Source organism: Python bivittatus, unplaced genomic scaffold (assembly GCF_059951505.1).
Source record: "Python bivittatus isolate LINGU-HERP-01145 unplaced genomic scaffold, Pbiv_v1 ctg000850_np1212, whole genome shotgun sequence".
Classification (NCBI taxonomy): domain Eukaryota; kingdom Metazoa; phylum Chordata; class Lepidosauria; order Squamata; family Pythonidae; genus Python; species Python bivittatus.
Window position 1 is genome coordinate 3,154,793 of NW_028277112.1, and position 252,497 is coordinate 3,407,289.

The following is a 252,497-nucleotide window of genomic DNA, read 5'->3' on the forward strand; positions in this document are numbered from 1 at the left end:
AACAAGCAAAAAGAAATAGTTTAAACTTTTAAAAATTTCAAAATATTGCTAAGAATGCTCATTTTGTTTATGCATCTTGCTTAATACTTTAGAACAAGGTATTGCAAAAGTTTGCAGGAGTATGCTTTTTTAGAAATGTCCATTTATAGTGTCCATTAAATACAGCTGTGTTAAAAGTGTAGCAAGGTGCTAATTTAAATTTTACTCTATGATTAAATCAATGAACAGTTGATCAATTTCATTTTTATTTTTAGCTTAAAAATGAAATGTACCATGAATATTTACTACTACTTACCTATGCAACTTCGTTGGCAGTCTTTTGCATTTCAGTAAAATATTAACATAGCTGTGATATTGGCAACTCAAAACAAATGGTAATTAGACAGAACAACAGGAATATAAGAACCAAGTAAAATGTGTCATTGGGAAACCCATTCTAATATCAGTGGTATTTTTAATTAGGTACAAGCAAAGGATGCAGAAGACATTGGATAAAGAATAAATTCCCCATGCTCAATAACCACTCACCCATCTGCTGTTTGCCTAGAGGGGGGGAAAAAAAACCATACAGAAATCTACACTACTTTTGCTGGAAGAAAATATAGCAGGAGGGTAGTTTAAATCAGGAAAATAGAATGATAGGATAAGGAGAAATTTATCAGAAGATTCTATCTGGTGATCCCTGTGGCTAACTTTACCTTAAAAACAAAAACAAAAACTGGAAAGATCCAATCCTTGATCTCAAAATGTCCTGTTTTGGTTTACTTTCAAGAACAAACACGGTGATAATTCCTAAAGCATGACTGAATGCAAACAACATGTTTTGATTGCTCCTTCTGCAAAAGTTTTGCAATATTCCATGTGTTTTTTTAACACTCAAACCCAGCACTTTAGGGATACGGACCTTATCTTAGCTGTCTAATTTAGTATCTTTTCAGCTGTATTGAGAGCATGACACACACATCTGTAACCTAAAACAGACTAATGGGAGGTGAGGTTGGGGGGAAGCATTTGTGCACACTTGACTCAGTATGGAAAATGATAACATATATATAAGATAAATATCTTTACTAAAAAAGGAAGGAAAGGAGGGGGAGACAAGAAATTAGAATGGGGGAAAAATCTTTTGCTTCTAAAGTGGTATGAGGCAATTTATAAATGTTACAGAATAAAATCATAGGTATTAAAATTTGCAGTTGATATGAGAAATATACAAATAGATGAGCAATACCCTATAAACACAAAGCTACACATCTCTCTACCATAGTTTTACAGTGGGAAATGAAGAGTTTAAGGGCACATCCATAAAAGGGTTTGCTTTCATGATTCTGAATTCATGTGAAAGTTTGCATCAATATAGCGCAGTTCAGTCCCAGATTTCATTATCACTCTCCTCTTTGGGTTATATAGTCCCCAAATGACAGCAGGGATATAGCAGGGCAACAAAAAATAGAGGCATCAGACGAAAAACCCAAATTTAGGAAGTGCATGTTCCCTCTCAGTAAAGTACTGTCCACCATAGGGCATGATCTGTGAAGTTACTAAACTGCTCAAATAACAGCCTGGTCAGGCAATGCTTTAATGCCTATAGACGATATCCAAGACAAGGTCAGGCTGCCTCTTAAACAGGGATTATACTGAGCTATTTTAAATGAGCTTAGTATCCAATCACTGTTTTTATCTGCTAGCATACTGACCTACAGAAATGAAAGTGGGTATGAAAGTGGATCTGCTTGGGGCAGTGACCAAATGATAATTGTAGCAACCTCTGTCTTCCAACCCATGACTTTGATACTATGTCCAGGCATAAGCTACAGCCTGTGTACCAATTTGGACACAATAATAAAGTGTGAGAGAGATTTAGTAACCAATTTTAATAGTAACTTATTTTAATAACTAAATTGAATAGTTAGCTATGACTAGCTAAACTTGGCTTATCAGAGACTGCTAAATTCATGATAATTGTAGCAACCTCTGTCTTCCAACCCATGACTTTGATACTATGTCCAGGCATAAGCTACAGCCTGTGTACCAATTTGGACACAATAATAAAGTGTGAGTGAGATTTAGTAACCAATTTTAATAGTAACTTATTTTAATAACTAAATTGAATAGTTAGCTATGACTAGCTAAACTTGGCTTATCAGAGACTGCTAAATTCACAAATGACAATTTAATGTTAATTTATTTCAATAAAATAAGATATACTATACATTAAAGGTGGCTTGAGGATGTTCTCTTTTTGGAAGATGATGGCCTCAGTTTCCAGGCAAAACCCAGTGTTTTCTGATGTTTTCGTTCTAAAAAACCCAAGTCTAGTTTTAGTGCTTTTAATTTTTTAGTGCTTCTAGTCTTAGTGTATATCCTATGTCAAAATGGGAGAACATTATGATACAAACATTAAGCAATTTTGGCCAAGGTCCTGAAATTGGTCTAGATCAAATGAGCTATCCGATAGAATATCAAATGAACTATAGCTAATAAGAAATCTCATTGCAGCCACATCATACTAAGCACAATGCAGCAAATTATATACTAAATTATAAATTAGTGCACTATGGCCCAAGTAGACCTTGGCATATTATTTCTTCAAAAATGTATATGGTGAAGTATATTGGAGATGCTTTATTGCCAGTTGCAACAATATAGTTGCCCAATGATGATTGCCCTTGCTGAGTCTCAGTATGAAGCAAACTCAGGCCAAACTCAGATTTATTTCATCTCTTTGGTTGAAGAAGGTAGATCCAGTTTGCTGCTATGTCTATTTCCTCTACACTTAAGCATTGGAAAGTGCATTATCTTCTCACCTTGGGTACAAGACCAGGGCAAAGAAATTCCTGAAGTAGGCCTTTGGCTATTTTTTTTGTATTCAAAGTGTGAAAACTGAAAAATAAATTTCTGGCACAAGGCGTTTATAAGCCATTATAGATTTTTAAGGGCCCAATAAAAATGGGCTTTTATTTGCTTCTGTTTCTGAAGCACTATCTAGGAACCCCACATGAATTGTCTTAAACAACACATATTTTGTGCAAAAGATTAGGAAATTTTTTTTACAAAAGTTACCTGTGGAATGTCCATATAGCTCCAATCGGTGAATTATGTAAGATTTTCTTTAGCAATTAACATGTGTTTCTTTCATTCAAAACATAAAATTAGTTACATTTTTAGGATAAAAGCAACTAGTGCGTTATTTTTCCAGCTATTAATGTGATAACTGAAAAATGTGTATTTTTCTGCCAAAGTTTGGTCTACCAAAGAATAGTTTTGACTCTAAATACAGTGAAAATCTGACTGCCCGGGACTATATCAAAGGGTTAGTTCGCTTGCTTCAATTATCATCAGATTGACAGAGAAGCCTCCATTCAATCCAAGTATTTCTTCCCATACGTGTTTCTATGAAGATTGTTGTTGCTTGATTGGTGTCATTATTGATAGAAAATAAGGTGCTTTCAACTACTGCAAAAAGTTTCACTTGTATGCCTTTGTAACATTAGACACATTCTGCTACATCTTTTGAGATCATTATGACTACCTTCAATACCTGGATTATAAAGCATAACAATTTAAATAAATTATGCTCATAAATCCATATGGTTTAAGTTACAATTCACTCTTTAAAGGCAGTGTAAATAAAAGAAAATGTTGACAATTAGTGAAAGTTTCCTCTTCTTCACAGGGCACTATTACAAAAATGAACTAATACTGTGAAAGCGGTAGCTGCTTAAAACAAAGCTCAAGAGCAAAGACTCCTTAGTGTGAAATACATAAGCTTCCTATATCCTTGCAAGATGCAATTTAGTGCCATTAAACTTGTTTCTGTGATTATAATTTTTAAGATATAAGCTGCGCTATTTTGAAAAATCCTGCAAGGAAAAGGTTGAAACTAGAAGCAAAGGTATATATGCTAAATTACTGAATGTGTAAATAACCATAAAAAACCCCAAGCAATTAATACAAACGTAATTTTTTAAATCATTATATATGAGATAAAGCCACTTTGTGAGTACTACTGTTCCCCTTCACCTTAAATATGTTTTCAAGTGGAAATATTAAAACGGCTCAGGCCTCTATTGTATATTTCCCAAATCATATTACTTATCACTTGGCATTTACCGCTCCTTACCAATTCCAGCTTCATTTGGAATATACTCAGATAATTTACTGATATACAATCTGAGTTATGGATAAAAAATTAACTTAAATTTGTCATTCATTTGCAGTACGAAAAACAGTTGCATGGTAGTGTGCAGCATTAAAATACTGGAATTCATTTTTCAAACAACCTTCACTCAGATCTTTTCTTAAATGCCTACATACTTTATAAGTTTATTGTGAGAAATGTGCAGACTTGAGCACTATGACTTCTTAGCCTCCCACAACTTTTATATACAATGGGCTTTAAGCAATAAACTTAAGAATTACTTCTGGTCCAAAAACCTGACTATGACAACAGCACATAGGTGTTGATCAATAAAATACTGCTACTGTACTCTTAACTGACAAATGAAACAATCTTCTCATCCTAACAGATTATGAACATTTGTACTCTAAAGGGAAAACTCTAGACATGAGATCAACTATTGTACAGCAGCCAGTGGATATGTTGCCACAAACAAGCCATTTTTATAGACTCAATGCCATTTTCATATTCTGGCAATAATTAAACTATTATATTTTTTAAAAACATTCATGCAGTTTTCAAGGCAAAAGTCTCAACTATAAAAGCCTGAGAGCTTCATATATTTCTCCCATAAATTCAAAATCTGTGGACATAAAATAGTGCAAAGACTTTTGTATCTTTGCATAGAAGGTCTGGTAAAAGGCCCAATGAAATGTGTTGCTTGAAACTTCTGCTGCAAATGATTACACAAAGCTTTGCGTGATCCACATGTCACCTTAATTTCAGAAGTTCATGTCTTGTGCCATGGCTAAAAATTCAAACATGGTATATTTATAGTGGACATGACTAACCATCAGCACAGTACAGACTTTATGGGTTTTACTAAAAATTAACAGTTACATTTTGCAGTTATGAATTATTGCCACAGAACCCTGCATTATCTGGGATTATAACTATGAATAACATATTATGTTCAATTTTTCAATGAAATGAATATCTGATACTAATATAACCAATACTATTTTTCTCCCAAACTGAACAGTGCTCTTATGTTAATGGAACTCATACTATTTTAAGCTTTCCTTTAGAGGACAGCATTTCAGATTATATAAGGCAATAAGCATCTGAAAAAGTACACCTGCCAAGTATCGAATAGCAGGCATCACTTTAAAATATTCAAAATTGTCGTTAATGGATAAGGGGATTGCAAGTAAGACCCAGCTGAGTTGGGTTAAGTTGCATAACATATTTAAAAGTATTATGGTATTTCCAACTATTTGTAAAAAGAAAGGGCAAGACAGTTAACCGCTTGTTCCAAAAGGTAAGTAGAACTACTATATGCATTCCTTCCAATATGCAAAGCTCATAGAATATCCTTGGAACAGGACAATAAATGAGTACAGTAAATAATTTTAACATGATTTTTTCCATAAGATAAAGGATCTTATCTTTTTTTCAAGCATAGTACACTTTAAAAGAAGGAGCTGGCCAAACTCAAGATTTTCCTGCATTGAGATTTTGATCAAACAGTTTCAACAGGACAAGAATAGCCTTGGTGCAGAAATACTGTTTAGTATTCTGACACTATAAAATGAGCTGCCTGCAGCTATTAGTCATGCTGTTTAGGGATACATTCCTTTAAGTATTCACTATACTGAAGGTTTGGTCTCCTTTAGACCATTATCCTGGGGTTAAAAGGAAATTATTTACAATAAAATAGGATATTACATAATTCAAATATATTTCTAACAATGAATGGGAATAATGAAAATGGAGAGGGGAGGGAATCATTATAATTTTCACAACTTAGAAGTAAAATCAATTTTGTATTCTCCTTAAATAAAAGTTCCTTAGAGTAATCAAAGAACAGTCAAACAAATAGATAAAAATAATTTTAAGTATACTCATTATAAAATATTGCTTCTATAAATAAAATGTATAACTTTATTATAACTCACCCTGCAATTAAAATGTTACTGTTTGTAAGAGCACAAAAAAAATCTAATTTAAAAATATAAGGTGTACACAGTATCCATGGCCTTCTAAGGGTTTTGCTATATGTCATTTTATAATGTATTAGACTGTAAACAAATTCTTAAATACATGAATTTCATTCTTATGGTATTTTCCATTAAATGCATAACCATTTGTTTTTAAACTAATTTGTATTTTGAACTATTAGTAGTTAAGAAATGCATTTTTCTTTCAAATCTACCTCCTGTGTGAAATGAAGTTTTATGTGAATTCCTGTTCCTGTAATAAGAAATTGATGTCAATGTAGCAATATTTTTTCTTCAACACTGATGCCTTCAATGAACCAACAGTCAGACTTCATACTTGTCCTAGTAAATTATGTTGGGAAGAAGCTTGGCTGCAAACAGTTGCTGACATGTTTCACACATATGTAAAAAGTGAGTGAAGAATCAGAAAATATTTTGAAAGGTTCTCTTTCCTCAGAGTTATGCAAAATGTGCACTTAACGCAGCTTTTGGTCCAACCAGAATCTTATACTATGAAGTTAAAAAATGTATTCATGCACATATCAAATATTATCTCAGAGTAAACTTCTCCTAGAGTGAAGATGATCAAACCGTTGAGTATGAATGTTCAGAAGTGAAAGAAATATAATATTCAGTGGAATCCTCAGACCTGTTAAAACAAAAACATAGAAAGTTGTAAGATTATTTGCAAGCTAGTCTTTGGGCTACATAAAAATTGGCTGTTGTTGAAAGCATCTATCCTTTCTTCCCATCTTGATCAATCAGCTTTGTTTTACAGAACATACTACCACAATTTTAAAAAAAATTGTGCTAATGGAAGATTAATTTCTTCTGCTCTTTAACAGAAATAAACTGGCTTGCATCAGAGAATTAAAGACACACAACTAAAGAATGCTGCCATTCTGACTGGATACTAGGCTTCTAATTAAAAAAAATGTAGTTAGAATGTTCTACAGAAAGAGAAATTGGAGCATAATATATGCACACAAGATTTCAGGACTGCCAATTTCAAATAAAATCAACATTTTATTTCAGTCTCTGAATCAAGACAGCTAATTTCCTTGAGCTTAGAGAAATACTAAACAGGTTCCTATGGATAGGTATCTTCAGGACAAAGAAATGCAGGATGGTTGGGAAGCTCTGAACAATAAGATACTGAAAAGACAACTGCGAACCATTCTAGTGAGCAAAACATGGTCATCTTAGGAAACCACTGTGGATGCATAGGAAGCTTTCAACTGAAGCAGTGTTGAACTGAAGCAGTGTTACTTCATAGGACATGGGAAGCATGGTGCCTGCCTTATGAAACTGCTTCCTCTTGGAGATTTGGATGTCCCTGATCTTGCTGGCCTTCCAGAAAACCACGAAGACTGGGTTTTCCCCAAGGCACTGGGGACATGATGTTATGGGAGCCCAGCATGTGTGTTTGCTATGTGGGTAGCGTGATTTTTACAGGGGCCTCAATTTGTTTTTTTAAATTGATTTTAATTGTGTGTAGCGTTTTACCTCTGTTTGCCAGCCAGAGTCCCATTAGCTAGATTGGTGGCCATATAAATTTGTTCAATAATTAAAATAAGACACTAGAAATATAATTGCATACCATTCTACTGAGCAAAGAATTGGACAGTTTTGTGGGCTTTCACCCAAGCTAAGTTAAAAAGGATATGTATAGGAAATAGAAAATGGATATAATTGTCAACAAGTTGGAGAAGCAATCAGCTAATATCTGCAAAAACAAAAGTAGAAAGATAAAGTGCAAAAGGCACCTTAGCTTGCAGGAAAGCTAAAAACATAAAAATGGTTCCTTTAACTCAAAAGGAAGGAAGAAAAAGGATGAAAAAGAAAGGGGTAAGCCCACTGGTGGATGAAGATGGCAAGATAACTACAGGTGATAGGGTGAAGGCTTTAGTTTGCTCCCCAAAATAATACTGTGTTCAAAAGGATTAAAGCAGAACAACTGACAGACAGAATTGGGAACTCAAGATAACTGAAGAGATAGTCAGGGAGTACCTAGTTACCATGAACAAGTTTATATCTCCAGTACCAGACCAATTATATCTGACACAACTTGCAGAGGTCATCTTAGACACCCTTTCTGTAATCTTTGAGAAATCATGGAGGAGTGGTATTAGTATCAGAGGACTGGGGAAGAGCAAATGTTGTTTCTATTTTCATAAATGGGAAAAAGGAGGATCTAGATAACTACAGACCAATCAGACTGCTCCAAAGTATTTCATCCAGCTCTGGTCACTGCATTTTAAGGAGGACACTGATAAATTGGAGCATGTCCAGAGCAATAAGATAATGGGCCTAGAAGGAAAAGCTTATGAGGAACAGTTGGAGTATATTTAGCCTAGAGGAGACAAGACTGAAGAGAGACACAATAGTGCCTTCAATATTTGAAGGGTTAAGATAAGACAGAATTGTTCAGAGTAGTTCCAGAAGACAGAACAAAAACAGTGAATTTAAATCACAAGGAAACAGATTTGTTTGCATATCAAGAAAAATCGTAAGAGCTGTTCAACAATGGAATAGTGTGCCTTAAGAGGTGGTGGGCTCTCCTGCCCTGGAGATGTCGAACAGAGGCTGGATGGCCATATGCCAGGAGTGCTATTGTGGTGCAGGGAATGGACAAGTGATCTCCAAGACTGCTTCCAACCATTACATTCTAATAAATCATTCCATACCTCTTTCAACATGTCAGGAAGCCCTGTCCTGAGAAGGTGGCAACAAGTACTGATGATACAATCAAAGAAACATTGTGGAATCCTTGGTGCTCTCTGAGAATTCCCATGGCTGGCTGGGGAATTCTGGGAGTTGAAGTCTACACATCTTCAAGTCACCAAGGCTGAGGAACCCTGATCTACAACATATAGTATAAGGACTGTAACAGCCACTACATAGGACAGACAGGCAGAAGACTAGCAGAGCGCATCCATGAACATCAACTAGCAGTCAGAAGACACGATGAAAACTCCTTCATCTCATGATACATGGACAGACTCAACCAGATTTTCAACTGGGAAACTGTGAACATCCTAGACCAAGCTAAATCCAAAAATGCTAGGGAATTCCTGGAAGCTTGACATTCAAATCAGCCATCAATAGACACATAGAAATAAACCATACTTACACACCATTCAAAAGAGATAATAAAAAAAAACTAAGAAGGAAACAAAAAGACCAGAACACATCCTCCCCAGTAGCCACACCCAGATAAGCAGGGATTAACACCAGACAAACAATCAAGCAGAAAACAATCCCATATTAAGGAACTACCAAGGAGAAAACCACACCCCCACCAAAACTGGCAGGGCAACTACTGTATATAAACAGGGAGTAAACCCCACACTCACTCACACTTATGATGCTACCTAGCTGGGTAATGAAATGTCTACAAGGAAACAACCAAGGTCAGAGATTATCAAGGACTCCACAGTTCAACCCTGAGCTACATATATTCTCTTCTATTCAAAGAAACATTATCATGCTAAGGGCATCTCCAAAGAGCAGATGTGTCCAGAGGGGGAGTTGTGACCACCATTTTGACTTTTTTTTATTTCCCCTGCAGATGCCCCTGACAATGATGACTGTCTACCAGTCTGAAGTACCTCCAGACCTCCATGATCCCACAGAAATTGTGAGACCTAACTCAAATTATTCCTGGCTCAGCTGTGATATATTTAAAACTGCAACAAAGCTAGTATTTTCTTTTGCAGCATTTTGGAATGTTAAGCTTGTGGGAGGTCTGTTTTCCTCACTGGCAAGAACTCTTGCCTTCCAAATTTTGAACTCAAGAAATTCATTATTCTTCCCTCACCCCGCTACCCCCCCGACTCCCCGAGCTTCTGTTTAGAATATATCTCTTGGGAACTTCTGTTTCAAGCAATCCTTGGGTAAAAAACCAAGCAGCAATCTGGTAATTTGCAACTGGCAAGGCAAAAGAGAAGAGGGAAACAGACAAAACATTTATCAATTTCACCTGTACTCACTCTGAATTATCCAGGAAAGAAAAGTTGAAAGGATCTACAGTTCAAAACATTTAAGACTGTGTTTTCTACTTTGGCATCATGACAAATAACCATTGTTAGAGTTATTGTGAAAAGTTTCCTGGCTACAAAAATGTTGACAGGCCTTTTGGCTTCAAAACCTGCAGTGGCTTTTAATAGGAAGAGAAGGAATGGAGCCTCTGCAGGCAGCTAACTTCTTGCAACAACCATTATGGGTTATAGGGAGTTTTGGGTTTTTAGCAGTGGGACAAATGCACAATATATGCACAAACATGGTTGTGGGGAGGGAGGGAGGGAGGAATTTTTGTTCCTCCAGGAGCTACAGCAACTCAAGGGGTGTTGGGACTTAATTGCCAGCTTTTTCATTCCCTATGGGTCAAGCTGGAGCATTTGAGATCAGCAGAAATAAAGCTAATCAGGGTTATACTTCAAACTACCTTTGAGGGATTGGAGAGTGAAAATAATGGCAGTGTCAAAGTGCAGTAAGTTCAGTAAATGTTCATACCAGCCTAGAAGATATATTCTTATGAAATAAAAAAAGCAAAAACTATATCATAAGAGACCATACAATCAATAACTTAGTAATTCTTTCTCTTGTAAAGGGGAAACTGTTATTGGAATCCACCTATTGCCCTGCCAACCTCATATTGGCTGTTACTGAAGTCAGGGTTTCCCAATATCTAAAGAAACCAAAAGAGCTTGAAGGTCTTGGCCAGGAGGCAGTGCAAGAAGCAGCTTTGGTCATCCTAGCCCTACATACCTTGACACTAAGGGGCAGAATTTTGGCATAACAGTATAGTGCTGCAGTTAAGGCATTTAAAATAGATTAGGGAGAGCCACATTCAAGTCCCCATTTGGCTATGGAGCTCGCTGGATGACCCTGAGCATGTTCACTGTCAACCCAATCTGTCTTTTGTCAGGCTAAAATGAAGTGAGATGCCCTGAACTCTCAAGAGAAATGGTACAGTACAAATGTAATAATGAAAAATAAAATAACAGACCATCAGGCTTGACAACAACACATGACAATGGCTACTAAAAAAGAAAGCACTTGCTACCTAGTCATTATTGCAAGTGCACAAGCCCTTGTTTTAAATCTTTCTTACAGAATATTGGGAAAAGACTAAAAATAGCCAGTTTGGGATAGTCCACCCAGAGGATTACTATAAGAACTCACTGATCATTTTTGCAGCAGGTACGCATCTGGAGACACGGGAAGAAGCCACTATTGAGGAGTAATATATCTGCTCTGCACATAGAAGCCTTCAGGTTCAATTTGTGGCATCTCCAGTTAAATGGGAACTGGGAAAAAAATCTTTGAATCCAACATCATTAGCATTTCTGGCCCAGATACTGGACAGCTGAATATGCTCAGCTACTGTAGACAGAGCTATGTATCAGGCCAACACTTGCATCTATAACTGCTCATTTATTATGTAAATTATTCTGCAGTAAAACATATACTGAAAAAAGATAAAGTAATTGAATGTTCACTAGGCTACAATATAAAATGAAAGCTCTCTTAACTGGAAAACTTGCTTTAAAGACTTCAGACATGACCTTCATTTTTATTAAATTTACCAGTAATCAGCTATTAGTATGCCAATTCATTTATTAATTTGGTAGGGCCATCTTTGACAAATTGATAATAATCATGATGAGAGCAAGTCTTACATTCCACTAACACAGCAAATGTTTGAATTCAGTCTGCAATCCAAAAATCAGATTAAACTTAATGCCCTATTTCAGTGTGAATGAACCTTCCACTCCATGAAGCTGATAAAGTTGTAACTCACAAAAATGTATACCTTTTAATAAAACCTGTACATCTCAAAAGTCACCACGAAATTTTTTGGATGCCAAAGACTAACACAGCTCTCCTCCTCCATCTAACATGTTTATAAGTTCCAACAGAAGAGAATATATGTAGCTCAGAGCTTGGTTGTTTGCTTACAGACATTTCATTACCCAACTAGGTAACATCAGCGCGAGTGAGTGTGGGGTTTGCTCTCTGTTCATATACAGTAGGTTGCCCTGCCAGTTTTGGTGGGGGTGTGGTTTTCTCCTTGGTAGTTCCTTAATATGGGATTGTTTTCTGCTTGATTGTTTGTCTGGTGTTAATCCCTGCTTATCTGGGTGTGGCTACTGGGGAGGATGTGTTCTAGTCTTTTTGTTTCTTCTTAGCTTTTTTATTATCTCTTTTGAAAGTTGTGTAAATATGGTTTATTTCTATGAGTCTATTGATGGCTGATTTGTCTGAATGCCAAGTTTCCAGGAATTCCCTAGCTTTTTCAGATGTCAGCCTGGTCTAGGATGCTCACAGTTTCTTAGTTGAAACTGTGGTTGAATCTGTCCATGTATTGTGTCTTCTGACTGCTAGTTGGTGTTCATGGATGCACTCTGCTAGTCTTCTGCCTGTCTGTCCTATGTAGTGGCTGTTACAGTCCTTACACTGTATGTTGTTGTAGATGACTCCTGTTTCTTCTTCTTGGGCTACTGGGTCTTTTGGTTTACTTAAGATGTTTTGGTGGGCTTTAGTTGGTTCGTGTGTTATGGTAGTGCTATGTGGTTGTAACAGTCTGGTTGGTTGGTTGGTTTGGAGATGTTTTTGATGCATGGCAGTGTTATCATTTTCATAGCTTGTGTTGGTTGTGCTGTAGTGAGCTGAGTCGTCAGGCACTTTTTGATAAAGTTGTGTGGGTATCCATTTTGTTGGAAAATGTATAGGTGGTCTGTTTCCTTTTTCTGGTGTTCTGGGTTGCTTTAGTGTGTTTGTACTCATCTGAATAATGTTCTTACACAGCTCCTCTTACGGGAGGTTGGGTTGTTACTTTGGTAATGGAGTACTTGGTTAGTGCGGGTTGTTTTTTGATAACTTGTGTTTCTAATTTGCCATTATTCCTCTGCTGATGAGGATATCCAGGAAGGGTAGTGTGTTGTTTTCTTCTTCCCTTGTGAATTTTATTCCTTTGAAGATGTTGATTGTTTCATGTGTCTTCTCTAGTTTTTCCTTTTTTATTATGATGATGGTGTTGTTTACATACTGGATCCATACTTTTGGTTGTATGTGTGGGAGTGCTATAGTATCCAGACGTTGCATTACAGTCTCTGCTGTGAGCCCTGAGAGTGTTGATACCATGGGTGTTCCTCTGATTGGTTGGTATATTTGTCCATCAAACTAAAAGTAGGTAGTGAGGCAGAGGTTGATGAGGTCCATGAATCTGGGTATTTCGATCTTAGCATACTTGGCTAGGTCAGGTATGTTGTGCAGTATTGCTGCCATGGGATTCTTTCACTAGGTCTGGATCTATGGACATAAAGAGTGCTGTGACATCAAATGAAACCATAACTGAATCTTCTATTTTTAGATTTTTGATTTTCTGGAGGCACTGTAATGGTGAGTTGATAGACTATTTGCTGCCCTCTGTGAGATGTCCAAGTTTTTTTGTGAATTCTTTGGCTATGTTGTATGTTGGGGTCCTTGGTAATGATACAACTGGATGAAGAGATATGTCAGACTTGTGTATTTTGGGGTGTCCACAGAAGCGTAGGAGGATGGGTCCACTGCTTTTCATCCACCACTGTTCTTCTTTTGTGATTTGACCTTTCATGGTTAAGTCATTGAAGATTCTCTTGATCAGGTTGTCCAGTTTCTGAATTGGGTTGATGTTTACTGGGATGTAGGTTTCTTTGTCCTCCAGTAATTCTTTGGCTTTTTGTATGTATTGTGTTCTGTCCATGATAACCATGGTTCGGCCTTTGGTATTGGGAGGATGCTGATGGTTTGGTCCTTCTTTAGGTTTTTGAGGGCTGCTCTGTCCTCTGCTTTGAGTTGGTTCTGCTTCTGTGTCTGGTGTGGTATGATTGTCTGCCTTATGTTTTTTTGGGTCTCTATGGCAAGTCCTATGGTTTTAAATGCTGCTTCTAAGGCTGCAAAGAATTCTGATTCACATCATCTACAGTTGAGACCTTTCTGGAGGATTCTGTGTTCTGTCGTGGATAGTGAGTGGCTGAACATGTTGACTACCCATTCAGGTTCAGGTACCTCTTTGCTTCTGGGGTTTAGCTTGAGCAGTTTGGTTTGGAGCTTTGTTTTCCTTTTTTCAGCTTGTCTTAGAGATGTAGTCTTGATGGTGGTTGTCAGCATTTTGTGTGTATCTGACGCTAGGGAACTCCTAGAACCCTGGCATTCAGACAAATCAGCCATCAACAGACACATAGAAATAAACCATATTTACACACCATTCAAAAGAGATAATAAAAAAAACTAAGAAGGAAACAAAAAGACCAGAACACATCCTCCCCAGTAGCCAACACCCAGATAAGCAGGGATTAACACCAGGCTAACAAAACTGGCAGGGCAAGCTACTGTACATAAACAGGGAGCAAACCCCACACCCACTAGCACTGATGATGTTACCTAGTTGGCTAATGAAATGTCTGCAAGCAAACAACCAAGCTCAGAGAGTATGAAGGACTCTTTATGTTTATAAGTTTCTGAATTCTCCAGAACTCTTCATCAGGACTGATAATCAAAAAGGGGATGGGGAGACACAAGGAAGATAAGCCAAATATTATGATCACGAGCTCTACAATTTAGATTGAAGATAGCTGGAAGTAATTCAGATCTCTCTCTCCTTTTCCAATTTAAATAGCGAAATATAATGCCTGAGCTAACCGGTTTCCCTACCAAGAATACACATAAATCTCTGAATTAAGTTGAAACCTCAGAACAAGGACTCAAGAGACTACTATAATCTCAGTCAGGTTTACAAACCTTTAGAGTTAATAAAATACACTTTTATGAATATGGAAATTGCAGAGATATTTTTGCATGTTCAGAAATAAGAAAAGAGCAAACTATGTGACACTTTCTAAATAACTTGACAGATGTTCATTTTTTCTCTGCTTACTTTCAAAATCTCTTGTAGGCACCTATGATGCTAGTATTTTTGCTTGAATTTGAAAAAGAGCTAATGACATTGATTGTATTATTGGGTATAAAGCCATTTTAGTCTAAAAACTTAAGATAAGATCATGGTGTTTACAATGGCTGTTAATCTTAAAGCACTTGCACATTTTCTCTCCTATGGAGGATAGCTTATGTTAATTCCTGTGAAGGCTGTATCATCTGAGAGGCTAGCACTACATATAGAAAACAGTTGTATAGTTATGGTAAAATTACCCTTAATTTTCCCAATCTGTGCATGGTAGATTCTCTTCCTCATCTTCAGACTCTGGTGATGCCTCCTTAATCCGGCGTAGTGCTTCATGGATGCTGCGAGTTAAAGGATCATCATCAGGTAAAATTGTGAATGATTCTCTCATAATGTCCTTTTGAACCTTCTTCAGTTTCACGCCTTTTCTGATCTGTGCCAAGATGTTATTGCTGTCATCTTCATCAGGGAATGGGGGTAGATTTCTCTGTTCAACTTTTCTCAGGTGGAAGCTGCCACGTTTCAGGGAAGCCAAAACCTCATCCATTGGGGAACTCACTATAGAAAATAGTAAAACTCACTAAATCTAAGTTTACATCCTACAAGTTCTAATTTTATCTTGTTAAATAAAAGTGTGCAGTATTCAGATCCAAAATGAGAAGGCTGCTTCTAGTGTGGACACATTTGCTGTACTTTTTGGCATCTCCTTAAGGAAACCATATATCTTCTTGGGCTTGTACAATAACTACAACACAGTCCTAGGAAAATCTATGTTTGACTTAAGGAGGTGGCAACAACCCAGATCACATAAATGACCTACATAAATAGGATAAACAATCCTATTTGTGGCACATTAAAATTAAATACTGTTTCCAGCAAGTAGGCTTTTAATATAAATTTTCCTTCATAGAAAGCAAAAACAAAACAGAACAAATAGAACTGAAACAGGAGAGAGATCTGCATATCTCTGTCTTCTTTGGATGCACATTTTGTTAAGTATTTGTTTCCTATTATAAACAAAGCAAAGGGAACAGTTTAGATCACAGGGGGGTAGGGATGATTTTTCAAATCATAAACCTCTACTACCCATCTCTTGTGCAGGCTACAGTATGTCTACTGTTAAAAATTGGGATTTCTTAAATCCAGAAATAGGTGGCTTCAGTCAACTGGCCCCTGATGGGGAAGCAACAATGGAGAGAAATGTATTTAAATAACAGATATAAAACCGATGTTGTTGGATGGTTAGGTATTTCATATGTTGGTGGAAACAGTATTAATGCAGCTGGAGTAATGTTGTTAGTTAAGAAAGAGATTCACATGGTAGTAACATAGTATTCCCAACTAGAGAATTAAGAATCTATTATTGCTCTCTCTCCCCCCACCCCCCCAAAAAATTCAGATTATATTACAAGTGCTTTTGAAGGATCCCTTGGTTTCAAATATATTTTGACATGTGGCTTAGGGAGATATTGTTCATGATGTACAATCTCAAAGTTCTCTTTAGTGTGACAAACTAATGCAATCATTTGGATCCTGGTCATTATTTTTAATTATTAGCCAAAGCAATAGCAAACCAATATTGATTTTTCTTTTCACATAATCCCATTCAGAAGAAATTAGAAAGTACCTCTTCTTCTTTGCAATCCTTCCATATCACCAGTTTTCTTTAGTTTTTTCTTGGCACTGACTAACTGGCTGCTATCAAAAAAATGAGCTGTTGGTGCAATGGTGATCAGTGGGGTTGGCTTCTCTGCATTGCTTTGTTTAACAGGACTAATGCTTTTTTCAGAACACTGAGTAGATTCTTCCTTGGTGGGCAGAGGTGGTGGTGGTGGCGGTGGTAGAGGAGGAGGAAATGGTGCCTCACTGACTGTATTTGAATGAAATTCATTGCTAATGAGAGCTGGAAGAGAATCAGTTTGAGAAAATTCAGAGGTAATACCACTAGGAGATAAAAAAATATCTTCAAGTTGTCCTAAGCTTCTAGACTCCTGTTTTTGTAAAGGCTGGATTACTTTTTCTTGCTCCATGTTATCTGTCTGTGTAGTTACTGGTGAAGATGGGGGATGATCTAGACCAGTTGTTGAAGTGGCTGTACTTTTTCTCCTTGCATGAGCCAGCCGAAGTCTAGTTGATTTGAGAATTACCTGTCCAGGATAGCGCTGAGAAAGAGAGAAAGAGAGAGACAGAGAGAGAGAGAATTATAGAATCTTAACACTTCTGGCGCCCAATATACAAACATCCTTTTTAAAAAGTACAGTAACAAGACATTTACATATTTCATATCTAAAAGTGCCAGAAACTTTAAATAAAAGGAAAGAAGAAAGCAGAAAGACAATACTAGAATCATTTTTCCATAGAGGTGGAATGTAGAAAGCTTAGAATGCTGTAACAATAGTTTATTTCCATTGAAAGAAGTAAACTTCATTCAAGTAAACTTCATTCAAGTTCAAGGTAAAATTTCTATTTCTATACAATTAATCCAAATCAACAATCTTAGTGATAATAACACTGATTATTGGTAACCACAACGCTCAGCAAAAACCATATAAAAATCATCAGATGGAAGTTAAGAAACATAACAAATATGGGAAAGTGAGTTTTAAAATCATCTTCCTATTTAAAGAAATAATGGAAACTTTTTTCCTTTTTAAACAAAATCTTCATGCCTTTACAGAAGACCATAAAGATACCTGAAAGGCTATATAATGTACTTAACTAAACTGAAAAATCCATTATAGAAGATTCAAGTATAGCTTGCCTTCTAGCTGAGAGTTGAAATAAAAATCATTTTAAGAATATTCTCAGCTTCTTTATTATTTCCCTGTGATGTATTGTTTAATAACTGATTCACATATCATGTGTATAGATGATAGGGAGTTGTAGCTAATTCAGAGAGTATCTGTTCAAATAGTGCAATTAAACATAATTAGCTAATATATGAAAATTCAAGTGAAGTTCATATTCCAGTTACCTGTTTAAATGTTCGAAGTCTGTCCAATGTTTTCTGTCGTTCCTGACTAACCCATGAGCTTTTTCTTTCTACCTCATCTTGCAACTGCTCTCTTTTCTGAGAATAAAAACAAAATGGCAAAACAGAAGAGGAACAGAAATTTGGGAGGCAAGAATAATGTCTCTACATTAATATTTTCTTCCTTCAGAGGACAATGTAATAGGATTAATCCTAAGGCCTTATGTTCTGAAGTTGCCTTCAGGAGTAATTGATAAAATCAGAAAACTTGGAGGAAATGATTGCTGAAACAAAATTTGCTAAACTGTAATGTTAAAAAGCAAACATGACACATATCATAAATAGCTCTTTCTGCCAAACAATGGTGATACATGGTGATACATATATATAACAATTTTCTAAAAGTAATACATGTTTTATCTTAACATTTCAGAATGCAAAAGTGTCAAGATATACTGGAATGTGAAAAGTATGCTGTTCTATATCAAGTTTATTTTCATTCTCACTGCATTTTAGAGATCATACTAGCTTAAACAGATAAACATATATTGCATATGTATATATTTTTGCCCAAAGAACTGGTGATTATCAGCCTATCTGGTGCTGCAATAACTTTAAATATTAATGTATCTGTAGCTGCTCAGAAAATACTTTTTTATTAATAATAGTTGCTACCATCTCACTGTTATAAAATTTCTAGAAAAGTAGCCATGTTAGTCTTTTGCACGAAAAGATCCTCAGAAAATGTGGCTGTATCTTAAAGATTAACCAAGTTAAAAATGAATGTGCATCTGATAGAGTGATCCATGAAAGCTGATAGGATGAAATAAAATTGATTACTTTTTAAAGTGTCACAGGACTGTTTGGGTTTTTTTTGGGGGGGGGTCATTCTTGCTTCTCAATATATAGTTAGGCACTAAAGATATTCAGATTATCTAGAATCCAATAACTGAAGATTGGTTTATCAAAGTTTTTAACTAGTTGTGATAATTTAGGAAGCTTTTAATTTATTTTTAAAATGTATCAGCTTATGTCAAAGATTGATTTTAGCATTCCCTAATGCTAGCTAGGCCCAAGCCTTATTCTACAAACAAATTATGAATACAAGGTCAACCAAGGAAGCAAAATCTGAATTCCACCTCTTCCCAGCTATGAAGTAGAGAGCAGTTTCCTGACTTACTCTCATGACCATTTATAAATGAAGATACTAGCTGATGTTAGTAATGGGACCATAGACCTGGGATTAATAGTCAAACCAGTTTAACTAAAGTAGAGTTGTTAAGTTAATGAAACAGAACCTACAAAAAAATAAAATAACATCTATACTGGTCAGCACACATTAAAAATGGTGCCAAGTTAAAAATATGGGAATAAAAGGAGGGGTACAATAGGAGGTCATGTCTAAGCTCCTGTAAAATTCTGTGAAAGGACACTGGCAATTGCAGCAACACAAATCTCATGTGGAAGCAGCAAACACACAAATATGTGACGATTTAATTTTTTTTTTCTTAAATCAGCAAAGAAAGTTAGAGCTGGCATATATAAAACAAAATTTTAATACTATTAAAATGTATTTTAAAGACAGAAACCAAACTCACAAATTTTGCAGCATGTTCTGACTCTCCTTCACTCTGAGAATGCTGTGAGAATTTTTCACTATGTTTTGCAATGCAGATTTCCTACAAAGAAAGAATATTTTTCCATTTAAATATGACTTTAGGTATGATTCCTGTCTTCAGTAGGAGAACTGGTAAGGGATTATACAAAGCAATTTAAATTCTGATTCACAAGTGGAAAACTGCCACAGAAAATTCATTTATATTCTATCAATATTATGGTATAATATATGGCAATCTGTGATTGTCCATAGATCCAAAGATCTCTCATTCTTGCAAGACAACGAATCCCAATGCATAACATTCTGGTTGGTACACTGATTTCCTTTCTAATGGAATTAACAGAAAGAAAATGAAGGAAAAACTTCCTGATCATAGTGAGTTGTCAAAGCTAGGATATAACAGTTAGTCTGCCACAGAATCCCCAGCCTCCACAGGATATCCCTATGGAGCAAGCATTATTCAAGAGAATGGGGGAAGAGATTACAAAGTGAATAAAACAAAGAGTTTTTTCCTACTGACATAAGACATGTATATATAACTTGGAGCTTCTGAGTAGTTTTCAAGTATCATGTCTCTCTCTCCTTCTGCTTTTTCTATTAGCATAACAATAGATAAATCATGCTTAATCCAACTGGGATATAGTAATGAAAATTCTATAGTATCCAACTGAAATTAAAATATACAGCTGTATTATGCAACTGAAGTTAAAGTTTAATTCCATTCAGCTCCATATTGGCTGTATAATCCCATTTTGGATGCATTATTTCTAAAGAACTTCAATCTAATTATTTTCTTCTGGAACTGTAGGTTATTAGTCTCTGACTAACCTAACACTGATTAAAGAGCTACCTCATACTCTTCAGTCCTACAATGGTGCTTATAGCAAGAAAACAAGGAAATACTATCACCAACAATATTTTGTGCAAGTTAACATTAGGAAAATATTAAATTTATGGCTGTCAAAGATAAACAGCAGGAAGCTATTTTTAATTCTGACCATCAAGGCTATATAGACTTGAGCTGAGCAACCATTTGAAAGTGAATAGAGATGGCACAGAAATGGCCTAATGCAATCTGCCTTAGCATTTAAGGTTGGCTGTGGCATTCCAAACAAATACACTACAAATTTCTGTCTTTAAACCCACCCCTTTTGATTTTAGCCTTGCTAAATGACAGCTGCTGCAAAAGCTATTTGTTGAAAAAATGGAAAAATGAACAAAAGCATTACCTTTTTATTTTTGAGGTAGGCTTTTTTGGCAGAAATGCGACCACGCCTTGCTTCTAGTTGACGGACTTTCTGTTGTAATTTCTGCAACTCTTCCCTTTGCAAATGTATGGATGTTGCCATATCTTCTTTTTCAAGCATGGCTTCCATACTTTCGTAAGTATCATAATATACTACTTCATCTCTTTTCTCTGTCACAAAATTCCAATTAGTTTAATAATTTTAAACATATACCCAGTCAAGCAAAACTACGCTACAGAATTTATGCAACATTCCCAAAAGTTTTTAAAAAAAATATTGGAAAGGTAATCATAGAATTAGAACAGATGAAGACTATCTTTGCCTACGCCCAGGAAAGAAACATCCACAAAATCACTTATATACCAGATCACAGAGCAGAGGTTTTCTCAGGCCTTTTAATTGGCTTTTAATTTATATTGTTTTTGATTCTGAATTATTGCTTTGCTATTTCCTAGTTTTTATGGTATTTTCATTTTGCATTTTAATTGATTGTATTGTATATATTTTTATTCCAACTGTATCATTTAGCGTATCTTACTGTAAACCACTCTGACTGCTTCAGCTATTGGGAAGTTTTCTAAATTTCAATCAATCAATCAATCAGTCAATCAGTCAATGAATGTAACAGCAGAGTTGAGTGGAAACAAAGCTATATTCAAATATGGTGACTCTGGTAATCAAGTAGGTTACCAGTATGGAAAAACTCATCAAATGAACAATCACAAGTTAAAACTTTCTTTGACTGCAACCATAAATTAATCTTCTTATCAATCAAATCTTGATTATGGTCATAGACCACCATCAACATCTTGACACCAGCTGAGTCTACCTTGAACATTTCAATAAAATGGAAAAGAAGCCAGAAGTAAAACAACTAAAGTTACAATCCTACATACACTTATATCTGAATAAGTTCCATTAACAAAGGTTAGAATTGTTATGTACAACAGTTTCAATAACTGAACTAAGAAAGAACTAAAAAAAGGGGGGGGAGAAAAAATGGGTCAGGCACAGGAGAGATTGCCTAAAGAAATAGCTTTTTCTTCTTTCTCTCCCTCCCTCGCAGAGAGATTGCTTAAATAAGCAAGGGGGAAAAAAGAAAAAGAAAAAGCAATCTCTGCAGGCAATCTCTACAGTGCCTGACCTGTTTTCTTCTGCTCCCCCCCCTTGCAGAATGGAGAGATTGGAGAGAAGGGATTACAAGAGAGTAAGCAGGCACCCAATAGGGAATATACCAGCTGTTTTCCTAGTGTGCTCGTGGCTGCCAGCTCCACTGCGTTCCTTTCAATGTATATTCCTCATTGTGTGCCTGCTTACTCTCTTGTAATCCCTTCCTCTCCAATCTCTCCATTCTGCAAGGCGGGGGGGGGGGGCAGAAAAAAACAGGTGAGGCACTGTAGAGATTGCCTGCAGGGATTGCTTTTTCTTTTTTTTCTTTTTCCCCCCTTGCTTGTTTAAGCAATCTCTCTGCTCTTTGAGGGAGGGATGGAGAGAAAGAAGAAAAAGCTATTTCTTTAGGCAAGGCTCTGCAAGGGGGAGGGGGAGGAAAAACAGGTCAGTCATAGGACAATGCATACTGACTGTAATGTCAATCACATGACTGAGGGATGCTGTGAAGGTCATAAATATGGGCATTGATCGTAAAACTATTTTTTCACACCACTGTAATTTCAAACAGTCACTGAATGAGGCAGTCAGTAAACAAGGTCTACCTGTATAAGTCAATGGTACTGTTAAATATATAAATATAAAAACAAATATATGTCACCTGAAATAAGTCTTTTAATGCTTTCAAGTTGTGCTGTCAGCAACAGTTCTTCACACTTCAGAATTTCAAACTGCACTTCATACAACTGAAGTTGCAGGTCATAATAATCAGCTTCAAGTTGGTCCAAATGAGCTATGGCTTCTGTGCCCCCTTGTAAGCTCTGCATCTGAATTTTTTAAAAAGATCAATAACTACATCAAAAAGTTAGTAAATCTTAATCTTACCACAAAGTATCTGCAAAATATGTTATCACTGAGCAGGACTCATTTTGAAGGCATTAGAAATCAAGGGAAAGTAAATGTTACTACAGTATTCACAACCTACTCGGCTCAGTTTTACAGTTGGGCAAAAAAGTATTTAGTCAGCCACCAATTGTGCAAGTTCTCCCACTTATAAAGATGAGAGAGGCCTCTAATTTTCATCATAGGTATACCTCAACTATAAGAGACAAAATGGGGGAAAAAATCCAGAAAATCACATTGTTTGATTTTTAAAGAATTTATTTGCAAATCATGGTGGAAAATAAGTATTTGGTCAATATCAAAAGTTCATCTCAATACTTTGTTATATATCCTTTGTTGGCAATGACAGAGGTCAAACGTTTTCTGTAAGTCTTCACAAGGTTTTCACACACTGTTGCTGGTACTTTGGTCCATTCCTCCATGCAGATCTCCTCTAGAGCAGTGATGTTTTGGGGCTGTTGCTGGGCAACACGGACTTTCAACTCCCTCCAAAGGTTTTCCATGGGGTTGAGATCTGGAGACTGGCTAAGCCACTCCAGGACCTTGAAATGCTTCTTACGAAGCCACTCCTTCGTTGCCCGGGCAGTGTGTTTGGGATCATTGTCATGCTGAAAGACCCAGCCACGTTTCATCTTCAATGCCCTTGCTGATGGAAGGAGGTGTTCACTCAAAATCTCACGATACATGGCCCCATTCATTCTTTCCTTTACACAGATCAGTCGTCCTGGTCCCTTTGCAGAAAAACAGCCCCAAAGCATGATGTTTCCACCCCCATGCTTCACAGTAAGTACAGTGTTCTTTGGATGCAACTCAGCATTCTCTCTCCTCCAAACACGACGAGTTGAGTTTAGACCAAAACGTTCTACTTTGGTTTCATCTGACCATATGACATTCTCCCAATCCTCTTCTGGATCATCCAAATGCTCTCTAGCAAACTTCAGACGGGCCCAGACATGTACTGGCTTAAGCAGGGGGACACATCTGGCACTGCAGGATTTGAGTCCCTGGCAGCATAGTGTGTTACTGATGGTAGCCTTTGTTACTTTGGTCCCAGCTCTCTGCAGGTCATTCACAAGGTCCCCCCATGTGGTTCTGGGATTTTTGCTCACCATTCTTGTGATCATTTTGACCCCACGGGGTGAGATCTTGCATGGAGCCCCAGATCAAGGAGATTATCAGTGGTCTTGTATGTCTTCCATTTTCTAATTATTGCTCCCACAGTTGATTTCTTCACTTCACATAAGCTGCTTGCCTATTGCAGATTCAGTCTTCCCAGCCTGGTGCAGCTCTACAATTTTGTTTCTGGTGTCCTTCAACAGCTCTTTGGTCTTGGCCATAGTGGAGTCTGGAGTGTGACTGTTTGAGGTTGTGGACAGGTGTCTTTTATACTGATAACAAGGTCAAACAGGTGCCATTACTACAGGTAACGAGTGGAGGACAGAGGAGCCTCTTAAAGAAGTAGTTACAGGTCTGTGAGAGCCAGACATCTTGCTTGTTTGTAGGTGACCAAATACTTATTTTCCACCATGATTTGCAAATAAATTCTTTAAAAATCAGACAATGTGATTTTCTGGATTTTTTTTCTCATTTTGTCTCTCATAGTTGAGGTATACCTATGATGAAAATTACAGGCCTCTCTCATCTTTTTAAGTGGGAGAACTTGCACAATTGGTGGCTGACTAAATACTTTTTTGCCCCACTGTATATGCATTATGAAGGGTCAATTTTTATTTTTGTAGGAACGAAAATCTTTAGATAAAATCTTACACCAAATCTTCAAAATTTAACATAATAAAATATCTTACCATGCTTGCAAATTGTTGAACAGCCCAATAAAAGTGTATAGCAAGAAAGAGACCCACTCCTCTGCACATATTCATTTGCCCAATACATGGATGGGATGAATACAGCAGCGTGAATTTTAATAGACTGAAGTAAAGTACTGCTTTGATACAATTTGTTTTCTAAAATAGTCAGAGTAATTACATTTGCTCTTACATATGTTATCAAGCTGCTAATTCAGCAAACATGACACCATAAAAAAAGCTGATTTTAAAACTAAAAGAATAATAAATTGAACCAACACTGCAGTTAGTTAGAAAAAACAACAGTGAGCCAGTTTCCAAAGATAACCTTTTCAGAATCTACTGGGAAACTGTTTTGGGCCCCTCAACACACACCCCGGTCCAAACATTAAATTGAAACCTTAAACTTAAGTCCAAACATACCATTAAAGGTATCCAAGCTATCTGACATATTTGTAATTCCCTAAAGAGTGCTCAGTGATGTAGGGTTTCTGGTTGTCATCACAATGACAATGTCTGGCAGCTGAACTGCAAAGTAGGATCTGGTCTGCCTCCCAGAAAGTTTTCCTTTTAACACCACAGTATAAATACCTACATTTCACATATTTGTGCGTAAGTACTTAAAAGAATAAACAAGCCTTGTTTAAAGAAAGCAATCACATTGGTCTGTTGCAAATATTGCCAGCGAAAAATAACTGAAAGACACTGCTGTCAATTAAATCAGAAATTCGGTCTAGTAACCTTCTCTTGCATCAGCTAGTTCTCTCCGCATTAAAAATTCAGAAAGCCTGAAAATCCATCACTCACTGATGAGAAACTGCAATCTTTTTATTTTACTCGGCTAAAATTACACTTAACATGATGGCTACTTCTCATGAAATATTAGCAATTAGTAGAAGCTCATTGATTGGTACAGGAGAAGGCCTTTTCCTGTGTAGCACCCAAGCTATGTAATGTCTCCCTAGGGATAGACATATAGGGTGTCCCTCACTCTCCTAGTGTTTGAAAAAGGACAAAAACACATTATCAGTGTTAAAATTATATTCTAAAACTTGTATTTTTATTTTAAATATTGTAAGCTGCCTTGAGTGCTTATGTAAGTAGAAAGTCTAATCATCATTATCACCACCACCACCACCACCTGTCCCTATGCCCAATCTGAACATCCATGGCCGATAGGCATGTTCCCATATGGCAGTGGTTGTATCTGTTCAAACTACGCCATCGTTATCACCAAGTGTAGCTGATCACTTGGAAGAAAAAAAGAATTACTAATGTAAATCTCCAGTTTCATATTCATTCAATCACATGATTCAGTCAATGTTTTAAAGAGTATTTTTTCTTAAAATAATCTCCAAGAAAGAAAAATATGTACCAGACAAAACAGAAAAAAGAGTGAACTACTGTAGAAATTATGTCAGAATTATCTTCCGTGATTCTGAATTTATTAAAATTATTTTATCCAGCCTCTCCAATACTATAGCTATATAATAGCCCTTAATTATTTTCTATTCTTTTCAGAGCAAATTGTGATCACTAGCCAATGATTTTGCCTTGAAGTCTCTAAGTCAATGATCTTCTAATTTAGCACTACAAAATAATTTTCAAGTTTGCTTTGAAGTTGAATACTCATCAGTTATTACCTCTTCTTTTAATGCATGTTTCTTCTGTTCTAAACAGATTTCTTTTGCTCTCATCAATTGCAAAGTATCTTTAGACACCGCATACTGAAGTTTTTCCATTCGTTCCACTGCTGCTGCCCAAGCTGCCTTACCAAACTTTTTCTGGTCTGCTCGCATACGATCATACACAGCTGTAAATAAAATGTAACAGCAGGCTTACCATATTTGGAAATAGTTTCATTATAAATCCTGTTGTGAGTAAGTAAATCAGCCTCCCTCTTTATACAAATAAAGTGTCACAAGGATTTTTAATCTTCAAAGCAGTAGTTATTTTAATAAACATTTTGTTTCTTTTGTAAAGTAGCATTTTTATTCTTATTTAACATACTATATAGACTGAAGTCATTATTTCATGACCAAATTATTTGTGTGATTTAAAAAAAAAAGCAACAGGAGGACACACATCAAACTAACTGGTCTAAAATTAGGGGGAAAATTGTAGAAAGAAAAATTGTTCCTTTAACTATATTTTTGGTATGATAAAAAGTTATAAACAGAAAAGAAAGTATCCATTGTTTTTAGTCAAGAACCAATAGCTTCTTAACTCATATCACTATTGAATTTGTAATGGAAGAAATCTGAAGGGGATGAGAAAACTGTAAAAGACACTGATTTCAAGAGTTAAACATTTATGAACTCAATATAAACTTATTTCCCAAACTTCAATTCCTTGTGTTCAAAATGGAATGTATCCCTTTAGCAGCAAATGTAAAATAATTTGTCCATTACCTTTTTGTGCTTTTGCTGTTATTTCGAAGTACTTTACTGTAAGGTCTTGTATAGATAATACAGCCATATGAGCCTTCCGTTGCCAGTCAGCATCTTCTTTTTGAAGACTTTCAATTCTTCTAGGACCTAGGTAATCATTCTCTATGGAAATCTGAAAATAGATCAATTCACTATACCCATCATGAAATAAACAGCAAGAAACAAATAGTAGTCATATAGCCTTGCAAAGTTTATACAAGGAATTTTCCTAAAAAAGAGAGATTAATCATGGACTTTCCTGAACAGTAAACAACTAACATTGGGGGGGGAAACGCACAATGAAAAAATTGGACAAACTCTAGTTTAAAATTCATTTTCTGGAATTTCTGTTTCTGTGGAATATGAGTGAAACCAATAATAAATTGTCTAATAAACTGTGTCTAGCTGTTAATCTGAATAAGAATGTGATCAATAAATCTTCAAAAATTTGCACCTGGTTCAAGTACAGAAAACACACCTCTCAAGCCCAAATGAGAGGTCAATGGATGAGATGAATGTACTATTTCACTAGTAGCATGGAGCCACACCAGCAAAAAAGCACATCTGCCCTGTTAGTCATAGAACTGTTAATATTGCAAGTAGAATTGCTTCCAATAAGCCTGACTCCCAATCATTATCTCTTTCTGAAAATGAAGTAGCTCTCCCACATGACCCACAAATATTTCCTTATCAGCCCCAGCATAACAAGCATCTATTTAGAAAACCATGTTTAAAAAAGCAGTGCTTGAATGAGATGCTCTTCCACTATTACCTAAATTTATTTATTTAAAAGACTAACATGGGTGGCCATCTTAGAAAACACAACTCTGGGCAGCTCACAACAGCAACACCCCCAGACTCCAATGTCACTCAATCCCAGCACATGGAGAAAGAGCCAACTCTTTACAGCCTTCCAGAAGGCTAATAGGGTGTGGGTCGTCTGGATTCTGGGGGAAGGGTGTCCCACAGGGCAGGGGCTGCTACAGAAAGAGCATGCTTTCTAGGTCCCAATAGATGGCAACATTTAAGGGAAGGGACCTGGACCATGCCCAGTCTATCTGAACTGGTGGAACAGGCAGATACCTTTAGTGAGAGGCTGTCCTGCAAAATGTTATTTTGGGGTTCACTGTGATGTGTGAACACATCTGCATTTTATCACTTCAAAAGAAATTTATTCCAGATTTTTCCTCTTATCCTACAGTAATTCTCCTTCATAATTTAGCCTTTCCTATTTGTTTATCAAAACTTAAATGGGAATTTTTTCATACTCTTTCTCCTGTTATGGAAAAGGAGAGCGATAGAAACAAGACATTGCACCCAGATCTAGGGGATAAAAAACTACAGGTGCAAAGGCAAAGGAAAGGAAGTAAGCATGTAAAGAGAGATCTGAAAAAAACCCTCTCTACCTTCTTCTCTCTAGTCCAGGGGTTCTCAAAGTACGGCCCACGGGCTGCATACGGCCCACCAGGGTCATTTATCCAGCCGCCCGCCTGATTGGCCGCCACTGCTGTCTGTCAGAAGCGGAAGTGTCAGGGCTGTGTCAGGAGCTGCAGGTGATGCACGAGGAGGGAGATTGCAGAGCCGGACTATTCTACATGAGAGGTATGCTGGGTGGCTCTCCTCCTCTCCTCAAACTACAGTCCGGCCCCCCAACATTCTGAGGGACTGTGAACTGGCCCCCTGTTTAAAAAGTTTGAGGACCCCTGCTCTAGTCACTAAATTTCCAAAGCACATCTTCCTATTCTTTAAAAGTCTTGCAAATGGAGCAAGCTGCCAGGAACTTGTTGACTGTTAGGCATTTAGAAAGAATATGCACTCTGGATAGGGGGCAGAAGCAGGGTTGCAAAGTTCCAGCCAGAGGACAACGCTGGAGCAAATAGGGGAAGCAATTCTCTTAGTGGAAACAAATGAAAACACTGTATTGAACAGCATTTAAAAAAAAACCCTGAAAAGGGTGTGGTGACATCCTTTCCTCTCCCCACACCCCAATCTACACTGGAAAGGAAAGGAAATTGAAGAAAACTTTACAGATGCCACTGAATTAGAAAACAGTCTTTGTCCAATTATCTAGTTCAAGTTTTCCAGGCAGCCTAATGTTGCTTCTGTAATGCAACCTCCATGCCTGAGCACTCTTATTTGCCAAGAACAAATAGTTCCTGCCCCTTACCTTTTGGCAAGTGAGTTTATTGAAGATTATCCTCCATAGCTAAACATTGCTTTTATTTACCTGGGATTTATATTTAGTCATATGTTCATTCATTTTTTTACCTTAGTACCTCTTTTCTGTCAGTGGAAAAGATCTTGTAACAGATTAACAGAATAAGACACCCCAGTAGCTGTACTTCAAATTAAAGTTTAGAAGAGTGAATTATTCATTTTCAAGCTTGCTGGTCTTAAGCAATCAAAATTCCCATAATATACTACCATTTATTGGAAGGATATATTTGGAAGAAAAAGTGACAATGATGGCAAAATGATAAATAGTTAAGTGAAGAGAGTTTACTTAACTATTTATCATTATGCCATCAGTGCAACTTTCCTTCAAAAACTACAGAGCAGGTGCTTAATCTTTTTCCGTAAACAGATTTCAGCACAAAATCAAACATATAAATGCATATATAAATATGAAAAGCATATTCCTGTAGATAACATGTTATTCATATTTAAATCAGAAGTATATTTCAATATATCTCTTTCTTCCTATCCCTCAAATAATTCAGATGACTAACCTGAAGAGATTGAGAGAGCAGCAAATTAAAAAAGGAATTTGGTAACATACATGATGTTTGTTATGCATGATTATAGTCAGTGTTTCCCATTATTAAATTTTTATTACCATGGTTGAGTGCATGTATTTTAAATTTACTATTCCCAAACATAGATAGCAAATTATAACACAGAAAAATAGAATACTACAACTAAATCAACTTAAACCTTAATTTAATTGTTGCGCCTTAATAAGAATTCATTATATTTAGAGGTTTGCCACAAAAATGTTCAGTTATTGACACAGAAATAACTGGCTGGTTCAGAAGACAGCACAGTTATAGAAATGAGTTGTAAAGTTGGCAGTATAGTCCACAACAATTGACATTTTGGCATTAATTTTTTTTTCATCATTCTGTTGCAACTTAAAACTCAGCATCTAAAGAGGATTCTGGTAACTCTGACATAAGCCTAGAATTTATAGTTTGTTCAAAAGAAAAGCACCAGTTTTTGTATTCTAATAATTCTGGAAAAATATTTCACAACATGTAAGCAGTTACCTGCTAAAGACTCAAAGCCCAGAGAGTATCTGATCTGCAGAAAATTCCAGTGACTGAGTAAAGTATTCTGTACTCACTAAAAACAACAGTTCATACATTAGAAAGTTAGGCCAAATCCATTTATGTTCCATGTTCATGATTGAACATCTTTTCTCATAGCTAAGACTTTTATTTGCCCTCTCCACAAATTCTTTAACCAAGCAGAGAAACCAGAAGGGACAATAAAGATAAAAAAGCAGGAACAAAGATGCAATTTCTTTTCTTATCCCAAATAATGCTGAATGCTAAAAATCATTATTATGGTTTTCCTAATTTTGATCCAACCCAAGACACAACTTTTACAGCTTTCAAACAGTGTGACAAGGGTTCAAAAATGTCCAAAATTTCACATAGGATAAAAAGGTTCATTTATTATATCTAATAATATTTTTACAATGTATATTGCTAATTTTGTACCTTTATTTGCTGTCTTCTGAGCATTGCAAGTTCCCTCATATCTCGGAATGGTTGCAGTAAATATTGATAGAGTTCTGTGGTAGCTTCAGCAAGACTACCATATGCATCATCCTCCATTTGATATAATTCCAGCAATTCCACCATGCTTTCTGTATTCTTATGTTTTTCCAGAAGCTGTGAAAAAGTGAAAGAAAATATTAAAGTGTTATTAAATTTTCACCTTATGAAACCAGACATAGGAACTAACATATCTGGCTACCAACATTCATCCTAGTATCTCAGTGAATGATACTGGTATCTTAATCCCACTCCATATTTTTTGTTAAGTTATAAAATTAAAAAGGACTAAGAAATTTGGTCTCCACATTTTTAAAATTTATTTTTATATATATATATATATATGAACCACATGGTATTAAAGTATTAGTTATCTATTACATATATACATATATGCTACTCCAAAGGACTCTGGTCTTTTAAGGGTAATGTATCATTTACTAAAACCTTTTTTATTGATATAATAAAATTTTGATTCTTCCAGTATATTGTCCAGCTATAGAACCTTCTGCAAACAACCTGATACATAATTATGCGGTATCTTCTACACTGTCTACAGTTTAAGGACAATTTGCATGGAATTTGAGAATTTAATTGCTTATATTGAGAAGTCTCACTATCCAGTAACAATAACAAATGCAAAGGAGCATCCATTCTAAGAAGGTTCACCAATAGATCTATCTTTATCCCATGGGGGAAGGGACGAAATGAGCATCATGATGTGCTGGTGCAAAAGTCACAACTTACGTACTTGTGTCAGATTTTGGGTGGAGTTTGCATCATGATGTCATCATGGGTATTCTTATTCTGACACAATCTCGGCTTGCTGCAGATACTGCTGACACATAGATAGCTGTGCACAGGCATCTGTGCATAGAAACACACACATGCACAGAACACTCACAGATACCATGCAAGAAGAAAGCATGGATGAGGTTTAGCAAGCATACAAGAATCTTCCTTTCCCAGTAATGAATGAGCCCATTTCAGTATACATACTAAGCAGCAGAGGGGAGGAAATCCTCTATACCAGTCCTATGTGATTATACTCATTTTATATTTTTTTAATTGGGGAAAAATTAAGAAACTTAAAACTATTTAAAATTAAAACTCGGATAACAGTCTATACAGGTAGTCCACAGTTAACGATGGTAACTGGGACTGGCAACCCTGTTGCTAAGTGACACGGCTGTAAAGTGTGATGTCACACAACTGTGCTGACTTACAATGGCAATTCCAGTTGCGGTCATTAAGAAAATTCTACACAGTTGTTAAGCGTCATGTCACATGATCGCCATTGGTGACTTCCTGCCAGCTTCCCCACTGAATTTGCTTATTGGAAGCCGGCAGTGAAGGTGAAAATGGTGATCACATGACTCCAGGACACTGTGACCATCATAATTGCGAGCCAGTTGCCAAGTGTTCGAATCATGATCACATGACTGCAGGGATACTGCGACAGCTGCAACTTTGAGGACCAATCGTAAGTCTCCTCGTTCAGCGCCGTCATAACTTCAAACAATTGCTGAACGAATGGTTGTTAATTGAGGACTACCTGTAGTTAGTTACCATGTGCCTTATGAAACAAGCACTTTAGGTCTGGTTGTTAAAAAAAAAGTATGTCCAAAAACTCTGTTCAGGCAATGAACAACAGCTCTTTCATACTGCATTTCTCATCTTTTAATACACTGATTTAAACAACACTGAATAAAGCAAATAAGGGTTTTGAACCACTGAACAGAAAAAAGCTAGTTAGTTTAACTATGCCAAAAATATAATAGAATCAGTATAAAAAGAGAATAAAACTAAACTTAGTATTTTTCAGTTTTAAATCATAACTTATATACTGTTTTTCCTATGGCATATTAAAGTATATAAAAGTATATTTCAGATGTATAACTTAATTTTCTGTTATTAAAAGTAAAGAATCAAAATACAAAAGAAAAATTATTTTACACAAATTGAGAGAAGGATGTCTACAGGCAATGCACCAGAGTTCAAGATCTACTTACAGAGGAAATCACTATTCTGGACAAGCAGTTTAAGGGAGCCAGATTATGGATCAAGGGCAGCTATAGACACACATATAAAAAAGTGGCCTTCAAGGCTGACAGAACATGAAATTCAAGCTCTGCAATTTTTGGAAGCCTAACTTGCTTGTGGGGTTGCCCAAATATATAAACCTGCCTTTCTTTTCATAAACGCAGTTGCTTAACATTTGTTTGAAGAATTTACATGGCTGCCCAACTCAAATATTGCAACTTCAGGTGGCCTACAATAGATCCCCACCCCCGCCCCACAAACCAAGATAAAGAATTTCAGCCTTGGTGAAGACCAACAGGATCAGGACTAGCTGTGTCTTGGGGGGGGGGGGGGTAGAAACTGTTCCAGAGGACAGGTGTCACATTGGAAAAGGCATGTCCTGGAAGGAGATGGATGTAGAAGTCTACATAATGGTGGGCTGCTTCTAGAATTAAGAGGGCATCATATTGGGGAAGACTTTTACATTAATGTAGAATACAAAAAAAAAAAAACCCACTGTAAATATGCTAGTCAGATTATTTAATAAATTGACTAATAAAATAAAGTGGAAATTATATTTAGAATATTTTGTACTGAGCTGGTACAACTGAAAAAAAATATTTGGATGTTATCAACCAAAATATGGTTTAGCCATAAGCACAATGCTTCATCCTTTTCATGTAAAATAAATATTGTGATTTGTAGTAGGTTCTTTTATTCTAGCTTGGAGATAATGGTAAAGCATGGTTTGCCATGAAATGAGAACTCAGGGAAGGACTGATAGCATATGGAAATACACAAGCTACTAAGTGTGTTCACAATGACCAAATTATGATTTGGCTGCTATGTGAAAATCAGCCATGCACAAAATTAACAAATGGCCTTTAGTACACTGCAGTTACCAACTTCAATTAATAACTGCAGTTCAAGGTGATATTATTCTTGACATTTTTGGTCAGATTTTATTGAATCTAGTAATATTCCTTTCTAATGAGATGCAACTGTGATGTTATCCGTGTTTTTATTTCAAATAATAACTTTTAAAATGGCCTGATCTGTTTTTTAAGTGTGTGATCTAAGGTTAATTCTTAACTCAAACTTTGTATCAGAAACATGAGAATGCCAGCTGTAAAGCATTCTTTTATAAGTGCAAATATTCTCCTACTTACAATCTGAAATCTAAACACTGCAATAAAGCACAAACGTCAGATAAAAGTTGAATTAATACCACAGGACTGCAACAACAATTCTGAGGATCCTAATATAATAAACTGAACATGAGTCAGAGATACAAGCAAGATTGAGTTTAGATGTTAAGAAATACCTAAAGCAGCCAAGTGGGAAAACACTTAAACCCTTTGTTGAGTAATATATTTTAGTCCACTCTAAGGAGCTTAGGGTGGTATGCATGTTCCTATGTTTTACAGATAGTCCTCATTTAGCTACCACAATTGGGACTGCCAACTCGGTCATTAAGCAAAGTGGTCACTAAGTGAAACCACGACCATGCTTATGATCTTACTTCAACTTTCTTTTGCTTTACAGACCTGCAAAGGTTGTGAATGTGAGGATTGGTTGCAAAATTACTTTTTCATCACCGTCATAACTGTGAATGGTCATTAAACAAGGCAGTCGCTAAACAAGGACTACCTGTATAACTCCATATGAAGGAGGTTAACAAAGCAAGAGCATCTGTTATGCCTAACTCTTCTGATAATGTTCTGACCATTATTGAAGGTAAATCTGTCTCTTTAATTCCCCCTTTCCCTTCTCTATCCTCTTCTGACAAAAGCATTTATACATAATACCACCCTGTTTCTTCTCTACCTTTCTCTAACGATAGTATGTATGCATTATACTACTCTTTCAGAGGTATTAGATGCTCCATGCACTTGATGAAGTAGACTGTGATGCAATAATGCATTTGATGATCTTTAAAGTGCCCTAAAGCTCTTTATTGTACAGGTAGTCCTCGTTTAGCAACCACAATTGATTCTGGTGACTCAGTTATTAAGCGAAGTGGTCGCTAAGTGAAAATCACATGACTGTGACTGTGCTTACAGTTGTCAGGTTCAGCCCAAAGAACTCCACGAGACAGTACAGGTCTAGTTCGGTAGTTTTTATTAGCTTTCAACCACAAGACAGAATCTCACCAGACTGAATCTAAACTTCCCAAGCCAGCAAGCAAACACCGCAAATTCCTTAGGGTGGTGCCAGTCTCGTCCTCTTAACCTTCCCATGCTCCTGCTGGGGGCTAAGGAAATGCTTATCTCCTGAGCGCGGCCTTCACCAAATCATTCCATCACACAATTTTACTTCAGCTTTCCTTGCTTTACAACATCAGAAGGATACAACCCCAAACAGCTGGATGAGCCAAAACAGCAGGGAAGGTTCCTGGAAACCAGGTGTTTTAAGATTTAAAAGATCCAACGTTTAAAACATCCACCAAAATGGATTTTAGATTCTCCATGATTTAACTGGACATAAGTAGCTGAATAAAATACTAATATTCCAATAAAGTATATTAATAAAACTAAAGAATACTGCTGACTGAGAGAAGATTGAGAAATTTGGATTTACACATTATCACTTTTTTTTTTTTTTTGTTGCAAAGTAGCTTGTGATCAGAAATAAGAAACAGCATGAAATTCTGATACTCCAAAACTTCTAATTCCAAAGAAATATGAGAATCGAGATAGAGGTTAATCCCCAAGTTTGTGTGATGAGAACAATGGTACAAATAGGCCAGCATTTTGCAGTTTCAGCCATGTGAGATTTAAAAAGTTTAATGCAGCGGTGCATGCAGCGTTGGGTCCTCTTAAGTTCGCCCATGTAACACCCCTGCTGTGCAAGCTGCACTGGCTCCCAGTTTCCTTCTGGGTGCAATTCAAGATGTTGGTTATCACCTTTAAAGTCCTATATAGCATGGGACATTATCTGTGAGACTGTCTCCCCCTGAGGGTATCTGCCTGCCTCACCAGTGGGATAGGATAGGCATGCTCCAGATCCCTTCCTTACACTGTTACCTTGTGGGTCCTTGGAAGCATGCCTTCTCCTTTGCAGCTCCTGGAACATCTTCTCCTTGGAGATCTAATAGGCCCCCACCCTTTTAAACTTCCGGAGAACACTCAAGACCTGGCTCTTCCCCCAGGCACTGGGATAGGGCGAGGTCATAATGGGAGGGGAACGTGATGGACTGCTTCAGGGATGTGTGGTTGCAGTGCCAGGTTTTTCTATTTTTCCTATTTTTGGTTTTATTGTTTTTGTTTTAGCTTTATGTTGTTTTTATTGGTGGGCTGTAAGCTGCCCAGAGTTTGGTTTTTAAGATGGGTGGCTATACAAATGTTTTAGACAGAGAGACAGACAGACAGTTTGAGTGCTGAGTCACAAGACCAAAATTACAGAAAATGTTTCTAAGATCATTTCCCCCCCCCCCCCGCTTGTAGGGCTTTAGAGACCAAAAGTTCATTCCTGCTGTAATTTTTCTTTGTGTGGGTAAAAAGAACTCTGTGTGCTCTGACAAACTTCTAACATATCAGTGAATAATTTTAAAAAATAGGATGATAGAAAATTCCAAATAACTATGTAAAGGCTGATGCTAAATTAGTAAATTGGCTCTCTGGCTCAATTTCTTAAGATAGAGGAGAAAGAATGTCTAGTGAAGTATCATTTTTTAATGAGATGGGCAGTGATAAATTTGATAAATAAATAAATAGATAAATAGATAAATAAATAAATAAATAAATAAATGATAATGTATGTTTTTTTATCCATGTTAATGTTTGCATGAACCATTTAATATGCTGTATTTTATGTACTTTTACATCATTACAATATGTTCTGAATAAGATAAAAGTAATACGTTCCTCTGTCTTTTCTTCTCATTTATTATTCTTCAAAACACAGGATAGGATAGACTATTCCTGATATGGAAGGCTTATTTGGTGATTATTCAGCAAATCACGCGATATCAATCTCAAATACATTTGGGTAAGATTTAAATTGCCTGAAAAAGATAAAACTGACATCAACCTTAGATGTGAACACCAACTATATGGTTAGTAAGCTGAAGGTACTTCCTTTTTAAATACAAAATCTCTTGCCTGGAGTAGACAGACCAGAATGCCAGAATGTCACGCCCCAGATAAAGTTAGCCAATCAGAGTATTACACAGAGGATAATTACAGTCCTTCCTGGTAATAACCCAGTTTAATAAAGTTTTAATTAAAGACTCAAGGAAGAAAGGAGAGAGAATATAAAAACTTCCCCCTTAGTAGAGCCCGCAACTTTTCACACGCATCAATTAGACATACCTAATTTTGCAAACTTGCAGGCTTTCTTCACTCCCACAGTAAAGGTCTGAACTTTTAAGATGCCACCACATGAGGCAAGCAAGTCAGAAAACATGACAACCACTAAATAATGTATTAAAATTAATTTATGCTAAAAAATAAAATTCCACAGCAATACAAATGAAGCCATATAAAACGGAAAGCTGCCATATAAAAAACAAAGATTTAAATTAGCCCTGCCAATCTGAGGGAGAGGGAAGGAACATGGAAGCCAAGTTCACGGAAAGTAGTGATTCTACACTGAAGATAAAAAACAGAATTATAAAATATTAGAGAAAAATATTAAGACTTATCAAACAAAAGCACTGTCACTTCTTGTGTACATACACCCTACAGTAGGGAGTATTCTGACACCCCAGTATTGCAATGAGCACAGCAAAATTGTGAAAAAGGATGCAAAAACATTAATGAAACAATGATATGTTAAATCATAGTATTAAGATGTAAATGGTGGATCACATTACAAGATTATATCCTGATAGTTTGTCAAAATGTATTGTAAATATATTTTAAACTATTGTATCTAACAATTGACATAAGTAAGATTTTTATAATGAATCAAATTATTAAATTGTCAAACTACTGTTTGTAAATTCCCCCTTAAATTATGTACCATCTATATCATCATTATCTAATATGAGAGGCAGTTGCTCTACAAGATTTAAGGCATAATTTCCCCCCCTCTATTGCCTAAAATCCTTTACTGAGATGTCAAGAACTGAAGCAGAGATCTTCTGTATGCAAAGCTATTGCCATTTATCTGAGTGATGGCCCTACCCTCTTAACAAGGACAACATTAATTAATTAATTAATTAATTAATTATATTTATATAGCTGCCCATCTCACACAAGGTGACTCTGGGCGGCATACAATTAAAAAATCAATACATAAAAACAACTACATATAAAAAGCTGTAAAAACAGACAAACAGGAGGGGATAAAACTAATAAGGGAGCCATTGTAAAATCTCCCCAGTCCCCTGGGAGCACCAGGTCTTGAGGGACTTATGGAATGTTAAGAGGGATGGAGCTAATCTTACTTCCGGTGGAGAAGATTCCACAGGACAGGTGCCACAGCACAGGAGGCCCGCCTCCTGGGACCCACCAAACGTAATTCTCTAGCAGACGGAATCCACAGCATACCTTCTCTGCCAGATCTGATGGGATGGGCAGAGGTAATCGGGGAGAAGCGGTCCCTCAGATAACCCGGCCCCATGCCATGAAGGGCTTTAAAGGTCAAAACCAGCACCTTGAATTGGACCTGGAAGCAAACTGGCAACCAGTGCAGCTCACGAAGCAGAGGTGTAACACGTACCACCCTAGGGGCAGACATAACTGCCTGTGCCTCTGCATTTTGCACCAGTTGAAGCTTCCGGATACTCTTCAAGAGCAGCCCCATGTAGAACGCATTACAGAAATCCAAACGGGAGGTGACCAGGGCATGAGTGACAGTGATTAGGTCCCTCTGATCTAGGAATGGGTGCAACTGGTGCACAACACGAAGCTGTGCAAAGGCCCTCCTAGCCACAGCTGCCACCTGCTCTTTGAGCAGAAGCCGTGAGTCCAGGAGGACCCCCAGATTGCACATAGGGTCTGTCTGGGGCAGTGCAACCCCATTCAGTACCAAAGATGGCATAACTCTAGCACTAGAAGGCCCCAGAACCCACAGCAACTCAGTCTTGCCAGGGTTCAGTTGAAGCCTGTTGTTCCCCATCCAGACCCTCATAACCTCCAGGCACCGGGATAAGACATTCACAGCACTGCTTAATTCGCCAGGGTCAGAGGTGTATAATTGGGTATCATCAGCATCCTGATGATACCTCACTCCATGGCAATGGATGAGCTCACCCATGGCCTCATGTAGATGTTAAATAGGAAGGGGGAGAGCACCGAACCCTGTGGCACCCCACATAACAGGGGCTGAGGGCAGGATCTCTCCTCCCCAACCACCACTGACTGGAATCGGCCCTGGAGGAAGGAGGTGAACAGCACAACACAGTGTTGCCCACCCCCAATCCTCTGAGCTGATCCAGAAGGATACCACGGTTGATGGTATTGAAAGCTGCTGAGAGGTCAAGTAGGGCAAGGATGGATGCACGACCTCCATCCCTCCCTTGCCAGAGATCATCCAAAAGTGCGGCCTATGCTGTTTCCCTCTTATACCCAGGCCTGAATCCTGACTGAAAGGGATCCAGATAATCCGCTTTATGACTTTTCCGTAAACTGAAGATGCCAGGCCTCACAACATTTCTATTTTCTTCTATTCTAATTCACTTTGAAAGACCATGACATAACAAAATAAATCTGAAATAGCCTTTACTTATTTTAATTTACTGAAAACTACCATTATTTTTGTGTGTTTTTTAATACATATATATATAGTCAGGACCAGAAATATTGGAACAAGGATAACTGTTTTGGCATTTGGCCTCTGTACACCACCAGATTGAGGTTGAAAGGAAATACACCCAGATGGGAGCGAAGTCGACTTTCAGCTGTAATTCAAGGGGTTTGACGAAAGTGGGGCACTAACCATTCAGGAAGTACAGCCACTGGCATACACCCCCCCCCCATCGTTGGTGGCTCATAAGTAATGGAACGAATGGCTGACAAGCAGCTGCATGGCCAGGTATGGCCTGTTTCCTGGGTATCCCAGGACCAATCGAGCAGATAAAAGGCCTGGAGGTGGTTCTGAGTGTTACATTTGCATTTGGTAGCTGTTCACTGGAACTCTCAACATGAGGGCCAAAGAGGTGTCCATGTGAGTGAAGGAGGCCATCATTAGGCTGAGAAAACAAAATAAACCCATCAGAGAGATAGCAAAAACATTGGGAGTGGCCAATACAACTGTTTGGAACATCCTGAAAAAGAAGGAATTAACTGGCAAGCTCAGCAACAGAAAAAGGCCCAGAAGACCACAGAAGACAACTCAAGTGGATGACCGCAGAATTCTGCTCATGGTGAAGGGGAACCCTTTCACAACATCTAGCCAGGTCAAGAATGCTCTTGAGGAGGTAGGCATGTCATTGTCAACATCTACAGTCAAAAGATGGCTTTAGGAATGTAAATACAGAAGCTTCACAACAGGGTGCAAACCACTGGTAACGCTCAAGAACAGAAAGGCCTGATTAGACTTTGCCAGCAAACACCTAAAAAAGCCCGCCCCGTTCTGGAATAAGATTCTTTGGACTGATGAAACCAAGATTAATTTGCACCAGAATGATGGGAAGAGAAAAGTATGGAGAAGGAAAGGAACAGCTCATGATCCAAAGCATACCACATCATCTGTCAAACATGGTGGAGGCAGTGTTATGGCATGGGCATGTATGGTTGCCAATGGAACCGACTTATTGATGACCTGACTGCTGATAAAAGCAGCAGGATGAATTCTGAAGTGTACAGGGCTATGCTTTCTGCTCAGATTCAGCCAAATGCTGCCAAACTGATAGAACGCCACTTCATATTACAGATGGATAATGACCCAAAACATACAGCAAAAGCTACCAAAGAGTTTCTCAAGGCAAAGAAGAGGGATGTTCTTCAATGGCCAAGTCAGTCACCTGATCTCAACCTAATAGAGCATGCTTTTCACTTACTGAAGACAAGACTGAAGGCAGAAAGACCCACAAACAAGCAGCAGCTGCAGTAAAGGCCTGGCAAAGCATCTCGAGGGAGGAAACTCAGCATTTGGTCATATCCATGCATTGACTGCAAAGGATTTTCATCCAGGTATTAAAAGCAATCCTTAAGTTTGTAATGAAGTTGTTTGTTCCATTACTTATGACCCACCAATGATGGGTGTGTGTGTATGCCACTGGCTATACTTCCTGAATGGTTACTGCCCCACTTTTGTCAAACCCCCTGAATTAGAGCTGAAAGTCCTGACTTCGCTCCCGTCTGGGTGTGTTTCCTTTCAACTTCAATGTGGTGGTGTACAGAGGCCAAATGCCAAAACAGTTATCCTCGTTCCAATATTTCTGGTCCTAACTGCACATACTGTACATACATCCATAAAATTCCCTCTCACCCCTATGGGTGGTATGTGTCTTCCTCAATCTTGGGTGCTCTACCAGAAGCCTGGGAGTTTGAGGGTTCTGTGCAGTATCCTAGCTGTTCCTAGCACTGAATTCTTCTGAACAGAGAGCTCTGATGTTGTTCCTGGGATCTGTTGGAGCCACTCTCCAGCTTAGGAGTCACAGCCCTGAGCGCTCCTACCACCACTGGGACCACTTTGGCCTTGACTTTTCACATCCTCTCTACTTCTTCCATCAGGCCCTGGTACTTCTCCAGCTTCTCATACTCCTTCTTCCTGATGTTGCTGTCACTTGGCACTCCTACATCTATCACCACCACTATCTTCTGGTCCTTGTCTACTACCACGATGTCTGGTTGATTGGCCAGTTCCTACCTGTCCATCTAGATCTGGAAGTCCCACAGGATCTTAGCACTGTTATTCTCCACGATCTTTGGTGGAATCTCCTATTTGGACTTGGGAGGGTCTAGCCTATACACTGTGCAGATGTTCCTGTACACAATGCCAGCTACTTGGTTGTGCCGTTCAGTGTAGGCTGTTCTTGCCTGCATCTTACACCCTGCCACTATGTGTTGGGCTGTCTCTGAGGCTCTCTACACAATCTGCACCTTGGGTCCTGTCTAGTGTGGTGGACCCTTGCTCCTATGGATCTGGTGCTTAGTGCCTGTTCTTGTGCTGCTATGATCAGTGCCTCAGTGCTGTCTTTTAGCCCAGCCCTATATATATGAAATGTGTTACTACATACAATCAACATCAAGTGCATGTGTGTACATACATTAATGCCAGGAGAGGCAAAAAGAGGAAAGGTGGCAGGGAGATGTTTTCAGGATATACTGGAAGAGGCTGCAGATCCATAGGATTCATATACATATTCTATATTCCGACACACCCGCATAATAGGTTCAGAACTATGGAAATTCTAGAACTTATATTGTTCATTTTACCATACAGTAATTAATGGCAATAGGAACAAATCATTCATTTTAAAAAATGAGAGAAGTAAAGCTTAAAACAATGCCATCTTTCTCTCCACCTTCCTCAGCCCATGCTAGTAGAGTTTGGGATGCCTCAAAAGCTCTTATTTCAGAGCACCCCACAAGCAATAAAATCTGCCAGATGCCTACAACATTATCCAGCTACGAGTCAACCAATGAAGGCTATTCATTTCTAAGCAAGCTAGAAATTCTGTTAGCCATTGAATATATCCTATGGATATAGGACAGCTGAACTAATTAAAATATTTCTCCAATATATATCTGTGGATGCTAAACAAGAAGCCTCCAGTAGAATTAATGGAATTAAAAATAAAAGAGATGAAATGATTTAGTATGGAACTGAAGTAAATGAATGCTGAAAGGAGTATTTTAGAGATTTGTATGAAAATGACAGTGATACATCGAAGAATGGAAATGAAACAAATGCTATAAACATTAGTATCTGATTAAAAAAAACTGATAAAAGGGAAGTTATAAATGCAGTGAGAACGTTGGAAAATAGTAAAGCTGCCAGTATGTTGGTATAACTGGAGAAATATTAAAATATGGATGTTGTTTGATTATTGAGTGTCTATGTGACTTGTTTAATGTCTGTGTGAAGACTGCCTGACAAATGGAAGAATGCCATCATGCAGCAAGATAGCAAGAATGAGCAGAAAATAGTACAGAGGAAACAATTTCATAAGTGTACCTGGAAAGGTATTTGGTAGAATTTTGGAAGGGGACAGTGAGCACAATTTGGGAAGTACAGTGCAGTTTTATGCAGGGTGGAGTATGTGCAGACCTGATCTTTTCTTTTCAGTAGGTCACTGATAAATGTGAGAAAGTTTATTGTACATTGATTTAAAGAAAGCATAAACTTGAAATACAGAATAGTTCATGAGAATATGGAACTGAAGGTTGGTAGCTGAATGGGATAAGAACAGTAAATGGCAGAAGTAAATCAAGCATGCAAATAAACTGAAGGCTTAGTGAATGATTCAGTACTATGCAGGGAGCAAGACAAGGATGTGTGGTATCACCTTGGTTGTTTAATATATGCATGGACAAATGTATTAAGAAATGCTTTTGGTGATAACAGAGGCATGTTGGCTGGGGATATGAATGTGGATGTACTTTATATGCAAATGATGTGTTGCTGGCTCACAACCTAATGATTTGCAACAAATATTAATAATGACACAATTATGGATGTGAAAATTAGTATATCAAAGGCCAAGGCAGTGTGTGACAGAAAAAAATGGAGTAGACAATTCCAAATTATACATGTGGAGAAAAACTAGAAGTAGATAAATGTATATACCTTGATAGAATATTTACTGAAGATAAAAAAATGAATGGAGAAATTCTAAGATGTGCAAATGCTAATAGAAAAGTAGTGATAGCATGTGGTCTGTTTCAAGGAATGAATATTTGCCAAAAATAGTGAAAATAGCTATGTAAAGCAGCATGGAAGTGAGAATTGGTTGTCAGGAGAAGCCTGAAACGCACTGGCAATGCGTTACTTATGAAGTATGCAAAATAAGACAAGAAGAGATAGAGTCAATAATGAAGTATGCTTCTGCCTATTTTGTTATGTGGAAGTGAGAACTGGGTATACTAGGAGAAGCATAAAAGTTGAATGCAATGGGAATGAGTTAATAAGAAGTATAAGCAGTAAAGCAAGAAGAGGTAGGGTCAAGACCAAATGGATGTTGAGTAAAGGTGAAAAGTTGAGTGAGTAGCACAAAAGAAGTTAATGTGATTTGATCATATAGAGAGAATGCATGAAGACTGAATCATAAAACAAACATAACAGAGGAAGAGTGGTTAGGATGACAGGAAGGAAAAGGCCAAGAAAGTCACTGATGAGAACCTCAGAGAGAGATGAACAGTTTAAGAAAAAAAATGCAACATATTAATTGGTGTATGGATGAGAGGGTAGTTTTCAAGGATAGAAAGGTATGGAGAATAACTGTGAATGGTATTGGTGTAAAATAGATTTAGTTATATTTCTTTTTCTTATACCTCTAAGTTTTTTTCACCAATTTTATTCATTTTCTACAATCAACATAACATTTTTTACCCTGAAAGGGACTAGTATGATGAGTATACATACAGTCCATCATACTATTATGCAGAAATTATTAAATATAAACTTTTCTTTAAAATTTTCCCTATTGTTTATTAAATTTATATCCTGCCTTTTTCCTAGGAGCACAAGGCAGCCTCATCTCTCTTCATTTTAACTCCACAACAACTACCCCTTTAAGGGAAGCAAGGATGAGGGAGACTGACTGGCTCAAAGTTAGCTACTGAGTTTCCACATTTGAGGGTGGACTTGAATCTGAGTCTCTGCGTCCTAGTACAGCAATTTAATCACTATGCCACACTGACACTCAGTAGCTTTCCCACCGGGTCTTCCATTTGTGATTTATACATAGTTAAATCAGATTGTCTATATTTATGTCTGTGGGACTGGTATTTCTAAGTGTTAAAACTGTTATAAACGATAAAGCAATATTTTTCTTCCTATGTAAAATAAACAATTTGAAGTTTTTATAATTTTCAGTAATAACCCATACAATTTTCCAACAACACAAAGTCAAATACTTAAGCACCATTTCTTTGTTTGCCTATCAGGCTGTGTAGTAAAAAGAAAAAAAGAAACCCTGTAATTTAGAAGGAAATAAAAACTGAAACTTCAAACATTTCAGTTTATGTTACAAAGTAAAAGAATCATATTATTTAGCAATGTAGAAAATGTAATCTGAATGAAAACAGAATATGGAATAGAGATTAGAAAACTCTACATGATAGCATGTACCCACTATGGAAGAGATAAATTCTGTATGATGAGTGACATTTCACCTAACTTTTTATATTATCTTTTAAAGTAAATTAGGTTATCAATATCCTTCTATTTTCAATTTTAAACATTAAGTGAATATAATTTCACAACAGAGGCACTTTTAGAATTCCAACATTTTCTTTTCAAAATTATTGTAGAAATGCAGAAAGTTTTAAATTTTAGCATAAAGTTCCAATCAGGTCTGAACTTGAGCTATGTGTTGCATAGTCCAACCAGAATATTTGACTAAACAAAAGATTGGCAATGTAACTCTAAATAAAAGGAATCTAATTACACACCTGGCTTCTCATTTCATCCAAAGAGTTGAGTCATTCAACTGAATCTGATAATCAGGAAGAATTTTAATAAAAGTGTATATTAAAGTATGCTAGGAAATTTATAACCATCTCAAGTTGCTAATATCCTCTCTAAAACTGAAATCACATTTTTCTATGGGTTTTTAATTAGAGAACTGTAAGAATCCAGTATCTTCGCTCAATGTCTCTAACTCCTTTAAAGCCACTTTCTAGGACAGACAGCAAAAGTAAGGCAAAAGAAAGTATGAATGAAATATAGTGCATGAGCTTAATTGTCTCACGTTTCAGGAGATAACTGAATCCTAACCTGAAGTGTAGAAAACCACTATATTCAGATTACACATTAATATTAAATGCCTGTCATCTGTTGCTTCATTATAATGGAATAATTTAACCAAGTGAGCTATGAGCTTCTTGTTTCAAGAAAGCCACTGACAAGCAGGTAATAGACAGTAGAAACCTGAGAAAGAAAGTAAGTTATCCTTTCTTAAATATGATGCACCTTTTAATTAAATATGAGTCAGTTACACAGAATGCACTAACAGAGATACTGACATCAGACAATGCATTCATTTACCATATACAGTAAACCCAGACAATCAGCAGAACAATGCTGGGACAGGCAATATCTCTAGAATCACATCCAAATAAAACTGAAGCCACTTTAACAAAATGTATCTTATGTCTCAGTTTCATATGAGAAACATTTTAACACCTAGGATACTTAAAATACCTGGTAAGTTATTAAAGATATGTATTATCACCTCATTTTAATATATATGTATGTATGTATGTATGTATGTATGTATGTATGTATGTATCTCCTGATTAGAATACAACTACAAAGACTCTGACATTTATATACAAATATAACAAAAATCAAATAGTGACTAAATCATTTGGATAAAACATTACAGTAGTCCTTTTCTGAAACATTCCATTTTACACTGTTCAATAATTCTTATCTTTCTAGAATAAAATGTTATCCTCCTATAAGGAAATAACTAAAGCAATCAAGTCTTTTTTCGCATATTGGTGCTTCTAACAAATATAGTCCTGCCCAGCTTTCATTCTGTATACCTACCATGAATTATAAACAAATTAAAAAAAGAATACTAGTCTAAATTTCCATCTAATAAAACCTCAGCGGTGACTAATTTTATTACAGCTGAGATCCCACTATTGGGAGAAGTGCCTAAATCTTACAAATATGCCAACTTCAAAATCAAATTTGGCAGAAAATAAACACCACTTATTTGCTTGTTGGCTAGATTTATAGTTCCCCATCCACAGGGGAGTCAAAAAAGTCAAGATGGCAACCATGATGATGTAGTGCATTGCTGTTTCATCTTTTTTGTTTTATTTTACTGATCTTGTTGTGAGCCACTCAGGGATATTTTATATAAGATGGTCAGTTGTATAAGTCTTTAAATAATAAATAAATAAATAAATAAATAAATATGAGTTATTAAGCCCCGCCCCTTTTGTGCATGCATCAAAATACTGCCATATTGCCTTTTTTAAAACTCCTCTTGTGGATGCTTTTCCTCCAGTCAATACATAGTATCCAATTTCCCCCCACAACAACAATTCTGTGAGGTAAATTGAGAGAATAACTGACCAAAAGTCACCCAATCAGCTTTCATGGCTGAGGGGGAATCTGAAACTTAGCCATCCCAGTGCCAGTCCAACACATTAACCAAGTCACTACTTAATGTTTTTACTTGCGAGTCACCTAGATTTGTTGGGAGTTGGGAGACCTAGAAATTTAATAGTAAATAAATAAATGAAACAGAAATATGTACATCCCCCTTAAAAAGGTTCATTTTAGTTACATTTAGGTATACAGGCATCTCAATTCAGAATTTGCATCTTTGAGGATTTACTAAGAAACATTTCAAGCAAATGTTCAGAACACTTACCAACTAGCTATAGTTTTCCAGGATTTTGTTTTCCCTAAGCAGAAGCATTTGCTTGGAACTACAGTATGTTAAGAGCAAAACAAAAAGAAAAGAAAACAACTGAAAGCCAAATCTCAGGAAATTTGTTTTGGGACTAAGTTTCACGAATGACTTGGGCAAGACAGAATGTATTAGCCTGAAGAGGAGTCTTCCCCCGCCCCTATGTATGCGGGGGACACCGCTCACCTCCTGAATGCGCTTACGGGCCCTTTGCAATACCTCCTCGTAGCCCTTCTGCCGCAGCTCGCTCAGACTCTCGTAATATTCCTCCGGGTCGTCGGTTTCGGTGAAGAGCACCTGAGAGAGGATCTTCCAGCCGCACGTATCGAGGCAGTGGCCCAAGTATACCTGCAGCTGATAGCACAGCACATCCATCTCCTCCTCGGACAGCTCTGGAGTCCCGAAGAGCACCGTCCACATCCCCGACGGCTCCTCGGGAAGGACGGGCAGGCAGGGCTCCAGCTCGGAGTTCACCGAGCTCAGCTGCTGATGGACGGCCCGCAGATCCTGGAAAGAGAAGAGGCCGGCCCAGCTGCATTCCTCTCCAGACAGCGCCTCCGTCTCGGCGGAGGCCGCGGTGGGCGACTCGGCGGCTTGAGGCCCGGCGGGAGGAGAAGGGGGGAGAAAGGCGGCGGCGGCGCCTCCCGAAGGCTCGTCCTTGCCCAGCTCCAGCTCCTCCAGATCTTCGGCCGCGCAGGCCGCCGGGCTGAGCGGCGCCTTCGGAGCGGGCTGCGGCCTCCGGGCCAGGCTGCTCCTCGTCCTCGCCGGGCTCCTCTGCGACGTCTCGGCCCCTCGGCCGCCCGGGCTGCGCGGAAGCGACTCGGCCCGGGCAGGCGACGCCGGCGAGCTCCTGGCTTGGCCGGGCTCCGCAGCACCCCGGGCCGGGATTTTTCGCACGGTGGGGCTCCCGGCCGCTTTACAGGAGGCGCTTCGCTGCTCGGCCGCTCCGGGGCCCACCACGCCGGTGCGGCGGAGTTCCCGGGAGCCGCTGCGCTGCCTCTGCGCCGTCCGGTTGTGGCAGGTGATGGCGAACTTGCTCTCGATCTCATTCCAGGCCACAATGAAGACGAACTTCTGCTTCTCCCGCTCGTGGAAGGCGTGAGGCCTCACGGCCACCCAGTCCGCCTCCAGGGTCTCCTCCAAGGCGAAGGTGCTCATGCTGGACCGACGCCGCCGACGCCCCTCGCCTGTCTTTCCTCTCACGGACGCCGCACCGGCGAAGCGGGAGGGGGGTCTCTTCTCCGGTCAAGGCTGCCGGGGTGCCCAGTCACTGCCCAGCTTCAGCCATGTTAACGGCCGGCATCAGAAGAACGGGCGGGAGGGCGGGCAGGCGGAAACCCAAGCAGGAAGGATACCCGGCTAGCGGGGGCCGGGGGAGCCGCGGTGGAGAGGAGGAGGCGCCAGGGACCCGTCCGTCGCTTCAAGGGCCGCTGCCGCTGCCGCCGCCGCCGCCGCCGCTGCAGCGCGCGCGCCTCCCGCCGCGCTCTGCTTTGTTGTCAGGAGCCTGGCGGCCGCAGAGTCTCCTGCACAGGTACTTGCAGGCGGTCACGTGGAGGCGCCGGATCTGTTTACAAGCCGCCGCTGTCCCGCCCCCTGCGCTGTTCGCCCTCCCCGCCACTTCCCGGGGGGGAGGAACGTCTCCTCCTTTCCGAGTCCGCGGGAGAGAAGGGGCAGCGGAGCGTCCCGCTCTTTCGCCGGCCCCTTCCCTCCGCAGCGCCGCCTCCTCCTCTTCGGAGAGGTTCGGATCCAAGCGCTCTCCGGCGAGGAGGAGAAGGCCGGGATCCTGACAAAGAGGCGACTTGAACCCTCGCCCAGCACGGAATACGGCAGCGCTTTAGCGTCCCTGCTGAAGGGCCTCGTAAGACCCCCTTACGGACAGTGACCGCTGAAGTTCATGGCGGGCTTCTGGGGCCAGATGGCAGCCGTCATCCTCAGCTCCTCTGAAAACCATACCTTGTCTTTGAAGTGAGTCCTCGTGTCCTTGCCTCGGGTATTGTGGAAAGAAGATGTGTACCAGTGAAAACGTATGTGAGCCCTAAGTGGAAACCTCTGTCAGTCGTAACTGCGTGAGAGGGTCAGAAAACACAGACCTGATTCGTGGGAGTCAGTCTTCATTTTGAGCCAGCCTCCCCAAAGGCTTATTTTTAGAAGCTATTTCCAAGGTATGTAGGTATTCCATTAGGGTTTATATTTTTCTAAATTTCATTACTCAATATAGACAAGAAAAATCCACCCTACAAATTCAGAAAGAAATCCTTACAGTACACTGTACATATAAATATATCACAACATGAATATTTGATTGGCAGTTCCCTTTAATATGTTCCAAAAAGGAAAGAAAGAACAACTGATCTTTTAAGTGTCAAAATATTTCTTGCCTAATCATTATCTGGTATCTTATTATCAGCTGGCTATTTATGAACCTGAAAAATGTAGGGTAAAGGGGTGACAGAGAAGTATAAGTAACAATATTTGAGGCTACCATTCCTGACATTGTTTTGATAAACAAGTAATGATCAGGGATGATGATAGTTGTAATTAATTAAAAATCACATTTATACGCTGCCCATTTCACTATCAGTGACTCTAGATGGCTCACAAGTAAAAAAACCCATAAAAACATTTAAAAACTACTGAACACATTAAAAGATTAGGATGGAAAAGGCTGGGTTAGAGCATACAGTGGGGCAAAAAAGTATTTAGTCAGCCACCAATTGTGCAAGTTCTCCCACTTAAAAAGATGAGAGAGGCCTGTAATTTTCATCATAGGTATACCTCAACTATGAGAGACAAAATGGGGGAAAAAATCCAGAAAATCACACTGTCTGATTTTTAAAGAATTTATTTGCAAATCATGGTGGAAAATAAGTATTTGGTAAATATCAAAAGTTCATCTCAATACTTTGTTGTATATCCTTTGTTGGCAATGACAGAGGTCAAACGTTTTCTGTAAGTCTTCACAAGGTTTTCACACACTGTTGCTGGTATTTTGGCCCATTCCTCCATGCAGATCTCCTCTAGAGCAGTGATGTTTTGGGGCTGTTGCTGGGCAACACGGACTTTCAACTCCCTCCAAAGGTTTTCCATGGGGTTGAGATCTGGAGACTGGCTAGGCCACTCCAGGACCTTGAAATGCTTCTTACAAAGCCACTCCTTCGTTGCCTGGGCGGTGTGTTTGGGATCATTGTCATGCTTGCGGTTTTGCTGTCCGCATCAGGGTGGGCCACTCATGGGGTCTCGACAGGCGAGAGTGAAGACAAACACGCAGGTTTTCCTCGAGGTGAGTGAGCCCAGAGCGTGTTCTGAACTACTCTTTTATTGGGTATTACAAGTCAGGAAGCAGGTGGTGGGGGCAGGTTGTGGGGGCATATAGCCTTTTATAGTCATGCAACAGCTTTAAGCAACACTATTGGTTTATTCTATGTTTCCTGTATAGCCTGTCATGGTTATACGTTTCCCTACTTGCTTACGTGGCATCAGGTATTTCTCAAGCAGTGATCGCCTTATCGTGCTTTTAGGTGCTTTTATTATCTGGTACCTTCCCTCATCCTAGGTTTCTGGTTCGTGTGTCGGCCACTGGCCTGGCCACACTGCAGAAGCCTGAATCAAGTTTCTGATAAGCAAGCATTTTATTCCAACATCTCCTCCGTTTTTGTTTTAAAAGTAAAACTGGTGGATTCCAACTCTTCGTCAGAGTCTAATATGCGGAGGGATGCTTTTTCCATATTTTCTCCAGACCGTATTGGTTGGTAATGGTGGCGTTCCAGTACCATATTTTCCAAGGCACCTATTTTAGTTTCCACAAATTTTGTTAGGCGAGATAGAATGCAGGGGCCAAATGTACATGCAAGGAGTAGCAATATCAGTGGTCCTGCTATGGTACCTATCAGGGTGGTCAACCATGGGGAAAAGTTGAACCAGGATTGAGACCATCCTTGCTGACCCTCCCTCTCCTTTTTACGTTTATCCAGGCCCTCCCTGAGTTTGGTCATGGAGTCCTGCACTATGCCAGAGTGATCTGCATAGAAGCAACATTCTTCTCTTAAAGCCACACATAACCCCCCCTCTTTTAGAAAAAGTAAATCAAGGCCTCTTCTGTTCTGCAAGACCATTTCTGAGAGGGAGGTTAGGGATTTTTGTAAGTGAGAGATCGAAGTTTCTATTCTCTCTAAGTCTTCATTGATGGCTGCCCTAAGGTGGTGGTATTGGACATACTGATTTGCAAAGGATGCTATCCCAGTTCCTGCTCCTGTTAGGCCAAGTCCTACCAAGAGAGCTACTGTGAGGGTGGAAATGGGTTCACGTTTGTGTCTTGTGAGTTCTGACCCTGAGTAAATGTAAACTTCTTCTTCTGTGTAGTAGTATATGCGTGGCATGACCTGGACAAGGATGCAAAAACCTTTGGTGCTTATTACATGACCGTGGGCACAGGCCGTGAGGCCTGTAGAGCAAGCCCACCATCCATCTGTGGGTGGTATGTAAAAGAGTGTTGTATCAACCTCACTATGTGTTGTGTTGCAGTATTGTTCGTACTGTGTGGGTACCTGTCCAAGGCAGGTTCCCTTGCCTGAGATTGACTGCAATGTTTGTGAGCCATGTTTCCATCTGCATGCCTTGTCATTCGAGGAAGTGTTGTATGGAGAAACAAGCCCTACAGCCTCATAATATGGGGGTCGAACATCGTAGCAAAACCAGCAGGCTGTAGTAAGGTTGGGATTGGTGTCATTGACCATGTGATAGGTGGCTGTGACGATGTCCCAAAGAGGGTTCCCAGGGCGGCTCTGTGAAGGGGAAAAAGAATAACCGATGGAAGTAGGCGAACTTTTCCCGGGAGTGGGGGTGGGTTGTGGGGGTGGCTCCCTGCGGTTGGCTGGTATTGTCTTGGGGCCCACCGGTACTGGGGGTTCTATGGGGGTTTGTGTTAGGCGTATAGTAAAAATATTCCCCGGTTTTATCATGAACTCGGCCTCCCCAAGTGACCCCTGACTGCCACCCCGTGTGTCGTTTTCCCTCAGCAGTGAAAGAGATTTTAACCGGATTACAATTAACATATGTTCCAAATTGGTTTTGCTCACATCGTACGTTCCCACCAGTCCGTCTGAGCGTAATAAAATCACCTCTGAAAGGAGGGTTCCATGTTATTTCTCCCATGGAGACGCAGCTCCAGTCCGCACAAAAGTAATCGTTTTCCCCACCACACTTCTTCCGGTATGTTGTTGCCCTGACATGGCCGGGGCAGACATAAAGGGGTCATCTCTTGATCCATCTGTGGCTAACCATACCCGGTCTGTTGGGAGAAGTGGTGGTGTTCATCATCACACCAAAGTCAAAGTACAGGTCAGGAAACCAGGACCCCGGCACCACCATAGATGAAGTGGAGTTCAGGATGTCTGCGTGTGCGTCCAATACCGCCCACGTTAGGTTCTGGGGTTGATGGGGATTGTGCTGCGCATAGTTAGGTGCGCAGAGGGCAACGCTCAGTAGCTGAAGGGCAACCGGGAACCACAGTATTCTTCCCAATTGAGGCAGATGTGACATTTTGACTGAGGCCCTTCCCTTGGTCTACCTTCTGTTGTCCCTGCTGTCCTCTTCCTCGGCCGTACGTTGAGGGTCAGCTTCCGGAGTGACACCAGTAAGGCCTCTTATGTGGGGAGGAGGAGGGGCGTCTTGGGCGTCCGGTGAAAGCGGGAGATGACAAGGACGGACGCAGCGACTAGGGACCCACAGAACCTTATCGGGAAGCTGAATGGCCGCGTAACCTCGACCCCAGGTGATGAGTTGCGCAGGCCCTCTCCAGGCGGGGTCTGGCAGGCAACGATAGTAGACAAATGGTCGTTGGTGGTCAGCGGCAGGTTGTGAGGCAAAGTGACGACAAGCAGCAGAAGTGGCAGGTAGTCCGGTCAAGTTGAGAAAGTTAAGAGTATAGAGGCAAAGGTTGAGAATGTCTTGCACCGCTGGGAGGCTAGGGGCCCTTTCCCCTTTGTTTCTATATATCTGTCAAGAGCATGTTTTAAGGTCTGATTTGCTCTTTCAATTATGGCTTGACCTTTGCTGTTGTATGGTATGCCGAATTTGTGTGTGATTCCCCATTTCTGGCAAAAGGCGGCAAAAGCACTGCCTGTATAGCCAGGCCCATTGTCTGTTTTAAGTTCTTTTGGGCGTCCCAGCGTTGCAAAGGTTCGAATACAATGATTAATAATGTGTTTAGAGGCTTCGCCCCTTTGAGGGGTGGCCATGATGAACCCCGAGTAAGTGTCAATGGAAACGTGTAAGTACTTCCATGGGGAAAAAGAAGCATATTGGGTAACATCCATTTGCCAAATTTGGTTGCACTCTGTCCCCCTGGGGTTAACTCCCATGGGCACAGAGTGCGCTTGTTTGCTACAGGTGGGGCATTGCTGTAAAATTGCAGTGGCCTCTGTAGCAGAAATTTTGAACTGCTTAATGAGCGCCTTTTTATTCTGGTGGAAATAGGAATGACTTTCCCACGGAGTGGGAGAGGAAAAGGCAAAAATGAGTGGGGAGGAGGATGCAGCCGCAGCCGCAGCGTCGGCCACGCTATTTCCTTCCTGGAGGATACCAGGGAACGGTTGGTGGCTACGAATGTGTGCAACAGGGAAAGAATGAGTCCTTTGAGAAATGAGGTGTTATAAGGACAGAAACAAAGATAGAAGAGTTGGTTCGATAGAGGGGGATAAGTAGGCTTGATAAATGGAGGAAATAATTTGGGTCCGGCAGGGCGTGACACAGGACGTGCGTCTTGTGGCGTGAGGGAGGAAGAAGAAGGCGGAAGCAAGGTTGTGGTAATGGCGGAGGCCAGCGCAGCCATTTTGTGGCTGGTGGTTCCGACAATACGACATGCTTGGAGAAAATCAGCCAGGGTGATGCCAGGTTTGTTAGCTATGGGCTGGAGCACCTTTTGACAGTCCGAATTAGCGTTTTCATAAGCCAATTTCATACACAGTTCACCTCTAGCATCTACGTTGTCAATTTGGCGTTCTAATGCAACTTGAAGGCGACTAATAAAGGAAGAATAGTCTTCTGTAGGCGATTGAATTATTTTAGAAAAGGTTTGCAAAGGTTTGCCCTGATTGTCATCAACCTTTCGTAAGGCTGCTAAGGCACAATTTTTAATAATAGGAAAAGCAGCTCTATCGGAGTTTTGCTGTTGTGCAATAGTGCTGATGGTGCCAGTCCCCAGGACATCGTCAGCAGTAACATTTTGAGGGAGGCCAGCATTTATGGCAACGGCAGCCTGTTTGCCGTACTCCGAATTCCAAATTACATATTAAGCAGGGGTTAAAATCATGCCAAAAAGTGACTGCCAATCTGCAAGCAGCATTTCCACAGCAGCAGTAGAAAGCGAAGTAAGCAAGCCCATAACATAACGCGACTGCAGGCCATAATCTCTAACAGCACTTTTAATCTCTTTGATTTGTTTGTAATCTATGTGCGTATGCACCGGCTGGCCAGGAGCGCCCGCAGCAGCTCCGGCGGGCACCACCCAGGTCACCGGAAACATTGCACACGCTTCAAGATCCTCAGCAGAGAGTTGACCTGACTGCTGAGCAGTCTGCATAGCTCTGATTATGTGACCCCCCTTTTGAGGTTTTATAGTCAGGGGGGGACTTGGAGCCATGGGAGCCGTGGGACCATTGGCTGGATCAAGGCACCCAGAACCTGCTGACATGGGAAGTAAAGTGGCCGGAGAATTTTTAACAGAATCATACGGGGGTGGTATGGGTTCTGCCGGCATTTGGTTGTCGAATTTATGGTGAATCATTAAGCATTCCATGACCACACGCCATGAGGTCAGAATTTGGACCGGGGCCCTAGGGGCCGCGTGGAAGTATTCCCCCAATTTTGTCCATGTGGATATTTTCAGTGACCCTTTTTCAGGGTATGATGGACATTGTTGCCAAATGTAAGACAAAAGGCCAATTAATTCTTTGTTTTTCAAACGGGGAGGGTTTTGCCTCCGTTTGAAGAAATTTTAGAGGAAGATTCGGTTAATTCCCTCAATTCCTTCAGATGCGCTGTCTGTTGTTGAGAGAATTTTCCGCCCATACTTACGAATATCCAGCCGTGTTTCAGACGGGACGAGTGCACAGCTCCCCTCGAGCGAATAAGTAAGGACGGTCCGAGATGCACCTCGTGAAATCACGCGATCACGTCGGGGTCACCACAATGCGGTTTTGCTGTCCGCATCAGGGTGGGCCACTCATGGGGTCTCGACAGGCGAGAGTGAAGACAAACACGCAGGTTTTCCTCGAGGTGAGTGAGCCCAGAGCGTGTTCTGAACTACTCTTTTATTGGGTATTACAAGTCAGGAAGCAGGTGGTGGGGGCAGGTTGTGGGGGCATATAGCCTTTTATAGTCATGCAACAGCTTTAAGCAACACTATTGGTTTATTCTATGTTTCCTGTATAGCCTGTCATGGTTATACGTTTCCCTACTTGCTTATGTGGCATCAGGTATTTCTCAAGCAGTGATCGCCTTATCGTGCTTTTAGGTGCTTTTATTATCTGGTACCTTCCCTCATCCTAGGTTTCTGGTTCGTGTGTCGGCCACTGGCCTGGCCACACTGCAGAAGCCTGAATCAAGTTTCTGATAAGCAAGCATTTTATTCCAACAATGCTGAAAGACCCAGCCACGTTTCATCTTCAATGCCCTTGCTGATGGAAGGAGGTGTTCACTCAAAATCTCACGATACATGGCCCCATTCATTCTTTCCTTTACACGGATCAGTCGTCCTGGTCCCTTTGCAGAAAAACAGCCCCAAAGCATGATGTTTCCACCCCCATGCTTCACAGTAGGTATGGTGTTCTTTGGATGCAACTCAGCATTCTCTCTCCTCCAAACACGACAAGTTGAGTTTAGAACAAATCATTCTACTTTGGTTTCATCTGACCATATGACATTCTCCCAATCCTCTTCTGGATCATCCAAATGCTCTCTAGCAAACTTCAGACGGGCCCGGACATGTACTGGCTTAAGCAGGGGGACACGTCTGGCACTGCAGGATTTGAGTCCCTGGCGGCATAGTGTGTTACTGATGGTAGCCTTTGTTACTTTGGTCCCAGCTCTCTGCAGGTCATTCACTAGGTCCCCCCATGTGGTTCTGGGATTTTTGCTCACCGTTCTTGTGATCATTTTGACCCCACGGGGTGAGATCTTGCATGGAGCCCCAGATCGAGGGAGATTATCAGTGGTCTTGTATGTCTTCCATTTTCCAATTATTGCTCCCACAGTTGATTTCTTCACTTCACATAAGCTGCTTGCCTATTGCAGATTCAGTCTTCCCAGCCTGGTGCAGGTCTACAATTTTGTTTCTGGTGCCTTTCGACAGCTCTTTGGTCTTGGCCATAGTGGAATTTGGAGTGTGACTGTTTGAGGTTGTGGACAGGTGTCTTTTATACTGAAAACAAGGTCAAACAGGTGCCATTACTACAGGTAACGAGTGGAGGACAGAGGAGCCTCTTAAAGAAGTAGTTACAGGTCTGTGAGAGCCAGACATCTTGCTTGTTTGTAGGTGACCAAATACTTATTTTCCACCATGATTTGCAAATAAATTCTTTAAAAATCAGACAATGTGATTTTCTGGATTTTTTTCCTCATTTTGTCTCTCATTGTTGAGGTATACCTATGATGAAAATTACAGGCCTCTCTCATCTTTTTAAGTGGGAGAACCTGCACAATTGGTGGCTGACTAAATACTTTTTTGCCCCACTGTATATGCCTGTCATTCAAAATAGCAAACTGGTAAGTTATAGTTTCTGTCACGATGCAGTTGTTTTTGGTCCAGCACTTTAAAATCCAAGGACCTTATTAGGAAATAACACATAAGCATTGATTGTAATGCATAATGATGTAGTGTAGCAATATGTTTTAATACAAACATGCTTTGGATCAGGCATAGACACACTCCCTGTATCTGCTGGAGCCAGCAGCCTTTAAAGAGCTGCCAACAGGAATAGCAAAGGTGCCGAGGCTGGATCCAAAGCCCTTTGCCCAGTTAAGATCCAGATATTTCACACCAGCTATCTTGGCTCATCACCAATCCAGAATGTATCCTTCTTCGAAATGTTGTGAATTTCAAGTATCAGTGGGAAAAAGCAAAACTAGCTGTTGATTATGTACTATCAAGTCATTATTGACTCTTAGTGACCATATAGATAGATTTGTCCATGGTGATCTATCCCTAACCTGGTCAATCAGGTCTTCCAATGGTGCACCCATTGCCACTGTAACTGAATCTGTCACCTTGCTGCTGACCGTCCTCTTCCACCTTTCCCAGCATAAGAGCCTTCTCTAGACAGCTAGGTCCTTACATAATGTGTCCAAAGTAGGGATAATTTGAACCTGGTCATTTGTATCACTAGCATTAAAATAAAAATATTACTTTAATGAAAGCCAGTTTGATGTAGAGGTTAAAGCACTAGACTAGAAACTGGCAGACCATGAGTTCTAGTCCCGCCTTAGGCACAAAGGCAGCTGGGTGACTTTGGGCCAGTTGCTCTCTCTCAGCCCTGGGAAGCAGGCAGTGGCAAACCATTTCCAAAATCTTGCCAAGAAAACTGCAGGGGCTTGTCCAGGCAGCTGCCAGGAGTCAACACTGACCTGAGGGCACCAAAACAAACAACAGCAACAAAAACCCCTAATAATCAGCAGAGTTCTTTCAAAGACTTTCCCTGAAAATTATGCAACTGAAATGAACCTAAATATAGTTCTTGAGACATAAAGGGCATTAGTCTCTCTACAATTAAAACAGCTATTGGTAAAATATACCTAAAATAGTGGGCTCTCCTGTACTGTACATGTGTTTAAATGTTGTGATGTTATCTTGGTAGTTTTAAAAATATTAATTGTTTAAAAAGTATCCAAAGACAAATGTTTTCTGGCAGATTCTCATTAGCTATTTAATATTTAGATTTATTTATTCAAGTTCCGAGGACAGAATTAGTGGAATTAATAAGTGGCAAGTATTATTCTGGCAAAATGAGTTTGAATAATGGAAAATTCCCATCAGTTGAGATTCAGATGATAGCAAGTTACATTCTGAGTAGGGAATATTTTTTGTTACGGTTGACTAAATAGGGCCTATGTACTGTATCTGTGATTCGTAAAGCACAAGCCAAATATGAATAGGACCATCACTATATCCTCTCTTTGTCATCCTCTTCATTTATGCATGTGTGTTCTCTTTTCTGTTAGATGAGTATTTCATAATTTACATATTTCTTTTTTTAAAGCTTCAACTTTCACTAAAGGTAATTTCAAAGGAAAGTAGCATAAAACGAATCAATAAAACTATTAAATGTACAGTGGGTACGTTCAGCAATACTTGTGGTAAAGGAGGAAGACACTTGAAGTTGTGAGGCTCCTTAGTGTAAAATTGGATAGTCCCGTTTATATAATGTGTAATATATAAATTTAATAGAGTAGACATACAATATCTATCCCCAAAAAGCAAAGAAAAACAAACACTTTAGCTTTGTAACTACAACTAGAAGTTAAACCCCAAAATAGTAAATAAGGAACTGTGGGAGAAACCACAAGCCACATAATAGATCAATCTTATATAATACATAACTGCTGCTGCGATTCTTTTAAAACAGAAATACATTTCATTCTTGTCAGAAATTACTGACCAAAGATGGTAGGTGGATACATTTTATTCTTTTAACATTTAAATGTTGTTGTTTTGCCTTGCTGATCTTTGATTTTGATAGAATTCCAAATAGTTTGAATTACTATTTGCCTGACATTGTACCTTGGGATCAGTCTTTTCATTGCAAAACGATTTAGAAGTATCTATTTCAGAGAAGCAAACAAGACAGGCTAATGGTAGACCATCATTCATAGTTTATTAAATCTCACATGTGGTATCTCCATAGAACTATTCCAATGGGGTCATTGCTTGATGATCATTTGGATCAAGATGACAGTTTATCATGGTATATGGAGAAATGGCAAAGTAGATTTTAATGTGTGTTTTTTATTGTATGCTTTCAGAGCAATAAACATTATTTAATTATTGCTTTAATTTAATACCTAGAGAATCTTAAAACCATCTATAAAAAACTATGACATATAGTCAGACATATCAAACTTTTAATACTGCTTCATTTCTGCGTTTTTATGCCCTAAGATAATAATGGAGTCCTTATTTTTAGTAAGTTGACCTGTTTCCCCCTTTTTAAAAAAGAAATCTGGTTCAATAACTTATTTTGCAAAAGCTTTGCTTCCACAGGTGTGTCAGAATTTTTGCATTCTTTTTCATATGAACTGCCATATAAATGATGTGTGAGTTGTCATACATTCTTGTTTGGTGACTTAGAGTTGCTTGAATGCAGGGTGCTCTGTACATCTATTTGTCACCTAAAACTTACATTGTTTGTTGAAAACATTCTTAGCAGGAATGTAACCCAGATGCATTTTATAGCATTTCTTAACTGTGGTATAGTTTCTTCTTCTCAAACTGATTTTACAAAATTTTCATTTTATACTGTATATTTGGTAGCCTTTTTAAATTAATTGTGTGATTTCTTTTATAGACCATCAAAATATTAATTATATTGTCTATCACTCATAATAATTGTTTCTTTGAATTGTATAGAATTCTTTTTTTATTAGGATTTATAGGTTTTCAGTGGAATCTTCTGTCTATTTGAAAATTAGTTTAATAGTGCTTAATGGCTTACTGCCAGGTAAATAGGTATAGTTACTAGAAGTAAGCTCTAAACTTACTAGAAATTATTTTTGAGTAGAAGCAGGATTGTTCTGTTTATTTTGGAGACAGGGATATTCAAACAGCAGCCTCCAAATCTCATGTAGGATTCCAGAGCCTGGAAAGCTTCATGCAACCTGGTGCCCATGATCCTTCCTCTAATTTGTTTCCCCACATTTTTGATTAACTGCTGTGGCAGGTCCTGCCAATTTTACTAGAAAATCTTTTCCCTGTGTATCCAAGAGATCATGGTGTCAGTGCCAAAATGACAGATGTTGCTGGGCCTTATTAAAAAAAGTCCTTTAGAAAATCCTCCAGCAGCTGCAGGAATGTCTTTAAGTCAGGAGGGGGAAGGCAAAAAAAATTTAATGTTCCTTCTTCAACAGTCTCGGCTCTGTCCAGATCACCTGGGAGACAAGGAGATAGCTTTAGATTCTTGTGTGTTCAAGTATGTGTGTATGGGATTCCCCCCTACAGGAGTCCATGCCTTCCTGTGAGTCTGTCATGAATCCACACAAGCACCCAAACAAACTTTCTGTTCTTTTTGATATTGATTAGTAGAGCCTGAGAGCATGACAGATAGCTTAGAAATATTTTTTTCAATAGGAGAAGGGAAGGACAGCTGATAGACTGGCAAAGAAGACTTTTAAAAAATCAATTGAGAAGGAGAATTTTAAATCTTGGAGGAGATATGATGGCTGGCAACCTAACATGAAGGTAAACAATTAAAGATTAATTGTTGGTTTTAATACTGAGCAGTACTGGGTAGTGATCTTGAGATGTACTCAGCTCTGTTACACTGCTGAATGATTGTTGGTTCAAGTAGAGCCTAATCTCTCCTGAAGTGGAGCTGAGTGAGATCTGGAGAAGAGTTGCTGAAGACCTGAAGAGGAGGAGAAATGATGGGACATACTAAGTTCTCCTAGGCAGAGAGAATGCCTGTGTTAGCCCGGAAGAGGGGCTACTGGCCAGTATGTTTAACTTACTTTAAATAGAAAATACTATGAAATAGAAATGTATGCATATATGCTAAGCCAGTATTCTAGAATGCACAAATACCTAGGTAGAGAACATGTTCAGTAGAGGAAAAAGAAGTATACTTCAAAATTCTTTTTAAAATTGAAGCATTGGAGGTTATCTGTCCAGTGGAGAACGGAATGTAGTTTTGTTGTTGTTCAGTCATTAAGTCGTGTCTGACTCTTTGTGACCCCATGAACCATATTGTGCCAGGTCTTCCTGTCCTTCACTGCCTCCCTGAGTTGGCTCAGTTTCATGCTCATTGCTTCAGTGATGCTATCTAACCATCTCATCCTCTGCCATCCTCTTCTCCTTTTGCCTTCATCTTTCCCAGCATCAGGGTCTTTTCCAAAGAATCCTCTCTTTGCATTAGGTGGCCAAAGTATCTGAGCTTGAGCTTCATTATCAATCCTTCCAATGAGCAATCAGGGTTGATTTCCTTTAAGATTGACTGGTTTGACCTCCTAGCAGTCCAGGGGACTCTTAAGAGTCTTCTCCAGCACCACAGTTCAAAGGCATCAATTCTTCGGCGCTCAGCCTTCTTTATGGTCCAGCTCTCACAGCCATACATTGCTACTGGAGGAATGTAGTTATCTAGCTATAAATAACTCTTGTCCAAAATTAACTACTATTTGATTTCCTAATAAAAAGTGAAAAAAGGCACAAGAACTGTTTTGTGCTGTGTCTTGTTTCAAATCCAGTGAAAATACAGAATCCCCATTTTTCAATTTTTATCCTACCTTTTATGTATATGTGTGTAAATATACACACATGCAAACATAGAGGGGGGGGTTGCTTATGTACGTACATGCATGCATTTCAGTGCACATCTGTGTGTATATTTTGCCACTCACTACACATGTAGCCCACAGGACTGAAAAGTTGCCCACTCTGTTTTAAGATGAGTGCCCTTTTTGTGTGGTTGTAACAGAGCAATATGGCTACATCCCTGGAACTGATTAATCTCATCAGTTTACTTCTCTTAAAGCTACTGTATATTGCTTGTTTTTAATCAAGAACATTTGACTGCTAAGTCAGGCAAAGATTTTCATTTGCTTTGACTTTTTTCAGAGTCATATTATTCCCCGCTATATGAGCTGCCTGTCAGCCACTACCCACCACTACCCACAGGTGGGTAGTGACCAGAGGAGACCAGAGGAGAGGGGGCTGCACCGGCCAAAAAGGGTTCACAGGAGGTGAGTAGATTCCTTGTTGAATTATTAGCTAAGTCACCACTAAAGCACCATACATGCTGGAAATTGGAAAGCTTATGTTGGGAGAAGTCAGAAAACACCATTTTAACTTCAGAAAATCGTGAAGTTGGCTGATATTGGCTATGAGCTAGGATTAAGAGGAAGGCAGTGTCATGCAGAGATGTCCCTCAAGAACTGTTAGGCTGAAACTGAAGATAGGGGGACATGTAGATATGCCCAAAGAAATACTGGGGGAAGGGAGTAACAAAAAGGCAGGCTTGCTGTAACTGGGATAGGCAACCACTAGATGGCAGCAAAGAGTTACAGAAAAAGAAGTCACCTGGATTTTTATAACTCAGATGCAGCAACTCTGTAAGGTCATTTTCTGGTAACAACTGCATCAGTCAACTCCTCCCCCAAATGCTCAGGGAACCTCTTAAGTAAGAAATTGTGGCACAAAGGGCTAAGAGGTACAGATGACAGTAAACTCTTTTGAAGTGTAGCCATCATCTTCAACTGGTTGAGTGTCCAAACAGCTCTTTCAATAGCAGTAGCAACAAATAGGAATGATGGTGAGTAACACTAAAAATAGCTGCAATGTACACAAGATTCGAAACACAATTGCTGTTGACCCAGTTGAGACAGAATTATTTTTCTAGCTCCCAACATTGATTCTGCCATTTCATACCAATAATTATCAATTTGTGGACACCGGATTCTGGGTGCATTGAGTTATCTGGAAGTAACAATAGAAGCGAATATGTGTAGCTCAGGGTTGAACTGTGGAGTCCTTGGGGTTCTCTGAGCTTGGTTCTTTTCTTGCAAACGTTTCATTACCTGGCTAGGTAACATATTCGGTGCTATCTGGAAGTGCCTCTGGCTGGCTAATGTAATTGAAAAATCCTTATGACAAAAATTCCTGAAAATATAATCACATTGGGATGATAAGAGGTTGTATTAGCATGCCCTTCCTTCTAATAATATTTACTAACTTCTTTACAAGGTGTGAAGAAATGTATCTTCTGTTATACAAAATGACAGCTTATTTACAGGCAAACTGGCTTTGAATTCTTGTAGACAAACTGTATTCAAGAACATTTTGGCTCCTGGTAATTTAGCACAAAGGGCTTTTGTTCTATTTTTGGTTAAGGTTGCCAGAATGTGAACGTTTGAGTGTATTGTATTAGATTTCATGAAATTGTGCAACAGTAACATTAAAAATATCTTTAAATGTGATGCACTTAAATTAAAAAGATATAATTTTGTTCTGAGTTGACCAATTTACTTGTCCAAGGATTATCTCTCTGTCCCAGATACTAAATTCTGAATTTGATATATCTTCCTCACTATCCAGTGGTGATTAATAATACAGGCAATACAGAACAAATCTAAGATTACTTTAGCTTGAAAACTTTGACAATGTTTGGATAATGGTCAGATGTACAGGCTTGATTCAAAAGAAATACACAATCCCTATCAGTTATGTTTAGCAGAGATGAATATTTAGGTTTAGTAAATGAAGACAGTAGGACAGAAAATGGTTTTCTGCGTAAACTTTGTGCTGTCAGAAGGGGGCCATTCACTGGCTCCCCCGAAATGTTAGCTCTCTCCAGAACCTCTGATACCTGTTAGTAAGTACTAGAAGCAATTTGCATCCAGGATTACAGGGTAACAGTCTTGTAAAACTGAGTTCCTTATGTACTAGATTACTTGTTTGTTATAGTAATATAGTATTATGCATAATTGTACATGGTACTGAATGATGCCTATATCATTTCCTTATTCATATATGTATTTCAACTCCTCCTTACTTCTTTTCTGTTATGTTCTTATTTTTTTCTTCATATATGCGGATTTCTTCTTTTTAATTCAATAATTTTAGGGTTCATGGTTGATTAGACATTTTATAAATAAGAATGATTCATATTTGTATTTAGTTACAAAACTGTGTGCAAATCTTAGAGTTCAAGAAAAATTGTACACTAGTTTTTAAGTTGAATTAGCCTAATAAAGATACTGCCCTAATTTGGAGGGTTTTTTTTTATAGCTACCTGACATAGCTTTTTATATATAATAATTTTTATAATATAAAAGTCTTTAATTAATGTACACATATATCATGTGATAAATTGTGCCTCTAAAACCCTATACACATTATATTTAAAATACCCAAATATTGCAAGTTGGATACTCTATATTATAATTAGATTTATATAAAATAGGAAAGTGTATATATTCATGCTTTATATTACTTTATTAGTTCACCGTGCTAATTAAACAACAAATATATCATTACCAAACAATAAGACAGATTTCTCAGTTGAATCTGAATTTAGTAGTCCAGCAGAACTGTTAGAAATACATCAGTAACACACACCCTTATTTATTTCTGGAGCTGTTGGTTCATTTCCTTACTGACTTGACAATTCTTTATTCTTATTTGCCAGACACATCAAATTTATTCACAAACAGGTATCTTTGTTACACAGCATAATATTGTGCAAAATTTACAAGATGTAATGGATAAAACCTGTTCTGACAAGATGATTATCCTATATGGATTTTATGTTTGGGTTGAGAGATTATGTATATATCATTCTCACTAAAATTGCTGTGACTTATTTTATATCTTGTTTAATCACCAATGCAGTAACCTGTGGTTCCTCCTGCAAGCAGACATTGGCTTTCATAGCAATGTTTATACTGAACTTACTGTCAAAAAAGGATGCCTCAGTATGAAGTGAAGTGGGTGGCAGTCTGTGCTGTTAAAATGTCAGTACTGCTATATAGTAACTTCTGATGCAAGGAGTCTAGATTTTTCATTCCCAAGCTCCTGTTGCCCAACCTCATCACATCATACCATTAATGAGAAAAATAAGTTTCAAGATGGTGGTTGTATGGATTGCAAATTGAGAATGAAAGCGTGAGAGCAAACAAAGAGATATAAGTTAGAAAGTTGTGTGCAAGGAAATGTAAAGCTACATTGAGAAGATAGGGAAGTGAGTTACATTTAGGATTTAAAGAAAGAGAAGTGGAGTTATGCAGTGAATGATAGAGTTTGAGAAAGAGCAAAAACAATGGTGGTGAGAAATAGTGGAATAGAAGGCAACTCACCATCCAATTTATAGACTGCTAAGAATGGTCATTCAAGGAAGCTGACTTTGTAGCTTTGACTGGAAGCTGATTCATTGAAGGACTAGAGTGGTTGGAAGGAACATTGTTTTCTGGAATGGTTAATCCTTTGCCACACAGAGAATGGTGGATCAAGGTACAATTTTTCATCCCCCGATATGATGGGGCACTCTTAGAACTGGAGAAAATGAAGATCAGCAGCAGTGACTAAAGCTAGGGATCTGAAGTGATTGGCAGAAATTGGGGAGGTTTAGACCAGTTCTCTTGTTCCTTGGGCTGACCATAAAGAGCCAAGGAAGGGGTCTGCTGACTGCTGGCAGAAATGTGATGAGAATTGTGGCAAGAAGAGGATGGGGTTAAAAATTGCATGAGAAACCTCTGTAGAATATAGCCAACTGAATTCCAGTATGTGAGGACCTCTGACAATCATAGTTAGACCAGTGAAGTTAGAACAGCTGTATTACAGTTCCAGGGGGTGTTTGTTTATATCTGAGTGCAAGTCAGTTGTGGAGAGCCCCTAGCTAGAGTAACATCATCAATGGAGATGAAGACTATTACCCTGAGCCAGTGGGAAACTACTCAGGCATATGGGTAGAAGTTGATAAAGTGAAGAATTGGAGGGTGTTTGATGTAAGGGTGTGATCAGATTCCTGACCTTGAGTGGAAAGTGAGTGATAGGACTGTAATTGTAAGAGTGGTATGGAGTGTAGTTTCCATAAGAATCTAGAAACCCATGTTGTGGGGTAGATTCCATGTTGCTGGGCAAGATGAGTCAATCCTGGTGGGGACAGGTTGGAGCTCTGGCAGGATCACAGGGCAGGCTGTTTTAGGGGAAGGGTGACTAGCAGCTTGGTGCAAGTCCCCATTTCCAGCCCTGATTCTGATTCCTGTTGGTGACCCTTGGCCTCAAGCTGCTGATGGTAAATGATAGGCCCATCTGTAATGAGTTTTTTTTAATCCGTAGTTTAATAGTGGATGAAGAGGTGGACCTGGAACATAGTAATGAAATTTGGTTGGTGAGAGCAACAATACTGCCTATTGGGATTTTGGGGTCTACAACCATCTTGATGCACAGTTGAAGGGTAGAAGTGTGAGCTATAGAGAAAATTTGCCTGTGACCAGGATCTGTGCTCATAAGATACTGGGGTATGAGTGCTTGTGTATTAGGTTCCCCCAATTGTCCCAGCAGCTCAACCTTCTTGTTTACCAGCCACCCTGCTACCCACGGGAATCTTACCTGAGCCTTTGGACCTGATCTCAAGGCCAATGTTCCAAAGGGGCTTCAGTAATTTATACTTGCATTTCAATTTTTTTTTTAAATTAACAGATACTTGATGACATTAGTACATTCAAATGCTATTATTACAGCCAATGGTGAGAGACATAACACTAAAATTGCAATATACGGTGAGGAGTAAAACATTTCCTTTCTCACAAAATTATCACTTATTAAACATGGGTAATGAACTGGTGTGTGTGTGTGTAGCCTTTTTATTGTTAGAGTTATACTGCAGTTCACTTGAAAGAATTCTCAGGTTGCTATGAATTACAGCACTGTCCTCTGTAGTACTAGATTCAATTGAATTATTCAGTAACAGCCTTAACAAAATAGTCAGCCATGCTGTGTGCTAACAAGTTCTTTAATTATCTCACTGGAATTATTTTAGTTTCATTAATTATAAATGTTCTTAACTATTCTTGCCCAGAGAAGCTAATAAGGATAAATTTTGTTTTATAAATTTTATTTGTCCATCTCAAAATAGTAAACTGCTTAAACTATAAACACTTAATTTTAAGAATATCTTCTAAATCTAGAATATGTATTCATATGTCCAGAATACAATATAGGAATCCTCTGCCCAACCAAGAGAGAACAGCTGCAAAGATTAATATGGCTCCACCTAGATGTAAAGTGAAAAGATAAGCTTAAAAAAAAATCTTGTAGGAATAGGTCTTCCTATTTGGCTCCCTGGATGGACAACAAATGTTTGTTAGAGGATGGTTGACTGAAAACATCTGAGGCTGAAAACGTACCTGCTTTTATAAGTATAAGTGCCTAGTAAGCTTGGGATTTTTCTTGAGCACACATTTACAGTGGCACAGTGTTTCTTAACTAGGATATGTGGACTTCAGTTCTGGCTGGGGAATTCTGGGAGATGAAGTTTACACATCTTAAAATTGCTGAGGTTGAGAAACACCGCAGTAGCATCTTGTAAACCAACGCAGCTTATTTTAAGTATTCCATTTTCCAGAACATTTTAAAGGTACATATTTGTAATGAAATTACATGATTTAAATTCTTATCCAAAGCAAAACAAAAAACAAAACAAAGTATTAATAGTTTTTAATTTTGTTAAACATTGCTCCAAATAAAAGACCCCCCAAATTATATTAGCAACCCAGATGAAGCTAAATTATATCTAAGCTAAAAGGCACTCATACTTTGCCTGCAATCTTACACCCAGGCATTGGGAAGGAAATGTAACAATGCAATGTGACTTAAAGTACAAAACTGGAGCCAGCAATTGTTATCAAAGAAATAAGCCTGTTTATGTGATGGAATTTATGCAGCTGAAGGTTCCACAAGCATGACTCATCTGTGGAACACTGGCAGAAGGGGCCAAAGCTGAGTGTTTCAGGGGTATGTCAGAGTAGCCAAGAATCTGCAGAGTGCTTCTATGGAAATCTCTAAACTAACACTGGAACCAAAGGAAAGAAAAAGAAAATAGTTTGTCCTCTTACAGTTTCTAATTGCAGTGAGCCAGCAGGGCTTAGAAAACACTTTACTAGCTTGGCTACAGAATGTCTGTCTGTCTGCCCTCAGCTGGACTGTCCTATTAAAATTATTTCAGTAGGATCAAAGATGAGGAATCTTTTACTGTGTGCATATAAACAAACTGGAAGGAAGTAGATAATGTTTGAGGTTATATTTTAATGAATATGAATTACACTTCCTGTATCTTCTGCTCATTTAATATTGATTGTAATTTTTATCAATATTAAATTGCTGCTAATTTAAGATACAATTTTGGATTTGAATGACTGTTTCTTGAAAAGCTCTTTCAGTTGTTGTTCAGTTGTTGCTTCTTTCTGCTGTATCAGATCTCCCTTGGTCACTTCCCAATCATCTGGCTTTGACAGTGAGGGACAATATGGCCGACCTGAAGCAGGTAACAGATTCTCCCAGTATTCTTTTCTAGCCCTAAATACAAAACAAACAAACAAAGCATATTTCTAATGTATTTTATCCCGACTGAAAACAATCATGATAAAAACTAAGAAAAATGGGAAACAGCTTAGAAAACCATTATGGATGCACAGTGAGCTCTTGACTGAGCTAAGAGCTTGTATGAGCATATATGAGCATAATAACCGAGGAAGCATTCCAACCAGTAGTTAATACCTGCAGGAAAAAAGTCAGAAAAGTTAAGGTGCAAAAATAACTTAGGCTCACAAGGGAAACAAAAAACAACATTCCCCCGCCCCCCCAATTCAACAGTAAGAGGAAGAAAAAAAGGAAGGGATAAGCCCACTGCTTGGTAAAGAAAGGAGGATCATAAGAGGTGACTAGGAAAAGGCAGAGTTCCTCACCTCCTACTTTGTTTCAAGGGGAACTGTGTTCAAATAGGCCTAAGCAAATTAATTAACACAAAGCAGTTAGACAGCACCTGGCTACTATGAATGAGTTTAAGCCTCCAGGACCAGTAGAGTTACATCCAAGAGACTTGAAGGAGCGTTTGAATATCATCCTGGAACCCTTTTTTTTGATCTGTGAGAAATCATGGAGGATGGGTTTAGTGGCAGAGGATTAAAGAATGAAAAAGGGGAAAAAGAGGACCTAAATAACTGGTCACAATAATTCATGAGCATTTAGAAAATAAGGCACTGCTTGGCAGAATAAATCACACTAAACCATCCCAATCTCCTTTTCTGATTGTGACCAGTTTAGTTGACCATGGGACTGCAGTAGACATAGTGCACTTCTGATTTCGCAAAACATTTGATGAAGTCTCCCATAAGATCCTAGCAGAGAAGATGGCAAAATATGGGCTGTATTTAGTTCTGCAAATTACATTTTATGAAGGACATTAACAAAGAGGAACATATCCAGAGGAAAGCAACCAAAAGGAAAAGGACCTGGAAAGAAAGGAAATGTTGGAGGCATATTTAGCCTGGAGAAGAAAAAACTGCGTGAAGACGTTTTAGCTGTCTTTTAAAGGCCGTCATGAAGAAGATGGGCCAGACTTGTTCAGTGTGATTACAGAAGGCAAAAACAATGGTTTAAATTATAAGGAAGCAGATTTTAATTGGACATCTAAAGAATTCCTTAATGGTAAGAGTTATTATTAGTAAAATTTATATGCTGCCCAACTCCTGACGACTTTGGGCAATTTAACAATGGAACAGACTGGATTGTGAGATACTAGACTCTCTTTTGCTAGAAGTATTTAAATAGAGACTGGATAGCTTTCTGTGAGGGATGCTTTAATAATGGGTTCTAGTATATGGCAAGTGGTTGGAACAAGCAATATCTGCGGCCTTTTCAAAACCTTATGTTCTGTCAATCTAATGATTCTGCATGATCTGGCTCTACTGGGGCTTCAATATCTGAGTCGAAAAAATCAGGCAATGGATGGCAGCAGAGAGATGACTGACTCTTTGCTAATGTCTACTGACTGCCTGGATTTTTGCAACCCAGATGTGGTAGCCCTAAGCTCTATCAGGCCAAAAACATATTTTGAATATTTGATTTTGGGACGCATGTATTAGAAATTCTGTCTAACTGAAAACACTGAACACTATAAACTTGAGGCAAACATATTCTTGACTCTAAAAAGTTAAATCAATACTAAACTGAAGTGAAATTTCAAGAGCTCTGATCATATATTACAGATCTGTGCGATGATTTCCATTAACCTGAAGTTTTTCTGCATCCCTTAAACAACAAAGAATTACTAGTAAATTGGTTTTCAAATGTCATAACATTACAGACGGTCCTCAAGTTATGACTGCAATTGGGACGGGGATTGCTGTCGCTAAGTGATGCGGGTTGTAACGTGTGATGTCATGTGGTCACATTGCTTAGCAATGACAATCCAGGCAGTCCTGCTTGTTGTCATAACCCAAGGCACGTGGGTCATTAAGTGGGAAGCGGAGGAAGTCCCAGGTAAGGAACATGGGGGTGGGGGAGGTCCTGGGAGGCCCGGTGTAGGCTGCATGCAAGTTGGAGGGGACGCTCGGTGCGGGGTGATCTCAGAAAGGTTGGGGAATGAGGGCACAGGTGCATGTGATCACAGGGAGGCTGAGCAGACAGGGCACAGGATATGTGTGATCGCAGGGAGGTCAGGAAAAGGGCACAGGGTGAGGATCACAGGGAGGCTGAGGGTGCAAGATATGTGTGATCGCTGGGAGGCCAAGGAAAAGGGCACGGGGTGTGTCCGTACATGTGTGCATTAGGGAAACCAGCAGGGATGGGTGCAAATGGTGATCACATGACTGCAGGGCGCTGCAACTGGTTTTAAGTGACAACTGGTTGCCAGGCACCCAAATTCTGTTCACGTGACCGTGGGGGCGCTGCAATGGCCAGAACTTTGAGGACCAGTCGTAAGTTCCTTTATTTAGCACCATTGTAACTTCAAATGATTGCTGAACGAATGGTTGTAACTCAAGGACTTCCTATACATGGAAATAACTGTTCTTCTGTAGGGAAACTACTCAGCATATACATTAAGAAGTCAATATTCTGATCACAATCAATATCACTATCTTTACTATGAACAACAGAAGCATGCTAAAGACCTTTACTTCAAACAATATATTTGTTTTATTTTATAAGTAGTCAATTTTGTACTCTCTCTCTTTTATTCTTTGTTCTATATATTTTCCTCTTTAAAACTGTTAACATATAGGATTTTGATTCTGTATGATGAAATTAAGCTACTTTTAAATCAACTGCCAAGACTACACATTTCTAAAATAAATTATTTTAAATGAATTATTTTACTATCAAACTTACTTACCTTGCTCTAACCCATGGTTTAGTATGCATACTCAAATCACTCCCCCAGCTACCATGTTTTTCAGATGCACGGGGTAAAAAACCCCTTTCTGGGGCCAGCTCCTCAGCAATTGCTCTGATGTGATATGGTTCAAATCCGCAGCATCCTCCAATATATCTGATCCCTAAATTGTAAGCTTCTCTTGCATATTTGTGAACATCCCATCTGGTTACAATTCTTGGCTCCAAAGCTGTAATGATACATTTTTAAATATTCAGTTAATATTATCCACAGATCTGACAAAAAATTAGCATTATTTTTAAGATGTTTCCTTTAACATCCACAAACCAGGTTAGATAATTATGCATTTATTCATTCTATTTTAGCTTCTAAATAATTTCCAGGCACTGGCATGAGGGGATTTCATCCTGCCACAAGGTTGACCTAATCTTAAAACTGAAATCTCTCTTGGAGGAGCAGCCCTCCATTTACAAACTGACATTCCTTTCCAGTCAGTTTCCAGTTTCTCTAACCAGTTTGTTGCTGGTAGGGCTCCCCCCCCCCCAATTAACAGCATTTTCTTTTATTCTTTTCCCAATCCCTGTATTTATTTACTGAATACAGGCTGAACTTCCCCAAGAAAATATGTAAAATATAACTGGAAGAGTTGTAGGAAGTAAAGACAACTAATTCAACTGCTTTCTGTCCTTCAGCAAGTTCACACAATGTAAACTCCCTCTTTTTCCCCTACTCCCATCCTGAGCAAGCAGCAGTATGCGGCCAGAGGTAAATCTTTCCAAACTGTGCTTCCAGTTGACAGATCCAGCGCCATTCACTTTGGCACACTGGCTCTCAAGTTTGAATTACATGCAACTCAAATGTAATTTGGTTTCAGCATCTTTTTAAAAAACAATAACAAAATGCAGTGAAAAAAGTTGTAGTCTCAAAGCAGAAGAGATATGGGGACAAGTTTCAAAGAGTTTAGCCTCAGCATCATTTAAATTATATTACTTGCATTTTTATTTTAAGAAAAAATCATGTCTCAGGAAAGTTAATCAAGTAAAGCCTTGGAGGACCAAAAACAGATGTAGCATGTATTTGTTGTCCTCTTTCAGAGTGTTCACAAGAGCAGCTGTTACTCTCATCTTATGGAGAGGTATGAGAACTCCAAAGATAGAAAATGCTTTACACTGAACCTTACTCCTTCTGTAGACAACCATCTCCTTGCATCTGTTGGAATAGGCCAAGGTCTTAAAAATTAAAGCACTATACCAGAAATCAACGCTGTCAAACAGGACTAACCTGGATCTATCTCTATATCAGGAATAAATCCTTGGAATCTCAATCTTTCAAAAAGATATGAGAAAGAGCAATTTTTGCTTGTTAGATTTGCCTCCTTCACCTACCTGTCTTCCTTCTTTAGTTTTTTGTTTGTTTGTTTGTTTGTTTTTGGGCTGTTGGGGGTTAGTTTGGTCAGATAGTTAAGTATGAGATTCAGGGAAACATCCTTGAATTTGGGGTCTACTGGAGCCTTCTAAACCTCAGTTCTTCCAATTTTTCCTATTTCCCTCACTGTAGCTCTGGGGAGTCCTAGGACTTTCATTTGTCCCTACTTCCTCCACTGATACCACTAAAAAGGCCTGGAGCCAAAGAAGACTTCCTGATTCTGAAACCTTTCCCCATAATGCACCTTCTTTTCTCTGTTATTTAGAGGAAATAAATACTGTGCTCCAGTCAGTCTGCATTTCACAGGGTCTTTTGTTTCTATAATATTTTCTACAAGCATCACTCTTAAGCTTATTTTTTAAAACCGGGTCTGCCCTATTTGCATTTAACCCAATTAATAGCCTTCCCAAGTATGGTGTCTTTTAGATGTTTTGGATTTATAAGGTGAGAGAAAAATAGTGCAAAAACATTAAGATCACATACTGTATATGCTGGGATTAAATGGCATATCACTTAAATTTATTTTAGAGAATTCCAATAATGCTAAGGAGAATATCTAAAAATGCATATCAGCTGAGTATACATCCTGGAATGAACAGCCTCTTAACCTTCTCCTAGTTATTCCAGTTAAAATTGCCTATTCTCTCTTTATAGGAAAAACCACAGAATCTATGGATTGCAACTTTCTGCATTATATTTTGTAAAAGAAAAAAACTGGAACCCATCTTACACTTTGTATTTCAGTATATAACACTTCTAATTTAAAAGGAAGATAATCATATTTTAATTTAACTATGCCAGCTCTAGTTAAAATATCTGTGAAGAAATCATCACAGTCTAATTTGAATTATACACCCTTGCACCTTACTGTTACCCTTGAAAAATTCCCATTGTGGCTTAAGTTAACCAATATAAATTACCTTTACCTGCATTTTAAGCAAGACAGTATCAATTTCGTTTCAGACCAACTATACGCAAGTCTTCTCTAAAATAAATTTAAGTGATATGCCATTTAATCCCAGCATATACAGTATGTGATCTTAATGTTTTTGCACTATTTTTCTCTCACCTTATAACTACAAAGGAAAGAGCAGTGCAATCTTACCAAAAGGAAATTCTGGTAGATCAATGAAACCCTGCTTCCCACAGTCAGGAGTATGAAAAGCAAGTGGCTGTGACATCAGATGTGCTTTTAGTTTAGCAGCTGCCAAACCTTCCTTCATAAGTTTTATAGTTTTGAGACAAGTAGCTGGATCAAAGTGGCAGTTTACTCCAACAATGGAAGCCCCTAAGGAGCAAGAAAGAACATTTTCTGTTAACACTTTTCAGCATCAAGATTTTTAAAGATAATGCCCAGCATACACACCATTTTTAATATTATGTAAAACTAACTGTGTTTTAAAGATGCATGAATGGAATCACCTTAAGAAGTTGTAAAATGTAGCTATGTCTTTGCCATGTTGGAAATGGTAGATGCAAGTATGGAACTCATTATCAAGGTAATTCATGGGCTTCACAGTAGATTAGTTTGACCTTACTGCTGTGAATTATTTTCTGGATATTTCTTTACCAAACTTTAACATACAAGTAAATAGAAATAGTGGTCAAAATAAATGTTAGAGGCATCATGTCTGATTATCCATGAAGTATTATTTCAACATGATATTAAGCTGAACAATGATATCCTCTCAAGCTAAACAGATGCAGGAAATATTTACATCACTAAAAAAGCCAAAACAAATAGGGGAAGACTCAGTAGCTTCTATAACTCTTGTTAAATCTTCAATAGACAAAATTAAGATAAAGAGAGGTCTTGTTCCACTTGCCTATAAAAGTTGCTGCTTTAAGTGGCAAGCTGTGGTAATTAGCTACAGTGGCTAATATACGTGACAGAATTATTTCTAAAATTATTTGTCCTTACAAGTTTAAAGAATAAGAGAGTTATAAATGTTAGAATAAGGCTATTAATGAGAGACTTTACCCAACCGTTTTATATAAACTGTCAATGCTGGTTCACTTTTTGGGGATGCTAAGTTTAAGACCTATTAACTGGACATGATGGAATTCTGGTCACTAGCCTTCAGTGATACATATATAATACTCACATGGCTCTGAGAAAGAGCTCCTGTATCATCTGACATTTCTAAAAATCCTTTTACTAAAAATACTTATTGGATAGTCATCACACTGCAAAGCAAATTCTCTCCTCCAGCATAATTTTATTTTCAGAAATGTCTCCCAAATCAACATGGATAACATGCAGAAAATAAAAAGTGGTGTTTCATTTAGAATGTGCCTACCTGCCCCCCTCCCAACACTAATGTGGAATGGAATACAGTGATCTTAGAGAACAGCACACAATGTTTTAAAGAGCTAGATGGTGTATTGGGGGAGCAATCTCAGTTGAGAAGTGTTTTATGAATGGCCATGCCAACCACAACAATAATTTCTTGAATGGCCAAACTCACTACGGTCATTATTTTATGTGAAAAATCATGAACTGCTGTTAAAATTTTAAATATGCCCATTGACCCAAAAAAGTTGGGGACCCCCTACACTAAACCATAATTTTTTCCAATTATTTTGGGCCTAATGTTTTCTATGAAAATATACTAAGAAAGGTTTATTTTTTGGCATGAATTCATTATCACCATTACTATCAACTCAGATGGTGGCACCACTTGGTATGACTATCTGGGTTCATAAACTAAGCAGGGTCAGGCTCGATTGGTACTTGGATGGAAACATCAGAGCCGTAGGCTACCGTGGGAAGTGGAAAAAGCATCCCAGATCACTTCTATATTGTTGCCAAGAAAATTACATGGACATGTCCATGAAACTGCCAGGAGCCAAGCTTGAATCAAAGTTGATAATGATTATAATGACGTCTTACCAGCATTAACAAGTCGAACAGCGCATTCTCCTGGTGGTATACCATCCATGTCTCCTTCTGGGCCAATGCACAAAGTAACTGCAACTGGCAACCCAGACTCTTTTAAAGTTTCAGCTGCCCACACAGCTTCTTCAACATGTTCAAAATACTAGCAACAGCAATAACAATGAAAAGAAAATTAAAAAGAGGTAAAGTGAAAATAAGTTCAGGGGCATTTGTTTGGTTTTCCTGAAAAAAATGCAATATATCAAGGCAAAAATAAGAAGCAGGCTGTTTCTAAAGGATGGCTCCAAACATTTACTATCAAACCACATAGTAACTTATTTTAAATCTTAGAATTAGTCTTAGTGATTTTTTTAAAATTTAATGTGAAGAACAGCTGTTGAATATACTGGTTTCTAACCATAAAATTAACACATGGATTCAATGCTTAATTTAGTTTGGGGCCTGTCTTACTGCCAAAGGAAGGATACAAATATGCATATATTTAACCATGTGTGTGTGTCTGTGGATGTGTATATATTGTATATTGAGAAAGGTCTTAGAATTTGGAGGATACAAATACAATCCAATTAGGGGCTGTACATATTTGTAATTGCACAAATTAAAGCCTTCTTTACACTGGAACTTTTCCAAGCCTCTTCCTCTCTGCAATCCCATTTACCACTTTTGTCTTTCTTCCATCATTAAAAATAAAAATAAAATACAGATAGTAACAGATCCTGATGCTCCAAAGCATTGATATTTCCATTATAAAGCATCAAAGCCGTTGTCCTCAGATAGGCAATACTTATCATTTGTCAGTGAATTCATTTACCTCTGCAATTAAGAAATCCACCTCTTTTTTGATAAAAACTTCCAACTGCTTTCGAAAGATCGCTTTCACTTCAGCTTCACTCTTGCTGCTTAAGTATGAAGGTGTTTGACTAACACCTCCAGCCACCAAAGCATCTCCTTCTTGAGCAACCTCTTTTGCAATGTCACAAGCAGCTTCATTTATTTTCTGGCCCTAATGGAATGAAAAGGTTGAAGTGCTAACTTTTTATTTATTATTATTTTTATATTATTATTATTATTATTAAATGTATATGCTGCCCAACTCCCAGTGACTTTGGGCAGTTTACAAATGATTTAAAACATGAAAACAAGGTAATAAAAACAAGAAACAAAAAAGGTAAAGATGGCAGAATAACAAACTGCATGGAAACAAAAGAAAACCACCTAAGTTAAAAGGAGGCTTCAGTCATCCTCACCAAAGGCCTGGGTAAAGAGCCAGGTCTTCAGAACACCAGCAGGATATTAAATAATATACAAAATCTTGTAAGAAAAAAATAAAAGTTGCATATATTATATAGTTAAGGTGTTGTACATTTTATCAATCAACAATTCCACAAAGCAAGCGATGGCTGTCAATTGTTAACTGGCATGAGAATGCTTTTGATTTATCCATGAGAATGGAGCAACACTTCGATCATTTCCAGTTTCTGTAGCCTACAGAAGTACAGTACAGCAATTTACCCCTTTACACTTGACCTCTGCCCAACCTGATTAATAATGTCTAACCAAGGGAAACTGATCAAATACAGAGATTGTGAAAGCCTTATTAAGAGAGAAGATCTGACCAATTTAATGTAGGTAGTATTAATATCCCATTTTGGGGTAAGGACTTTGAGCCCAGGATGGGAGATCAGCATGAGTTTAAGACACGAGTCCAGACATACCTGGATCTCATTCTATCCCCAGTTTCCATAAGTGTTCCTTTCATCAGTTACTCCAAGTTCAGAGATCAATAAGCATCTACTTGAATAGTAGACCATATAAAAATAATAAAGAACATGGTTGAAATGCCATGTTCTTTCTTGAGATCTTGAGAATTTTGGACCATTTTAATTTTATAATGTCTTGTTACCTGCAACTTTCCAGGGAGTAAATGTAGTATCATATAATTAATTAATTAAAATTTTAAACCAATAGCTGAAGCCCAATAGTTGAAGCTATTTGGGTAGTTTATAATAAAACACTAAAAAAATGCAATCTGAATAAAAATATTTACAATAACATGTAAAATAAAAACAGCATACAAGTAGTCCTTGCTTAATGACAACAGGGACCATAAAATTCGTTATGTGGGGCAGTCATTAAGCAAGACATCACGTGACTGCACCCAATTTTATGACATTTTTTGTGGCAGCCATTAAGTGAATCACCCTGGTTGTTAAGCGAATCACATGGTCGTTAAGTGAATCACGTGGTTCCCCATTGATTTTTGCTTGCCAGAAGCCAGCTGGGAAGGTCACAAATGGTGATCGCATAAACCCAGGATGCTGCAACTGTTATAAGTGTGAGCTGGTTGCTAAGTGTCTGGATTGTGATCATCTGACTGTGGGGGCGCTACGATGGTCATAAGTGCGAGGACCAGTAGTAAGTTACTTTTTCCAGTGCTGTCATAACTTCAAACAGTCACTAAATGAATAGTTGTTAAGCGAGGACTACCTGTATAAACTTGGTAGCTGCAAAGTACTGATTCAGAATCTATAACAATATGAAGTAAACTATAATTAACAGCCAATTCAAAACCTTTGGAAAACAGAAAGGTGCCAAAATGATGTTAGTGTGGTTGCCAGTTAAATCTCTATGTGGAGGGAGTTCCATAAATGGAACGCCGCCAGAGAAAAAACTCTCCCTGTTGTAAGAGACCCACCTTTCCACTTTTGGTGAGGGGACCTGGCAGAGAGCTTATTTGATGATTTTAAGGTCCAAGCAGGTACATAAAAGAGAAGTTACTCTTTCAGGTAACCTGGTCTTAAGCCGTTTAGGGCATTAAAGTTCAAAACCAGCACTCTGAATTAGATCCATAAATAGGCCAGCAACTAGTGTAAATGGTGAAGAGGTTGCATAATATGTTTATATCACCAAGTCTCAGTGAGCAGTCTAGCTGCTCTATTTTGAACTATCTGAAGTTTCCAGACTACTTTCAAAGGCAGCCCCACATACAAGGCATTGCAATAGTCCAATGGGAAATTAGCAGAACATGAATAATTGTTGCAAAGCTGTCTCTGTCCAGGTAAGGTCTCAGTTGATAAAAGGCACTCCATGCCACCAAGGCCACCTGGGCCTCTAATACCAGTGATAGATCTAGAAGCACCCCCAAACTGCACCTGTTCCTTTAGAGCAAGTGTGGGGCCCTCCAGGACAAGCAAGGCACCACTCAGCTGGACAGCTGCACCACTGACAAATAGTATCTCCATCCTATCTGGATTGAGTTTCAGTTTATTGGCCCTTATCCAGTCCATTCCTATGCCCTGGTTCAGAACACCAACCACTTCACCTGTATTAGATGACAAGGAGAGGTAGAGCTGGGTGTCATCTGTACATTGATGGCATTTCAGCCCACGTCCTCTGATGACCTATCCCAGCAGTTTCATGTAGTTCTTAAAAAGCACAGGGGATAAAATGGAGCCCTGAGGGACTCCATAATCCAACCCCCATAATGCAAAAAATCAATCCCCCAGCACCATCTACTGGAAATAACCATACAAGTAGGAACGGAACCCTGTGGTACAGTGGCTCCACATCCCAACTGACAGCTTGTCCAGGAGGATACCATGATCAATGGACTCGAAAGCCACTGAGAGGTCTAGGATGACCAACATGGTCCCACTCCCATCTTTCTCCTGGTACAGGTCAACCCACAGTGCAACCAAGGCAGTTTCTTTCCATAGCCAGGGCAGAAACTAGATTGAAAAGGATCTAGAAAATCAGTTGCAACCTAGAGTGTTTGGAGTTGATTAGCCATCACCCACTCAAGCACCTTGCCAAGGAAGAGAATAATGTCTACTGGCCTACAGCTGTTTTCATCCTCTGGGTCTGGATTTGGTTTCTTCAGAACTAGCCTGATCACTCCCTCTTTTAAAAAAGGCTAGAACCACTCCCTCTCTCAATGAGGCATTTACAAATTTCCTGGACCCAGCCCTCCCTACTAGATTTAGTAAGCCAAGAAGGCCAAGGGTTGAGTACACAAGTGATAGACTGAATATACCCAAGTATTTTGTCCACCTCCTCAGGCCTCAACAACTGAAGTACCCAAGTAGGCACAACTGGGAGAAGCTAGTTCCTCCCAATTCACTCACCCTTTTCTTATATGCACCACACTAGCTTCTTCATTCACAATTAAATCACTGATGACGAGAGCTGTTCTATTTTAGATTGACATGGCCTGTCCTCTTAATTCTTCCTTAAACTGATTTCCCCATAAGCCACAATAATTGTTAGGTATAACTTCAGTATGCTTAATACAATTAACATAAAATGAAGGATAACCATTTTATCTGAAAATTATTTGAGTCTGTAATATGTAAAAGCTAAAGTTTTGCATGTCAGCGTCCAGCTATTACCATACAAGCAGCTTTACTTAAGTGAAATATTAATGGACTATCCTTGATCACAAATTTATAGCAAATCCAACTATGGTGTTTTTTGCATTTAGTGATTAGTAGTATTACTTAAAATCTGCAAACTCTTATCTCAAAACATTTTGAGATATAGCCAACTATGTATATACATGCTCTTATCTTGACAGCCTGTCAAAAAAAGAGATGAAATTGATTTTTGAATGTATGATCATTTATTTGGTGTATTATCCCATCTATGAATCACTTTTAACGTTGATTTCTTCACATCTGAAGAGAAGATAGACTTAAATGGAGACAACTGAGAAATAAAACCAAATGTGATACCTTTCGATAAAGCAAAAATTCTGTTCCTGTAATTTAACTGTCCTTCTATTATGTATCTGTCATGAAGTAATTTATGTCTCCTTACATTTCAGGTTAGATCTGTCTCCACCCCACCCATATGGCAGCTCCAGTGAGAGGGTAGAGGGGAAGAAGGAGACAAACCTCCACTCTGTAATGGCAGGAAACGGGAGAACTTTGACAGTGTGTTAGGGAGCAATGGAGTCTTAGTTGGGTTTCAAGTTAGGTGAGAGGAGGTCTCTTTAAATTAGTAATTCTTGGCAGTGGGGGAGAGAAAAGGACCAGAGAACAATGAGGTAAAAAAAGCAAGGGAGGCTGAGCCCCTGTGTGGTGGGCCGCACTGCTCCTGAAACTGTTGTGATGGAAGCCGGCCGCAGGCTGCACAAAGGTTACCAATGAGAATAGGGACCTCACGCATTTGTTATTTTAAGGTACTTTAACTCCAAATGTTAAAAGTATTCCTGAAACTGGGAAAATGTAAACATCTGGAATACTGCAAGCTTAACAATAAAGCTATACTTTTGTTTAACCCTCCCCCCCAAAAAGGTATGAAGATTAAATACACAGATTTTTAAAACTCTGCTTACTTGTCAAAACTACTAATAAAAAGTGGTTGAAACTACTTACAGAAAATTTATCAGCTGCATAGTTTCCTCTGTTCTCTAATTTATCATCACTGGCATAAAAGGTTAATGTTTGTAAAACATTTGATCCAGCCCTGAGGAATTCTCGATGAAGCTGACGAACTACAAAATATTTAAGCAAAATAAAGAGTTAAACACTCTTAGCACTGTGGCAGCAACATCTTTTAACAAACTTATTTTTTTTCAAATAATGTTGTTAAGAATTATAAATGAAAAGAATAAAAGCCAATACAGGCTACAAAAAATACAAAAAGAAAAATACAAAGGAAAAAAAGTGTGGAAAAGAAAAAAAAATAGAAAAGAAAAAAGCCACCTCCCCCTTCCTCCCAGCAAGAAAAGACAATCTTAATAGCTTATCACTATCTCTAAATACAACATAATCTCCCTTCACCCCATATGTCATCTCTTGGGGAAAAAAAAATCCAAATGCTTTGTCAGTTGTTTGTCAGCAAAATCCAGTAAGGGCAACCAGATGTAACTATTTTTCTCCTTTATCCCTGGTTGAATAAGCCAACCTTGTATTCCTTCCCTGAGTTTTTAAAAATAGCTTTTAACCTCTTCAAAAAGAGTTCCAGAGCTAGTTTTCTGTTCATCTGTGTTTTAAGCCAAAACTCTTTCAGATGTTTAGCAGATTTCTTTTGTATGCCCAATAAGTAAAGTTTGTCCTTTTGTTTGTCATTTCTAAGAAAGTCCTTCAAAACCTTAACAGAGCTCTTTTGTATATCTGCTAAAAAAAATTATCCAAGTCAGTTTCTTGGTTCAATATTTGTACATCTCCTTTTGGGAGTAAGTCATGTATTGGTTCCATATGTGTGCCCATATCTTTCTCCATATCTTTCTCGTTGCTTGTTACATTTAAATCCCTCTTCAAAGTGATTTCAAAATCATCCATTGCAAATTGTTCTTGTTCTATAATTTCATTACATGTTCTGTCAATTTTCTCAAGAAGTTTATCAATTCTGTCAAAAAACTTGGCAGACAGATATTCCCAGGTTTGTATTATAGATTTCTGCTCCATTTTCTTTATCCTCTTGGTCCCTCTAGTGTCCATCCTTCAAAGTCCCCTTATAAAAGAACTCAAAACACCTTTTTCCCAAAGGAAAATTTCTTCTAGTTAATTCAAAGCTCTTTGTGGGCATTTAAAATTATAATTCCAAATCCATCTGAGACCTTAATCCATTGTTAAACTTTCTAAAGTCCATATTCTCAGCACCTTTTTAGTGTTTAATCCAAAGTGATTAAGAAGTGAGGCTCTGTCAAGCTTATTGTTCTTTAAAAGGCTGCGTTAACAACTGTGAGCAAAGATGGTTCCTCCCTCGACTCCCAGCCACTCGACCCATAGGCAAACTGCGAAATGACAATTCCTGCAGTTTATTCACAAAGAGCAGCTGTATGGAGTCATGTGGGCTATCTCAAAGATCTCTCCTTAATACGGAGAGCATTTTGGTGGCCAGAATCCTGCATACTGCACCAATCTCTGTTGTAACGCCATCCCTCTATAAAGGGACATTTAGCTCACCATGGCTCTCACCCGGAAGTCATCATTTAACAAAGTTATTGTCTCTTTATGATTCTGTGTCCCATTTTGTGTCCAAAGTATCTTGATTTAATGTTTTTAAATGAGACTCAACATTACTGTGTTTAAAAAGCTGTAACTGATTTGTTTAGAAAAACTGTTATTTTAGCTCCTAGAAATCCTGTACATCTCAGCTTGTAAATGGTACATCATGAAGTATTATTAAATTATTCCACATGTAGGTCCACACAGATAAACAAGACATTTGAATTAGGAGGAGCTCCAGGCTCATCTCAGAGATATTGATTTGTGCAAACACAGATCTAACACTGTTTCTAACTCTCTTTTCCCTGCTTGCAAAATAGTAATAATGGTGATTTACATCAATTAGGAAAACTTCTATATACACAGGGTTAAAATGATGATATCTAATTAAAAGCCTCCACAAGGCCTGCACAACTCATAAAAGGGAAACAGCCAGATTAATACCTTGAAAATAATTGTGGGCTACAAAGGAATAGCTGGTGTGTCAATCAGCTGTTTGGCGGCTAGTAGCATGGCGGCAGCAATGGAGCTGGCAGTGTCCATGAGATAGCATGTCTTCTGGGGCAGAAGTAACTGCTAAAACCTATGCAGCGCCAGGAGATCCTTCCTGGTGGCAGCAATGTTTGGCAGCTATAGATTGGTTATTTTTCAAAAAACACCAGTGGGCCGCACAAGGCTGCTGGGTGGGCTTCATGCAGCTCACAAGCTGTATGTTATGCAGGCCTCTACTATGACATTATAAAAATGAGGCATTGTCTTTTGTATCCATTAACTCTGTTAGTTTTTTATCCAGTATATTCATCATTATAACTGACTATCAAGACAATATCTAATTTCAGCTAGCAACATCATTACTGCACTGACTGCATACTTTTTGAATGGAGGGGGGCACTATTATATGCATAAATAGAATTTCAATAAAGGTGGTATTTAGGAAGCAGTATCTACTGAGTGAAGTACTATAAAAAGTTCTTAATTTAAAAAAAAAAAAGTACTGTAAAAAGTTCTTAATTCCAAAAAACATTTCCAGAATATTTTCCTTAATCTCACAACAAGATTAGGGCAGCACATATTTCACACCATGCAAAATCAAGAATGCAGGATACTGTTCAACCAAAATATTTAATTTCCTATTCAAATCTGATGATCTGATGTTGCTGCTGACATTACTGCTCTGTTTCTCTCATACATACACTCACTCCTCCTCAAATCTTGACCCATTTAAATATTAAATAATACGCCTGTTCTATTCTTGAGTTATCTGTATCTGATTGGTTTATGAGATTTCTCAGTGAATTTCACAAAACATTTATTACTTTTTAAAAACTCTATTTTATTTTCAGTGAGTCTGAGTAAAATACGGGGAACAAAATTAATGGCAAGAGTAGTACTACCACCCTTGATTTCACTTCAAGCCATGGCAGGCACAGTTTTGCCTCTGGCTATCAGTAGCTACTAGTTTTGATTTACTAGCTCTAGATATACATATCTTAAAACTCAGTTGCAATGAAGCAACAGTGAAGGAGGGTATCACTCTCCTACCCATACTTATCAGCTTCTTGAACGCATCTGCTTGGCCACTATGTGACATCAAAAGTTAGCACTCGCTTAACAACCACACTAGGGACTAGAGAATTGGTCATTAAGCAAGTCACCATGTGACCAGACCCGATTTTACGATCATTTTTACGACGGTCATTAAGTGACTCACCATGGTTAACTGAGTCCAGCTTCCCCATGAACTTTTTTTGCTTAACAACGTGATTCGCTTAATGACCATCATAAAAAGTCACAAATCGGGATTACTTGACTGCAGGGGGCTGGTGTGATGGTTTGCGACAGTCCTAAATGTGAGTACAGGCAGTAAATCACTTTTTTCCAAGGCTGTCATAACTTTGAATCATCATAAACAAATGGTCATTAAGCGAGGACTACCTATACAGGCCTTTGACATGATCCATCAGAACTCTTTGGATGTTCTTAAGGGGAAGAGGAATTATTTTGCCAAATGATTTTGGATGCAGGGTTGTTGAAAATTACTGAAATATGTAACTTCTGGTAGCATAAGCTATAGAGGGTACCTAAGAAACTACTGAATTCAAGTAACTTCTGGTGGTGGTGGTGTTATGACAACCTATCCCACCCCCTTCTTTCCTTTGTTCTCTTTATAATCCAGGATGCTGTGTTATAAAGGGAAAGGAAGAGGGAGGGAGGGAGTGACGATGCTATGTTTAAATGCCACAGGCTAGTGTTCCTTAAAGTATAGTCCAAGGACCCCTGGGGATCCTCCAAAACCCTCTCAGGAGTCCATGCAATCAAATTGCCAGATATAGAAGATATTTGCAAAAATGTAAAACAATGTCACTCTTCATTGTTATTTTTTATTTGTTAAAAATGTAGGGCTTTTTCATGAAAAAAATTTATTTATGTTAATATCGAATGGGTTTAATATTGTTATTTTTATATGATTCAATAAATAAATATTCTATGAATGCATAATTTTAATTTTTAATATGGTAAATATTGATAAATATAACCCATACAAACAAAAGCTCTTTTGGGGTCCTCCATAATTTTACAAGTGAGAAGGGTCCTGAGAACAAAAGACTATAGACTAGTTTAAAGAAGATGGTAATTTTATTTAACCTATCGTTAAAGTATTTTTGAAACTGGGAAAATATAAACATCTAGAAGACTGAACATTTAACAATAAAGCCATTTTTTTTGTTTAAATCATAATCACAAAATAAAGATAGGTATAAATCAGAAGAGTAAATACTATGGGACTGATAGAACTATTTTCAGTAGTACACACAAAATGTGCCCAACAGTGTCTACCTAACTAAGTCACTGAAAGAAATTAAGCTGAATATGGTTAACTCCTTAGCAAATGAAATTAAAAGCCTTAATAATAACTCATTTTAATTGGACCGGAGCAATATGTTTATTCTACAACTGGAGAACTATCCAATTCACAGTATATGATTTGATAAATAAACAAACAAACAAACTTTACCTGCTTCTGGGTGTTCTACTGTAGCTTCAGGAGTCCATGGTCCAGCTTTTACATAACCTCTCTTTTCAAGAGCAATGACAAATCCTCCATCACCAATCACGATTTCTCCAGCATCTAGGCGTTCTAATATACCCTAAAATAATAACTTAGCATTTGTATAGTGTTTTAGAAAGTTTAAAATTATCTTAAATACAATTCTGTAGAGTAGATCAACATTAATACAAATGGGAAGTATATATATTTGAATTTTCCCTACAGTTTATTGAATTCATGACAAAAATGAAGTTTTTGCTTTTTGTAACTTGCTCCATTTGATGCTACAGGTTCAAGTAAGTTAAGCAGATTTCTGTAATATGCACTTTAAGGAAAAATATTTATTAACATGTCTATTTCAAAGGCCTAATATATTATATACACAGATTATAATAGTATTTATTATGGAGTTTTTAAAATATTTGTCTTATGGTTTGTTTTTATTGTACGCCACCCAGATTCTGTGAGACAGGCTGCTATATAAATATGATTAATAAACAAATAAATTGTAATATGATAGTGATAGAACAATGTTCCTATTATGTAACATAGGAATGGCAATTTATGGCTATCTTGATCAGTTGATTGTAAACATAAGTGTCAGCTGCTTACTTCATGGTCTGGGAATCCAAGAAGGCATTTCAAACAGTCACCAGCTTCTCTCTCAGAAGCATTTTTGCACAATCCCACAAATTGCCTCATTTTTGTTATTCTCAACACAACTCAGTATTCCGCATGTGTTGACTAATGTTCTCTCCAAATGACCCCAGGGAGCAGAAAAATGAACTTCCTGCTGGTGTCCCACCTATTCTCCAATCTTCACTGCTGCCTTCTGTGCATGTTTTCACAGGAAAAACAAAAGCAACCAGCCATTCACTTTTTCAAAGCACATGTACCTGATGGCTAGCCACTAGGACCCCAGCACAGAAGGTGGAGAGCTAGGAGACAGGACAAGAGTTCTCACTAATGGAAAACCACCCACCCGCTGTTACTGCAACCTTTCCTCTTGTGCTGCAGCTGAGCAGGAAGTAAATCTGCTCACCTGTAGAAGAACTGCAATAGCCTGATGATCTCATGGACACCCTGGTACAGTCCCAACCCCATCCTGTTGCCAATGCCACATATTGAGGGAGGCCCTCTAGCTATAGCACTACAACAGAAGTGAATCTGATTGGAAATTAAAATTTTTAGAATTCCCTAAAGAATCAGGAATCTTCATACAGTATTACCAAAATTCCACAGCAGGTGTATTTGATAAATGTAAAGGACAAGAAGAAAAAAATACCATTACCCCCTCTCCACAAGAAACAATTAGAAGGAAAGGTCATCCGTAATATTTGCACTACCCTTAGAGTATCATTTAGAAATAAAACTAACCTAAAATTTACCCTTAAGCACATTCAGTATCATGGCAGTTCATTCAATATAGTGGCAAATGGGCAGTCATAACATGAAAAAATGAATGAATGGTCAAATACTCCCAAATGTCATTTTGTAGATGGCAATTTATTCTTTTAATTATATGTTGTCATTCCCAAGAGCACAACTGAAAGTACCTTTCCCCCCTATTCCAGTAGCAAAACTGTAGGGAAACCTACCAACAGAGCTAAATTTCTGGGGTAGCTACCTATTACAGCTACAGTCATATTCAGATAGGAACACATGCAGTTATTAATCATGATGGCCATACCTTGTTAGAAGTATATTAGATTAGGAGAGCCCCAGTTCAAATCTTCCCTCAACTACTGTATTCATTATAAGACATGTAATGAGACATTAATTCAGTTACATGCTTTCAGCTTTACCTGTGTACTATATATTAACAATTACAGAGAAGTTAATATAAGTAATTTATGTTTGTAAGTGAATGTTACTGTTTAAAATCAGTTACCTGTTATCTGGAAACTGTTTAATATCAGACTTAATTGTTAATGTATCTTTTTGCTTCTCATGAGGTTACTGCTTTAAAAATATAAATGTGAAGTTTCAATTAGTTGAAATTTCTGAAGTTAAAATTGTGAAACTTAGGCAACTCAAAATGCCTCAGAAAGATGGAAAAAAATTAATATATTTTGGAATAATAGATTATAATGAGTTAAATCCCCTTAAGAAGGGATCAGAGGAACCCTTATAGGGTCACTCTCAGAATTACATCAAGCATGTATTGGATAAAGTCACCAGGATCTACTTGGAGCTGACCTCTAACTATGCTGGTCCTATGGAGATGACTGGGGCTGTCTTACCCAGTTATCTGGGCTGAGTTTGATCCAATGACTTCCAAGGAAGTAGACAGAGTCCCTGGGAATCTGAGCTCTGCTACCTGTGTACTAGACTCATACCCTTCCTGGCTGGTCAAGGTCTCCAGAGAAGTGATATGCAGCTGGTGAATGTTTCCTTGAAGAGGGGTTGTTTCCACCTGCCTTAAAGGAAGCAGTGGTCTACCCCTCAGGAGGCCTGCCTTGGACCCAACAGCATTGGACAATTTTTGCCCAGTCTCCAACTTTTCTTTTTTGTTGAGAAGCTGGTAGGCCTAAGCACTGAGGGATCAGGAGGAAGTAGGTTATGTGGACCTATTGCAGTTGGTTTCAAGTACCAAGACAGCATTGATCACACTTATGGATGACCTCTGGTGAGCCTGGGATGGGGTAGTTTACCCATCCTGACCCTCCTTGACCTCTCATTGGTGTTCAACGCCATCAGTTATGGCATCCTTCTGGACTGGCTGAGAAGGCTGGGAGTTGGGGGCACAGTTCTTTGGTGGTTCGCCTTCCTCCAAGGTTGGTTCCAGTTGCTGGGTGGGGAGGGGAGAGGAGAGGTCCAGCACTAGGCCTCTGTTTTGTGGGATGCCACAGGGATCAACTCTCTCCTCATTCCTTTTAACATTTACACGAATCTATGTGAGGTCATTGTTCTTCCAAAAGCATATACTCCTTCCTACTGTCCAAAGAAAAATATACAGTTCTGAAAAGATATTTACAATAACGTATTAAAGCTTTTATTGGCAACAGGGCAAAACTTTTCAGCTTTTCGCAAACTCTGACAAGAATATGTGCCTTTGGAACTGCAATGCATCCCTGTAAACTTCTAAAAGAATTTGAACCTGATAGAAAACCTTATTCAGGTTTCATTTCTACATATAATATTGAAATATTTTCAAATAATAGTATATATCTGCTACACAGACAAACTAAATGCATATAATAACTAGCATTCCTCTCCAAACTGTCCGTGGCTAAGTGGATTATTATCACCAATGCAGAGGTTATCAGATGCTAATAACTATTAAGTGTTGACATTCAATATTCTGACGTATTTAGCATTTTTATGAATAAGCTCGTTAAATAGAAAATATCCACTTATATCTTTCCAACATATCCATTTAAATCTCTGTGTTTCAGCCAGTTACTGGGTGTCAACTGCTATGAGCATACTTGTCAACTGTATACCACCAAAATTCATACATCAATTTTCCCCTTCTGTGCAAGGATATAAAAGCTAAGAAATACATGAGTTGTGTGCTAGTTCAAAGGCATTTTTGAAGAGTAAATTACCTATTACTGTATAGCAAAAACTAAAGGAACTAGAGGAAAATGTGTCTTTTTAAAGTAAACTTTGTACTCCATTTTGCAATACACAATTCCTGAATATTTGGAGAAGGCTTTAACAGCTCACACCTGGAATCAGAATTTGAACTTGTTCTGGACCTTAAACCTTTATAGTCTTCAATGTGACTGTAAGAAATGTTAACCATGTCTACAAAAAATGAAAGTGAGCAATTAGATACAAAAGGAGATGGAATCACATTGAAGAAAACTGATAACATGATTTCAGAGTTTGCTCTGTGGTAGTTTAAAAATTGTATCGCTCTCTTTTTTTCTGTGGTGCAGAAAAAAATACTTTATCTAATAGGATTATTGGAACTCTGGTAAGTACTAACATCTTGTATTTTAGTTATAATGAAGACTTCTTGGAATTTTCCCAGTCAGAATTTGACAAACCATTGCAGTACAAACATATTTACTACCCTGTCTGCCAAACGTTTATGTGAGTCATTGTTGTTCTGAAAGGAGAAACAGTTTCTTTTGTAGAAAGAGAAGATTCTTAACGCAGGCAATTAGGTGGACTGTTTACAAGTTTTCTTTAACTACAGATGTAAACAGACAGGAACTTTTCTGAAGCCTGTTTCGGTTTCTATAATGAATCAGACATGGGTACGTTTAGGTCAGGAATGCCTACTCTACAGCAATGGATTTCAGCCAGGAGTTTTTTCCAACTCTTCCTGAAGATGCTAGGAATGGAATCTAAAATCTACTGCAGGCAAATCATATGATCCACCTATCACTAGCAGGTTGAAATTGTTTCTCATTGTTCTTCAGATCCTTCAGTAAGAGAGTATCTGGTCTTTCTTCTCAAGTTATATTTTCCTAAAACATTTTATATTGAATTATTCTCAAAAGAATGACTGAGTGCCATTGGGATTATTTAGCCCTCTGTATTATGAATTAGAATCACACTCAGAAGTAAGGTATGACAGCTGTCCTATGTTACTTTTCATAGCTGCAGAAATTTGCTGTTTGCTATCAGAGTCAGTTGTTTTTGAATGTTTCTCTCCCCCACCTCAACTTTTTAGTTTCTTTTTTCAGAGGATTACTTTATCAGATCAGTCTTATAAAATTCTGTTCCCCAAATGAAGACAATATGAATTGGATCTCACCCTAACGTCATGGAAATACATTTTCGGGATGTTGATTTTCTAATGAAATTAGTAGAACTTAAAATTAATCGAAAAGTGACCAAATAATTCAGATTACATATGATGACTATTCTGATGAAGGATGTAAGAATCACTCTGAAAATTTTTGTGAAGCAACATTATCAGGAAGAATCTCTTTTATTAATGCTAATTATTAGCCCCCTGCTTTTATTAACTTTCAATTTACAGTTTGATTCCCAATACTATTACAAATATTTGGTTTAATTTTCACTACTTCTATTAATTGGACTTTCATACTTCAATTAATTGCAACCACTTGGATGGAGTCCCAGTAGTGCAAATGTTAAAAAATTTTGTACTACTGTTAAAAATACCTGTTACTCCATCTACAGATTTTCCAAATTCACTTTTCTCATTCCATTCATACAAAGTTCTAGGCAAAAAAAATGGTTTCTTGCCTTGATTACACTGTTTCTTGCAACTGTCTCAATTTATATTATCAATTTTAAGAAAAGTTGCATTGATTATATTAAATAATCTTTCTTACATTTTCTTTAGTGTCTTTCACTTAAATTTATCACCTCACAAAGAGTAATTGCTTATTCTGAGACATACTTCTGTCCTCTAGTCTCTCCTCATATAACTTTTCAGTTCTACTCAGATTCATAATAGAAAAACAATTTATTTACATGGTGTGGAATTTTAAAGTGGTCAACAATGCATCTTCTGGTGAAGCTCTGTAAAACTGACAAAAAATCCAATTTCTGTGTTTACAAATCTGTATTTCAGTATGTGGAAATGAAGCATTCTTGACTGAACCCAAATTTATCCAGAATCCTGACTGCAGTGCATGGGTTTTTGTCTCTATGTGTCCATTGGATGTATATGCCTGTATGTCAGAAATATGGAAAGTTTATATAACTCTTGTTTTCCAAATGCAGGAAATACAATTGGGCAGCTATTTCTGCCATCAATTAAATAAGCCCATATTAATCTGTATAAACAGCGTACAAGAAAACATACACAACGTCAAATATTTTTTTCTTCCTAGCGTTTTCCTGCAGGTGCAGGGTCTGCTTTTTTCGTATCAACTAAATGTTGATCCATCGGTTGCGCGCGCGCGCGCGCGTCTATACACATCACAAAATGAGTAATATAAAAAATAATCAGAACAAGGTATATCCTACTTCAGTTTACGTTCCCTGGTTGTTTTACCCTACTATGTCCAACGTGGCAGTAAAACGTGCTGAAAGAAACAAGTGACACAAGACAGTTGGCATTCATTTCTGTGCCTAAACTCGTGGTGGGGACTTTCGTCCTCTAGCCATCAGGAAACCCCAAGCCATTCCTCCCCACCGCTTCTCCTCTTGTAATTCCAAAAAGTTTGTAAGAGCCTCCCAACAGGCCTCGCTGGAGAGGAATATTTTATGTAGTTAACCGGCAGCCTCGCCAACAAAGAGGGGCGCTTCGCTTTTTTTTGTTGGTTGGTTTGTTTCTGCAAAAGAGAACAGGGAAAGGTGTCCCGAGCGGCTGGTGGTTCTTTTTACCTTCTTGGCTTTAGAGCTCCCTCCAATAGGTGCCATGACGAACCAACCCCGCCAGCCGCGCTTCTCGTCGTCCGCCGCCGGAACGCAACCCTCCCCTCACAAAGCAGGGTAAGCACATCTCGCCAACCTCGCATTTTATAGGCTCGAGGCTGAGGTGGGCGGATTCGGAGCCGGGTGCGGATTGGGAGAAGCCTGAAGGCTCATTGCAGAGCCGGCGGTTTCTGTACGCTAAATGCCCCCTTCGGTCTCCCCCCGCCGAGATCATCCGCAGCTCGGCTGCGAGGCACGAAATAACCGCCGAATGCGGGGCAGCTGCTCCTGTAATGCAGAGAGGCGCCCCCCCAACCCGACCACCCACCCCTCTCGAAGAACTGAACGAAGCCGCTTGCCTGCACACCAGACCCGAGAAGCGTATCCAAGCAATAAACAAATGGAAGCATCACTAAGGGCAGCTTCCCTAAATCTAATAGCCTCCAGAAGTGTTGGGCACAATTCCCATCATTCGCAATTACCACCACCTTGTCCCGAAATGATGTACGGGCCACGGGAACCGTATTCCAAGCTTTCGGACGATGCCAGATGGGGAAAAGGCGTCGCTTCCATCGAAAGACCGCGATTTAATGTGCTATGATTTCCACCACGGACCCGTACGTGGACGCATGTGCATGTGTGTACGTGCTGGTGGAAATATTGTACCCCTCAGCGCTCGGTTTCTCCGTACTCTCCGAAGCAGCTGACGCGTACTATTACCGAAGTTTTAAAACAGTGCGCCTATTAGTAAGAAAGACTGAAGATTGTTTTGTTTGGCTGCAACCTTTTTCTCCGAACTTCCACGGAACGCCAAGTTAAATGGCGTTCCTAACCCAGCCAGCAACATACGCATCGGACTCCCAATTACAAACATACAATCGCGCACGTGGCCGTTGTCAGCGTGAATATCCGACGACCCCAACGCTCCCGCTGACCCTGCTTTCCAAACCACCCGCCGCCCCTCCTCGGCCCCCAGGTCACTCTAGCCCCGCTTCTCCTCGCCCCCTCCCCCTTGGTTTCCCAGGCAACCACTTGGACGGAGCCCAGGAGCGACGCGGGCGAGACATTCGGAAATGTCTCCTCCCTCACGGGAGGGCCGCCAAAGGGGCTGATGCGCCTTCGCCTACGTCGGGCGGGCCCGGCTCCCTCCGCCACGGACTCCGTAGGGCTTGCGCTGCCAACTAGGGGAGCTCGAAGTTTACTCAGCTCAACTGCCTGGGTTGGAGGGGAGCTCGGGAGATCTTTTTGCCCGCCGCCAGCCACCACTAACGCCTTCGAGGGGGAAGCAATGCTCCGGGGAGTGCAGAGATCGCTCTCCGCAAAACTGCGAGCTGGGGGGCCCGCCTTTTCCGTATCTTCTTCTCGACCTTTTGCTTGCAGCCCGACCACTGACAGGTGGTGAGTCCGGCTTCAGCCCTTCCTAGTATAGTTGGCGGTGTATTCTTGCGTCTCTTTCAGACAGCACAAGGGCAGGAGTAGCCTGGACGATACCTTACACGAATACAGCTTTGGCCTCTGCGTGGGCAGCGTAGCGTAGAGCGAGGCGATTAAATCTGTTTAAGCCCCCCGTTCCTAAAATTGGCGAGATATTCTCGGACATTAAAAGACCTTAAATGTTCATGATATTGGTAGACACAGGGAGGATGGATATATCTGGGGAAGGTAACAGACTCTAGGTAACTGCAAGCCATTTAATTAATTAATTGCATTTTATTCCACCCTTCCTCCAAAGAACTTGGCGTGCATACCGGGCCCCTCTTTAATCTTCAAAAAAATCCTGTGAGATAGAATAGTGCGTAGCTCGAAGCCACTCAAGAGGCTTTGTGGCTAAGCACAGTTAAACTAAGCTCTCCTTGATCTAATGACAGGATTGCCCACCCCATAATATTTAGGCCTGTGTATATTTCATTCCTAATGCATGCATGTATGGATCCCTCCAAAAGAACTGTGTCTAATGCTGGCAGTCAAAGGCACAGAGCAGCTATTTCACCTTTTATTTTTCAAAGGATTTTTGTTATTTATTGTAGAAAAAAAATGAAGAAGCGGAAAATACAGGTCAATGAATTCAGTATGATGAAACCTGGATATTCAGTAAAATGACAAAATGATTGCACAATAAAATATTTATTTGGAAATATCCTTGAATTTTACTGCTGTGCTTGCACAGCACACTTAACTTGGTTACGGAATTACTGTAACCTATTTTCTTGAATTGCACAATGCATTAAATGATAAGTTAACCAGACAGGCTGTTGTTGCCTAACAGGGTAAATCATAAACAGAAGCAAAGTAAAAACTTATTAAGCTTAGCATATTGTGCAAATGCAAGCATTAGACTTTAACTGACTGGCTGAATGTTATGGAACCTGTTCATAAACCTGTAATTCTGGCGCATTTAATAAGAAATGAACACAGTTCATGTGTCTGTTTATAAGTTACTCTTTGTAGCATTTTAGAATACATTAATTGGCCTTTTGGATAAACCAACCATTATTTGGGTAGGTTGGTGAAAATTAGATGTTTCTCCTTCCTCTCTCATCCATAATTTATGTTTAGAATTCAACAGAAAATGAATGAGCCATCCAGGGTAGCTCCCATTTGGGATGCCTCCAGATTAGGTTTTGCTTCATGTGCGTGATTTGCCTTATGCAGATTTTTTTATACGATAGAGGGATTATATAGTCTATCATTTGTAACTTTTTCATGTTTTTCTACTTGTTCTTCCATTTTTGTTCTTACTACAGAAAATCCATTGAAGAAGTATGCCTTGGAAGTGTCTTTGGCATATTATCATTAGACACTGAGAGATGTTGGCACAGTAAAAGATGTTCAAATGTCATTAAACCCATGCACATTGACTTAGTAGTGGAGTTCTCAGGTTGTGAGATGTTATCTACCCATTTTTGAACCTCCACAAAAGAATGCTAGCAAAAAAAAGTGTTCCCATTGCCAGTCTCTATCTTGTCTCTGTTGCATTTGTTCTGAGTCACTGCAGATGTTATTGTTCTGCTTTGCAAGTGTACCAATTGTTACGGGCAAGGTGAGAGAGGAGACAATTTCTCCACTACCTTTGCTACCCTCCTGGCAGCTGTTTGGGGTAGGCCAGGAAACAGGACTTGCTAGGAATCTTGGAATGTATTTGTGCAGTTAAGGTATTATAACAGAATCTTGAAAGCCTATTCTGAATTTTCAACTTATATGTTCAACTTATATCTAACACAATCAAGGCAGAATTGTTTTTAGTTTCTTTCTTATGCTTCCTACTTTCCCAGGACACAAATATCTTTTTTGTTGGTATTCTCTCCCTTCTCTGAGTCAAACCAACATTCCATCACACCTCCCTTTTCAGCACATAACCAGCCATCAGAGAAAACATCTACTAATCAGGGCACTACAGCAAAGGAGGAGGGTTGACTTAAGGACTCTATCTAATTTATGCTGATTTGTCTGGCTCTCCTCCCATGCCAGGAAAAATAAATAAATAAAGATAGACACACACACACACACACACTTCAGTAGAAATAATCCTTAAGAAGAAGAACCTGTTATGATTGTGCAAATTGTTAGACCCTGTACTGAGATAACTGTTTTGTTATACTGAATTTGACTGACTGTTGGACAACCAAGTCTGCTACTTCCCAGGAAGTGGGAAGTAATTAAAAGTGACAAACATAAGGAAGCTAGTAACTAAGCAGTTTACTTTCCCTCACTATTTCTGGAGATTGCAATGGGGAAAAGGGGTTTGTTAATATCTAAAGGTAAAGATACATTTCAAAATAATGTTAAAGCAGAATAGTTCAAAATCAGTTGGTGATTTTAGAATACAGTGAAACACTATTTTAAAGGTTTAATAGGGGAGATGTCTGTTATTCAGGAATGTCAGTTGAATGGAAGAGTTGGCATTACCCAAATGACACATAGCAGAAATTGGGTCTGCTGCATTGAACTCTAGTGAACTGAGGCTTCACTATACTGTTAAAATGGAATAGACACAATGCAACTCTGCTTCTTTCCTAAATATAATAGGAGTTCTACTTTGTTGGAAGCCTGGAGATACACCTGAGTCAAAAACAGAGAATGGGAAAGATGATGGGTATATATGGAGGCCAGGAAACACTGGGAATAGAAATGGCTGTGGCAAAGGCTAGGGATAAACCTGCATTTACATCTGTGATGATACCAACAACCAATCATTTGATGTCACTAACAAGACAATGAGTGACAACACCTGATCTAAAACTCTGCTGGTTTGGGCTTATGGCTCATAGTTTTCATTTGTGTAGCTTGAAATTCTATTAATATCCTTCAATTTAATTGTTGACACAGTATGTGAAGAACAGTTGATATTATGTTTTATGTAATTTTATGTAAAATATGCAGGAATGAGAAGCATCAGTCATCATATTTGTTCATTTTTTCCCTAGGGAACAAAAGCCATCTTCTGTAGAAGCGAAATGGAAAGACACAGCAGAAACTGTAATTATTGGAGGTGGTTGTGTTGGTGTCAGTCTTGCCTATCACTTGGCCAAGGCTGGCATGAAGGATGTACTGTTGTTGGAGAAATCTGAGCTCACTGCTGGATCTACTTGGCATGCAGTAAGTGAAATTTCTAATGTTTTAAACATGAAACAAAACATAATTTTTCTTTGCTTAGATTACAATTCATTTTAGTGAATTGTTATTAAAAAACTAGAAACAGGCTTTGGTGAGCCATTTAAATTACTGTGCAATGCAGTGGAAAATGCCATCCAGCTGAAACTCATTGATTACTGATGCTTAATGCTAGTGTGAAAGAATTACTTGTCCACTTGCAGCTGTTGTTCTGGCAACCAATTGCATGCTCAGCAATTGAAGGGAATGGTCCTGGATTACCACTGTGATATGGAACCCAGAGAGGCAGAAACAGTGTTCAATAACTACAGTATTACTTATGTTTTGTGGGACATGATGTATTTGGAGGCAGATGTACAGAGCTTCAATAATAAGAAACAAATACTTGTGGAGATAAAAATGATAAGGATCTACTGCTGCATTTAAAGTAAGATGCATCAATTCTGTTTTGTGAACTTTCAGGGTTCAGTCTAAGGAGAAAAACACTCTGATGTAATAGGAAGAGAAAGGTTGTATTCATAGAAAAACAGTCTATTTATATTTCAGTTAGTAGACAAGGCATCTTGCTCTGGAAGATCATAAGGGTTCCTGGCTCAGTAGTGGGTCCAAGTGTCATTGCTAGTACAAAGAAGAAGTTGTTTTCAGTAGTTTGCAGGCACAGGGTAATCCTAGATGCCAGATCATGTATCATTTTGTTATGCCAAGTTAGACATAACTAGTATGTACCATAATGTCTGAGATGGAAAACATTTGTGGTCATTATATATATTCTTATATAATTAATCATTAATAACCTTAGCTTCTAATAAACTTTATAACAAATAAAATATTTTTCTTCTAATATGAGAGAAAAATCACTTTTACAATTTAGTTTATGTTTTGTTATTAGAAGCTAAAACATCTAACATTCTCAGTCTGAAAACCTTAAAGTGCTTATTTTCCAAATTTTTGACTGTATACGTATCCAAGTATGATTGCTACATTTTTAGGCATGCATTAAGACGTACAGTTTAATCATTAAAAATCCTGTCCTTGAATTATACCTCCTGGAACTAAGATGGATTAATTGTTGGATCTATTTGCTTTGTATACCAGGCTTTTTTGGATTATTTCTAAAGGAAGCTCGTGGTGTTTCCAAGAGTTCTCTGACAATATTTAGAAGAATCTGAGCATTGGAAAACTTTCCACCATTTCTTTTATTTAGCTAAATCTCTTTTCCAAAGTTGCCCTGGCAGGGAGGAAGGCTGACAGATCTGAATGCTTCACCCTTAGGTTCTGAAAACTATCCCTTGGATAGTATCTGGTAATATTGGATATGCCAGTATTTGGAAATACCTAGACAGCATAATCTGGATCCTATTTAATACTCATCAACGAGTGAGGGGGATTGTGTAATAAAAGATGCGTCTGTCTTTTTTTTCTTCTCTAATGCAATATTCTGTTCTCTGGTAACAGCTGATCCCTTTAACTGGTGTAGCTAACCTTTTACCAGCAAAACAAGTATGCTCCAACTGGGTTTCTTGTAGCATTGCCAAGTTGGATTCCTGCAGCTACATGGGTAGGACACAGTGACTATGCTGTGCTGGGAGAAATGTAATTGAAAGCCATTCTCTCCCATTCATAAATCCTACCGAAGGACAGAATCAGTTTTATTAGACAGAACAAACCATATTATTGCCTTGTATTATTAACTATGAATTAGATTATATTACATTAGATCAGATTAATGCATGGACTTTTCAGTCCTGTGTGAAACAGGCAATGCAACCACATGCAAAATATTAGCTAGAATCAAAATGCCATTTTAGATTGCTAAAGTATAATAAGTGAGTCCAAACCTGGGAAGTCTTAAAACTTCCATAATTTGCTTACTATATTTAACTGTTTGTAGTGCTACCACCCATATTGTCTGTAATCTGCTTGCCATTCCTCAGGTAAGACATCAAGTTGCCAGCTTAGACATACTGAATATGTACCTTCTGTAGACTGAGACAAGGTTAGGAATACATATGCAGGAAGATTACCCAACCTCGTCCATTTCTGCTAGAGAGAAAAAAAAAATATTTAAATGTAAGCCGGGATTTAGATATGAAGGCTATAATAAAGGAGAGAAGGAACTTTTTTCTACTAAACCTTTGCTTTAAGGTTATAATCTACAAGAATCTGGGAAAATCCAGAAGAAACAAGCAGGGACATTTGCAGAAAGCTGAGATTTTCTCAAACTGACAAAATATGTATCATGACTTCATGATACACATTTCATCATTTGCTTGCCATGTGGATGCCATGAAAGAAAGCAGGAATTGTTGGCTACAGTGATCCTTTGTCTCTAAGGTATATGTAAAAATTTAGCTGGAATCTCAGATTAGATGTTTGATCACTTTGTGTACATGCTAAAATTTAGCATTTATTAACTTATTGTTTCTGATGTTCATTTTATCTATGTAAGCTCAGTATGTGTCTATTTTGTGCAACTCTCTTTAAACAGAGTTTCCTATATGCAAAAACAGATCAATATAACTTGTGATCTACCCAGGACTTTACATATTTCTTATCTTCATCTTTTGGAAATCCTTTTTACATTGCTTTTCTGTGTTTTAAGCAGCCTGTATTTTATATCTCCTTTGTTACTGAATATTTTACATGTACCTTCTCTTTTTCCTTTTTTAAATAAAATCTAATATTATTATCTCCTATGAGAGCTTCTTTGCACAAAGGAAGGGGGACTGATTTCCCTAATCACACGCGTCATGATACAGACGTAATAGGTGGTACTATGGAATTCATTTTGTTTTTATCATTTTTTTTCCTTTGTATTTGTCATAGGCTGTGGAGATCCAAACTCTTAAATATTGGGAGGAAGACAGGTAAAGGAACACATACAAATCCCAGAAAATAAGTGGGGCCAACAGTAATGATCAAGCTGCACCAAGGGCAGAACAGGAAGCATAGAATTAGAAAGTTTCCAGAAGAGGTTTGAGACCACCATTCTTTCACCCTACAGCCCTGTTGCCACACTGCTACTCAACCATTCATTGCAAAACCTGGGATGCAGAAAATAACAGGCTACTAAAAACCTATTTATTATTTATTTCTTGTGTATTAGCCTCTCTGCAACTAAATGGCTCTTACAATAACATGCAGAATAATAATTTAAAAAATCATCCTTTCTCCTAAGTTTACAATCTCAAAATGACATGGCACAGAAGAAAAAAAGCAATGGGGAGAAAAAAGGAAAAACACATAACTTTTACATATTTATAACTATTTGACTGTTGTGACAAGAGCCTGATAACAACTAAGGAGAAAAACCTATATGGGAGAAGAACATATTTTCTTGCAATAAAATTGCCATGCTATATATTGTTCCATATATTGCAGTTTCTTCTCTGGAATTATAATTATCTAAGTCAACATAGGGACTTGCGCAGCGGCTTAATGATGCTGAAAGTTGCTGGCCAGAAATGGTCGACGCTTCAGCGGTTCGAGTCCAGCCTTCGCGTTAACAGGGTGAGCTCCTGTTTCCTCCCCAGTTCCTGTCAACCCAACAGTTCGAAAACTCATGTGAGTAGATAAATGGGTACTCTCACTCCGGTGGGAGGAAAAATGCTGGCGGCGCCTTGCAAAAAGGAGTTGGGAGCAGTTGCTGGTAAGCGTGAAAAACTGGGCGCGCCCAAAAAAGGTGTGAAGCAACGGAAACCCCGCCTCCTGTGCTCGCCAGCTGAGCTCTGCTCTAGGAAGGAGGCTCTGGCAAACCACTTCCGAAACACCTTGCCTTGAAAACTGCAAAGGACTTGTCCAAAGCAGTCACTGCAGAGTCGGTAACGACTGAGCGCAGATTTAAAAAAAAAAAAAAAAAGTCAACATGGGAATGCTTTTCTTGGTAGTAGCTACATTTTTTGTTACTATTATTATTTGTAACCACAATTTCTTCCACAAGTCTCCATAATTTGTTTTCCTTCAATGGTTATCCATTGATCCCTTGCTTAATAATCCATATAAGAAATTTATGTCATAATATATTCTTTGTTTGTTACTATGAAAACCCTAATTCTAACCCCTATAGGTTAAAAAACTAATTTCTCAGTTAGAAAACAGTAAAGCTTCTAGTAAAATTTAATCTTACCAGAATTCTTAAAATTAAACCCTACATTGCAGGCATCTGTGCTTGCTTCTCTCTTCACAGCCATAAATAATTTTTATGTCTTCCTAAGGAATGGCTCAACTCTATTATCTAAATTTGCAAGAAAGGTGATAAATGTGTCCCTGCAAATTATCAACCAGTTAGCCTTTTATCTGTAATTAGTAAACTATATACTAGATTTCTATATTATAAACTTCTGGAGTGGATGTCCTCTGACAACATTTTGGCCCTAGAACAAGCTGGCTTCAGGTCTGAACATTCAGCCATGAATCAATGTACCATACTACATTACTTAGCTGAGAAATATTACAGCGAGCCCAAAGGTGCCCTCTCTGTAGCCTTTTTAGACCTGCCACCTTTGATTCTATTCCACAAGAATGACTCTGAAGGAAATTAGCCACTACAATGATAGATCGCTGCCTTCTTAGGCTAATAATGCTATTATACAACGGCGCAACCACTCAAGTAAAGGGTAATATCCTTGGAGATTTAGTTGAACCCATTTTCTGTAGCAAAGGTGTGAAGCAAGGCTGTGTCCACATCCCACTACTATACAACTTTTACATTAACAATATTGTTGAGATGTTAAGTCAGAATTCCATCCTCCCTCCCTTGCTTACCAGCCCATCTCTGATGATGCAGCCATACTGTCTGTAACCCATGTAGGCCTCTGAAGATGTCTTGAAGCTCTAACACTTTACTGTTCTAGAGAATACTTACAAATAAATTACTTCAAAACAAAAGTACTGATATTCTCTAGGAAACACTTTAAGGCCCCAATTAGATGGACAATCAACGGCAAACTCATCAAGCAGGTAAAATCCTTTAAATATCTAGGTTTTTATTTTCAGTCTTCTACCTGGTGGTATACCTGAGTATACAAGAGAGCTTCTAGTAAAAGCCCAAAAAGTATCCTAAATTGCTAAATTTGCAGGTTGTAACGATTATGTCCCAGCAGCTATTAAACTATTTAAAGCCAAAGTTCTGGGCTTGGTACTGTATGGTCAGTTATGTATTTATAAGGAGTCTCCTAATTTAGAAGCAATCCAATCAAAATTCTTGTAAACCTTACCATAGTTCTTTATTCAACTTCCAGTGCTCTATCAGGACTAGAATTAGGCTGCATTTCCCTTGAGGCCCAATTAAGACTTTGTCATGTTAGTTTCTGGCTGAAGCAAGTCTATTGGGGAATTTCTTTAATTCATCTCACCTTGCTGCATAAGTTCTCTTCCAATCTAAGAAGACAAATTAATGACGACTTGGTGTATTGCAGTCTTACCCTGTCAGCAGTATGTGCTTTGGAACTTGGTAAAACCCTGGCTGAACCAAAGCAGAGGATTTGGGATCTGGATATCCAAAATGATTGTGCCAAAATCTCCCATTCCTTTTATAGCACAATTGTTCCTCCTCCCTGGACTATCCCTAGATATTTCTTTAACATCTTATATGTCCACATAGAAGTCTATTTACTTTGGCCCGAATTGGGGTGCTACCTATTAGGATAACAACTGGTAGATATATAAGGCTCCCATACAAAAGCAAACTTGTTTCTGAACTCTGAGGTAGGATCTATCTCACATGCACTATTAAAATGTCCATTGTACACCCAATGGTGATCAGGTTTAATACTTCCAATTGTTAATAACTCCAATTGCCATTGCAGTCAGGAAGTTATAACTCTTCTCCTGGGTGACTACGCTTCAGAAATCTCTAAGAAGTTTGCAAAATCCTTACCAATAGCAATAGCTAGTTTCTAACAACTGTTAGAACGGTTTCTGTCTGATTCCTCCCTTATGCTATTAACTGTTAGCTGCTAATTGTTTTAGGATTTTCTCACAATTTTTATTTTTTGTAATAGTTATTGTATCATATGCTTTTTTAAATTATTATGTTTGGTCTTGGACCATAAATTTTGATTGATTGATTGAAAACCTCATCCTCTCCCTCATCTAAGCTAAGTTGGAGTACCTGTTGTATCACCACTAGTCCTTCCTCTTGAGCACCCATGTTGTGTTGAAGGGCAGCTCCAATTTTCCAACTTGCTGCCCATGAAGTATATCTAATTCCTGCCCTTCTCCCACCAAGAAGCCCCATTAGTAAACTATATTTTCTGTTCTGTCATAAACTTTGCATATCAGGGCATTGTGTTCTAGCTTGTCATTCTTGTTGCATGCAATCATGTTCTAATAAAGCAACAACAGATTTGGTTTAGCTGGAGTCTGTAACGTTATACCTTTGTGTTAGATAAACAGCCCATTGGGTAAGTCTTTGGTTAGAAACAGGGCATGTGAGGTGCTTGCAAAAAGTATTTCAAGGCTAAATAAACCCCCTGCAAAATACTGGAGCTGTTCCTGAATATAATTTAAAAGTCATAGCACAGACTTTTTGGCAGGTACTATATTTAGATTCAGGACCTGTCATTGTTCATGAATCATAAACCACTGGAACTAACTTTCCATCTTTTGCTTTTTGCAACAGAACTATCTCCATAGCCTTATTTGACCAACTAGTTCTTACCAGAAATGGTTTCTTACAATCTGGATGTCATAAGGCTGTTTCTGGTTGCCTACAATTTTAGAGGCTGTAGAACCTCATCCTGCTCTGGTTCCTATTCCCAATGAACTCTCCTTTTAAATAGTTAAAATAAAGGCCCTGTCTTATCAGCAAAATTCGGAATATCCTGTTTAATGAAATTAAAAGCCCCTATAATTGTTTTCATTTCCTTAACATTTCTTGGTGGAGCCATTTCCACTAAGACAGGAACCTTATCCACCCCAGTGGCCCTCCCTTCTCCATCCAATGTTGCTCTTAGGTTCTTTGTCTTAATTTTAACCAGTTGAGCCTTTTTCAGATTCATTTGAACCCTGTATCTCTTACCAAAATTAAGACTCTGAAGGTTCATTCCCTAACTTCCTCCTCAATCTGCCCTACAGTCAGAATATCCACATTTGAGAAAGCACTATCACTATCAGATTTTGGTAACTAATCCAACACTTGTGTCACATAATAGCGGACTATCGCTCAGCTATTTTGAAACCCTTGAGGGATGTGCATGATACTGAATTGCTGTCCCCAAAAATAAAAGCAATTCAGGCTTGACACTCTGGAATCAATGGTAAATTAAAGAAGCAGTTAGCCAAATCAATCGCACTAAACCATTTAATTTCCACTCCTATTTTATTTAGGAGTTCAGATATGCTAGCTGCAGTTGGAGCTATTTGTGATATCTTTTCATTAACCTGTTACAATCTACAATCATTCCATAAATTTTATCATCTGATTCTAAAACAGCCCAGATTGGACCATTGAAGGGACTAACAATCTTCTTAATCACCTCTGCCTTTTCTAAGTCATGTACGATTTACCCAGTGCTCTTTTCTCCTAGCTTTGGCAAGAATATTGGGTGGAACAAGTCTAGTAATTTCTACTTTTAAGTGTTTTTTTTTTTAATTTTTTACATTGGCTACAGTATTCCTGATGCATACCTGAAACTGGTTTTTATTTGTTCTACTGTGGCAGAAATAACTTTTGAAAAGGAAACCCATGAAGATTTCTTTTTCCCACCAATTGATAAAGACTGACTACAGTACAAAATTTGTGCTGTAATAACTAATCCTTTTCTAAAATCAAAGCTGTGGGTTTTTTAAAATTCAATTTATATGGCTACCCAACTTACAGTGACTCCGGGCGGTGTACAGAAATCAATTGGTTGCCAATTGATCTCAAACAGCCTTTACAGGGACTTGGAATCCTACTAATTTTAAAGGGAACTAGAGTCTGGTTAAGTGTCTGATTTTCCCATTGTACTCAGTAGTCATTACTTGATTACACTTGTGTGTCCAAAAGGGAAATGTTTAGTAACAGAGTTTTCAGTTCCTGAAGCTAGAAGAGTCTTTACTGGGATATTCTGAATGTAACATTGCTATGAAGCAGGATCCCTTTCAATTGTTCCCCAATACTGCTAAGGGAAATCCTTTTTTTAGCCAGATAGGCACCTACGCCCCAATTCTTAGAGGATTCTAAGAGATCCATCTGCCCCACAGCTCCCACATTTTTCAGCATCTCCATCAAATCCCACATTTCCTTTTTAAGCTCTCTCTTGTCCTTCTCTTTTTCAGTACCTTTCTCTCAGTCCCCCAGGTTCTGTTTGGCATCCTGTAAATCCTCAGTAAGAATATCCAAAGTTCTTGGATCATCATTAGGTATCTTCCCTATCTAAGGTCTTTCTGGTCTTTCTGATCCTCCTAACACTCCTCTAAGCCAATCTCTAGTCCAAGGATGTGTTAGAGCAGATCAGAGTTTCAGGTCTCTTGCATCAAGATCTGGCTCTGTTCTACAAATCAGTTGGAATAAGGGAAATCTATATACAGTACAAATTCAATAGGGCCTTCTTTCTGTTGTCTCTCTTCTAGATCCTTCATATTTAACTGTGTTTGAGAGAGATCATTTTGCAGAAATTTCTTTAGATCTATAATGGCATTTGGATTTCCCTACCCTACATGGTCCTGAACTTGGATAAGCATTCATTATTCTAGCAATTTCTTTTTGGGGAGATGAGGCCAGAAAGCATTTTACAGTGATAGTCCTAGGACTGTAAAACAGCTTCCCAATGAAAGTGAGATTGGCACCTATAGCTAGTTAAGATGAAATTCTTCTGGTGGGCTTTGGGGGAATGAATTATTTTATTATTTCTTTATTATTAAGTTATTAATACTTTTACAATTTTTTTTAAATTGATGTTTTGTACGCTAGTGGGAGTTATTGAGATGTAGTAGTATCTACCAGATTGGTAGATTGGCTGGATGGATAGATGGCTGGATGGCTGGATGAATAATCTAAGTAGACTCTGAGGTCTACAAAATGGGACTTTGGGGACTCCATGCACCTTGGTCCACAGGTTAGTTTATTTAATTTGTAACTCACCTCATTCAAGAATTCAAGATGGTGTGTGTAGTGTTCTTTCCTCTGATTTTACCCCTCAATAACAACCCTGAGAGGTATGTTGGACTGAAAAAGAATGACTGGCCCAAAGTTAGCTTCTATGGCTGAGGATCATCTTGAACAATTTAATTCCTACAAAGGTGCCATTTATTTATATAATTATTTCCAAAATCTTATAGCAAAAGTTCTAATATTCCAAATTTATTTGGTCCCTTAATTTGTTTATAACTCTCTTGAATTAAAGCCTTATTTAGCTTTTTGCCATTTATTTTAAATTCTTAAGCTTATAGTTAATTTTTCTTTTATTCTGGAATGAAGGTAAACTCAACAGGTGGCTTTGCAAACTTGTCATTTTGAAGATCTCTAACTTTAAGATAGTAAATAGGTCATTTCCGAAAGTGATTAGAAAGTGAGGCTAGCAAACCCAATGTCCTTAAAAAGACCCTGCTGCTACTGAGAGCAAGATGGCTTCCCTTTGTCTCCCGGCACTCAAACCCATGGGAAACTACTGTCCTGTGGTCTCCTCACGAGGAGCAGCTGTCCAGAGCACAAGTAGGCAATCTTCTGTCCCCTCCTTATCCAGAGAGTTTCCAAGGGACTGGTCTACTCGCCAGTCCTTTGGTTGTAGCTGTGACGTCATCTCCACTTGTTTGGAGACATGCTAGCTTGCCATTCCTCACCCGGAAGTCTGAAGTCAAAATTAATTATGAACAGAAATATATTGGATGCATTATAGTATGTGGAGGTGTGGTAATAAGAATTATGAAAAAGGATGCTTGGTGAATGAAGTGAAGGAGGCTGTGGACAAGAAACAATAAATGTAACAGAATTATTGTTACAAAACATGAGGATTAGAGAAACTAATCCGCATAGTGCATATGGAGAAAAAAAAAAGATAATTGCAAAGTGTTTACTCAAATAGAGACTTGAGAGTAAATTTGATGGAAATTAAAAACAGTTTTGGAGGTGGGTGAAGAGGGTTAACTGAAGAACCTGCAGCAGAATAAATGAAATTAAAAATAAAAGGAATTCATTTGGGATAAAACTGAAGTGAGGAGATCAGTGAGGGAATGTTGGAAAGAATATATTAGAGATTTTAATAGGAATCATAGTATTATGTTGAAGAGAGAAACTGAAGCAAATGCTTTAAAAGTTAGTGTCCAAGAAAGAGTTGATGAAAAGGAAATGATAAATGCTGTGAGAATGTTGAAAAATGATAGGATTGTAAGTGTAGACAGTGTACCTGGGGAAATGCTAAAATATGGATATGGTTTGCTTATGGAGAGACTGTGCAACTTATTTAACATGTACAGTATATGAAAGCAGTATTCATGTCTAACAATTGGAAGAATGCCGTTATTGTTCCCTTGTGTGAAGGGAAAGGTAGCAAGATTGTATGCAAAAAGTAAAGGAGGATTAGTTATTAAGCATGAACAGAAAGGTCTTTGATATAATTGTGATTGAAAGAGTTAGAACTGGATCCAAAATAAATTATTCATAGTTAAATACTTTAAAAATCAAGAACTTGTTAATAATGACTAAATTTTCACACTATCTTAGACTGGGAACAAACCATTGTCTTTATATTAACTTTTTGTTGGTCCTTTTTAAAGGCAGGTTTGACAACATATTTCCATCCTGGAATAAATCTGAAGAAAATCCATCATTACAGCATCAAGCTTTATGAAAAATTAGAGGAGGAGACTGGGCAGGTAATAAGCTTTAAATATATTGAATACAAAATACAGCATATTAATTATGTGAAATCTACAGTTTTAGAATGATTTGATTGGCATTTGTATACAAGCTATACAAGAATAGCATTTTAATGAAATTAATTCATTCATTAATTAAACAAATATTAAGCAGAAATATTATTTATGTATAGTCTATATATGATTAATGTCCCAAAGATATCTGTAGATGTTAAGCATTTTCTAATATCCAAGCATTATTGTTTATCTACAATGGCTCTGGAAATTACATTACATGTGAATTCATTTTGAACCCATTTATCTGTAGCACACGTTGATTAATGATTAATGTTTTGAAAGTGGTGCATATTAAATTGTTCACATCTTTGAGGGAGAACATATAAATACAATGAAAAAGCGTAATGGCATAATTCACTGATACAGTTACCACATTGGTGAAGCAAAATGAAAAAGCAAATGATCTTTGGCATCATGATGGAAATTCTGCTAATGTCACGATGTTGTACCCCTTATGGAAATCAGGGATAATTTTTCTTCTTCTGCGATATATATATATTTTATAATTCTCAATAAATTTTATGGAAAAATGCTTTCAATTTTTTTCCCCAAGGGATGAAAAGTTTTGGTGAAATTCTGAATGGGATGCCACTTACGTACTTCAACATAGTCAACTAGTGGTCTGCAGCTTCTGACTTCCCACATTTCAGTTAAACTCCCACTGAATATATTATGAGGGAGCATCTTCCATGGGGCTTTTTCAGATTCATTAGTTAGGGGAGCCAGAAGACTGTGGAATGTTGGAGGAATGCCTAATAGGAAAACCTGACGACACAGCATCATCTGCCACCTGGCAGTCATAAAATAAGTTCAAAAATACTATCCAAATAAATTCTAAAGCACCCTAAATATAAAAATACCCGAAGACTCTTTCACAAATATTTTGAGCAAGAGATCAAAATCCAGTGGAAACAACAGATTTTCAATTCACATGGAACAATACAATCCCATAGTTCATAATATGATAAAAACACTGCTCAGATGGAGGACATATTAAAGTATGAAGCACACACTGAAACATTTGTGAGCTAAATTTTCTAATATTGGTCACTATTTTATTCAATTTCATAAAAAGGAACCTAGATCAAAATAGATTTTATGATGATTATTTTGAACTTTATTGAATTCTGCAAAAGTGCTCATGAAGGTTCTATATTGGAAGATTGTGGGTTGCTATTATTTTGTTTTGTTTTGTTTCTTTCTCTCAGGCTGTGGGGTTTCACTGCCCAGGGAGTATTAGAATTGCATCAACTCCAACAAGAGTGGATGAATTTAAATACCAAATGACTCGAGCTGGTTGGCACCCCACAGAACAATATCTTATTGATCCAGAAAAAGTGCAAGAATTATTTCCTTTATTAAACATGGCAAAGGTATATAAATCCAACTTATTTATTTCCAAAACCTGTAAAATATTTATCAAATGCAAAGGAACATGTCTGAGATGCAAAATTGTTTTTTAAATGTCTTAATCAGCAGGGTTTTCACTGGACGTTTTGCCAGTAATGAAAAGAATGCACAACAAAGAAGTGAACAACAATGAAACAATGCAAGATTAGGATCAGCCTTAATCAATTTGAAGCTATTGTTTCAAGGAACCAATTTTAAGGAGACATCCTTTTTCCGCTTCCAAAATCCAGCTGTGTCTGCACATGGGTGTAGCCCTGAGACATCTCCAACACTTGTTAGCAAACTGGGGTTTGGGTGAGAGAAAGGGAAAATTATTAGACACATGACTGGAAAACATTTGTATTAACTATAGTCAATTTTAATTATATTTAACTGCAAGTAAAATTAAATTATTTTTATCCTAACACTCTGTCTGTGGTTTAGAGTATGGCAGTGCATCCCTTGGATCAGACTGATTTAAACAATTGAGAGTTAGTCTGACGGGGGGGAAGGAGATCGTGTCATCTATAAACTACATGTACACATTTATTACTTTATCCTGTAGGCTGTGCTGGTGCAGAAGCAGAAAGAAGTCTTCAATACTAATATTTATAAAAGAACCTGGAAATTCTGTAAAGGTCAATTTTTATTTGCAATCTATTGTTTATGACATACGTATCAATATCTGATAAGTGAAACAAAGCAGGCTATGAATAGTAGAATAAGATAGATAAATGTGAATAACCTGATTGTAATTAATGATTAACACTAAAATAAATTGAATTAACATGAAGTATTTGCTTATTTTGTATTCCACATGGTTAGATTCTGAATTTCTAGAAGCTATATACTGCTGCCAAGTTTTGTATTCAAATCTTTCCTCCTTTCTACTCGTTGTGGAAGCAGGGAGAAAAAGTAAAACTCATATAAGTAATATAAATTAATTCTGTTTGATACAGGTTTTAGCTGGTCTGTACAATCCTGGAGATGGTCATATAGATCCTTATTCACTTACTATGGCTTTGGCTGCAGGAGCCAGGAAATATGGAGCTCAGTTAAATTATCCAGTACAAGTAACTAATTTAAAATCTAGACTAGACGGAACATGGGAAGTTGAAACTCCACATGGAATAATTAAAACAAACAGAATTGTGAATACAGCTGGTAAGCGATGAATTATATTTTCCCGCCTTTATACGTTTAACAACAACTATAAAAACTTTCCATCTGGGCAGGAAGAAGTAACTCACATATCAAAGCATTAATGTTTTAGGAAATACCTTACAAAAGAGAGTAATATTTGCTTTTCACTCCATATTTGATGATCTCATGGAATATTTGGTTCTATAGTTTACAGGACAGAAAGATTTCCTTATTTACCTTTCAAGGTTAAATGATACAATAATAAACCAAGTTAATTTATCCTCAACTACATTACATAAATCAGTGGATGTAATTTTCACACAAATATATAGGATTAAGATACAATGCCAGATTTCCAACTAAGCCAACTAAGGCTTCATCCACATAGTCATTTTGTCTGTGCTTTCCTCTATCATCCAGGAGGAAATAGATGACAGGAAAGAGTTGAATCTCATGACTGCTCAGTAGGTATTGCTGAGAACATGCAACTGTATGTTCTTGGGGTTTTGGGGGGTGTAAGAGATGTGTTAAGCTGTGGAGTGCTCTAGGGTACATCCACAAAATGTTATCAAAATGATTATCAAACAGTTGACCTAACAACCATTAGTTGGCAGCAAAGAGTTAGAGTTTTTGTATCTCTTGGATGCCATCCAGTAGTCAGTTAGAACCATACAAATGAGATACAGCCAGTGGATAAATGTTGTTGAAGAGCTGGTGTTTGAGAAATGGTTTTGTTACAGATGTGTAGGTTGAAATGTTGACTTATCCATCAAAAAACAGCCAATAAAGCAACTGCAGAAGCCAGGGTTCTGGTCTCCCAGGCCCCCCTGCAGTTGGAGCAATGATAAAGTTAGAAAAAGTCCCCTTGTCCACTCTCCCCCCTCAGAGAGCCCTCTGGACCACCTGCTCCATGGCATGAGATGAATGGAACTAGTACTCAAGAGCAGGAGTGAAGTGTTTTCAGTGTTTGTCTTTTGAGTGCTTTGGGTTTCATGGTACTTTTTGGCAATTCCCTAGCAGACCTTCCAGACCAACAACAGCAGCATCTAAAGCTACTTTCACACATGCCCTACATTGTCTGTAGAGTGATCCATGAGGTAAGAAAACTGGCATCAAAGCAGCCATTCCCCTGGCATATCTCCCTTCTCTGTTACCATTTGTAACACTACAAACTACAAACATGTAAGTTCATGCAACTTGAAGCAATGTACTGAAAGGTTAAAAACACAATATAACAATAAAAGAACAGAAATAACAAAGAGCAGCCCATAGAATACCCCCAAAAATAAAACTTGTGTCAGTGAGTTTCCATATCCCCTGGCTCAGGGCTTGTTGGAAGAGTCTGGTCTTCATGACCTTCCTGAAAGGCAACAGTCTCACAGCCATGCAGACTTTAAGGGGAATGGTATCCCAGCATGAAGGAATATAGACTTGGCCTTGGGGATAGAGAACAAATGAGCAAACCATTAAGGAGGTACTTTCAGAAAATATTATTCAGTCCTGAGAAAGAGGAATCTGAAAAAAAAGCTTAAAACAACCCCAGCTTGATTTTGTTTGGTATAAGATGGGGCAAAGAGAACTCTGATGGGCTTTCAAGATTCTTTTACTATACCCTATAACGTTTCTCAACTTCAGCACGCTGGCTGGGGAATTTTGGGAGTTGAAGTCCACACATCTTAAAGTGGCTGAGGTTGAGAAACACTGCTCTACAACAGTAAAGTAGCTTTCCTTGAATCCCTGCATTCTCTGTTTCATGATCTGGCTTACCTCTGAGGGCTGACAGGAAATATCTGGGAAAGCAAAAGCAAGGCATGGGGACTAGGAAAAAGAACCCCTGAAAGGAAAAGGCAGATGTTGGTAGACCAGTCTGCATAGGTTTTTCTCATCCTCTCATCAAATTATTAAACTGAAGTATGCCTGGATTCAGTGTTTAGCCAAAGGAACATTTGGAGCTAATATTGATTACCGACTTGGGATGCTGTAGGTAAACAAAACTATGGTGAGCGTATGTTCCTAACACTGTTGGAGCCAATCTTCTTTCTTTGTTCCATATCCTCCTCTTCAAAATAAATAATTTGCTCTGCATTTTCATGCCAGGCTTAGTGTGCTAAGTTCAGAGTGATTTCATAGGAAACAGCTTACCTTTACGTCTCATCCACTTGCTCAATTTCAGAGAATACATTACTCAATTTCCAAAGCATAGTTCAGAATATTCAGCAGTGTGCATGGCTGCTTCTTCATGGTTACATCATTGCTTCTGCCGCTACCAAAACCTTTATGGCCTTTTAAATTTGACAAACACAAACTCAAATGCGTACAGTAAATAAATACTTTCTCACAAATATTTTCTCTCTTCCACTTGGTAGTTTGATATTTAATAGACAAAATTATGTGCTGTGTAAACATTCTGACAGTATGCATAGATGTAATTTTTTTTTTGTTTGGAGGCAACTCTTTAATTTGAAGATAGTGGTAAATTCTTGGTAATAAAATGGCAAGTAGAGAGGCTTACTTACATATACGAAGGACGATACTGGAAGGAAAGAAAAGGTTAACCTTTGCTTTGTTTCCAGTCTCCATATCATGACTTGGTCTTCATAAAGAGTAGCATCCAAATTGAAACCATAAGTGTTAAAACAAAATTCTTTCTGTTTAAGTACAAATATGCAAAAAGTTCTAGGATTAATCCAGGAAGTTTAATGGTTTTAAATATCAGGGTGTTGCATTAGGGTTTAGGTAGGAAGAGGTCCCAACTGAAAATGCAGCATGTGTAGCAGAGATGCACTGCAGCTTTCTAATTTCTTTTGTTATTTAAAAGGAGATAGTTTTGTGCCTGCTCTATTAAACTATTTGAACCTATGTTATTGGCTCAACTTCTATACAGAATTCAATTAGGACTATACCCCAATTACTCCCCATTAGAAATAGTGCAGTCTAAGTTCCACAGGACAGTGTTTCAGATTCCTAAGGCTGCTTCATGGCTAGAAGGTCATCTGCCTGAGTTGGAAATTTGTGTTGGCTGGGGATCTTTAATCTCTGACTAAAGTTTAACTTTTGTCCAGTCAGTCTGGTTCTCATAATTCATGATAAATTTCATTCAACCTGGAACATGACCTTATTGGATAAACTGCCATCCTATGGCCTTTTCCCAGTTTATGCTGTCTGTGGACTACAGTCAACAAAGGGTATCTTTAAAGTAGCAAGCCCTGGACTTTGAATATGATATATAATGTGTAATATGGTTAGAGACTAGTTGAATGTACTGTCTGACCACATTAGATCTTAGAGATTGAATTTGAGTCTGCAGCTGGCTAAATATCCTGGAACTGCCCAACCATTGTAGAAACCTATCTCAGATTCACTTCAACATCCTCCCATCTGCTCTATTGGAAGGCAGATTTACTAGGATCTCTTACTAGGAAACCCGCTCTTGTTGCTGCAGTCAAAACAGTTGGGCGTGTCTTGCTTTACTGTGAGTTTTACAGATATCTTCTTAGAAAGTTTACTATGCCCTTTTTGGAAGACTTTCCAGATCACCCAGCTAAATTTTGTATGGTACATATGCAACAATAGATCGCAAGGGAACATCAGGAAAGCTGGGGTGTGGGCATTATTGGTTTGTTTATTTTGTTTCTTGTATATATATACCACTGTAAACTGAGTTACAACCAACAGATTACACCCATTCAGTGTAAATGTATGAAATACATTTGTCGAGCAAATACAGTGCAAATGTACAAAAGAAACGAAAATAACAATCAGAAAATAAAAATATAGATGGCAGCTTCTTCTTAGGCCTCACATGAGGTCCAGAACAATTCTGGGTTTTTTACCAGCTTTTAAAAGGCTACTACTAAGGGTGCTAACCTGGTCTCAAGAGGGAGGTTATTCCAAAATACAGGGTCTGCAATCAAAAACCATTCTTTGGGGCCCCTGCCTGCTCACTTAACAGCTAGGCTGGGATGCACACACTGGATGTATTATCTGCCTGCCTGCCTGCCTGCCTGCCTGCCTGCCTGCAAGAATTAGCTTTTTATTTTAACATTTTGGTATTCCAATTTGATATTTCTTGGTATTCATTGTATTTCACTGGTATTCATTGATTTCTTGGTATTCATGTGTTTTAATGAAATAATTGCTCTGCTTTCATTATTTGTTAATAATAAAAAGCAAGCAACATATTTTATAAATAAGTCTCTGCTACTGGTAGTCTCTACTGAGTGCCTAACGCAGTCTATGAATCTGAAGTTTTCCTGTTCACCTTTGAGCTTTCATTCCTCTAGACTTTTATTGGTATTAGCTGGATGCATTGCAATAGACAGCCACAGCCCAGGCATAATTGTATTGGTTGTGGTTTCCTTGAATCACTATCATAGTCTCTGCCCTATTTAAAAACATTGAATTATACTTTTGAAACACTTTTTTTTTAAAAGATTGCACTATTTGTTGGCCAGGATCTTGTCATTCTACTATTTGTATTTCTGTACACTGTGTTTTTAGGTTTCTGGGCTCGTGAAATAGGCAGAATGATTGGATTGCATCATCCACTCATACCAGTTCATCACCAATATATCGTTACTGGAACTATCCCTGAAGTGAAAGCCCTGAAAAAGGAATTGGCTGTTCTTCGTGACTTAGAAGGTTCATATTATTTAAGACAGGAAAGAGATGGGCTTTTATTAGGCCCATATGAAAGTCAAGAAAAAATGAAACTACAGAAATCTTGGATGGAACACGGAGTCCCACCAGGTAAGTTTGCTTGGGGGAAAAAAAGACTTCAGAAGCACATGCTGGTGCTCAGACTTGTTAATTGGATTCTTATATTATACATATACAGTATATCCATAAAGACAAAAAGACTTTTTGGCAGTCTTACTCATGAATGTGTATTTGGCAAAAGAACTCCGATTAGCGGGGTCCAGAAGGGGGGCCTTCTCTGCTGTAGCCCCTGCCCTTTGGAACAACTTGCCCACAGAGGTGAGACAGGCCCTCTCACTCCCAGCCTTTCAGAGGGATTTGAAGACCTGGCTCTGCCATCTGGCCTGGGGCAGGGAGGGAGGTCATCAGAAATGGGGTTGGCTAGCCCCCTAGAGGCCTGGTGTTGCTTCCATCAGCCTCTTGGATTTTTTCTCTTCCTTCCATAAATGTGTTATTCTTTTTTATAAATTTTAATTATGTATTTATTTGTTTTAATTTGTTGTAAACTGCCCAGAGTCCCCCATTGGGGGGAGATGGGCAGGGATAAGTCTGCTAAATTAAAAAATATATATATATATATTAGTCATTGCTTTTCTGTGGTGCTCTTCCAGACAGTAAATTAATATTTTTTGTTTTTACATCCAATATTGAGTCCTACATCCAATATTTGAGTCCTTCTGAGAAAGGAGCTGCTTGTTTGCTCTGGATAAAATAGAAAGACAGTACGTACATAATATATCAAACCTTTTTTTAAGGTTTTGGAAAGGAGCTTTTTGAATCCGATTTGGATCGAATAATTGATCACGTCGAGGCTGCTATGGAAATGGTCCCTGTCCTGAGAGAAGCAGATATTATCAATATAGTTGCAGGTCCTATAACATATTCTCCAGATATTTTGCCAATGGTGGGACCACATCAGAGTGTTCATAATTACTGGGTGGCCATTGGTTTTGGGTAAGTAAATTGATCCTTTAAGGTTTTTGGATATCAGTCATTACTGAAAAAGTTTGTTAAATTACTTTAACCTTTACTGCAAAAATAAAATACAAATAAAATAAAAATCACAAATATCTATGCCTGATTTTCCTTTTTCAGAAAAAGAGACTTGCTGCAGGTAGTGATAAGAGATTGTGGTTAGGACTTATTAAAAATTAAAAACCACCAAGTTGAGATAGTATCCACTGAGAGTTCTTAAAGATCTCTGGGGTGATATTTCTTATTTGTTAAGAAAAATATGCAATTTATCTCTAATATCAGAGGACTAAAAACATTTTAAAAAGTTTTAGAAAATAAGAAGCTAGGTGCCTTAATTTTACTTTTGGTAAAATGATTTTATGCTATTTAAGAGGCTTACCTATATGGCACAAAGTCATATTTTGGAATTATGGCTAGCATTTTTATGGTGCTAATAATTTTTTTTAGTCAGTCTGTTCTTTTTAATGAGTAAATTAATACTCAGTTAACTCACTTCAAAGCCGACTTTAGCTTATAGTGGTTCTAAATAAAAAATGGTAAAAAAACCCTCCAAGATGAATTGATTCCAGCCAAATTTAAATTAGAAAAATTAATAATTTCAAATTTAATTAGTACTAAATTAATAGTAATTTGCAATTAGTATTGCAAATATTTTTCTTCTGCCATCTGAACAAAATTGTGAAATATCGCTGGTGATGTTGTCAAAGATTCTAGATCTGAGAGATTTATCCCATGGTACTTTGACCTTATATTGCTTCAAAAGGAGTAAATATCATCTTTCCTATTGATTTCACTAAAAATCTGGTAAGGATTTGTATATTCTCAACATCTATAACAAAATTGAATAAAGCATCTCATCTCGTCTCATGTCAGAAATGCAGGAACTAGAAAAGGGAAAATTATTAATCTAAATTTAAAAAACTGAAAACTTTAATAAAAGTATAGATTTATATAATTCTTGTCCAATGCCGGGCCATACTGATGGCAAAAGTATTTCCGACCAGCAAGGCATTCTGTGTGCATGTCGGTCCCAAGGGACACTGTAAAAGATGATAGTTGTTTGAATAGCGCCACATTTGCAGTAAATATCTTTGTCCTCAGGGAGAAACCTCCATTTTTTCATATGGTCTTTAGTTCTAGCCATTTAGTTCTAGAATAAAGCATGAATTATTGCAAGGCAATAATCTATTTGCATATTATAAAACCAATATAATTATACAATATTACAGGTATGTATAAATGTTAGCTACAAATAGATACGTATATCTAATATGGTTTGAATCTCATTTATTGCAATTATTTTATTAAAATATAGTTTAACATTAAGTTATGAATCAGAATAATTATCAATTTTTATAATTCATTTACCTTCACAGAGGAGGTCACTGATTTCCTCATTTTACAGGTGATCAGCTAAACAAAGAAATAGAGAGATAGTATATGACAAGGGACTATCCTGTGAAGACTGCTCCATGCCAGATGTATTTCCTACACAGAGGGCACTTCTTTGGAGGAAGCTGCAGGTATCAGCATGTTCTATATATGCATATGTGTCTATTTATCATGTGTATATACAGGAGGAAAATGCAATTAGCAGCACCTTCCTATGATAGGAGCGCATGGTATCATAGACACATAATGTTTTATCACAGACTACAACTAGACTAATGCTGTTTCCTATGTGGAAGTTTGACTTCTTTGTAGGAGATTTCATCCTGTGTCAAGTAGATCTGAATCAGTGCCTAATTTGGGAATTATACCCAGACTTTCAGATCTAATCCTTCTACCTGGAGCTGACTTCCTCTCCCTTGCTAAGCCTTGCACTAACCCAAATATCAGGGAGATAAAAAACAAAATTCCTGTAAAACTAGTAGAATGTGAGTTTACCCAGCCTTTATTTAAATATTTGATGAAATATATTACTGTAGTAAATTAAATATTTATCTTTTTTCCCCTTTTCTCTCCCCTCCCAGGTATGGAATCATCCATGCTGGTGGTATAGGAAAGTATCTCAGTGACTGGATACTCAGTGGAGAGCCTCCTTTTGACCTAATAGAAGTAGATCCAAATAGGTATGGAAGGTGGACAACTACAAAATACACAGAAGCAAAAGCAAGAGAATCTTATGGATTTAATAATATTAGTAAGATATTTGCTTATAATTTTTCCATATTATATATAATATTGACCCTTAAACATACCTGTTCTGACTTTTTTTTCTAATAATTATCTGGACTAAGAGGAATAGAACTCAGTTATTTACTGCCGTATAGTTTTTGGAGTTCTCTAGTACTATATATAGAGAAGGGGACGCGGTGGCGCAGCGGCACAGCGGCTTAATGACACTGAAAGTTGCCGGCCAGAAATGGTCGACGCTTCAGCGGTTCAAGTCCAGCCTTTCGCGTTAGCAGGGTGAGCTCCTGTTTTCTCCCCAGTTCCTGTAAACCCAACAGTTCGAAAACTCACGTAAGTAGATAAATGGGTACTCTCACTCCGATGGGAGGAAAAATGCTGGCGGCGCCTTGCAAAAAGGAGTGGGGAGCAGTTGCTGGTAAGCGCGAAAAACCGCACGCGCCCAAAAATGGCGCGAAGCAACGGAAACCCTGCCTCCTGCACTCGCCAGCTGGGCTCTGCTCTAGGAAGGAGGCACTGGCAAAATCACTTCCGAAACACCTTGCCTTGAAAACTGCAAGGACTCGTCCAAGCAGTCACTGCAGAGTCGGTAATGACTGACCGCTTTCTATTTATATACAGTGTACAGTGTACATTTGTTTATGTAGAAAAAGCCTATGATAAAGCTTATGGGCTTGAATTATGGAATGATTTGTGCAAATATGACTCTTTGAGAGTTGAGTGCTGAATGCGCTAAGAGCACATGATGGAAATAAAGCATGAATGAGAATAAGTGGATTCCAAATGACTAGATCCATTCACAAGTTATAAATAAATGGCAAAAAGAGCAAGTAGTAGGGAAATGGATGAAGAAATCTTAAGATGTACAAATGGTGGTAGAAAGGTAGCAGGTAGTTTGAGATGTGCTGTGAGGAACAAATGTTTGTTACAAATTGCTGTGAAATAAGTGCATATTGCTGTGAATTGTTGTTTATAAGAGCACACTACTGACTACTGGTTATACAGGTAGTCCTCAGTTTATCACCACAATTGGGACCGGAACTTCCTTTGCTAAATGATGCAGTTGTTAAGTGAGTCGCACCTGATTATATGACCTGTTTTGCCATGGTCGTTAAGCAAATCATGCAGTTGTTAAGTGAATCTGGCTTCCCTCGTTGACTTTACTTGTTGGAGGCCCCCTGGGAAGGTCACAAATGGCAATCGTGACCCTGGGATGCTGCAACCATTTTAAATACATGCTGGCTGCCCAGTACCCAAATTTTGATCACGTGACCACAGGGATGCTGAGATGGTCATAAGTGCGAGGACCAGTCATAAGTCACTTTTTTCAGTGCCATCCTAACTTCTAATGTTGTTAAATGAATGGTTGTAAGTTGAGGACTACCTGTATGTATATGACAAGTGGGTAGCTCTGAGTAAATATAACAGTAGGTTACATGCAGTCAGCATGGTTAAGAAATGTTTGTAGTAAAACAAGAGATGGGGTCAAGAATGAATGGGTGCTGAAAGAATGTGGATTAAATACAAAAGTGAATGACCAGTACAAAAAAAGTATCTTGAGATTGTTTGGTTGTGTAGAGAGAATGAGTGGGAGCTATATTAGAGATCAAATATATGAAGGAAGAGAGAATAAATCCAGAGAAAGGAAAGACTGAGAAACTCTTCTCAAAAAAAGAGAAATGAGAGTCTTAAAGAATAAAAGATAATGTATTAACTAGTATATGGATGTGATGAAGTGAGGATGGAAAGGTATGGAGTGGTATGGTGAATGGTGTCGGTGTGAACTACAGATGGTCCTCGAATTACGATGGCAATTGGGACTGGAATTTTCATCATTAAGTGATGCAGTTGTAAAGTGCGATGTCACATGACTGCATCGCTTAGCGACAGTAGTCCGAGCAGTCCTGGTTGCTGTTGTTAATCGAATCCCACCAGTCGTTAGCCGAGGTCCCACCCCGATCCAAGCCACTCCCAGCTTAGTCCCTCTTAGCCCCAAGCCTTGGTAAGGTAAGGGACTGCCTACACTTCAACTCCGCCCACACGCCTATCTCCCCCCATCTTTGCCCTTTTGGCCACCTTGCACTCCGCTCACCCTGCCAGCCTGCAGGCCCTACCACCCTGCTGCCTTGCGCTCACTGTCCCTGCTGCCCCCAGCTGATCTTCTTCCTGCTGCTGCTGACAAGGTGCACCTGGCCTGGCCCTTCGTGAGGCAGCTGCTAGCTACGCCAGGTCTTCTTCCCGAGGCTGCACCCACCCCTTGCCCCAGTTGTGCTTGGCCTTGTCCAAATCACGTGTGGCCTTCTTGCAAGGTTTTGGAAGCAAATCTTTTCTTTGTATATGTGTTTTAGTTTATTGTTTTTCTTGTGATTTGGTTTAATGTGCTATTTTCCTAATTTTGCAGTTGGGTTTCCTAAAGAAGAAAGATTTGCTGGGAGACCTACAGAAAGAGTCAGTGGGCTTTATGAAATCCTTAAGGGTAAATGCTCCATGGGATTCCATGCAGGCTGGGAACAGCCTCATTGGTTCTACAAACATGGTGATGAAATTGGATACAAGTAAATGAAAATTAAATATCTGTGCTGCTGATTTATCTTTAAGAATTTAATGGAAATATGTTGTGTTGTCCATTTGTGCTTGGTAGCTTTTTGTACATACAGTAAACATTTGATTTAGTGTGGACCTTGGTGTAGGGACTTCAGATGCAAAAGACAAAATCTGGCCCTATACCGTATACTTCCGTGCATATATAAAATCCCATTCCCATTTTACACATGAGTAAAATAAGTAAAATATATACAGGCAGCCCCTGGGTTAAGAACATCTGACTTATGGACAACTCATACTTATGAACAGGCTGTCTATTACTAAAAATGGCAGTTGGCATTCTCCTTCCTTGAGTTGATGAACCACTGAAGCCCCACAATGTTTTCACGAACTGCTGAAGCTACATGTTTTTAATATACAGCCTGTTTTCAGCAGTTCCTGAAAACTTTGCACGGCTTCAGCGGTTCGTCAGCTCGAGGAAGGAGAACCCCATCTGCCATTTTTAGTAATAGGCAGCCCGTTCATAAGTATGAGTTTCAACTTACATACAAATTTGAGTTAAAGACAGACTTAGGAACGGAACTCATTCTTAACCTGGGGACTGCCTGTTTGCATAAAAATCCCATTTTAATGGACATTCTGGTTTAACGAACACCCCTTCTGTCCTATTTGTTCATTAAATCAAGGGTTTACTGTATTTTATGTTATTTAATAAGTGGTATGTTAATAATATTAATTACATTTATATCCTCCTCTAAAATGTTCAGAATAGCCTAAATATTTTCCCTATCTTTACTGTAACCTTAAGAAATTGGACAGACTAAGAAAAAATAAGTGATCCATCAGTTTTCACTACTAATCTAGGATATGTACATGAACTTCTTTGTTTCTGTTTAAATAGTATGAAAAGTACCTTTAAGAGCATATTATTCTTGTATTTTTATGTCATCTTTTGACAAATCAAGCATTTTGCTTTCAGTATAAAATATATTTTATTTGATCTCTATTATTCATTGTAATTCAATACTATATTAGCATTTTGAAAAGTAGTTAATACATTAATCAGGATACATATACTTAACATTTATTTGAAAAGAAAGGGAAAAAAAAGAATACTAAGACTATGTTTTTGAACAAATTGCTTTATCCTAACTTGGAAATAGTAGTCATGTGCTTGCTTTTTTTCAAATTCATTGAAATATTGTTTTTCCAGACCTAGTTTTCGACGCACAAACTGGTTTGAACCTGTAGGTCGAGAATATAAACAAGTGATGGAAAAAGTGGGTGTGATTGACCTTACTCCTTTTGGCAAGTTTAGCATCAAAGGCAGTGATTCAGTTAAACTTTTGGATCATCTGTTTGCAAATGTGGTCCCAAAGGTAAATGATGTAGTAATAATAAGTAGTCTACTGTTGATTCCATTCATTTCATAACTTTATACCCAGAGGTGCTGAATCAAAGGTCCCAACCAGATAAGCACCCTATCATCCAATTAGGACTGATTATAGAGTTGGCTTTTACAAATGAACAATTCTGGAGCTGCAGGGGACCATGGAGGTCAGTATATCACATCACACTGCCTTCCTCACTCTGTTGACATTTTCTACCACATTTCTTAATTGCCACTGCCTTCCCTGTTTTAAATGACAGGGCATAGTTGAGTACAAAGCGATCTAGAACGGACTCTCCCTTGCATTTTTAAAAAGCCAATAATGCAATAATACTTTCTGTAGTTTGATTTCAGGTGTGGTAACTTAATGGGGTCATAATCTCTCCACTACTTAGATGCAATTGGCCCATTTCTGGGCTCGGCTCATTTCCACAATATGTTGGATTGGGGCAAATGCATCTTGCATACAGTTGTGTTAACTCTACTAAGGAATGGGGTAGTGGTTGTATGGATCAAATATGTATAAATGAGACACTCACTGTATATAGGTATCATGTAAATAATACTTCCAATGTATAGATAGTTAAAATCCATTCCAACTTAAACAGACAGATGTAGACCTAATCCTATTAGTTGTGAGTATATGCTGGGAAGAAGAGCGGAGCAAGCTCCTTCCTTCCTTCCTTCCTTCCTTCCTTCCTTCCTTCCTTCCTTCCTTCCTTCCTTCCTTCCTTCCTTCCTTCCTTCCTTCCTTCCTTCCTTCCTTCCTTCCTTCCTTCCTTCCTTTAGCAGATTTATATAGTTGTCCATCTCACAAAACGTGACTCTGGGCAGTATACAAACATAATAACAAAACCATAAAACACTCAAACATAAATAAAAAGAAAACATAAAATTATTGTAGTTATTGTGATTTTTCTCAAAAAGAAAATATAACAATGAGTTGCCAAAGAGTGCAAGGTCAGGGGAAGAGTTTACAAATTTACATGGAATAAATGTTTTCCAGTTAATTGTGGATAGAAAATGTTTCTATTAGGGAAAAAAAGAGAACATATAAACTCAGAAGAAGAATAAGTATACTTAATTCAGTAATATTTGCAGGCTGTGCTATAAAAACTTAATTTGTATTACATGTTTGTATGCTACTATATAATTGATAATTTTAACTTACAGTTTTGGCTTTCTTTCTGCATAGGTGGGTTTCACAAATATAAGTCATATGTTGACCTCAAAAGGCAAAGTCTATGCTGAACTCACAGTCTCTCATCTGAATCCAGGGGAATTTTTATTAATTACTGGTTCTGGATCAGAGCTTCATGACTTGAGGTCAGTGCACATTTTAACTACTGAAGTTTTAAAAGTAACTTGTGGTTCAAGGAATGTGAGATGAACTGCAGTTCAGGATAATCAAAAAAGGCTGTATATGTGCATAGTCTGTGGATTTTACATTTAAAAGTGGGTTGGTACTTATAATGATAATAATGTTTTATCAAAGACAAATTTGTGAATCAATATGTGTCTTTGTGTGTGTATGTGTGTATGCATATGTGTGTGCGTGCATGTGTATAATAAAATCTTGAGAGTAACTTGCTCATAAGGTTTCATAAAATGCAGAAGTCTTGTTCACTAGTGTGTGAGAAAGTACTATGTGGATAAAGTTGTGTTTGGATAAAAGGATACTGCACTGGACTATGACATGTTTGAGTAAATATGTTGAATGATTACAATAAGTAATTTTAATGGGCTGCCCACTGATAAAATATTAGCAATGGAAAATTTCGCAATAGCCTCAGTTAAGTTATAGGTTTAAAAAACCTTACGGGCATATTGTAACATTTTTGCTTGAACCTTTCCTTCCTTATGGCATCAAGCAAGTAGTGGGTGTGCTAATCTTGTCCTAGAAGCCCAAGGAATTTTTTTTCCTGGAAGTGATTGCTGGAGTTGTCCCATGCTTTAGGTTCTTCAATCATCGTATTTCTTGATCTACTGAGTAGCTGTAGCTGAAAAGACAACAAGAGAGGCCCTGGGCTAACCTGTTATATCTCTGAAGTTAGCTAGGAATTGCATTTCCAAGCTCTTTCTGCCTCAGAAGCAGATATAAATTCTGCCCTGTCCAATGATCTCTCACAATTGAATCTCCCAGCCTGGCTATCAGTTAGAAGGACAGAAATTAAAAAACTAGTAGCATAAAAACAAAATGAAAACAGGTAAAGGAGAAGGAGGAGAATATATTCCTTCTGAGCTATTTAAAACTAATATTAATTGGAGGGTCCTATCATAACATCCTTTTTAGCACCATTGACTTTCGGTAATTCTAAAAGAATGGGGTCTATCAGTATTACTCTTACTTTCTATATAATTTCTAGTCCTCTATCTAACACTTTAAAGACTCTTTTGTTCTGATCTAATAACAATTCTATTTTAAATTCAGATGGATTGAAGAGGAGGCATTTAGAGGACAATATAATGTTGATATCAAAAATATTACAGATGAAATTGGAGTATTGGGTGTAGCAGGTCCATATGCACGGAAAGTTCTCCAGAAGCTAACATCTGAAGATCTTAGTGATGCTGCATTTAGTTTTCTGCAGTCCAAGCATTTAAACATTGCTAACATTCCTGTTACTGCAATTAGAATTTCTTACACAGGTAAGTGGAAGGAAGTTATTAGTCTCATAAATAGAATAGTTGTTTTTTCTAAAAATGTAACAGCTATCAAATAATCTAGCTATAAAAAAAGATCATTCCAAATTTCTTTTCAGGTTAAAGTTTTGATGGCTACAGTTTAATCCTAGATTTGGTAAAGTTATTAGTCTTCGTTGTGTTATAGGTGAACTAGGGTGGGAACTGTACCACAGACGAGAAGATACTATAGCTTTATATTCTACAATCATGGAAGCTGGCTATGAAGAAGGAATTGACAACTTTGGAACATATGCGATGAATACATTACGGCTAGAAAAGGCTTTTCGTGCCTGGGGAGCAGAGGTTTGAAACTATGACTTTCGATATGTGCATGCATGCTTGTGTGTGTGTGTGTGCGTGCATGTGCGTGCATGTATGCCAGTGTGGTGTAGTGGCTGAGGTTCTAGCCTAGAAACCAGGAGACTGCGCGTTCTAGGCCTCCCTTAGGGATGAAAGCCAGCTGGGTGACTTTGGGTCAGTCACGCTTTCTCAGCCCAACCCACCTCAAAGGGATGTTGTTGGGAAAACAGGAGGCAGGAGTATTAGGTATGTTTGCCACCTTGAGTTGACATATAGAGATAAGGATAGAAATATAGGCGGGATAAAAATCTAATAATAGTTTTAACTTTGTAAAAAGATAACATCCAAGCATTGTAGAGTAATAATTAAAACAAGTATATTTAAATTAAATAAATATTTAATTTCATTAAGAAATTATAGCAGAATGAATGGAATTCTTACCTAAAACAGGATTCTTAGTATTAAACCCTGATTTACTAATGTAAAGAGTATTTAGCTTCTAAATTTGTGTGCAAATTTCATTTTAGCAAGCTACTTGAAGAATATAAAATAGAAGAAACAACATGCACAGTTTAATCAATAAGATTAATAAGTGTGCATATTATAGCTTTTATTTTTGAAGCACTCCTAATAAATTTTTATGCCTCTGAAACATTTATTCAAACATCCTCATTTGTCTCAAGGCATTTTTGTTCCATCAGTCAAATGTGCATTGGATACAGGTAGTCCTCGCTTAGTGACCACAGTTGGGACTGGCAACTTGGTCACTAAATGAAGCAGTCATTCAGTGAAAAATCACATGACCACAATGGACTTATTACTTCCCCTTCAATTGTTAAGCAAAGCATCACAGTTGCTAAGCAAAAAATCAGATGACCATGACTTACAATTTTACTTCCGTCTTCTATACAATATTATCTTAAGTAACTTTTGATGCCCTTTGTAAAACTTTTGGATGTGGGATGATTGTTTGTGCCCTCCAGGCAGACTTGCATCCAAATTCAGCACCAGTCTTTGATATCCTCTCCCTCCTTGCCTTCCCCTCCCCCCTGAAAACCAGAGTGTGCCCTCCCTCCCTCTTCCTCACACACACACACATACAGACACACATGTCCTCCCTCCCTCTTCCTCACATGCACACATAAGCCCTCCCTCCCTCTTCTTCATACACACACACACACGCCCTCCCTCTTCTTCAAGCATACACACATGCACATGCCCTCCTTCCCTGTTCCTCACACACACACATGCAGACACACATGCCTTCCCTCCCTCCCTCTTCCTCAAAGACACACAGGGGCCCTCCCTCATACACATGCACAAACACCAACATACTGGAAAATCGAGGAGGGGAAGACACAAATAATAAAGCCTAAACTTAAATCTTTCTCCCTATCCCCCAAAGGAGGCAAAGATACATAAATCCTTCATCATCTTCTTGGACTCTTTTTCTCTTTTTTAGTAATGTTTTTAAATTTGTATGTTTTATGTATTTATATGTATTTATGGTTTTAATGTTTTGTGTGAACCGCACAGAGTCCCCCATTGGGGGGAGATGGGCAGGGATAAATCAAATAAACAAATACAGTGGTACCTCTAGTTACGAACTTAATCCGTTCCGTGACTCTGGTTGCAACTCGAGTTGGTCTCAAGTTGAGGTAAATTTTCCCATAAGGTTCAATGTAAATACGGTTAATCCGTTCCGCCCTCCGAATTTGGTCGCACCACGAGGCAAATTTCCCCATAAGGTTCAATGTAAATACGGCTAATCCGCCCTCTGAATTTGGTCGCACCCCGAGGTAAATTTCCCCCATAAGGCTCAATGTAAATACGGCTAAACAGTTCTGAAACATATGCATTTTATTTTTAAATCTCAAAAACCTTCCAAACGCCACAAAAACCTTCCAAACGCCACAAAACACACTACAAGCCTCACCGAACGTCTCCTTGCTACCGTGATCTCGCCCACAGGAAGCTGCAACTGCGTGGCAGCAGGGAAAATGACCGCGGATCCGGTTCGTAAGTAGAGGCAAGTTCGTAAGTAGAGGTAAATTTTTGGGGCCGGAGCTGGTTGTATCTCGAAAATTTCGTAAGTAGGGGCGTTCGTAAGTAGAGGTACCACTGTAAACAAACAAACAAATAAATAAATAAATGAGAAGGTTTCTCTCGCAGAGGGTAGAGGGAGAAGTCTCCAAAACCCTAAGGCTGTATATGTTTTTGTGTGAGCTGCAATGGCCATAAATGCAAGGATTGGCCACAAAGTTCTGTTTTGTTTTTCAACCGTCATAAATTCCAATGGTCGCTGCACAAGGCAGTAGCGAGGACTACCTGTACATATTAGTGTTGGCGATACTCTGTCTCTTTACAGACATTACAGCTCACAGTTTTCAAAAATTAAACAAAATACAGTTTAATTCAGTGCTGCTTGCCACTTAGCAAAACAAAGTTCCAAAAATTTGTGAAACAAAATGAGGATTGAATGGAAACCTAGGGAAAGTAGGTCAAAAGTAGTTGGCAGGTACAATGTGGGTGCTCCATTTGTTCCAAATCACCTTTTCCCCAATTAATTTAGATAACTACACAGCATGGCTTTCTATAAAACATGTCTTTGCAGGTGTGTATTTTAACTGCATACTAACTGATTTTGTTGTGCAAGTTGTCTGGATTTGAAAGAAAATATGAATCACATTACACCTATTAGCAATTCCTTAAAGAAGCTGTGTCTTTGCACTCATGCAGCACAAAATCCCCCATATCCAATTTGATATTAAGATGTGTAATGTGCATGTGCACGCACACACTCAGAATTACCTTTTCCTTTTCAATCCAAATTGCTGCACAGACTTGATATACATAAAGTACTTCTGCAATCCTTGGAATTTTCTTCTTCTGTAAAATGGTACCCTTTTGGCTTCATAAACAAATGGCACTTCTGGTTAGGAATGAAGACAGAAACTAATGGTTGATAAGCTCAAGAGAACTATTATGTCAACGCATCTCTTTGCCTCCTATGCTCTTGAAGAGAGTAGCAAAATATCTGTTGACTCAGAAAGGCAGGAGGAAAGAGCCTAGAATTTAAGCCCTGGGGGTAGGAGAGAGAGAGAGAGAAAATACACGCATACGCATACAGTATATATATAGGCTTTGATTGCTGTGAACCGCAGTAGGCAGATCTTCTATTTTATATGACTTCATTCTAGTCCAAAATAAAGTAACCTATCTAGCTAATTTGTGGCTGCGAGCCTTCTGCTGAGTAAACAGTTCCTGAATAAGAATTCTCCAGTGCCTGGAGAGCCAGGATTCAACTCAGAACATCAGAAATCCAGGCAGAATTTGTTACAAAATATTGAATTGCAACAGAACTGTACAGACATGTGGTTTCAAAGGGCAAAATGCGACCTGGAGCCCACATTGAAAAAAACTTAGAGCAGATGCATCTTATCCTGGGCTTGTGTAGCAGCAGTTACACAATCCCAGATATTTGGTTTAAGATGGTCTCAACAGGTGCTACTTGCATGCTTATGTGTGCTGTGCGTCACCTTTTGCCCTTCAGATCCTCATCTCTACACAGCCCTAGAATGAACTTCTCATTCTAGCCACCGTTCTTGCTCTTTCCAGGACACCCAATTCCACTCTCTTCTCTTTCGTTTTTCTTCCAATAGATTCTCAGCTTTCTGCAGACATTGAATATGTTCTATTGCCATGGATGTTTTTTACCCCTTTGGGATATTATTCTAAAAAAAAATCCCAGCTTTTGCAAATGTTGGGTTTGTCCCTTTTTTCCATGTGTGTATGGCTCTGTTTTTTTCTGTGAAAGGATTCACATTTAGAAAATGGCTTCACTATTTGTACAAATTATTTTTACAAATTATTTGTCCAAAGCACAGGTTTTGCAGAAAATGCCATAATAAGAACAAATTAAGAAACAAATTAATATTTAATTGTTTGCAAGAAAAGAACCAAGCTCAGAGAACCCCAAGGACTCCACAGTTCAACCCTGAGCTACACACATTCACCTCTCTTGGTAATATTTAATTACCACAAATGAAACACACACAAAGGCCCTATAGTATTTTTGTTGCCTGTTGCTCCTCTACCTCATTTTTTCTAAGTTAATCTTTTCCAAGTTAATCATGACAGTTTTCATTTAATCTGGTACAAGACTATAACTAGTATAAAAAAATATATGATGAGAATTAGTAATCAACAGCATGTTTGTCTAATACTATAGCTGTACATTTAAAATACTTAAATTTAATCACTACCATCTCTAGCTAGACCTGCATAAAATTCCTTTTCCAAGTCGTAGAAGGAGCCGCTATTCACATAGGAACAACTTTCAGTGGTCTGATTCAGTAAAGGTAACTTTATAGGTTTCCTGATTTGTCTTGCTTAAAAAATGTGCTTTTATCATTATTATCATAGCTCCTTTATCATTTATGCACTGCTGATTTTCCAGTGGATAGTGAAACTTGCACTTTTATTTTTAATAGGAATAGTATAGGAATAGTATCTAAATGTTAAGAACTATGCTAATTTAATAAAATAAATATTATTAACATAAAATAGAGATTTCATTTGTTGGATATCAAAAGAAATGAGAAAAAATATGCCACCCAGTGGATATTTATTGCACCTTTTTTAAACAGATGAATTGTGACACCAATCCTCTGGAAGCTGGACTGAAATATTTTATCAAATTAAATAAGGTAGGTTTAATTTTTCCAGAGCATTATAATTACTTATTTTTTTTCCTTTGTTTGCTAATAATTGTTGTATTTGAACTCTGCAAAACCACCCCAGATAATCATGCACTTCAGCAGCACTGCTCCTTGGTGTGTATCCCTCTCGTTTCCCAGCCCATGCTGCTGTTTTGATAGAGAGCTCAAACCGTAATGTGATCTACTAATTAGCTTCATTTTTGGCACTTTCCAAATAATTTGGGGATCAGAGCAATTCCTTTCCCAATAATTTAGTTGAAATAACAAGTTCCGTACAGAATTGCTAATTGATCGCACCTCAGTTTTACTGCAGATTAATTATCTATGCATCTCATATCAAGGAGCTGTTAACGTGGTGATCACATCAGGAAATGTGGGTCGTTGGAAGATTTTTACAGTTTGCAAACATTTTTATTTGGTTCATGAGTAATAGTATTAACCTGGAACTCACTACGTGAGATGCAATTAAAGCATACAGTATATCAGCCTTTTTGTTATGTTCTGGTTGGAAATTTACAGTTTTACCATGAAAATTGGGATAATTTTCTTGGTGGAGCATGAGAAACTTCTCTTTAGTATTTCTCATTTTTAAATCATCTATCTTTGTGTGTGTGTGTGTGTGTGTGTGTGTGTAAATTAATTAATTAATTAATTAATTAATTAATTAATGTTATTTGGGAAATATCCCAGCAAAGCAGTTTTCAGCTATGCTGTCTGAATATTAGGGGAACTGAAGTTCAGCATATTTGGGGAGACCAGTTTGGAGAATGTTACTTTACTCAGAGCTTTCTTACTTCTTACATACTTAGGGATACTCAATATGATGGTAGAAGCTTTGGATCCCTATTCCAGTGAGTAAACTAGAAATATGAATTGGGCTCACTTTTAATGCAATTAATATTTGCAGTAGCCCAGTATTCTATACTAGTAATGAAGCCATCCTCTGAGAGATATTTCCTAATGTAAACTTGGGCTTCCTAAACATTTTACTGTATTTGCAATTATAAGTGCATTTGCACAAGTGTACATATTCTAAGCCTTAAAAGAAACTTAAGAGAAAAACTTGTAAGGAAGAAATTATTTGGGAAAACTAATTGGATTCAAGGACTTAGAAATTGGGTATAGTATTTTGCCTTTGCCAGCCAAGATTCAGGATTCTATTTGTTAAAATTAAGAACTTTTCCTTTTAAGCAGCGGTTTCTCATAAAACATAACCAAACTATAAATTTAATGAAAAGCAAGAGAAATAACATTGAAATAGCAAAATATTAAATATTTAACAAGTGGTAATTTTTCACCACTTGGTTAGAACAAAATATCAAGAAAGGCTTCAGAGGTTTTGCATTCTTCTTGTATCATTTAAAAGAGTCCAAAATGGCACTGCTTGCATGACTTCTAAATCTATCCTGACACAGGGCTCCCTTTTGTACCCATACTGATGTGCTTTCTTCCCATCCTTGAGACAGGAGGAAAGACTGTTACTTAAAAACTGTTTATACCTTTAACCGCACCTGCAATTGATTCTTTATATAGAGAGAGCTTTTCCTTTTCCCCTGCATCTTCTTGGCTTCATGTCTGAATTCAGGGACTTATTCCCAAGTAGAAATAGATACTGTTCTGACACTGTGCTCCAGCTAAGCGATACTGTGTGCTCCAGTAGCTAATTCAGAGAGAGAAAAAGAATACAGGAATCAAAAGGGGTCTAGTAGCAGAAGAAGTAAAGTACTGAAATCCAGTCCAAGAAAGGGGGCCATGGTCAGGGGGAGACAGGGCAGGCAAGAATAAGTCTGCTGAGCAAAACTTATTGTAGAGCCAGGGAGTGGTGGTGGTGTGACAGAATGAAAGAAAGAATCATAGATATGGGTATTCCTCAAGTTACGACAGCAATTGGGACTGGAATTTCTGTTGCTAAGCAATGCGGTTGTAAAGTGCGATGTCATGACTGCATTGCTTAATGACAGCAATCCTAGCACTCCCCGTTGCCATCGTTAACCAAATCCCACTGGCTATTTAGGCAAGGACCCACCCTGATCCAAGCCACACCTGGCTTGGTCCTCCCAGCCCCAAACCTCGGTAAGGTATGAGACTGTCTCCTCTTGAACTCCCCCCACCTGCTTACCTCCCCCCCATCTCTGCCCTTTTGGCCGCCTTGCACTCTGCCAGCCTTGCTGACCTGCACTCTGCTGGCCTGCCACCCTGTCAGGCCTGCCGGCCTTGCCGCCCTGCGCTTGCTGGCCCTGCCGCCCTCAGCTAACCTTTACCATCTTACTCCTGCTGCTGCTGAGGCATGCCTAGCGTGGCCCTTTGTGAGGCAGCTGATGGCCATGCCAGGCCTTCTTCTTGAGGCCATTCATGCCATTCTCCAAATAGGGTGTGCTGTTCTCCAAACAGCATGCGCCATTCTCATGATGCTTCAGAAGACTTCTGAGGTCTTCTAAAATCTCGTGAGAAGGTTGTGCCTGCTTTCCAAAGCATCTTGAGAACAGTGTGCATGATTTGGAGAATGGCAGGTGCAGGCTTCTTGCGAGGTTTTAGAAGTCCTCAGAAGTCTTCCAAAGCATTGTGAGAATGGCACACACTATCTGGAGAACGGCAGGTGCTATTTGAGAATGGCGGGCACTATTTGGAGAACAGCACAAGCGGCTTCGGGAAGAAGGCCTGGCATGGACAGCAGCTGCCTCGCATAAGGCCAGGCTGGGTGCACCTTGTGAGCAGTGGGAGGAAGATGATGATGATCAGATGGGTGCAGCAGGGGCTGCAGAGCACAGGGCGGTGAGGGTGGCTAGGGCTTTGCACCATGGGGCTAGAGTAGCTGGCCGCAGCGCAGGGTTTGAGGCAGCACTCGGTGGTGGCAGCAGCAGCAGTGCTGGGGCTGAAGTAGAGGCCCAGGGGTGCAGCCGGCTGAGACTGCTGAAGGCCCCGGGTCTCTACTTCAGCCCCAGTGCTGCTGCCACCGAGGAGTGCTGCTGTGCAGGGCAGCCAGAAGGGGAGAGATGGGGAGAGAGATAGGCAGGTTGGAGGAAGTGAAGCACCCCTGCAGTTTAAGTGAGGGTTGGCAGCAAAGCTCCCAAATTTTGATCATGTGACCACAGGGTCACATGCTGCAATGGCCATAACTTTGGGGACTGGGCATTTGTTGTTGTTCAGTCGTTAAGTCGTGTCCGACTCTTCGTGACCCCATGAACCATATCACGCCAGGCCTTCCTGTCCTTCACTGCCTCCCTGAGTTGGCTCAGTTTCATGCTCATTGCTTCAGTGATGCTATCTAACCATCTCATCCTCTGCCGTCCCCTTCTCCTTTTGCCTTCAATCTTTCCCAGCATCAGGGTCTTTTCCAAAGAGTCCTCTCTTCACATTAGGTGACCAAAGTATCTGAGCTTGAGCTTCATTATCAATCCTTCCAATGAGCAATCAGGGTTGATTTTCTTTAAGATTGACTGGTTTGACCTACTAGCAGTCCAGGGGACTCTTAAGAGTCTTCTCCAGCACCACAGTTAAAGGCATCAATTCTTTGGCGCTCAGCCTTCTTTATGGTCCAGCTCTCACAGCCATACATTACTACTGGAAAAACCATAGCTTTGACTATGCGGATCTTTGTCGGCAAGGTGACGTCTCTGCTTTTTAATATGCTGTCTAGGCTTGCCATAGCTTTCCTCCCAAGGAGCAAGCGTCTTTTAATTTCATGGCTGCAGTCTCCATCTGCGGTGATCTTGGAGCCCAAATAAATGAAGTCTGTTACTGCTTCCATTTCTACCCCTTCTATTTGCCAGGAATTGATGGGTCCAGATGCCATGATCTTAGTTTTTTTAATGTTGAGTTTCAAGCCAGCTTTCGCACTCTCCTCTTTCACCCTCATCAAGAGGCTCTTTAGTTCTTCTTCACTTTCTGCCATTAGGGTGGTATCATCTGCATATTTGAGGTTATTGATGTTTCTCCCTGCAATCTTAATTTCGGCTTGTGATTCTTCCAGCCTGGCATTACTCATGATGTACTCTGCATATAGGTTATACAGACTTGTCGTACTCCTTTCTCTATTTTGAACCAATCGGTTGTTCCATGACCGGTTCTAACTGTTGCTTCTTGGCCCGCATACAGGTTTCTCAGGAAACAGGTAAGATGGTCTGGTACCCCCATCTCTTTAAGAATTTGCCACAGTTTGTTGTGATCCACACAATCGAAGGCTTTTGCATAGTCAATGAAGCAGATGTTTTTCTGGAACTCTCATGCTTTCTCCATGATCCAGCGAATGTTGGCAATTTGATCTTTAGTTCCTCTGCCTCTTCGAAACCCAGCTTGTACATCTGGTAGTTCTTGGTTCACATACTACTGAAGCCTAGCTTGTAGGATTTTGAGCATAACCTTGCTAGCATGTGAAATGAGTGCAATTGTGCGATAGTTTGAGCATTCTTTGGCATTGCCCTTCTTTGGAATTGGAACGTAAACTGACCTTTTCCAATCCCATGGCCACTGTTGCATTTTCCAAACTTGCTGGCATATTGAGTGCAGCACTTTAACAGCATCATCTTTTAGTATTTTAAATAACTCAGGTGGAATACTGTCATCTCCACTAGCTTTGTTGTTAGTAATGCTTCCTAAGGCCCACTTGACTTCATTCTCTAGGATGTCTGGCTGAAGGTCAGTGACCACACCAGCATGGACATCAGGGACATTAAGATCTTTCTTGTATAGTTCTTCTGTGTATTCTTGCCACCTCTTCTTAATCTCTTCTGCTTCTGTTAGGTCTCTGCCTTTTTTGTCCTTTATCATGCCCATCTTTGCACTAAACGTTCCTTTGATATCTCCATTTTTTTTTAAGAGATCTCTAGTCTTCCCCATTCTATTGTTTTCCTCGATTTCTTTGCATTGTTCATTTAAGAAGGCCTTCTTATCTCTCCTTGCTATTCTCTGGAAATCTGCATTCAGTTGCTTATATCTTTCCCTTTCACCCTTGCTTTTCGCATTCCTTCTTTCCACAGCTATTTGTAAAGCCTCATCAGACAGCCATTTTGCTTTCTTGCATTTCTTTTTCTTTGGGATGGTTTTAGTTGCTGCCTCCTGTACAATGATAAGGACCTCTGTCCATAGTTCTTCAGGCACTCTGTCTACCAAATCTAATCCTCTAAATCTATTCATCACCTTCACTGTGTACTCAAAAGGAATACGATCTAAGTCATACCTGAGTGGTCTAGTGGTTTTCCCTACATTCTTCAATTTAAGCCTAAATTTTGCAGTAAGAAGCTCATGATCTGAGCCACAGTCAGCTCCTGGTCTTGTTTTTGCTGTCTGTATAGAGCTTCTCCATCTTTGGCTGCAAAGTATATAATCAATCTGGTTTCGGTATTGACCATCTGGTGATGTCCATGTGTAGAGTCGTCTCTTGTGTTGTTGGAAAAGAGTGTTTGCTATGACTAGCTTGTTCTCTTGACAGAACTCTATTAGCCTTTGCCCTGCTTCATTTTGTACTCCAAGGCCAAACTTGCCTGTTATTCCGATTACTCCTTGATGTCAGAATCCTCGCAAGATTTTATAGTAGAATTTACTGTTGGCTAGTTGGTAGTTGGTTTTTGTATGCTGCGGTTCTGCCATTGTAAAAGGGGGGGGGGGAATGGTGGGTAAATAGATGTAGCACCATTAGAGGCAGATGGCTTCTTATCACAGGCGCTGGAATGCTCAAGGCCGTACCAGGGGGAGAATCAGGAGACTAAGGAGGCAAGGGGGCTGAAGGAGGGAAAAAGGAGAAAAAACAGTTTTTGGCGCGCAGAGGCTTAGTCTTAGCAATTCTTTGGAACTGTACACTTGTTCTCAATAAATAAACTTTCTTTTGAATCAGTATTGGTTGCAAGGAAAGTTACTGGACTTGGGAGCAGCAGGTGGCAGATCGTTACACTTGACTTCCTATTTTAGCATTACAATCCCCTATGATGAAAAGGACATCTTTTTTTGGTGCTAGTTCTAGAAGGTTTTGTAGGTCTTCATAGAACCAGTCAACTTCAGCTTCTTCAGCATCAGTGGTTGGGGCATAGACTTGGATTACTGTGATGTTTAATGGTTTGCCTTGGATACGCACTGAGACCATTCTGTCGTTTTGGAGGTTATACCCCATTACTGCCTTTCCCACTCTCTTATTGACTATGAGTGCAACTCCATTTCTTCTAAGGGTTTCTTGCCCACAGTAGTAGATATAATGGTCACCCGAATTAAATTCACCCATTCCCGTCCATTTCAATTTGCTGATTCCCAAGATGTCGACGTTCAATCTTGTCATCTCATGTTTGACCACATCCAGCTTGCCTTGGTTCATAGATCTTACATTCCAGGTACCTATACAATATTGTTCTTTACAGCATCGGACCTTTTTTTCGCTTCCAGATACATCCACAGCTGAACGTCCTTTCGGCTTCGGCCCAACCGCTTCACTCTTTTTGGAGCTACTTGGAATTGCCCTCCGCTCTTCCCCAGTAGCATATTGGACACCTTCCGACCTGAGGGGCTCATCTTCCGGCATCATATCTTCTAGCTTTTTGACATTGTCCATGGGGTTTTCTTGGCAAGGATACTGGAGTGGGTTGCCATTTCCTTCTCCAGTGGACCACATTTTGTCAGAACTCTCTGTCATGACCTGTCTGTCTTGGGTGGCCCTGTACGGTATAGCTCATGACTTCACTGAGTTACGCAAGCCCCTTCGCCACGACAAGGCAGTGATCCATGAAGGGAAGACTGGGCATGTATACCATTAATTCAGTCTGCCATAACTTTGAAGAGTTGCTGAATGAACGGTCGTAACTCGAAGACTACCTATATAGAGAAGAAGCCATTCCATGGGAGGAGAGTGTAACTGACAAAAGGATGCTGACTAGAAAAGCAAAGCCGTCATCCTTGAAATGGATTGGAATGGGAAGAGTGGACAAGGAAGAGACAATATCTAAGCAGCAGGCTCTAAAACTGTGAGATTGCTTAATTGATTATACACCATCAAGTTGTTGTCAGCTCTTAGCGACCACACAGATAGATTTTCTCCATGACAATCTGTCCCTAACCTGATCTTTCAGGTCATCTAGTGGTGCTCTCACTCCCACTCTAACTGAATCTAGCCACCTTTCTGCTGGTCATCCTCCTCTTTTCTTTCCTTCCACCTTTCGCAACATTAGAGCCTTCTCCAGAGAGATAGGTCTTTTCACAATGTGACTGAAGTAGGATAATCTGAACCTGGTTATTTGTGCCTGAAGTGAGAACTCTGGGTTGATTTGTTAAATGATTCATTTGTTTGTTTTCTTACTTGTCCATTGCATTCTCAAGAGTCTTCTCCAACACCAAAGTTCAGAAGTGTCAATACTCTTCCTATCCTGCTTCTTCAAAGTCCAACTTTTGTTTTCATAGAGAGTCACAGGGAATACCATGGCTTGCACAATTCTGATCTTTGTAGGTATGGACGCATCACGGCATTTGAATATTTTCTCCAAGGCCTTCATGGCTGCTCTGCCAAGTGTTAGTCTGCGGCATATTTCTTGACTGCTTGTTCCTTTATTGTTGCTGGTTGATTCTAAAAGGCAGATGCTATCCACCATGTCAGTATCTTCATGGTCAGTTCTAAGGCTGGTTGTTCTACCTGTTGTTATTAGTTTGGTCTATTTTATTTTAATATTAATTTTAGCTTTAATTTTAATTTTCAATGTGCTCATTGACTTTTATTACTAGAGCTTGCAGATCCTTTGCATTGTATCACAGTAGTGTCATCAGCATAGTGCAGGTTATTGATATTTCTTCCTCCTAAAACTGTGAGAACACCGTCATTGTTAAAGAGAGAGAAATGCGTGAATGAAGAGGAAGGAAGGAAGAAAGGGAAGGAGGGAGGGAGGGAGGGAACGAGATAGCTGCACAAGAAAGACATTAGTGGTCTCCAGCAGCCAAGACATAGATGGCCATGGAGGTGCATGGAAAACCTGCCAGATCATCTTGAACTGGCTTCAGCCTGTCTTAGCAGCTGGTTGCCATTGAGATGGAAGCATCACTGGGAAGACGTGCCCTCGACATATACAGTGGTACCTCGGTTCACGAACTTAATTCGTTCCATGACTCTGGTCGCGAACCGAATTGGTTGTGAACCGAATCAAATTTTCCCATATGGTTCAATGTAAATACGGTTAATCCGTTCTGACCCCTCCGAATTTGGTCGCCAACCGATTTTTGATCGCGTCCCGAATCAAATTTCCCCATAAGGTTCAATGTAATTACGGTTAATCTGTTCTGAACCATATGTTGTTTTTTTTAAACCACAAAAATATGACACAAAGTACAGTAGGAAGAGAGAGAAAGCTAACCTTGCTTGATGCGACTTCTGGCGTGGAGGACAGGAAGGCGGGTGGGGAGGCGGATATTGCTTGGAGGGAGAGTCCCGCTCCCTACAGGAAGCCGCGACCATGTGTCACGGGAGGGAAAATGGCTGCAGATCCTGTTCGTAACCTGATCCGGCGTTCGCGAACGGAGGCTGTTCGTGAACCGAATTGTTCGTGAACAGAAGCGTTCATGAACCGAGGTACCACTGTAGTATATGGGCCATCTCAGAGCTTGGGCAAGGAGGCTATATGGATGAAATCTTAAGGCAGGTCCAAACAGATTCAAGCAATGCATCAAGAAATGCTCAATACCGGAGGGCGGAGCTGGCGTCGCGGCGATACGGCGGGCGATCCTGGGCTCCCAGGATTGCAGCCGATATCTCCTCCCCCGGACGGTCCTGATGGACCTAAGCCGTCCCGTAGAGATGGCGATCGCAAAGGGCACGTCCCGCAGATCTCAGGGACGCCGCAAGTCCCAGATTGATCCCGGGAGAAGCTCTTGAAGCCGGCGGAGGAGAGGCAGCCAAAATGGCTGCGAAAGCCGGGACAGCTCCAAAGGAAGAAGGAAGAGAAGGGTGTCAACTGGGTGAGATGGACTTTTACTATTCAACTATTCTTAGAGAACACCTTAAGTAACTTAAAGAGATTTTTAAAAGTGAAGAAAAGTGGATTAAGCGGCAAGATCGAGCCTTATAAAAAAAGGGGGGAAAAATTTTTTTCTTTTCAACTTTCCCTTTTTAGTGGAATTGGCAAGATGTTTTTCTCTTAAAAAAAATATATTTTTAACTGGATTGGCTTTTTCTTTTTAATACTCAATAACTCTTTATCTTAAGCCCTTTTTTTGATTAAGATTTCTTTATTGTTATAAGAAATTTATACTTTTTGATTTTGAAATCGGAAAAGTGGAGTTAAGAGAAAGTAAATGAAAGAAAGTTGCACTGCCATCTAGAGGCTCGACATAGTGCTCTTTTTCTTCTATTGTGACGCATGCTCAAGGACCCTGTGCTTTCTAAAAAGATAGTGGGATGTGCATGTTTATACAGGTGCCATCCGTAACTATAAACAAGAAAGTGGAGTTGAAAGCGATTTTGAAAATATTAAGATGGAAAGTTTGAGCTAGTCACAAGAGCCCTGATTAGTGGCAGTAGCTCTTCTTTCTGCTAGAAGCTCTGCTTTGCTCTCCATTCCCCCCTCAGTTGGATTTTTTTTCCCTTCCTCTCCTTTTTTTTTTTTTCTCCTCTTGCTTTTTTTTCTTTTTTCTTATTTTTGGCAAGAACAAAGATAAAGAATCCTTTGACTCAATGAAGGTTTATCAATATAATAAACTATACGAGAAACACAATGCAGAAAAAGATCTTTAAACTATTGAGGATGACTATAAAAAACTGGAAGAAGAGCTGCAGAAATTCCCGCAAAAAAAAAGAAAAAAAGATATTAAAGCTAAAATGGACTTAATTAAACATAAAACGGGATCAATGGAAAAGGAAGAAATAGTACAAGAAATCAGAAACATTAAATAGAATTATTGTGAGGCTTATAAACTGAGAATTAAAAGGGTTAATCAACTGATAAATGAAGAGGGACAGACTTGTTCTTGGCACTGAGGGTGAGAAAAAGATTATACAAGATTATAATGGAAAATCGTACTAAGAGAATGCACAAAAAGAAGTAAAACAATATTGAAAGAAACTACTTCAGATGTTTAAAGAAAAAACGAGGGGAATACAACAATGATGGAACTGACAGAAGCTTCAAAAAGCAGAATGTTTGAAAGGACATTTATTATTGCTTTCTCTTATCCAATAATATAGAAAAAGGAATAAACAGCTAGATATTTTGGGATATTGAATGAAAAGGGTGAACTCAAAATTATGCAAGCGCTGGAATAAAGTATAAATCTGAGATATATAGTTAAAAATTGTATTTGATTGTAAATGTTTTAAGAGATTAGACTAAAATTTATACATGGTTGAATATAGTAACATATAGATTTTAAACTAGAGATATTTTTGTTGAAATATGTAGTGAAGAATCTGGTTAGAACTGTAACCCGGTTAGAACTGTAACTGATATTGTAACTGATACTGGTTAGAACTGTAACTTTTAAGAATTGGAAAAATTAAAAAGTACTTATGCAGGAGGAAGTTATTGAAAATTATGGAATGTGCAGAGATGAGTTAAACTGAGATTTGAAATTAGAGTAAGAAGATAAGTAACTTGTTTTTATTAATGATTGGATGAGAAAATATAGTAATGTAATGGATTAGGAAATTTTATAATAGAAATTTGATATTAATTATTATATATATACACATATAATCGATAGATGAAAATGTATTACTAATCCTATTGAAAGTTAAAATTTCTTGTAATAAATGATTCTATAGATTAGCTATGAATGATTAATAATTGTTAATTGATAAGTATACAAGTATATTTTGAATAGATGATATGAGAATTTAAGATTATGAAAGGGGCACCAACGAGTTGGTAACTGGTTGACACACGGTATAAAATGGAAGATGCTTTTTTTTATGCCTTTCTATGGTTTTGTTTGTTCATGTATGTTTTGTGTTTGTTATAAAAATAAAAAAATATTTAAAAAAAAAAAAAAAGAAATGCTCAATACCCAATACAGAAAGAGAAATATATGGAGAAAGCACTTTTTTTATTCTACTGTTTTTACAGTATTTCCTTTGATCTTATTGTCAAGTGAAAAAAATTAAATGACAATTACATTTCAAGAAAAAATGTAAACCTGAAAAGAAAAAAAGAATATGAAACTGAAGTATGATTAATGAGTTATAGTAATAACCAGATTACCAATGTTTCTTCCACACATAGATTGAATGCATAGAAAAATCATGGCATTACAGGTGATCCTTGTTTAACAAGCACTAATTCAGCAACCATTCAAACTTATGACAGGGCTGAACAAGTGGTTCTTACAACCAGTCCTCGGAGTTTTGGCTATCACTGTCCCCGTGGCCATGTGATTGCAAGCTGGGTGCTTGGCACCCGGCTCACAGTTACAACATTGCAGTGAGCTGCGGTCACATGATTGCAATTTCGAATATTCCCTGCCAGCTTCCCACAAGCAAAGTCAATGGGGAAGTCATCAGGAATTCTGACGTTGCAATCACATGAGATCCTCACTTAATGATCTGCACAGTCTCCATTTAACAACAGCAACCAGGACTGCTGGAGCTGCTGTTGCTAAGCAGTGCAGTCACATGACATTGTGCTTTACGACCTCATCACTTAGCAACAGCAATTCTGGTCCCAATTGCCATTGTAAACCAAGAACTACCTGTATTCCCTTTCATTTGGTATTTGTCTGTAACTCAGAAAAAGACAGTGGCAAACCATTTATATATTGTTACCACAAATACTGCATAAAGATGTTCATGAAATCACAAGGAGTCAGGTATGATGCACAGGAAAATTTATCTTTTCTATATGTACAGTTTTTCATATAATTCAGAACTAGATTCTTTTATAGAAGCTTCTTTAATTCCATTCACTTTATATGTCTGGGGCAGCACCAGCAGAAATTGGACGGAAAGTGTGAAAGAGTTATTTGTGATGTATTTGTCATTTACAGCTATATTTGGATTTGAAATGTGAGGGTTGATGAAAAATGGGTGATTTTAATTTAAATTAAGCTCTCATTAGACCTTTAAGAAACAAACAGGCATGCTAAAATTCACAACTGTAACATATGTTTTTCATCCAAGGTTTGTTATAGTTCACCCCAAATCCAGGGCAATCTATAAAATGCCAGTTTGTAATCAGCTAATGATACAGTGGTGCCCTTAATTTAATTCATTAAATAGGTTTATTGAAAAAAAGGGGAATAGTTTGAAAATATTTTCTTGACTGTATATCCTTAAAAAATATTTGGGACAACTGTTTAGAACATGAATCTGTCAAATATTGGTTGCCTTTGGAGTAAAAAGTCATATCTTTGTATAACTATGAAGGGAATTTACTTTAGAAGGCTCTCCTGTAATTACTCAAGAACGGCCAGTGAAGAATAATTAATCTGAAAATCCTGCAGAAGCATGGCCTCCTGTGTGTTTTAAGGTGGCGTTTAAAGCAGATTGCACCAGATGCTGGTGCTCTCATATACAGCTGAGTAGTTTTGTGTGTATAATTTGGATCTATTCCAGCATTCACAAGTGATTTAGCAAATAAATCACGCTATTAAAAGATTACACATATCTTTTGACAGCTTTCTGCACACTGTAATATTTCTTTTCTAAGCATCATTGTCCTTAATTGCCTCCTTTTATTTTCCTCACCAGATAAAATAATAAGCTTGTAATCTGGGAGTTTCTGTCCATATTTCATGCTATTTTGCATACTTCAATTTTTGTAATTATTACAGCTACTGGGGCTGGGCTAGTCCTTATGATCTTTGGGAATTATCTTTGAAAATGTATAGCATAGTATAAACAGACTTTATCACAAAAATGTACTATGATGAAGGGAACAAGACTAGTCCCCTCTCGCTGCCTTTATTTCTATTGGCATTAGAACCATTAGCAAATACAAATAAAATAAAATTAAGAATTAAATTATCAAATCAAGAACGTAAATTAAAATGATTTGCAGATGATGTTGTATTTACAATTAACCACTCTTTATAACTAATAATGGAATATATACAGCAGTACTGTATAGTTCATTATCAGGATATTGGGTCAATAAGAAAAAGTTTCAAATGATGATATGGAACTTGTCTGTGGAAGAAAAACAGTATTTACAGCAAACAATGAGCTAAATAGATTAGATATTCAAGAATTTGTTTAACAAAAAATAATAATCTGTTTTAAGAACAATTACTCCCAGACTTGGAAAAGTATAATGATAGAAATTTTAAGATAGATAAAGTTGGAAGTGCCCTGGTTGGGAAGAATTGCAATAGTAAAAATGGACATTTTGCTGAGGCTCTGTTTTTTATGCAAATAATTCAATTAAGAATCGAAAATAAGACACTAAGTGACTGGCAGAGACAAACAATTTATTTTATATGGTCTAATAAAACACTCAAGGTAAAGCTTAAGACCTTATAAAATTTGAAAGAACGAGTAGACTGGCAGTACCAAATGTTAAATTGTATGACCAAACTACTTGCTTAATTTGAAAAACAGACTGAATATATGTATAAGGAATAGATTTTGTGGGATAAATACAGAAAAAGAGTTAGTCCATATTTACTGCCTGTTGCTTCAATATTAAATTATTTATTTTCATGAAGGAGAATGTACAAAGATATTTTATCAATGGAGAGATAATTCATACAAATTGCAACACTTAATTATTAATAAGACAAAGATGAATTCCTTTGAGATCCTCTCTTCAGAATAGCCATATTCACCTCGTTGGTTTCAATATCTACAAATAATCAGTATAGTTTTAAAGGAATTAAAAAAACAAAGCAGAACACTTAGAGATTTAACTGAATTTTTAAAAAAAATTATGCAAAATTTAGATAATCTATTGGGGGTCATTTATAAGTTGCTGGTCAAGTTGCACCAGCAATTGCACCAGCAATTCAGAAACTGAACAAATCAAAGATGGTATGATTAAATGGATGCAGAATTTAAATAGAACAACTGATATGCAACACAGAGAGTATCAGTGGAAGAAAAATATCAAATTTATGGTCAATATTACCCTTAGATAAAATTTATATAAGATGTTCTATCAGTGGTATGATGTTCCAATACTGTTTGCCAGAATAAACAATTCATTCTCTAAAAATTGTCGCAGATACAATAATCAGATTGGGTCATTTCATATTTGATGGCAATGTTGTAAGCCATCACAATTCTGGAAAATGGTTTATAATAGAACGAAACAAATTTTAAAGGTGGATTTTTCTTTCCAGGCTATTTTTTTTCCTAAATATTACTAAACCTTATATTCCCACAAAGTATACTGAACTTGCTTTGTACACTGTAACAGCTGCTAGGATTCTTTACATTTCTCATTGGAAATTACAAACAATCCCTTCCATAGAATAGTTATTTAAGTTATGGTAGTACGAATCAATGTCAAAACTAACTTCGTATTTGAAAATCACATCTGATACAGGATTTAGTTCAATATGGAAACCATTTTTGGACTATAAGCTTATTAACAGGTTTGTACTGCATCCAAATATTGTTTTTTCCCCCCTAATTATTTTGTTTTATGTGTCATCAAGTCATTGTGGCTCTTGGTAACCACATAGATAGATTTTCTCCATGGTGATCTGTCCCTAACCTGGTCCTTCAGCTATTCCAATGAAGCCCCCATCACCACTGTAACTGAGTCTATCCACCTTGCTGCTGGTCGTTGTCGTCTTCTCTTTCCTTTCACATATCCTAGCATTTTTTCCTAATATGAAACTATAATGTTGAATCTCTTTATGTTCTGTTAAATTCATCAAATTTCTTAGACTAGTCAGAAATTATTGTTATTTTTTATTTCAGTTTATAACTTACAATACTGGTTATAGTTATTTACTGCATAATAACCAGATTTTAATTTTGATTGAAAACTTTAAATTGACATAATATTCAAATATGCAGATACATATCAATGTCATTTTTATTTTTTAAATTAATTTTATACTGCTTGTAAATCTGTCTCTTTTTCATTCTTTTTATTTGTCTCTTTGTTTTTCCTTTTGCCATAACTCTAAATCTAATTAACAAACAAGAAAAGGAGAAAGAATACACCCCATAGAATTTACTTTGTGTGAAAGTCCAGAAGGTAGTTTTGCTTTATGCATTATAGGCATAACATAAACTGAACCGCTGGTGTTTATATTAAATTGTGTGAATCTTCTGGTTATATACATGACAAACTACATTATGGCCTAATATGATTGCTTTCTTAAGATATTTTCTGTTATGCTTTAACTTTTGCAAAATTACCCCTACTTGCAGTTTGTTGAAAGAGCATATTTGGCTCCATAGGCAGAATATCAATTGCATAGTTTATTCCATTGATCATTTATAAGAAGTTTAACAGCGATAAACTAGGCCAAATTTATCCTCATTACATAGCTAATACAGTGGGGCAAAAAAGTATTTAGTCAACCACCAATTGTGCAAGTTCTCCCACTTAAAAAGATGAGAGAGGCCTGTAATTTTCATCATAGGTATACCTCAACTATGAGAGACAAAATGGGGAAAAAAATCCAGAAAATCACATTGTCTGATTTTTAAAGAACACATTTGTAGAACACATTCCCTCTCTTCCTCCTTCCACTTGCCCATCAAAGTTACTCTTCAGTTAGGAGCATGATGGCTATAAGAGGGGGGAAAAGTCCAATTGCATGTTTGAAGATGTACTCTTATAACATTGGATTATATGAGTTAAAGCATTTTTTCCTTATTTTTAAGACACAATTCATTCCATATTTATTTATTCCATTTTTCTGCCAAGTATCCCCCCAATAAATAAACCAATAAAATAAACCCAATACAGTATCGCACTCATATAAAAGAAAATGTACAATATCACATGTCAGCCAAATTCAAAACTTCAATTACAGCATGCCTTTCCCCTGTACTTGATGGAATTACCAGATTTTAACAGCTCTCCTGAAACCCAAAAGTGAAGACTTTTGTGCATATATTCATTGTAAAATGCTTTTTTAAAAGGCCGAGCAAGTCAGAATAACTTTAGCTGTCTCCCTCTGTATATATTCAGGGGAGTGAAGTATCTTCTATGCAATTAATGTAGAAGTGACCATTAAAACAATTCACATCTGCTGCCAGGTCATACTCAAGGCTCTAATTATGACTGCTGCATTAACCTTCATGCAAACTGTTTGTTCCATTTATAAATTATGGATTTATGGGTATCAGATGAATAATGTTGAAGATAAGCACTGGGGAGATTAGATGTATTTAAATGCATGTGTTTCTTTTATAGGCAGAGTTTAATTAGAGTTTGTAGAGGCAAAATAAAGAATTACTGCTTACAGATGAAGGCAACTGACCAAGTCACATTTAGAACCTAAGCTTGTATATACACTGCCTAAATTTTTTCCCCTTTTCATCTGCTGCAGGTATTGGAATCAACCAAAACGAATAATATGCTCAGTTTATATTATATCATCAGGCCTCCCATAGATAGCTAATTTTGATAGTTACAGATTTATTTATTTATTTGTTTGTCTATTTATGTTTATATCTTATGCAACATAACCCTGGCTGGCTCACATATGACAATAATAATAATAATAATAATTTATTAAATTTATATTATAATACTTTATTAAATTTATATAATAATAACAATACATTAAATTTATAAGCTGCCCAAATCCCAGCAAGGGGTTGATAAACAAACAAACAAATAAACAATAAGAGACAAAATGAAGAGTAAAGATGGCAAGGATGACCAAGTTGACCCCTATGTTGTCCATCAGTTCTGACTGGGGAGTGCACCCCTAGAAAGAGTTCGAACTCTTCCCAGATAACTGGGCCAGACTGTGCCTTGAGCAACTCCAAAGGACCTGTACAACCAGTGTCCAACTCAAAATAAATCTGAGTGATTTTATTGAACAGATGCCTAGAATAGTCCTCACAGCAGCCCTGCAGGTATTTCTGTGGCACTTCCTAACCCAGAAGGGACCTGGTGACTCTAAACAGGGCCACCAGTTGGCACTCTATGGATGCAATTAAGACAGAGAAATAACTACGTTTTGCTACAAGGTAATCCCTAAGAAAGGCTCTTACCTATGTTTGGTCAGGTTTGCCCTTTGTTCTCCTCCAGCAGCATTTCTAGGCATCTCTCATTATCTTCTCAGCCATCAGTTTATTAAAGTGAGCTGTGGGAATTGGTTGTGCTTACTGCAGACCTCGCTATTGACCAGGTATTTAAGCAGATTTCATTGATTTCATCTCTTGTGGTTCGTTCTCACTTTAAACAAAATGCTTCTCTTTTCTGGCCTGGAATCTTTATACCAGTTAGCCAGTTCTTGGGTGACGTATGATGCTATTGTCACTGCTTTCTCTATCAGCAAATTGCACAGTCACAATTTTTCATAGCATAACCCTCACCTCTGACTGGTACAGAGAAAAACTAAAATAAATGGGAAGGGAGGGATAGATCTCAAGGAATAAAGAATGAATGAATTGCGGCAGCCTTTCCTTTTTACAGTATTATGTTCCTATGGAAAGGAAAAGAAGTCATAGACAAGTTTTCTCCCTCCCTTTTTATTCTGACTCCTTGCTGAGGAGGTACTACATATTATTTTCCCTTGAAAAAAGAAGGCTGTTTGGAAAGATGCTCCTCTGAATTTGTTGCTTGGTCTGTGAATCAAAATGGCCAACTGCTGTGGAACTGCTGCAAGGTTTTCCCCACTGTGCTGAATATATAATTGCTTCATAATGAGAATCTGGCACAGGCACTTCTTTGAAACCTAACCAATGCAAACTGCAATTCTGGAGGCAGGAGCATAGCCATCCATCTCTATTCTATTCCAATAACTGGTGGAAGTGCCATCTCTTGATAAAATTATTCCTGTTGAGCTTACTATTCCATACTAAGTCCTAATGGATAAGAATAAGAAGCCAATTAAATGCTTCTGGGAAGCCTTTCAATTGCTCTGTGTTCCAGTAACTATTCAGAAGCACTGAAGTTTCACTTAGCAATCAAGGCTCCTAACTGTAGACAGACCTATCTGTCATGGAATTGTTGACTCCTGTTTAAGTCCATGCTGCCATCCCTGCATCTTGTGGCAAGACAGTAGACTGAGAACCTTGTGACCTTCAATATATTGCTAAACTACAACTCGGGATTCCTCATCATTGATCATACAGATTTAAGCTGTTTGGTAACTTATTAGTTTGATCCAAAAGCCACAAAAGGCAGCCTTAGGGCCTACCTACGTGCCAGGAGTTGGCAACTTATTTTTAAGGGGTCATGGCAGGAGGAGTAAAACCTGGAGTGAGGCATTTCCTAAGTTCTACCAATTTTCAGTTGTTATGGCTGAACAAAACAGCTGCCTCTGCATCTGTTACCTCTATCTTTCTGGAAAGTTTTAAAAGAAGTGATTATTTGTTTTCTTTCAATAATTTTGTCTAGGCTAGTCTCGTGCAATTTCTCCAGAGAAGAAGAGAAAGCCATAAATCTCTTTTCAGTATGATCTTTAAAAAGAATCAAAATAGAATGTACATATCTTAAAGGTAAAAAACAAAAACAAAATTGACAGGATGAAGTAACATTCACTGTTTGAGTTTTACTTTTGTCTAAAGCTTCATTGATAAGAAAATGTAAACATTTATTTATTAAATTTCCGGGCTGCCCACTCCGAACAACTCTGGGCAGCTTCACAGAGAACGATTCCATAAAAAGAACAAACATCCATAAAACAACGATCATCCAAGGGAACAAAACCACCCTTCCACATCTCTCTCCAGCTCAAAGCAGCCTGTCTATCCATCTTAACCCAAAGCTTGGGGAGAAAAAAATCAGGTTTTTAAAGAAAAATGGAAAGCAGGCAAGGTGGGGACCACACAACTCTCTGGGAGGATGCTCTTCCAAAGGACAGGTGCTGCAACAGAGAAGGTCTGCTTCCTGGGTCCTATTGGATGATATTGTTTAATTGATGGGATCTGAAGCAAACCACTTCTGTCAGAGCACACAGGCTGGGCAGACATTACGGGAAACAGGCCAGTCCCTCAAATAGCTAGACATTATGCTGCGTAGGCCTTTATAAGTGACAACCTGCACCTTGAATTGCACCAGGAAGCCAACTGGTAACCCGTGCAACTCACACAGCAGGGGTGTTACACGGCCGTAGCAAGGCTTGCCCACCATTGTTCACGCTGCCACATTTTGGACCAGCTGTATCTTCTGTGTGTTCTTCAAGTGCAGTCCCGTGTAGAGTCCATTGCAGTCGTCCCACCCATAAGGTGACCAAGGCATGAGTGACTGAGGAGGGCCTCTTGATCCAGGAAATTGGTGCACAAGCTGTACTTATGCAAAGGCCTTCCTAGCCACAGCTGCCACCTATGCCTTGAAAAGGAGCTGAGAATCTAGGAAGACATAAGACCGAGTCCCAAGTGAAGCAGTGCCACCCTGTTTAGACCAAAGATGGAAGGTCCCCAGCACCAGGAGGATCAAGCACCAACAGCCACTCAGTTTTGCTGTGGTTCAGCCTGAGCCTGTTCTCCATCAAGACCCCAACAGCCTCCAGGCATTGGACATCCCCCACCATCCTGGCTCTGCAATGACTCATCAACAAGCATAACCAATGCTGTCTCCATATGATGTCCAGACCTGAAACCTGACTGAAAAGTTCCAGTTAATTCACAGAAACTTACCTCCATAACCTTGTCAGAATCTACTAATAATTTACTATCATTTTTTCCCTAGCCAGCAGATTTCATAGGAAAGAAAGCACTGAAGCAGATTAAGGAAAAGGGTCTTGAACGACAACTTGTGTGTCTTACCTTGAAAACAGATGATGTTGATCCTGAGGGAAATGAAAGTGTCTGGTATAATAACAAGGCAAGTAGATTTTATTTCAAATAATTGAAGAACATTTTCCTGGAACCTATTTTGTATTTACTTCCATTTTTAAAATGGCTATCATCTTCAGTAGACTTAGTTGCAAAAGCTAATGTGCATTTCAGAAAGTAGGTGGGTGGGTATGTGTGGGTGCATGTTCAGTATTTGCTGTAAATCAGCATTCCTCACTCTGATCCCTCCCACTTGGGTTGAGATTGTAGCACTTACAGGAGTCATACAATATTTATCTTGTCCCAAAACATTGGGAAGGCACCAGATTCATGGAGGCTATGATAAACATGTAAAAACTTTACTGCTTTGGAATTCATCTGACAAACTTATAAAATGCTCTGTGAGGCTTCATACGAAGAAAAGGAACATCATTTCCACTATATCACTTGGGGCCATCTTCATTTTCACACACTTTCTTGGTTTTCTTCTGCAAAATCAAATATTGTTTTAAACAAAATACAAGCATTTTCTGAAACTTGAGCAGAGATCTATAATTTGAGTCTTTCTGCCCAAGGTTCTGCCTTGATCACTGTTTTTGGCAGAAAGAACAGGTATCGATATATAATCTAAAGGAAAAAGTCTGTCCTTTCAATAATGAAAAATTTATTATGCAGTTCACTCTTATGTATGTTATAGTAAATCCCATCACACTTAATGAAACTTACTGTCAGGTAAATATATACAAAACTGTAGCCTTATTCATTCTTTTTCTGTTATGAATTTGTCTACCATTAGATCTGAGCTTATGGAAGCTAATCTTTAGATAGCGTATTGTTCAGGCTGAACAGGCATATTTTTTTATATGACTTCATTGGTTGTTTAGATTGAATAATCCTGCTTAGCTGGAATGATGCAGCATACCCTTACTGATACTTGCCGGTTGGCATTTTGAGTAACAGTTCCCTATATCCATAACTTGCCTTGTGGCACATGGCCTCTTTTCTCTTGATAGGGCTTCCACAAGGGGAAGAAAAAAGGCCCACAAGGAAAAAATTCTAGGAAGGACTTTGTGGCATGAGCAAAAGGAGATAATACAAATTGAATTATTATGGCTGCTCACACAACCAGATTTAGACTGGATTTGGCATTTTTATCCACCTATTGAGTCCTGCCCAAGGACCTGGGATAGGCAGATGTTGTTTGATGGTGTTAAAGGTATCGTCACAGGATATAAGCTGTTCCAAGAAAAGCTGCCTTTCGCAATTGACTGATGTTGAGTTTGTCAATGCCGATGGTGTTCAAGTGGTGCTCCAGATGTTTTGGGATTGCACCTAAGCACCTCTAACTATTGGTACTATCTTTGCTTTCTTTAGCTACAGTCATTCTACTTCTATTTTCAGGTCTTTATATTTTGTGATTTTCTCTAGTTCTTTCTCTTCTATTCTGCTGTCTCCAGGTATTGCAATGTCCACTATCTAGCCTTTTTTTGTCTTTCTTATCAACAATTGTTAAGACTGGGGTATTGTGTGGCAGGTGCTTGTCTGTTTGAATTCTAAAGTCCCAGAGCACTTTAGCTTCTTCATTTTCTATTACTTTTCTGTTTTGTGGTCCCAACAGTTCGTGCTTGCAGGCAAATGGTATTTCTTGCAGATATTCCAATGCACCATTGTTGCTACTTTGTCATGCCGTTGTCTATGCTATCTTCTTGCAACAGCTAAGTGGTCCACTGTTGTTGCTATTGTTGTTGTTGTTGTTATTATTATTATTTGTATTTCATCTTGCCATTTTAATTTGTTTTAATTGCATGCCATTATCTTCAATTTTCTAAAATACTAGTTTTCACAAAGTGGATCAGAATTCACTGCTAGGGTGCAGCAGCACCTGTAGGACCTTACAGATATACAACAAGACTTAAGAATATCCTCATATTTATATTCAGTCCTAATGTGAACTACAATTGAAATTAATTTTTCTAACACAGATTGTGCCATATTCCTATGTGTTAATCTGCAAGAATGTCACATTTTAGGTAGCTAGGACCTAGGTGAACAGGTGGTTGCCTAAGAGTTAAGTAAGGCATCAAATTTTTTGGGAAAAAAATCAGTTATAAAAATACAGTTATTTTGTGGGGAGTAGACACATCAATTGCATGGTCTGCCCAGGGCATCAATTGCTAGTGGCTAGTCTAGGAATATCATTAAAAATATTTTTTACAAAATATCCTAATTAACTCAAGGGGGGGTGGTAGTTTGAGACCTACAGTATTTATTTGACATGTGGGAAATTCCAAAACTCTGTTAATAAAAAATTTAATAATGGAAGTCTTTAGTAGGTTGGTCCTCAAGCATAGGAAATAACCTGCAATATTCCCTCCCCCGCCCCAGGCAAAGATGACCAAGTAAAACAGAATTCTATCACCTATGTATTAATACAGTCTCATCTTTTGCCACTGTGTTTAAACCAATAGGGTCAACGTAGTCATGTATTTGATTTTATTGCATACTGTATATGTTAGAAGTTAAATATTTATTAACACAAATTGCATCAACTGTGTAGTTTATACAGTAAATTTATACTGATAAATTTTAATTTTTCAGGTTATTGGCAATACCACATCTGGATGCTACAGCTATGGTACTCAGCAAAGTCTGGCTTTTGCATATGTTCCTGTGGAACTCAGCAAAGTTGGACAGAAACTGGAGGTTGAGCTGCTAGGCAAAAATTATCCAGCAACTGTTATTCAAGAACCGCTGGTAATGACTGAACCAACAAGAACACGGCTTCAGAAGAAAGGCGGAAGTTCTAAAATATAAATAAAGGATCACATAATTCTTTGTGACTGACAATTAAGATGCAATTAACTTGATTTGAAATATTGCTATATTTGAAATCCCGTGTGATTTGAATCACATAAAGTAGAAAACGTGAAAGTTCATTTGAAAGGGCTTGTCTGGAGTAAAAAGACATATTGGTGATTTGTGAATATTTGCATTTTATTTGAGGAAAAAATATAGCAACAACAACAATCATAAATCGTCCACAAGGAAATATTCAAGATTCAAAAAAATCTATGTTTACATACTTCGAGACATTCAATAGTGATTAGGAGGCTCCTCCAGACATTAAGAACACTGATTTTATCTATAGGTCTATATCCAAATTACCTTAATTGTGTTAAGCGATTGATTATGTGCCAGTAACATAATAGCCCATTTCTAAATAACTGATGAGTGATTCTGATTTAAGGCAGAAATTACTGTCCATTGATATCTTTAAAAATCAAGGGGAAAAGGGAGGAGAATACAACTTGCAAAACAGTATAGTAAAAAGAAAACCAGGTGTTTACGAAGCTACTGTGTTTTTATTGCTGGGGCAAAAGATCAGATTATACAACTTCCTTTCCACAATAACAAACAGATAAAAATTCAACCTTTTGTGAGATTATATTGTTTCTGAAAGGAATCAGAGGAGGGGAGTGAAGAAGATACCAATTTCTGGCTTTCTCACTTGTTGAGTGTTAAAAGGGCTTCATGAGCGCTTCCATCTGCAACCTGAACATTAAAAGGGTGATCAACTCCTAGTAAGATTATTTTAAGATATCAGAATAGAATGGCAGTGGGCTTTATTGCTTATATTTACACTACAAATATAACATTAGCAGAAAATGTTGTTGCACTAAGAGTAATAGAACTACTACAGAAAGAAAAAGGCCTTTTCTGAGCAACAAAATATTGTGGTTTGAGTGTTGAGGAAATGTGAAAACTGACCTCTGGATGTACCACAAAAATTGAGTAACAAATGTATATCAAATAAATTTAAGCCTAATTTTTCATTTATGCTCTGTTCCTGTGAAGCACCTGAATCAGGTTAAAATGTAAATTATGTAATTAATGGCAGTATTTGATTCAATCTGAAAAGTGAGGCAATTTCAGTAAAATTTTGTGAAGCAGAAAATTCTGTGTGAATATTGAGAATATTCTATTAGGACTTCAGGTAATCCTCAGTTAACAACGGCAACAACAACTGAAATTTCCATTGCTAAGGGATGTGGTCATAAAGCATGATGTCACATGACCGTGCCACTTAGTGATGGCACTTGGCACTTCCAGTTGCTGTTGTTAAACAAATCCCACAAAGTTGTTAAGCACATCACATTGTCACCATTTGCAACCTTCTGCCGGCTTCCCCACTGACTTTGGTTGTGGAAGTTGGCAGTGAAGATCCTAAATAGCGATCATGTTACCCTGGGACACTGTGATGTAATTGTGAGCCGGTCACCGAGAAACCAGATCACAGTCATGTTACTAGAGGACGCCGCAATGGGTGCAATTATGAGGACCATTTGTAAGTATCACTCGTTCAGTGCTGTTGCAAGTTTTACTGGTCACTGAATGGTCGTTCAGCAAGGACCACCTATATATCGATTGGTTTGTGGTTGGGCCACATAACTTCAATGAAATGGCTCTTCTAGGAGACTATGGGCACTTTACACCTTCATGATCTTGCCTGTTCCCTTTCTCTCTTTGTAAATTTCACACATTATCCTTGAGTCTTTTGCTCTATAGAGTCTCCTGTATTGTTCCTGCCTTCTTCCTGTACCCTGATAACTGGTATCTTCATTGCCCTCTTCTGATCCCTTCCAGAAACGGTATAATCTCACAAAAGGTTGAATTTTTATCTGTTTGTTGTTGTGGAAAGGAAGTTGTGTAACTTGATCCCTGCATCAAAAAGGTTTGTCATATAGAAAGTTAACAACCTTCTCATATAAGGCTTCCTACTTCAAAAGAGCACGTATATTTTGTAGGATATCATCTTGGACTTATGTAGCATGAAGTATTTTGCTGCTGTTTTCCTTTGAATGTCTATATAATTGAGCTAATAAATGTATCATGTAACCTATTTCTAAATTTGTTTTATTTATTATTAAATTTATATGCTGCCCATCTCCCCCAAAGGGTGACTGTTTATGGTACTAAACAATTCTGTTCTCTTTGAACATTCAGTTAGTAGTTGGGAGAATGCTTATGATAGCAAAAAAGGAAGTTACATGCATATGTAACTCAGGATTCTTGTAAAATAGGGCTGTCATGAGTTCTGCTGTCAACAAATAAAACTATTTTTACAGGTGCAAATCAGCTATTGATGTCAATTATCAGACAGAACCACCACCCTTTTATTATAGTATATACAATTAAAAAAAAAAGATTATGAAGCATTGTGGGCATACATGCAGTTGGATTCTACAAATCAAATGTATTTTTAGTCTGATTCAGCATGATTATTTTTAATTTATTTTTTCCTATTTCCTAGTTATCCAAGAAAAATCTTAGCTTATGGTGATCCTCTAGATGGGAATTTTGGGAACTTTAGTCTAATATCTGATTGGCACTAGGTCTAACTATACATGAAATTCACCATGTGTTTACTGTCAGTGATAGATTGCAAATCCATTAAGAATGGCTTTATTTGATACTAACCCATAACATTTCATTTCCATAAGCCATGTGAAAATACTAACTTATAAAATAATGCTATGCCTGTTCTTGTACTATTCAACACTAAATTTGCATTGACTTTTTAAAAGGTCATTTAGATAAAAATTGCTCAAATGAGCAGAAGCTTCCAAAGGAATTGTTATATCTAAATCCTGAGTACTGTAAAGAAGCTGAAGCTTAAGTTAGGCTTATGGAAACACAATTTGAGTAATCAGGACCTATTACTGCTAATAATTTAATGCATGCTGACATTATATCATACTGAAATTCACTTACAAAGCAAGGCACAATAAAATATAGAACTCTGCAGAATTGTCTATAGTGCTATCTAGAGTGGAAAAATCCATTTGTTAAAAGTACTTTCCTGTTCTTTTAAGTGACCTGAATCTAGCTGGTACAACTAGTAAAAAAATCAGATTATTCTTAAAGATGACATTATTGCAATTAAGTATTTTGTATGTACAGTATTATTTCTGTCAATATTTTTTCTAGTTACATAAGATAAATTGGGCTGAGAGAGGACCAGTGAGTTTCCATAGATGAGGATGGACTTGATCCCTGATCCTACTTTAACTGCTATAGTATACCTCTCACTACATGGGCAGGACATTTGATCTTGGAGCAAAAGTAGCCTGTCCACAAAGTAGGCCAGTTAGATATTAATATATGATGCACATGAACACCTTATCCAGTTTCAGATAATACTTCATAAAGGTCATAGTGTTCTTTAAATTATTTGTTTATCATATTTAAACCTTGGTTTTCTAGAGCTCCAAAGCAGCTGAAAATTAGTATTCCTTTTAAAAAATACAGTATATAAGGTAATATGTGAAATGGTTAACATGTATCTTAATTATTTATTGACTAATTTCATTGGCTGGATAATCATAGATCAGCTGTGAATATTCTCCTAAATGTCGACTCTTTGATGTTTAGGTTAACATTTATATATTTTCTCTGATAAAGAAGCATAACACATTGCTATTTTCATGTTTTAGTTCAACAATTAAGTTTTTATAAGAAAATAATTTGTTTCATTTATTATTTCATTTAGTAATGAAGGTTCTGTAGATGAAATAGTGTTGAGAGATTATTACACTTCCTGACCACTAACTGAAATATGTTACAGCAGGAAAGAAAGAAGTTGTTGGGTAGAATCCTGCCACAAAGCTTACATCAGACTATCCTAACATAATTCCCTGAAGTTTATGCAGATTTTTTAGTTAAAAACACTCTGTATATCATGGCTAATTCCATGGAGCATATTATGTATGTATGGAGGTATGTATGTATAATAAGTGGAGTTAATCTAATCTTTAAGCACACGAAAAGCTTTTTTGGATCAGTCCAGCGGTCCTTGAGCACCACTGGATGTGCTTACAGTATACACCTGACTCCAGTCTGGCATGAACCACAGGTAGGACTTTCTTAACCCAGTGCCAGGCACCAAACAACTGAAAGAACCAAGGTCTGCCTACTTATACTGGGGCAGTCATCTTGAGAGTACTCCAGGCATCTTTACAGTGTTTTTCTTCTCCATTTTTTTTTAAATGCAGGCCTGATTAGAGTTACAGTGACCACAGATGAGATAGGGAAGGTTTAAGCATTCCTTGATTCTTTCTGTACTGATTTCATACCCACACCTCTGCTATGGTGATTAAAAAAACCCTCAAAACGTACCTGACGTAGCCTTGTTTTGCTGCTTCCTTAGCCTCTCATCTCATTAACCTCAAGTCTAATAGTGAGATGTGGATGACACATCCTGGTCAGCCTGGTACCTTTAAGCATCAGGCCATAACATCAGTCCTAACCCAGAAATGGCTCAGTTCCTGAGATGATACTCTGGTTGAGCATGTTCTGAAAGCATGGCCACACAATGGCCCACTAGGGTCATTCCGGAAGCTCACCGCAATGGCTAGAAGGTAGATAAGGTCTCCTCACTGTTGTTTCAGTAGACAGTATACAAGGAATGTTGTCAATCGTTCAGGAAGGACTATGTGACCATTCAGACTAGTTGCCACTGATAGCCTCTTTTCAAATGATCAGAATTACTGGCCATTGCAGCAGATGGATCTGAATTCCAATTAGGCATTATTATAAAGTAGGTCCTTTCAGGGACCCTGAAGTTCTAACTGTAGGAAGGAGGAAAAAAAACTTTATTTTGTACACCATGCATGATGTTATATGTCCCTTCTTATATAGTACATCTCCTCCATTCTTATTTTTAACACCCCCTCCCCTGCAATATTATATTCTTTCTTTACCAAGGAGCTGCTTTAGTAGCCAAGAAAAAGTCTAGATCTTCAGTGAGATGAGGTCAGTGATTGAAGTTTCCAGATCCAGCAAAAAAGCTGTCTGGAAATCATGAGTACCAATCCCAAGGATGCAGAGGCCAGATTCTGGTAACAGAAATCAAGGCTGGATAGTTAGGAAAGTATTCCAGCCAGATTCACGTAAACCAGGCTGAAGGGCAAGCTGGGCTTTCAGTTTGTAAGACTTGGCAGAGTTGGACCATCCTCCATGCAGCTGACTTGAACTGGGAGGAGGGGGGCACTTCCATATTTCCCAGCAAACAAAACTCCCTTTGAGAGGTGTCATACAGTTCAGTTCACCTTGCAAGTAGGAAAGCGCCTCTACCCTCCGGAGGGAGATGAACCACCAGCCTCTTGCGCACTTGCACGATGGCAGCTGATCCAGCCAGCCGCAGCCCCACTCAGCAAAGCGGAGGGATACTAGAAGTCGTCTTCCAGCCAGATTGCCACTGGGGTTGGAGCCGCCTGCTCTCCGAATGGGGGAGGCGTTTCTGGACACAGCTCGAAGGGTACAAGCCAGCCAACAGGGACCCGGGGCTGCAACATCCACCCGGTCTACTAGCGCAATTCCCGCCACTTCCCCGCCCTCGATCGAGTTCACCAGGAAAAGGCGCCTCAAGCGAAGAGCGGGCTTCTAGCCCCGCCTCCTTTCATTGCCCAGGGCGGGGCCGCTTCGTCCGGATTGGGCGGATACGTTGACTTGATGGCGGTCCCGCCTCTCGGTCCCTACTTCTTCCTTTAGGGCGGGCGGCTGGTCGGCCGGTAGTTCCTGCTCGGGCGGGCGCGGAGCGATGGCTCTGCGGCTCCGGTTCCTGGGGCCGTTGCTCTTGCTGCAGCTGTGCCGCCTGGGCGCCGGGTCTCCAGGCTCGCCGCCGCATTTGGTTTTTATCCTGGCCGACGATCTGGGCTGGCACGACGTGGGCTGGCACGGGTCTCAGATCCGCACCCCGAACTTGGACGCGCTGGGGGCCGGCGGAGTGCGCCTGGAGCGCTACTACACGCAGCCCCTGTGCACTCCCTCTCGCAGTCAGCTGCTCACCGGCAGGTACCAGGTAGGAGGGGAAAGGAGTCGGGCTTGTCCCGAGGAAAGTGGGATCTGTAGCACCGTTGGCTGGGTCTTTCCTCACCCCGCCCCTCTTGCAGAAGGAGGCGGCAGTCTGGTGCTCGTGCTTGGAAGAAGCGGTTATTGACGTGCCCGAACAGGCGAGAGCGTTTTATAAAGAACTAAACTTGAATCAGAGGAACGTCGAGTCACATTAGAACCCATTTCGATTTTCAGAAATCGGGTCAAGCGCGATTATTTTCTCCGACAAAACAATATCATTCACAGACCGGGGGAAATCGTGACCAGATATTACAGGATAACAAGAGGCGGAAAATCGGAATTAATCAGTTCCGCAGGGGCGGGATGTAAAGTGTAGGCTGTCCCAAGAATCTCTTTAGGTCCAGTGCTGTTTTACCTGCTGTTAAAGGTGAGCAAGGAAGTAGCCAGATTTGCTGATGGTTTGGATTGCATAACACCAAAAAGATGTTAAAGAGTTTGAAGAAGAGAATCTCTCCAAATTGGGGAACAGGTGTTAAAGGCAAATATAATAATAATTTATTAAATTTATAAGTTCACACTGTACAAATGTAAAGTGATGTAGGGGAGACCCAGGTGCAGGTCAAGTATCACTCACAGAAGCCAGTCACTCCCTCTCAGCCCAACCTACTTCACAGGGATGTTGTTACAAAGGAAAGTTGGAGCAACTGGAGTGTATGTCACTTTGAGCTCCTGGAGGACAGGCCAGTTAGGAAGCTAATTAATGGGGGCAACTCTCTCCAGTTTTTATTAATACAGTATGTTGATGGAGGTTGGGTTGGTGGTTTGCAAGAATATCGGGTGAGCCTGGCTGCTGTGAAAAAGGCAAGTTCTGTGTTGGAGATTATTAAGAAATGAATTGAAAATAAAACTCTGGGACTGAAGTTAATAGACAGAGCAATCAGTCCTGAAATACTGTATACTACTCTGTGGACCACAGTTCAAAAAGAATATTGAATATCTGTATACTGATTTTATTGTATTTTAATATTTATTGGTTGTTTTATTGTGAACTGCCCAGAGTCACTTCTTCGTGAGATGGGTGGTATCTAAATTTGAAATATAAATAAATAAAATAAAAAATCATAGAGCTGGAAAAGGTGCAGAGAAGAGAAATATTACAACATTTAGGATATTTTTTAAAAACCAAATAAGGCATAATAGAGGTGTGTACAGGTATAGGAAGCATGGCGAAAATAAGAGTCATTCAATAAAGCTGAATTACAGCAGATTCAGGTCAAATGAAAATGCATTTCACACAGGGCACATTTACACTGTGGAATTCCTGCAACAAAATAGAAAGTTGACTTCGACAGTCTTAAATGGGGATGAGCAGTTAATGCTTTTGATGACTGCTAGTTATGATGACATACTGAACCATAACTATTCCAGCCAACTATGTTTAGCCTAACTTTGTACGAACTCAGCCAGTGTGGTTATTTATTCAGTATGTTCAATTTGTTACTTAAATCAGTTTTAAAGGAAATATAAAAAAATGTCTTCTGCTCTTAAGATATAGTCAAAATGGATAATCTTCTGCTTTACAGAGTCCTTTTGTGGCTTTTAATTTTTTTTTTTCCAGAAAATGGGGGTCACTATACATTCCTAAACTTCCCTAATCTGCTACGGAAAATAACTTATAAATGGAAGCACCAAGTATTTTTTCCATGTTAGCAAAATGTTCCTTTTGCAGCATGTGCCTTCAACAATAAGAGGTGGGGGGGAATAGAAAACCACAAAGCCTTTTCCACTTTCATGTCAGTATTATGTCCCAAATATGTTAATAGTAGAACTCTGGGAAGAAACCAACTAAAAAAAACTAATTACTGTAGTTTTTTCAATTAGTACCTCTAACTTAAGTAACTTTCTGTTTATAGGTGCTTCTTGTTACACAAGATTCTGAGATGATTTCCCTTTTTTCCCCCTAGAGTAAATGTACTGCACCTAGGAAGTCTGAGGTTATCAGTTTGGAAATAGACTAAGCAGAAGCAAATAATTTCTGCAGTTCTGAAGCACCTTGTAAAAAATTTCTGTTTCTTACAAAATCCCAAATTGCAACACACTGATTGGTTTCTCTGAGATACCACTGTGTTCAGCTTCTCTTCAAGAACAATTTTGCAGAGGAAAATGCATGCAAATGCATGCAAATGATTGCTCCTGATGCAGGTAACTGTCGAGCAAGGTAAACTAAGTACTATAGATTGGGTTCCCAAACATATTTGGACATGACAGAACATTTGGGATACTGAAAATGTATCATAGGTATTCTCACTTAATATAACTTAATACTTAATACAAGTGTGGCCAGTCATAAATTGTCCATTTACTGGAAGGCAACCTGGTAAGGTTTTCCCTTCTACAGTACTTATTCTACTCCTCAGGATGCTACTCCTACTACTTCAGGAAGTGGGCAGACTTCCAGACAAAGCACTGAGCTGTAGCCACCCACCATTTTTATTTGCTAAGAATGCTTGCAGATTCTTAGCAAATAAAAAGGACCCAGGGCCATTCTTGGAAGTAAAATATTATACATTGGTACACTGTATTATACATTGTACATTATACACTGTATTATACAGTACATTATACATTGGTACACTGCTTTGGAGCATGCCAGCTTTTTATTTATTTATAATTAAAACAATCTTAAAAGTTAAGGTAAGGCAGGGAATTTGATCCATACCATGGAAAAGGCCCAGTATTGGCCATGGACATCATCTTGGGCACTCAAATTTTAAAAGGCTTAAGCATCCATAGTGTAGAACTGAGGTGAAAACATTGCTAAGTGATAGTAGACATGTTTGACATCAAACAGATTTCAAGTTCAGTTCTTAGCAGTTCCAGGATCTGGTAACACATCATGGAAAAAATCATTACTCTAACCTGCACCTAAGACTGTGGAGAACCATTGTCAGTCAGAGTGAATTCCAGCTGTGCTGGCTAGAGAATTCTGGGAGATGTCCCAACACATCTGGGGGACACTATTTTTGGAGAAGACTGGTATATCTGGACAAATAGTCTGGCCTGTTGTAATATATATACCTTATCTTAAAGGTATACGCATGCCTGAGTAATGGGCCTAATGTTACTTAAGGTATATTAAATATATATTAACATGGGGTTAGGCAATATGAAATCTGTGGGCAACCTTAATGGCCATGAACTACCTGCAGCATTTCTAAATGGCATCTTTGAAACCCAAAATTGCTATGATTTAATTTAAAATGGCCACGTTTCATTGTTCTTGCCTGAAATCTCATAGATTTCAGATAAGAATGAAGAAATCTCTTGAGTTGCCATTCTCACTTAAGCATTCTCATGGCAGAATGCATGATTTTGCATAATGTTGGCTACTATTAATGTATTTTTGCTTTTGATTCAAGTACGCTTTACAGGGCGGGTTGCAACTGAGATCCAACAGCTGCTATCCTTTCATGTGGAAGCCTTTGCTTCAAGACTTGGAGAGAATTGTGCCTCTTATCTTTCCCATTGCAAAAGTTGAGACAGAGGCCAAGAAGTTGCTTCAAGGTGTTCAAGGGTTATCTGAGGGACCGAATCTCCCCAACTACATCAGCTTGCCCCATCAGATCTAGCAGAGAAGGCATGTTGAGGATACCATCAGCTAGGGACATACATTTGATGGGTCCCAGGTGTTCGGCCTTCTCTGCTGTGGTGCCCACCTTGTGGAACATTCTTCCCCCTGATATTAGATTAATTCCATCCCTTTTGACCTTCCAGAAGTTCCTCAAGACCTGATTCTGTCACCAGGCCTGGGTCTCCCAGGGAATGGGAGACATGCTTAGATGGCTCCATTGCTGACTTAGCTATCCTTATTGTTTATTTTTTTTGTACATTTATTTTTTATCATATTTATCTTTGAATATTGATTTTTATCTTTATTGTTTATGTATGTGTTGTTTTTATTGGATCATAAGCTGCCCAGAGTCGCTTTTCTGTGAGGTGGGGAGCTATACAAATTTGATAAATAAATACCATTCACCTCTTACCTTTCCTGTTGGGAAAAGTGGGTGGGGAGAGGTTTGGCTCCCTTGACTGCAAATCAACACATGAATCCAACTAAGGTCCACCGTACAGAAAGCTAGATTTGCATTAAAGATGCTTTTAGCAAAATAGAATTGTAAATAATTAGGATTGTGTATCCTATTTATCAGATATTTAACCTATTACTAATTTGAGAATGGATGTAAAATAACCTCATTTTCCTCCCCCACTTCCCCAACATCCAAGTATTTTAAAATCTAATACTTGGTTAATAAATACAAATACAGCCATTACTGCTTGTATGTTCCATTGGAGTAAGGGAACTTTTCTTGCAACTGTATCTACCAATCTGCACTGGACCAGCATAGTAGATTATGATCTATGACCTTCAGTAAAGAGGCTTTCATCCTGCAGTGGATTGATTCAGGGTGATGATGATGACACACATATTATTTTTTGGCATTCATGACATCACACAAAGTTTCATGATAGTGCCCATGATCTGAGTTGTCTCCTGCACCATGATGTCTGACTCTTATTTGATTCTCATCTAATCATGATGAAGCAATCTGTTGTAAAATAACGGTCAATGCCTTTTATTGTAATTGCAAGCAGCATATGCAAATTGAGCTTGGATTACTAAAGGGATACTGGAGATAGAAGATGTCATCTTGCTTCATGGGCAAAACCATACTTTTATCACCATAGTGTTCCCAGTTTTTACATCAAGAATAAATGAAAGCTGATCATTCAATGATACGGGAAAAAAGGAATGTACTCAGGAATATGATTGGGATGCAAACTGTGTTTGCAACCTGCGTTCTATGAAATGTGTGAGGCTAAGCTCTTCTGGATTTGTTCTGGACATAGGGAAATTTGATGGACTACTGGGAACATGCGGAGTGATCTTCAGTTAACATTTTTCACCAAAATAACAGCTTTCATCTGCAGAATGCTAAGGGAATAAATGATCCTCTTCTTGCAGTCCCTCATTCACCTCTGAATATGATCTGGAAGTCAGGAGACTTTCCAGATCTAATCTGTGAAGAGGGCTGCAGAGGGGGGAAAACAGGAGATGATCAAATTGTGGAAATCTTCCTGAACTATGTTGAATGTCATCGATGTAGCTGTGTTTCCAATTAGCTGATTTATGATTGATCAAAGCCCTGTGTATCATGTCACTCTGCAGAGTTGTTTGATAATTTTAAAGGTTTACCCATTAACCTTCTCACAAACACAATAGCTTTTATATAAGATGAATGCAGACCCTAGCTACTGTATATGGTAGTAATTTTTCTTTAAATGAAGCATACTACATGATGGAATTTGAGGCTATTTTATATACCGTATTCTATGTAGAATATAGAATGTCGTCCGGAGTGAACAGCCGTAATAAATTTAATAAATCATCATGATTATCTAGCTTCTCCTAAAAGACAGCTTGGTTGTTACTAAATGGTTGGTAGGTTACCTGGAAATGAAACGACATGTATTGTCTTTCTGACAATAACAATGACTTTGTGAAAATGTTGTAACCTCATACAAGGAATTAGGTGTATAATATTTAGGAGGAAAAAGCTGAGAATAAAGTACAGGGATTGGTGATTGTTCCACCCCAATACATCCTGTACTTTTGTGTAATGGTTTATGTACATCCCCCCCAAAAAATTGTCCAAATCTTGACAGATTTCTGCAGTATCTCGTAAGAGAACACCAAAATCTTTCATAAGGCTGCTAAAATTCTGGGAGATTTTTATATTCTCTCATAAGATCTCACATAATCCCAGCATTCATGAGTGAGATACCTTGGGATTTCTTGAGATTTCAGCAATTTTGTGAGGATGTTTCTTGTGGGCCTCTAGTGAAGGTCTGCTTTTTATATCTGTAGTAGTGGAATAAAATGTAAGATCCTCTAAAGTAGCTGAGTTTCCATTTTACTTCCCTTCTGCCCCCCAACTTTAAGAAAGAAGGATAGTTAAGGAGTTATTAAGAGGAAGAAGATAGAGTTGGCAAGTCAATTTCAGACATTTTTCTGTAATAAGGTATCTGTGTCTAAACTAAAGTAACTGAAGTGGCAGTTCTGGGTTTGGGTTCCTTTTATTTAGAATCAAAACACAGATGCCCTGTAAATGCAAGCTAACTATTTTTAAGTGATCTCTTACAGATACATCACACAAACTGCTGTTTATCATCATATATTTCTTTGATTCAGTACATTGTCATGATTGATTTTTGGAATGTTCAGATTTGTGTTCTGGTAAAGATAAATATGTCACTATGGACCAGTGTTGTCCAAACTTGGCCACTTCAAGATGAGTGGACTTCAACTCCCAGAATTCCCCAGCCAGCCATGCTGGCTGGGGAATTCTGGGAGTTGAAGTCCACATCTTAAAGTGGCCAAGTTTGGACAACACTGCTATAGACAGAACTGGTTAAGCACCCTAACGTTATGTGGGAACCAATATGTGAGGTACACTTGTTTTCATTAGATCCATACAGGTTTACAGCATGAAATAATTTGGCCTTGTCAACCCAGCTGTGTCCCGCTGGATGAAAAACTCCTGCCGGAGCTACTTAAAGAAGCAGGCTATGTTACTCACATGGTGGGGAAGTGGCATGTAGGAATGTACAGAAAAGAATGCCTTCCAACACGCAGAGGGTTTGATACTTACTTTGGTAAGCAAAATTATTGTCATCCTTTATTTATGCTGAATGCTAAGAACGTTCTATCATTTCCAGCAGCCCAGTCATGGTAAGCCATGATTTCTTTAACTATTTTTACTGAACAAATTGCAATTGGCTGAGATCACATTATAGGCTAAGCCATAACCCATAGTTTACAAACTCTCACATCCAGGTTCACTGAATGCATTAAGCCAAAACCAAACAGTAACTTGGCGATGAGTGAACCCAGCCAGAGGATTCTCTTGAATTGGGCAATCTAGACACACAGAATGAAATCCTTCAAATTTTAAGTATGTAATTGATTGAGTACACAACAATGAAATAAACACTCTATGTATGCTTAAAGAGTGGATTTCTTTTGCCTTCTGTCTGTTGTTCAAATGTGTTCTTTGCTGGATGTCAGTAAGCCTAAATGAACTGACTTGGGCATATCATAACTGATACAATGGGCATGTTGAACACTCTTGTATATTTATGAAGGGCTGTATCAGCATTCTCCAGCCTGAAGCTCTCCAGATACTTTGCGCCTCTGGAAGTTGCAGCTTCAAAACATTTGAAGCACAGGAAGTTGGGAACACTAGGTAATATTGCATTAGTTGCCTCTGTGGAGAAGTCTGTTTCAAGTTCATTCCACGACTATAATGATCTTAAGTTTTGTCAAAGGCAAGTTCAGAGGGAGAACTGGGAGTGAAAACTATATGCATACTATAAATTACCTTCTGACTAAAAGCTGGAGGAGTCTGTGGAAAATATTCTGGGAGATCGTACTTATTATTCTGTGCAGAAATTGCTAATCATTTGTGTATTGATTTAGTTTCAGTGATTCATTTATTTCAGCAGTAATACGGAAAAAGAATTTTTTCTTATTTGATCTTGGCAATTCTTTATTCTGATGGGAGATTCTCTGGCTCACCAGCTGGTGTCAGTAGTAGATCAGACTTTCTTACACTCTGCATGGAGAATAATTGTGAATATAAGTAGCACAACAGTTTTATCAGCAGCTGTGGCTGCAAGTCTGATTCAATTTATTATGCAAATTTGAAAACAAAAACTGCTGTTCTTGTCTACAATATTCTATCATTTCACTATCAGTATTTCTGATATATTAAACCACTTAAAATATCACTGGACTGCTTTTCATAATTTTAGAGTATGCATCTGTTTATACCTTTTCTTCTTTAAATAGAAAATGGAATACATTGCCAAATAAGCGAGAGTTTATTTATTTATTTTAAAGAATCTGTTTGAGAAGTTTCTTCAGGTTGCATAGGGCATCTTTGCAATTTTTCTTCTGAAATTATACCATAATTTATTGCTTCTTTTTTCCCCTCCTTGTTTTAGGCTACCTTCTTGGAAGTGAAGATTATTATTCTCATGAGCGCTGTGTGCCTATTGTGTCTAAGAACGTGACCCAGTGTGCCCTTGATTTCCGAGATGGAGAAAAAATTGCAGATGGATTTAAAGCTATGTATTCTACTAATGTATTTACAGAAAGAGCTCTTGATCTTATAGCAAGTCATCAGACTAAGAAGGTATAAGTATTTTTTTTTCTTTCTTAAAAAATTATGTGAAATATAATTGATGCTTTTTAAAAATCAAATACAGGAACAAATATTGGCTTACTATCATAACAATTATCATTTTTAGTCCCTTAGCAATTAATAGATGCAATCATGTGATTGCACTCATCCAACAGGACTTTCTCTTGCTCTCTGTTGCCTTCAGCATGCCCTCTAAATCTGTGTTTAGAGAGTTAAGAAATTCCCCAGAGCATGGGGCCGGGGAGGGCTGCAGAGAGAGAGTGAATTGCTCTCTTCCAGATTCTGCAGGCAAAATGGGTTTCATCAGCAGGAATGCACCCAGTGGATTCCACTCTTCTCAATTGTATACAGGTAGTCCTTGGGTTACGATGGCAAGTGGGATAAGTACTGCCATTGCTAAGCAATGCAATTGTAAAGTGTGATGTCACATGACTGCATCACTTAGCAACGACAGTAGTCCCAGTTGCTGTTGTAACCCTAAGATGGGCAAGTTGTTAAGTGGGAAGAGGGGGAGTCCCAGGTAAGGAGCGGGTGGGTACTCTGGGGGAGGCCCAATGCAAGCTGTGCGTGAGTTGGGGGAGGTGGGTGCTGTAGGCTGTGGGAGTGCAGGGAGGCCATGGGATGGAAGGTGCAGAGCTTTGCAAGTGGAGGAAGGCTGTGGAGGGGAGAGTACAGCACTGTGCTGCATGCGCACAGGAAGGCCATGGGGTGGAGGGCACAATGCAGTGTGAGCTCAGGAGGACCAGGGGGTAGTGGAGGGCTGTGAGGGTTCTTTGCTTTCCAAGGACTGGACACACCACAGCGTAGCAAATCTGTACAAAATGCTTTATTGCAGCACACACCTTCCCCAACAACAGGCTATTCCTCTCCACCCATTTTGGACTTGCAAGGAGATGTTGCCTTGTAAATATGTCTTTAATACTCAGTCCCTTAATATTTAGTCCATTCAAAAGTCTCAAAATCTATAAAGTAGCATACAACCTTTGTCTTTTTCCAAACGTTCTTGCACTAGTTGAGATGAGGTGCTGCCTCAGTATGGTTGTTCCTTTTCCACTTGCTGCTAAGCTCCCAGCAAAGCTCCAAGCTCCAGGCAGGACTTCCACCAGGATACGTTGCTCCCTGTCACTTGTGGTCCTAGCAGTTGAATGATAGTCCTCTTCCCTGCTTGTAATAGCTGCCAGTCTTCAGACGTCCCCTCTGCTCCCCTGTCTATGTACTGTTTGCTTATCACCTTTCCTCCTACACACGCACCTCCTACTCTGTCAGCTTTTGCTTTTGTAATCTAAGAGCCTGGGTGGGGTGAGGCTGCCTCTGGACATCAGCACTTGAAAATGCCAGGGTGTGCTGGCTTGGATGCTTGTGAGTAAAGTGTGAGTTAATGAATGAATGTATGAGGAAAATGGGGTGAGAAATGTTTCTGCCTAGATGCAGATACTTTTCCAAACTTTGCTCCCTCACAAGAGTGTAGTGCAGCAGAAGCGCAGGAAGACCCAGGGAGAGGGCACGGTGTAGCATGAGCGCAGGAAAGCCGGGGGGGCGGCTTACCAGAGTGATTTGCAACCTTCCCTGCCAGGTTGCAAATGGCGATCACATGAGTGCAGCTCCATGCGACGTAAACATCAGCCAAGCACCCAGCGCCTGAATTGCAATCACATGACTGCAGAAGTGCTGCTATGGCCGGAACTTCAAGGATTGGTCGTATGTCCATTTTTTCACCACGACCATAACTTTGAACCGGTCGCTGAATGAATGGACGTAAGCCGTGGGCTACCGGTATAGATAAGTAACTTATTTAAACGTGCATTATTTCCAAAAGGAATAATAGACTGGGTTCTTCCATTGCACTAAGAGCTGTTAGCAACCATTTCAGGCACGGAGTGCCATTATACAGTTTTATATGATGGTGCAGGTGCCAGTAAATAAATAATTTAAAATGGCTAAAAATGTTAGGTGTTTGGGGGATTCACTCCCAAATTCATGAGAGTTTAGATAGGAACATTAAAATCTCATGCAGTTTGGCAATCTTGCATGATTGTGGATAGTTTAAAGAATAAATATGATTTTTATTATTTAAGGGTTCTGGATGCTATCTGGAGACATCACAGGTGACATGGCATTTTTTGACTCCATGTTGCTGATTCCTGTGCTAAAGCATGGTTTATTTAATTATGGTTCATAGCTGAGCCATAGTTAACTAGGTTCACATATCATACTAAGCTACATACCATGGTTTACAAAGAGCACACTAAACTCTAGTGACCTAATGTGAAGTGGGATCCAGATCATAGTGAAAGGAACAAATGGGGTCATATATTTAGTTACATACCCACAGGCTCCTGTTTCTCTCCTGTCCATTATCACGTTTACCATATTTTATATAACTATAATGGGGTTTTATATCATTTTGAATCCTGGATAATCAGGATTTCTAAGTTGTAGGTGGAGCCTTCATGAAGATTCCCTTTGCAAAAACTAAAATGAAGGGCAGAAGTCATGTTGGAAATTATGGGCACATGGTCCAATGGTCTCTTTCATCTATTCACACCTTATTATAAATGTTGGTTGCTGCCTTTGGCTCCTTAATGATGAATATTGGTTTCTCCATGAATACCATGAATATTAGTTTCGCCAGCAAACGTGTTCCTCTAACTCAGCTGCCATTGTTCTATATTCTAAATATAGGGTTTTTTAAAATACATGCATACATACATACATACATAGTTTTAAAAATATATAAAATATAGAATTTTTTAAACTAAACAAAAATTGTGTTCAGAGATTATGCTCATTATCAGAACTTCACAAAAATGGAAATGGAAGCTATTTTCTCAAGTATTTCTTACCCTAGACAACTGGAAACATAAGGAAGGCAGTAGACATAGAAGAAAACATCATCTGTTCTTCTGATGGTTTCATTTAATGCTGTGGTATCTTTCCTTTTTTTTTTTGGTCATGTGTGTATTATAGCCATTTTTTCTTTACTTTGCCCTGCAATCTGTCCATGAGCCTCTTCAAGTGCCTGAAAAATACATAGAACCATATTGTTTTATCAAAGATGAAAAGAGACGGAAATATGCCGGAATGGTTTCCATAATGGATGAAGCTGTGGGAAATATCACTTCAGCCTTGAAGAGATATGGCCTTTGGGATAATACCATTCTCATCTTTTCTACAGGTAAGAATGAATAATTAAATATATAGGTACACACTGGCAGTTTTCTCTTACCTTTAAGTTACTCTGGCCTGTTTTGCTCTTTCTGCTTTCTAGATTAATCTAGAAGGTTTTTAACATTAACTTTGGACTTGGTGTAAATGCAGCTTAAGAGGTAGTTCAGTCTGTGTTTTCTCGCTCTCTGGACAGATTACTGATATGTTGCCAGTACACATACATGTTGGGTTAAGTCGTAAAGTGAAAAAAGAATTTTTGCATGTTTACAGTTACACTAGGATTTCTTTTTTTAACCATGACTTAGCCAATATTCATATGTTCTTCTGGTACAGAATGCAGAGGCCACATTGCTGTGAAAATAGCTACTGCAGAGTAATGACTGCACTGGTTACCAGTAGGCTTCCGGGCCCAATTTGGAGTACTGGTCATTACCTGTAAAACCCTGTGTGGCCTGGCACTGGATTACATCAGAGGCTACCCTACTCATTATGATTCTGACCATCCTATATAAACGTCCAGAGAAGGCCTGCTTAAGGTCCAAACCTCACATGAGATAAAACGGGCATGGACCACAAGGAAGGTCACCTTCGTGGTAGTTCCCCCATTGTGGAACATGTTGCCCCACAGAGGAACCTTTGGCCCCTTCACTTCTGGGGTTTCAGAAGACATTACAAACTTTATTTTTTCAACAGGCTTTCAGCTCCTACCAAGAAATATCCAGTGACTTTTTCATATTATTTATGGGGGGAGGGGGGGGCGGTGTTTATTTAATGTGAGTTGGGAAGGAGTACTTTTAGATGTTGTTTGTTATTGATAGTTTTGCTGTACATCACCTGACGTTGACATGATCAGGTGGTATAGAAATAATCTAAATAAATAAGGAAGTTAATTAAATCTATAGGAAATGTGGCACCATAAGTATTATCTATTTATTTATATTTCAAATTTGGACACTGCCCATCTCACGAGGAAGTGACTCTGGGTGGTTTACAATAAAAATAACAAATAAATATTAATTAAAATGCAATAAAAATAGTATAAAAATACAATAAAACCAAACACATACATAATAATATCTTCCAAGGTGCTGGTGATCGAAAAGATATTAATATATGGGAGCATCTTCAAGGTGCTAGCCATCCCCAGGATTGGTTGCCCCTTTTCTCGCCCCATGCAAGTTGGCAGACCCAGGTCTTGACTGCTTTCTGGAAGATCAAGAGAGCAGAGGCCTGCCTCACCTCTGGGGCAAGGGTATTCCATAGGGTAGGGGCCACCGCATAGAAAGCTCTCCTTCTGGCCCCCACCAGTCAACATTCTTTCGTTGACGGGGTCCGCAGCATACCCTCTCTTCTTGACCAGTGGGATAGGTCGATATAATGGGGGTGAGATGGTCCCTCAAGTAACTTAGTCCCATGCCATGTAGGGCTTTAAAGGTGATAACCAACACCTCGAATTAGACCTGGAGGCAAACTGGGACCCAATGCAGCTTGTGCACAAAGGTGTGACATGCCATCTTTGGGGCACCCAAAATTGCCCGCACGGCTGCATTTTGAACCAGCTGTAGCTTCCGGATACTCTTCAAGGGTAGCCCCATGTAGAGTGCATTGCAATAGTCTATATGGGAGATGACTAGAGCATGAGTGACTGACTGGAGGGCCTCCTGATCCAGGAAATGGCACAACACATAGTTGAACAAAGGCCCTCCTGCCCATGACTGCCACCTGCTCTTTGAGCAGGGGTTATGAGTCCAGGAGGACCCCCAGATTACACAACAGGTCTGTCTGGGGTAGTGCCACCTCATCCAGAACCAAAGATGGTAAACTTCTGGATACAGAGGAGCCCCCAACCCACAGCCACTCTGTCTTACCAGGGTTTAGCTGAAGCCTGTTGTTCCCCATCCAGACCCCCACAGCCTCCAGGCACCATGAAAGGGTAGTCACAGCATTACTCAGATTACCTGGGATGGAGATGTATAACAAGTAGATAATTGAAGTATGATATCAAGGACAAAATTCTGAATCAATTTTTTCTTGGTTTGCTTTGCTGTAGCCCTGATATAATAAGGCAATTTGCAACATTTAATGTACTTACATGGATAAATATGATTGTCACTAATCCTACTTGTAGCTGAAATTGCTTTTTAGTCTGGCAATTTACTGGGCTTCCTTTCATGCATTCCATTTTTCCTTACAAAAGTTAGGAAACATGTTTCACCTTTCCCCAAACACCTGGACGTGATGCAATATATGCAAACAATTGATGCAGTTGTGCAACATACAAATTGCAACACTTGTTTGTTCACGGCATATGGATGTATTGCGAGCTTGTTCACTAGCATGCCTTCTTAATGTGTGTACTTATAGTAAACTAAAATATGGCTGACTAAATATTGTTTATAGGGCATGTGCTAGTTTTGCCCAACCTTGCTGTATACAGGGGTTGTAAAAGTATATATGGAAATATCATCCTGGCATATTCTTCACAAAACTGACATTGTGAGGTAGTTTCTTAAATACAGTATAATATTGCAATCTAGTTTTTATTACTATGTGGATGAACAGTTCATTTTATGTAACGTTTTCTCAATTTTGCCATGCAGTTTCTCAAAAATTGTCTTCCTCTATGAAATGAGCTTCTGTTTTTCTCCCATATTTAAGCATCTTTGAGAAATTGCTTTTTTAATTTCTCTTAGTGGCATTTTTGAGGTTAATTAATTATTGAAAGTAATGGAAAATGTTATTGCTGGGTTATAGTTTTCTGTTGATGTCACTCTATGCTTCTTGAAGCAGGAGAAATCAGGGAACATCAAAGGCCAACCTACCTATTACGATTCTGGAGAGATGATTATACAAGAAAAAAACAGGACATATAAAACCACACACAGGGCCTCTAAGACATGCAAGAGCATCACTCATGAGCATTTCACCAGAATTCTCCTTTCTTTCATAAAAGTTTCAAAAGCAAGTTCTCTTGCATCAGAGTGAGTGAGACATAGTTACAAAAATCCAGACTTTACCTTGCAGTAAACCCAATAAAATTGAGTTAGACATACTTCTGAGACACATATACTCCACCTTTCAAGCAGAGAGAATAGTAAAGAAGGAAGAAATGTCTGATCTAAATATATGTTAAGAACATTCCAGTTCATGAGCTGACTTAGGTGGTTTTAAAAGTGCTTCTCAAATAGGCAAAAGGAGTCCAGGTACACTTTAAAATGCATTAACAGCATCTTCAGGTAAAGTATTAATAAAATTCGTCAGGATTCTACCAGAAGGTTATATATTCATTAATAATTTTTTGTACAGTTTTTAAGATGTTTTTGGGGTATCCCTGGTGTTTTTAAGAATCCGTCTTTTTAAGGAAAAATAAGTTTTTAAATTTAGCATCATACTTACCCTCATAGAATACCCTTAGTATTAACAGGAAAATTTTCACAGTCCAAACAGGAGATAATTGAACAAATCTTTACATAGATTTGTACCTTTTTCTTAGGAAGCTGCCTTACACTGAGTTAGATAATGTATTTCAATATTGTCAACTCAGCAGCTCTCCTGAGTTCTGGATAGGAGATATCAAAGATTGAACCTAGGGCTTTTTGCATACAGAAAATGGATTCTGCTATTGAAGTAAGACCAATTTCTGTTTTAGTGCTCATCCTTAACCGAAGGAATGGAAACCCATAAATAAGGTAGCCATTTGACAGGCACTATATCTTTAGCAACCTTGTGAAATGTAGAAATTCAGCACAATCTGTGTTCCAAGTATAAACATAAAACTATGGAGAAGGCTATGCCTACTATATCTGATAATTTCCAGAAGAGGGTGCTATAAGATATGAGATTTATTTATTTCCACAGTCAAAAATTCATTTCATTTCATTTCATTTCATTTCATTTTTTCTTTGTTTTGAAAAGTAACTGTTATAGCTCGTCAGAAAAACAATGAAGTGAAATAAATCTGAGTATGTTCTCTTCCATCAACAGTTAGTACAATTTAGTAAATATCCAGTTCTTCTTTGGTGTGCTGCTATAGTCTGGGTAAGGCTTTCTGGTGCAGGGGTGAAAAATGTATTGCCATCAAGATGCTGCCAAACTGTAGCTTTCAGTGTCCTTCACCATAGCCGTATTAGTTGGAGGTGCTGTGAGTTGTAATTCAACAACATCTGGAGGAGCGTAAGTTCCCCATCCTTGTTTCAGTAGTGACAGTTCGAGAGAGTAAGTTGTCTAGTTGAAATCATGAATCCAGTTGTATGATTACTACACCTTTGAATTAGGACTGAAAGATCCAGGGTTCAAATTTTCATGGTAACTCTCTCAACTTAATCTACCTTGCAGCACTGTTACGAGAATAAAATGGCAAAAGAACACATCCTCTCTCCTGAGCTGCTTGAAGTGGAGACACACTGAGCATTACATTTATTTTTGCCCTTTGTTTGCATGTGACTTAACACTTATCATTCAGATATTTAAAATATAATACATACATAATATATACATATATATAAAATAAACATAATATATACATATGTAATACATGCTATCACATAATTTCCATAATCTTCTGTAGCAAGCCAGTGTAAGAAACTGGAATGATGGTAGCATGTTTGAAGAACTGCTGTTAGGAATGAATTTCCTTCTTTCCAATACAGTGTTTTTCAAACTTGGCAACTGTAAGATGTGTGGACTTCAACTCCCAGAATTCCCCAGCCAGAAAATAGAGGGAAAGAGAATCATGAGAATTGGCAGTTAAAAAAAAAACCCAGTTGGTCTGCCTGATGGCAAAAAAGTAGTTCCTCCTTAACACACTATTTGTGTGCCTGTCTCAATTTTAGGTATATTACTACAAGTTACAAGTGCAGTTATTTACTAAGTATTTGCTTTGTATGTTGTCCTCAATTTTCCATTCTTGCGAACTGCTTTCTTGTTCCAATCCATAAGCCTTGTTTTTTCAGCTACAAACAAAAGAGTTCCTTTTTTGTTAGTCTGGGATCCAATTATTTCACAGGTCCCTTTCCTCCTTCCCTCCCAAGATGCTTTATCTCTTTGTTGACTGTATTTGACGGCCAGCACTATTGTACACAGAGAGCAATTCTAGGAGCAAACATGGATCTTGGGTATAATTATTAATACTGGAGTCCCCCTAAGTTACAGGACAGTGGTGACAATAATCAAAGTTAGCATTATCACCTTGCTAGTTCAAATAGGCAACTTACAGTCACTTCATTGGTGAGATTTGCTGGATCTGTAGTTCCTGCTTCCCCCAGTGTGATATTTGAGGTCAGAAAGCTTATTACTGGCTTTGTAATAAAGTTTAAAGAGAGCAAGAATGTGAAAAAAGGTGTTTCTGATCGCTTCTCAGTCTTGTTCCTCCCAGCAGTAGAGAACATCCCTCCCCTATAGGCCTATTGTAATCTTTGGGCCTCTTGAAAATTTGTAGTCCCACCTGTTTGGAGATGGATCTGAAAATAGAGGAATTTCAACAAAGTGATTAATTTTTCAAAGAAGATTAACACTTTTGCTTTTGTTGTGTGTCCATGAACTCAGGATTGGATTGGATATAATTTAAATGCTTAAAATACTGAAATGTGCAATGGTGTAGTCATGCATTGGCAGCATATTAACATTTTTCTGAAAACTGCTGAGAGTCAGGTAGATACTCTACAGGTATATCACAAGTAAGCTTTAAAATGAAAGTTTTAAAATACATAATGTATGGGTGATTTTGGAGTTCAGTCTGAGGAGCAGAATTCTTCAATATATAGAAGTTGCTTGTATAGGTTTCTGATGGATTTTTTTAAAATGTTCAGTAGGATGAGTGGGAAGGAGCTAATCTTGCTTGGAGAAGAATATACAGAAATTATTCTTTATGGACAGCATTGAAACACACAACACACAAAGACCGAAAGGGAGAGAAGAGGGAGGTGCTTAATCCTTGAGGTACAAAAGTTCAAGCATCCAGTTCAGTGGGAATGCCCAAGGTTAGAAATTAAGTGGCTCAGTCAAGCTCTGAATTAAAGCTTTCATAGAGGCTGCATAACTAGTAAATATACTACTAATCTTTCCTTTTTATGAGTTCTGGAAGGATTCACTCCCACAGTTTAAAAAATCATAATTAAATCGAAATGGCAGGCCTCCATTGCTGTTTTTGGCAGTCAGTTCTAAATGCTCCAAGCTGATGTGAACAGAAGAACAACTTGAATTGTTGGTAGACTTGCCCCTTGCTTAAACTCAGTCCATAGCCTCATGTCTTTTAAATAAGTACATGTTTCAGACATTCCACATTGGTACCACCCAGTATAATTGTTGACATATTAGTGTCCCTTTTATTGTTCCTAATATATATAGCCAAACTCCAGGCTCAGCAGATGGACTCAGTTCCTGTTTTCATACAGTTACAATGTGCTTCTTGCTGTTGATTTCTTAGCTCATAATCTCTTACTAAGGAACTAAATTATGCTAATATGAAATAGCTTAAAAAAAAACAGATAATCCTCCTAAAGCAGTACTGTCAATTCCCCAAGATTTTCCCCTTACTTTTGATCCAAGGAGAGGCATCAGAGTGTTCTCCAAAGGATTTAGGCTCCAACTGCTCTCAGGTCCAGCCACTGTGGCCAATGGTAGGAAACTGGGAGATGTAGTCAAAAAATATTAGTAGGATCCCATGTTACCAACCCAAATTATGAGACTCAACGCTCTTGTTTTCCAAATGATGATTTGATTTGAATTTGCCCATTTTCTGGTTGAGGCTCGAACAGAACTCATCCATTCATATCCATCACAAGATGTCCCCTGGAATATAGAGAGGAAACAGACTAAGGAAAATGTGTACATAGGAAATTGGCTGGGATCACACATTCCACTAAGCTAAAATGTGGTTTGTTATCTTTGGCTTAGCATGTTGCACAGTTCCAGCCATTATAACTTGTAAACCATGATTTATGCTTAACATGTTGCGCAAATCCAACCAGTTGTGTTTATTCAACAAACCATAGTTAAACTAAGCACATTTATTTTGACATGCAAATGCAGTTAAGGAGTCACACCATTGGCCTGTCTAACTCAGTATTGTCTACAGGGCAGGGATGTTTCACATCATAAATGTAGAGGTTGAAAATGGAAGTTTGGACCATTTGCATGCAAAATATACGCTCTGCCATTCAGCATCAACCCTAATGTCAGCCAGTGTCATTATGGCACAAGTACAGGGAGAGAATTATGAGATGGAAGCTGCTAATAATATTTTCTGGGTCTGCATAATATATTAACTGCTGTATATAGTAATCAGATGGGTTACTTATACTTTACACTAACATGTTGAGGGGAAGTTTATGGTTCAGTGTGTTGCATGAACGCAGCCTTAGAGCCTTTTCCAAGGGCAGAAAGTTTGTGATAGGGTTCACACTATTGCATTTGCTTTGATTTTGGCTTAATGTTTTATGTTTCATGTGAATCCAACTATTGTGGTTTATAAACTGTAGATTGTGGCTTAGTATGCTGTGAAAACATGTCAATTGTGGTTTATTCAGCAAATTGATTGAAACAAACCATGGCTGAGCACAGTGTGCAAAGCTACACTATATAACATCCCAATCTATCATAAGATGCAAAAGATTGTGGGTTGCATAAAACAACAGAAAATATAGGAAGTCTGAACCATTTGCTGGCTTTCAAGGATTGCTTAGTAATAACGCCTCCAGTACCCTGACTTGACAGTCGAAGTTCAACATCAAAAAGAATTATTTTGCATTGGCAGATGGCATTTGAGATTCCTTCATCAACATGCATGAAAATGTCTTGACAATGAGACATATGGGTAGCAAAATACTCATTGGAAGAGGCACTCTGAGGTTTGGAAGCAGGATTTAATATTTCAGCTCCCCTGAATATAGCAGGGGATGTAGGCTAGCAGTAATGGAATCCAATTTAACTGTCTGTCTATGAAGAACTTGAGGTTGGAGGAACCATCTGAGAAGTTGGTGGACTTCACTGTGCATAAATCTAAAAAAGGTTGGGGAGGCTGGATAAATTTTATTCCAAGGGGACATTAACTTAATAACCATCTACTGTCAGTCCCTCTTCACTTGCATTATTTCCCTTAAAATATATTTCTCTTTTCAGCAAAACAACAGCAGTACAAAGTAGCAAGAGCACTTGGGAAGATTTTTGGAAAGGATTTTGCTCTTTTCCTCTGAGTGGCTAATAAAGTCCAAAAGCAAGGATGAGGAAGGGTATTTTTCTAACCCTCCCTTTCTTAGTTCAGAAAAATGATCTGAAAGGAGAGAGTGCTTAGATCAATGTTGAGTTAAAAATGGGAAATCACTTATCTCAAAAGAAAAAGGTGAATTCCTTGCCAATAAATATTAAGACAAATATGATCACTAATATAGTATCTTAATACAAACTTTGCTAGAGTTAAATGAAGAATACAGTGTACAGTTCTGAATGCCCCATGAGACAGTTTTGCTAATAAATATTAAATGTAGCATATTCTTTAAGAAGTGCTTATTTTCACTGTGCTCCTTTTTCTGGGATTTCTAATTCTTTAAGAAATTATGTTGTTTTCCCCATATAATAAGCAACCTCACCTTTAGGTGTTCATAATTTTTTAGATATTGTAAGTGGTGTGGAAGACGACAGTGAAATGTTGAGGCTTGCTACAAACCTGCAGAGATTTTAAACCTGCAAATGATTTTCTAGTTAATTAATAGCTTGCCTTTTCCTTGACATGTAACAAGCCAATCTGTCATCACTATTCAAACTTTGATTGTGTCACTATTTGATTAATCAGGCCTCAGGGTTTATGTCAGATTTCACCATTGTGTGCTTCACTGCATTTAATGCTACAAACTGCTTATGATAAATAAGCCAAATATTCATTCCGTCTCTCATATAGCAACCCCCTTGGCATGCGCTAATAAAGATAATGCTGTTTATGCTTATAAACTAGGGTAGCACTGATGGAGACATTCTACTTAATTCTAGATGGCATTAGAGCATCTTTTTCCAACTTTGTGCCTAACATTTTGGATTTTGACTTGCATTGGCAATAGAGCCAAAGTCCTGCAACATGAGCCTATTTTGAAACATGACCAGCCTTTGAAAAAAGAATGTTGGTAGGAAGATGGTGGTGGTGGTGGTGGTGGTGGGGATCCATAATATCCCCACCCCAAAAGGCAGGATAAAAATGTTATTACTTTTGTAAGAACCCAGAATATCAGTGGCCAGATAAGATAACCTGACATCAGTATTATCACAATTTGTCAGAAGGCTAAGATATTGAAGTTCTGCGGATACATGGAGCTTTTCTACTACCAAAGCCACCTTAAAAATATGTTTTGAATAGGCCACAGATTTGAGATTATAATTATTAGATTATAATTATTATCTGAAATAAATTAACTAGGATGCATGTAATGCCCAGCAATTATTTGGATCCAGCATAAAAAGATGGCATAAGCTCTTTTTCAGGCAAATATATGTGGTAGCAAAACATGAAAAATATCTGACAAAATAAATAAAAAGACAGGCTTTGCTCTGTGGATATTTTTCTTTTCGTTTTGTTCTTACTCATCTGTCCCACACAGCTCTCTAAACTTTCAAAGATTTGACAAGCTAGAAAGATTATTCCCAAACCCCTTCTAAATACTTTACTAATTCACTTAATAAATGTATAGTATTAAATCCAATCCAGCTTTGATTTGAAATTCAGAAAGATAATTTCCCACAATTTTTGCATATTCTTGGGCTGTGCAAGTTTGATCCTCTCAAAGCCCTAAGCCATTTTTTCTTTCTAAAATAGCTGCCAACAGTTAATATATTCTAAGAGTTGGCCAAATAAAGAAGGAGCATGATCTTCAAAGCAACTTAAATATAAACAGCTCAGTATTTACTTTTCCATGGTAGGCCAGACAATGTAGATGTCTACCTGCCTATTGTGGTATGCTCTTACAAATACCAAGCAGATCAGGTTGCAGAATCTGTATTTGCTTTAGAGGCAAATGCATAAACACTAAGCAAAGGTTTTCATCCATTATTGACTGCATTTATATATCACTTTCCTATCACAACATCTGATATCTTACAGTGACTTGCCATCTAAGATACAAAATGCACATTCAGCTTGTTCATTCTTTTGTATGATGTTTAGATAGTTTGTAGAGGGAATTCTGGAAAAAGTGAGATACCAAGCTGCATTTGGTCTCAAACAGGGAAAGTTGCTGTCTCAATCTTTCAAAACATTTCCCTTATTAATGAGATAGTTCACTCAGAGACAAAAAATGCCATTCTGCAAATTGTTCACTAGTATTCAAGAGGCATCACAATGATTTAAGATCACGGTTTATATTACTAGAGATTTCCTTCATAGATAATCTACTGAACCAAAATGTTTCACTTTGAATAGAATTTTCATTTCTACAGATGCTTTCCAGGTGCCTGGGCTTCCTAGAGTTCTCAATAACAGCTGTGTCTCCTGGAGAGTTGTATTTTCTTTTATTTGCGATGAGAGTAGTTCCTACTTGCTAATGGCTCATCCCTGTATAATTTTGAATATAACATCTGAATATTAGGTAGGAAAAATTATACTATAACTTATATGGTTTACAAATGGTCATTTAGGTGATTTCTGAAACTCTGGAAGTCTTGCATATTCTAATGATTTTAACATTTAGCCATGACATTTCAACCATAACCATCTTATCTTTATGTATTGTCAAAATGGGTCAGTTTCAGATAACACGTTTTGGATAAATAAGGAAAAAACTCAAGGGTACAAACCTTTAGTTCTTTGGATAAGATGATAATATGTAAACAAAACATTTTGGAGAGTACTACAAATGTCCTCTTTCTCACAGAATGTTCTAGTCAGTTTTGTTTGTCTGGATACTGCTAGTTTTGCTTAATAGGTTGAATAAATTGCAAGAAAATGTTATAACTAAGTTACAAATTTGTGTGGCTTTAGGAAAAAATTATGTGTATTTTCTCTCTTGTGCTTAATTGGAAATTAAAATGCTTAGCACTTTAATGAAGGTTTGAAAGCACAAAGTTCCATGTATCATGTGGTCATTAAGTTTCATTCCCTGATTTATTTCAATGGGATATAATTCATGTCAATGTACCCCTGCTGAAATAATTACATGGGCTCTTCCTCTTTTGGGAGACCAATTTAAAGTCCTTTTATGAAGACCGTGTATAATTTATTTTCAAGGACCACATTCCTGCAGGAATAATCTGTTGGGAACTGCAGTGCATGCCAACGATAGATGGGATTGAATCAAGCAGGCCTACTCTCTTGTTGGCATTCACTCTTGTTTATATTGCTTTCCGTTCTTTTTCTGCATACACATTTTCCTTGCTTTTCTTCCTCATATTGTAGGTTGTCAGCAAAGAGACAGTTCGCTCTTTACAGAGGTCTGACTTAAAAACAGCCTTTAAAATCAAGCTGAGGATGACATTAAATTAAGCCGAGGACTACCATTGCCCCAAACATCTGTGTTTTCACATCAATATATCCAGGGACTTTTTAAGTTCATTTGACCCCCTCTCCTAACTGCATCTAATTGTTTCTATCCCTTGCTTTTTGTCCATTTAGGTTCCTAGCCCAGAAAATGAGTAATAAGGGAAATGCAAAATATGGGCATTACTATAACATTATAATTATTAGTCTTTCTGTCATGAGTGAACAACATAGATCTATCTGATCATTTCAAATATTATATTTTGTGTGGATTGTGTCCCCATAAAAAATGGGCATGAAGCTATCTAAGAAAAAACGTTTTTCCCTAATGTGCATTAAGATCATTGACAGAGGAATTAAAAAATAGTTTTAGTGAATCTCATAAGTTTCCTACTCAGGGATCTGTCCTGATCCTATTTTGTCTGTACCGCTTCCTTCCCATTCTGCTGCTTCTTTATTTTCCATAACCCCTCTCTCTTAAAACCTCTTTATCTCCTTCCTTAAGTCTCTCATTATTTTCCTCTGTACCTTCCTATATTATGTCTGGGACTTGAATAATAATGTGGGAAACAGATGTCTGAACTCAGTAGGATGGAAATAGCCTTACTATGAGCAGCCATTTCCAGGCCTAAATGCATCAGATGTTTGGGGACACAGTTTTGGCTATATTGGCTGGGAATTCTGGGTGATGTACTCACAGTACATCTGGAGACCATCAGATTAGAGAAAGTTCTTGTATGGCTCTTTATCCTATGGCTTCTAAGTCAGGAAACAGTCAGCTAAAAGTATGCTTAAGAGGGTACTTAAAAATATTTATGTTATGAAGATGGGGTGGGAGGAAGAGAATATAATTTCCATGGGTACCGATACATTTTTGTATGATGCTAAGTTACTCTGAAAGTCCTCCTGACATGGTCCCTTAGTGCCTTTGTGCTATATTCTGCAGTGGCTGCTAGAAAAAAATGTTAGGAAAAAGAATTCTAGAGACAAAGTGTCTTAGCTTCTTTATTGTAAAGCTCTGAACCAATTGGGGAATTCTTGAAAATCAGAAACAGCCAAAGTACTTGTTACATTAAGCATTTTTTAAAAAAGCAAAATTGGGTCAGCTTTACTTTGAACAAAAAGTAGGCATGTAAAACCCTAGTCCAGATGAAAAGAAATATTTGAGAATATTTGAAGATTGGCCTTGGAGTATATGTTTCAAGTGGGATGAGAAACTTCTAAAGAGTCAGTGAGGGCTCTGCTCTGCTAAATCTACTTCAGATAGCATGTGAATATTAAGTATTTGGAATTCAGTTCTTTATGAAATCAGACTCATGATAATTTGTCAGTCTATACCTTATATCGGTCTGTTATATGACATCTGTAGAATTTGCTGTTAGTTTCTTCCTGAATATGTGGAAATAGCTATCCATCTCTTAAGGGCAGTGCAGATGTCCATAAACTATAATGGAAAAGTAAAATAAATTCAAAAATTCAAAAAATAGGTGGACAGATTATTCTTTGATTGAGAAGTCATTTTTGTAATGTTTAAAAGTACTAAGTGCTGATCAGCATTAGATGTTACTTGAAGTCATGTAAAGAATAAATATTCTCAGTATTTAGGTGTGAATTATTTATTTCAGAATAATTCTTAGGTCTGTTGTAGAACATTTAAATGCAAAGATTTGATTTTTTTTTGGTCTGGTGTTCCCTTATTGCTTCTTTAATAGTTAAAAATACATGTCACTCTGGGGAGAGCACTGATTTGCAAAACAGATGTACATACTGTATGTCTGACTGCCTGAACCCAGTTATAGTTCACAGTAAATAAAGCCAGTTTATTGGCTTTTGGCCTGTGTTTTGCAGATACGGCACTTTAATTGCAGCTGCTCTTTATTTGTGAATGGGGGAGGGAGGGAGAGGAAGGGGAAAAAGAAGCCACGTGCAGCTGGAATATCCCTGACACTGAATTATGTCCGTGACACTCAGGCCGCCAATGCTGAAACGTTTAATCCTTTGTTGGTGTTCCTGGGCTGGCTCCGGAGGTTAGATGCTGGCCAGTTTTCATTGGCTGCAGGAAATGTTGTTGGAATGGCTGACAGCTGTCTGCCAGCCTGTCTGCAGAGCCTTCCTGTCCAAGCTGCTGTTCAGCTTCACAGAGCCATTGTTCACCCCCTGCGCCTCCTCCCCCCTTCGCTCCCCACCCCCCTTAAAGCCTTTCCCAGTTATATCCTGATCCCGCTCGAATTAGCTCCAGATTGCTCTGTTTATTTTGAGTCGGGTAAGCGACAATGGGCAGCCCCTGCCTGCCACCTCAAGTAAATTGGGGAGAGGGGAGGTAGCCATTCCCAAGCCCCAAAAGTACAATCATAGAGATGGTCCCTTCTCCGTCTCTCTTCTCCCCCACCCACCCCCCAAGCCTTACCAGACCGAAGTATATTTGGAAGGAAGGAATAGAGAGTGGGGTTCAGCTTTTATTTATTTATTTTAAAGGAAGCTGTTCTCCTGCAGTGCTGCCTTGCTAGGAATCCGGTTCATTTCCTGAAGGGCCTGTTTGGCTGCAATTGGAAAAGACCCTTCGGCTGCACATCCTCATGTGAACAGGTAGCTTTTCTCACAGGAAATCAAGCTGGTGGCCATGACTGCACACCTTTTTTTTATATGTATTGCGCATATGATGCACATAAAAAGGGACAGGGCTTCAGATATGCAGTTGTGGCCACCAGCTTGACTTTTTAACTCACCCACCACCCAGATATCCCTACTTTCTCACGTGTAAAATGAAAGCAGCAATAGTGACATTGATCCACAAACAGGAAAGGCATAGTAGTCAGAATTGTTATAGGAAAAGAGATTCTAGATTTTCCTCAGCCTTAACAAAAATCTTATCTCTCCAGCAGACTTTTTACTTGTGACTGTAAAAGATTTTTTTTCTCATGTTGCTAGGAGTGTAAGATAGTGAGGTTTGTTTGTTTGAAGTTCCTACCCAACATCTGCAAGAGTGGCCTCATTTCCTCCTTGGCCCTTTTGAAGACATTATAAATATACATCTCAATTAGATCCTTAACTAAAAAAAAAAAAAATCAGATGAGTAGATCCTGCTCTAAAAGAACATAGTGTTTCAAAAGGCTTTGGGGAATGCCCAAACAGTGTATTCAAAATAAACTTCCTGTAGTGGCTAAACACATACACACACACTTTAATCACAATTTTGCAGCATTTGAGTATTCATTCAGTAGATACAAGGTTTTGGCAACAGATATAAGACTTTGGCTCCATTCCTAAATAAACATGTGATAGTGAATTCCATTGAAATCAGTGGACCTTCTTTACAGAACTCTGATTGGCATATACTTCTACACTCAGAAAAGAGTTATATACAGTCAGGTCCAGAAATATTGGGACATCGACACAATTCTAACATCTTTGGCTCTATACACCACCACAATGGATTTGGAATGAAACAAACACAATGTGCTTTAACTGCAGACTGTCAGCTTTAATTGGAGGGTATGTACATCCAACTCAGGTGAACGGTGCAGGAATTACAACAGTTTGCATATGTGCCTCCCACTTGTTAAGGGACCAAAAGTAATGGGACAGAATAATAATCATAAATCAAACTTTCCCTTTTTAATACTTGGTTGCAAATCCGTTGCAGTCAATCACAGCCTGAAGCCTGGAACGCATAGACATCACCAGACGCTGGGTTTTGTCCCTGGTGATGCTCTGCCAGGCCGCTACTGCAACTGTCTTCAGTTCCTGCTTGTTCTTGGGGCATTTTCCCTTCAGTTTTGTCTTCAGCAAGTGAAATGCATGCTCAATGGGATTCAGGTCAGGTGATTGACTTGGCCATTGCATAACATTCCACTTCTGTCCCTTCAAAAACTCTTTGGTTGCTTTTGCAGTATGCTTTAGGTCATTGTCCATCTGTACTGTGAAGCGCCGTCCAATGAGTTCTGCAGCATTTGGCTGAATGTGAGCAGATAATATTGCCCGAAACACTGCAGAAGTCATCCTGCTGCTTTTGTCAGCAGTCACATCATCAATAAATACAAGAGAACCAGTTCCATTGGCAGCCATACATGCCCACGCCATGACACTACCACCACCATGCTTCACTGATGAGATGGTATGCTTAGGATCATGAGCAGTTCCTTTCCTTCTCCATACTCTTCTCTTCCCATCACTCTGGTACAAGTTGATCTTGGTCTCATCTGTCCATAGGATGTTGTTCCAGAACTGTGAAGGCTTTTTTAGATGTCGTTTGGCAAACTCTAATCTGGCCTTGCTGTTTTTGAGGCTCACCAATGGTTTACATCTTGTGGTGAAGCCTCTGTATTCACTCTGGTGCAGTCTTCTTTTGATTGTTGACTTTGACACACATACACCTACCTCCTGGAGAGTGTTCTTGATCTGGCCAACTGTTGTGAAGGGTGTTTTCTTCACCAGGGAAAGGATTCTTCGGTCATCCACCACAGTTGTTTTCCGTTGTCTCCCAGGTCTTTTGGTGTTGCTGAGCTCACCGGTGCGTTCCTTCTTTTTGAGAATGTTCCAAACAGTTGTTTTGGCCATGCCTAATGTTCTTGCTATTTCTCTGATGGGTTTGTTTTGTTTCTTCAGCCTAATGATGGCTTGCTTCACTGATAGTGACAGCTCTTTGGATCTCATCTTGAGAGTTGACAGCAACAGATTCCAAATGCAAATAGCACACTTGAAATGAACTCTGGGCCTTTTATCTGCACATTGTAATTGGGGTACTGAGGGGATATCACACACCTGGCCACGGAACAGCTGAGAAGCCAGTTGTCCCATTACTTTTGGTCCCTTAACAAGTGGGAGGCACATATGCAAACTGTTGTAATTCCTACACCGTTCACCTGAGTTGGATGTACATACCCTCAAATTAAAGCTGACAGTCTGCAGTTAAGGCACATTGTGTTTGTTTCATTCCAAATCCATTGTGGTGGTGTATAGAGCCAAAGATGTTAGAATTGTGTCGATGTCCCAATATTTCTGGACCTGACTGTATGTAGGGCAGCTATATAACTTGATCAAATAAATACATTTGCCTCACACAAGCACTTTGCACAAGAACATGGCATGAGAAAATCAAGTTGCGCTCAGATTTTTTTTCCTGCATGCAGAAGCTTTTTCTTTTTCTTTTTCACAGAACCAATCACACACAGTGCGTATGAAAGTTGCTGTTTTTTCACACAGAATGTCATCAGTGGATGTATCTTTTTCTTGTACCAACTAATGTATTTAAGATTAAGGCATGAGTATAATTCTTCTCTCATGTTAAGCCTCTGCCTTTCCATCACAGGATAATATTTAGGACTATTTCAGAGGAGACTCTCTGCTTGAGAGATTTACAAGTTATTTCTCAAGAAATAATTTCATAAAGTACAGTAAACTTGCAATAGCAGTTATCCTAACTGAGAAAGTTGGCTCTCCAAGTCAGTGTGATGATTATTCATCCAATGTTCCTCAGTACATTGTGTGCACATAATTTGTAATGAATTATACTCAGTTGACAGAGCTAATGCATCAGCAGTTCTTATTCCTGCAATAGCCAAAGAAATAATACTTTTTATTACTTCTGTTACTGAATATTAAAATAAAAGGCTTCGTAGTTCCATATTGAAACAGAAACTTTGAAATTGCCACATGCAACCAAAATGTGCAGGTATCCTCATTCAGCCCACAGTTTAATTATCACACATTCAACATAGCACTGTAGATAGAGTAAAATCATTTATTTGCCCCAAGAATGGCTTTGTTAGGGCACACCAAACTCAGCAAATGCATACTTACAGGTTTGAATTACTGTACATTGGACTGATCCATAATCTGGTTTGTAGCATGATTTGAAAACCCCACCATTATGGCTTGCAGACCATGAGTTATTGCTTAGTATGTTTTGTAAACCCAGCCTATTGTGGTTTATTCACGAAACCAGGGTTAAGCAAATTATGGCTTAGTGCCATACACAAGCTCAGGTAAACAGTGATGATGGCCAGTTGGTTAGATAAATTTTAAAAGGATTACTAACTAAAGCCTTGACCGTGTTCACTGGAAGTTCAGTGGAACAATGTTGCTAGATAATGCCATAGCCCAAATGCAGTGTAAACCCATCAGAGTAATCTTATGGGTTTACAAATCTAATTATTTCACAAGAACCATTCAGTATGCACAAAACATTAAAAAAGCTAACTTGGTTTATTTTCCTAATAAAAATAGATATACTTCAAATTCTTTAGGAGGCGTTTGGAGCTTTCTTATCTGCTAAAATTGCCATTTTATTACAGCTTATCTTGAATCATGAACAGACTATCAAGATGTTTATGCAGGAAATGGCATCTTGACCACTAATTATTCTTTGCATAATTTTTTTCTGATTTTTCTTCAGTTGTGTTGTGCCAAAGAATAACAAAATTGTGTAGGCTACCTTAGAAAGCCATTTAAAATGCCTTCTTTTGATTTTCAAGGTGCCTGACTTGTAACAGATTATTGGATATTTATCTTTTATCATAATACTTGTATCTATTGATATGTAAGTATGATATTTGATCTCCCTTTTCAAACTAATGTTCTCCAAATATCTGGGACTATAGACTTAATGATCACTGGTCTCTAAATTTGGAAGAAATGGAAAGAATGGAAAAGGCATGATTGCCGGGAACTAACCTCTAACTACTAGAAACCATATTTGGCATGCAGGGAGGGGAAGGATAAGTATGTTAGTGGGCCGAAGATGGTACAAAGTATCTGAGACGTTGACATGCAAAATTTATTTCTAGAGTTTGTGTGTGTTGGGGGGGGGTTTGGGGTATTTTTCTTTTTAATGATATTGTGCCTATTTTAATGTATATTCATCTACACATTTGCATTTAGTGTAATTAAAGATACAGAAACTCAATTATCTCATAGTTTTCCTTGAACTCCTGCATGATTGAAATGTGGAGCTATATCTGTCTTGATATGATAGTGAATTGTTTTGAAAATAATCAGGACAGGATTCCCATGAGTGAATTAACAAATTGGTTAACATCCTATCAATCTAAGGAGGCAGATTATAAAAGAATTACGACAATCTGAATAACAAAGCCAAATGAAATTGTTCATGTTTGGTAGCTCCGTTATGGCCCTTGTAGTCATCAGAAATCAGTCTTGCTATTAGTGAGTTTGTTTTTCTGTGTGTATGTGTGCATATTTCATCCTGTGTAAATCAGTACATTGCATGTACCTCCTAGTTGATGAGATGTGGACAATAGGAGATTGGTTTGCAAGATAGTCTTTAAATCAGAGACACTAGCTTGCATAAAAATTTGTGAAAATGCTTGGGTTGCCCCTGTGGTATAATGGCAAAAGTATGCCAGAACTGACTGGCATTGTATCCCTAGCATTAGCATGTGAGCATGTGACATGAGTACTGCTAAAGCTAATATCTTAGACTCTTCCCCCATTTAACTTGAAAACCTTTAACACAAAACACGTTTTTCCCCATTTAACTTAAATGTTTTTTGTGTGTTTTGTGTTAAATGTTTTTAACACACACAAAAAACATTTTTTTGTATAAGCCTCAATTGACCAAAGCCTTGCAGGCTCATCTGTTGACAACCACAACATATGGAATATTGTGACTTGGAATATAAGAGGAGTAAATGGTAAAAGCATTAGTTAATATATGAAATGAAGGAAACAATGGATGCATTGTGTGTTTGTGAAACTAAGGAAAAAAAGGGAACAATATAAATCTTAACGAAGCTGGCTTGGTTTTGTGGATTGACAATTATTTATTTATTATTTCAATTTATATGGCTGCACATTTCAATTTCATGACTCTCAGTGGCTAACAATGTTAAAAACATCATAAAATGCATAGCAATAAAAACACAACACACATAATCGGCAGCAGAGATGAAAAACAAAACAACTGACAAATCAACATAAGCATTGCATAGGCTCTGCCACACATCCAGTTCCCCAGGCTTGATGACACAACCATGTCTTTAAGGCCTTATGAGAGGCCAACAGGGTCAGGACCAATCTAATTTCCAGAACAGAATAACTAGCTCTGGGTGGTTTGAGTCTGGATGAAAAGACACACCATTCTTTTGTTTAATTTTTGTTTCATATTAAAAGAATGTAAGCCTGTAATATGGAACCTGGTGGGCAAGGTAGGAAGGTGTCCATCAACATACTGGTGCCTGTAGTCACCACACTGGGGCACAGCCCTTATCCAGTCAGGTCATTGGTCCCTCTAGCTTACATTATATTGTTTATATAGACCAGGAGCAGCTATCCAAGGCTTTAGTCGTGTTCTCTACCTTATAATCCCAAGAGTTGGAACTGTTTATTTGGATATTAACACTTTTGAATAATGTTATGGATTCAGACAGGAATATTTTCAGTTTCTTCCCAGTGAAATCATTGTGCTTGATTCACATTGAAATCAGTGGGATTTAGATGATATGTAACTTTTCACATTTTCTATCAGAACCTAATGTACTTTGTTTCTTCTAGAATTAAACATAGTTACAAAAAAAAATTGCAGCTGCTAGATCAGTATCTTTAAACATGTTATGTGTTACCTGTCCAGACTACTGACCAGTTCACTGCTATACACTCATCACCCCTTTGTTTTGATCCTTGATGTCTTAGCTATAAAGTTCTAATCATTACTACCCAAATTTTCATACAACTTGATATCAAACACAATACTTCTCAGTAGAGGCAGATCATTAATTCAGCAGAAAATCATTAGTTGATGAGAAAGCAAAGTGATGTTGGGGAGACCCATAGCATGTTCTTTTTGCCAACATTTTCAAGGCAGATTCTGTTGGGAACATACAGTCCTGAGGTAATGAGGACCTGGGTCATTATAGATAATCAGCATATAGTTACTGTACTATAATGGTTCACTCCTGTTCATAAGTAGGCAGCTTCATTTCACACCAATTGTGCAGGTAGTCCTCTGTTAACAATGGTAATTGGGACTAGAATTTCCATCGCTAAGCGATGTGGTCATAAAGCACGATGTCACATGACCACATCGCTTAGTGATGGCAACCCCATTGCCATTGTTAAGCAAGAAACGTGGGTCGTTAAGCGAGGACCTCTTTGCAATTTCCTGCCAGCTTCCTACAAGCAACATCAGTGGGGAAGCCAGTGGGAAGTTGCAACTCCCAGGTGGCTTGCAAGCAGGCTGGTGGGCAGATAAGTAGCCGCTACTGGGTGCAGGATGATGCACGAGGGGTTGGTGCAGCATGATACGAGTGTGGTGGAGCTTGGGATGGCTGCTGCAGGGTGCAGGAGGGTGTGTGAGGGGCCGGTGAGATGCAGTGCAAGCGTGGCAGGGCTTGGGGTGGCTGCTGCAGATTGCGCAAGGGGCCAGCATGGCACAAGCTAGATGGGGCTGGGGGTGGCTGCTGCAGTGTGAGGGAGACTTACCCAAGCAACTTGTGACCTTCCCTGCTGTCTTCCCCACTGACTTTGCTTGTGGAAGCCGGCAGGGAAGTTTGCAAATGGTGATCACATGATTGCAGGACGCTGCAACTGTTGTAAATGTGAGCCAGTTGCCAAGCGCCTAGATCGCAATTACATGACCACGGGGGTGCTGGGACAGTCAGAGCTTTGAGGACGGGTTGTAAGTACCACTCATTCAATGCCATTGTAACTTCAAATGGTTACTGAACAAGTGGTTGTTAACTGAGGACTACCTGTATTTCTGAATTGTCTTTATTTTTTATTTATTTATTTATCAAATTTATATAGCTGCCCGTAGTGTCTCTGGGTGGTATAGCACAATTAAAAACAATTAAACAATTGTTTAATTAAATTAATTGAACAATTTAATTGGACAATTTAATTGAACAATTAAAACAATTAAACAGCTGTCTTCAAGGACAGCTATATTTAGAGTGAGTTGTAGTAATCCAACCATGAGGTGATAAGGGTATCAGTTAACATTGCCAACCAACTGAGCCAGGAAAGGTTACATTTGGAGCTCCAGCTGAAACTGGGCAAAGATTTCCTAATTATGACCTCAACCTGCTGATCTAGCAAAAGCTGCAAGTCCAGAAGGATCTCCAGGTTGTGCACATGCTCCTTCAGGTATAGTGCCACCTCCTTTAGAAGTGAAGCTCCATGGAGCAGGAAGGTTTCTGAGCAAACAGCACTTCCACATTGTTGGGATACATCTAATCCCTAATAGCCTCCAAGCCCCAAGTCAAGACTTCCACCATATCTCTTGCTCAACCTGGAATGGATATGCGCAATTCAATATTGTCTGCTGATACCACATTCCAAACCAATGTATTGGTTAGGTCACCTTAATTTCTTACCTTATGGTCTCTGGAGAAAGAATCCTAAATTAAAAATGAAATGCCTATTTTGTTGTAGTTTTTTAGACTATATAACAACATGCTATGAGCCACAACTTAAATATAGCACATTTTCAGTAAAAGGAAGGCAATGTAGATCCTAGATTCTGATCGTAATTTGACTTCATCAACTAGGGGCATCATGAATTTCTTTCAAAAATTAATTTATTAATTTATCCACTACATTTTTATAAGTGTTAACATCACACATGGGCATGGAAGGGAGAGTTTTGCTTATTTCTTCTTTTGTAGCATGTTGCACATGAGCATAGGCACATATATCAACTTCTGAATGGTAGGCTTGTAGAATATTTCAAAGCAGTTTAGAAAGTGGGGCAGAAGCTTCAGAAGGTAGGAATTAGCAAAATCCCTTCTGCTGACATGCTGCTTTCTCCATAGACGAAGTAGTTATTCCAGAAAAGATGTAGCATTTCCCATTTGCAGGCCTGCTCTTGATGCATACATCCACTGTGGCACACTGGACATTGATGTATAAGACACAAAGTAGGCTCTTTTAAATTGTCCTTACCAGTTTAATAAATATTTTGTATTTTTAAAAATCTGATTCCCAGTTAATTGGGAACATTTTTAGTCAATTATAATTAGATTAATCAAAGTATTTTAAAAATGATTCAACCAATTACTTGATTAAATTTTGTAGCCCTACTAATGATCCACCTGCACCAGCATAAAATATTTGTTTAATTTAATGAATATTAGATTGCAAGAAGAAAAATAATTATACTGTTTTTTTTCCACTAATGAAAAAAACTGTTTTTACTCTGCAAATATCTTGAAAACACATCAGTGCTGTATGAAGATATGCACATGTATACCTATCTAATTATTTAGTAAATTATTATGTTTGCTGGAGCATACCATGAGGAATTCTGTATATGAATTATTGGATGTAATTCATATTTCATATCACAAATGATGCTGTTTTTTAATGACTTGGACTATTGATCAATCCAGCCCAATACTGTTATTCTCACTGATTGTGTTTCTGAAATTGAAGGCAAGGATTTTTGTTATTATATGCTTCCAGAGTCTTTCATTGGACATGCCGGGGACTGATCCTTTCTTTACTTTTCCTTGTTATCAGTTTGACTCACATATTGTGCTAAACCATTATTTGTTTAGCCATGGTTTGTTGTCTAAATAGCAGTGGGCTGATGTTATAAAATCAAGCCATAAACCCTGATGTACAAACCATAGCTGCTGGTTTCAGACTATCAGATGAATCCAGAAGTAACACACATTTTGGCATAGAGCAATATGTGACCCCATGTGTTGAATTGTAGGCTCTCCCTGTTAAAATACAGCCTTCTACTTTCCTATTGAAAAAGTTGGTCTAATATACTGACAAATAAAATTTACATAGAATCATAGAGCAGGATGGAGCAAGTTGTCTGTCAAGTCCAACCTCCTGCTTCGTGCATAAAGTATTACATAAATGTATATGAGAAGATGTTAGAAGGATCGGTTTACATGTGTTGTTAAATGTATTTCAGATAATGGAGGCCAGACTCTGGGAGGTGGAAACAACTGGCCCTTAAGAGGAAGAAAGTGGACATTATGGGAAGGAGGAGTGAGAGGAGTTGGATTTGTTGCCAGTCCTTTACTGAAACGGAAGGGAGTAGAAAGCCATGACCTGATCCACATTTCTGATTGGCTGCCAACTTTGGTGAAGCTTGCTGGAGGACATACCAATGGCACAAAGCCTTTAGATGGCTTTGATATCTGGAAAACACTCAGGTAACATGCTTGAAGCAGAATTTGATGAAGCCAAAGAAGCAAAATATGCTTTTAAAATATATATTATTAATATGATAGAACTTTTTTTTTAAAAATGAATTTGATAAAAAGCCTATTCAACTCTAAAAATGTTAGGGGAACATATGTGAGGGAACAAATGTGAGGGAAGCTATGTTCATGAGTACTTTTAAACAGCAAACCTGTGGAGGAAATGAAGTATCTTGAAAAGAGGAGGAGGAGGAGGAGGAGGAGGAGGAGGAGAAGGAGAAGGAGAAGGAGAAGAAGAAGAAGAAGAAGAAGAAGAAGAAGAAGAAGAAGAAGAAGAAGAAGAAGAAGAAGAAGAAGAAGAAGAAGAAGAAGAAGAAGAAGAAGAAGAAGAAGAAGAAGAAGAAGAAGAAGAAGAAGAAGAAGAAGAAGAAGAAGAAGAAGAAGAAGAAGAAGAAGAAGTGTTTGCTTCTACAGTTCCTCTTATAGCATTTCACAATACAAACAGATTTCCCCAGAGAGCTGGTAGTTTTAAAAATGTAACCAGATTAATTCTGTCATCGTAGAAAAGTAACTGGTTTTCAGAATCACAAAGTAAACATGGAGAGATGATAATTGCTTAATAAGCTATCAGCAGCATAAAGTGACTTACAGCCCTAACATTTCAGCAAAAACTTCTCACTGAAAAATATAATGGCTGGGTTTTTATAGATTGGTTTTTAAAGTATGATAGATGTATTTTGGGTATGGGATTATTGGGGGACCCCCCCCCCCGGAAAAAAAAATCTGTTGTACTTACAGTTTTGCAATAAGGGCAAAGTACATGAAATTGACCACGCTCTCCTCCCTGCTTGATTCTGTCACGCATCAGTTACAACAGCTTTCTATTAGAGCTATTTAAACTATTTTGCCCGCCAAGGGTAATATTTTTATTATTAATGGTCAGACAAGCATCTCTGGAGATGTTTTAGGTACTGAGTATCTGAAACAAGGGTGGTATTTTATGAATGATTGGGCATTCTCTGGCAGCTGGTGTCCCTGAACTTTTCTAAGTGCAACAGACCAACTAAGATTCTGATCTGACAAGGCTGTCTAAATAAAATTGCACCATAGCAACCAGCGTCGTATAAGCCGAGTAAAACTAAATCTCAGATATGCTAAACCACAGTCTTGTGACGCACTCCTTGAGCAGTGTTTGGAAGCAGAGAGAGAGCAAGAGACCACATGGGGTACTCTCTAGAACATCTTTTGTATGATTAGCCCTGTGGGTTGAGATTCAGAAAGAGAGCTCTAGTCAGTGAGGCAAAACATGGATAAGAGCCTTTTCAGTAAGTAGCATAGCAGCTTTGGAACTTTTTCCCAGAAAAGGTCTTCTAAGATTCTCCCTTTAGCTATTTAGAAAACAGTTTTTATATATGAAGCAAGGTATTTGTTGTTTTACAGATTTTATGGTTTGGTGTTTTTAATTTCATCTTGTAGTTTTCCTAAATGAATTGAAGTATTGCATTAAGCCATAATAGAGTTTCTTATTTTAGATTACCATGCTGTAGTTAAGCTAGCCATTGTGGCTTATAAACCATGAATTAGGGTTTAGCACAAAATGCTAACCCTGATATTTTATCTTATTGAACAAACCATGCTTAAATCCAACTATGACTTAGTGTGAGATATGAACCACGAATATACTTTACTTTATTTTAAAGAAATTTAAAGTAAATTTTTTGAATTGGCTTATATTTTAAGAGATTGGTGCAAATCTCTCTAATTTTCATTTTATGTAAGGAAAACCAGACATACTCCCTAAAGTAAAGAAATAAAGTAGGTATTGTTTTCCCAATGCAATGAAAGGGGCACCCACTATTCTAAACTTGTTTTGGAGTAACTTTGCAAATGTAATTGGTTAACAAGAATTCCTCTGTTCAAATCTGGACAAAAGGAAGCTTTGAAATAGGAGGAATGGGATTCTACTGAATTGTGGAAGGAGATTAAATCCTTTTATAATAAACTTTGTTTCAGTGAAGGAAAGCCATCACCCAGGAAGGAGCTGCTTCATAACATAGATCCAATTTTTGTGGATCCATCTCCATGTAAGTCTGACATTAATTGCTGGATCTTTTACAAATCTAAGCAGGTGAACTAAAAATGAGTCCTGTTGAGTTCAGTGGGACTTTTTCCCAGGTAAGAGTGTTATATGATAGCAATCTTGGAGTCCTCCTGAAGACCAAATGAGGATTTCCCCCTCAAGGTAGGATTCTCCCCTCCACTGGGAAGAACCTGTAAGTAAGGCTGGATACCAACCATTCTATCTCTTTGCCCTTAAAGTGTTACAGTGATTGTATCTACATACTGCAGCTAACCACTCTGAATCATTCCCAGAGATTATTGTCCTCTCCAGTGCTCTCAAGTTATTCAAATGTAAAACAGAATATAGACCAGAATGTGGAGCTGCTGTTGATAGATAACCACATGTCCCAGGTACACAGTGAGATTTCAGGCCAAAGGTATAACCACCTCCAGTCCTGAAGAGTATAGTAGCATTGGGCCTGGTTATTTGAGGGACTGCCTATCCCTTGTAGTTTCTGCCCATCCCACATGATCTGACAGAGTCAGCAGACTCCATAGATCAGTATTGTCCAAACTTGACCACTTTAAGATGAGTGGACTTCAACTCCCAGAATTCCCCAGCCAGCCTGGGAGTTGAAGTCCACTCATCTTAAAGTGGCCAAGTTTGGACAACACTGCCATAGATCAAGCAGTGTTAGCTGGCAGAACCCTGGAAATGGGCCTTCTCTGTCACCTACCCCCGGAATACCATTCCCCCAATATTCACATTTCTCCCCCCACCCCTATTTAAACAAGCCCTTAAAACCTGGCTCTATCAGAGTGGGTGATGGATGCCTTGTGTGATGTTGTGATATTTTGAATGGTAGGAGTCTTTTTATGGACTTTCTCATTTTAGTGATGTAATTCCTTGTTTTTATTTTTGCTTTTTATTGTTGTGTTCTATAAGCTGCCCAGAGTTGTAACAGATTGGTGTGGCCTATAAATGCCAGAAATGAAATGAAATGAAATGAAATGAAATGAAATGAAATGAAATGAAATGTAGTGGTTTTGTTCTGTTAGCTGGGTATGTATATATACTGTATATAGGCTGTTTCATATGTGATCAAGTTCAGGTTGGGGGAAAGCCTGAGCCCATCTGTGTCTCTGAAGTTCCAAGTCCTCTTGCTACTTTTGCACTGTACTAGTATGACTTGGAGATTCCACCAAATCTCTTCTCCAGTAAATATTGTCTATTCTACCACTCCCTCCAGCTTTTTTTTTTTTCTTTGCCAGAGACTCAGCTTTTTATTAGGGGGATGGTTTTAAGAAAGTTTTCATTGGAACTTCTCACTTTTACACACACTCTTAAATTTCTTAATGCAAGTACTGTACTTTGTAATAAGAAAATGGTGTCCAAAACTACAGAGAACAGTTCTCCTTGCAGGGCTGTGGGTTTGTGCTGTTTTTTACCTCCCACTTCTACAAAACTAGAAGCATGCATGGGGGGCACCAAATGATGGGAATGGTAGGGGAAGAGGCCTGTCCAGTTACTACTCCGTGCATCTTCACTTGTGCTATAGAAGAAAAGAGAGAATGAAGCTCTGGGAAGCTGCAGCTGCCACGTGACACACAAAGGTGCCTTACAGGTCAGCGGCGCTCCTGACTGGAAGTGCAAGAAACAAGTTGGGAGGCAGAATCAGGACTGTGCTATATGGCGGCCTGGCTTCTGCCTTTTTTCCTTCTTCCCAGAGCAACTGTGCAAGATGGATAGGAGATGAATAATTGTGCATGTGTGAGAGAGAGAAAGTGGATAAACGGATGGAAGAACAAGAAGCAAATCACTATCAAGGTCATACTGAGCATTCCAGGCATATATTTTTGTCTTCCTGGAAGTCCAAAAAAGTTTTATGAAGTATTAGGTGAGCTAGTTAGTGTGCTGTATATAACCTGGGAGCCACATGCTGTATAAATCAGTTGCTTTGAATTCTGTATGTGCCAGATGGTGCATAGGGCCTCTAAAATCATTTGTTATGAAGGAAAGCAGTTGCTCTGGAGGAGATAAAGGCAGCTGCAAGATGAATTAAGGTTTTGATTTTATCCAAACAGATCTATTTTATTTCTAGTATCTGTTAACTGAAGGTGGCATATATAGGATTTCCCTACCTAGACCCTGACCAGCGTGGCCTTACTTGCATTTTCAGCAAGGTTCCTAAACCATGTGAAATCACCTAGTATTTCATAGGATTGTCAGATATTCCTAGACTTTGATGATCTCACTGAGTTCTCACATGAGGTCCTGAGATTTTGATGTTCTCAGTGAAGTTTGCAATTTCGTGAGATTTTGGCATTTTCTTTAAAGATACAGTATTATGAGATCTTAGATAAGATCATAGAGATCTCTCAAGATTTAATGAGCTTACATGAACCATTTTTAATTTGTTATTTTAATGGGGGGGCACCTAAGTGCTGTTTTGGGAGCAAGAATCGTCTTACGTAAAGTGCTGTGGACCATCCAGTCCTGAACTATCTTAGATATATTGTAGTAAGGCTTACTGACCCATGTTGACAATGAAGCAGCTTTCAGTATGAGGCTCATGTGGATGGCAGTTTTCCCACTTATCTTGTACATTAGTTCTTCGAACACAGCTACTCCACAGAGTATAGTTAGTTTAGATAAAGGACCTCCTTTGTAGCTGATTCATAACTTGGAGGCCATTGTGGGAAACATATGAGATCCTTTATGCAGAGCCTAATATGAGCCAGATTTGATCAGGCCTTGGCTCCAGAACCAGTTTTTAGTGCTATAGCTACTTAACTCTAAGTATATAAAGTACATTTCATTCACAACTGACTTTTACAACAAACTCATACCTCTAGGATTAAGATGCTCCTAAACTAGAAGGTATGAACCATAGGAATTTAGTTATTAGTGATGCGTTTATTTCAGCTTTCCTCTAGGAGCTCATTGAGGTATATGTGGTTCTCTTACCCATCTACCACATTTATCTCAAAACAATTCTATGGATGAGATTAGGCTAAGAAGTAGTGGCTGGTTATCCAGTGAGTTTCATACTGGAGTGGGGATTTGACTTAGGTTTTCTCAGATCATCATATTCTCACTGTGACTGCTAGTTTTCTAGATTTATTTTATTTGTGCTTTCAAGTCAGTCTTGACTCTTGGCAACTGTCTGGACTAGTCACAGCAGTTTTCTTAGCAAAGTTTTAGAGGTGGTTTGCCATTCCCTTCTTCCTAGGGCTCAGAGAGTTGTGCCTAAGGGAGGACTAGAACTCACAGTCTCCTGGCTTCTAGCCTGGTGCCTTAACCACTACAACACACTGGCTCTCTTTTAGATATTAGCCACAATTAAAACAAAACAAAAAACCTATTGACACAGAATGGCTGTTTCTCAGTTCAGGGGCAACTTGAGTACTGACTCCGTTATGGAAGATAGGGAGCTCAGAGCTGGTGGATATGAAAACCAGGTGTGCCAACATTTGTTCTTGCCATTTATTCAGCTGTGCTCAAACTGGTGAGGCTTTTTTCAGTACATTTACTACAAGATATCTCTATTTCTTAAACATTTCTAGATAAACTAGAAAGAAATACTCTCTACTTTAATTTTGATCAATAGAATATATTTCAAGCACTGTAATGCTTCTGCAGAAACAATATTAAACAATTCCCAGACATACTGTCACTTGAAAACAAAGTCCACCTCATTGTTACAAAAGGACTTTATCATTTATCTTTCTCCAGGGTCATTTTCCTCAATAATAAATGAATAAGTATAATGTTTTTGACTCATTTGTTTAATTGGGTTATCCTTATCTAGTTTTAGGATTTGTGTGGAGAACAGATCACGTTTTCGGTCATATTTGTGCAGAAATATTGAAAATTCAAAAGGGTTCACAAACTTTTAAGCACTACTGTATTTTTTCCTTTTAGATTGGGTCAAAGGTATGCAAAGTAACATTATTTGAAATGCACCGGACCCTCATGATTTGTATCTGTGCATTGAAATACCTGTGTTCATAATTACCTGAACAAGAGTAATAGTCTTTCTTTTAGGGTGTTCGACCATCCCCAGGGTTGCAGTCCCAAATAAGCACCCTACTTCCTGATGTGTTATTGATCATGGAGTAAAAAAAAGGTAAAATAAAATAAATTGCTAGTAGTACCACCTAATGTTACAACATTTCTATACTAAAAAAGCTAAGCAGAATCAGACTGGATAATACTTTTATGGGAGACCACCAGGAAATGCCAGAGTGGTGGACTATATTGGAAAATTGATAAAACATCTTGGAAGAAGGCAGTGCCAAACCACTTTTGCATTGCTGTTGAGAAAGCAACATGAACGTGTCCATGAAGCTGCCAGGAATCAAAGTAAGACTTTATCTTACTTTCATAGATTTGTCTGTGTTTTGCAAAAACATTTGAGAGATTACAATGAAGAGAGCCTATGCAGGAGAAGGTAGATTATTCAAAACCAATCAATTTATTGAAAGCCACTCAAGGTTTCTTGTTTGTCTGGTGCTGGTTGATTCCTGCTTTGAAATCCCCTGAAATTTGTAAAAGTGACATGATAGTTGCAATTTTGCAACTGGGCAATTGCTCTGTTAGGGTATTACCGATTGCATATTACTGTGTTGACTGAATTAGGGGAGGTGGGGTGAAAGAAGATAAATTCTAAACTATGTATATGGAAATGGGCTTTAGGAACAGGATATTGAACCTGTTCAATATGGTGGGGGACGGATGTCCCTCGGCTGATTTAAGCTTGAAAAGCAGGGTGAGATGAGAATTCCCTGCATGAAAATGGGCCACCCACACTTTCTGCAGAACTGTAGGAAAAGTTCCCTGGAAACTTCAAAAGACAAATGAATTCCAAGCCATTGTGGCTGTGATTTCCAATAAACCAGAGCAGAGCCAGGAATAAATCAACTCAGCTTCAAAACAGATAACGTCATGAGAACAATTAGGACTGGAGCCAATCCTGGAGTGATGCAAAAACATTTGTCTGGAAGTACTCCCACTCACCCTGTTTCATATGCAAATGGGCTGATTATCTTTGTCTGAGTGCTGAGAATTGGAAGTGTTTCTCTGAAAGGTTAAATATCTTTCAACTACCAAGTTTTAAACATTGCTAAAATAATCATTATTTCCGAAACACATCTTTAGATTAGAGGGTCCCCCATTGGTGATTCATTCAATATAATTTCCCTTGGAAAGAATGTCAGTACTTGAAGCATTGCAGACACATTGCTAAACCTTTTCCTTTAAAACAGATGTCCAAGCTACAAATTCAGGGTTGGTATGATTCTATGCACTTATCATTTTTTTATAGCCTGGGAAAACTATGACTGATGGGAGGACATGAAGAAGGTTGCTTCTGTCCTTTTCAGCTAAAAAAACCACTGTTTTTAAGCTGCAAAAAGAAAAGGAAGAAAGAAAGAGATGGGATCCCCATTTCTTCTCCTTGCATGAATGGAAAAAAAACAGCTTAGAGATGTCAGTTTTATGATGATAATAAAATGATAGCATGATGAAAAAAATGCAGCACCCGGTTTCAGCAATCACAGTGCAAGAAATTGCATTACTTTTAGTACTACAGATTCATTTTCTGAAGTGCTTGCCCAGCAAGTAATATTTTCCTCACAGCTGAGTGTTTCTTCCAGTAAAAACAACGGTTTTGTGTGGCCTTAAAGAGTGATAAATTTATTTTTGGATAATTATTTGTGGATCTAATCTTAGCTTTTAAGGTGCCATAAGGTTCTTTGCTGTTTCCACTGCAAATGTGTAACACAGCTATCCACTGTAAAAATTGTTCTATTATTCCTCAGTTCCAATTAATTATGCTATTATTTTAAATATTGAAAGCAATAATAAGGTTTATGCATCACCATGGTTTGCTTAATGGCCCTGTTTGCTCTTGTTATGATGCCATAAACTATTTGCAAATCACAGTTGTTGTATTAATGAAACACACTAAGCCTAAATCAACCACATCGTAGCTTACTGCAGAGTATCAATGCAGCAATTAAATATAAACATTCTTATTCTTTTGCTGCTATGGTGAAGAGCAGCATATTTTTCCCATTCATTTAAGCCATATCTCTCATAGTGTTTGACCTTTGTTCTTTATTTTGCTATGCATATAGGATTGCAAAATTTCTTCTTTTACTATTCATTGCTGTCTCTATTTCGTTAATGTAATGTTGAATTGCTATTATGTTTTGTTTTTGTATCAGCTTTGGCTTGCTTTAACATTAATAACTGCAATTAAAACTATGTTGATTCAACTCTCCCCTCTGCCATCACCTTCTTTCTTGTCTGGGCAACCCATGGACCATGAGCATCTCCTGATGAACTTGATGTGGCCTTCAGGGCTATTGGAACCCTACCTGTATTTGACCAGTCCCCAACTATCATTAGACATGAATCACTATTACATTTTTTCTTCATCTTTTCTAGTTTTGTAATCAAGCTTGAGGTTTGGCAAAATGATTTTAGTAGTAACACATGGATTCCATAGCAGTCTCTTTCTTCTATTTCCTAATTTAAAAGCAGGAATAATTCATATGAAGGGAATAAAGGAAAGGCTTGTAGGTGCAGTAGTTTGTAAATGGGCCCTCCTTCTGTTCAGGCCCAATTTTGAAAGAGCCATGATGCTCTAAACCAGTGGGTTTCAAACTTTTTCCAGCTGCCAAAACTGTTAAAAAAATAATAATAATTTCCATAACTCCTGAGCTAGGGCTTTAAATGTCAGCTGACAAGCTCCACCTTTTCTGCTGTACTTTAGAAAAATTGCTATAGATGCCCCTGAAGAGTAGCATCAGGGTGGGAACAGGTGGCTGAGTGTGTTTTTTTTCCTTTTTCCCTTGTGAAGAGGTTGGTTCCCCCCCTTTTGCCCTTGCAGAGATTTGGGGGGGGGGGGATTCTCCATAAGGGACTAAGGGAAAAAAAATATCTGCAAGGGACAAAACATTAGTTTTTAAAAACTTTCCGCAAGAGACTACGGCATCATTTCTTAAAGTGTGGACTGAGGACCCCTGGGGATACCCTGACCTCCTCAGGGATCTGCAAAATCAAAATTATTTGCCAGCTATTAAAGATATTTGCAAAAATTTAAAATAATGTCACTCTTCTCTTAAATATTTGTATTAATTTAACAAAATATGGTTTTTTCATAAAATTTATATTAATACCTAATGGGTTTAATATTGTTATTTTTACATGACTCAGTAAATAAATATGCTATGAATGCATCAATTTTAATTTTTAATACAGTAAATATTGATAAACATAACCCATAAAAATAAAAGCTCTTTTGAAGTCAGTCATAATTTTTTAAAAGGGGAAGGGGTCCTGAGAGCAAAAAGTTTAAGAAACACTGGGCTAAGGGAAAAAATTGCAGAAGGGATTAAGGGGGAAAATATTCTGTGTAAGGGACTAAGTCTTAGTCACTTAGGAAGGGTGTATTGTTTCTGTAGTCCCATGAAACCCATTTAGGTCCTTGTGGAGATTCTGTAGCACCCAGTTTGAAAAACTCAGTTCTAAACTACCCTTTTCCGTGGAATTCTAAAATGTCCTTCATTTCTTGCCAGCATACACACACACACACACACACACACACACACACACTATTATATGAAGTAGTCTATTTGTAATGCCCAGTTGCATCATGAACAAATTTTCCTTTGACCTTCTTCGGCTCATAATTTAAACTGGGGTACTTTCCTTCTTCCCTGTGCATATCTTTAATAAAGTAATGTCAACATAACAGACATCTCAGGGCTACTGAAAGCTGCATATTTGTTCCTGGTGCGTTCTACAATATATAACTGAATTCTACCAAATCAAATTGGAAATGGAAGGGTTCACATATAGCTATTTAATTGATGAATCAGTTGTCTCCTTAGCCACTTCAAACATTTAAATGGATGATGGCTAGATAACAGCAAAGAGATAGAGAAAAGTTCTTGCATCTAGTAGCTATCTTGATTTTTGCAGATGATCTGCTATTTTTGGGTTGTATTTTCTCAAAGTTCTAATAAGCTAGTAAAATTTAATAAAAATATTGGAACTCTGACACTTTGCATATTTATATTATATATAAAACATACTTAAGAATTTCACACCACCTACACTTAAACTACAATCCTATGTATGTCTGTTCAGAATTAAGTTACTTGGAATTCAGTGGAAACTATTCTCATCAGGATGATATACATAAGGTTGCAACCTAGAAATACAGACTTGTTTTTCCAGCAATTGCATCCAGAGTATCTTACAGTAATAAAAACAATGCATGCAACAGTGCATAACAGTGAATAATACAGCAGCAAAACATCAAAGATAAAGAACTAGGGCAGGACATTTCAGAGGTACCAGGAGTACCAAAAGTAGAAAATAATATATTAGAAAAATGTATGTCAGAGTACATCCAAATTTTAATGTGGACTTGTTGGGAAAAAATTCTCACATTCAATGAACTTCACATATTTACAAAAATGAAAACTGAATTTCATTTATTTGTAAAAATGAGAAACCAAAATTTACCAATTCACCCATATTTATTCTTCCAGTCAGCATTGCAGTTGAAATCTAAAATGTCTGGAAGCAATCAAGTTTATGAAAGTTCTGTTAGTTGCCCAGGACAATTACTGAAATCCCTTTTCCTTGATCAATAATCTACATTTGCAGATTCTCTTGACCTTCTGTTTATTTAGAATTTCAAACAGAACACCAAATTAAAGATGAACTATTCCCTGATGAGTACGCTAACTGAATTAAACATATTAAGGACTCACATAATATATGTTTCAAATTAAGTGCACTTACATGCATTGGAACAATATTTCACAACGTACATATACACATTTGTTATAACTTTGCATCTTTCCTTTTGAAAAAACAGCTCTCCAAGTTATTGATGGCTTGGCAGCTTTGAGGGTGACGTCAGCTCTTCCATTGTGAAGGATCTGCTTTCTTTTAGATTGTCTTATGGCATTTCATCAAGTTTCAGTGATTCAGCTGAATTAAAAACCAGCTGGCTTTGAATCAAAATTCCCTTAACTGCTAAACCAAACATATTCCTAACCGCACAGACATTGCTAGATGGCCTGTCACATACAAGCACTAAAACTTTGTGTTCTACTGTAACCAATTTTATTTTTCATAATTTGAATTGAATGATGATGAAAATAATTGAATCCTTGGCACTGATGGTTGTTAATCAGAATCTGTCTACATACTTAGCATTTTAGCTCATTAATAAAGGAAAGAGGCTTTTATAACTTTTTCAAGAAGAAATTTTTAAAAAGGATTTTATCAAGTACGTCTAAAGTTGAGTACTGAACTCATAATTGATGTGCTACATGCATATTTCTGGGGAAGAAACTTTCTCCATTCTAAATTCTGTACTACTACTAGTACTACTACTACTAATAATAATAATAATTGTTTAAACTTGTATACTGCCTGACTCTCAATGACTCTGGGCAGTTCACAACAATCAAAGTAACTGATAAAATCAATAAAAAATAAAAATAAAAGATGCTACATGAAAAATCAGATATGCTATATTTGTATGTCTACTGATTGCAACTTGGATGAATTTGCTTTTTAAGCCATAGAACTATGACACAATAGTAAGAGACAATGTAGAATAAGCTTATTTTTTAATATAAGCTAATTTAATTTCATCACTGCCTATGACATCTATAAGGTCAACGTTTCATATATTTTGTAATCACTGCCAAAATAAATAACTACATGGTAGCTGTGTTTTTATTTTTTGCACACATGTGTGCATAGTTGTCTACTGTATGTATGGCAAACTGCAGAATATATTAGCTACAATTTTATTTTCAGTTATCTGCTTGTAGTTGCATTCATTTCATTAGGACTTCAGCACCTATGACTGATTATGTCATGCTGGGGACTGCTACTGACCAGCATTCAGAGAAAAAGAGGGAGATAGACAAACCCTCCACTGAAGATACAATAGGAATTAAATCAAAAGTCTATGGAGCTGCCAAAAAGAACAGTTTAACAATTATATTCATGTTTTGGGGTAAATGCTTCTAATAATGTCTGAATATAGTTTCTGTGGTGTGGTATTTACGTGTATCTATATTCTGTTGAATCAGTACCTTTCTTTACTATGGAATTGCCCATTACCTTTTGAAGTAATATTTTATAATACGTGGGTACTGTATTTAGTTTATAATAAATCACATTTGAATTCCAGTGACATTATATATTGCATCTGCAAGAATACCAGAAGAATTTGTCTTGATTACAGGACACTTAGCTCCTTTGGGCTCCATTTTTCACTCAGTGCACAAGAGCTAGAAATGATTCTGTGAGTTATTGTACAGCCAAGTTGATTTGTGCCATTCATACTTCTTTTTCAATATTAAGGGAATATAAAATTGATATAAAGAGAACAAACATGCAGTGTAAGGAAATGGCATGAACTGCTTTTGGGTTGGGTGCATTTATAAAGCCTCTTAAAAAGTTAAACATGTTTTTCTTTATGCTCATGCAGATGACATTATTTGAGGAAAAAAATGTTAACAAAACTCATAAGTCCTATGTGATCTCCTGCTATTAACTTAGTGCATTTAAACTTTAGAAATGTCAAGTACACATAGGTTATCTAATCCAAAACTCCCATAAGAAAATTGTTTATACTTGATCATAATGTCCTACTGAAAAAGAGTTCAATAAACTTTGTGTATGATGAAGAAATCATTTATAATATTCTTACATGGCAGCAGTGAATTCTGCTATATAAGCACAAAATTCTAAATATTCTACCAGAGCCTTACTTGATAGTGGGATTATAATATCACTGGTAGGTGGGTTAGTAGTATCACTTGGTATGTGTACTGGTGTTAAGGAAGCTGAAGGAAGTAACTGCTCCTTACATTCTGCTGCTTAAAACAACACGTCCACACAGCTCCCTCCAAGACTTTATTTTTACATAATTAAAAATATTTTAATGTTAAAAATGAGGTGATGGTATGCTACAAAGCAAAGTGTCAAATTCCAGTTTCATCTTTATTTCCAAAAATGCCTCTGGGTCCCAAAGCACCTTGTAACATTTATTTTAGAAAATAAAAATAATGGGTGCCTGCAGCCCAGTATTTTGTTTTAAAGTATCTCCAGAAAAAGGACAAAGATAAGCAGAGTTAGGGGATAGTGTTCTGGCCTTTGGGATAGAGCAGGTGTTGCCTTGTTCTAGTAGATGGGTACTCTGTGGTTGGGTTTATCTCCCATGGCACCCATTTTATGGATGGGCAAGGTTCTGGCCCATGGCAGACATTCTTATTACAACAGATGTTCTCAACAGCTCCAGAAGATTAGAGATCCCAGAAAAATATTATGCCTACAAGCATTGTGGCAGATTATGCCAAATTAAGACTTGCAGCCATAAACGGGGGTCCCTCAGATCACAAGTTTTCGTTTCTTTTCTGGAACTGCAGAGTCTGGATGAATATCAAGCTCCAAAGAGGTCATAATTTCTTGGTGGTGGACTATATTTAGTCTGGAACATCAATGAAAAGGAAAGATAGCTCAGTCAAACAGTGTAGGCAACATACTTTAAATGAAAATGAATAAAATATAATTGTTCCTTTTAAATGCCCTATATTTATCTTTGCAGAATAACAAATGTAATTCCCATCTCTTTTTTCATAAGTGGCAGTGTCTCTATAATGTTGTGTTAAATGTTTATTGCAGAACATCCAAAATTTTGGTGACTGAGAAAGCACTTAATGTTGAAAGGCTAAGGACTGCAGAGGATGAGACAATGGAGAAAAGTGGGCAAGGCCATATTATACCCATAGGAGAGGCCCAATTTTCCTCTTCCCCTGCCCTCTAAGTGTTTTGGGAGGAGGAGTTGAGTTGGATTTTTTTTCAGATATTCAAATGTTATTAAATTTATTATACAAATACTGGGAAATAGTGTTTGAGTTGTAATCAGTGCAAAGTGGTGAGAAACCAAAATCAGCAGTGCAGTTAGAAGGCATTCACACTTGGGTGTCTCCTATGGTCTTGAAACCCCAGAATGTTCACTCCTACTTTCCTGAGAGTCAAGTAAACTTAATAAACCACTTTTTCTTTTTCCCATTAGCTCATTACAAAATATAAACTTGGAGAGTGACACTGTAGATGCTTCATATGTGTGAGCTCTCAGGTTCAGTTTAAAAAGCTCCATTAACAGCAGGGCTGTGGGAAGACTTCCGCTTGCAACTTTGTGGATATACAAGATTCTATTGGAGGCCATGTTTCCCATCTTTTCTACAGCATAATTGCCCCCTCCCCTCCTGGGACTTACCCTAAATATTTTTTAAAATATCCTACATGCTCCTCCCAGGAAACTCTTTATTCTGGCATGAGGGAACTTCGAATTAGGATGGCAACCAATAAATACTAAACTTCTGTACAAAAGTCACACTCAGATACAGAGGATGCACCTGCATCAAATGGGCTATTAAAATGCCGATTATATAACCAGTCATGATCTAAACTCAGCTCCATTTGTCAGTAATGTTAATTGCTCCTATCATTATGAGATTACTGCTCTTCTTGCACATGATCAATTTTCAGAAACTTCTAAGAAGGTGGCAAAATTCCTACTGATAGCCAGGTCTTTTAGGAATACCTTGGTAGCTCCACATTATTAACTGCTTCAGTTTTTTGTGTTATTTTATTTCTTCTTTTATTTACCATATTTGCTGTACTTTGCTTTATGATTGGTCTTGGGCAAAAAATAAGACTCACAGAATGAGGGAAGGTCAATAAAATTTTGTTGCACTTGCAAAAGTCTTTCCCTTTTTCCTCTTGAAGCTACCAAATACTTTGCAAATGTACCCCAAGCCTTCACAGCAGATTTGGAAAACATAGGAATAATGGGGAGAGAGATTTTTCTCCACTGGTGCAGATGTGTTTATGAATGATTACAGAGTCATTCTGGAGTAGGGCAGTGCCTAAATCAAATAAATTAATTTAGATATTGTTAGTCTTCTCAAGGTAGGCTTGAGCTAGATGGACAAAGACGTCCCCCTCCCTCCCTCCCTCCTTCCATTCATTCATTCAGCCATCCATGTCACAAATGTGACTATAGGTGGCATACAATAAAAGAAACAGTTAAAAACAAGTCTAAAACAACCATGAAAAACAATTAAACATAAATATAAATAAGACTGCAGGAAAATGGACCAACAACCATCTTGCAGGCTCCCTATTTTTCCAAGCCTGCTGGAAAAAACACATTTTAAGAAATTTCTAGAAGGCCAGTAGTGTCAGGGCTAATCTCACCTTGGGGGAAATGATGTTCCAAATTAGTCCTGGACCTAACTTTCTGCCTTGATTTTTATGTATAATTTCCATCAATGTAACTTTATTTCAGGCTTACATGTAGCATTGCCAGAAACTGACAAATTGGTATTGTTTTTCCTTATTTTCTCTTTTAGAAACATTACTAATAAAATTTGGGGTTTGGAAAATAGACTATTGTGATCTTCCTGAAATAGACATTTATTTGTTTGTTTATTTACATATTTCACTAAGTTTATTATAGCCGCCCACTCCAGCAGACTCGGGGGGGGGGCTTACAAAAATCTAATAATAATTAAAACAGTTAAAAGCATAGACAAAACAAAGTCCTGATTAAAAATAGCACTAAAGCACAGCACGACGCCCCTCTCCCAACAATAAAAAGGTGTTTTTTTTTTAACCTGATCTCTTAAAATAATGATTATACTTGAAAACTTGAATTAGGTAAACTTGAGCTCAGGACAAATCCTGGTTATTTTATAGTTCACTTAACATTGGAAGATAAGGCCTGAAGCTAATCCTGTTCAACTTGCTACTTATTACTTTACTGACTTGCAAAATCTTTCAACTTGAACCAAAACATCTTTATATAAAACTGATACTGTCACCATGAAAAAGAAGTGAGTAGAGGATTTATATCTAAATATCAGGTGTTAATAGTTCAACTGATGAGTGAAGAAGGTTGAATAACATTGTTTGGTTTTTATAAAAAATATTTATCATATATTATCTGTGCATTATTGCCATAACAGTAATGAATCAGAGTCTAGATAATAACTAGATTTTTATCAGTTCCTTCAAAATCAGTTTTCCATTAATTTTTCAAAGGTCAAGGTCACAGCTATTCCTCAAGCATTCTTATTTTAATAGAGTAACTGAAATTGTCTGAGTCCTGCAGAAAATTCATTATCGCCATAAAGCCGCAAAAGGTCACAAAATGTCTTTCTTCACTGAAGTAGCAAAAAAATTTTTATTTCTCCAATACTTCATTATCACAGTAGAGCCTAAAGGAGCTTTTGACATTTCAGCATCCTCCTCCTTCAAGGGAAATAATTGTTTTCATATATCATGATTTAGAAAATGACAGAAAAATTAGTGAAAAACAAACACAAACCTTTCTGGTCTAAGAACCATCTGTATTACCTTTTGTTCTTCAGCTCCCCACCCCCAGTGCTGGCACGGATGCTTTCTGCATCTCCTCATGCAAAATTGGAAGCTGGATCTATGAGATCTCTCCCAATATATATCCAGACCTTGCAGTATGCAGGACACTTGGAATAACTTTCTGGTCTCACATTCTGTAATATTTTCCTTTCTAGAATAGAACCAATGTTTAGCCACACCAGCATTTTGCCTCCAGTATAGGAAAACCGAGTGCTTCTGGGAATGCATTAGTTGACTATCTGTGGCGAGGTGAGGAATTTTTCTCTAGTTGCTCACAACATTATTTTGTTTTGTTTTGTTTTGGTTTTTTGTTTAATTTTTTCATTTTATTTTAGCCAACAACAGTTGCAAGGAATGTGATGGTGATGTGTCTGAACAGAGTGGGACTGGATTGTGGGATACTGATCAAAATAACTGCCCTGAGCAGAGATTTAACCTATCTAGTTTAGGGTGTACTTGGGGTGCAGGAGAGAGAAAATAAAACATTGCACCCTCAAACATTGACACTGTTTGCTACATTTCAACAGCATGGTTTTAAACTCTAGAGGCAGCAGAAATGTTGATGGGACAATATGTGCTCGTGGTTTGCTCACCATTACTTTCAAATTACGTAGGCTCACTACTCAATATTTGGGTAAATTCTTGAGGAAGGACTACAGTTAATTGCAAAATGCATGTGTTGCATGTAGAATTCCATGTTCAATAAGATACCTGCCTTTTTCAGATAGAAAGTTTGACATCTTGAAGCATCATTTCCAGACAGTACTGATCTAGATGGACTTAGTAGCTCCCTATATTTTATCTCCGAGCGTAAAGCTAAGTTATTGATAACCCTATTTTTTATGTTTATGAAAGCCTTAGAAGCTAATGTTCTGTTCTTATTAAATGACCAATACCCAGGGGTTTCGAAGACAGTAGCAAAATTTTTATTTGTAGCCTTAGCTTATAGCAGTGTTTCTTAAAAGGTGGTCTTAGGAACCCTGGGGGTCCCCCAAGACCCTCTCAGGGGTACACAAAATCAAAATTATTTGAAAAGACAATATTAAATCCCATCAAAAGATTGTGAGAAGTGGTAGCAGCAGCTAATGCATCAATTTTAATTTTTAATATGGTAAATATCAATAAATATAACCCATACAAACAAAAGCTATTTTGGGATCTTCCATAATTTTTAAAAGTGAGAGGGGGTCCTGAGAATAAAAAGTTTAAGAAAGACTGACTTATAGAAACCGTTTGGTCTCTTCAGTGAAATGTTTACATTGTAGGGTTTCTTCCTTTTATATACTGTATGTGTGTACTATTTGTAGTTACTTATCTATGTATTAATGGTGTGCTGTATTTTTAAATTCTGTGTCTTGGTCTTGGGCTATAAATAAATATTAATAAAACATTTTATTTATTTAAATTGATATGCTGCCTGATTCCCAATGACGCATTGTCCCAATGAGCCTTTTATATGAAGACATGATTGTTCTTCAGGTCATCAATTACCAATGAGTGTTATATTGTTCATAATTCTAGGTCATGCTTTCCATTTCTCTTTTATTGTTATTAATGTAAACTTTAAAAATGGCAGACCTTTACTTTATAAAGAAAATTGCCAGAATTTCTGAGAATGTAGTCAGATTTTCATAGCTTTATGGTAATATTTTGGAAGGTGAGGTAGTGAGAGCTATATATGATTTCTCAATTTGGTTACTGCATATTTATATAATTATATTACATTGCATCTAGAACAGTAAATTTAGTTGCATAGTTCCCACTGGAATCAATAGGACTTAAATTGTACCTGATTTTTCACACTGATTTTAATGCGACTAAATACAAATAACTTACTCTGGATCCAGCATACTAGTTAATGCCACTTGTTGTATTCTAAGTTTCTTTTCCAGTCAAGCCACTGGATTTGCCATTTATATTGCTGCAGTTTACTTTGTAATCTGCACTTTGTATCATAGATCTGAGATCTTGCTTGGACATTACAGCTGTTTTCAATCCCATCTACAATATATATGAAGGTCAGAATTTTTAATGTAAGTTACAATGCTAGGACACTGTATGCTTCTAAATATTTTTGACTAAATGTGCATGGGTTTTGCTATCAATTTGGATTTACTTTATACTTCATGGTTATGAATAATTTGATGTAATCTCTCATCTGTTGCTTGTTCCATTAACATTTATTCATGCAGATTTTTAAGTGATCATTGTCCATTTAGTCTTATTTATTATTGCTGATGTTTTAACCAAACTTACTCTAGCCTGTGGCTTCCAGATATATTGGACTTCAAGTTTTCCTGCTCACATACAGCAGGCCAGCCTTGTGATATGCTTGAGTGTAAACTGGCCTGATCTTCTCTAAATCAGCACGCTCACTCAAGGATATCTGTAAAACTGCATGCCTAGAGCAGGAGTTCCTAAAGTTTTTGCCATCACACCTCCCTTTAGTGTAACCTTAATGCACACACCTCCCTAAAAATCCAAACACCAAAAGAAACACAAATGAACAATTAAAACAATACAATGAAACTTTGGGAAAGGTGGATTTATTGTAACAATGTCACTAAAAGGTTCTATGTACCTCCCCTGGACTCTATCTGCACCTCCCCAAGGAAGGTACATCTCACAGTTTGGGAAACCTTGGCCTAGAGTATTTGAGAAGGATCTGGGTCTGTGGCTTTTCTGTTGTTGCACCCAAATTCACTGGCTTAGGTGGTTCACTTAGCTTTTGGCTGGTTGACCTTTGGCTCAGTATTAAGACCTTCTCTTAGGACAGTTTTGGGCATAGCATGAATTTCCCATTGCTGGTATAAAATCTTTGTTTCTGCTGTAGTTTTATTGCTGCTTTGTCTGATTATTTTCATTTAATGACTTGCCATCTTACTTGACTTTTTTTCTATTTTATTGGCTTACTGTATGCTAATATTGTTAGTCTTCTTGAACTGTCAAAGTAAAAAGAGGGAGAAATCTATTTTAAATCAGCTGTGGATAAAGAAATAATTCTTTTGCCAGAAACTCCACTTTTTCCTATGAAGGGGCAAGAATTACACTTGTAATTTCTCATACTTTGGTATCTGCAGCTCTGTCTTCCTGGGAAACCTGCCATGCAGAGAGCACAGTGATGGCACCCTCAGGGTGCCAGCATGTGGAAACAGAACATCAGCAGATATATTGATACTTTCAGTGCACTTTCTCTGCTTTAGATTGTTAGTACAGTGAACATCCTCGTGCTAGCAAGAAATATAGTGCCATGGTGTTTCTGCTGCTGTAATGTTTATGCCACAGAAAGTATAATTACCCTCAGTTCCAGATATTAATTCTGAAATTTTCTGGAGAATATGGAAATCCACATGCAAATTCTGGTGTAATCTCAAATACAATTCAAAAACACAATCAAAATGGTAACACCATCCTGCCACAAAAGTTATATCCCTTTAGAGTTCATACCAACATTCAAAATCTTTCCAAAGTAAGAAAACAAATATTTTTAAGTAAAACTGAGTAAAATAACTTGTAAAATAACTTTCTCCATGGATTATTCATTTTATACTTGGAGGCAAATTTTGGCTTGATGCTTCTTTTAAATAAGCAGTTCTTTGATTTGCCATCCTGTGAGACTATATCACTCTATAATCTGATCTTTGAAACCGTAGAATCCCAGTGGAGGACAATATTTCATGTGAAATAGCATGTTATAGTATGATCTCGGTCTTCTCAAGTTTCTTTTTCAGGAGTTTATTAGACGTATGAAAAGGAGAAATAAAGGATGAATATTTCATCCTTTTGTACAAATGTAACTGGAACAGGAAAACTCTTGTTGGCAGAGCACAACTGAAATCTTGAACTAATGAGTGGAAACATTCTGGAAGCAATTATTTTACAAACTTTTTTTTTTTTTTTAACTTTCCTCTTAGTTTCTAAATGTCTGTTTAGGATATCTGAGGCAGCAACACATCTTAGAACTCAGCTGGCCATGGAATCATGAGTTTTAAGCATTCTTTTGGGTCACCAATATTTGGGAAGAGTGTACAATAGAGTGGAAAGGACTCTGCTTGTATGAAGTTTCTGAAATTGATTTAATTTATGTGCTTTTTACATTGGTTGTAGAGTTTATTACTTTGAAGACATAAAAAACTGTTGATGCAACCACTGTTGGGCCACTCATCCCTGGAGAAAAGGCAGTACAGTTAATAGATGCAGTAGTTTCCAGAGAGAGCATCATTTTCCTGGCCTTTCCCCAACCCCGACCTCTGTTTCTGTTTATAAAATATAAGCTGGGAAATTGTAACATTTAATTATTTGTGTGTGTGCTTGTGTGTTTATGTGACTGTGTTCAAATATGCCTCACACTCACCTTTTTTGATTTGGTTCAACTTTTTCGAACAATGCTGCAAAGAAAAACATTGTCATCCCTTGAAATTACTCTTATACTTGAGAGAATAACGTACAAGTTGTTTATATTGGGGAAAATGCATATAAAAACATGTATGAATGTAATTTTTAAATTTAATGTTTTAAATCTCAGATGGGGAAATAGAATGAACCATACTTAAGGCTGGAAAAATAAGAAATCCAAATTGGCAAGTAGGTAGATCTGTCTAAATCATCTAGGAGAAGTTAATCCACCAATAGTACTGTATATGGTAATCCATGCAGAGCTTCCTAAAACCTCTTATTTTTAGTATCTGTCTGAGACAGCAATACTTGTCTGATTGTGTGCTTATTCCTTCTCCCCCCACCCCACCCCTGTTCTTTACTCGATGTGCCTTAAGTTATACATATCTTATATGAAGCTAACATTGAAACAAACTAATCCTTGCAGTTCTGCATTGTAAACCATTTGAGATCCATTAAGCTGAAGACACTAACTATGTTATGCAAATATTGTTGTTGTTGTTCAGTAGTTAAGTCATGTCCGACTCTTCGTGACCCCATGAACCATATTGCGCCAGGCATTCCTGTCCTTCACTACCTCCCTGAGTTGGCTCAGTTTCATGCTCATTGCTTCAGTGATGCTATCTAACCATCTCATCCTCTGCCGTCCTCTTCTCCTTTTGCCTTCAATCTTTCCCAGCATCAGGGTCTTTTCCAAAGAGTCCTCTCTTTGCATTAGGTGACTAAAATATCTGAGCTTGAGCTTCATTATCAATCCTTCCAATGAGCAATCAGGGTTGATTTCCTTCAAGATTGACTTGTTTGACCTCCTAGCAGTCCAGGGGACTCTTAAGAGTCTTCTCCAGCACCACAGTTCAAAGGCATCAATTCTTTGGCGCTCAGCCTGCTTTATGGTCCAGCTCTCACAGCCATACATTACTACTGGAAAAACCATAGCTTTGACTATGCGGATCTTTGTCGGCAAGGTGACGTCTCTGCTTTTTAATATGCTATCTAGGTTTGCCATAGCTTTCCTCCCAAGGAGCAAGCGTCTTTTAATTTCATGGCTGCAGTCTCCATCTGTGGTGATCTTGGAGCCCAAATAAATCTGTTACTGCTTCCATTTCTACCCCTTCTATTTGCCAGGAATTGATGGGTCCAGATGCCATGATCTTAGTTTTTTTAATGTTGAGTTTCAAGCCAGCTTTCGCACTCTCCTCTTTCACCCTCATCAAGAGGCTCTTTAGTTCTTCTTCACTTTCTGCCATTAGGGAGGTATCATCTGCATATCTGAGGTTGTTGATGTTTCTCCCTGCAATCTTAATTCTGGCTTGTGATTCTTCCAGCCTGGCATTTCTCATGATGTACTCTGCATATAGGTTAAATAAGCAGGGTGACAGTATACAGCCTTGTCATACTCATTTCCCTATTTTGAACCAATCGGTTGTTCCATGACCGGTTCTAACTGTTGCTTCTTGGCCCGCATACAGATTTCTCAGGAGACAGGTAAGATGGTCTGGTACCCCCATCTCTTTAAGAATTTGCCAGAGTTTGTTGTGATCCACACAATCAAAGGCTTTTGCATAGTCAATGAAGCAGAAGTAGATGCTACCTGAAGGACCGCCTCGCCCCCACAATCTCTACCCGTCCCACCCGATCTCACCGAGAGGGCATGCTTCGGATCCCCGCAGTAAAAGAACTCCAATTAGCGGGGTCCAGAAGGCGGGCCTTCTGTGCTGTGGCCCCCGCCCTTTGGAACATCTTGCCCCCGGAGGTGAGACAGGCCCCCTCACTCCAGGCCTTTCGGAGGGACTTAAAGACATGGCTCTGCTTTCTGGCCTGGGGCAGGGAGGGAAGAAATCAGAATTGGGGTTGGCTGGTCCCTTAGTGGTATGCTGTGGCCCCAGCGGCCTCTTGGATTTCTTAGATTGTTTTTTTTTTTATGTTTGGTTTTATAACTTTTAACTGTATTCATGTTTTTTAGTATGTTGTAAGCCGCCCAGAGTCCCCCATTGTGGGGAGATGGGCGGGGACAAATTAAATAAAATATATATATATATATATATATATATATATATATATATATATATATATATATAACCTTCCCTAATACCAGGACTGGGATGATGGGAATTATAGACAAAAACATTTGGTGTGCACCAGGTGGAAAAAGCTGTTGTAATGTATTGAAGGGTTATTTATTTATTTATTTATTTATTTATTTTTATACATCACATTCATATAGCCACCCATATCACAATTTAGCCACCCATATCACAATTTAACTGCTAAATTATGATGCAGCTTTAACACAAGGGTAAAGTTTAAAACTTTATTGAATAAAACACAGGAGGAGAACCTGTGGTATAATCTTCCAGATGTTGTTGAATTAAAATTCCCCATTGGCTGTGGTGGTCAGAACTGCTGGGAACTGTAGATCAATAGTATCTAAAGAAGATAATAATAATAATAATAATAATAATAATAGCCACAAAAAACAAAGTAACAGAAAATGAAGAAGCTAAAAATCTCTGGGACTTTAGAATTCAAACAGACAAGCACCTGCTACACAATACCCCAGACTTAACAATTGTTGATAAGAAAGACCAAAAAAGTCTGGGTAGTGGACATTGCAATACCTGGAAACAGCAGAATAGAAGAGAAAGAACTGGAAAAAAATCACAAAATACAAAGACCTGCAAATAGAAATAGAATGATTGTGGCAAAAGAAAGCAAAGATAGTATCGCTAGTAATAGGTGCTTTGGGTGCAATCCCAAAACATCTGAAGCACCACTTGAACACCAGTAGCATTGGCAAAATCACCATCAGTCAGTTGCAAAAGGCAGTTTTACTTAGAACAGCTTACATCCTGCGACGATACATTTAACTCCATCAAACAATAACATCTGCCTATCCCAGATCCTTGGGCAGGACTCAGTAGGTGTATAAAAATGCCAAATCCAGTCTAAACATCTGGCTGACTGAGCAACAATAATAGCCAAAAATATTCATGGTGGAAAATTCAGTAGTGGCAAAGTTTAGAACACTTCAACATACCCAATTTAATTCTACCCTTTAGAAAATCGGTCATATTGACCCAAAGCTGAGCTGCACAGGCTTATTGTCACTCCCAAGCCAACTGTTTTCAGTTAGTGTCAGTGTGCCTTCCTTATCTATACAAACTGTATGGAAGAGACTAAAAGGTTTGGTAACCCACCAAACCTGCCTTCCAACAAATAATATTGAGAAGTTTTCCCCAACTTCGTGCCTTCCAAATATGCTGAGACTTCAACTTTCAGAATCCCCAGCAAGTATGACCACATATCTGGAGGACCCCAAACTGAGGAAGATTGCATGTCTTCCTAAGCAGAATTACAAGAAAAGACTTTGGTTGAATGTATAGTTTGTGCCAAGGACCACTCAACCTTTTTGTGTCTAGGGGCTACAATTCTTTTTCATGATTCATTTTTTAGGGTGGCTTAGATTTATAAAACACATAGTGGTGATGCAGATCACCATACAGCAGGGTTCCTCAATCTTAGCAACTTTAAAATGGGTGGACTTCAACTCCCAGAATTCCCCAGCCAGCCATGCTAGCTGGGGAATTCTGGGAGTTGAAGTCCATGCAACTTAAAGTTGCTAAGGTTGAGGAACCCTGCCAAACAGGACAAGACAGGTATTTGGGGCCCATTTTATATTGGTAGTCTGGTTTTTTGTTGTTTGTGGGGGGATGCTATTTCTAACTTTAATAGGTTCATTAAATTTCATTGAAGTGTTAGCCAAATAGACATACTTCATTTAATTCCTACAGAAAATTGGTGGGAAATGGCATGCACCATAACTTGATAGATTACTGGTGAATTTCACCAGTATAATTTTGAAGAACACCAGAGGACAAAAATAGGAAATTGGAGGTTTTATGTGATCTACAGTTTACCTAACATACTTTAATTGCAGATGAGCCCATGTTAGAAGAAAATTAAGAAGATATATTTGTTCATTTGATATTTATTTCATTCTATATTACATGATTATATACTACTTCAAATACAATCCCATATTGAAATGGTTTACAATAAAAAAAATAATGAAAATAATAAATAAAAGCAATATAAAATATTTATTTTAAAGATGGGAAAAGAAGGAAAGCAAAAGCAAAACAATTTCATTCAGTGTACAAAGAAAGCTTCAGTGAAGAGACACCTACAAGATACAATATTGTATATACAATTCCTTATCAATTTCAGGGAGGAGGGCATTAGAGGTGGCAAATAATATTAGAGAAAGCTGTCCTTTGAATAACCATAAGATGTTTGTCTGCCAGCCTTGACACACACAGTAGGACCTCCTCTGATGATCTTAGTGACCAACCAGATCTGTAAGAATGAAAGCAGTTGGTCAAATAACCTAGTTATTGATTAAGGCTTTATATTTCAGAAAGAAAACCTCAAACCTGGCCTGGTAGCTAATTGGCAGAAGTGTGAAGTGTATATGACCAAGTACCACCCACCCCCAGCAACCTGGCCACCACATTCTGCACCAGTTGCAGCTTCCAGATCAAGGGCAAGGGTAATCAGTTTGGATTTGTGTTAACAAGATAGCTAGACTGTCCCTGTCTAGGAAAAGGCATAATAGAGAAGCCAACAAAGCTGGTAAAGGTGATCAGAGGCTACTTGAATCACCCGCCACACTGAAGACTCTAGGAGCATTCCCAAACTATCTTTAGTCCTTCTGAGGAGGGCTTCATTCAAAACAGGCAAATTCCCCAATTCCAAACTTAGGAGCTCTGGCAAGGATTCAGTTTTAGTTTATTGGCCATCATGCATCCCATCACTGCATTTAGACACCAGTTCAGAATACACACAGCCTTTCCTGATTCAGATATTATGGAGAACTAGAACCAAATGTCATTACATCTTGATAATACTTTGCCCAACATTTCTGATGACTCCCCCCAGTGGTTCATAAATAGCATTGTTAAAGAGCACTGTGGACAAAATAGTGCTAATTACATTGGTGTAATCCTCTTGAGTCAGGGAAAGATTATTTAGGAGTGATTAGACTACCAACTCCATACGGCTGGTGGAACCATTTCATTACACAAGGAAGCATTCACCACTCATGCTGTTAATCCCTTTTGGTTAGTTCAGATAAGCCAAGATGGGCAGGGGTTAGGAGAGCATGTCATTGGCTAGATAACTACAGACTTCTTATCCATGTCATCAGATCAGCAGCCCCAGCCCATAGGGAGAACACTAATTTGAGGAAAACTATTAGGACTTGTAATTATGAAGACTCTGATAATACCAGCCTATGGCTATAGGTCAAGAAATTGCAGAATTGGTCCCTAGCATTTTATGGTGGTGCTGAAAGTGTGAAGTTTGCTTTTGCTAGGATTCAATAGTGTGGTACAGTGAGTCACATAAAGGAAGGCTGAATGCTCTGATATATTACTTGCACTGCACAGAATTTATAGTCCTGAAGTAGGTTAAGGTATGGTAGGGTAAATAAGAAATTTGCCTTTATTTGTTAATGAGCAGCTATTCAATAAAGTACAATTAACCAGCCTGAACTAATTGTTCCACATTCTGGTCTTTGTACACACAAGGCCTTTTCTTTACATTATCTTTGGGTTAAACAAGTAATACATTTCAATGTTTTTAATTAGCCAATGGAAGAATGTATTTAATTTTTTAGCCCATACACACCTCCTGCTCTCAATTATATTATACAAAGGAACTTCATTAATTCCTGAAGTTTAAAAAAAAATGGGAAAGGGGGTCCCATAACATCAAGGCTGTGTCTGAGAGTGTGGAACATGCATACTTCTGTAAAGCACCATGCAAAGTAACATAGCTTTACCATCTTTTGAGCTTGAAGCACTTTTTATTTCCTTTGGATTAGAATATAGCTAAACAGTTGTCTTCTATTTGTTACACTAAGAATCTGCAAAGTAGATTTTATGTGTCCCAGTTTTGATAGATATCCAGTGTGAGTTTGTGAATCTATATTACATGTGTATATGCACATAGTGTGTTTTCATTTGTTTCTTTAAACCTTTATTTCATGAACATTTCAATACATTTATTTAATTTATTGTCTTTCCAATATCTTGGGAACTTCTTAAGAAACTGCATCAGTTGGCTTAGGCTTTCCTTCCAGTATTAGGGGCCATTCTCTCCAGGAGTTTACAGTCTAAATTTTGACTCAGGATAACTAAGAGAAGACCAAGAACCAGCTATATAGATACAAGGAAGCAATATACAGGTAGACTTGAGTTGGCTTACAGGCTCAGTTACAGTAGGGTATAGATGGGCAGTCAGCTGCTTAGGGTTACATATGCCTCCCAGCCACAGATAAGCTGATCTGAAGAACTGTGGGGAGCCCTTCCCGCTGACTGTTGGGTTAGCTGGCTAGTAGGGAGCAAGTTGCTGCCATTAAAGGTAGTTAGGCAAGCACGGTGATCTTTGCTCACCCATCTAATCTAGCCCCTAAGGGGGATCAGGTTGCTGGTTAAGGAAAAGAAGGGAGATGAAGGATGGAGCACAATTTGGCATTTCCTGCATTTTACCATCCACAGATCAGCAAAATAATATGTGGTGGGACTGCTAATTTATTCTGAAATATTTGTGAGGTATTATTAAATTAATGCCACCCTGAGTCATGTGCTGGGTGGAGCAGCTATATAAATTGAATGAATGAATGAATGAATGAATGAATGAATGAACGAACGAATGAATTCAATGTAGTTGACCACAAGTTCCCATTAAAGCCATTGGAAACCTTTTCGTATATTAATTCCTATAAAGCAGAATTAGAAACTTGCCTTACAAAGACATTTTCTAATAATAGCTTTTGAATGATAAACTAGAAACAATAGGAATGATTTAGGATAGAGAGATGATTTAAGAAGTATGGGATGAACGGCTAAAAGAATACATATGATTAGGTATTGTGAAAAAAAGAAGGTATTTTAAGAACCGGCCATTTATTAAATATTGAACTGGTCTTAGCAGGTCCTTTTTGTTCAGATAATTGACATTTAAATCAAATATCTCTTGCATATTTAATGCTGTTGCTTGCTGCTTCTTTCCATCCTCATTAACAATTGCATGAACCAGTGTACAACTGATAAACATGGAATTATAAATATAAAACCCAGCACATAATGCATCTTAGTACAGAAAAGACACAAAAAGGGGGAAATTAGTACAATAACAAACGTTAAAGTAGTGTAATATTTTATTAGGAGGTATTTTACAGAAAAGGAGGATGCTTAATATGCCAGCCTCATTGCACATGGTCTGGCACTTTTTTCCTAATATAGTTGGAGAATAAGATGGGATAAAATTCATTTTTGTCAAGTAAGGAATGGGAAGAATTCTATGGAAGCCCTGGAATGAATACATACCAGTCTACGTGGGGCATAGGATTAATGAGACCTAAGAAATTTAAGAGAGAAAGAAAGGAATAGAACTCAAACTGACGTTATGTATTTGCTTCATAGTAAAAGAGACACCCAGGAGAAAGAAAACATGCTACCTTCCCTAGATATCTAGTCCACTAAATATTATTAAGATGAAAATGCCCCAAGTGGCCAGACTGATGGTATTTCCAGATTTCTCCACTAGACTCTAGAAAAGAAAGCCTAGATTAAAGATCCTATTATCTGTAAAAGTTGTACTATCAATGCTGTGAGCCAGCTGCTGCTCATTTCTGTCTACAGATTGGGGCCATGATGTTTTCTTTTTCAGCTAAAAACTGATGAGTATTTGAATATTCTGCAGCATAGGTGCGTGGCCTGAGGGCCAGTGTCCACATGCAGTCTTACAGAGATTTCAGGTATGTGTGTGCCTAGATTCTACTGCTGTATTTGGAGGGATTTATACGCACTACCACTTCTGCCATCTCTGATCCTTCTTCCTCACTCTCCACCTCAAGCTTCCATGGCAGCCTCCATCACCTCCCCATTACTACATTCTCCATTGCCACATCCTCTCAGCTACTGTCTCCTCAGGCAGCCAACTCCATTATCTTCATCATCCCTTTTACTCCATCATCATCCTGCATTCCCAGGTTTCCCTTCCAGCCTATGCAACAATACCCCTGTTGTTCATTTAATATTTATTTAAACTTTTGTCGGTCTTCTGTTTATCTTTTTGGTGTGGCCCCACCCCCTTTCGGTAGTCCTTATATGCCATTTAAAGTCTGCTGCACCCCCCGAACAAGTAAAGCGGTACACCTCCTGTTTACAAGATCCAGTCTTGGTTATATCACTATTATGTAAAATAACTGTGTGTAGTGATAATCAATATTTGAATTGTCGTGTATTCAGTTTGACTACTTTCAGTCTGAGCAAGTTAGGATAATTAAAATAAACAGCAAGAAAATGTACAGTGGTGGCAAAAATAAATGCAATGCTTTGAAACTGAGGCATGTTACAGTGTATAAATCCATTCGTTAACTGGACAAATACTTAGATGAGCCACCTACAATTTTGGATGGATTTAGCAATCCTGATTGGTACACAAACATTAGAGAAGATGTACAGGTAAGCTGGAAAGCATTAATACATTTGTTTTTGATAGGAATCCCTTAAAGTCTCTGCTAGTATGGGATAGCTCACCCGTTTCCCACATACAGACATGCTCAGAAATTACAAAATTGTTCCCTTATAACCCTAACTTATAACACACAAACATTTTCCACCCAAAGCAACCAAAAAGATTGTAAACTATTATGACATGCTTCAACCAATTCTATTTGCAACATTGCCTCTTAGATTTTGCAGATGAATTGCCCCATTTTGTTAGTCATAACACAAATGCAGTTGCAATCATATAATAATCTATACTGTTAGCAAAGTCTTTCCTTACCACTCTTTCCATGAAGTGGGGGTATGGGGGCAGCAAGCAAGTCTAAAAAGAAAAAAAAAAGGAAACTGCTCATATGAAATGCATTGTGGAAAGATGATTGGGCATAGTTCTGCCTTCTAAACAAAGTATTACATTTATATGGTTTCAGTGTTCTTTGCAGTTTCTCTTCAGGCCCCAAAATATACTGTCCACTCATTGGCAGAAGAGATCACAAATCTCCTGCAATACAGAATGCCTTAACTTCTGTGGTTGAGTTTTCACTAAATTACACCAAAATCATGTGCCCTTTGATCAGTTGCCATATAGGAGGAGGAAAAAAATCCCTCTCTGCCTGGTTCTCTCTCATCATTTTAATCACAGACTAAAGAATGTATTTGGTTATCGTCCCATCTTCTTTTTCTTTTCTTTATATACTGAGTATCTATTTATATTTCATCTCTTTTATTGGCTGTACCAATAATATTGTTGGAGTTTTAAGTGAATGTGAGTAAAATAAATAATGAACCTTTGAGGTAAACACTGCAACTGTAAAACTGTAGTTCAATCTTTGCCAAGCTGGTACTCCTGCAGTTGGAATTTCAATCCCAGAATTCCCAGCTAGCATGGCCAAGGGCTTTTGGTCTTGCAAGTTGTAGTCCAACTAAACTTGAAGAATGCCAGATTGGGAATGGCTGCTATAACCCATATGGCTGCCCAAAGCAGGGCTGTTAACATTTCTAAATCTACGAATTCCATACACAATTCAGGTGTAATTTTGTGTAGCTGTACTCAGAATTAACCATCACCAATTTCAATTGTATCTATCCTCAGGTAAGAGTGTATAAGATTAAAGTCTCCATCTTTAATTATTAAAGACTACAAGGTGCAATAAACAATTTTTAATTATTTATTCATAGAGTACATGGCCCACTATAATACGGAGGTCAGCAATCTATTTTGGTTTTGACTTCCATCACACTGTCTCACATTATGAATGGGATGTTTAAATATCCTTGCATGATGAGAGCTTACAAATCTAAAGTGAGAATGCTAATTTTTCACGATGTTTGATGTTCTCATGAGCTTTCTGCCTTTTAAATGATACATTTAATTATATTGTAATTTGGTGAGATCAGTAGACACCAGTCCTTGATAACCTGGATATCCAAAGGGACAATTTTGTTGATTCTTGATATAATAGAAGCATAAGCTAACTTGTTGAAAAAGCTACAGCACTGGATCAAGATGCCCAAACAATAAAAATTTTAAAATCTAAGAAATAATAAAAATTGGGTATATGTGTGTAAAAAACTAATATGGATTCTGAAACATGGAAGATGTCTATATAATTATGCATGGTATTGGGAAAAAGGATTTCCCCTCTATATGACACGAATATTTGGGCCCACTAATGAAATTGATGGATTAGTGTTGTGCAATTCAAAGATGAACCTAGGAAAAAACATGGCTTCTTTACTTAGTTGCTGACAGGTACAACCTGCATGCCCACACATGCTCTGAATCACTTTTTGCCCTTTGAATCTGGGTCACTGCACAATCTTAGGAAGTTTGTCTCCCCAGAACCACCTTGAACAGGTAGAAGTCACTTCCATAGGATGGGACAATGGTTCTGTGCTTAGGTTGCTTTACAATGGGAGGAAGGAAATCCACCCCCCACCAGATCCCCGGCTTTTGAAGCCACATGAAAGAACCAATGAAGGGGAAGAGGTGGGGAAAACAGATGTTTCAGGATTGGTGGATTTCACATGGAGGGTGTGCTAATAAGACAGATGAAAGTTACAATGCAATGCTGCAACTAGTTTCAGTCCCTAAAATAGCCATTCCTAATCTGGAAAGCCCTAGACATATTGCTTTGACCTCTGGAACTCTGCAGAACATGTCACTAAAATTCAGCAGCAAACACAAACATCTAGGCATAAAACGTTTGCCTTGATTTCCACAAAAATGCACTCTAAAGAAAATAGGTATATCATACTCCCACTTGCTTAATTTACTTATTTGCCTTAATTTTCCAGTTCCTGTAAAGTAAAAAAAAAAAAGGGCCAAAATTTGTGTCTATACCCCCTGTTGAGGGCCTCCAATACCTAAGTAAATAAATAGGAAGTATTTACAGTTCCTGGACAATAGCATAGTACTTTGGAGGGTTCCAGATTAGGCTGCCATCTAAAGAGTGATTCTGAGTGGGTCTTTAAAGAAGTACGAGGTGAGGAAAATAACAAATTTGTTATGGTTAAGGATGAAGTACAGCCACAAATTCTGTATGACCATAATTCCATTGTTTCTAGGTAACGTAAGTTGAAGTTTTAACTTGTATTTCTTTTTTTCTCTGCTGTGTGAACCCCCACACAGAATAGATATTCACAGTCTTGGACTCTTTTAAATCTGAATTGTGATCACAGTATATTGTCTATGATGTTTGCTTTTTTATACTGCAAATAAGAAAGTTTCAATCCCTTTGCAGCAACTCATATGGAATGTATGCAAAACAATGGAAGGTCTGACTTTTCCGGCTCTGTTAATAAATACCATGTGCTGTCTTATGTTGCTGATTTTTCTAAGTCAGCTGGTATTTGGCACTCTTTTCCCTTCATTCCTGTTCTGTGTTAAAAGAGGAGCAAGAAAACTGTTAAAAGTATAATGAAATTTACAGAGATCAAGGAAAAAGCATAAACCAGCATAATTTATCTTGGAACTTTAGGATGGACTGAATTGGCTTTATTTTACATTTATAAACTGTGTGGGAAAGTGCCTATTCTAAAAGAACATATCAGATCTCATGGAATTGTTTAATTGCCAGTACTCCTCAGAAAAGGAACTTCTTCACCAATGATTTCACACACACCCTAATAAAACACTATATATAAAAATACGGATAGATTGTTTTTAGTCAGAACGGAGAAAATCTGACCGCCTCCTGAACTAGCCTGGGACAAGGGACCTCTCCAGTTCAACTCTCCAATGTTAATATGGTGGCCTTCCAGATATATTGAACTACTACCTCCATAATTCCTGGCAAGCACAGTTGTGATCGTTAGCTGTGAATTGTTGTAGTCATAGAACACACATCTTGGGAGGTCCAGCAAGTTGGGGAAAGCTATAATATTGGATGGTAATAATAATAGTGACCCACATCACAAATCTGTTCTATGTGTTAGTAAGAGCACACATGGGAAATGTTTTGAAGGTAATGTTCCATAATTGCTAAGACTATGTTATATAACTTTAACATAGCCTTATAATTAAGCTTTGGCTTTTGAAGTCTAAGTGACAAAAAACTGCCCACAAGTGTTCCGTCCCTCTTATGCTTCCACTCACAGGTTGTAAGGAGGAGGAAATGAAATTAGCTATTGTGGGAAAGATAGAACTGTTTGCCCTTCTCAGAATAAGACAGTAAAAAGTTACTAGCCTGTAAAAAGTCTTAGCTTGTAAAGTATATATGCTTACAAGGTTGCATGAGGGAGAGCAATATGTGGTCTTCCAAATATTACTAGACTTCAGCTCATGTCATGCTGCACCAATGATCACGCCGGCTAGGCTAATGCTATCTAGAGGACTATATGAACTATAGCTTCTCCCATCTTTAGCCATACTGGCTAGAGATGCTGGAAGTTCTACAGCATTTAAGAATCAGTAGTGTCTCATTCCTTGCCTAAAAATTCTCAAAAGTTATTCAGACTAGCTCAGTGTTTCTCAACCTTAGTAACTTGAAGATGTGTGGACTTCAACTCCCAGGACGCTGACTGGGGAATTCTGGGAGTTAAGTCCACACATCTTCAAGTTGCGAAGTTGAGAAATGCTGGACTAGCTCTTTTATGTGTCTTGCCTTAATCATGATATGGATATTGAGAATGTAAGAGACATGTCAGTTGTGAAATATCTAATGTTACCACAATTCCTTGATCCATTCTTTGATCTTGGACAAGGTTTAAGAGTATCCTGAGCTAAGCATAGGACTCTTCCGCTCCAGGATGCATAATACTGTACAGTGACATGACAAGTGAGATTCAGAAGGAAGAATAGCAGCATGCTTTAGCTGTATGAAGGAACTTAAATAAAACTCTATATTTACAAAATATAGTCTGAACCTAGATTCTTATTTTTAAGGGTGGAAGACCTCCAGACACAAGAATTTCTATTCTGCAGAACTCCCTTTCCTGGGGGAATTGAAAACTGTTCCTGCTTTGCTGATCATTGCCTGCTGTTGAAGTCATTTTTATTTAGCTTTTGCTTTGGCTCATATGTTGGATATTTATTTTCAGCTGGCTTCTCTGTATTTTTATAGTATGATTTGATTTGTATTCATTTATGTTTCTATTTGCAGTCCATATTTCCTTAAAAACAGGACATAACAATAATATAAAACCACTAAGTATAAAACTTTGTTAGTAAAAACTTTGTTAAAAACCAACTAATCCCAATACATCCAACCTAAAACAAAAACAAGATTCCATCATATTTATTACATTCATTAATACCTGAAGGAAGTAAGAGACTCTATCCAGGTGATAAAATGTCAGCGAGGCTGATGGAATAAGTTCTGAGTATCATGAAAAGGCAGCAAATCATTGTTTCATTTGTTATTTATGTATCTATCTTTTTAGCAGGGATGAAAATTGCACTGATGGAATCTTCTGTTTCACATGCCCAAAAAATTAGGTTAATTTGGGGTATGATGTACTTTGACTTTGGAGTCTGGAAGAACATCACATACTCCTGGATTTAAAAACATAGGCTACCATGTAGAGATTATCATTCAATATAACCATCTTAAATTTGGTCCCAAACCAATAGATAATGAATGCAGCTTTTTCAGAATCACTTTAATATATCATCTCTGTGTCCTGTTCCTAGCAGCATCCTAATAGCCTTTCATTTTGCTCCAAATGTGGTTTTCAGATTGTCTTCAAAGAGAGTTCTTTGTAGGATGCTTTAAAATAATCTAAATGAAAGTTTATTGGAGCACAGCTCACTGAGAATATGCTATAAAGTGTAGCTTATTTACCACCTGCCAAAGCTGAGCAAAGGCTATTTATTTGTTTATTTATTTAAATGTATTGGCTGCCCAACTCCAGTGGACTCTATGCCACACAGCCTCTAGTTATTAACCTTAATTAAAGTGCACCTCTGCTCCTTCAAAAGCACCACAACCCAATTCTGCCCCTCTGGTTATCTGCCCCTACAAAAAACTGCATTATGGGTTTGTATATTTTGCTGTGATTCAGCCAGTCTATTGACCATGATACAACTCATTATTACCTTTAGGCACTTACATAGCATCTGCATGGCCTTACCTGACTCATTTGTCAAGACAGCTGGATTTATCTACTTTGGTGCCACTTTACCCCAAATCCTCTGACCACTTGGAGATGCAGGATTATGCAGGAATTCTTCAATATCTCTTACCATATCCCTACCCAGTAATCCAGAGTTGACCAAGAGAATAGCATGACTGATGACTTCAAAACCTGATCAGCAGAGATGTTTCTCTTCCAATTCTCCTCCAGCAAAAAACTTCATCTGGAGAACCAAGGCTTTGGTTCTCATTACCTTTGTCTAAATGTTAGTTAGTTGGTGCTAATCTTAGAATTCAAAGATGTGTTGTATCTTCTTAAGATTTAATCCTCTGCCTTTTCATAGGTTGGGATGGTTTCATTACTGTTTTGGTAGTTATACATACATCTGTGGTTCATTTTTGAAATTTTAAAAAGTAGGGCAGAATAATAATTATTATAATTATAAATTGCAAGCTGCTTTGAGCAGCCCTTTGTAAAACTGGGAAAGAATAGGGTTATTGAGAATTGTTTAAACTTTGGTTTGTGTATACATTTTTCTAGTATTCATTGGATTGTGGTTAGCCCAGATTGCATCCATCTCCTTAATCTGAAAGGCTTGGAACATATGTTCATTATAATGTTTATATTATTGGCAGGGCCAGATTAAAGGCTGAAATATATTCTCAAGCCTCTCACACTGCTGCTTATTAATGGACGTATTTTCTCTATGAACTCTGTAAACTAGATTCTCGAGAGGGTGCATTATTCACTGTTCTTCAATATGCATCCGTCTCTCACATTTGCATATACACTTGTCTATATGAGGGCTTTTCCAAATGAGCATTTAGGCTTCAAGATGAAACTAGTTGATTAAACTAAGAATACAGTTAACCACCATCAGAGTCACCAGGGCCATGCTGGTTGGGAATTCTGGTATTGTTAATCCTCTGAAAGGTGCCAAGTTAGAGAAGGCTTGCTTTGAACATTATACAAATGTTTCTTCTGTCCTTAGACAAAATGTATCTGTGAACACTTTGAAGAATTTCTTTCAAAATACACAATAGGATTGAAGTAATTAACACTGATTGCCACCTAATTTTATGTACTTTTAGGTACTGGCAGCAGCCACGAAACTTCATCACAGAATAATTATTTTTCATGGGAAGATTCAATTTTCAATACCTCCATACATGCTGCAATTCGACATGGAAAATGGAAACTACTCACAGGAAATCCAGGTAGATTTCTAGCAGTACTTGAAAAATGTTTGAACAGAATACTCATTTTCACAGCAATTGATGCTTCAGAGCAGGACTTGACAATGTGCAGTTCCTTTGAAAGCCTGTGTTGCTCCTGCTGGATTCTCTGCCTTTCCTGAGTTGAATTTTTTTAGATTCTTTTAATTAATTAAAAAAAAATTAAAGGGGAAGCTGACTAAAACAAGTACCAGCCCTTAGCATGGTTTTCATTTGCAAAAATGCATCTGAAGCCTGCATAGGCCTCACAACCAATTGGTCTTTCAGAAGGCGTGACTAAAAAGACAAAGCTAGCTGGAATGGAACAGAGCATCTGGGAAGGTTAGCGTAGGGGCCGTTTGCTTTCTGATAGTAACATTTTTTTGTGGCTAGCCATACCCATTATTTTAAAAGAGCATTCACAACCTGGACAGTATTTACACAACTGACTAGGATCATACAACCTTTGTGGCCATAGCCAGAGAAACAACATTAAGATTTCCCCTGTTTTGTGAAGACAGCCGTGCTCGTATGATCCCAGATATGCCCACCAGCCCAAAAAATGGTGTAAAGCAGCAGCTAATTGACTGGATAAGATAAACAGTGTTCCATCACCATAAGCATATGATTTCATCTCCTATATTTCCTGTCATATATTACACAATGTACTCTGGAGGTGAATATAGTACAGTGGTACCTCTAGTTACGAACACCCCTCCTTACGAATTTTTCGAGATACGACCAGCTCCGGCCCCAAAAATTTACCTTGACTTGCGAACTCGCCTCGACTTACGAACCAGATCCGCGGCCATTTTCCGCCCGTTCCACGTGGTCTGCGGCCGTTTTTCCGCCCTGCTGCGTGGTCCGCGGCCATTTTCCGCCCCTGCCGCATGGTCCGCGGCCATTTTTCCGCCCGTGCCACGTGGTCCGCAGCCATTTTCCACCCGTTCCACGTGGTGGGCGGCCCTTTTTCCGCCCGTTCCAAGTGGTCCGCGGCTGTTTTTCCGCCCCTGACGCGTGGTCCACCGACGCCGGAACGGATTAACGGTAATTACATTGAGCCTTATGGGAAAATTTGCCTCGTGTTGCGACCAATTCGAGTTGCAACCAGAGCCACGGAACGGATTAAATTCGTAACTCGAGGTTCCACTGTATATATTCTTCCTAAACTTTTATCCACCTATCAACCTGCCAGTAAGCTCTTGGCTGAAGAAAACATGGAACGTTTTCTTCAAATGTATCCACTGAAACTGCAGGAGGTTATAATTGTAAGCAAGTTTGCTCAGTAGTAGCAACCACTTCTTTCTAGTTCAAGCGCAAAGCTTGGACTGTAATTACCTATAAGTAAATATACTTGCAAGAAAGTGTCTTACTTATGTCAGTGTTGTTTTGAAACTCTTTGCTCTTTTTTAATTCATCTTTCATTCTTTCTTTTACTCTGAAAACACAACAAACAAAACAACCCCAACAGCTGTGCATGCACAGTTGTAGCAGTGCATGCCTCCCCTTAAGCCTGTATTTCCAAAGAGTATCTGATCACACAGTAGCTACGCTTGGTGAGATCATAATTACTGGAGTGAATGGAAATACAGGAGGAATGAAAGCCAATATGAGTGTTCACATGGGTGCCTTTTTTAAAAAACAAAAGAAAAATTGAAGGGCACATTTTTAGCCACAATGGAAAGATAAGTCAGCCTCTTCTTTCCCAATCAGTTCCTCTGCAGATGCATAGAGTTGAAAGAAACTGGAGAAAGTAAGATGCAGGATTCAGCCTACTTTACTTAAGAGTAGTGTTTCTCAACCTTGGCAACTTTAAGATGTATGAACTTCAAATCCACACATCTTACCCCAGTGTAATATATTCCAGGATATTCACAGTAAAATACAACTATATTATTAAAAGGCTGTCTTCATTTCAAAATTCCCCAGAATTTCAAAACCAGTCCAGAAGCCAAATAAAAGAGCTCTTGTTCTGGTGTTTAAATGTATCTTTTGTTTCCATTAGATCTAAAAAATATTAATGCTCAAGATTTGAAGAAACAATCTCAAGTGGAAAAGACAAAAATAATCTAGAATAGCATCAATGGGAAAGCCATTTCTTTTGAATGTTGATGGTGGTAGCACTCTGAAAAAGGGAAGAGCTAAATTACTTTGCAGTTAAATGTGGAGACTGTGCACTTGATGGCACTTAAGTTCCTTTTCTTGTATTTTGAAAAACATTGCTTATCTCTGTCTTGTGACTTGTTTTTTCCTCTGCACGCACATGGGAATTAATGAGGTATAGTGAGATATAAAGGAAACTATCAAAACAAGCCAAAAAGTAATGAACTGCAGCCAAGTGGCTTTGCCACACACACATTTTCATACATTTTATTTCAGGAATCCTTATTCATATTAATGTTTAATTTCTCTTCACTGGGCCTGATATTCTCTTATTTATTTGGCAGATCTGAACTGATTTATTACCACCACAACAAAACCACATTCTAGGTGGCAAATTCAATTCCATGTCAATGAAATTGAATAACCCAGATCTGCAAACATGTTGGATTCCAATTATGAGGCTAATACTTTCCCAGCTAACCTTTGATCTTCTCTTTCCCTGTTTATAGGCTGCAGCCACTGGTTTCCACCACCATCTTTATTCAATGAGTCAAATACTTTGTCATTGGATCCATCCACAAAGAAGCTTTGGCTGTATGATATTGTTCATGATGCTGAAGAAAGAAATGATTTGTCAGAACAATATCCTGAGGTTGTGAAAAAACTGCTGTTGCGACTCCAGCACTACTATAAGAACTCTGTCCCTGTGTTCTACCCAGATGAGGATCCACGCTGTGATCCATCTGCATCAGGTGCTTGGGGGCCTTGGTTGTAAGAACTTGCACAGCAAGCATTATTATATATGCAGTGGACTTGAAAAATGGTTTGCCATGCTGCACTTGTATACATAAGATGCATGTGTTCTTGCATAACAATACATCAACCATTCCATAGACTCAGGGATACAGGTAAAGGACTCTGGGATCATTTTATTGTATCTTGGCAGCTTCGATTTTAGTAATTTGGATTTATTTCTTACTCTACGAATCTGGGGAATTTAATTTCACATTTGATTGGTCCTGAAGTTCTACTGAAATCATAAGTATGTCATTTGGAAGTTAGTTTTGGTTCAAAGCAGAGGGTAAAGTGATGCTGCCTTTCCAAAATTGCTGGGCAGCAGCTGGGAAACATTATTTCATTTGGAAAGCTCTGAGTCATGGGTGGTGGTGGGAGGGTAAGGGCTTCTAAATTCTTTCACATTTGAAGTCAGATCCTGGATTTCAATAATTGCCTGAAGCAGTCAGCATTGCGGGGGGAGGGGGGAGGATGCTGAAGGAGTTGAGAAGAAAAAGTGAAAGAAGCAGATTGTTGTATTGTCTTGGCATTTCTTTATTCACCTTTGCCTTCCCAGATTCTCAATTAGAAGAGCATTCCAACTTTACCATGAGTTCTTCTTATCCTAGAAACCTGTAGAACCTCTTTAAAAACTGCTGCCAAACTGTAAGAAATTATTAAATATTATTTTAATGTCAATAACCTTTTTTCTGATTTCATGTTTAACCCTGTACTTAACTTTTTGGAATGTGACTTTCAGAGGCAAAGTGTGGCTCTTAGATTGAAGAGAGGTCATACACTCCTGTCCTACCCACTATTTATAAAGTCTTTGCTTGTCCAACCTTCATTTAAAGTCTCTGTCTCAGTTTTGCAGTTTGAACAGGGCAATCCTATACATATTTATTCAAAATTCAGCCTTGGAACATGACAATAGGCTGTCTTATGTACCAGTAACTGGTAAAAAAAAACCAAAAAAACAGGTGCAATTATCAATTATCAGTTATCACAACATAGGGGAGTAAGAACTAGTATCCTCGAACAATCTCTGCTGCTATAAGAGTTTTTTAATTTGTACATAACTACCTAGAGTTAGGAATGAACTGGAAGGCAGCCAAATTGTTGGTAATCAAATAATTTTAGGAGATGGTATAAACAAAAAGGGATTATCAAGAAAATCTGTTCAGAATTAGTGCTTGATAATATGTTCAATATATCAAGACAAAATAATATAGAAACCTTGCTTTTGCATATATATTGGTATGGTCTAAACTTGCAGTGATTGACTGCTAAAGGTTCTTAGAGTTGTGCAAGATAGTATATTAACAAATTGACTCAATGTGCAGGTCTATAAAAGGTAAATTCAATGCTAGGGATAATTAAGATGGGACTTTAAAAATTATTAAATAATCAGTGATACAACCACACTTGTGCCATGCCCAGTTCTTTCCCCTGCATTTCAAAAAGGATGATCTAGGGCACTGGTTCTCAACGGGGGCGGTGGGAGGATGCTGAGGGGCGGTGAACTTGTTTTGGGCGGTAGGGGGGCGGTGGGCATGTTTTGGGCGGTAGAGGGGCGATGAGCATGTTTTGGCATTCGAACTTAATTTTAAAACTCCCAAAAAACATTATTAAATCGATTATCCGGTTTACACCATTTGTACCAGCAATAAAACAAACTTACACGACGGCTGCCCTCACGCACTTCTAAGAATGGTGAGACGAATTTGTATTCTAGGTAGGCTGACCTTGAAGAACTCGACACTACGATTCTTCTCCGATCCCAACCAGCACAGCGCATGCGTCAGCTGTCTTCCCGCGCGATTAATCGCAGCGCGTGCGTTGAGCGTCCTTTCAATATGTTTGATTTGACCCATGTTTCTTGAGTTGCTTTTCGTTCGCTTCATTTCTGTTTTTTCCCCTCAGTTTTGATTTACTTTCATTGTTTATTTGGCCCGTCGGCTAGGTAAGTGCGCTTATTAGTTCTTTATTGTGGTCGTGAATTATTAATTTTGAGAAAGAGCATTTAAGCATTTTTTTGCATTAGTCATTTTAATTTTAATAAAAGGAATGCAATTACCTTCCAGGGCAAAAGTATCGAGTTAAATCAAACAAATTTGGTGTGTAAGTCTACTGAAAAAAATTACTTAAAATTTTTGCCTTTTATAATACAGTAACTTCCCCCCCCCATACGCTAAATTACAGGATTTTCACAAAGGGGGGCGTTGAAAAATTTTCCGCTCCTTAGGGGGGCGGCAGCTTCAAAAAGGTTGAGAATCACTGATCTAGGGTTAGGAAATGTGCTAGAAAGGGGCAACCAAGATTGTTGAAAGGTTGGAGAAACTGTTCCGTGAGAAAAGGATATTTCATTCAAAGGTATTCATTTAAAAGAGAGCATATAACTGGGTTATGACAGAGTATGGTGGTCTCCAAATATTTTGGACTTTAATTTCCATAATCTCCAGTCAGCATGGTTATTAGACACTGTAGAAAGGAGGTTTTAGATTTTGGTCTTTCTTTCACAAATATCTCTTGCTGTAGTCAGATCACTTTTTGTCAACATGCACTTAGCCACGCTTGACCTGCAAAGTAGTGGCAGTCTGATTAAGATGATCCACCCTAAGTGCCTAATGGGCCCTTTGGGTTTTCTGAAGGTGCTTGGGGAATTTCTTAGTAACCTTCCAGGCATTTTCACCATGTGCCTAGCTGATCTCTGGAATTCAGAGATGGCAAGGACAGTGAACAAAATTGCTCTGAGCAGCCTCTCCTCCTTCATAGATCCTAGCAGGTTCTTTGGTTTACTGAGTAGCTGTGGGAGATGAAGCAAGTGAAGACATGCCTAGAGTAACAATGAAGGAAAACAGAATGAATCCATGGTTGCATGTCCGTGTTTGGGAGTATGCCATGGTGATAAAAGCAGCAAAACAAGCTCACTTCTTCACTCCTACTGCATTTGCAGAATCACATCCCACAGTCCTGTTCAAGGTTATCTGCTCTCTTTTAGGGAAGAGTGGAGATGGGGAGACCACTGTGGCTTGTTTGCAAGTTTTTTTGCTAATAAAACTGCTCACTTTCAATAGACCTAGAACCTGACTTGGGCTGAATCTGGTGAGATGACTTGGATGACATCTTCTGAGTGTACTTGGGATTCTTCTGAGCCTGTAGAGATCAAGGCCCTCTGTGGCATCAGCTCTACCATCTCTAGGCTTTATCCATGACCCAACTGATTTACTCATGTGCCTTAGCAAGGCAAATGTGGCTGGATTCAGGAGATGCCTGATACAGATTTAACAGAGGAGCTGATGCCAGGCACCTTGAAATAGGCAATGGTACACCTTCTCCCTTAATCAGCCATTTTTGATAAAAATTGGCTAACATTAGTGTCCAACTTTTCCTTTTCTGGGGAATTTTTGGAGAAGGAGATGAGGACATCAGCTATAGAGAACATGTTAATTACCTGTGTCAAGACCTGGGATGAAAGAAATATGCCTCTTTCTGGTCCTATGAGACCTCTTTGCGGCATTCAGTATCACCCATTGTGGTATCCTTCTGAGTGCTGGGACTCAGATTGTTTTACAGTGGTTCTACTTCTTCCTAAGTGGGTGATTTCAGTTGGTGTGCATGGGAGAACAGCGATCATATCCATGGTTTCTCCAATGTGGGTTTTCACAGGGCTTTCCACTTCAGGTCATTTGTCAGTTTGGAGTGAGATAGCTCAATGTTTCTGATACTGAGTTGTACAGTACCACCCCAGACTGGACTAGAGGTGCCATCACAAACTTGTCCTGATATTTGGAGACTATGAAGGCCTGGATTGATCTAATCAAGCTCAGATTAAATCCTTGCAAGATGGAGTTACTATTTGTGGAGATTGATCTAGCTTGATTTCAGTTCCAAGTTGACTATGGACAGAGTTGTGCTCTTAAAGAATTTTGAATTCGGTAAGGAGAATTTTGCCCAGTTTCTATTGGTGTAGCAGTTGCAGGCCTTTTTGGACCAGGAGACCCTGAAAATGACTCATGCCCTCATCACTACATTACAACACACTGTGCATTGGGCTGCCTTTGAAGACTATTCAGAAGCTTCAGCTGAACCAAAATGCTGTGTCCCACCTGCTAACTGAAAATAGAAGATTTAGCAATGTTTACATATATGCTGCGGTCACTGCATTGGTTCCTGGTCAACTTCTGGATCCAGTTCAAAGTGCTGATGTTTATCTTCAAAATCCTTCATGGTTTGGCACCCAAGTGCCTATTAGTAGAAGTACTTATACTTTTCCCAGCTAGATTTGGCACAACACATGTATTCTTCAAGAGAGGGCACACTGAAGGTTCTCTCTCCATTAGGTAGGTGATACTGTTAATATTGCTATTTTTAATTGCATGTTTTTATTATAAACCATCCTGAGTCTTAAGAAGTATGCAATGGATGCAATTGTCTATACAATTATTAAATAAAATATCTGAATCCTAAGTTCTTGAATGAAATGGAATAATGGAAAATACAGGACAGACAAATGAAATGGTTTCTCACACAGCATCTGGTTAAACAGTGTAAATTAGAACCAGTTAGGATAGCATAAACCCCCAAGTTGGTCAGGTTTCAAAAGGGGGATTAGTTGAATTCATGGAAGTTAAAGCTTTCCAAGGATACTTAAGATGATTGCAGGTGAGATCCTGTATCTCTGAAAACCAGTTGCTGAGGAAATTAATTGGAAGAGCTGTTGCCCTATGTCTGACTTGAGTCAGGCTATCAGATGTGGGCTACAAGAATCTGGATGACCAGTAGGTAGTAGCAAAGTAATACAGGAAATTCAGGTCCAGTAGACCAATACTTGAGAGTCAAGGCTACACCTCCCATTAAGCAGCAAAGGGAGCTACGTATCTCAGGCAATTGATTTTGAATGTCATTAAAAAGGCAATGAAGTTCTTAATAATGATGTAGTTTTTACAACCAGTGAGATGCACCTATGAGATTTTGTGGCATATGAGACAAACTAATTTAGCCTGTCTTAAGTAATATGCATCTGAAATTAGGAGAGCGAGAATGTCCTGTTATCATTGGGTTGGCCACTCTGGGAATAAAACACAGAACTAAATTTGGCCTTGACCTGTCTGATCAATTGGACCTCGTATAACAGTAAATAATTCTAACTAGGGATGTGTAAAACCTACTCCAAGAAATGGAAAGTTCTGGAGAATTCTGGAATGTTCCATTACTCCTATGGCCCACCCCTAGTTGTGGCCAGATCAGCCTGGTCCAGAAGGGAAATTCAATCTTTGAGGGTTCTCTGGAATGTAGGTATTGGGTTTTCAAATAGTGCTCGGCAACATATTTTTAATTACTTTTCTTTCTTCTTAGGCTTCAGATAAAACATTCAGTACTGTTCATAGCCCCACCCCAAGAGAATAATTATCCTAACATTAAAATTGCATATTGTCAAAAAGTAGTGCTACTTCTCTTAACTAATACATTTCCCAGCTGAAGTTTCTGACTTCCTGTGTAAGCTCTGAAAGCTTTTCTCTGATTCAGTGTCTTGCCAATAATGTGATCCATCCGGAAACATTAGCAATCAAATATCATCTTGAAAACAACTTAAACCCGTATTTTTAATTCTTACATTTTTGCTGATGTAATTTATTTAGAAATATGAACAACCATTATTTTTAGCAGGAAACGAAGGCAAAAGGCACACTGTAAACAGGTAAATATTTTTATCAGCACTTTTGTACCATAATCTTAGAAGTCAGCATTATAGCAAAGCTATGTACCATAATACACTACTCTGAAAGCAACAAGAATATTTATACCTACAGGCCCAAAATAATTTTGCATTGTTTTCTTAGTCTAATGATATTTGATAAATAGGACTTTATTTTTACAGATTCTACTTCTGTAGTGGTAGTTCCAAAAAAAAAAAAAGGATTTGTCAAGGATCTAATAGATTTCAAAGATCATTTGTTTATACTTTTTTTGGTGAAACTCTTTCCTTAACTTCTATCTCATAGATTTTAAGCCTAAAATTAGATTTAAGCCTTAGATTTTATCATAAATAATAAAATTATTATCATTTATGTTCAATTTCTTTATTTATTTAGGTCATTTATACCTTTACCAGTAGTCTTCGGGTTACGATGGCATTTGGATCTGGGATTGCTGTACCTAATGATGAAGTCATAAAGTGTGATGTTATGTGATCGCATCACTTAGCACAGCAATCCCAGCAACCGTCATAACCCCACGATGTGTGGGTCGTTAAAAGTGGGAAGAGGCAGGAGACTCAGGTAAGGAGTGCCACGGGGGTGGGGGAGGGCTTTGGAGGCCCAGCTTAGGCCGTACATGAGTTGGGGGTGTCCTGGGAGGGGCAGTGGAGGCTGCCAACAAGTGGGGGGGTGCTGCAGGCAGGAATGACTTACCGAAGTGACTTGCAACCTTCCCTGCTGGCTTCCCCATTGACTTTCCTTGTAGGAAACTGACAGGGAAGGTTGAAAATGATAATCATGTGACCATGGCTCCCTATGACATCGTAATCACGGGTACTGTGATGGCCGGAACTTGGAGGACCAGTTGTACATCCATGTTTTTCAGCACCACCGTAACTTTGAACAGTCACTGAACGAACAGGCCTAAGCTGAGGACTACCTGTATTTCATCAGTAGAACTGGAGGTAGCATATAAAGAGAGGAATTAAGGTGGATTGTGCTTATATCTGTTTGTATGTTCAGTTATCTGAACAGGTATCGGATTTTTTTAAAGTAAAACTTTCTTGTCATCATGCTGAATGTCAAAACTGGCTGCTAAAATAGAATACAGGAAGCAAAGTAACACGTACTAAAGTCAAAATATGAACTCAGCCTCATCAGAGAGGTTCAGCATTGCACAGAGGACTGTAATATAAGTCATAACTTTATAAAGAACCTTCAGATATTTTAAGAATTAAAGGCCCTTCATAAAAATCAACCCCATATTTTTGTCATTACTTTAGATGCCAACATGTGTCCACAGTGAACTGTGGCTTTGCTAGGGTCACTCGTTGTGGCTTTTGAAGAGTATGTTCTATATATCTAAATCTAGTGTTTCTTCTTGACTGTACTTATTCTAACTATAGCTATGCAGACAAAACACACCACGTTTTTATACCACAGTTCCAAACAGAAGAAAAGATAAGTAGCAGATGGGAGGGTTTCCTTTTTCTTTTTTTTTATAATTGCAGCAGATGTTTAGTGTTTTGTTTTCTTTCTTCTAGTAGAAGTTGCTTTTTTTCCCAGTTCTTGCATCTATACATTACATCCATGCAGGAAGTAACTGGTAAGATGAACACTTGATATATCTGTAAGCATAAAGATTCAAGTTTGTGCAGCCAGACCTCATGCATGTTTATTCAGTAAATGTTATTTGTTGTTGCCTTTATACCTTGCCTTTGGGAACTCAAGTATGTGTGTGTGTGTGTGCGCAGGCGTGCACACACACCTTCAAGTCAGTGTTGACTCCTGGTGACTGCTTTGGCAAGTCCCTGCAGCTTTCTTGGCAAGATTTCAGAAGTAGCTTGCCATTGCCTGCTTCCTAGGCCTGAGAGAGAGTGACTGGCCCAAGGTCACCCAGCTGGCTTCGTGCCTAAGGTGGAGCTAGAACTCATGGTCTCCAGTTTCTAGCCTGATGCCTTAACCACTACACCAAACTGGCTCTCACTATTCACAGTACCCATCCTCCAATTTTATTTTCATAACAGCCACCTCAGGTGGTTTAGGATAAGATGGTCAGGAGATTTCATAGCTTAATAAGAATTTGAATCTAGTTCTCTCTTGTCCTAGTGCAACATTAACACCATATGTGGCTGTCCAAGTGTATCTGACTTCAATTCCCAAATGTTATTGAATCAAACAAAATGTATGCCTAGTAAAGTTAGATAGAATTGTAGCACAATCACTGGGAAGCCATCCAGCATCATAGGATTTTTCTCTATCAGCCCTTGAAAACACAGCAGCTAAAGTTAATTACAGAAGGTAATGGTTATATACAAACTTACACAACCAACAAGGGAAGAATGAGATTCAAAAGCAAAAGAGAAATGTGGTGTGGCTTCATGGTTTCCCTTTATTTCACATGCTGATTCCCTGGCAGCTCACAAGTACATTCTTCTAGGCAGAAAAGTGTAATCTAGTAAAATGTGCCTAATTCATTCCATTCCACTACTGCTCCAACTAGGTTTTCAGGTAACCACTGAAACAGCCCAGTGCATAATCACTTGAGAATAAAGTTAACGTTACAAGTATAAATGTACTGCATTTATGTATATCTACTACTGCATAAATGTATGTAGGATTGTGGTGTTCGTATTTAAATGTTAAATGTATTCTTCTACTCCACTTAGGTATGGTCCTATGTTTCCTCCTTGGATACCCCCTTCAACATCAAAGGCAGGACTGCAAGCTTGCAGTCCAGAATTCAACATCAGTTAATCCACATGGTGATTTCTAAGGTTGCGACATCCTACTTCAGAAAACCCTAACAGATTGGGTACACAGAGAATCCAACACCTCCCCAGCGTCTCCTCATGACTTAAATCAGCCAGTTCAAATTGCTCTGTTGACAGTGGTAGAGACAAACAAAATGAAAGGTATCCTTTCCAAATATTATTTTCCCAACAGTAATTATTATTATTATACACAAAGATTAGCTTTCTATCAACACATTTGGCCAAGAATTAACCATTAATTATCCCTATTAACAGGGATCTACTGTACACAGTCTAATTTTCTTCCAAACACCATTGACTTTGTAGTTTTTGAAAATCAGTCTTTTATGAATTCCTTCTGACTGAACACTAAAATTGGCCCCAGCATTTGCTTCACCTGAACCAGTGGCAACCCCATAGAGGATTCCATCATAACTCTAGAAATGTTGGGTATCTCATTCATATCAATAGCATTACTTTAACGATGTTGACAGAAAACCTGATTTGTGTTTCAGCTGTATACTGCTGGCCATGGATCAATCCATCATATATAATTCAGTATTGCTGACATTTTGATTGCTTTGATGCTTGGCGGTGTTGTGAAGGAAAGCAAACAAAATCCAACTATGAGAGAAAAAAGAAGTCCACCTGAATTAGTTATTATGGATAAAAGTTTAGATGCAGACAGGAATTGCTAGTACTATGTTACTCTGTGGTTATTAAACTGCCAACAGACTGTTCTAGAATTGCACCACCACCTTAAGAGGTGCTGCTAAAAAGTGAAAGATTTACTGATGTAGGTAGCATTTCACATACTATAGGCTACTTGACATCCAGAAATCTTCAGTGTCTCCCTTGATCCTTGAACCAAAACTCAATAAACCCTCAGTGAATACCTGAAATAAATAGCACATGAACATTCTCAGCCGTGGAAACTCACTGGGTGATTTTGGGCCAACCTCTCTGCCCAATCTATCTTAAAAGAATTCTTCTTGTGGAGATAAAATGAAAGGAAATCCCCATATAAGCCATTTTGAGCTCCAGAAGGAGAAGGAAGAAGAGTTGCTCTCAGTACTATCTTTGGCATCTCTTGGTAGGGCAGGAAGAATCCTGCCTGAACTCATGAACAGCCACTGCCACTCAGTATTGACCATACTGGACCAGAGAGACCAAGGGTAGGCAACCTACAGCCCCAATCATCACCATCACAGCATTTCCAGACTTGGCAGGACCAAATTCAGAGGTTGGGTTTGGGCAAAACTTGAAGGGTGCCTTAAAGCCTTGCAGATTACACCCACTCTATCCCCAAATCCACTAGTAATATAAAAAAGGCCACAAATCTTAATCCCCCAAGTCCAATTACAGTCAGGTCCAGAAATATTGGGACATCGACACAATTCTAACAACTTTGGCTCTATACACCACCACAATGGATTTGGAATGAAACAAACACAATGTGCGTTAACTGCAGACTGTCAGCTTTAATTTGAGGGTATGTACATCCAACTCAGGTGAACGGTGTAGGAATTACAAGAGTTTGCATATGTGCCTCCCACTTGGTAAGGGACCAAAAGTAATGGGACAATTGGCTTCTCAGCTTCCATGGCCAGGTGTGTGATATCCCCTCAGTACTCCAATTACAATGTGCAGATAAAAGGCCCAGAGTTCATTTCAAGTGTGCTATTTGCATGTGGAATCTGTTGCTGTCAACTCTCAAGATGAGATCCAAAGAGCTGTCACTATCAGTGAAGAAGCCATCATTAGGCTGAAGAAACAAAACAAACCCATCAGAGAGATAGCAAGAACATTAGGCGTGGCCAAAACAACTGTTTGGAACATTCTCAAAAAAAAGGAACGCACCGGTGAGCTCAGCAACACCAAAAGACCCGGGAGACAACGGAAAACAACTGTGGTGGATGACCGAAGAATTCGTTCCCTGGTGAAGAAAACACCCTTCACAACAGTTGGCCAGATCAAGAACACTCTCCAGGAGGTAGGTGTATGTGTGTCAAAGTCAACAATCAAAAGAAGACTGCACCAGAGTGAATACAGAGGGTTCACCACAAGATGTAAACCATTGGTGAGCCTCAAAAACAGCAAGGCCAGATTAGAGTTTGCCAAACGACATCTAAAAAAGCCTTCACAGTTCTGGAACAACATCCTATGGACAGATGAGACCAAGATCAACTTGTACCAGAGTGATGGGAAGAGAAGAGTATGGAGAAGGAAAGGAACTGCTCATGATCCTAAGCATACCACCTCCTCAGTGAAGCATGGTGGTGGTAGTGTCATGGCGTGGGCATGTATGGCTGCCAATGGAACTGGTTCTCTTGTATTTATTGATGATGTGGCTGCTGACAAAAGCAGCAGGATGAATTCTGCAGTGTTTCGGGCAATATTATCTGTTCACATTCAGCCAAATGCTGCAGAACTCATTGGATGGTGCTTCACGGTACAGATGGACAATGACCCAAAGCATACTGCAAAAGCAACCAGAGTTTTTGAAGGGACAGAAGTGGAATGTTATGCAATGGCCAAGTTAATCACCTGACCTGAATCCCATTTAGCATGCATTTCACTTGCTGAAGACAAAACTGAAGGGAAAACGCCCCAAGAACAAGCAGGAACTGAAGACAGTTGCAGTAGAGGCCTGGCAGAGCATCACCAGGGATGAAACCCAGCGTCTGGTGATGTCTATGCGTTCCAGGCTTCAGGCTGTGATTGACTGCAACGGATTTGCAACCAAGTATTAAAAAGGGAAAGTTTGATGTATGATTATTATTCTGTCCCATTACTTTTGGTCCCTTACCAAGTGGGAGGCACATATGCAAACTGTTGTAATTCCTACACCGTTCACCTGAATTGGATGTACATACCCTCCAATTAAAGCTGACAGTCTGCAGTTAAAGCACATTGTGTTTGTTTCATTCCAAATCCATTGTGGTGGTGTATAGAGCCAAAGATGTTAGAATTGTGTCGATGTCCCAATATTTCTGGACCTGACTGTATGTCACCAACTCCACTCCCTGCAGTCTTTGGAGCAAAATTAAAAGTGCAGTCTCCCACAAAAAAGTTAGAGAGTCCTGAGAAAGACTAATAGTCTAACTCAGAATGAGAGTTTCCTATGCTGCAGCACTGAAAGAAGCGTTTGGCGACTTCCCTGCCTATTGGTTTTCCTGAACAGCTTCCCTATCCAGCCATATCTCCACATTCAGAGCTATTATTAAGAAGTGCTATCATCCAAATGCAAAATTTCTTCCGAGTGCTGCAGGCAGTACCATTCTGGCACAACTAAAGAGGAACACAGTATTGTGTGAACTGATGCAAGCACTGGATCCCATCAGTGTGTCACTTTTCTCACTCAAGAAAATCATAGACACACTCAAAGCTGTAGGATTTTTCTTCTCCTTTTTCTATGATGGATTTAGGTCCATTACAATTTCCGTGAGTTGCTGAGTTCAGTTAATTTCAAAACTCTTACTATAACAGCTGCATTACTTGTCAGATGGAGCTTGGTGAGGGTACATTCTTATGTAAAATGTGAAAATTAGGCCAGGGAGTCATCTGTTGACATTAACTTGGGGGCAGGGGGAGTTTGCGTTAGCTGATAAAATAAGCTTCTGAAATGCCTTAGTCAAATTGGCAAGAGGTGGACTGGGGGTCAGTGGCATCCCAATCTCTGCTTCCTCTGAGAGACTGTAAGAAAATCTTTCTTTTCAAAACACCTGAAAACTGCTATGATGTTGCTCCTCAAAAACTGTACAAAAACTTCTAGCATGTGCTGCTTCTCCCATATGTACAAAGTATGTTGTATTTGCATTCTGAACACTGTGGATATTGTGTCGTACTGTGAGTCAGCTGAGTTTGGAATGACACCACCATTGTTGTCTCATATCTGGAGAGGGTTCCACTGTGAGATTTGCCCTCCTTATTGCTTAATATAAGTGGTACACTTGAGCTAATGTTCTGGTTATCTCTCCCTCCCACATATATAGATGTGATTACAGTATTTCTCCTTAGCTTGTGCTTAGGCTCTTCAAAAAACCGGGGATGGTCTTTGCAGTCTCAATTCTTATCAACTGTGTATGTAGAAATCCCTTTCTGATACAGAAGACTTGCTAAATTGGAATGACTCCTTTTAAGTGTACTAAGAATGTAGTTGAAGGCAGTTATGGCATACTATTGGCAGAGGGAGCACATTCCATATTTTTAAAAGGATATATTGCAAAGGAAACACATTAACGTTTGCTTTAGGGTAAAAGCTGTTTTAACAATCCTTTGGAATACCGTTTAGTAGAAATAAAGATTTACATAGTCCAAAATTACATGATCTTTCAGAATGGCTCATGCATGCTAAATGAAGAACTAGCATGAAAGCTTTCATTGTCTCAAAGAGAAGCTTGGGATTTTGTGAATTGTCCCGTTACATCATTGGCCATCTGCATGCATAAAAATCTGTTGTTTGAAGGCCAGAAGTTGCTCCCATTTTTAGTGTGGAAACAGCTCAAAGCAGTTGTGTCAAAGAATCAGCCTTTGGCATTCTAAATGGCTGACAAAGTCAGAAATAGATTTAGTTCCTGTGACCGAAGCTTTCACATACCCAGCTGAATCAATCCAGCAAATTTCCCCAGCTCCCACCCATATCTACTTGATTGATAAACTCTTGATTGGTAAATTTTAACTATCCTCAGTTGGTATAAATACAACTTTAGATCACAATACTGCTCTACTTACAAGTGGGGTGCAATTATCTCTATCATTTTGACACCCTATTCCCAGTCTGTCTCCTCACTCAGTATACTAGTGGCATCTATCTGAGAATCTATCAAGATTGCTACATCTTACCTTCCAGCTGCCCATCTCAATTCAGGTACAGATGTAATTTAGCCTTGATTAGATTACTGGTCATCATTTTGATATATTTCATCCATGCATACAGTAATTTATTCATTGATACCAAGTTTAAAAGGAGTGCTTTCTTTAACTTAGTATTTTCTATTATTGTTACTTCTATCTTCTAGGATTTTTTTTTTTTTACTTCCCAGCCTAAACTACAACCCTGATGTTCTCTGGAAGTCTACCATCCAAGAATTAATCATGACTCTTAACACAAAAAGTTAACCATAACACAAAGTCAGCCAGGTTTTGCCACCTGTTTATGCATATGGAGGGCTGCAGAGCATACTAGTGCAAATTGAAACATTCTGTTTATACAACAAACTGTAATATAGATAGTAGAAGGACATTAAAGCATACCTTGCTCCTTGGATGTGATGAAACTTCCTATCTCCATCCCTACATAAATTCTCCAAAGCCAGTAATTTTCATATGTAAGTCTTAACTCATGCTAAAAGCAAATAACTGCATTCTGGCTGAAATAAAAATAACCCATATTACAGTCATAACTTTATAAATCCAACTTTTTGATTATGTGCCATCAAGTCAGTGTTTACTCTTAACGACCACACAGATAGATTTTCTCCAGGAATAAATCCAACTGCAAAGTGACAAAATAATGGGCAACTCTTGAGCATTCCAGAACTCTGCTGCTTTTAATGTTATGATTTTGTTTTATTTATTGCCATTATTATTGCCAATCCTGATTTTTATCTTATTTGTCTATCTTGCTTTTGTAATGCCTCAAAGTCAGATCATACCTTTTTTTCACTTCTTCTAGAGCCTGGTTTCCTATCAAATGTGACTCCTACCTGTTGCTATCACTTAGCTTCACTGCTATGACTCCCCTTTGTCCTTTCACACCTAAGACTCTCTAGATTCTTTTTTCCTTTGTTTCTTCTCTGATAGCCAGATAATCAGATGGGCTTATTAACCAGAATTCCAATATGCAGTTTTAAGCAACAGGTGGTCTTTACAGAGTTGACAATTATCTGGGATTATAATAATTTATCCCACTCAAAATGAGGTACTTGCGCATTTAATTACAGTTGGTTAGTAGACATATTAGTAGATGCTCTAAACAATGGAAATCTCCGTCAATAGTCTCCACCAGTTACACAATCCTTGCAACACTTGATGGGAAACAGTATTCAGCACTGCAAAGAAAACCTTCAAAAGTTTTCATCTTGACTCTTTGGTCTCTACAGCAATGCCTATTCTGAAATCTAGTCTGCAGTAGGTCATTCCCATACCAACTGCATTACTTCCTTTTTTGCAAGATGATGCTAACATGGAAAGTAGCCATGTCAGTCACTGAGCCACATGCATTCTTCCAATGACAAAATGTAGTAACAGTGAGGAGCATGGAATTGACTATGTTGCTCAAATATGTTTTAAAACTATTACCATTATGTGACAATGTGACATCCAATGTGATACCAGATGAATGACACTGATCAGTGAAACATTTCAGCTTGAGATGCTGTTATCAAGAAAACAAAAATGTGAGATTTACACAATTCTGTAATTGCATATTGAGAACATCTCTATAACAAAGAGAATGTGTTATTGCCTAAACAAGGTTATGACCTACTTGGGCACAGCAATATCTAAACAAAGTATGCCATTATTACATGTGCACAATCCAAACTTCAATTCCAACTATTATTGTCATGATAGCTATTATGCCTTTTCATGAATGAGTCATTTCCCAGGAATAATTCCAAATTGTCTTCTATCTTATTAGCTGCGTTACTAAATGTGTAAAAGGAAGTGGTCTAGTATTATTTCTAGGAATTGTTTATTTTAGGATTATTCTCATTTATCCATCTTAAATACTATGGGATATTTTCAGTCTTATAACAGTTGTAGAAAACCTGTGTCAGACATGCATGAAAGAGCTATCCCAGTTTTACAAGAACTTCAACAAAAGTGTTACACACTCCTAGCCAACATTCCGCTCAAGTTGCAAGTGTGCAAAGAAGGTTGTAGCTTGACAGGAAAAGCAAGGAGATAAGTTGCTTACTCCCTCTCTCCCTTGCTCCTGGCCTATTGGCCTTCTTCCTCTACAGATGTCTTTAAGATGTTTGGGCTTCAACTCCCAGAATTCACCCTTGAGATAAAGGAAGTGTATGAGCAGGGTTTGCAGGGTGTGGTAAAAAAAAGTTCAGTGGCCATGATGGTGCAATGGCCATGATGGTGCAATCAAAACTCTGCCTGTTTTGTATGGATGTTTCACCATCTTGACCTCTGCATATGGGCTTCCCGATCTCTTTTTTTTAGGTTTGACCTTGATGCCAAACATTATTGTGGAATCCTTTGGAGAAAAAAAATAAACTCTTTTATGTTATGAAATAATATTTGCAGAAATCAGCATTTGCATAATTTTTAAAAATCTACTACTTGATGTGCATTTGTAGGCATTTCCTGACTCATTATTTTTTTTCCACACAGGCCTCCTAATTTTACCATTATTGTTTTTCTTGACTGCAGGAGTGGTTTGTATGGAAAGATATACAGTTTTTGAATCAGCTGCTTAAATTGATTTCACATTTTGAAGATAATCCAAGTTTCCTCATACTGTATCATGTTAATAAATTTAGGAATGGAAAAGGTTCTCAGTAAAACCACTTCCAAAGTAATATTTTACAAGTGGTGTGCAAGCCTTTTGAAAGCATGCCTAAGCATTGTGTAGATACTGTGCCTCCTCCAAAGAATCTAAACTAGTTTCCAAACATTGTTTTTTCCTTTTCAGTCCTTTCAATCAGCCAAATAATTTTGGATAAGTCTGACATACTATCTGTTGGGTCATTATTTGGATACCGGGGTGGTGGTGGTGGATTTTTACTGTACAATGTGACATTCTGCAGTGACGGTTATACCTGTATTTATGTATTAATTTTGCAAAATGTATATACCATCCCAATCGTAGATTCTGGGTCTTTGAATTCTAAGCTGTAAGCTACTTATGCTTTTGTTCTGATTAATGTCTAGAAAGCTTGGCTGGCAGGGTGGGGGCAGAGGGAGAGAAAATAATCACTGTAAAAGTATCTAAATTATCAGAGTTGGAAATTATGTCCAATCAAATAATGATTAAAACTGAAAAAATACTGCAGTTCTTACTATATTGATAATTATATTCCTGGATTGACTGCATTTTAATGTTATCCAAAAGCTATTTTTGTTTAACATCCTGACCTTTGGATAAGTAATTCAGCCTGAATTACTTCTTTGTAAATGCATTGTATTGGTTCACATTAGGTGAAGGTTATCAATAAATAATTTCTTTTGGCAGTGAATTTATACACTGTATGTAGCCACTGTAGCTCTGCACCATCAAAACAAAATTGAACTGTTATCATTCAATTAAATCAAGAAACTTACCCTGAAATCCTGTGCAAGTATACCTGGAGCTAATTCCCACTTAATCAGCATTTATACTTCAGTAAACAGGAATAGAATTGGCCCACATGCTTTTTTAATACTTCATTTGAGAGGGATTTAATACTTGCAGAGAAAAACCTGAAAATGATAGTTATCCCTATCATTAGGCAAAGAGAAACAATTAGACAGTGAATACAAGGAAACAGTACATAATGCCACAGGGGAGTTGTGCATCATGGAATCTGCTGTGTTCTCTGATACATTCCTTAGGTACTGGAAGATGCTGCCCTGCCATCTCTGTTGATCTAAAATTAAACTACCAGTCCAGCCACTATAGCATAACATGGGAAAGGATACCATTTTCCTCTTTGAAAATGATCTTGGGCTACTCCTATCTGAAAATCAGTGCCACATTTGGGGTGGGTGAGAAATCAGAAAGGATTCCTCCACTGTCTCCCTCCACCACCCAATCTTCTGCTGGGCCCTATTCCCATTGTTGCGTAGACTGGTCTTTCTCAACCTTGGCAACTTTAAAATGTGGACTTCAAGTCCCAGAATTCTGGCTGGGGAATTCCAGGGAGTTGAAATCCACACATCTTAAAGTTGTCAAGGTTGAAAACACTGGTCTAGAGGAAAAAATGACTGGCAGATACACTTGTGTTTTAATCACTCGTTAGCCTTTTCTGTCTAGGACACACAAAGGAAAGCAAGCTTTACTACAGACTTTGGGCCAGTCACCCTCTCTTAGCCCAACCCAGGTCTAGAGTTGTTGTTGTGAGGAAAATAGGAGCGAGCATTATGTATGCCATCTTGAGTTGTACAAAATAAAGGCGCAGTAGAAATCAAATCAAATATAATTATTTATTCTGAGGGAATCTTAACATTCATAATGGTCCTTTATTACAAAAAGGGTTAGAAATGAATTAGTTTCAAAGATTGTGACCTATTAAAAACATTAAAGAAGTGTCCTGGATCAGCACAAGGTCTTGTCTATGCAAGGTCTTGTCTATGCTCTACCATGCAGTCCACGCAAGGTCAACTCAACCAAATGCCTAAAGAAGGGCACAGGGGAAATAGCGTGTTTATGCTGTTTCAAATGATAAACAGAAGCATATGCATTTTCTCTTTTATAGAATATGGAATGCCATCCCTTGGGAGTTCCATGATGACTGATTTGATGGCAAAATTGTATAAGGTATTTAGAAATGTTACTTGTCATGTCTGAAACTTTCTTAATCCATGTGTTATCGAAAGTTACCTTTCAGTGCGGTGACCCCAACATGACCCTATTTAGACAAGTTCTTAAGACCTGGGTGTTTTCCCAGGCTTGGGCTAGAGTGGGTGGCAGGTTGTGTGGGTTGTTGTGATTTGTTAGATTTTTTTCTGGTCATTCTTTTTGTGATTTTGCATTCTGTGGACTTGGCTTATTTTAAATTTTTCATATTGTATGCTGTCCAAAGTTGTAATGGAGTTGGGTGGCTGACTAATTTAAGTACATAAATTCATACATAAATTCAGTGCAGTGCTTTCTCCTTTGATGCTTCCCTGACTACATTCTTTCTTTTAAGACAAATGATATTAGGATAGCTCACCATAGGAGTGATATGGAATATCAGGGCTTCCTCAGCTGCCTTGCGGAGTTTCCAGTTTGCATCTCAGTTTATTCATATAATGAGTCTAAAGCCAATATTCATCACAGTACGTGTGAATATGTAAATTGATAGATTGTAAGTGAAGAATGACACAGCAATAGCTTAATTTTGGCCATAAACCTAGGTTCACTGCCATGAAAGCAAGATCATTGCTCCTGAGGAAAGATGCATAGATTGGTTTATACTACTTGATGGAGTATTAGAGATATAAGGATTTAACAATATTCTGTATTTGACCAACCTACTGAAGTATTTTGTATCAACCAGATGAGACTTGTTTCAGGTTTCCTTTCTGGTTAATCTAGATTTGACAGTTCCAAATAAATCCTATTGCTAAAAATGTTGAATTATGGCTGCAATATCATACCCACTTCTCATACTGCATGAGGTGAACCTAACCAATTTGTATTGAATAATACAGCCCACTTCAATGGATACAGTACTTTCATTCAGATAGCATCTAGAGATTGAGACTAGAGATGGAAATGTTTGTTTGAAACCTGATTGTATTACTGAAGTACCAAGAAGTATGTACGCTCTTGATGCAGGATGCCGAGCGTTACTATGGTGATTGAGACGGTTTATACATTGACTAATTATAAAATGAGCTATAGTAAATGGTCAAGAGAATGAGGGGGAATGAGGTGGATGGGTTCAGGAGTTAATGGTTAATAGTTCAGCATCAAGATGAAACAAAAAAGAGATAATCGTTATAAAAATAATGAAGTATTTTGATTTAGAATAAATAATAGATTTAGTACAAACTTACAAACATATCCATGTAATTGGAACATATACATACGCAGCAGAGTTTATGTCAGTTGTTAATTAAATTGTTGCCATTATTTCATTTGATTCTTATTCTACGCAAGAGTAATATGCTCTGGAAAGGTGTAACTTTGGTATTTGGCCTGTCTGGAAATACTGTATATCTAGGGCAGTGTTTCTCAACCTCAGCAAGTTTAAGACATGTGAACTTCAATTCCCAGAATTTCCCCAGCCATCTTAAACTTGCTGAGGCTGAGAAACACTGATCTAGGGGAACTGTTCCAGGACTGCTTCCTGAAAGTAATTGGCACTTTTTGCAAATATCCAACAGTGGAACACAGAGGGGGGAGAGAAAAAAGAGGGGGGAACAATTGGGACCTGTGCTGATTTATTCCATAATACATCTTTGCATAAATATTATAGCTCTAATTTATGTAATAGCACATAGCCACCAAAACAAAATAATCTGATTCAGATTATGGCATAATAACAAATAAATTGTGGACTTATTATGGGATATTTGAAAGATCCTTACTACTTGACTATGTCACATAATATTACTAAGATATTCATTTATTCAAATGTTTATACAGTGCCTAATTCTAGGATTCAAGGCAGTTTACAATAAAAACGAACAGGAATGTAGTATCTTGATTAGAGATCCTGCCTGCAAAACATATGTGGAATTTTAGTCTGATATAACCTTTTCCCTGTCAGTATACTAGGGTTGTGAGACAGTTAGTTTACACTAATCTAAGCATCACAACCATCTTGACTTTTCTAACGCCCCTATGTAGGAGCCAAACTCTTTTAAAACATTGCAAGATACATGGTATTTATACACTCGCCTATAAATCCATCTGCAGATAAGCCAACCCTTGAATTTTTGACCAAAATACT

General features: G+C 38.3%; 4 protein-coding genes across 9 annotated transcripts; 2 read left to right on the forward strand and 2 right to left on the reverse strand.

Moving 5' to 3' along the window:
• Positions 1 to 555: 555 nt before the first annotated feature.
• JMY (junction mediating and regulatory protein, p53 cofactor) lies at positions 556 to 48,954 on the reverse strand. Its single transcript, XM_025174610.2, has 11 exons — positions 47,623 to 48,954; positions 30,870 to 31,043; positions 27,130 to 27,280; positions 26,362 to 26,531; positions 22,672 to 22,837; positions 20,886 to 21,073; positions 19,637 to 19,717; positions 18,042 to 18,137; positions 16,695 to 17,229; positions 15,316 to 15,625; positions 556 to 6,769 (listed from the first exon to the last, which is right to left on the reverse strand). The coding sequence occupies exons 1-10, from the start codon at positions 48,592 to 48,594 to the stop codon at positions 15,318 to 15,320; spliced, it is 2,841 nt and encodes a 946-aa protein (XP_025030378.2). The 5' UTR covers positions 48,595 to 48,954; the 3' UTR covers positions 556 to 6,769; positions 15,316 to 15,317.
• A 141-nt stretch (positions 48,955 to 49,095) lies between these two features.
• DMGDH (dimethylglycine dehydrogenase) lies at positions 49,096 to 154,348 on the forward strand. Of its 5 annotated transcripts, XM_088130077.1 has the most exons (18): positions 49,096 to 49,598; positions 60,773 to 60,883; positions 62,255 to 62,379; positions 96,570 to 96,741; positions 107,455 to 107,553; positions 108,822 to 108,986; positions 109,962 to 110,166; positions 114,646 to 114,894; positions 115,599 to 115,797; positions 117,792 to 117,961; positions 120,353 to 120,506; positions 121,709 to 121,874; positions 123,081 to 123,211; positions 124,317 to 124,534; positions 124,716 to 124,873; positions 129,520 to 129,579; positions 149,313 to 149,447; positions 151,997 to 154,347. In XM_088130077.1, exons 2-18 carry the CDS (start codon positions 60,878 to 60,880, stop codon positions 152,210 to 152,212), a joined length of 2,628 nt encoding a protein of 875 aa, XP_087986203.1. In that variant the 5' UTR covers positions 49,096 to 49,598; positions 60,773 to 60,877; the 3' UTR covers positions 152,213 to 154,347. The 5 variants fall into 5 exon arrangements, with proteins under 5 accessions (XP_087986203.1, XP_087986204.1, XP_087986202.1 ...); XM_088130078.1 differs by lacking the exon at positions 60,773 to 60,883; XM_088130076.1 differs by lacking the exons at positions 49,096 to 49,598; positions 60,773 to 60,883 and adding an exon at positions 55,405 to 55,710 and having other exon boundaries at positions 151,997 to 154,348.
• On the reverse strand, positions 67,838 to 92,261 carry LOC103049200 (betaine--homocysteine S-methyltransferase 1). Its single transcript, XM_007440854.3, has 8 exons — positions 92,116 to 92,261; positions 85,822 to 85,954; positions 81,228 to 81,346; positions 76,664 to 76,855; positions 75,847 to 75,994; positions 74,059 to 74,241; positions 71,529 to 71,757; positions 67,838 to 68,710 (listed from the first exon to the last, which is right to left on the reverse strand). Exons 1-8 carry the CDS (start codon positions 92,149 to 92,151, stop codon positions 68,524 to 68,526), a joined length of 1,227 nt encoding a protein of 408 aa, XP_007440916.1. The 5' UTR covers positions 92,152 to 92,261; the 3' UTR covers positions 67,838 to 68,523.
• Positions 154,349 to 157,930: 3,582 nt separating the features above from the next.
• ARSB (arylsulfatase B) lies at positions 157,931 to 233,292 on the forward strand. Of its 2 annotated transcripts, none has more exons than XM_088130080.1 (8): positions 157,931 to 158,258; positions 164,779 to 164,965; positions 166,316 to 166,506; positions 169,483 to 169,690; positions 193,023 to 193,266; positions 195,268 to 195,338; positions 229,446 to 229,571; positions 232,181 to 233,292. In XM_088130080.1, exons 1-8 carry the CDS (start codon positions 157,998 to 158,000, stop codon positions 232,444 to 232,446), a joined length of 1,554 nt encoding a protein of 517 aa, XP_087986206.1. In that variant the 5' UTR covers positions 157,931 to 157,997; the 3' UTR covers positions 232,447 to 233,292. The 2 variants fall into 2 exon arrangements, with proteins under 2 accessions (XP_087986206.1, XP_087986207.1); XM_088130081.1 differs by lacking the exon at positions 157,931 to 158,258 and adding an exon at positions 160,307 to 160,453.
• Positions 233,293 to 252,497: the final 19,205 nt, after the last annotated feature.

Excerpts from the sequence above, each read along its gene's own strand:
- ARSB (XM_088130080.1), top strand. The coding sequence starts at position 157,998 with ATGGCTCTGCGGCTCCGGTTCCTGGGGCCGTTGCTCTTGCTGCAGCTG. Across the intron at positions 164,966-166,315 it reads AGGGTTTGATACTTACTTTG|GCTACCTTCTTGGAAGTGAA; the intron begins GTAAGCAAAATT and ends TCCTTGTTTTAG. Across the intron at positions 195,339-229,445 it reads TTTTGTGGATCCATCTCCAT|GTACTGGCAGCAGCCACGAA; the intron begins GTAAGTCTGACA and ends ATGTACTTTTAG.
- JMY (XM_025174610.2), bottom strand. The coding sequence starts at position 48,594 with ATGAGCACCTTCGCCTTGGAGGAGACCCTGGAGGCGGACTGGGTGGCC. Across the intron at positions 27,281-30,869 it reads TCAGAAGACAGCAAATAAAG|ATTTCCATAGAGAATGATTA; the intron begins GTACAAAATTAG and ends ATCTATTTTCAG. Across the intron at positions 18,138-19,636 it reads CAGAACATGCTGCAAAATTT|AAAAGAGAGCAGTTGCAAGA; the intron begins GTGAGTTTGGTT and ends TTTTATTCTCAG.
- LOC103049200 (XM_007440854.3), bottom strand. The coding sequence starts at position 92,151 with ATGGCACCTATTGGAGGGAGCTCTAAAGCCAAGAAG. Across the intron at positions 81,347-85,821 it reads AGTAGAACACCCAGAAGCAG|TTCGTCAGCTTCATCGAGAA; the intron begins GTAAAGTTTGTT and ends AATATTTTGTAG. Across the intron at positions 68,711-71,528 it reads AAACCATGGGTTAGAGCAAG|GGCTAGAAAAGAATACTGGG; the intron begins GTAAGTAAGTTT and ends TTTTGTATTTAG.
- DMGDH (XM_088130076.1), top strand. The coding sequence starts at position 55,582 with ATGCACCTCGTGAAATCACGCGATCACGTCGGGGTCACCACAATGCGG. Across the intron at positions 110,167-114,645 it reads CAGAATTGTGAATACAGCTG|GTTTCTGGGCTCGTGAAATA; the intron begins GTAAGCGATGAA and ends CTGTGTTTTTAG. Across the intron at positions 114,895-115,598 it reads GGAACACGGAGTCCCACCAG|GTTTTGGAAAGGAGCTTTTT; the intron begins GTAAGTTTGCTT and ends CCTTTTTTTAAG.